This window comes from Rhinoraja longicauda, chromosome 9 (assembly GCF_053455715.1).
Source record: "Rhinoraja longicauda isolate Sanriku21f chromosome 9, sRhiLon1.1, whole genome shotgun sequence".
Lineage (NCBI taxonomy): Eukaryota > Metazoa > Chordata > Chondrichthyes > Rajiformes > Arhynchobatidae > Rhinoraja > Rhinoraja longicauda.
Genome location: NC_135961.1, coordinates 63,967,984 through 64,221,905, shown reverse-complemented (window position 1 = coordinate 64,221,905; position 253,922 = coordinate 63,967,984). Strand labels below are relative to the sequence as shown.

Here is a 253,922-nt window from a genome sequence, read left to right as displayed (position 1 = left end):
TTATTCCAAAGAGGTGGAAAGACTCTAAGGGGAGTAAGAGACACCTGTGGCTGACAAGGGAAGTCAGGGACAGCATAAAAATTAAGGAGAGGAAGTATAACATAGCAAAGAAGAGTGGGAAGACAGAGGATTGGGACTCTTTTAAAGAGCAACAAAAGTTAACTAAAAAGGCAATACGAGGAGAAAAGATGAGGTACGAGGGTAAACTAGCCAATAATATAAAGGAGGATAGCAAAAGTTTTTTTAGGTACGTGAAGAGGAAAAAAATAGTCAAGGCAAATGTGGGTCCCTTGAAGACAGAAGCAGGGGAATTTATTATGGGGAACAAAGAAATGGCAGACGAGTTAAACCGTTACTTTGGATCTGTCTTCACTGAGGAAGATACACACAATCTCCCAAATGTTCTAGGGGCTGGAGAACCTAGGGTGATGGAGGAACTGAAGGAAATCCACATTAGGCAGGAAATGGTTTTGGGTAGACTGATGGGACTGAAGGCTGATAAATCCCCAGGGCCTGATGGTCTGCATCCCAGGGTACTTAAGGAGGTGGCTCTAGAAATAGTGGAAGCATTGGAGATCATTTTTCAATGTTCTATAGATTCAGGATCAGTTCCTGTGGATTGGAGGATAGCAAATGTTATCCCACTTTTTAAGAAAGGAGGGAGAGAGAAAACGGGTAATTATAGACCAGTTAGTCTGACATCAGTGGTGGGGAAAATGCTGGAGTCAATTATAAAAGACGAAATTGCTGAGCATTTGGATAGCAGTAACGGGATCGTTCCGAGTCAGCATGGATTTACGAAGGGGAAATCATGCTTGACAAATCTACTGGAATTTTTTGAGGATGTAACTAGGAAAATTGACAAGGGAGAGTCAGTGGATGTGGTGTACCTCGACTTTCAGAAAGCCTTCGACAAGGTCCCACATAGGAGATTAGTGGGCAAAATTAGGGCACATGGTATTGGGGGTAGGGTACTGACATGGATAGAAAATTGGTTAACAGACAGAAAGCAAAGACTATCATATGTTGAAAGACTGGAGCAACTAGGCTTGTATACACTGGAATTTAGAAGGATGAGGGGGGATCTTATTGAAACATATAAGATAATTAGGGGATTGGACACATTAGAGGCAGATAACATGTTCCCAATGTTGGGGGAGTCCAGAACAAGGGGCCACAGTTTGAGAATAAGGGGTAGGCCATTTAGAACGGAGATGAGGAAGAACTTTTTCAGTCAGAGGGTGGTGAAGGTGTGGAATTCTCTGCCTCAGAAGGCAGTGGAGGCCAGTTCGTTGGATGCTTTCAAGAGAGAGCTGGATAGAGCTCTTAAGGATAGCGGAGTGAGGGGGTATGGGGAGAAGGCAGGAACGGGGTACTGATTGATAGTGATCAGCCATGATCGCATTGAATGGCGGTGCTGGCTCGAAGGGCTGAATGGCCTACTCCTGCACCTATTGTCTATTGTCTATTGACTTCTGTGATTTTCTTCATTTGTGCACACACAACCTCTCCCTCTCACCCCACCTTGCATTTAATTTCTATAACTAATCCCTATAACTCCATTAAATAGGAACACATCATTTAGTTCCAACCGGTTGACATTTTTATCTGCAGTCTGCAATATCCAGTTTTTTCACACGGGACTCTCAAATATTGGCAAGGAGATTTCAGTTCCATCATTCTCGAATGGGTTTTAAAAGCGGTTTGTGAGGGTGAGAAGGCGGGATGTTAACTGACTCACTGCCAACTTACACTCTGCTTATGGTAGCACTTGGTGGGAAAAGGTTAGTCATTAACTCGGCTAATGAGAGCAGCGCTGAAACATAGAAAATAGGTGCAGGAGTAGGCCATTCGGCCCTTCGAGCCTGCACCGCCATTCAATATGATCATGGCTGATCATCCAACTCAGTATCCCGTACCTGCCTTCTCTCCATACCCCCTGATCCCTTTAGCCACAAGGGCCACATCTAACTCCCTCTTAAATATAGCCAATGAACTGGCCTCAACTACCTTCTGTGGCAGAGAATTCCACAGATTCACCACTCTCTGTGTGAAAAAAAACTTTCTCATCTCGGTCCTAAAAGACTTTCCCCCTTATCCTTAAACTGTGACCCCTTGTTCTGGACTTCCCCAACATCGGGAACAATCTTCCTACATCTAGCCTGTCCAACCCCTTAAGAATTTTGTAAGTTTCTATAAGATCCCCCCTCAATCTTCTAAATTCCAGCGAGTACAAGCCGAGTCTATCCAGTCTTTCTTCATATGAAAGTCCTGCCATCCCAGGAATCAATCTGGTGAACCTTCTCTGTACTCCCTCTATGGCAAGAATGTCTTTCCTCAGATTAGGAGACCAAAGCTGTACGCAATACTCCAGGTGCGGTCTCACCAACGCCCTGTACAACTGCAGCAGAACCTCCCTGCTCCTATACTCAAATCCCCTCGCTATGAATGCCAACATACCATTCGCTTTCGTCACTGCCTGCTGCACCTGCATGCCTACTTTCAATGACTGGTGTACCACGACACCCAAGTCTACTGCCGAGGTCACGGGGAGCGCGTACAAACTCCGTACGGACAAACACCTGTGGTCAGGGTCGAAGCTGGTGCTGTAGGGAAGTAACTCTACTGCTGTTCCACCGTGCCGCCCCAAGGTGTATGGGACAATGTATGGAAGGACCATTCAGTATCTGATATCAGAGCCCGGTGGTACATCAAGCTTTGGTATCTTCTGTCTGACGGGAGAGGGGAGAAGGGGGAATGATTGGGGTGAACAAGGTCCTCGATTGTGTTGGCTGCTATCCTGAGGCAGCGTGAAGTGTAGATAGAGATAGTGATGGGAAGTCTGGTCCCTGTGATAGACTGGGCTGCATCTGTAACTCCAATTTCTTGTGCTCTTGGGCAGAGCTGTTCCCAAACCAATGCAACCCGATAATAGGATTTCTACGGTTCATTTGCAGATGTTGGTAAGAGATGTTGGAGACATGCCGAACTTGCTTAGTCTCCCGAGGAAATATTTGTGGGAAAATTTTCCTCATATTTATAAAAGAGAACATCGAGTATTTCAGTGCTGGAAGAAAATGATTCAAATCTTACCAAATGCCTTGTAATGTATGTACCCAATGAGGGGGGAGACCTTGTGGGGGGTAGACCTCATTGAAACTCACCGAAGAGTGAAAGGCCTGGGTAGAGTGGATGTGGAGAGGATGTTTCCACTAGTGGGAGAGTCTAGGACCATAGGCCATAGCCTCTGAATAAAAGGACGATCCTTTTCGAACGGAGATGAGGAGGAATTTGTTTAGCCAGACGGTGGTGAATCTGTGGAGTTCAATGTCAATGAGTCAATTGATATTTTTAAAGCCGAGATTGACAGATTTTTGATTAGTACGGGTGTCAGGGGTTATGGGGAGAAGGCAGGAGAATGGAGTTGAGAGAGAGAGATAGATCAGCCATGATTTAATGGCGAGGTAGACTTGATGGGCCGAATGGCTTAATTCAGCTTCTAGATCTTATGAACATATGAATTAAACACTTCTCAATTGATTAAAAATTGTCTCTCAAATTTAGGCCATTGCAGTGAAAGCCATTTTTAATATGATCAATGGACAATCAGTATATTAATTTAATTTAGTTACACTTATTATTGTCCGGTATATCGAAGTGCATTGAAAAGCTTTTTTATTGTGTGCAAAAAGTCTATAACTGATTACAATCAAGTCATCCAGTGTACAGATTCATGAGGGGATGATTTTAATGCAATGTAAATTACACGTTAACCCCAACTATTATTAGTGCATTTATTTGTCTTTCTAGTCATACAATCCAGGGATAACTTCCAGAATATTCCATGCCTCAAGATTTTGTTATTTCCAGCGTGCCGATATTCTGTTTGACCCTAAGACTGAGTGGTGCAGAGCCTGGAAAGATGCCAACACCAACAACGGAGAGGTCATCACAGACCCCACGGTGAGACCACCGGGATTTGACCTCCATCGCAAGCAACGGCTAACCCTGAACAGGATCCGCACCTGATTGAGAATGATCAGCCATGATCACATTGAATGGCGGTGCTGGCTCGAAGGACCGAATGGCCTACTCCTGCACCTATTGTCTATTGTCCAACAGTCCATCACCTGCACAAGTGGGGGATGACAGACAGGCAGCCCTGCTTGCCACTGCTTGCCACTGCGGATATCCAGACCAGACCATCCCGCATATCGTGAATGACCGCTCACTGAGGCTTCTCCCTGGTGGCATCATGGCCGGCCATCCACCCAGCAACTGATGCTGCCCTGGCTTGGATGTCCACCCTCGACCTACATCTTCAGGCTGTGCGTGCCACACGCAAGAAGAAGAAATATTCTGTTGGTTAAAATTGAATTTCTTCTGAGCAACACAATTGGGAAAGTTGAAGCAGAATGGTGGCGCAGCGGTAGAGTTGTTGCCTTACTGCGCCAGAGACCCGGGTTCCATCCTGACTACGGGTGCTGTCTGTACGGAGTTTGCACGTGCTCCCCGTGACCTGCGTGGGTTTTCTCCAGGTGCTCCGGTTTTCCCCCACGCTCCAAAGACGTGTAGGTTTTATGGGCTAATTGGCTTGGTGAAATTGTAAATTGTCCCTAGCGTGTGTAGGATAGGGCTAGTGTGCGGGTATCGCTGGTCGGTGTGGACTCGGTGGGCCGAAGGGCCTGTTTATGCGCTGGTTCCCTAAACTAGACTAAACTAAACAATTGCGAAATAGAAAATACGATAACAATCATAAAATAGAAAAGTTGAGCAATTGTGCTAATTCCCTGTTCGGTGTCATGTCAGCTTCTCATTGCATTCTCGTTATCTACTGGCAAATTGGCCGTAAAACTGAAGAGGATTTTAGCAGCGGGCTTCAAATGTCTACGATCTGGAGTCCCTCCAGGAAACATAGAAACTAGGAGCAGGAGTAGGCCATCCGGCCCTTCGAGCCAGCGCCGCCATTCAATATGATCATGGCTGATCATCCACAATCAGTACCCCGTTCCTGCTTTCTCCCCATGTCCCTTGATTCCGTTGGCCCGCAGAAAAGAGAAAGAGCCCTCATAGAAAGGCTCACCTCGCCGCAGAACGGCCAGGACGCCCTTGGGCGTCAAGTCCCGAGCAACGACCCAGCGAGAGAGCTCGCCCAGCTTCACGTCCATGAGACGCTTCTCAGCGACTGGAACTGCCACGAAGAGGAAACTCTGGAACTATCGCACCCGTTTGACACAAAAGAAATCAAACATTTGTCCCCTGGGTGGAAACGTCAAAGACTAGAGGGCATAGTTTTAGTTTAGTTCAGTTTAGAGATACAGCGCGGTAACAGGCCCCTCAGCCCACCGAGTCCGCGCCGACCAGCGATCCCCGCACATTAACACTATTCTGCACACACAATTTAGAATTTTACAATTTCACCAAGCCAATTAACCTATCTCAGAGTATCTAAGTGCTTATGTATAGAGATACCTGTACTGAACTTTGCACAAAAATGAATTTCACTGCACATGAAATTCACTGGACAAATGAAGTACCATACCAACCTACAATCCTGCACGTCTTTGGAATGTGGGAAGAAACCGGAGCACCCAGAGAAAACCCACGCAGGTCACGGGGAGAACGTGCAAACTCCGTGCAGACAGAAGGGAGTACATTTTAACGGAGATGTGCGGAGTGGGTTGATTTGTAGGTTCATTGGGAGATGGGTCCCTGGAAAGTGCTGCCAGGAGCGGTGATGAAGGCAGACATGATTGTGGCTGTTTGGAGACCATTAGATAGGCATCTGGATGTGCGGGTAATGGAGGGACATAGGTCACGTACAGATAGAGTCGCAGAGTGTGGAAACAGGTCCTTCAGCCCACACCGGCCAACATGTCCGATCTACACTAGCTAGTCCCACCTGCCTCGATTTGGCCCATATCCATCCAAACCTGTCCTATCCATGTACCTGTCTAAATGTTTCTTACATGTCACGAAAGTACCTGCCTCAATGACCTCCTCCAGCAGCTCGTTCCATATGCCCACCACCCTTGGTGTGAAATGTTACCCCTCAGATTCCTATTAAATCTTTAAACCTAACTCCTCTGGTTCTCGATTCTGGGCAAGAGTGCCTTTACCCAATCTATTCCTCTCATGATTTTGTACACCTCGAAAAGATCACCCCTCATCCTCCTGCGCTCCAAGGAATAGAATCATCAGGTCATGAGTGACAGGAGTAGAATTAGGCTATCTGGACCATCAAGTCTACTCCGCCATTCAATGATGGCTGATCTATCTCTCCCTCCTAACCCCATTCTCCTGCCTTCCCCGCATAGCCCCTGACATCCTAGCCTGCTCAAATGCTCCCGATCGCTCAGGCCCTCGAATCTTGGCAACTTCCTTGTGAATCTCTGCACCTTTCCCAGCTTGACAACACCCAAATCTTCTCTGTGCACCCTTTCCAGCTTGACAACATATAGAGATTAGTTCATCCTGGCATCATGTTTGGCACACTCTTTCTATGTTCTATGTTAGTGCAGGTTTCTCATTTTCAGTCAGCTCAGATTTGCAGAATTCCTCTTTGCAACTCCTTCAAGACCAATGGACAGAGTAGTGAGTCATCCTTCCATTTGGAAAAAATCCTGAGACAGTTCTGAACTTTGAAGAAAGGGGTATTATATGAAATAATTACTTGGCATAATCCATGCTTTTTGCAGTAGTGAGTCACGGCTCAAACGATTAAAAATAATTTTTGAGCTTAGAGACTGAGAACAGAAACAATATTGTCCTGAGCCATGTGAGATTACACATGCTGGAATCTGGAGCAAAGAGCTGCAGATGCTGGAATCTTGTCTGAGAATATGTTTCTTACTTTCCCAAGAGGACTAGAGTCTCTTGCCCAGAGTGGGGGAGCTTTTTCACACAAAGGGTGGTGGGTGTATGGAACGAGCTGCCAGAGGAGGTAGTTGAGGCTGGGATTATCCCAACATTTAAGAAGCTGTCAGACAGGTACATGGATAGGACAGGTTTGGAGGGATATGGGCCAAATGCTGGCAGGTGGGATTAGCGTAGCTGGAACATGTTGGCCGGTGTGGGCATAGTTGGGCCGAAGGGCCTGTTTCCATGCTGTATCATTCTGTGACTCAATGACCAAGACTAGTATTTTAGTATTTTTAGATTTATTTTTAGATTTTAGAGATACAGCGCGGAAACAGGCCCTTCGGCCCACCGGGTCCGCGCCGCCCAGCGATCCCCGCACATTAAAACTATCCTACACACACTAGGGACAATTTTTTATATTTGCCCAGCCAATTAACCTACATACCTGTACGTCTTTGGAGTGTGGGAGGAAACCGAAGATCTCGGAGAAAACCCACGCAGGTCACGGGGAGAACGTACAAACTCCGTACAGACGGCGCCCGTGGTCAGGATCGAACCTGAGTCTCCGGCGCTGCATTCGCTGTAATGCAGCAACTCTACCGCTGCGCCACCGTGACCGCCCGAGTTGGTATGACCGTGTTGGTATGAACAGAATCCAAATAATTCCCCCTTCTCCCCTCTTCCATCAGGATGTCACTTTCTTATCCACAGCTCCTTAAGAACAATGTACCCAGATGAATATGGGAATAAAATAGTGTAGAAACAAGGAAATGCAAATGCTGGTTGACACAATAAGATACGTAGTGCTAGAGTAACTCGGGCTGGTCAGGCAGCATCTCTGGAGAAAACATGGATAGATGACATTTCGGATTTGGGGGGCTTCTTCGTGTAAATAGATACTCGAATGTAGCTGGTAGAGTTGCTGCTTCACAAGACCAGAGAGCCGGCTTCGATTCTGACCAGGTGCTGACTTTGTTTATACGTTCTCCCCACGACCTGTGTGGGTTTTCTCCGGGTGCTCCAGTTTCCTCCCACAAAGATGTGCAGGTTTGTAGGTTAATTGTCCCCTGCAAATTGTGTGTTGGACGAGAACTGATGTAGGGAGTGGGTGATCGTTAGTTGGCGCGGACTTGGTGGGCCAAAGGGTCTGTTTCCATGCTGTATCTCTAAACCTTCTGAAGAAAGGTCCCTACCCGAAATGCCACTTATCCATTCCCTCCACAGATGCTGCCTGGCCCGCTGTGTTCATAAGCGATAGGAGCAGAATTAGGCCATTCGGCCCATCAAGTCTACTCCGCCATTCAATCATGGCTGATCTATCTCTCCCTCCTAACCCCATTCTCCTGACTTCTCCCCATGACCCCTGACGCCAGTACTAATCAAGAATCTATCTATCTCTGCCTTAAAAATATCCATTGACTTGGCCTCCACAGCCTTCTGTGGCAAAGGATCACACAGATTCACCACCCTCTGACAAAGTTCCTCCAGCACTTTTGCTCGAGGTCCCGGCATCTGCAGTTTCTTGTGTCTCCACTCTATCTCGTTTTGGCTTCATAATGCCACTAGTCTTCTCTGGATATCGCCAGCAATAATCAGCAATTTAAATCACCAGGAGACATCTGTGTCAACAAAGAGGGCTATTGATTACAATGGCAGCTGCCTAATGCTTACACAGAATACAGCCACATTATAGAACTGGCTCTTGCAACTAACCACAGCACTTACACAAACCTTCACTGGTCAATGGGAAGTTACATTAAGGGAAACTAAGAGCTTGAATACAAATCAAGTCATAGAGTCATACAGCACTTTTGTTTACTTTGGAGATGCAGCGCGGACATAAGGCCTTTGGCCCACCGAGCCAGCACCGACAAGCGATCCCCACACACTAACACCGCCCTGCACACACGAGGGACAATTTGACATTCATACCAAGCCAAATAACCTACAAACCTGTACGTCTTTGGAGTGTGGGAGGAAACCGAAGATCACGGGGAGAACGTACAAACTCCATACAGACGGCGCCCGTAGTTGGGATGGAACCAGGGTCCCCGGCACTGCAAGCGCTGTAAGGCAGCAAGTCTACCGCTGCGCCACCGTGCCGCCCCTAATTAAGCCTTCTTTCCCATCTGCCTCTTACATGAACAATTAAGAACAGCACAAGAACAGGCCCTTGTTGGAGAACAGAATATTTTTTTCCAATCTTGAACCAGCATCACCATCAAACTCACTGCATTCTAACCATTTAACGATGTAAGCACTAAAAGGCTGCATTTGAAAAGATTGTTACCATTGGAAACAAAATAAAGATGGCTTCAATCCAAACTATCCAAGGAATGATGCCAACTGCTTTCTACAATAATGCTAAGCTTAACAGGATCATCAGATTTGCAATTAAGCCTTCTTTCTCATAAACGATTAAGTACAGCACAAGAACAGGCCCTTCGGCCCACAATTTTGTTAGTTTAGTTTGGAGGTACAGCGCAGACACAGGCCCTTCAGCCCACACCGACCGGAAATCTCCCATGCACTAATTCAATCCTGCACACTAGGGATGATGTACAGAGGGGCCAATTAACCTACAAAGCTGCACGTCTTTGGAATGTGGAAGGAAACCGGAGCACCCGGAGAAAACCCACGCAGGTCACAGAGACCATGTGCAAACTCCATACAGACAGCGCCCCAGGTCAGGATCATATCTGTACCAAACATGATGCCAAGACCCTCACTTACCTATCTGCACATAACCCATATGGCTCCATATCAATGTGCCTATCCAAAAGTCTTTTAAATGCCACTTCAACCACGTTCCAGGCACTGACCATCCTCTGCGTACAAACTCCTGTCCCACACGTCTACTTTAAACTTTGCCCCTCTCATCTTAAAGCTGCGCCAATAACGAACTGTGAAATCCCACTAGAATCGCTCACGTCTGCCGCATAGCATAAATATACTACAGGTCCACCACCGATTTTCCGGCACCCTTGGTTCCAGAGCACTTGCCGGGTTATCCGGTTTTGCCGGACCAACAGAGGCTACGGCCTCTGAGAGGAGTCCAACGGTACCGGAACGTTCCGCCTAAGCCGCCGAAGGGGGGTGCCGGGATACTGGCCCGCAAAGTCGGCTGTGGGAACGGATCTGCCGGCTCCGGCCGGGCTAGAGGTCCAGAGCCCCGGCCGCTGGGGGGGGGGGGGGGGCAGATTCGACCAGCCGACCGTTCAAAGAAGAGGTCCGTCCCGAAACGTCACCTGTCCATTTTCTCCAGAGGTGTTGCCTGACCTGCTGAGTTACTCCTGCATTTTATGCCTATATTTGACAACTTCCATCCAGGTGAATCTGTGGAATTCATTGCCACAGTCGGCGGTGGAGGCCAAGTCATTGGGTATTTTTAAAGCAGAGATTGATAGGTTATTTATTAGTAAAGGCGTCAAACATTACAGGGAAAATGCGAGAAAAGGGGGTTAGACAATAGCCAATAGGTGCAGGAGTAGGCCATTCGGCCCTTCGAGCCAGCACCGCCATTCAATGTGATCATGGCTGATCATTCACAATCAGTACCCCGTTCGTGCCTTCTCCCCATACCCCCTGACTCCGCTATCCTTAAGAGCTCTATCTAGCTCTCTCTTGAATGCATTCAGAGTATTGGCCTCCACTGCCTTCTGAGGCAGAGAATCCCACAGATTTACAACTCTCTGACTGAAAAGTTTTTCCGCATGTCCGTTCTAAATGGCCTACCCCTTATTCTTAAACTGTGGCCCCTGGTTCTAGACTCCCACAACATTGGGAACATGTTTCCTGCCTCTAACCTGTCCAACCCCTTAATAATCTTATATGTTTCGATAAGATCCCCTCTCATCCTTCTAAATTCCAGGGTTGAGAGGGAAAAATAGATCAGCTATGGCGAGTCCGAAAACTTGTTGGTTGTAGAAGAAGTTTATTGCAGCCGCAATATTCGAATACAAGGTTAAACAACAAGGTAAAGGACAACCATCAAAAACTTACTGTCTTCTTCGAAGACTTCGCCGAACTGAACATTTCGGGCGCCAAAAGCGCACATGACCACGCTGGCCAATCAGCGATGTCGCTCTCTGGACCAATCCCCACGGTCGCGTTCACACGTGACCTCGCTGGCCAATCTGAGGGTTCGACGACCCGGACCATTCTCTATGGTCGCTACATGACCCCCCCCAGAACCCGAGGTACGGAACCTAGCAGGGAGCCGGATTTCGCGACCATAACGAGTACGGAGAGGGGCAGCCTGAACCACAGGAGCCGGGGGTTCCGGACTTGGAGGAACTGCCGGAACGGGGGGTCCTGGAGGAACTGCCGGAACGGGGGGTCCTGGACTGAGCGGAACTAACGGAGGTCGGCCTCTCCTAGGGGTTTGACTGACCAGGACTGGTTGATCCGGATCCAAGTGTGCAGGTTTGAGCCGGGACACCGAGACGAGCTCACTCTTGCCGCACATGTCTAAGGTGAAGGTAGCCGTTCCCTTACGCAAAACCCAGAACGGCCCTTGATAGACGCCCTGCAACGGGGCACGATGGGAATCTTTTCGCAGAAACACAAACTCACAGTCCTTCATTGAAGGCGGTTCATGTACCATGGGGCACCCATGACGTGAAGTCGGAACTGGAGCCAGGGAACCCACCCGTGCCCGGAGAGATGCTAATACTGATGGGACTGTAGGCAGCTGGTCTGAGGGGTCCGGAAACAAATCTCCGGGTACTCGAAGTGTCGAGCCATATACTAGCTCCGCGGACGACGCACCGAGATCTAGCTTAGGAGCAGTCCGGATGCCCAGAAGAACCCAGGGGAGTTGGTCTACCCAGTCCGGGCCTTCAAGCCTTGCACTGAGGGACGCCTTAAGTTGACGGTGGAACCTTTCTACAAGTCCATTTGCCTGGGGGTGATATGCAGTAGTGGGTTGTAACTTGGAACCGTACAGTTCTGCGAGCGCGGCCCAGAGGGACGAAGTGAACTGCGGCCCCCTGTCAGTGGTAATAACTGCCGGGACCCCGAAACGAGCTACCCAATGGAGGGCCAAAGTCCTGGCACAAGACGCTGACGAAATATCAGACAATGGGAAAGCCTCTGGCCACCGGGTGAACCGATCCACCACCGTGAGGAGGTGGGTGTAGCCGCGGGAGGAAGGCAAAGGCCCGACTAAATCCACGTGGATGTGGAAAAAACGAACTGCTGGGACCTCGAACTCCTGTACGGGGGGCTGGACATGGCGCTGGACTTTAGCGGTCTGACAGGGAACGCAGGAACGCGCCCAACCCGCTACCTGTTTCCGTAGGCCATGCCAGACAAACCGAGCTGCTACCAAAGCAGAGGTGGAGCGGATGGACGGGTGCGCCAGCCCATGAATGGCATCAAAAACCCGGCGCTGAAGGGAGGGCGGTACTACCGGCCTGGGACGGGGAAGGGAAACATCACACCAGACTTTCGTGCCTTCCGACCCGCAGGCTACCTGAGCCAACTTCAATCCCGAAGTGGTGGACTGGTATGCCGAGGCGGTATCCGCTAGAAGCTGTGCCTCCGCAAGCTCCTGGGGATCCACCTCGCAGTCCACCGCCGAAATAGGGGAAAAAGCAGGTCTAGACAGGGCGTCAGCAACGGCATTAAGCTTACCCGCGACATGACAGACATCGGTGGTAAATTCGGAGATAGCAGTCAGGTGCCGCTGCTGGCGGGCCGACCATGGGTCAGACAATTTGAAAAATGCAAATGTTAATGGTTTGTGGTCCGTAAAGGCCACAAATGGGCGGCCCTCAAGGAAATACCTGAAATGACGAACAGCTAAATAGAGGGCCAGAAGCTCTCGGTCAAATGCGTTATACTTCAGCTCAGCCGAATTTAGTTGCCGGCTGAAAAACGCCAAGGGCTGCCAACGGCCACCGAACTGCTGCTCCAAGACCCCGCCCACCGCCACGTCAGAGGCGTCAACCGTCAGGGCCGTGGGGGCGGAGGGGCTCGGGTGGACCAACATGGTGGCGTCTGCTAATGCTGCCTTAGCTGCTGTAAAAGCCGACTCTGCGGCCGGGGACCATATCAACTCTACCGGTTTTCCCGCAAGGCACTGGAAGAGCGGGCGCATGACCCGCGCAGCTGCCGGAACGAACCTATGGTAGAAGTTAACCATGCCTACGAACTCCTGTAGTCCTTTTACTGTGGTGGGCCTGGGAAATGCCCGGATAGCCTCCACCTTCTCGGGCAAGGGGGAGGCGCCGGCAGGGGTAATTCTGTGCCCTAGAAAATCAAGAGAAGGGAGGCCGAATTGACATTTGGAGGGTTGGATAATGAGCCCGTGGTCTTGGAGCCGCTGGAACACAGTCCGCAAGTGGACCTGGTGTTCCTGCACTGAGGGGCTGGCGACCAGGATGTCGTCTAAATAAATAAACAAAAAGGGTAAACCCCGACCCACGCGGTCCATCAGTCGTTGGAAAGCCTGTGCCGCGTTCTTTAAACCGAAAGGCATACGCAACCATTCAAACAACCCGAACGGAGTAATCGTGGCGGTTTTCTGTATGTCCTCCGGACGCACCGGAATCTGGTGGTATCCTCGCACCAAATCGATTTTGGAGAACACCACCGCTCCTTCCAGCCCAGACGAAAAGTCCTGTAGGTGCGGTATGGGGTAGCGATCAGCCGTGGTGACAGCGTTGAGACGCCGATAATCGCCACATGGTCTCCACCCCCCAGATGCCTTGGAGACCATATGCAACGGCGAGGCCCACGGGCTGTCGGACTGACGGACAATGCCCATTTCCTCCATCTTCCTAAATTCCGCCCGTGCCACCACCAGTTTGTCTGGCGGTAGTCTCCTGGCCCGAGCGAAAACGGGAGGGCCCTCAGTGCGGATGTGATGGACCACGCCGTGCTTGGCCGAAGGCGTGTCAAAACGTTGGATGAGCAGCTCTGGAAACTCCGCCGAGATCTCAGCATATGAGTCAGGGGCCGCGACGACGGCCTGGACTGGGCTGGGCGGGGAGGCGATTGTCGGAGCGACGGGCTCCTCGCCGGCGGAGGGTCGGAGGTCGTTACCGTGGACATCAGGGACCAGTGAAAAAGCCCAGAGAAAATCTGCGCCCAGGATCGCTTGTCTGACGTCTGCTATGATGAATGGCCATTCGTACGTGCGGAGGCCTAACACAAGGGACATCTTCCGTATACCGAAAGTGCGAATGGGGCTGCCATTAACCGCGATGAGGGTGGGACCTGTCTTACCCGTTCTGGTTTCGAGGTCGGTCGGCGGCACTATACTGACGATGGCTCCCGTGTCTACCAAAAATTCTGTGTCCGTGAATCGATCGTGGACGTAGAGGCGTCGGTTCTGGCCAATCGTAACTGCCCCTATGTACGATCGGCAGAGGCATTTCCCGCGAAGGTACAAGGTGAGCGGCAGTTGCGGGATTCGCTACCCCATCGTAGGTGATAATAGCACCAGCCGCGCTTGTGCGGATCTTTTTGGCGGGCTTTCGGAGAACTGGCGGGAGACGCGGCGCCATCTTGATGTCGCTGTGGCGTGGTCACTGATGTCGAGACCTTGTTGATCGAACCGCTTGCCTTGTTTTTAGCCGCTATGAGCGCGTCCGCTTTCGCTGCATATGCTTCGGGGTCCTTAAAAGAACAATCCGTGAGCAGCAGTCGGACATCCTCAGGAAGCTTCTCTCGGAATGCCTGTTCGAACATAAGGCAATCCGTATGCTCACCGGCTAGCATCATCATTTCGGCCATGAGAACGGACGGTCGTCGATCTCCGAGGTCCGGTAGGTGCAGAAGTCTTGCAGCGCAATCATGCCTATTAAACCCGAAGGTTCGCAGTAACACTTTCTTCATGGCCTCATACTTGCTTTCCGCAGGCGGATTAACGATGAAATGCATCACGCGTGTGGTCGTCTCCGGTGATAGAGCGCTGACGAGGTAGTAATACTTCGTCGAGTCGTCCGATATATTCTTTATATGAAATTGAGCTTCGGTGTGGACAAACCAAGGTTGCGGTGAATGTGTCCAAAACAACGGAAGGTGAACGCTTACCGCGCTTAACTCCGGTGTGCCAGGCGCGGCAATCAACAACGAGGCGTCGTGTTCCTGCATAGTCGGTGATCGTCCAGATCACGTCGGGGTCACCAATATGGCGAGTCCGAAAACTTGTTGGTTGTAGAAGAAGTTTATTGCAGCCGCAATATTCGAATACAAGGTTAAACAACAAGGTAAAGGACAACCATCAAAAACTTACTGTCTTCTTCGAAGACTTCGCCGAACTGAACATTTCGGGCGCCAAAAGCGCACATGACCACGCTGGCCAATCAGCGATGTCGCTCTCTGGACCAATCCCCACGGTCGCGTTCACACGTGACCTCGCTGGCCAATCTGAGGGCTCGACGACCCGGACCATTCTCTATGGTCGCTACACAGCCATGATAGAATGGCAGAGCAGACTCAAGGAGCCAAATGGCCTAATTTTACTCCTATGTCTTAAGGTCTTAGAGTAGACATAAATTTACTAGATACAGCAGTCCAATTCCATTTGGGGCAAATTCCAATGTAATTAACGATTAGAAATGTTAGATTTTAGTTACATCGCAGAAACAGGCCCTTTGGCCAACTGAGTCTGCACCGACCAACAATCCCCATACACTGACGCTATCCTACAATTTTACAACTTACTGAAGCCAATTAACCTACAAACCTGTACGTCTTTGGGGGTGTGGGAAGAATCTGGAGACACCGGAGAAAACCCACGCAGGTCACGGGGAGAACGTACAAACTCCGTACAGACAGCGCCCGTAGTCAGGATCGAATCAGGGTCTCCGGCGCTGTAAGGCAGCTACTCTACCGCTGCGCCACTGGTGTGTAAGTTGATGATAGAAATATTTCTTTGCAGCTATATCATCAAACTATGATGACTATAAAGACTCTGGTTCATCAGGTTTTTCAGGTTTACCAGTAATAAAGACCAAAATACAACTCGGATAATTTTTAATGACGCAAACTTGGACACTTGGAGAGAAAAGCTAAACATTAGTGGTGAATATCTCATGTCTTTCTGGCTTGATTCGACTCCAATTATGTCTTAATTGAACATTATTAGTGTAATTTGTGAACATTATAATGTCATAAAACACCATATTTATTTCATCAAACCGCTCCCACAGCAAGAACAGACCTTGATGGGTGAACATTAGAATGTAGAACAGCACAGCACAGGAACGGGCTCTTCAGCCCACAGTGTTTGTGCCGAACATGATGCCAATTTAAACTGGTCTCATCTGCCTGCACATGGTCCATCTCCCTCTACGCCCTGCATTTCCGTGTGTCTATCTAAAAGCCTCTTAAAAGCCTCTTTCTCCCTGCAGCTGACACACTCTAATCCAGGCAGCGTTCTGGTAAACCTCGTCTGCACCCTCTCCAAAACCTCTATATCGTTCCTGCAATGGGGCAACTGCATGCAATACTCCAACTGCGTCCTGACCAAAGTCCTACAGAGCTGCCTTGATGTAAAGTGAAAACCAAATAAGAGAATAGACAGTTTGCAAGTCTATGGAAACCTTTATTGTGAAGTACGAAATTAAACAATTTCGAGAACAGCAAATATATAATACATTAGATAGTAAAGAGGTAGGCTTAAAATATACTATCTCCACATTTGTAAGCCAATATCAAATTTAACAGTTTTATGGATAACATAATATGATTCCTATTATTAATCAAGGCTATGAAAAGAAGATTGAACTAAATTAAAAGTAAGCAGTTTAGACAGTCTTGAATTTATTATGTTACAGGTGAAAAAACAGGAGGAAGGCTGTTGGCATCTCAGCAGTTGTAGAAGAGAGATTTTTGGTTTAGGTTATTATTTGGTTTAGTTTTATAAAGTAACGTACAAATGCACAACATTCATTGTCTCCTGTAACATGCAAACACTTTAACTGCCAACCGGTGGAAACTATCTCAGGGCAACATCTTCACTCCTGAGGGCTGCAGCCTTTTTTGGCCTTCGAAGTCTTGATGTTCTTGGCACGTTTTCTTTCCCTGAATTGCCTTTTATCAATGCGGTGCTGGAGGCAGAACTCTGAGACTCAGAGCCTGAATGACTTGGAGGCGGCACCTCTGAACCTCCCGCGGGCTTGTTCTGCGTTGTTAATCTTCTCCTTTTGTGTTTATTCACATGGCAGAAGTCTTGGGGGGAACTGAGTGTGGAAAGCAAGCATCCACCTGCCTCTCTGCTGGCAAGGAGTAGGCAGTCTGCCTTGCCTTTAACTGACCTCCTAGAATGGGAATTCGGTTTAACTGGCGTTTTTCTCCTCAATGGTTTTCTTGAAGACTCGGGAGAGCCCATCTCCGTTTTGGCTTGGTCAGGAGACGTAGGGGACCCTCTAGAAATGACCCTGACGGCACGACCTGTTCCACTCTGAGCGGAGACCCTCCTTCGCGTAGTTTGTGTTTGTTTGTTTGCTCCGTTTCGTTTGAGATTCGACAATGCTGACTCACCCACATCCCCAGTGCTTTTCAAATCCGCCTTCAGCTGCTGAATAGATCGAGCAGGCTGCTGGCAGCTCTGTGGCGCTGGCTGGCTCCTGTTGATATATTCTTCCAGTTTTATGGCAGGAAGCAATAACTCGCTTTGAACTGGGTTCATACAATCTTCTTTTCCACCGTTATTTACATCCTGAGTCTCACGGCTCAAATCCACAGCAGGTTGGGCTACATTTTGCTCATCTTCTGTTACATCAGGCAGTGCTTGTGTCAAGGAATCGCTCGAGTCATCTTTGCTTAAGCTTTCCATTTTTGTGCAGCAACTTTTTTTAACACTGCAAAAGGAATATTGTGAATGAATTAAAGTATTCATGATCATCAAGTCCCAAGGTTGTAGATTCAAACGTTCCATATTTGTAAAATGTTTCCCCACCCAAAGTATATCAATGTCAATCTTAATTTTCTATTGCATGCAGCTCAGATATTTCCAGCTGAGAAAACGAATCCTGATTTCACATCAATTTTATATTAAGCACAAAAGCAAAAGCAGGAAGTGCGGCTAGTGAGGTTAATAAGGAAAAGGTTATTTCTGAAATGAGCCAAAAAGATTTCTTCCTGTATGATGCTGCCTGCTGAAGCAGATAACATTTAGTTTTGAAAAAGGAAAGACTTTTAGTTTTTAGTTTTTTAGTTTTACAGATAAGAGTGTGGAAACAGGCCCAATGGCCCACCGAGTCCACGCCGACCATCCATCACCCGTTTACACTAGCTCTATGTTGTCGCAGTTTTGCATCCACTCCCTACACACTAGGGGGCAATTTACAGCGGCCAATTAATCCACGAACCCGCACGTCTTTGGGATGTGGGAGGAAACCGGAGCACCCGCAGGACAGGCACATGGTCACAGGGGGAGAACGTGCAAACTCCACACAGACAGCCCCCGTAGTCAGGATCGAACCCGGCTTTCTGGCGCTGTGAGGCAGCGCCACTTTATTCCTTACTTTAGTGGAACAATTAGAAACTTCAACATTTATGAATCCGGAATCTATCTTTAATGGGAAAACTATGTTCCGATAAGGACATGACCTAACTTGATTCTGATGAAACCAGATGCCCTGATACATGTACACAGTATTTTGAGAACCTGTGCAGCCATCCATAGGGGAAGCTTATTTCGTGGTTCATCTATTTTCAGATGAGTCTTTCGAGCATTGACAAGATTCAGCTCGTTGCTTTACCTACTTGGGTGCATAGCTTGGAAATTGAAGAATAAGTACTTCAATGATACAGGATGGCACAGTGGTACAGTTGGCAGAGCTGCTGCCTCACAGCGCCAGAGACTAAGGTACGATCCTGACCTCAGGTGCTGTCTGTGTGGAGATTGCACGTTCTCCCTGTGACCATGTGGGTCTCCTCCAGGTGCCCCTGTTCCTTCCACACCCTAAAGACGTGGGGTTTCATATTAATTGCCCTCTGTAAAATTGACCCTAATGTGTAGACAGTGGGATAACGTAGAACTAATGTGAACGAGTGGACTAAGTGGGGAAAAAAGGCCCGTTTCAATGTAATAAAAATGAATTACAGATGGTGGTTTATACCAAAGAAAGACACAAAATGATGGAGTAACTCAGCTGGTAAGGCAGCTTCTCTGGAGAAAATGGAGAGGTGACGTTTTGGATCGGGGCACTTCTTCAGACATCCTGAATTGAGTCTGAAAACGTGTCCTGACCCGAAACATCAACTATCCATGTTTTCCGGAAATGCTGCCGTGACCTGCGTGGGTTTTCTCCGAGATCTTCGGTTTCCTCCCGCACTCCAAAGACGTACAGGCTTGTAGGTTAATTGGCATGGTAAGTGTAAAAATTGTCCCTAGTGGGTGTAGGATAGTGTTAATGTGCGGGGATCGCTGGTCAGCACGGACCAGCACGGAAGGGCCTGTTTCCGCACTGTAGCTCCAAATAGAGTAAATTAAATCTGCTGAGTTACTCCTGCACTTTGGTTCATTTTTTTGTATTAACCAGCATCTGCATTCCTTGTTTCCACAAGGAAGAGATTGGTGTATTTACTGTACTCAGGTTCAATTTAATGAAAATAAAGAGATAACTAACCTGTTACTGCAGTTCTGAACTACATTGGTTATTATGGGACTCAATGTGGGGAAAAAAAGGAAAATGGAAAATCTTGGTTTAGAGGCTAGAATTAGTTGAGATGATAGGCGGATGCTTGGCACATTTAATAATCACATTATAGAAATTATTTCTATTGTCTAGTTTATGATCACTGTGAGGCAGCACAGTGGCGCAGTGGTAGAGTTACTGCCTCAAATCACCAAAGAAAGGGCTTCGATCCCGACTATGGGTGCTGTCTGTGCGGAGTTTGTACGTTCTCCCTGTGGCCGCATGGGTTTTTCCCCAGGTGCTCCTTTCCCTCCCGCACTCCAAAGACACGGCGGTTTGTAGGTTAATTGGCTTCTGTAAATGATCCCCAGTGTGTAGGATAGAACTACTGTGTGGGTGATTGATGGTCGGCGCGGACTTGATGGAACAGCAGTAGAGCTTCTGCCTTTCAGTGCCAGGGACCCGGGTTCAATACTGACTACGTCTGCTGTCTGTACGGAGTTTGTACGTTCTCCCCGTGTCTGCGTGGGTTTTCTCCAGGTGCTCCGGTTTCCTCCCGCAATCCCAAGTTTGTAGCTTCCTGAGTTTTGTAAGTGCAACTTTGTGGTTTAGATTGTCCTCTGTAAAGTGTGTAGGATGCGAAAGTGGGAGAACAGAGAAGTAGCGTACGGGTAATCGTTGGTCGGCGTGGGCATGGGAATGGGCCAGTTTCCACGTTGTATCTCTAAATTAAACGGTTACAAATTTATTTGACTATAATTTAGAACGAAAGATGAGCTCTTCACCATTAAGGAAACAGACATAAGAACCTCCAAATGATCCTAAATGGAAATAGCTTCTTTTCATTCACATGCCTTTGCAGCCACTTTCCCTGACCTTTACAAAGGTAGTTTAAGAAGCATATCAAGCAGAAATAGCCTACAGTCATCATGTGTAACAGATTTAAGGCTTGATTGATTCATATATAAATCCTAACTTTGTCCCGGCAAATTCATACTGGAAGACGGTTTCTAAACTGCGAACACTTCAAATCAACACCAAACTTTAATCAAATTCAAATAGTTTTCATGAGAACAAAAAAAACAACTGGAAATCTCAAAATATGTCACTGGTTAATCATTAGTCTGAGTCGGTTTAGTAAATTAAGGATTTACAGCTTTTTCACTCACATCTGGGATTGGAGCCAAAATAATCATAAGGATAGTGACCCATGACAGAAACAGTCTTAATGGAAGATTTATAAGTTTGGGTAATTCTGTAAGTGGAGGGTTAAAATGTAGATACAAGGAACTGTAGATGCTGGATTACACAAAGAAACACAAAAGTCACGAGTGGGAGAGTCTAGGACTAGAGGCCATGGTCTCAGAATTAAAGGACATACCTTTATCATATCATATCATATCGTATCTATACAGCCAGAAACAGGCCTTTTCGGCCCACCAAGTCCGTGCCGCCCAGCGACCCCCGTACATTAACACTATCCTACACCCACTAGGGACAATTTTTACATTTACCCAGCCAATTAACCTACATACCTTTAGAAAGGAACTAAGTTCTCAAACACCTCTTTCTTTCTTTCTTTCTTTCTTTCTAAAACACTCACAAACCCTACGACTTTGATCGGGCTCTTGAACACTGCAAACACCAATTAAACTCTGAAATGTCTTGGTTGCATGAAGGGTTTTGGGCTTTTGTTTTGCACTAATATTGGGGTTGTTTGTTAACGTAAAGAGTCATAGTGATACAATGTGGATACAGGCCCTTCAGCCCAACATGCCCACACCGGCCAACAATGTCCCAGCTACACTAGTCCCACCCAGCCTGCGTTTGGCCCAAATCCCACTAAACCTGTCCTATCCATGTAACTGCCTAATTGTTTCTTAAACGTTGCGATAGCACCGGACTCAACTACCTCCTCTGACAGCTCGTTCCATACACCCAGCACCTTTTGTGCGAAAAAATTACCCCTCAGATTCCTATTAAATCTTTCCACCCTCACCTTAAACCTATGTCCTCTGATTCTTGATTCCCCTACTCTGGGCAAGAGACTGTGTGTGTCTACCCAATCTATACCCTCTCATGATTTTATAGATCAGTGCTGAAGTAACTCAGCGGGTCAGGCAGCATTTCTGGAGAGCATGGATCGGCGAGTGAGTGGAGGGCTGTGCATTCAGAAGGGGTGTGATTGGAGTCTATTAGGGGAGTGGAGGAGTTAAGATGTTGATGTTGTGCTGGCAGTTGGAAATAAAAAAGGTCCAGGGAGGGTAGAAAGCCAACCAACAGGGGAAGTCCACAAGGAGGAGGTGTTGGAGGTGGGGGAAGGGGACATCACTGGGTCATGAGGACTCCTTGTCAGAGAAAAAGGCCCAGACGCGGAGGTGACGGAAGAAGAGCTCTACATCATGATGTGCTCAGAATTCATTGAGATGGGGACAGAAGAAGGGTCCCGACGTGAATCAACACCAATCCATGTTCTCCGAAGATGCTGCCCGACCTGCTGAGGTACTCCTTTGTGTATTTTTTAGAGCTTCACTGGAATAAACTTGTTCCTGATGCTGCTTCATTGAGTCAAGGTGACCATTTTGAAAGGCAAGAGTGGCAAGGGGATGTTAGGAATTTTTGAATCTGGGAAATACTCTCAATAAAATGTAAAAAGTGGATGCAAGTCTAATGGAGGAAATGTGTAGGAAGGAACTGCGGATGCTGGTTTACACCAAAGATAGACACAAAATACTGGAATAACTCAGCGGGTCAGGCAGCATTTTTTTAGGAGAAAAGGAATGGATAACATTCGGATCGAGAAGCTTCTTCAGCCTTCTCCAGTCTGAAGAAGGGCCTCGACCCAAAATGTCACCTATTCCTTTTCTCCAGAAATGCTGCCTGACCCGCTGAGTTATTCCAGCATTTTGTTTCTATCTAATGGAGGAAATATTGATTGTTGAGATACAAAACATGATCTCAAAGGAGAATCTCAATGAAAGAGAGGACTTTAGAGATACAACGTGGAAACAAGCCCTTTGACTACGGAGTCTGCACCAACCAGCGACAGGTTGTGTGAGTGGGCGGGATACATGGCAGATGCAGTTTAATGTAGATAAGTGTGAGGTTATTCACTTTGGAAGTAAGAATAGAAAGGCAGATTATTATCTGAATGGTGTCAAGTTAGGAAGAGGGGATGTTCAACGAGATCTGGGTGTCCTAGTGCATCAGTCACTGAAAGGAAGCATGCAGGTACAGCAGGCAGTGAAGAAAGCCAATGGAATGTTGGCCTTCATAACAAGAGGAGTTGAGTATAGGAGCAAAGAGGTCCTTCTACAGTTGTACCGGGCCCTGGTGAGACCGCACCTGGAGTACTGTGTGCAGTTTTGGTCTCCAAATTTGAGGAAGGATATTCTTGCTATTGAGGGCGTGCAGCGTAGGTTCACTAGGTTAATTCCCGGAATGGCGGGACTGTCGTATGTTGAAAGGCTGGAGCAATTAGGCTTGTATACACTGGAATTTAGAAGGATGAGGGGGGATCTTATTGAAACATATAAGATAATTAGGGGATTGGACACATTAGAGGCAGGAAACATGTTCCCAATGTTGGGGGAGACCAGAACAAGGGGCCACAGTTTAAGAATAAGGGGTAGGCCATTTAGAACGGAGATGAGGAAGAACTTTTTCAGTCAGAGAGTGGTGAAGGTGTGGAATTCTCTGCCTCAGAAGGCAGTGGAGGCCAGTTCGTTGGATGCTTTCAAGAGAGAGCTGGATAGAGCTCTTAAGGATAGCGGAGTGAGGGGGTATGGGGAGAAGGCAGGAACGGGGTACTGATTGAGAGTGATCAGCCATGATCGCATTGAATGGCGGTGCTGGCTCGAAGGGCTGAATGGCCTACTCCTGCACCTATTGTCTATTGTCTATTGTCTATTATCCCATACACCAGCACTATCCTGTACAGTAGGGACAATTTCACAACTTACCAAAGCCAATTAAACATAGAAAATAGGTGCAGGAGTAGGCCATTCGGCCCTTCGAGCCTGCACCGCCATTCAATATGATCATGGCTGATCATCTAGCTCAGTAATCTGTACCTGCCTTCACTCCATACCCCCTGATCCCTTTAGTCACAAGGGCCACATCTAACTCCCTCTTAAATTTAGCCAATGAACTGGCCTCAACTACCTTCTGTGGCAGAGAATTCTACAGACTCACCACTCTCTGTGTGAAGAAATGTTTTCTCATCTCGGTCCTAAAAGACTTCCCCTTTATCCTTAAGCTGTGACCCCTGGTTCTGGACTTCCCCAACATCGGGAACAATCTTCCCGCATCTAGCCTCTCCAACCCCTTAAGAATTTTATATGTTTCTATAAGATCCCCCCTGTCTTCTAAATTCCAGCGAGTACAAGCCCAGTCTATCTAGTCTTTCTTCATATGAAAGTCCTGCCATCCCAGGGATCAATCTGGTGAACCTTCTCTGTACTCCCTCTAAGGCTAGAAGGGAGGAAACTCGAGCACTCGGACGGAGTAAACCCACGTGGTCACAGGGAGAACGTATAAACTCCATGCAGACAGCACCCGTAGTCAATATCGAAGTCGGGTCTCTGACGCTGTAACACAGTAACTCTACCGCTGCGCCACCGTGCCGCCCTAACAGGTAAAACAGTCTCTGGTAAATCTAACTTTCGACATAAGTCCAATGAGGAATGGAATACGATTTCTAAGAGCTGGAATATACTGCCTTTTGTATGTTTTACAATTTGTTAAACAGTAAATTAATATGCCTGTGCAGGAGAGATATTAATCTGTAATTGTATTTAGTCTCTTCTACTGCCGGCAATAAAAGTTAAAGTCAACTTTGGTTTTGTCTGCGTGAAGCACTGTGGAATGTTTGGCTATATTAAGGATATCATAAAATTCAACATCGTTTTCAAACATCAACCTTTCAAATTAAAAACTGATGAGATTATCCACATTAAAAAGTTGCAACTCAAACACTGGAAAGAAAGCGAAGTAGTATAGAGAAAATCTTTGATTAGTACGGGTGTCAGAGATTATGGGGAGAAGGCAGGAGAATGGGGCTGAGAGGGAAAGGTAGATCAGCCATGATTGAATGGTGGAGTAGACTCGATGGGCCGAATGGCCTAATTCTGTCCCTATCACTTATGAACTTGCTCTGTGATTGGTGTCAGGAAGGAAGGAGGAAGGAAAATAAAACTACAATATGGAATTAAAAATAAAATGAGAGGCTGATCTATTTGCCAAGGAAATTGAAGTAGACCTCTAATGAGAATTAGTGGAAAGGTATTCTCAAATGCATGGAATTTATTTGGGTAGCTTTTGTTATTTTACCTAATCTTGCTACATAGAAAATGCTGCATGTCGACACAAATAAAAAAAAAAAAAATTTAATGCTCTACTTCAACACTGCTAAATTAGCATTTCTTTTAGCAAAGGCAAGATTTTCAGGCTTGTTTTAGTTTAGAAATACAGTGCGGCAACAGGCCCTTCGGCCCACCGAGTCCGTACCGACCAGCGATCCCCGCACACTAGCACTATCTTATACACGAGGGACAATTTACCATTTTACAGAAGCCAATTAACCTCCAGATTTGTACGTCTTTGGAATGTGGGAGGAAACCGTAGCAGCTGGAGAAAACCTTTGTAGGTCATAGGGAGAACGTACAAACTCCGTAGACAGCACCCGTGGTCAGGATCGAACTTGGATCTCTGGTGCCGTAAGGCAGCCACTCGACCTTTGCGCCACCGTGCCGCCCTTGTTCTAACTAGTTATTTTATAGTCAAGGTATAATACATGTCCAATTCATGTGGTGATACATACATTTCCTTCAAAGTTTCCTTCTTCTTCTGAATTGAGATGCAGGCATCGCTGAACTCGGATTCACCAGTAAAGTATTCTGAAGCTCCATGCTTAGCACTCTGTTAAAGAAATGAGACATTTCATTAAAAAAAAAGGCAAACTGATGTAATGACATTTCTATAAGATAATTGCTTATCATGTTGAAACAAGGAACTGCAGATGCTAATTTACAAAAAAAAGAGTGCTGGAGTAACTCAGGGGTCAGGCAACATCTCTGGAGAACATGGACAGGCGACTTTTTCGGTCGGCACCCTTCTTTAGATTTCTTGAGATATCTCGTCAGAAGAAAACTGACCTGAAAACAGGGTTCTGCAGAGATGCTGCCTGACCCGCTGTGTTACTCCAGCACTTTGTGTCTTTTTTTGTTTATCATGTTGTTGTATGTACCATATAACACCATGTAATAAATGAAACACTTCCCATGAATCAATTGCAGTCATCAGGTATGTGATTGGAGTCATCTTATGGTGATTTTATCATGAAAAGGGATGATGAAACTATACTTTTTAGACTTTAGAAATACAGTGCGGAAACAGGCCCTTCGACCCACCAAGTCCGTGCCGACCAACGATAACATCGTACGCTAGCACTATTCTGTACACTGGGGACAATTGTCTAATTTTACCGAAGCCAATTAACCTACAAACATGCACGTCTTTGGAATGTGGGAGGGAACTGGAGCATCCGGAGAGAACCCACGCGGTCACAGGGAGAACGGACATATTCCGTACAGGCAGCAACTGTGCTCAGGATGGAACCCGGGTCCCTGGCGCTGTGAGGCAGCAACTCTACCGCTGCGCCACTGTGCCGCCCCAAAGTAAAGTTACAAAAAGAGTTGAACTGCTCTGGCAGAACAAGTTTGTGATGACTTGAGTGGGATATATTCCATCTACGTATTTATTACTTTGTACCTTTTTTTAAAGATAATTAAAAACCTTGAGTGTTGGCACCAGATGTAGAGCACTGGTTGTACAGCACTCAACTAAATCCGTTTCATTTGGCTGCATGCCACACCACCATTCCAGCTGATGCATGGCAAACCTTAATGCTCACGTCTCCATTATCTTCAAAGAATTTAACTCGATTTATTGCTGGCCATAGAATTTTAGTAAAAATCCAATGAAATTAATTAAAATGACGCAATGGTGCTCCTCACCAAGAACAATTGCTTTTGGTTTCAGTGGTATTTTCTCACATTTCACCCATAGTTGTCTTTAATGTCATGCTGTGAAAAACGACTAAAAGGGGAAGGCTTCTTCAGACTGAAAGGGACAAGAATTATCCCGATGAGCATAATAGAATAAGCCATAACACTGGGCGGCACAGTGGTGCAGCGGTAGAGTTGCCGCCTTACATCGCCAGACACAGATTCGATCCCGACTACGGGCACTGTCTGAACAGAGTTTGTACGTTCCTCCTGTGACCACGTGGGATTTCTCCGGGTGCTCCAGTTTCCTCCCACACTCCAAAAACGTACAGGTTTGTAGGTTAATTGGCTTCTGTAAAATTGTAAATTGTCCCTAGTGTGTATAGGATAGTGTTAATGTACAAGGTCAAGGGATATGGGGAGAAGGTAAGCACGGGTTACTGATTGTAGATGATCAGCCATGATCACAATGACTGGCAATGCTGGCATGAAGGGCCAAATGGCCTCCTCCTGCACCTATTTTCTATGTTTCTATGATCGGTGCCGACTCGGTAGGCCGAAGGGTCTGTTTCCATGCTGTATCTCCAAAGTCTAAAGGCTAAAATGCATCAACTCTGTGACACAGTTACAAGGCATATCTCAGCTCAATGACCTTAACTACCTATCGACCTTGACGTAAGGCCTACAACCCAGCGGTATGAACACTGAATTCTCTAATCCTAAGTAATGTCCATGCTACCCCCTCTCTCTTTCCTGTGCCCTAGCCACCCACCCACCCTCTTCCACATATCTCTCTGTCTTTACATTTCACACCTCCTCTCTCCTTATCTGCCAACCTTTTTATTTCTTTTCACCTCTAGCCTGTCACGTACATCTCCCATCTGCCAATCAAACCCTTATCACCTGTAAACACTTGCCAGGCTTTGTCCTACCCCACCTTTCTGCCCCCCGAACACAATCAGTCTGAAGAAGGTTCCCGACCCATCACCTCTCCATTCCCTACACAGATGCTACATGACCTGCTGAGTTCCTCCAGCACTTTCTGTTTCACCCAACCAAAATAAATATTTTCCAGAGGTATAGGAATGAGGAAGGGCTATGATGACAGTTAAGTTTTAGTTTATTGAGTGTGATATTCACTGTGTACATAGAATTTGGATAATTGTTTATATACTGCATATATGTATATTTGCGTGTGTGCATATATGTGTATATATGTACGTATGTATATGTATGTGTATATATACAGTATTATATATATATATACAAACTTATCACAAACTTTATCTCATCTACATATATATAGATATATATATATATGTAGATGAGATAACGTTTGTGAATTAATTGATGAGTAGCAGAGAAGGGGTAGGAATAAATAAGTGTATACTTCGACTCCTTTTCGAACATGTAAGATTTAATTTGTGTTGTTTATGAGAATTTATTCATTGAGTTGTATATAGGTTTATCGTTCATTTCATTTTATTGTTATTTTGTTTTGTTTTTGTCTTTTTTTGTTTTACATGTTCGAAATAAAATATAAACAAACAAACCCATCTCAGGCCATCTCCAAAGAAAATTAATATTTCATTGGGTCATTGAGGGGAAGACATCGCGGAAACAGGCCCTTTGTCTCAACTTGTCCTTGTCCACCAAGATGCCAAAGGGCGGCACGGTGGCGCAGCGGTAGAGTTGCTGCCTTACAGCGAATGCAGCGCCGGAGATTCAGGTTCGATCCCGACTACGGGTGCTTGTCTGTACGGAGTTTGTACGTTCTCCCCGTGACCTGCGTTGGTTTTCTCCGAGATCTTCGGTTTCCTCCCACACTCCAAAGAGGTACAGGTATGTAGGTTAATTATCTGGGCAAATGTAAAAATTGTCCCTAGTGGGTGTAGGATAGTGTTAATGTGCAGGGATCGCTGGGCGGCGCGGACCCGGTGGGCCGAAGGGGCTGTTTCTGTGCTGTATCTCTAAATCTAAAATCTAAAAATCTACACAAGTCCAACCTGCTCACATTTGGCCCATATCCCTCTAAACCGTTCCTAGCCATGTACCTACCCAAATGCCTTTTAAATTTTGTTATAGTACCTGTCTCAATTACCTCCAAATACCCACCAACCTCTGTGTGGAAAAAGTTGTCCCTCAGTTTCCTATTAAATCTTTCTCCCCTCACCTTAAACCTATGTCCTCTGGTTCTATATTCTCCTCCTCTGGGTAAATAATTCTGTGCATTTACCCTATTCATTCCCCTCTTGATCTTATACGCCCTCCACCTCTTCATCCCCCTGCACTCCAAGGAATAAAGGCCGAGCCTGCCCAACCTCTCCCCATAGCTCAGGCCCTCAAGTCCTGGCAACATCCGCGTAAATCTTCTCTGCACTCCTTCCAGCTTAAAGAAATGCAAAGGTGAAGCCATTTCTCCGGAACTGCATATCATTAATATAACGTGCCATTTGCCTGTATGATGTGCAACCAAGCCATCGAGATATTGAGGTCCAGATTGGATATTTGAGAGCAGGCAGGGGGATTGCTGGATGCTATTAACCAACGATTGCGGTGAAGGCAACATGCCAGCTGCATGCTCATTATTATGATTTCTGCATGCAGTCAGCATAAACAGTTGATTGACTGCAGGCTTTAACAAGAAGCTGAAAGCTATAACTTGCCAACATCGGTTAAAGTTAGCATGCACCTTTTAAAGGGAAAGTGCACCTCTTAAATGCACAGCGGCACGGTGGCGCAGCGGTAGAGTTGCTGCCTTACAGCGAATGCAGCGCCGGAGACCCAGGTTCGATCCTGACTATGGGCGCCGTCTGTACGGAGTTTGTACGTTCTCCCCGTGACCTGCGTGGGTTTTCTCCGAGATCTTCGGTTTCCCCCCACACTCCAAAGACGTGCAGGTATGTAGGTTAATTGACTGGGTAAATGTAAAAATTGTCCCTAGTGTGTGTAGGATAGTGTTAATGTGCGGGGATCGCTGGGCGGCGCGGACTCGGTGGGCCAAAGGGCCTGTTTCCGCGCTGTATCTCTAAATCTAAAAATCTAAAGGTCAAAAGCTCCCGACCACCTTCCCGCGCCCTCAAGGTCAATTGCTGGAGATGCGTCATGTGCACATATAACATTTTAGAAACATAGAAAATAGGTGCAGGAGGAGGCCATTCGGCCCTTCGAGCCAGCACTGCCATGCATTGTGATCATGGCTGATCGTCCCCAATCAATAACTCGTGCCTTTCTTCTCCCCATATCCTGGGGACTGAAGAAGGGTCCCGGCTGGAAACATCGCCTGTCCAAGTTCTCCAGAGATGCTGCCTGACCCGCTGAGTTACTCCACACTTTTTCTGATGAGTTTAGTTTATTGTCATGTGTATTGAGGTACGGTGAAACTCTTTTGTTGCGCGCTACACAGCGGAAAGACTGTACATGATTGCAATCAAGCCACCCAGAGTGTACAGATACAGCACAGTGTGAATAAGGTTTGGTGCGAGACAAAGTCTATTAAAGTCTAATTACAGATAGTTCGAGGGTCTGCTGTTGGAGTGGAGGTTTAAAAGAGTGGAGCGATTGTAATGAATGATTGCAGACCCGCTCCTGGGATCAGCACGCAGAGAGTCACCTGGCTTGGGCATCATCTTGCTGTTTCCCTCCCCGATGCTGCCCGACCCACTGAGTCCCTCCAGCAGTTCGATTTTGCTTAACAACGTTACTTAAAGTGACTTTTCACACACATCTCCAGAGGAAGAAACAGCAGTTAAAGATGGTCCAACACACATTCTTCCTGGTCCTCTTAATGCAACAGCTTCATTGCTGATTGTGAGGCAGCTTGTATCTGAAGAAGGGTCTCGACCCGAAACGTCACCCATTCCTTCTCTCCAGAGATGCAGCCTGTCCCGCTGAGTTACTCCAGCATTTTGTGTCTCGCTTGTGTTGAACTGTCTCTGCTAAATGACACGATGTTTCCAATTTAAAGTGATAACATGAGTCACCGTGTCCATTGTGCATGTTTGCAGACGTTCTCCCCAGCCATCCAGACATTGAAAGCACGCGTTTAGCACGCCACTGGTTTGCTTTAGAGCATTTTGCATACAATGCAGCCCTCAATGCATCAATCCTCTGCACGTGAACAGGATCTGCAATGCTCTAATGCATTACACCAGTAGCAGTAACACCTCCTCCAACCTTATCTACTGTATCCGCTGTTCTAGGTGTGGACTCCTATATATCAATGAGACCAATCGCAGACTGGGTGATCGTTTCGCTGAACACCTCCGCTCAGTTTGCCTTGGCCTATGCGACTTCTCAGTTGCCACTGTAACTCCCCCTCCCATTACCACACTGCTCTTTCTGTCCTGGGCTTTCTTTCATTTGTTCTTTGTACTTTTTCATACCTCTAGGTTCCCTCTCCCCTGACTCTCAGTCCGAAGAAGGGTCTCGGCCCGAAACGTCACCTATTCCTTTCCTCAGTTTATTTTAGTTTACAGATACAGCGTGACAACAGGCCCTTCGGCCCACTGAGTAAGCGCCAACCATCACTCCACCCAATCTGCATTCTCTACACACTAGGAGCTGTTTTACAGAGGCCAATTAACCCCGAAGCCCGCAGGTCTTTGGGATATGTGAGGAAACCCACGCGGTCACAAAGAGAATGTGCAAACTCCACACAGGCAGCACCCAAGGTCAAGATCGAATCCGGGTCTCCAGTACTGTGAGGCAGCATCTCTACAAGCTGTGCCACCTTGGAAACTAGACACACAGAGTGGTTCAAGTTCAGCTGGCCCAATAGACTGCATAGACAGTGGCCAATGGCTTGATGCCCACGTGCACATTGCTTTTCAAGTGCTGCACATTATGTGTGTGCGCCGGGACATGGAGATGGGGAAGAGAAAGATTTGATGGAAATAGGGAGAATTCTTTTTTGATTCTTGAAATATGTTCCACCATCTGAGTTAAGGGAAGATGCAGGCAGGAGTGTTGCGCTCTAAAATGGTTGTCATGGTGCCAAATTAAACTATCTGTCATCCCAATGTACATTCACAGCATGTTTCTGACATATAGTAGATATAAACAGGTTCATTGATGTGCCGTCCAGTAAGATCTGAAGTGTGTACACATACAAGATTTTGGCTCCCAACCACATCCAGAAGAGCAAGCGAACTGTCTGCCTGATGCCCATTTCACAAGCAAAACATCTCACTGCACATTCCACAAAGGATCGCAGGATATTTTACTACCTTACTAGCTACGCCATTTATTCCAGTATTTTTCTACAGTACGTACTGAAACCGTACTGGTTTAACAACTCAAATATTTTCTAGATCTTGTTCAATTCTAATTAAATGGTAATTCTAATTCTATGGACACAAGGGACTGCAGATGCTGGGACCTCGAGCAAAAAACACAAAGTGCTGGAGGATCTCGGCAGGTCAGGCAGCATCTCTGGAGAATGTAGATCGGCGACGTTTCGGGTCAGGACCTTTCTTTAGACTGATTGTAGTCAATCTGTCTGAAGAAGGGTAACAACCCAAATGTACATCTATCCATCTACAGATACAGCCTGACCTGCTGAGTTACTCCAGCACTTTGTCTCTTTTTTTTAGTTTTCAAAGCAACTTTGGTTGAAACTGTTGGCTAAATGAACCCGTTTCCAATTGTAAATAGTGTGATTCTCTCAATTTTTTCCACAGTAAATTTTTTTAACATATTTTTCTGAAATGGAAATGAGGTAATGCATGGCATTTTTTTACATTCGTAGCAATTCCTGAATAAATTATAAATGTGACACCTTTATGATTTAGTTTACTTTAGTTTAGTTTAGGGATGCAGCGTGGAAACAGGCCTTCGAGCCACTGAGGCTGTGCAGACCAGCAATCACCCATACATTATGTTCTATCGTGCACACTAGGGACAATTTACAGAAGCCAATTAACCTACAACCTGCACATCTTTAGAACGTGGGAGGAAACCTCTGCAGTCACAGGGAGAACATTCAAACTCTGTACAGACAGCACCCGTGGTCAAGATTGAACCCGGGTCTCTGGCTTTGTGAGACAGCAACTTTACTTCTGCGCTGCCCTAAAGAGTTAACACACACGAGTTCTTAAAACAAGTCGTCACAGCAAGGGTAGGTCATAAGTCGTTTCATTCTCCCTATTCCCCAGAGTAGTTTTAAGACGAAACAAAACATGAAACACATAAAATAGATGCAGAATTGTTCAATTAAAAGACTGAAGTCTGAGTCAGCCCTCGACACTGTGGGAACGGCTGAAAATTCTGCTGAAGGAATTATGTAAACTCCCTCAGGCTGGAAATGGGCCACAGAGGGAAGCTGTTGGAAGGGAAGTCAAAGGACATGACATAGAATGCAAGTCCAAGCAATCACTGAACTAATAGAGGGACGTATATCTTGTGATCTTCCGCAAGCTTAATCAGACTCTGTTTAGAAATAGTGAAGGCATAAATGAAACTCGAGTCTCTGCAACTCCTTCAAACACTAGACCACAAATGGCTTTACAAACATTTTAGTTGTTCTAGTCGTAATCCCTCCTCTAGCAACAATTAAGCAGCTTTAAGAAAAAAAGGAGCACAAGGATCGGCACAGATGTTTGTTGATCAAAAGGAATTCACTGTTCTGCTTGAAGTTCTATTTTTACTTGCTCTGATAAAAATATGGCAAAATGCTAAACATTAGATCTCGTAATTAGGTGGTCAGCATCTATTTTTGGACCATAGAAATTCTCCGTCACTCAAACCTCCATTCTACCATTTTTCCAGTGACATTTTGGGTATTTTCACAAGATCGATGTAACCAAGCCAAATCCATTGTTATATACTTACAATCATAAGAGTCAGAATCATACACCGTGAAAACAGGCCCTTCGGCCCAACTTGTCCAAGCCAACCAAGATGCTCCATCTAATCTGATCCCATTTCCCCATGTTGGCCCATAATCCTCTAAACCTTTCCTCTCCTTGTACCTGTCATAGGGTCATAAGTGATAGAAGAATTAGGCCATTCAGCCCATCAAACCCGTTAAATCTTGTCCCTCTCACCTTAAACCTATGTCCTCTGGCTCTTGATTCCTCTATTCTGGGTAAAAGATACATGTTTCTTATGTATGTATTAAAATAAAGAACAATAATTAAAGACATCTGTCAACATTAGTTTCATGTGCGTCATCTATCTTGTATGACAACTCATTTTTATTTAAATTCTCAATTTAACCTCTTGAATTTTTGCCGGAACCTTTATGGCAACAAAATGTTAAAACTTCTTCAGATAGGAGCACGACAACCACTTTAAGCTAATTAAAACAAGGGTAAGACTTTGAACTACAAACTCCGCTAGTAACCTTCAATTTAAAATGCACAGTTTGTGGAGTTTACCCCAAACGTCTTAATAAAACAAATGGAAATGCAGCAATACCCAGATTTTGCTCTGGCCGTAAGGGCAAAGCCTCTGGTTTTTGCCTTCAATTCGTACTTCACGCGGGAGTCAGCAAATTTTAAATAAAATAAATAAGTATTTATAGAATAAATAATAATTCTGGCCTCCTCCTCTGTCAGAGTGAGGCCCAGCGCAAATTGGAGGAACATCACCTCATATTTTGCTTGGGCAGCTTACACCCCAGCGGAATCCCTCGTGGGATAAATAAAGTATTGTATGACTATTGACTTCTCTAACTTCAAGCAACCCTTGCTTTCCCTCTATCTTCGTCCTTCCCCCTTCCTAATTCTTCCCTAATTAAATGTTATCTCTGAATGTTTCGTTGTCACCTTTTCCCAGCTAACAATGATATGTTCTACATTTTCTTTGGACATCCCCTTTGATTATCTTATTTTCACACCTTTACACTTCCTTATCTCTGTGTCTCCCTCTCCTCTGACTCTCAGTCCGAAGAAGGGCCTCCATCCGAAACACCACCCATTCCTTCTCTCCAGAGATGCTGCCTGTCCCGCAGAGTTACTCCAGCATTTTGTGTCTATCTTCGGTGTAAACCAGCATCTGCAGTCCATTACTACACAATTCTTTTTAAGTGCTGTGGAAAGAAACTAGTTCGAAGAAGCCAGAAGAGGAGGGAATTTACAGGCAGAACATAGCGTGAAAGGCATTCTGCAGTAAAGGAAGTGGGTGAGGTTTGGTCGTGAAGATTAATGTTCATGTAAAGCAAGCCGTGACGTATCACAGCCTTAATTGACAAATTTCAGACACAACAATGTTATTTAATACTAACAGTGAATGAAGTGATTACAGTAAGATGATGGAACAAGTTCCAAATACACACTATGCATCTGATTAAAAACTGCAGCGACTTCTCAACTTTAAAATAAATATTGATAGGGAATATACTGCTTTGTTTCATAGAAACATAGAAAATAGGTGCAGGAGTAGGCCATTCGGCCCTTCGAGCCTGCACCGCCATTCAATATGATCATGGCTGATCATCCAACTCAGTCTCCCGTACCTGCCTTCTCTCCATGCTCCCGATCCCTTTAGCCACAAGGGCCACATCTAACTCCCTCTTAAATATAGCCAATGAACTGGCCTCAACTACCTTCTGTGGCAGAGAATTCCACAGATTCACCACGCTATGTGGTGAAAAAACTTTCTCACCTCGGTCCTAAAAGACTTCCCCCTTATCCTTAAACTGTGACCCCAGTTTCCAGTACAGATTCCTGGTTAAAGGCGGGAAGATAAATATATTTTGAGATTAACAATAGTCAATAAGTCAAGAAAATTTAAATTATATTTTATCTGTAAAGGAAGATTGCTCAATATAATAACCTAAAATAGATTCACAGATCCAAGAATTAATAATAAGCAATCGGTCAAGAAAATTTTAATTATATTTTATTTGTAAGGGAAGTATATAATAACCTAAAATAAATTCACATATCCAAGCAAGGGCTTCAATTTCAAAGCAATGTATCATAGAAAAATTACAAAGAGCATGACCTTACTTCTCCGACTTAAACATCTTTTCTAATAGGAACAGCCATTGTTACTTAATATACTTCAAGCAGCAACTTGAGCTGGTTATTTTGAAACTGCTGAATTATGAAGAGACTAAAAATTAGATAAGACGTGAAAACAGAAATAAGAGTTGAGGACCAAACTGAAAGCAATGAAACTGCAATAGTTCATTGCATTGCAGGCAGAATATTAAATACATGTTACCTATTGATTTGTACGTGTGTCAAAGGTTATGGGGAGAAGGCAGGAGAATTGGGTTGAGAGGGAAAAATAGGTAGGACAAATCAAAATAGGACGTACAGGGTAAATGGTAGGGAATTGAGGAATGCAGTGGAACAGAGGGATCTGGGAATAACTGTGCATTGTTCCCTGAAGGTGGAATCTCATGTGGATAGGGTGGTGAAGAAGGCGTTTGGTATGCTTGCCTTTATAAATCAGAGCATCGAGTATAGAAGTTGGGATGTAATGTTGAAATTGTACAGGGCATTGGTGAGGCCGAATCTGGAGTATGGTGTGCAGTTCTGGTCGCCAAATTATAGGAAGGATGTCGACAAAATGGAGAGGGTACAGAGGAGATTTACTAGAATGTTGCCTGGGTTTCAGCACTTAGGCTACAGAGAGAGGTTGAACAGGTTGGGTCTTTATTCTTTGGAGCGTAGAAGGTTGAGGGGGGACTTGATAGAGGTTTTTAAAATTATGAGAGGGACGGACAGAGTTGACGTGGGTAGGCTTTTCCCTTTGAGAGTGGGGAAGATTCCAACAAGGGGACATAGCTTCAGAATTGAGGGACAAAGGTTTAGGGGTAACATGAGGGGGATCTTCTTTACTCAGAGGGTTGTGGCTGTATGGAATGGGCTTCCGGTGGAAGTGGTGGAGGCTGGCTCGATTTTATTATTTAAGAGAAAATTGGATAGGTATATGGATAGGAGGGGATTGGAGGGTTATGGTCTGAGTGCAGGTAGATGAGACTAGGTCAGGGAGAATGGTCGGCGTGGACTGGTAGGGCCGGACAGGCCTGTTTCCATGCTGTAGTTGTTATATGTTATATGTTATATGTTATAGATCAGCCATGATTGATCAAAATACCGTGGAAACAGGCTATTCAGCCCAACTTGCCCATGCTGACCAAGATGCCCCATCTACACTAGTCCCACCTGCTGTGTTAGGCCAATATCCCTCTAAACCTTTCCAATCCATGTACCTGTCCAAACTTCTTTTAAATGTTGTTATAATACCTGCCTCAACTACCTCCTCTGGCAGCTCTCAACTACGTCCTCTGGCAGCTCGTCTGATATACCCACCACCCTCTATGTGAACAAGCTGCCCCTCAGGTTCCCCTCTCGCTTTGAACTTATGTCCTCTGGTTCTTGATTCCTCCACTCTTCACAATCTGCAATTGTTCAAACCTGTCTCACACCTTCTGCTTTCATCTCTGGCCTTTGTTCCAATCATCTGCCCATCAACCCCCCCACCCCCCACCTATATCCACCTTGTACTTGCCAGGTTTTGTCCTGCCTCTCCCCTTTACCACCTTTCTTCACAACAATTCACGTTAATGCCAATTGTGAGCTGTTTATACACATCTGACCAGAACCCCACCTAATTCACTGACTGAACGAAGATGAGGCCCAGTCTGAATTTGGCACGGACATTATAATTGGCTGACGAGACCAACCTCTCTACTGATTAGTAGAAACAAGGATCTGCAAATTCTGGTTAACATACAAAAGGGACACAAAGTGCTGGAGTAACTCAGCAGATTAGGCAGCATCTCTGGAGAACATTGATAGGGTACATCTAGGGACAGCAGTAATGGACACCAACAGCTATGCTTTGCCAGGCCGACCCTGCAACGTTGCCAGGACAACGGACCTTCATGGCCTAGTTAAGAACCCTGCACATACAATAACTATGTGGGCGGCACGGTGGCGCAGCGGTAGAGTTGCTGCCTTACAGCGAATGCAGCACCGGAGACTCAGGTTCGATCCTGACTATGGGTGCTGTACTGTACGGAGTTTGTACGTTCTCCCCGTGACCTGCGTGGGTTTTCTCCGGGACCTTCGGTTTCCTCCCACACTCCAAAGACGTACAAGTTTGTAGGTTAATTGGCTGGGCAAATGTAAAAATTGTCCCTAGTGGGTGTAGGATAGTGTTAATGTGCGGGGATTGCTGGGCGGCGCGGACCCGGTGGGCCGAAGGGCCTGTTTCTGCACTGTATCTCTAAATCTAAAAATCTAAACTGGGACTTGAAAATGGCACCAACCCTGGCGACTATTGTATTCTGTCCCAGTGTACTATTTCTATACACTTATACTATATCTAAGATGTGTTTATGTACAGTAATACTGGTACTGAACTGTATACAAAATAGAATTTCACTGTACTTTAGTACATGTGACAATAAAGTGCCATTGAACCATTGATTCTACACTCTACTGATCACTTATTCACAGATCTGAAGTAGCTCTGCCATCTTAACAAGAAATCCGAGGGGATTTTTAAAACATGAAAATGTAAAGGATCATCTGGTGAATGCTCCCGAACCCACTGGTGCCTTGGGCATTAATCAGCAAACGAATTTTTCATAGCAGATTGGCTATCTTGAGAATAAAAGAGAACATATTAAGGAGTGAGATAACACAAGAGATCTTAAGCGAGATAATCCATCTGGGGAACGCTTGTCATAACAATCATAAGTAATTCCAGGTTACCTCTGCACCACCACGATTCCACAACAGGGTCGATTTAAAAATTCTATGACTAAGTGCAGAGTAAATAGCAAACATATCATTGTGGTTTTGTCTGTTCTCAGAACACTAATTTGTTTCTTTTCTTTTCAAAAAGGGTTCAGAAAACAATGAGGGCAGAATTGCGATTCAGCTGACAGATTTTAAATTCCTGATCAAGCAGTCTCTGAGTAAAGAGGCCCTCTCTTGAGCGTTCCTCAGTGAAGAATAAAACAAAAAAGGAACTGCAGGTGCTGGTTTATACCGAAGATGGACACAAAAAACAGCACCTGTAGTCGTGATTGGACCCGGGTCTCCGGTGCTGCAAGCGCTGTTAAGGCAGCAGCTCTACCGCTGCGCCACTGTGCCACCCCGTGGATTCTTAGTCAATAAAATGCATTTAAGATAGAGACTGATAGATATTTAGATATTAAGGGAATCAAGGAATATGGGGATGGTGCAGGAAAGTGGCCCAGGATAAAATAACAGCCACCAACTTGTTGGATAGTTGATTCTTGAATAGTAAGGGTGCCAGGGGTTACGGGGAGAAGGCAGGAGAATGCGGTTGAGAGGGAGAGATAGATCAGTCTTGATTGAATGGCAGAGTAGACTTGATGGGCCGAATGAACTAATGCTGCTCCAATAAATTATGAATAGGTACAAGGGAGGTGAAAGGCACACGGCTGCTTCTATTTCTTATATATTTTAGATTTAGATTTAGAGATACAGCGCGGAAACAGGCCCTTCGGCCCACCGAGTCCGCGCAGCCCAGCGATCCCCGCACATTAACACTATCCTACACCCATTAGGGACAATATTTACATTTAACCCAGTCAATTAACCTACATACCTGTACGTCTTTGGAGTGTGGGAGGAAACCGAAGATCTCGGAGAAAACCCACGCAGGTCACGGGGGGAACGTACAAACTCCGTACAGACGGCACCCGTAGTCAGGATCAAACCCAGGTCTCCGGCGCTGCATTCGCTGTAAGGCAGCAACTCTACCGCTGCGCCACCGTGCCGCAATCTTATATATTTGTAACTAGTCTTCTATTACGATACTTGCAATTGCATGAAAAAGATTTTAAAAATCTTTATTCCTTCTACTTAATCCTTGAAGTTTCGGCTTTGCTCAAGGAAGTAACTTTTATATCTACTCGATGACCTTTCTTAAGTGTGCACTTCCACTTACGTCAAGGAAGGAGGATGAAATATTTGTATATTATGTATTACATGTGTCGTGAATAAACTGTGACAGCTGTTCCTATTCAAAACAAAATATTCTTTTGCCTTCAAAACACACAGGTCATCATAACTTCCCGTTTTGATGGTCCAGATAGTATAAATTAAAACAACTGGACAAGCAACACAAGTGAAAAAACAAATAGTTATTAATTACATCAGCTTTAGACCACTTTTGTTAATCGCTGCTAAAGTCATTTCCACATGTCCTATAATTTGCCATCAACTGCATACAAAAATATTTTTCTACCCCGATGTAATTGAAGACCAAAGTACAATCAGAAACAAAATGTACCTTGAGAAAGAGCATAGAACATCGAACATTATTGGCCCTTCAGCCCACAATGCCCATGCCAAGTATGATGCCCAGTTAAAACCAATCTCCTTTGCCTGCACGTGATGAAGAACAAGAGTAAGATGTGTTCTTTTCAACTCAAATTTTAAATAAATTACAATATCTAGTATCTAGTACCAATTTAATGAATGTAAAAAGTAGGGTATACCAACAAGAAATTTCATAAGTTCAGAAGTCATAAGAACAGACGTAGGCCATTCGGCCCATTGACTCTACTCTGCAATTCAATCATGCCTGACCTTTCTTTCCCTCTCAACCCCATTCTCCTGCCTTCGCCCCATAACCTCTGACACCCGTACTAATTAAGTGCCTGTCAATCTCCGCTTTAAAAATACCCATAGATGGTCTCCACAGACGTCTGTGGCAATGAAATCCACAGATTCACCATCCTCTGGCTACATAAATTCCTCCTCATCTTTCTCAAGGTACATCTGTTTATTTTGAGGCAATGGCCTCTGGTCATAGACACTCCCACTAGTGGAAACATTCTCTCCACATTCACTATGTCCAGGCCTTTTATTATTCTAAGTTTCTATGAGATCCCCTCTCATCCTTCTAAACACCTGCGAGTACAGGCCCAGTGCTGTCAAACATTCATCAGATGTTAACCCAATCATCCCTGGGATCATTCTTGTAAACCTCCTCTGCACCCTCTTCAATGCAAGCACACCACTCCTCAAATATGGGGCTCAAAACTGCTCACAACACTATACATTTTGTCTAATTCCATTCCTAGATTGAAATTGTGCTGGGTGCGAATACAGAAAACTCTGAAATGTTACAGTTCTATTTTCAAACTGAGCTGCCACCATTACCCTCAAATTAGGACAGAAATGTCCATTTCTTTGCTATTCTGTACTGGTAGAATATTGCAGACTTTATTAATGAGAATACAACATGTTACAAATACAAATGGATGACGTTAAACATGGCTAAATATGAAGAGGTTTTGCAAAGTAATTTTATGATGTGTTTCGTTACACATCAACTGATGTAAAGATGGAAATACATACAATAATCTGTTCCATGGCCACTCTCTTCATTGGATCAGCTTCACAGGGTGTTAAACACACCACAAAACGATCAGGGAACACATTGAGTCCTAAAATGGAAAAGACAAATTTGTTCAACTAATGCTTCAATAAAAGTTCTGCATCAGAATTGGGCATGTTATATTTTAGGAAACGAGAATAAGAAAATAACTATGTACTATGTTGAACTGCATTCGGCAAATAATATAATGAACTTTCATGAATCAATTAGATTATCTGTGAATAATATTTTGGTGTGACAATTATCATGTTAGAGTTTAGAGATACAGCATGGGGACAGGTCCTTCTTCAGTCTGAAGAAGGGTCTCGACCCGAAACGTCACCCATTCCTTCTCTCCAAGATGCTGCCTGACCCGCTGAGTTACTCCAGCATTTTGAGATACCTTCGACACATATTACTGCTCTCTATTACTCACCATTTCCCAGCAACCATAGGTTCTTAAGTTCACAAGTTGTCGGTGCAGAATAGGCCATTTGGCCCATCAAGTCTACTCCGCCATTCAATCATGGCTGATCTATCTTTCCCTCAACCCCATTTTCCTGCCTTCTCCCCATAACCCCTGACACCCGTAGTAGACAAGAATCTGTCAATCTCCGTCTTAAAAATACCCAATGATTTGGTCTCCACGGCCATCTGTGGCAATGAATTCTACAGATTCACCACCCTCTGACTAAAGAAATCCCTCCTCATCTTCTTTCTAAAGGTACGTCCTTTAATTCTGAGGCAATGGCCTCTGGTCCTAAACTCTCCCACTGGTGGAAACATCGTGTCCACATCCACTCTATCCAGGCCTTTCACTATTCGGTAAGTTTCAAGCCTCGCCTCTTTCCAAACATTGGTCTTGTGTGCTTCCTTTTACTGTTCAAACGTTGAATATGTCATCTTCATTTGCTTCAATAGACAATAGACAATAGGTGCAGGAGGAGGCCATTCAGCCCTTCGAGCCAGCACCGCCATTCAATGCGATCATGGCTGATCACTCTCAATCAGTACCCCGTTCATGCCTTCTCCCCATACCCCCTCACTCCGCTATCCTTAAGAGCTCTATCCAGCTCTCTCTTGAAAGCATCCAACGAACTGGCCTCCACTGCCTTCTGAGGCAGGAAATTCCACACCTTCACAACTCTCTGACTGAAAAAGTTCTTCCTCATCTCCGTTCTAAATGGCCTACCCCTTATTCTTAAACTGTGGCCCCTTGTTCTGGACTCCCCCAACATTGGGAACATGTTTCCTGCCTCTAATGTGTCCAATCCCCTAATTATCTTATATGTTTCAATAAGATCCCCCCCCATCCTTCTAAATTCCAGTGTATACAAGCCTAATTGCTCCAGCCTTTCAACATACGACAGTCCCGCCATCGCCTCTGCAGCTCACCCCACAAAACCTCTCTAGCTCTCTGCTCCTTTCAGGCATTCCTTAAATTCATCCTATTTCATCACTTATCTCCCCGCCCCACTTGATCTTATGGCTTACATCAAATTTTATTGGACCCAATTTCTGTTAAAATTGCTGTACAATTGAAAGTTGTTGCTATGAAACAACAACTACACTGGTTATTCAACATTTAAAAAAAAGCTTATGTAATATATAAAAACTGCAGATGCTTGTTAATACACACAGAGAGAAACAAGATGCTGGAGTAATTCAGCGCATCTGGAGAAAGTGGATTCGGTGATGTTTCGGGTAAGGACCCTTCCAAAAAACCTCTCCGTAAAGCTCTCCATTTAATGGGAATTTTACAATGGTTCCAGTCGCCTTTAGTGATCCACCTAATAACCCTTCCTCCTCACCCTGTACAACCAGATATTAATTCGTAGTCAGAATATGTCAAAAACTTCAACCCATAGAGTATAGAAATGAACAGCATGGGATCAGGCCCAAATTGTCTGCACCGAACATAATGCCAAGATAAACTAATCTCATCTGCCTTCACACGATCCATTCAATTTACCATTCCCAATATGCAAGACGACAAAATTTAACCATATTAATCCTCCCAATTAAAATTCTGACTAAGTGGGGAAGGAAAAATTCTACTTGTTCATTGAAGATATTTAAAATAGAAATTAAGGCTCTATAACTGAGCTTGTGAAATAATTCCCACTGCAATTTAGAATTTCTCTCAGAAAACCACAGGTTTAAGGTGAAAGGGGAAAGAACTAATAAAGGAATTCGAGAGGCAACATTTTATACAAAGGGTTTGAGTGTACGGAACAAGCTGTCAGAGGAGGTAGTTGTGGCAGGTACTATATCAACATTTAAAATACACATTTGGACAGGTATATGAATAGGAAAGGTTTGCAGGGATCATGGGCCAAACACAGGCAGGTGGGGACTAGTGTACATGGGGTATCGTGGTCGGTATGAGCAAGTTGAGCCGAAGGGCTTGTTGCAAGCTGCACGACTCTAAACCAAAAAACTAACAGTACAAGTATCAGGGCGGCATGGTGACGTAGCGGTAGAGCTACTGCCTTACAGCGCCAGAGAACCGGGTTCGATCCTGACTGCAGGTGCTATCAGTATGGAGGTTGTACGTTCTCCCCACAACCGCGTGGGTTTTTCCCGAGGTCTTTGATTTCCTCCCACGCTCCAAAGTTTGTAATTGGCTTGGTATAATTGGCTTGGTATAAATGTAAATTGTCCCTGGTGTGTGCAGGATAGTGTTAGTGGGCGGGATCGCTGGTCGGTACAGACTCGGTGGGCCGAAGGGCCTGCTCCCGCGCTGTATCTCTAAACTAGAGATCAATTCCAAAGCATCAATTCCAAAGCAGTTAGAGGACAAGTATCCTATTAAACAAAGGATGGTTTGTAGAATGAGGAAGCCCTCAGCGATAAGTAATCTTAATTTCTTGTTCCTTCACCATATTTCACATACTGTGGGAGTCTGAACAAGCAGTTCAGGGGGAGGAGGATGACCTACTTGCTTAGAGTCAGAACAGACCCAGCTAAAAGCAGATAATTCTTGGCTCAGGCCTCCCAGATAGCATCTGGTAAAATAATAAAAAATATTTGAGTAGCAAGCTGAAATGGAGCAGTCTACTTTTGACTCTCAAGATAAACACAGAAGGTAGGAGAAGGTAGAAGAATGGCTCTTGGCAATACTTTGAATGCTATTGACGCAAACGGATAATGCAAATTTCAATATTAAAGGAAAATTTAGATTCCAGTTAATCAAAAGTGGTTTGCGGTGGGAAATGCTGCAGTTATAAGACAGCTCTGCACAGGGAGCCTAGACCTGTAATCTCCATCAATAAGTTCCCACACCAACAAATACGAATGCACTAGTTGAGCTGATCTGGCACCACAGAGGCCCTGCGGTAGAGTTGCTGCCTCACAGCGCCACAGGCCCGAGTTCGATCCTGACTACGGGTGCTGTCGGTACAAAATTTGTGACTGCATGGGTTTTTCCCGGGTGCTCCAGTTTCCCCCCACTCCAAAGACGTACAAGTTTGTAGGTTAATTGGCGTTGGTAAAATTGTAAATAGTTTCTAGTGTGTAGGATAGTGTTAGTGCATGAGGTGATAGCTGGTCGGCACGGGCTTGTTGGGCCGAAGGACCTGTTTCAACACACTGTATCCAAAGTCTGAAGTCTAATTAAATGAAGCAAGGTGCTGGAGGAACTCAGCAGGTCAGGCAGCATTTGTGGAGGGAATGGACAGGTGTCTTTTCTGGTCAGAACCCTTCTTTAGAAGAAGTGTTCCTGACTGAAATATCAGGTGTGTCTATTTCCTCCACAGATGCTGACTGACCCGCTGAATTCCTCTAACACATTGATTTTAGCTCAATATTATAGCATCTGAAGTTTCTTGTGCATCTAAATGAAGAAAATAGTTAGCCTGATTGTACATTTGAGAACCGTGGGCAGGATAATAAGGTTCAGTGCAAGAACAGTAAAGAGTGAATGGAGAAACAAGACACTTAACTTAAAGAAAGCAAATTAGTAAAATGAACAAGGGATCATGCTTTTATTAAGTGAAAGTACTCCTTGGCAAATAAGACCAGATCAGCATTGAGATATATTTACAATGCGGTCAGGAAATGTACAACTTAAGTACGAATGAATGAAAAACTGATGGAAGCTTGAGATTCCATGAATGAATTATTCCATCAAATATGAAATGTAAGTGCTATGGAGCAAATACTTACAGCAAAGGTCAGGACTAGTATGTACATTGGAATGGAATAAAAGGCAAACTAAATAAACTAAAATAAATTATGCAGCTGCTAGAGCTGCTGCCACACAGTGCCAGATACCCAGGTTCGATCCTGACCTCAGGTACTGCCTGTGTGGAGTTTGCACGTTCCCCCTGTGATCGTGTAGATTTCCTCTTGGTGCTCCAGTTTCCTTCCACATCCTAAAGATGTGCAGGTTTGTTGCTTAATTGACCTCTGCAAATTGACTAAGGAAGTTGGGAGTAGGGGATCTTTAAACTGAACTAAAAATAACAAAACAGAATGAGGAAATGGAAAGATTTTCTGCAGGTATTTTAAATCCTAAGAGAATCCTTGAATCACTGAAATATACAGCATGGAAGCAGGCCCCTCAACCCACAGAGGCCATGCTGATCATCGACCACCCATTTACACTAGTTCTATGTTATCCCACTTTCTCATCCCGATACACGAGGGGCAATTTACAGAGGCCAATTAGCCTACAAACCTCCATGGCTTTGGGATGTGGGAGAAAACCCACGCAGTCACTGGGAGAAAGTGCAAACTCCACACAGACAGCAGCCAATGTCAGAATCCATCCCTGATTTTGTGTGGCAGCGGCTCTACCAGCTGTGCAGGGTAGCAATCTTGACAACAACAAGACCTGGAGAGGGTGCAGGCAGCAAAGTGGCGCAGCGGTCGAGTTGCTGCCTCACAGCGCCAGAGACCATGGTTCGATCCTGATTATGGGTGCTGCCTATACAGAGTTTGTACGTTCTCTCTGTGACTGTGTGGGTTTCTTCCAGGTGATCCAGTTTCCCAAAGACGTACAGGTTTATTAGGTTAATTGGCCGGTAAAAATTGTAAATTGTCCCTAGTTTGTAGGATTGTGTTAGTGTACAAAGATCACTGGTCGGCACAAACTCGGTGGGCCGAAGGGCCTGTTTCCCTGCTGTAATTCTAAACTAAACTATATAAAACGAAACTTTTTAATAGTGTACTGACCACCCTACCAACCAACTCAACACCCATTCCAAGAAAGAAATGGTTAACAAAATTAACATTCTGGTTTTGTAAATTAACAGGTGAAGAAAATTAAAGAATTGTTCTGAAAACAGTGAGGAACAGTAAGGAACTAAAGAAATGACAATTATTCATGTTGAAATTAAATGCATCTATTTTAATTAAAAAAACATTTCCGATCAGTTGCTTTTATTTTTGGTATTAATTCAACATGGAGAACAATCTTATTTGATTGATAACTTGGCAACAGATCATCACCAGTTAACCATCTGTTAAGCATTACAGCATGACAACATACCTTCATTCCGGCACATTATAAAATATTATCTAAATTATCATGATGCATTCACTGTTAAAAATGTCACAAATAAAATTCAGACATCACACCCCGTTTAGTAGATATACCTTGAAGTTTGTTTAAACTTACAATTACTATACTACTTATTACTTGTACGGTGACATTTTACAAGTTATGTCCAGCTAGTCTTTATATCAAAGTTCAGATCTTCATATTAGCCAGATAAATGATACTAGATAACTCCCCACCGACTCCAGTACCTTTCCTGTGCTCATCCCCTATCCCGAAACACACCATTTCTCCCAATATACACACCTTCATTTCTCTTTTCCAGCTCTCCTTCCCCTACTACAATCAATCTGAAGAAGGGGTGAGGGGTGATCTTATAGAGGTGTATAAAACCATGAGAGGAATACCTCTGTTAGACGCACCGAGTAGGGGAATCGAGAACCAGAGGACATTGGTTTAAGAAGGTGAAGGGGGAAAAGATTGAATAGGAATCTGAGGGGTAACCTTTTCCACACAAAGGGTTGTGTGTGTGTGGAACGAGCTGCCAGAGGAGGTAGTTGAGGTTGGGACTATTGCAATGTTTAAGAAACATTTACATAGGTACATGGGTAGGATAGGTTTAGAGGGATATGGGGCAAACAGAGTCAGGTGGGACTAGTGTAGATGGGACATGTTTGTTGGTGTGAGGTGGTTGGGCCTGTATCCACACTGTGACTCTGTGTAACTTGAAACATCACCTATCCATTGTTTCCACAGATGCTGCATGACCTCCTGAGTTATTCCAGCATGTTGTGTTTTGCTCAAGATTTCAGCATCTTGTTTCAGTTCGTTTGTGTCTCTACCATATATCGTTCTTATTAATAGAAAAAAAGGATATCATACACCAGGAACATGTTTGTTTAGGCCTACATCGCATGTGGTTGTAGCACAGAAAAACAAATGTCAAGTCAAACCCAATTCAGACACAATGTACGAAAAAGACACAAAGTGAAGGCGTAACTCAGCGGGTCATGCAGCATTTCTGGAGACCCAAGATCTTTAGCTGAAATGTCAACTCTGTTCTTCTTTCCACTGCATGATTTACTGAGTGTTTCGAGCATCTTCAGTTTTGGTTTCAGGTTACCAGCATCTGCAGATCCTTTGTATTTTCACAAAGAAACCGCTTATGTTAAAAATAACTCAATAGAAAAGATATCTGGTTCTCTTTTGCTGCAGATTTTTGGCTGTACTGGTATCTACCCATATTTGAGAATCTGAGGTTTCAATGGAATAAACTTTGTCTCCTTTTCATTTTATAATTATTCAGGTTAAGCTAACAATCTCTGACCTCAATAAATTAATGTTTAATAAGATACACTCAGGTGGGTATATGGAGCAAGCTACCAGAGGTGGTAGTTAAGGCAGGAACTATAAGAGCATTTAAAAGACACTTGGATAAATACAAGGACAGGAAAGGTTTAGAGAGATATGGGCCCACTGCAGGCAAATAAGACTAGCTTACATGGGGCATCTTAGTTGGCATGGACAAGTTGGGCTGTGGGGCCTGTTTCCATGCAGTACGACTTTATGATTCCATGACAATATTTCTCTATTATTTTAACATTGGCACTGTCTCAATTATCTCAAATAAGCTTCTCTGAAATGGAGCCCAGAGTAATATCAAAGGAAACCATTATGTATCCATCTATTAAATGCAAAGAGAAATACAGGAACGTGCATATTTTTAATTAACAATTTGATGCTGAAGCCTGTAAAAGTAATCTTACGAATTAATCATTGATCGTGAATCATTATGTATTTTCTAAATGTGTTTTGATTATGAAATTGTTTTAATACGTGTTGATAGCAATCACAATGTGTTTTCTTGGATATTTTATCTAAGGAAATTTCAAATGCAAGAGATCTTAAAAAATAGAGCATAGTGGTTTAGAACCTGCATCAAAGCTGAATCTATTAGCATGTTCCCTTGGGTATCCTCTGCCTTTCAAACTCAACTTATTCAGTGTAGATGAAATCTAATTCTTTCATTATTAAAGAACTCTTCCCTACAAGTTTACTCTTTGCCAAAGTAATACATTTCCATTGTCGAGCATTGTAACATTAGGTATCGCTTGAATAATCCTCTCCTGAATTCTTTCCAGAGATTTGTTATCTTTCATGATGAGAAAGAACCAAAACTGAGCAGGGTGTCCTATCTGTGTATATCATAACAACTATATTCACTTTTGCAACAAACAAAGTTCCATCGTGATCTTGACCTGTTTGATTGAAAGACACAGCGTAGAAACAGGCCCTTCGACCCACCCAGTCCATGCCACCAGTTCACCCTAGTTTTAGGTTATCCCACTTTCTCATCTTTAGGATGTGGGAGGAATCCAGAGCACCTGGAGGAAACCCACATGGTCGCAGAGAGGAGATGCAGAATCCACAGAGACAGCGCCCAAGGTCAAGATCAAACCCGGGTCTCTGGCGCTTTGAGGCAGCAGCCTACCAGCTATGCTACTATGCCGCCCTAAAGGAGGATGCAAAGTCTTTTAAACCATCGGCACTTTATAGGGCTTCCACCTAAATCTGACCTGCACCTTTCCTCAATCGTTTTATGCAGTCATTCAATGGCATTCTTCCATTTTATATTATAGTGTGGGGTTTGACAGCTAAGAACTAGTTCTTGGTCCAGTGTGAATACCATTTCTTTTTTCCATATGCAACCACGTTTTGATTTTGCCTGCCAGTGATATGACCCAAGTGCCGCTTTATTCAACAGTTAACACTTCTCTTCCCCTAGACACCACCCTGCTCTTGAATTAGTTATTCCTTTTCCATCCACTGTGCCAAACATATATATAATATATATATATATATATAAAATATATATTTATATGTGTGCGTATCTGCACTGTATCTCTAAACTAAACTTAACTAAAATGCTTGAGTAACTCATTGGGTCAAGCAGGATCTCTGGAGAAAAGGAATCGGTGACGCTTTGGATCATAGATGCATAGATACATAGACAATAGGTGCAGGAGTAGGCCATTCGGCCCTTCGAGCCAGCACCGCCATTCAATGTGATCATGGCTGATCATCCACAATCAGTACCCCGTTCCTGCCTTCTCCCCATATCTCTTGATTCTGTTAGCGCTAAGAGCTCTATCTGACTCTCCTTTGAACGCATCCAGTGAATCAGCCTCCACTGCCTTCTGAGGCACAGAATTCCCCAAATTCCCTGCTCTCTGTGTGAAAATGTTTTTCCTCATCTCAGTTCTAAATGGCCGACCCCTTATTCTTAAACTGTGGCCCATAGTTCTGGACTCCCCCAACATCGGGAGCATGTTTCCTGTATCTAGCATGTCCAATCCCTTAATAACTTTATATGTTTCTATAAGATCCCCTCTCATCCATCTAAATTTCAGTGAATACAAGCCCAGTCGCTCCATTCATTCATCATATGATAGTCCCGCCATCCCGGAAATTAACCTAGTGAACCTACACTGCCTCTCTCAATAGCAAGAATGTCCTCAAATTGGGAGACCAAAACTGCACACAATACTCCAGGTGTGGTCTCACCAGGGCCCTGTGCAACTGCAGAAGGACCTCTTTGCTCTTTTATTCCACTCCTCTCGTTATGAAGGCCAACATGCCATTGGCTTTCTCCACTGCCTGCTGTACCTGCATGCTTCCTTTTGTTTTTGCATGTGCTCCCTGTGACTGTAAGTTTCCTCCGGATGCTCTGGTTTCCTCCTACACTAGAGACACGTGGATTTGAAGGCTAATTAGCCCCGAGCGCATAGGATAGAGTTAGTGGACGGGGTGATCGGTGGTCAGCACGGACTCGGTGGGCTGAATGGCCCGTTTCTTTCCAGGCTGCATCTCTAAACTATGTGTCTGCTAAACTAAGCAGGCAGCTAAACGTTTACAATTCCAAAAATTAATATTTTTCCACTTTGCAAATGAATCCGAACTTCCTGTTAAAACTTAATTTTGGATAACTTGAGCTGTTCACAAGATTAATTCGAAGATAGATCCAAAGAATAACTACTCCGCTGAATACAAGCTACCTCACTCAATGCCAAGTGCAAGCTGTTGGAGATGAGTCACTTTAAGCTTAATCCTCTCAATTCTGAGACGACTTGAAATTCTCAACATACTCAGAATTAAGCAGCAAAAAATAGTCACAGAAAAATAATCCATTTATACATATATATATATATATATATATATATACTCCAGTTTTCTCATGGGAAATTAGTTAACTATTTCCATTAGATTTGCACAGATGAGCAGCCTTAGCCAGAGAGTCCAAAGCATTCACGCACAAATGAACTATGTTTTCATTAAGGTATCACAAAATGCTGGAGTAACTCAGCGGGTCAGGCAGCATCTCAGGAGAGAAGGAATGGGTGACGTTTCGGGTCGAGACCCTTCTTCAGACATTTTCCATTAAGCAACTTCACCAATAATAATTATATTAAAATGGAACCAGAAAGTAGACCTTCAAATTCAGCTCGATTACAGAGTAGAGTAGTTGGGAGGTCGTGTTGCAGTTGTACAAGGTATTGGTCAGGCTGCGTTTAGAGTCAGGCTGTGTTCAGTTCTGGGCGCCACGCGAGAGGAAAGAGGGTCTCAAGCTTGGAAAGGGTACACAGTAGATTTACGAGAACGTTGCCTGGACTCGAGGGTGTGAGCTATAGGGATGAGGTTGAGCAGGCTAGGATTCAATTCCTTGGAGCGCAGGAGGATGAGGGGTGATCTGAAAGAGGTGCATGAAATCATGAGAGGAATAGATTGGGTAGAGTCTCATGCCCAGAGTAGGTGAATCGAGGACCGGACATAGGTTTAAGGTGAAGGGGAAAAGATGTAATAGGAATCTGAGGAGTAACCTTTTCCACACAAAGGGTGGTGGGTGTATGGAACGAGCTGCCAGAGGAGGTAGTTGAGGCTGGGACTATTCCAACGTTTAAGAAACAGTTGGACAGGTACATGGATAGAACAGGTTTGGATGGGATATGGACCAAACGCGGGCAGGTTGGACTAGTGTAGCTGGGACATGTGTGGGCAAGTTGGGCCGAAGGACCTTTTTCCATGCTGAATCACTCTATGACTCGATGCTTAAGTATTAGAACACGACTGCAAACATCAAATGCACCACAAATAATTAAAAATACATTTCGGGACAGGTTTTGTAGACTTGCCATATGTTCAAAGGTCTTTTGTGGTCACGTGTACCAATTAAGGTACAGTGATATGCGAATTACCATACAGCCTTACTAATAAAGCAGCAATTCGCACAACGACATAAAAGTTAACATAAACATCCACCACAACGGATTCCCCACATTCCTCACTGTGATGGAAGGCAATAAAGTCTAAACTTCTTCCCTTATTTAAGGCAGAGATAGATTCTTGATTTCTTTCAGTGACTGATGTACTAGGACACCCAGGTCTCGTTGTACTTCCCCTTTTCCTAACCTGACACCATTCAGAAAATAATCTGCCTTCCAGTTCTTGCCTCCAAAGTGGATAACCTCACATTTATCCACATTATACTGCATCTGCCCAATCACCCAACCTGTCCAAGTCACTCTGCATCCTCATAGCATCCTCTTCACAGTACACACTGCCATCCAGCTTTGTATCATCTGTAAATTTCCTAATGTTACTTTTAATCCCTTCATCTAAACCATTAATGTATATTGTAAATAACTGCGGTCCCAGCACCGAGCCTTGCAGCACCCCACAATGTCAGTGCCTGCCATTCTGAAAGTGACCTGTTAATCCCTACTCTTTGTTTCCTGTCTGCGAACCAATTTTCCATCCATGTCAATACCCAACCCCCAATACCATGTGCTCTAATTTTGCCCACTAATCTCTCGTGTGGGACCTAATCAAAAGCTTTCTGAAAGTCCAGGTACACTACATCCACTGGCTCTCCCTTATCCATTTTACTTGTTACATCCTCAAAGAATTTCAGAAGATTTGTCAAGCATGATTTCTGGACTGTTCCTGTTACTGCTATCCAAATGCGCCGCTATTGCATCTTTGATAATCGACTCCAACATTTCCCCCACCACCAATGTCAGGCTAACTGGTCTATAATTCGCTGCTTTCTCTCTCCCTCCTTTCTTGAAAAGTGGGATAACATTAACTACCCTCCAATCCACAGGAACTGATCCAGAATCTATAGAACTTTGGAAAATGATCGCCAATGCATCCACGATTTCTAGAGCCACTTCCTTGAGCACCCTGGGATGCAGACCATCAGGCCCTGGGGATTTATCAGCCTTCAGTCCCATCAGTCCACCCAACACCATTTCCTTACTAATGTGAATTTCCTTCAGTTCCTCCGTCACCCTAGGTCCTCTGTCCCCTAGCACATCTGGGAGAATGTTTGTGTCTTCCTTAGTGAAGACAGAACCAAATGACCTGTTCATCTTGTCTGCCATTTCCTTGTTCCCCATAATAATATCCTTCTTCCTTTTAACGTGAGTTGAGTTCAGCATGGGTGCAGGAGGTAGCCCCAATGCAGTTGTCAATGCAGCAGAGATACATTGATGGAAAGAAGGGTCCCGACCCGAAACGTCACCTTTTCCTTGTCCCCAGAGATGCTGCATGACCCGCTGAGTTACTCCACCTTTTTGTGTCTAACATCATTAAATATATTCAGCAAAACAATGCTTAAGCATGGTGAACAAAAAATATATTTTTTATATAAAACTGGTGTTTTCAATCTATTCATTGACTTAACGAAACAAATGCAATCAGTATTTTCAGGTTCAAAAAAAGATTTAACCATTTCCAAATGTATACATACCACAAAATTGCTGTTTTGTTATACATCTTAAGTTTGCGTGTCTTTTCATGAAATAAGCAGCAAGCCGGAAATTTTGACCTGCAAAAATTTTGCAGATTAGTGGAATGTAGAAAATATATTTTAAATTGAACAAATCATCACACGTATGTTCCTGGATTACCTACTTCTCTTGGTGTAGAATTGTCCACGACATTGCTTAGTTGGCTAGATTAAATGTAGGAAGGAATGGCAAATGCTGATTTATACCGAAGACACAAAGTGCTGGAGTAACTCAGAGGTCAGGCAGCATCTCTGGAGGAAAGGAATAGGTGGCGTTTTGGATTGGGATCCCTTCTTCAGACGGGTTCTTCAGGAGCGCAGGAGGATGAGGGGTAACCTTATGGAGATGTTGAAGATCATGAGGGGAATAAATAGGGTTGATGCACAGAGTCTTCCCCAGACCCGAGGAATCATGAACCAGAGGATATAGATTCAAGTTCAGAGGGAAGAGGTTTTTAAATAGGAACCTGAGGGGCAACTTTTTCACTCAGATGGTGACAAGTATATGGAACGAGTTCCCAGTGGAGGTAGTTGAGGTAGGGACTATAACAACATTTAAAAGATATCTGGACAAGTACAAGGATAGGAAAAGTTGAGAGGGATGTGGGCCAAATGCGAGCAGGTGCGACTGGTGTAGATGGGGCATATTAGTTGGCATAGGCAAGTTGGGCCGAAGGGCCTGTTTCCACGCTGTATCACTCTATGACATGAAGATCCTATTGGGAGGAACAGCTGTGAACATGCAACAATATACTAATTTACTTTTCTTAAATTGGTCTTGTTCTCAAGAGGACAAAACAAGTTTTATTTCAAATGGTAATAGTTTTGATTACTTCCAATTTTTGAATGTCTGAAGCATTCAGAAATAATGCTCAACTATTTTGGCAGTGCCAGCTAAATTAGGAGACACAGCTGAGTCAGCTGAAACCGCTCACACTAGTAGGTGGGGCTTGCCCTAGCTCTCCCCCCACCATATATATCCATTACAGGGAAGACTCTTTATGTTACACAGAGCCTCACTGCACAGGACCTGGCCAGCTCCCCTCTGCTTTTTTTTTTTATTATCAAAAAATGTATTAAATTATTTAAAAACAATATTTACAATACAATAAAACAAAACAGAACCGACCACCAGAATACAATACAAACAAATGTATCAAATGAAACTATTATACAACTATATTACAATCCCTATCCAGGATGCATCCAATCCCCCGCGGTGCCCAGCGGTTCCGGAAATCCCCCAGGGTGCCCGTGGGCAGCGCGTAGTCCCTCTCCAACACCACCGGGGCGTGGACGTAACCCCGGGAAAGGGGTAGGCAGCCATCTCGGGCAGATCCCCTCGGCTTGTTGTGGTTGGCTGGGTTGCCCCGGGTAAGTTCAAACCCTATTCATTGGTCAGCAACAAGTGTGGCCACTCATACCTACCCATGAATTCTAGCCCAAGGTGTTTGAGTGTGTGATACAGATACGAAGCATTCTTTCGAAAGAGTACAGAATTATTCCATTACTTGAAAGTCTAATACTTTACAATGTATCTTAAGTCCTTGAAAACAGGACCAAAGGTGAAATCTCGGCCAAGATGGACACTGGCATTTTGGTTAATGAAATCGTCTGCCCATACTAAAAGGAGTAACTCAGACAAAAATCAATGGAAAGCATTTAAGTCTCACAAGGATATCAAGATAAAGTGGATAGACACAAAATGCTGGAGTAACTCAACGGGTCAGGCATCATCTCTGGAGAAAAGAAATCGGTGGCGTTTCTTCTGGAGTGGACTCCAGACTGAAGAAGGGTCTCCATCTGAAACGTCACCTATTCCTTTTCTCCAGGGATGCTGCCTGACCCGCTGAGTTACTCCAGCATTTTGTGCCTATCTTCTGTGTAAACCAGCATCTGCAGTTCCTTCCTACACAAGATAAAGTGGATCAAATACTTGAAAATACTCTATGGCAATACTCTACTGGACTGTTTGTAAGAAAGGAGTTTCAGCGTGTCTGCACTTTGCACATGAGACAATAAAAACATCATTGAAAAATATAATATTTAAAGAACTGGCCATAAAAGAAAAAACTAGGTGGGAGAGAAAAAAGGAATGGCATAGTTTAAAATACAAACAAGGAGCAATTGTCCGAGCAGTTATCAGGCAACTGAACCATCTTACCACAACCAGAGAGCAGTGCTCAATTACTATCTGCCTCTTTCGTGACCCTCGGACTATCCTTGATTTACTATCCTATGCTGGATTTACCTTGCACTAAACTTTATTCCCTTATCATGTATCTATACACTGCAAATGGATCGATTGTAATCATGTATTGTCTTATTCTGCTGACTGGTTAGCATGCAACAGAAGCTTTTCACTGTACCTCGGTACACGTGACATTAAACTAAACTGAAGTTCATCTTGGATGGAAAAATTGCGCAATGGCGAATCCCTAACGCAGTTCACATAAGACGTGAAAGGAAGAGTCTCACCCGTAAGTGTCTGTAGATTGGCATGATTGGAACTAAAATAATCACAATCAGATTCCACTCGATAAGAAAAAATGTTCACACACATTGCACTGAAATGTAAAATAAGGTTACATGTCCGAGATTCTCGGCTAGGGTCTTTAATAACTTCTCCAGTCTCCAGGGTATAATGGCAGTCAACACTGATCCCACTGAGAGAAGTAAACAGAATTAAAGTCTAGCCTCGTTGTCAAGTTGGTCCGCTGTAAGGGAGAAGTTAAGCTATTGTAGCTGATTTTATTAGCTGCTCCCCTGAGAGACTCATTCATGTGAGAAACTTGGAGCTTTAAGGAGGTGGTGCCTCTAGGGATTCTTCGAACCTCAAATTCTTCAAACGGGTTCTGAGAGAAGAATTAAAAAAGCTTTCACCAATCACTCATTCCGGTTTGAATCCGTAGAACCGATGAAACATTTTTCTCAAGAGGTAATCCATACCTTTTGTCCAGAAGTATTATAAATCAATTTCCACAAGGATCTCCGTAAACCCTATTCAACTATTACAAAATATATTTTTAGAAGATTAAAATGGAAGGTAATAATCACAACAATTTAGAAAAAAATTAAACAGGAACACAACACTGTGCGGCACGGGGGCGCAATGGTATAGTTGCTGCCTTACAGCGCCAGCGGACCAGGTTCGATCCTGACTACGAGTGCTGTCTGGATAGAGTTTGTATGTTCTCCCTGTGACAGCGTGGGTTTCCTCCCACACTCCAAAGACTTGCAAGTCTTGTAGGCTAATTGGCTTCGGTAAAATTGTAAATTGTCCCTGGTGTACGGGGCGATCGGTGGTCGGCGCGGACTCTGTGGGCCGAAGGGCCTGTTTCCACGCTGCATCTCTAAACTGCACTAAACACACAAGCATCAGTAGTTTCAGGAAAAATATTTTACTTTTTATTATTTATTAATATTACACATCACCTATGAAAGTAGTCATGGTAACAACCTCAACAATATGTGGAATATGAAAAGCTGTTTCCAATTTAAGGAAAGAAACTCTGTAAACTGTTAGGACCATTTGTTACACTAATAGGCCAGGAAAGCACACAAACGATTTGCTTCTGAACATAATTATGAAGAATAGCTGTAACCGATAGATCTTGAATACTGACCACACTGGGATTTGGAAATAATATTTTCAGTGTATGTCTTTATTTCCCAGGAGATAGCATAGTTGCATGTCTCCGTTTGAATGTGGGAAATGGTCAAGAAAGTCTCAGCATTTCAAGTCATGTAAACTTTCAAAATAACTTTACCAATTGCAGAATGAAGTGCAATTACTTTGAGTCATTTTTGGCAGCTACCTTCATCCTTTTTCCAGCAGCGAACTTATCTGATATGCTGACTGTAATCAAGTTACACCATTTTAGCAGATACTGCAGAGGCTCGCATTTTAAAATTGCCATCTTAAAATTAGATAATTGTGTGTTTTTTCCCCCCTTATTGAACTTAAGAATTGTTCAAGATGAAAAGCAAAAACCATGGCTACATATTTCTACAGTACTTTTTAATTTTTTTAAAAAAAGGAATTGCAATCACAGCCAAGCAGACTTCAGCTACATAACACTGCCAAGTAGGGAATGTGGTACACGACGCGACAATGGAAGCCTTCTCCCACGGCTATTAGTGACCATTCAACTGGGAGCCTGGGAAAATGCCTTAAAGCTGCTGAGTTATCTGGAGCAGCCTGGCAGGTGTTCCTGTCACTGTAGAATCTGGCACCTGCATAACTCTCTCGACCAGCGATGTTTTCTCAAAACTAGGCATCAGACTTTAAGGAGGCATGTTGTTTTCCTGTAAACATCTGAACTGTAACTACTAAGAAAAAAAACCAACAGCCATTTTTTGGAAATTTTTCGAAGTCATATAACTTGGCATCGATTGAAACTATTAGTTGTGTATCAATCATTAACCTGAATAATATCATGAACAAAGACATTCTTCAGCCTCAGGGTTCAGCGAATCTTACATAAGCAGGAATGAGGTAGTGTTAAATAGAACAAGTATCTATACTGCTTTCATGAATTTATGGCTGAAAATGAAACCCTTTTATATAGACGGTGTTTATGCAAGTCAGATATTCAGTTATTTTAGAAATAAAGCAGATGTACTTTGATAAAACCACCTCATAGTTTGAGAGAGATTACCAGTCTAATCTCTCTCAATGCTGCACGCCTATGGCTCTTTGTCATAGATAAAGGGTGTCCTGGATATTGTTGCTTAGACATCCTTTAATTGACAACTAAGCATTTGAAAACGGCATAATAACAACTAGATGTCTTATGCTACAGGTCTTGCTTCTGTTTTTAATAACCCTTCAGAATGAGAAGCATGTGTGTGGATGAGAATGTTTTAAGTTGCAAAGCTGTCCATCTGTAAATAATAACTGCATTTCAATCATTTAAATGACCTCAGATTTGATCCTAGGTTTCACCAATTTCCATTAAATGGATCCCATTCCTATACTGGCACAAATTAAATGTAAATAATTTTCTACATAAAATTACAAATTGCAATAAACTCATGATTGGGAATTCTTCTAATAGAACTTGATGTTTAGCAACAGACATGCTAGATGCTGTTCCAACCTTGACATCAGTACTGCAGGATGAAACTCTAGTTTAGTTTATTTTAGAGATACAGCGTGGAAATAGGCCCTTCGGCCCACTGAGTCCGCACTGACCAGCACTATCCTACACACTAGGAACAATTTACAATTTTTACCGAAGCTAATTAATCAACAAACCTTTTCGTCTTTGGAGTGTGGGAGGAAACCGGAGCACCCGGAGAAAACCCACGCGGTCATGGAGGAAGCGTGCAAACTCCGTACAGACAGCACCCGCAAGTCAGGATCGAACCCGAGTCTCTGGCACAGTAAGGCAGCAACTCTGCCGCTACACCACCATGCCACCTCTAGTCTGGCATTCTGTGGTCTGGTTATGTTTTGAATCTTTAATGCAGATACATGCTCATTAACTAATTCTAAGTAAGAACTAAAATCAAGATCCTTACATAACTGTAGCTAATTAACCTTACAGTGCTACTTTTGCAATCTCAGCCAACAAAATTTCCGAATTAAGGAAACTGTGTTTCTGACAGTTCACGGGACAGTTACAGGGGAGTGTCTGTACTTAAAAATAATATAATTAAAAAGACCAGTTCTGCTGCTCAGAGAAAGGTAATGGGAAGCAATTCTTCTGGTTGCATCCCAATGGTGCAGGACAATAAATTTTCAATGTGTATTTTACCAACAATTGTCTTGTTGATTTTTTAATTAGAGGTTACGAGAGTGATCCCAGGAATGCTTGGGTTAACATATGATGAGCATTTGACGGCACTGGGCCTGTACTCGATGGAGTTTAGAAGGATGAGGTGGGGACCACATTGAAACTTACCGAATAGTGGAAGGTCTGGATAGAGTGGATGTGGAGAGGATGTTTCCACTAGTGGGAGAGTCTTGGACCAGAGGCCAAATCCTCAGAATAAAAGGACATATCAATAGACAATAGGTGCAGGAGTAGGCCATTCGGCCCTTCGAGCCAGCACCACCATTCAATGTGATCATGGCTAATCATTCTCAATCAGTACCCCGTTCCTGCCTTCTCCCATTACCCCCTGACTCCGCTATCCTTAGGAGCTCTATCTAGCTCTCTCTTGAATGCATTCAGAGAATTGGCCTCCACTGCCTTCTGAGGCAGAGAATTCCACAGATTTCTACAGCACAAACCAATGTGTACAGGTGATCGATGGTCGGTGCAGACTCGGCAGGCCGAACGGCCTATTTCTATGCTGTATCTCTAAACTAAATTAAATTAACTATCACCCAACAGTCTTTATCCCAACTCCCTTGTAGTTCTTTATATCATAGCCAACTTTCCCAATAGGGTCGTGAGCTGTTTCACCCACTGAGTTCTCCCAGTATATTTTATTGTTATAGTTTTGAAACTGTGTGCATAGTTTTGTAAACAGTGTTTATTTTAATGTTAATTTAACTATTCTGATTGCTTAATTCTATTTTGTCGGCATTCTTTGACAACATTACACTTTTTTTTAACCACAAATTATATTTTTGATAGATGGCAGGCTGTAGTTATAAAATGTAACTCTCGACAAGTTGAGACTTGATTGACTTGATCAACCTGCTTTCAGCACATCATTATAAAAGTCACTGCATGTTCGCTGAACCAGAAAATACCATTTCAATACAAACTTAATGTACGATAAGTATTCTTAGGTTTTGCAACATTGAGGTTTTCGGATGTCAATATAACAAAATAGTGCATTGCAGCACTCTCTTAGAAAATCTGAAGACATGATAAAATATAAAACATTAGAAAATCCAATTGTAAAATCAATTGTTGGTGATATGTTAACATTTGAGACAAGGAAAAAGGGGATTACTACAGCAGTGAGCTTTGTTTCATCCCTAAACTACCATGAAATAATTGCAACTAAAGCACAGGTGGTAGAGCCACTGCCTCACAGCGAGACCCGGCTTTGATCCCGACCTCAGCATCTGTCTTTGTGGAGTTAGCAAGTTCTCCTTGTAATCGTGTGGATTTCCTCCAGGTGCTCTGGTTTCCTCCCACCTGCCAAAGACGTGCGGGTTTGTAGGTTAATTGGCTGCTGTAAATTGTCCCTAGTGTGTAGGGAGTGGTTGAGAAAATGGGATAACATTGAACTGGTGATCAATAGTAGGCGTGGACTCGGTAGGCTGCAGGGGCTGTTTCCATGCTGTATTTTAACCTAAACTAAAGTTTAAGTACCGGTGTTATACTTAGTTTCCCTGCCTGCAGACAATAGACAATAGGTGCACGAGTAGGCCATTCGGCCCTTCGAGCCAGCACCACCATTCAATGTGATCATGGCTGATCATTCTCAATCAGTACCCCGTTCCTGCCTTCTCCCCATACCCCCTGACTCCGCTAAAGAGCTCTATCTAGCTCTCTCTTGAATGCATTCAGAGAATTAGCCTCCACTGCCTTCTGAGGCAGAGAATTCCACAGATTTACAACTCTCTGACTGAAAAAGTTTTTCCTCATCTCCGTTCTAAATGGCCTACTCCTTATTCTTAAACTGTGGCCCCTGGTTATGGACTTCCCCAACATTGGGAAAATGTTTCCTGCCTCAAACGTGTCCAACCCCTTAATAATCTTATATGTTTCGATAAGATCCCCTCTCATCCTTCTAAATTCCAGTGTATATAAGCCTAGCCGCTCCAGTCTTTCAACATATGACAGTCCAGCCATTCCGGGAATTAACCTAGTAAACCTACGCTGCACGCCCTTAGAAAGGAGATGAGGAGGAATTTCTTTCGCCAGAGGGTGGTGAATCTGTTGAATTCATTGCCACAGATGGTTGTGGAGACCAAGTCAATGGATATTTTTAAGGCAACGATTGATAGATTCTTGATTAGTATGGGTGTCAGAAGTTATGGAGAGAAGGCAGGAGAATGGGATTGAGAGGGAAGATACAGTAGATCAGACACGATTGAATGGCTGTAGATTTGATGGGCTGAATGACCTAATTCTGCTCCTATAACTTATGAACATGTGCTGTGCTGCACTGGTCCTCTGGGACAATATTCAGCACTTAACTCTATCATCCCCTTTAAACATAATTAAATACAGAGAACTGCATCTCGGAACATTCCCCACCCCTGGAATTGGATCCTCAACTTCTTCTTCAGCAGACCACAATCAGCTTGAATTGACAATACTTCCTCCTCAATAACCATCAACAAAGGGGCACCTCAAAGGCTGTGCGCTCAGTCCCTTGATCTACTATCTATATCCATGACAATATAGCCAGATACCATTCCAACATCATCTTTAAATCGGAAAATGAAACCACTCTGATGTATAATGGGTAACGATGAGTCATGAGTACAGGAGGGAGATTGATAATCTGATTGAATGGTACTAGGGCAACACTCTTGCTCTTAATGTTACCAAGACCAAGGAGCTGATTATTGACTTCAGTAGGGCAAAGCTGGGGATTAATGAGTCTATCTTCATCAGCAGGTTGGCGGTGGAGAGAGTGAACAGCTTCAAGTTTCTGGGCCTGCATACCTCTGAAAATGTATCCTTTGGCCAGCATATAATGCAACCACAAAGAAAGCTCATCAACTCCTTAGAAGGTTGAGTAAATTCAGTACATCACCAATGACTCTTCTTCTGCAGTTGAACTTCTACAGATGTACAGTGGACAGCATATCGACTAGATGCAACATGTCCTGCTTCGGATAACTCGAACGCCCTGGAATCAGGGAGGCTTCAGAAAATGATGGACTTTGCCCATTCCAACATGGGTACTGAGCTCCCCAACATCAAAAGGATCTACAGGAGGCACTGCCTCACAAAGGCAGCTATTATCATCAAAGACCAACAACACCCTGGCCATGCACTCATCATGCTACTAACTTCGGCAACGTAAAGGAGCATGACAACAATGGCCTACAGGGCCATTGCACTACAGTTTTTGGCTTAGCGCTATCATGGTCTGTTTAACCAGTATCAGTTTAATTAATTATTAATTTATTGCATTATTGATAATGGTATATTTACTTGCCTTAATGGGTCTGTAAAGCTGCAGCAAGTAAAATTTTCATTGTTCTGTTACCGGTACAAATGACAATTAAACATTTTTGACTTTTAGACTACTGATTAGGTCCTCTAGATAGGATATGGATCAATTGTTGCGGGACAATGCAGCCCATTACATTTATTCACAAAATGCTGGTAACTCAGCAGGTCAGGCAGCATCCTGAGTTATGCTGCCTGACCTGCTGAGTTACTCCAGCATTTTGTGAATAAATCGATTTGTACCAGCATCTGCAGTTATTTTCTTATACTACTTGTCAGCCCATTACATTATTTGGTATGACACATGCATGGAAACCTACCAAAGATAGACACCAAGTGCTGGAGTGACTCTGCAGGACAGGCAGCATCTCTGGAGAAAAAGGATGGGTGGCCCTTCTTCAGGCTGAAAGTTGGGGGTTGGCGGGAGTGAAGAGCTGGAGGCGAGAAAAAAACCAGGACCAACCTGGGCCAGCCGCAAAATACCACAGGCAGGGTAGTGCCCTGGCAGGCCCATTGTTGGCGAGGGAAGGTGTGATCTCATGAGGGATACAATGTGGTGAACTGTGTAACTGGTTAAATGAATGGGGGGCAAGGGGAGGGCAGTGAAGGTAGAAGTTACTTAAAATGAGAGACGTTAACGTTCATACCGCTGGGTTGTAAGCTACCCAAACAAAATATGAGGTGCTGTTCCTCCAATTTCATGTCCTTTAGACATGATACTGGGTTGTGCCAATATTCAGGCACTGAGATAGCCACATGAAACAGGCATTAATATTTGTAGAAAGCCTAATAAGGGGGCTAACACCACCGTTTTCTCAGGAAAATAAACTGTCAGGGGTGTGATTCACTCAGTTTTTATTCACATGGGTTCAGACCAGCAAGTGACTACCACCAGTAAAGTTAAAAAAAAATTAGGTTTTCGTACACGACGTGTTCAATAGACACAGATAATTTAGAACATAAAAATATGCAACATGCCATTTGGAGCTTTAATAATTCGCAGCAATTTAAAATATAGGTGACAGGATATTGCAAATATTCCCTATGCCCCACCTGGACTCACATCCATTTCTCCTCTTCCAACTACATTTTGTCCTCTAGCTTCACAATTAGCATTTCTTCAATCCTTTTTTCATCTCTAGCCTTTGTCCACCATCTCCCTATCAGTACCCCCCATCATCAGTCTCAACATATTACCTGCCATGCTTTGTCCTACCTCTCCTCTCTTCCAGCTTTCATTCATCCCCCCCCCCCCCCCCAATCACAGTCAGTCTGAAGAAGGGTACTGACCCAAAATGTTACCTATCCATGTTCTTCAGAGATACTGCCTGACCCACTGTTACTTGACCTATTTACTTACTTGACACTGATAACCAGATTTAACTATTAAGGATTCAATCAAGTAACACCGCCTGCACAAGAATGTTCGTTGACTTGCTTGGGTGGGACAAGTTAGAGGGATATGGGCCAAATGCAAGCAGGTGGGTCTAGCGTAGCTGGGACATGTTGGCCGGTGTGGGCAAGTTGGGCCAAAGGGTGTTTCCATGCTCTGTGAGTCTATGACACTTTGCGCCTTTATTTGTAAACCAGCATCTGCACATCCTTGTAACCACAGAACAATCTGTTGTTCATTACATGGCAACATGTAAAATGAGGGACATCTATTCCCTTTGTTGCACTTAATCATATCCAAAGTTATTGTCAAGTTCTGTAAAACTGTAAAATACAACAACTGAAACAATATACACAAAATAAAACCAAGTCAAAATGTACAATTGAAAATGAAGTTCAATAGCAAAACCACAAGAAAAGAATTCAAGCGTTTTCCAGACGTACCGCAAGTATTCAGAACCCTCAGAGGAAAGAAAACCTGGCTCGGGTGTAGCTGTACTTCAGCAACACACACCTCAAATTAAAGCCATTTGTGGTCTTCGCCCACCACCTTGACCACATTGTTGCATCACTCAATGCTTTCCACCTCAATTCCACTCCCGGCTCAAAGAAACCTCTTTGCGGCCCCAATTCTTTGAAGCAATCCTTTAAACATAGAACACCGCACTGAAACAAGCCCTACAGCCTACAATGTCTGTGCCAAACAATATACCAGCTAAAGATGCGTAGGAAGGAACTGCAGATGCTGGTATAAACCAAAGGTAGACACAGTGTTGGGTGGGTGATGTTTCGGGTCTGAAGAAGGGTTCTGTCAACCCATCCTTTTTCTCCAGAGATGCTGCCTGATCCGCTGAGTTACTCTAGCACTTTGTGTCTATCTTCAGAATATACCAGTTGAAACCTCTCAACACCTCAACACCAGCTCAACACCTACGCTCGGTCCGCATTGGCCAAATTGATTTCCCCGTGGCCGAGCACTTCAACTCCCCCTCCCATTCCCAGTCTGACCTTTCTGTCATGGGCCTGCTCCAGTGCCATAGTGAGGCCGACCGGAAATTGGAGGAACAGCACCTCATATTTCGCCTGGGCAGCTTGCAGCCCAGTGGTATGAACATCGACTTCTCCAACTTTAGATAGTTTCTCTGTCCCTCTCTTCCCCTCCTCCTTCCCAGATCTCTCTCTATCTTCCTGTCTCCACCTATATCCTTCCTTTGTCCCGCCCCCCTGACATCAGTCTGAAGAAGGGTCTCGACCCGAAACGTCACCCATTCCTTCTCTCCTGAGATGCTGCCTGACCTGCTGAGTTACTCCAGCATTTTGTGAATAAATACCTTCGATTTGTACCAGCATCTGCAGTTATTGTCTTATACTACCAGTTGAAACTAATCTCTTTGGTCTTAAAGAAGGAACTGCAGATGCTGGTTTAAACCAAAGATAAACACAAAAAGCTGGAGTAACTCAGCGGGACAGGCAGCATCTCTGGAGAAAAGGAATGGGAGTCGTTTGGGTCCTATCATATATGAAACAGGTCATTGTTAGCTGTGTGCTGGGTGAGAACAAGTATAGACAATGAGACTCAACAAGACGACTTTGAAGCTGGTATGACTTGGGTGGGTGAGGGACGGAGAGAGAGGGAATGCAAGGGTTATTTGAAGTGAGAGAAATCAATGTTCATACCACTGGGTTGTAAGCTGCCCAAGTGAAATATGAGATGAGATGTTCCTCCAATTTGCGTTTGGCCTCACTCTGACAATGGAGAAGGCCTAGGACAGAAAGGTCAGTGTTGGAATGGGAAGGGGAAGGGGAATTAAAATGTTTGGCAACCGGGAGATCAAGTAGGTTGTTTGCAAGGAAAATTTGAAATGACTCAAAAAGAATACAGAAAGGAATGAAGGAAAGATAAAGGAACAAATCAACATCAGCAAAAGACAGAAAAGAAAAAGAAGCAACAAGATCATTCAATGTGAAAGAAGACAAAAAGTGCTGGAGTAACTCAGTGGGTCAGGCAGCATTAGAACATGGATAGGTGACGTTTTGTGACAGGACCAAGGTCTCGACCCGAAACATCACCCATCCATGTTCTCCAGAGATGCTGCCAGACCCACTGAGTTACTCCAGCACTTTGTGCCTTCTTTTGTAATTATCATATCATATCATATATATACAGCCGGAAACAGGCCTTTTCGGCCCACCGAGTCCGTGCCGCCCAGCGATCCCCGTACACTAACACTATCCTACACCCACTAGGGACAATTTTTACATTTACCCAGCCAATTAACCTACATACCTGTACGTCTTTGGAGTGTGGGAGGAAACCGAAGATCTCGGAGAAAACCCACGCAGGTCACGGGGAGAACGTATAAACTCCTTACAGTGCAGCACCCGTAGTCAGGATCGAACCTGAGTCTCCGGCGCTGCATTCGCTGTAAAGCAGCAACTCTATCGCTGCGCTACCGTGCAAATTAACATCTGCAGTTCCTTGTTTCTAGGTTATCCAATGTATTACGTTTGAAGCACAATCATCGTTGCCACTTATGTAAACATGACAACTTTGGGACACCATGATGGTGCAACGGTAGAGCTACTGCCTTACAGCGCCGGAGACTTGGGTTCGATCCTGACTACGGGTGCTTGTCTGTACGGAGTTTGTATGTTCTCCCCGTGACCTGCGTGAGTTTTCTCAGAGATCTTTGGTTTCCTCCCACACTCCAAAGACCTATAGGTTTGTAGGTTAATTGGTTTGGTATAAATAAATGTAAATTGTCCCTAGTGTGTGCAGGATAGTGTTTGCGGGGATCGCTGGTCGGTGTGGACTCGGTGGGCCGAAGAGCTGTATCTCTAAACTAAACCAAACTAACTAATTAAATGACGAAAAGGTTCTATGACCAGTGAATCTGTTCTCTGCTATACAAGGCTGATTGTTGGCCAGAACACCGAGAACTTTTGCCCCTTTTTTAATGCTGATACTCTAACTTTCCGATGGAACCATGGTTGACATAGTGTCATAAACAGCATATCTTCAGCAGTCAGTTGAAGTTGTTAGCCTAGATTTCTGGTTGGGTGTTTTAATGCACAAATCTTTAAATATAGATTACAATAATATAGCTTATTACAATAAAATAAATATTTCAACAATAAACTGCGCATTGTCTATGCAAAAAAAGCACTTGGCAATCCCTAAATTTAGTAACATCAACTCAATTCATCAGATTATTTAAACCTCAAGTACATTCTTTCATCTGAACTTTATTATTCTTGGTCATTTTTGCTGAGTGTCATATTTAAGAATGCACTAAGAAGCTCCAAATGGAGATAACGTTTGTATTAATTACAACAATATTGCCAAGATGTCAAATAACCGGAAGACTTTTTAAAAAGAAAATCCAATTTCCTCTATTATAACCCCAAAAAGGAATCCTATAAATATAAACACAATAATACATTTAAAAAAAAATTAGGAATCATACAGGATTTCTTTTGCTTCAATTCATTTCAGTTTATTTTCTACTCTACCATAAGCTAGGGTACAGTCCCAGTTTTCAAACCTACCTCATTTCGGATATTGGACTTTTTCTCTAACAATGTAATGCTGTGATGCTGAGAAACTATATTCTTCACTCTTGCATTTTTCTCATTGCATTACCCGTTGTGCTTGTATTTGATGTGATTGTATTCATGTACGGTATTTTCTGATCTGACTGGATAGCACGCAGACAAACACTTTTCACTGTATCAGTGCACATGACAATAATTAAAAATGCATGCCAGCAATGGTAATCTTCTTTGCATACTTGAAATTATAATCTCATTACTTACATTCTAAAAACCAGCACCTGTAAAAGTTTCTTTTGGCTCAAGGACTAACTTTGGGACACTAACAAAATGAATAAAGTTCACAAAATGCTGGAGTAACTCAACGGGTCAGGCAGCATCTCTGGAGAAAAGGAATAGTTGACGTTTCAGGTTGAGAAGTCTGAAGAAAGGTCTCAACCCGAAGCGTCACCTATTCCTTTTCTCCGGAGTTGCTGCCTGACCCGCTGTTACTCCAGCATTTTGTGCCTATCTTTGGTGTAAACCAGCATCTGCGGTTCCTTCCTACGCATGAATAAAGTTCACTGTTGTCTCAACATTAGGAAGGCGCACATATTGAAGGGAACTAGGAATTTAAAGTTCTCAAATCCGTCAGTCCATTCCCACTAAACATGCTGCCTGACACGCTGAGGCAATCCAGCGCTTTGTGTCTTGCCTTTTGCTATTGTCCATGTGTTGTCACAGATCAACTGGACTCTGATAACTTGCATTCATTTCCCAGACAGACTTTATTTACTTATGCACAAGTAGAGCAGCACAGTTCTAGTTACTGCAATGTTCTAAAAGTCTGCTCGGAAGTGTCACCGATAACAATACGTTCTTAAAATCACTAATATCAAATGTTTGCATGCTATCTTAACCTTTGCCATACTACAGCTCCACACAAGCGTACTTAAAGTCCTCCTAGAAGAATATAGTCAGAATATTATGGATACTAATCTGTTGCATGTGATTTCAAAAAGAACTCACATGTTCATAAGTTCTAAGGGAAGAATTAGGCTATTCGACCCATGAAGTCTACTGCGCCATTCAATCATGGCGGATCTACCTTTCACTCTTAACCCCATTCTCCCGCCTTCTCCCCGTATCCCTGACACCCTTACTAATCAAGAATCAGACAATCTCCGCCTTAAAAATATCATAACTTGACCTCCACAGCCGTCTATGGCAATGGATTCACCACCCTCTGACAAAAAAAAAATTCCTGCTCATCTCCTTTCTAAAGGTACGTCCTTTTATTCTAAGGCCTCCAGTCCTAGATTCTCCCAGTAGTGAATACATCCTCTCCACATCCACTCTATACAGGCCTTTCACTATCCAGTAAGTTTCAATGAGGTCCTTCTCATTCTTCTAAACTCCAACGAGTACAGGCCCAGTGCTGCCCAACACTCATCATATGTTAACTCTATCATTCCTGGGATCATTCTCGTAAACCTCCTCTGGACTCTCTCCAACACCAGCACATCATTTCTCAGATATGGGGCTCAAAACTGCTCACAATACTCCAAATTGCAATATAGAGAGTTAACCTTTCACTTAGAAACATAGAAAATAGGTGCAGGAGTAGGCCATTCAGCCCTTCGAGCCATTCAATACGATCATGGCTGATCATCCAAAATTAGTACCCCATTCCGGCTTTTTCCCCATATACCTTAATTCCCTTAGCCCTATTAAGAGAGTTAAATCTCTCTTGAAATCATCCAGTGAATTGGCCTCCACTGCCTTTTGTGGCAGAGAATTCTACAGATTCACAACTCTCTGGGTGAAAATGTTTTTCCTCATCTCAGTCCTAAATGACCTAACCCTTATTCTTAAACTGTGTGACCCCTGGTTCTGGACTCCCCCCAACATCGGGAACATTTTTCCTGCATCTACCCTGTCCAATCCTCTGAGAATTTTATATGTTTCTATAAGATCCCCTCTCATCCTTCTAAATTCCAGCGAATACAAGCCCAGTTGTTATGTGGTTACCCTTAGTTCCTCATTCGCCAGTTCTCTTCAGAAGCATTACTACTGGTAACTTCATCCACAGGTTGTCTCAGGTCATGCCAGAGAGAAACAAAGTGGTACAAGATTACAGGAAAACCTGTACAAAACGAATGACTAATGCTAAGGTAGTTTTCCATTTCTTTGTTTTTGCTTACAAAGTGAGTACCAGTAAAAGCAGCTCAAGTAGCAGTGAATGCTGAGTCTGTGGCTTAAAAGCCCCGTGGCACTGTTAGATCTTACTACAGTCTGACTAACAGTAGTCACGTCTGTCGCACACCACGAGAAAAGGCTTAAAGTACACGGTAATTCAACAGCGATGTCCCATCAATATCAATTATCTAATCAAAACGCGCTTTTCCGTTAGAATTATCATATCATATCATATATACATACAGCCGGAAACAGGCCTTTTCGGCCCTCCAAGTCCGTGGCGCCCAGTGATCCCCGCACATTAACACTATCCTACACACACTAGGGACAATTTTTTTTACATTTACCCAGCCAATTAACCTACATACCTGTACGTCTTTGGAGTGTGGGAGGAAACCGAAGATCTCGGAGAAAACCCACGCAGGTCACGGGGAGAACGTACAAACTCCTTACAGTGCAGCACCCGTAGTCAGGATCGAACCTGAGTCTCCGGCGTTGCATTCGCTGTAAAGCAGCAACTCTACCGCTGCGCTACCGTGCCGCCCTATTGCAGCAAAGTTTTATCTTTCTACTTCTAGATTTCAAAAGCAGGACATTTATGTTTGAAGAAGGGTCTCGACCCAAAATGTCACCTATTCTTTTTCTCCAGAGATGCTGCCTGATTCGCTGCGTTACTCCTACTATCTTCAGTATAAACCAGCATCTGCAGTTCCTTCCTACACATTTATGTTTACTTTGGTCCTCAGTCTCTCACTTAAAGTACTCCACAAATTACTGTATCTCCCAGGCACATGGGTATGGAGGGAATGGATTATGTACAGGTTGGTCTTGGCATCATGTTCGGCGCCGTCATTGTGGGCTGAAGGACCTGTTCCCCGGCTGTATTGTTCCACCTTCGTACATAAACATACCAGCACTGAAAATTAATCCGCTCCTCCTGTGGAATGAGCAATTATCTGACAAAAGGAACATTAATCACGTAGAATAGAATAGTGTATGTGTAGGAAAGAACTGCAGATGCTGGTGTACATCGTAGACACAAAATGCTGGGATAACTCAGTGGGGCAAGCAGCATCTCTGGAGAGAAGGAATGGTTGATGTCTGAGGAAAGGTGTCGACCTGAAACGTCACCCATTCCTCTCCAGAGATGCTGCCTGTCCCGCTGAGTTACTCCAGCATTTTGTGTCGCCCTTCACAATAGAATCTATCTATGTAAAATACTAAAATTCTGTTCCTCACTGGGTATGGGGGAGGGGTGGGGAGGTGGGGGAAGAGGGGGATGGGAGGAATGGTGAGGGAGAGAGGGGATGGTGGATGGAGAGGTTTGTGGAATGAGGAGGCGTGCATCGATGGGTATGTGGAGGAATGTGAAAGCGATTGATGCATGAGGGAGTGATGTATGGTGGTGTATGAATGGGGAGTGCAGGGGACAAAGAGGCACGTGTAGTGGGGATGGAGGGGAGCAGAGACAGAACACATTTAGATAACAGAGCATAAGAAAATAACTGCAGATGCTGGTACAAATCGATTTATTCACAAAATGCTGGAGTAACTCAGCAGGTCAGGCAGCATCTCGGGAGAGAAGGAATGGGTGACGTTTCGGGTCGAGACCCTTCTTCAGACTGATGTCGGGGGTGGGACAAAGGAAGGATATAGGTGGAGACAGGAAGATAGAGGGAGATCTGGGAAGGAGGAGGGGAAGGGAGGGACAGAGGAGCCATCTGAAGTTGGAGAAGTCGACGTTCATACCACCGGGCTGCAAACTGCCCAGGCGAAATATGAGGTGCTGCTCCTCCAATTTCCGGCGGGCCTCACTATGGCACTGGAGGAGGCCCATGACAGAGAGGTCAGACTGGTAATGGGAGGGGGAGTTAAAGTGCTGGGCCACCGGGAGATCAGTTGCGTTAATGCGGACCGAGCGCAGGTGTTCAGCGAAGCGATCGCCGAGCCTGCGCTTGGTTTCGCCGATATAAATAAGTTGACATCTAGAGCAGCGGATGCAATAGATGAGGTTGGAGGAGGTGCAGGTGAACCTCTGTCTCACCTGGAAAGACTGTTTGGGTCCTTTGATGGAGTTGAGGGGGGAGGTAAAGGGACAGGTGTTGCATCTCGTGCGGTTGCAAGGGAAAGTGCCCGGGGTTGGGGTGGTTTGGGTAGGAAGGGACGAGTGGACCAGGGAGTTACGGAGGGAACGGTCTCTGCGGAACGCAGAGAGGGGAGGGGAAGATATGGCCAGTGGTGGGGTCCCGTTGTTTAAATGACGGAAATGTTGGTGGATGATATGTTGGATCCGCTGGCTGGTGGGGTGGAAGGTGAGAACGAGGGGGATCCTGTCCTTGTTGCGAGTGGGGGGAGGGGGAGCAAGAGCGGAGCTGCGGGATGTAGAAGAGACCCTAGTGAGAGCCTCATCTATAATGGAGGAGGGGAAGCCCCGTTTTCTGAAGAACGAGGACATCTCGGAAGCCCTAGTCTGAAACACCTCATCCCGGGCGCAGATGCGGCGTAGACGGAGGAATTGGGAGTAGGGGATAGACTTTTTGCAGGGGACCGGGTGGGAAGAAGTGTAGTCCAGATAGCTGTGCGAGTCGGTGGGCTTGTGGTAAATGTCCGTCACTAGTCTGTCTCCTGTGATGGAGATGGTGAGGTCCAGAAACGGGAGGGAGATGTCAGAGATAGTCCAGGTATATTTAAGGGCAGGATGGAAATTGGAGGTGAAGTGTATGAAGTCAGTGAGTTCTGCATGGGTGCAAGAGGTAGCACCAATGCAGTCGTCGATGTAGCGGAGGTAGAGTTCGGGGATGGGGCCAGTGTACGCCTGGAACAGGGATTGTTCGACGTATCCGACAAAGAGGCAGGTGTAGCTAGGGCCCATGCGAGTGCCCATAGCTACGCCTCTGGTTTGGAGGAAGTGGGAGGAGTCAAAGGAGAAGTTGTTGAGGGTAAGAACCAGCTCTGCTAGGCGGAGGAGAGTGTTGGTCGATGGGGATTGGCTGGTTCTACGGTCGAGGAAGAAACGGAGGGCTTCGAGACCATCCTTGTGGGGGATGGAGGTGTAGAGTGACTGGACATCCATGGTGAAAATGAGGGAGTGGGGGCCTGGGAACCGGAAGTTATCCAGGAGATGGAGAGCGTGTGAGGTGTCTTGGACATAGGTGGGGAGGGATTTAACCAAGGGGGATAGGATGGAGTCGAGGTAGGTAGAGATAAGTTCGGTAGGGCATGAGCAGGCAGAGACAATGGGTCTGCCGGGACAGTTGAGTTTGTGGATTTTGGGTAGGAGGTAGAATCGGGCCGTGCGGGGCTGGGGAACTATGAGATTGGAGGCACTGAGGGGTAGATCGCCGGAGGTGATAAGGTCGGTGATGGTGCTGCTGATAAAGGTCTGGTGTTTATCGGTGGGGTCATGGTCCAGGGATAGGTGGGAAGAGGTGTCTGATAGTTGTCGTCTGGCCTCGGTGCGGTAGAGGTCAGCACGCCAGACTACCACAGCCCCTCCCTTGTCAGCGGGTTTAATTATCAAGTCCGGGTTGTTGCGGAGTGAGTGGAGGGTTGCACGTTCAGGAGGGGAGAGGTTGGAGTTAGTCAGGGGAGTGGAAAATTTGAGGCGGCTGATGTCACGCCGGCAGTTTGAGATAAAAAGTTCTAGTGATGGTAGTAGGCCATACTGGGGGGTAAAAGTGGAGGGGGTCCATTGGAAACGGGAGAAGGGGTCATCAGTGGGGGGTCGGGACTGGTTCCCGTGGTAAAAGGCTCGGAGGCGGAGGAAGAAGAGCTCCACGTCATGGCGGACGCGGAACTCGTTGATGTGGGGGCGGAGGGGAGGCCTCTGCTGAGGACCGACCGTTCGGTGTCTGAAAGGGGGAGGTCAGGGGGGATGGTGAACACCCGGCAATGGTGGGGGTTGGGGTCGGATGGAGGCAGGGGGGCAGGTGGAGGGGATGTATGGTGGGGGGGTGGTGGGTTAGCTAGGCAGAGGGGGGCATGAGGACCGATGTGGGGAGTACTGGGGGTCAACTGGCTGGAAGGGGAAGGGGGAGACCCAGTGGAACCCCTGCTGCAGTTACCTGTAGTAGGGGGTGGGCAGTAGGACCCAGCAGTGCTGAGGGACTCTGCCTGGTGGGGGCTGTGGGCCCAGCGCGGTGTGTGTGGGCCAGGTGGAGCTGCAGCCTGTTGTTGGTCCCAGGGGCCGGGTACAGCGACGGCTGTGACCTGCTGCTGGGCGGTGGAGCGGCGCGGGTCGGCACGGTCGCTGGGGAGGCCCGCGGGGACCTGGAGTCCGGGTAAGTGGCGGTCGGCTCGGTCAGCGGATGGCCGGGGAGGGCGTGGGCGGCAGTGAAGGGGTCGGGAAGGTCGGCGGCAGCGGTCGGGAAGGACGTGGGCGGCAGCGGCGAAACCAAGCGCAGGCTCGGCGATCGCTTCGCTGAACACCTGCGCTCGGTCCGCATTAACGCAACTGATCTCCCGGTGGCCCAGCACTTTAACTCCCCCTCCCATTCCCAGTCTGACCTCTCTGTCATGGGCCTCCTCCAGTGCCATAGTGAGGCCCGCCGGAAATTGGAGGAGCAGCACCTCATATTTCGCCTGGGCAGTTTGCAGCCCGGTGGTATGAACGTCGACTTCTCCAACTTCAGATAGCTCCTCTGACCCTCCCTTCCCCTCCTCCTTTCCAGATCTCCCTCTATCTTCCTGTCTCCACCTATATCCTTCCTTTGTCCCACCCCCGACATCAGTCTGAAGAAGGGTCTCGACCCGAAACGTCACCCATTCCTTCTCTCCCAAGATGCTGCCTGACCTGCTGAGTTACTCCAGCATTTTGTGAATAAATAGATAACAGAGCAAGCAGAGTAAGGTGCCAGAGAAACTAAGAATTGGGGCAAAGGCACAGCCTTATTCGACACTGGTCTTCACAGACATCTGCTTCATTCATCTGAACTATAAATGCAGTTGAATAAAGAAATATACAAACTGACAGGATGCTACATAGAATAAGGTACTTTATCCTTTAACAGTCATAGAGAGATAGAGATAGTGAGAGAGAGAGAAAGCAAGAGTCATAGAGAGCCTCACAGCATGGAAACAGGCCCTTCTGCCCAACATCCCCACACCGGCCAATATACCCCATCTACACTAGTCCCACCTGCCTGCGTTTGGTCCATATCCTTCTAAACCTGTCCTATCCATGTAAGTCGCCGAACATTCTTAGGCAGGGAGTGTTACTTGACGGAATCCTTACTAGTTAATTCTGGTTATCAGAGTGTCAACTAAGTAAATAAAAAAAGAACAAAAAAACATAACCTGCACATCATGGACCTGTAACATATCATATCATATCATATCATATATATACAGCCGGAAACAGGCCTTTTCGGCCCACCAAGTCCATGCCGCCCAGTGATCCACGCACATTAACACTATCCTACACCCACTAGGGACAATTTTTACATTTAATTACACAAAATCTAATTAACCAAGTATTTTGTGAACCTCAGCAGTAATTTAATAGCCGACATAAATGAAGACTTTAGGTATCTGCATCGGGGAACTGTTGACATATAAACATCAAAGACTAATTTGAGACCAGGTGCATTGTCAGTGTCGTCATTGCCAAGACAGGGGAACCATGGCACACCTATGGATTCATCAGCATCAACAACCTAAGAGAAAGCAAACCACAAAGTATGCACTGCACTCTGATCTCACGGACTGCCAGGGCTTCCTACAGGGCAGCACACGTGATGATATTCACCTCAGCGATGTTATGTTCCTGTTGCATTTGGGACCTGCTGGGAGATCATTCATGTCTGAACAGACACTGCAATTTTAAAAAGTGGATCACACATGTCCATTCACGATCTGCAATAAGTCTGCGTGGGTGGATAGAACACGCCACAAAAATTCCATTAAAGAGGCGATTATTGCTTACTTTAATTGCCTTTTTCCCCCTGCAATTTTGCAATCCTCAAAGGAAACAATACAATACAAAACACCCAACCGCATTCAAGAATCGAGCAAAATAAAAAATGATTGAATTGCTTTTTAGGTTGGCACTAACACGCAACATAAATATGGCATAACAAAACTGTCTCAGGGGTGTTTACAACTAGATGCGATTAAGCTGCATTAATGGGTTTTAAAAGAAAGATTGGTAAAATGGGATTGGTATTGGTAATCTAAGCAGGAGGTGGGAGGCGAAGAGTGCCAGAGAGATTCGGGGAGGGGAAGAGAGCCAGAGCAAGAAACGTTCAGGGAGGGGGGAGAGAGCTCGGGAGACTTATGGTGGGGGGGGGGGGGGTTTAGGGAGGGGGGAGAGAGCCAGAAGGGTTTAGGGAGGGGGAGAGAGCCAAAGGTGGAGAGGTCCGTTAAGAGGCAGAGGGCCAGAGAGGTCAGGAGGGGGAGAGAGCCAGAGTAATTCAGCGGAGGGGGTGAGAGTTGGAGCCAGAGAGGTTTAGTGAGGGGGAGAAAGTTAGAGGGATTCAGGGAAGGGGAGAGAGCCAGAGAGGAATGCCAAATCTTACTACCGAAGCAGCTGAAGGCACTGCTGTTAACAGCGCAGCGAAGTAATTCTCGGACATGGAGGAATTGGAGGAATGTTGAGTATAATTGAACTGGAGGAGGTCACAGAAAGAGACAAATCGCCAAGGGATTTGAACACAAGAATCAGAACATTGAGAGCAAGTCATTGCCAGTTCAGAGCGAGCATTGGGTGCTGGGAATGTGCAATGTTATCAGAATTGGGCTGCTGGTGGCAGAGTTCTGGATGAGCTCAGTTCAACAACATCAGAAGACGAGAGGCAGACACGCAGAGCATTGCGATAGATGAGTTTCACAACAAGGCAAAGGTTACTACCAGGGAAAGAGCTCAAGAGATACAGACGAACAATATTAGAGGGGGAAAAGAGGCAGTTTTAAATAACGTTAGGTCAGAAATTTCGTTGAAAATCGCATGCTTTGTGCACATTCAGTTCAGGGTTAAGACACAGATCAGGATGGATGGTGCATTGGATAGATGCAGGAAGTATTTTTCACAGGAATAATGAAAGTGGCAGAGATTTAATGCAATAGCTGCAAATTGGGTTCTGCAGCATGTTTTGTTCAGTTTAGAGATCTGGCGTGGAAACAGGTCCTCCGGCCCACCGAGTCCACACCGACCATCGATCACCCACTCACACTAGTTCTATGTTAACCCACTTTCTCATCCACTCCCTATGCACTAGAGGCCAATTAACCTACAAACCTGCATGTCCTTGGGTGGCACTGGAGCAAACCCATGTGGTCACAGGGCAATGTGCAAACTCCACACAGACAGCACCCAAGGTCAGGATTGAATCTGGGTCTCTGTTGCAATGAGCCAGCAGCTCTACAAGCTGCGCCACTGTGCTGTGTTTTGGCATGCAAACCAAACACGAGAAGCATTGACTATAGGTTGCACTCTTGTGAAAATTCACCACATATTAAAGTCAATATTTTAGAATAAATTATGAAACTTTTTAAAGATGCTATCAGCTGGCATGACCTAGACTGCTTCTGACTTGCCTTTAGCATGAAGTACAAGGCATGAAAAAGAAAGACTTCCATTTAAGCAGCACATTTTACAAACGTAAGACATACCAAAGTACCTCAAAGACAATAAAGTGCTTTATGTGGTCGCTGTTGTATTGTAGGATATGTTGCAGTCAATTCGGGTACTGCCAAGTTCTGCAGAAACTGCAACATGTGAACTATCAATCTGTTTTAAAGATATTGATTGAGTGATATAGATTAGCTGAGATACCAGGCATGACTCCAACTTCCTACTTTGAAAGAGTAGCAGAGACTTTTATTATTATTGGTTTATTATTGTCACGTGTACTGACATACATGAAAAACCTTTGTTTGTGCGCTATCCAGTCAAATTACACTATCGATAGACACAAAATGCTGGAGCAACTCAGCGGGACAGGTAGCATCTCTGGAGAGAAGGAATGGGTGACTTTTCGGGTTGAAACCCTTCTTCTATACACGAGTACAATCAAATTGTACACGTCCAACAGGCAGTGCAAAGAGAAAAATACCAGTGCAGAATATAGTGTTGGAGAGTCATAGCATTACAGTTACAGAGAAACTGCAGATGAAAAAAGTGCTAGGGCTGTAATGAGATAGGTTGGGAGATTGCCCCCACAGCCTTAGCTTATGATAGGACTATTCAGTACAGGTCCACCACCGATTTTCTGGCTACTGGTGGTCCAGCCCCCTCTTTAATCCGGACAAAATTCCCCCCCCCCTCCGAAAATGTGGTACCTAGACTGGGTGAGGCGGCCCAGCCAGAGTCAGCAGATCTGTTCCCACAGCCGACTTCAGATGCCAACGTGGCGGGCCGGTATCTCAGCGTCCTCCCTTCCCCCAAGGCCATGACCTCCGTTGGTCTGGCAAAATGGATAATACAGCAAAGCTCTGTAATCAAAGGTGCCAGAACACCCTCTTATCACACTCTTCAGGCCGTTCTTCGGTTCAGGTGATAAACACTTAAACTCCCCCTCCCATTCCCACATTAACCTTTCGGTCGTGGGCCTCCTCTACTGTCAGAGTGAGGCCCATCACAAATTGGAGGAACAGCATCTCTTATATCGCTTGGGCAACTTACACACCAGTGGGGTGAAATGATTCCTCTAACTTCAAGTAACCCTAGTTTTCCCTCCCTCTCCGTCCCTCCCCAACCCTCGTTCTCCAACTAGTTTTACTGTCCTCCTGATTAATTTTACTGATTGTGGACCTGTAGTGTAATAACAGTAGTAAAGAAGCTGATCTGAATCGAAGTTCATCTGAAAGGGCAATGGGGCCCAGGTTGAATATCTCATCCAACAGTGCAGCCGTCTCTCAATATAGTACCAGAATACTAGCCTAGATTTAGTCTCCTAAGTTTTGAACCTGCATTCCTCCAACTCAGAGACAAGAGTGCTATAAACTGAGCAAAGGCTGACACTCGGAAACACATAGCATGATAAGTGAATGATGTACCGACACATCAATTAGATAGATCGCCCCAACATTGCCAAATTATTTTTCTTGAGTGATTGGGAATTAAAAAACTGAATTCATGTTGAGAAAGAAACATTGACCGCACAACACAAACATTTAGATTCCATGTGAATTGAAGATTAGCAGTAATCTGAAGAAACTGCTGCCGAACATTTATCAAAGCAATAAACTTTACGACAAAACCAGCACTGCAAACTGGGAGCTGCTGATTAAACTTCCATTGTTGATAAGACAGTCTTCATCACCTGGGAGGTTATCTGAGAGGACAAATTCCTTGCCCTGTTATGAATCTATTACAACTTTGTTCCACTGAAAAGACATTTTTAAAAACGCAGCCGCCACTGGGTGGGTCCACATAAAATTATATTCACAGAATAAGGCTATGGAACTACACACAAAGTAACCACACTCAATCCCAATATGAATTCTGTGGTTAGCCACATTGCAGAAAGATCATCAACAAAAGAATATGAAATGACCATTCAAAGCCCCTTAACCCCTTTGGAGAACCATTGAACCTCTTCCATGCTGCATTTTTAATCAATCATTAAAATGGCTTGCCCCATCATCATGGAGGCTTAATGTGATAGTGTTATACAGCATGGCAACAGGCCCTTTGGCCCAACTTGCCCATGTCGACCAAGATGCTCCATCTATACTAGTTCCACCTGCCTGCGTTTGGCCCATATCCCTTAATATATTTGAGAACAATATTTGAAGTACACTTTGATAAATCTTTGCATTTACTTTATAATAAAATATAGTTTTCGCCCCTCTTGCTTTATTTGGTTTGCTTCCAATGCTTTACCTGTTTTCCGATCTCAGAGCTCTGTCTCCATTTCTGTCAAAACATGACAGCTCAAAAACCCACCAAAGCTACCTTGATTATACATCTTCCCATCACACTCTTGACATTTGGGTGCTAAACACTTTAACTCCCCCTCCCATTCCCACATTAACCTTTCCGTTGTGGGCCTCCTCCACTGTCAGAGTGAGGCCCAACTCAAATTGGAGGAACAGCACATATTTGCTTGGGCAAGTTACACCCCAGTGGTATGAAATGATTTCTCTAACTTCAAGTAACCCTTGCTTTCCCACTCTCTCCATCCCTCCCCAACCCTAGTTCTCCAACTAGTTTCACTGTCCTCCTGATTAATTTTACTGATTGTATGCCTTGCTGTCACCTTCCTCTCAGCTAACAATGAATCACTCTACATTTCCTTGATCATTATCTGCTTCGATCAGTCTTTTTCACATCTTACCCTTCCTCATCTCTAGTCTCCTTCTCCCCTGGCTCACAGTCGGAAGAAGGGTCTCAACCCGAAGCGTCACCCATCCCTTCTCTCCAAAGATGCTGCCTGACTCACTGAGTTACTCCAGCATTTTGTGTCTTTCTTCAGGTTTTGATGCTTGTTGGACCCTGGAATGGAATCCTGCAGTGGCATGCCCTCGTACAAAACATGGATTAGTTTGCCACACATCTCCCATTTAACATACCTCTTTATGGAGGAGGGTTTCTTAAGCACAAATCTTTCAATTGTGAACTAATCAGGTATTGATTTATGATTTGACAATAGCTTCCTTTACCCAAGGATTTTACTTTCATTAATGAATACATAAATATAGATTTTATTTTACCTTTTAAGCAAAGTGGATTATTGGGTGTAAGTTCTTTGTTTGATTTAGTTTGTACGTTCCGATGTTGTTTTCTTGCTTCAAGATATTGCTTGATCCTTAAGTCAATATTTTCCTTTAAAAGTGTACTTATCTCCTATAAATAGAGAAAAAAAAAGTATAATTGTACCTTGAGATCAATATCCAAATACAAATATTCAATTTTTTTTCCCTGATGGAAGTCCTCAAAAACTGTAACACTGAAAATTGCATTTTTACTCCAGCAAAATTCCAATGCTTGTTTAAAAAAAAACTCTGTTGAATAACAATGGTTTAATGGTGGATAGATTTTCTTACTTTGTAATCCAAGAAAGGAATTTAGGTGTGTGCACCAAAAATTGTGCTTGTACTTCCCCGTGGCAAATTCTCAAACATGCATAAAACTTAGAAGAGTACAGCATAAGAACAGGCAACTGAGCCCACAATGTCAGCACCAAACATGATGCCAACTCTCATCTGCCTGCCTGCACTCCCCACTTACATATAACATATAACATATAACAACTACAGCATGGAAACAGGCCTGTCCGGCCCTACCAGTCCACGCCGACCATTCTCCCTGACCTAGTCTCATCTACCTGCACTCAGACCATAACCCTCCAATCCCCTCCTATCCATATACCTATCCAATTTACTCTATAATTCCTATAATTTGGCGACCAGAACTGCACACCATACTCCAGATTTGGCCTCACCAATGCCCTGTACAATTTCAACATTACATCCCAACTTCTATACTCGATGCTCTGATTTATAAAGGCAAGCATACCAAACGCCTTCTTCACCACCCTATCCACATGAGATTCCACCTTCAGGGAACAATGCACAGTTATTCCCAGATCCCTCTGTTCCACTGCATTCCTCAATTCCCTACCATTTACCCTGTACGTCCTATTTTGATTTGTCCTACCAAAATGCAGCACCTCACACTTATCAGCATTAAACTCCATCTGCCATCTTTCAGCCCACCCTTCCAAAAGGCCCAAGTCTCTCTGTAGACTTTGAAAATCTACCTCACTATCAACTACTCCACCTATCTTAGTATCATCTGCATATTTACTAATCCAATTTGCCACACCATCATCCAGATCATTAATGTAAATGACAAACAACAGTGGACCCAACACAGATCCTTGGGGCACTCCACTAGACACTGGCCTCCAACCTGACATACAATTGTCAACCGTTACCCTCTGGTATCTCCCATTCAGCCATTGTTGAATCCATCTTGCAACCTCACTATTAATACCCAACGATTTAACCTTCTTAATCAACCTTCCATGTGGAACCTTGTCAAATGCCTTACTGAAGTCCATATAGACAACATCCACAGCCTTGCCCTTATCAATTTCCCTGGTAACCGCTTCAAAAAATTCAAGAAGATTAGTCAAACATGACCTTCCAGGCACAAATCCATGTTGACTGTTTCTAATCAGGCCTTGATTATCCAAATAATTATATATATTGTCCCTAAGTATCTTTTCCATTAATTTTCCCACCACAGACGTCAAACTAATAGGTCTATAATTGCTAGGTTTACTTTTAGAACCTTTTTTAAACAAAGGCACAACATGCGCAATGCGCCAATCTTCCGGCACCATCCCTGTTTCTAATGACGTTTGAAATATTTCCGTCATAGCCCCTGCTATTTCTGCACTAACTTCCCTCAATGTCCTAGGGAATATCCTATCAGGACCTGGAGACTTATCCACTTTTATATTCTTCAAAAGTGTCCGTACCTCCTCTTCTTTAATCCTCCTAATTTCCATCACTACTCTACTTGTTTCGCTTACCTCACATAATTCAATATCCTTCTCCTCGGTAAATACCGAAGAAAAGAAATTGTTTAATATCTCCCCCATTTCTTCCGGCTCAGCACATAGCTGTCCACTCTGACTCTCTAATGGACCAATTTTATCCCTCACTATCCTTTTGCTATTGACATATCTGTAGAACCCCTTGGGGTTTACTTTTACATTACTTGCCAAAGCAGCCTCATATCTTTTTTTCGCTTTTCTAATTTCCTTTTTAAGATTCCTTTTACATTCTTTATATTCCTCAAGAACCTCATTTACTCCCTGCCGCTTATATTTATTGTATATCTCCCTCTTTTTCCGAACCAAGTGTCCAATTTCCCTGGAAAACCATGGCTCTTTCAAATTATTATTCTTTCCTTTCCACCGAACAGGGACATAAAGACTCTGTACTCTCAAAATTTCACCTTTAAATATTCTCCATTTCTCTATTATATCCTTTTCATAAAACAACAATTTCCATTTCACTCCTTTTAAATCCTTTCTCATCTCCTCAAAATTAGCCTTTCTCCAATCCAAAATCTCAACCCTTGGTCCAGATTTGACCTTCTCCATAATGATATTGAAACTAATGGCATTATGATCACTAGACCCAAAGTGCTCCTCAACACATACCTCCGTCACCTGACCCATCTCATTTCCTAACAGGAGGTCCAACACTGCCCCTTCTCTGGTAGGCACCTCTACGTATTGCTGCAAAAAACTATCCTGCACACATTTTACAAACTCCAAACCATCCAGCCCTTTAACAGAATGTGATTCCCAGTCTATATACGGAAAATTGAAATCACCCACAATCACCACTCTGTGCTTACTACTAATATCTGCTATCTCCTTACATATTTGCTCTTCCAATTCTCGTTCCCTATTTGGCGGTCTATAATACACCCCTATAAGTGTTGCTAAACCTTTCTCATTTCTGAGTTCCACCCAAACAGCCTCCTTAATCGAGCCTTCTAGTCTGTCCTGCCAAAGCACTGCTGTGATATCCTCCCTGACAAGCAATGCAACACCCCCACCTCTTGCCCCTCCGATTCTATCACATCTGAAACAATGAAATCCTGGAATATTTAATTGCCAATCGCAACCCTCCTGCAACCATGTTTCACTGATCGCCACAACATCATACTTCCAGATGTCAATCCAGGCTCTAAGCTCATCCACCTTTCTTACAATGCTCCTAGCATTAAAATATACACATTTAAGGGACCCATCATTTCTTATTCTCAGTTTATTTCTTTTCCCTTCTTTCTCTCCTACATATTGGGTCTGAGTGTTTCCCTTTTCTGCCTCCTGCCTCACACACTGCCTATTAGCTATCTGTGTTTGAGTCCCTCCCCCCAACCGTACTAGTTTAAAGTCTCCGCAGTTATTTTAGCAAATCTCCCCGCCAGGATATTGGTTCCCCTCGGGTTCAGATGCAACCCGTCCTTTTTGTACAGGTCATACTTCCCCCAGAAGAGGTCCCAATGATCCAGAAACTTGAAACCCTGCTCCCTGCACCAGTTCCTCAGCCACGTATTTATCCTCCACCTCACTCCATTCCTATTCTCACTATCGCGTGGCACAGGCAGTAAGCCTGAGATTATTACTTTGGAAGTCCTTTTTTTTAACTCTCTTCCTAGCCCCCTGAATTCTCCTTTCAGGACCTCTTCCCTTATCCTACCTATATTGTTGGTACCTATATGTACCACGACCTCTGGCTCCTCTCCCTCCCCTTTCAGGATATCCTGGACACGCTCAGACACATCCCGGACACCGGCACCAGGGAGGCAAACCACCATCCGGGTCTCCCGACTGCGTCCACAGAAACGCCTATCTGACCCCCTCACTATAGAGTCCCCTATTACTACTGCTCTCCTCTTCCTTTCCCTACCCTTCTGAGCAACAGGGCCGGACTCCTTGCCAGAGGCCCGGGCACCGTCGTTGCCCCCAGGTAGGCTGTCCCCCCCAACAGTACTTAAACAGGAGTACTTATTTCCAAGGGGTACAGCCACCGGGGTACTCCCTAGTCCCTGCCTCTGTTCCTTGCCCCCCCTAACAGTGACCCACTTGTCTACCTCCCGTGGTCTAGGAGTGACCACCTCCCTGTAACTCCTATCTATAACCTCCTCACTCTCCCTGATCAGACGGAGGTCATCAATCTGCCGCTCCAGGTTCCTAATACGGTCCCTTAGGAGCCCCATCTCGTCACACCTGGCGCAGATGTGGATGTCTGGAAGACTATCAGACTCCCAGATTCCCCACATCTGACACCCAGAACAAAAAACTGCCCTGGCAGTCATACTCTCCAAACAAAGCCCCACGCTCGGTTACTAAACCTACCGCCCGGCCGCTACTCCAACCGCTCCAACCGCCCACCCAAAAGAACTGAGTGATCTCCTGGGAGAGGCGAAAAACCGGATAAAAAACCCAGGCCAATTTGGGGAAAAATCCGGGAAATTCCTCTCCGACCCCAAGCTAGGCGATCGAAACTAGTCCGGGAGATCACACAGGTCTTACTCCTTACTATCCCCACACAATCCCCACACACTACTTCCCAAGCAACACAGCTAGGTACTGCTTGCTACTGCTGCTTGCTGCTGCTGCTGCTGCTACTGCTGATTACTGACAGTGGAACATGCTAACCCTTTCAATAGACACAAAATGCTGGAGTAACTCAGTGGGACAGGCAGCATCTCTGGAGAGAGGGAATGGGTGATGTTTTGGGTTGCCCCGAAACGTCACTCGGTCCCTCTCTCCAGAAATGCTGCCTATCCCGCTGAGTTACTCCAGCAATTTGTGTCTATCTTAGGGGTAAAGCAGCATCTGCAGTTCCTTCCTACACTTGTTAACCCTTTCATTAGATAAAATTAATTTTGTACTGTATATTTTGGTTTGTATTTTTGTCTTCCCAAGTCATACACAACCTACAGTTTAGTTTATTGTCACGTGTACCGAGGTACAGTGAAAAGCTTTTGTTACATGCTATCCAGTCAGTGGAAATGCAATAGATGATTACAATCGAGCCATTACAGTGTATAGATATATGATAAGGGAATAATGTTTAGTGCAAGGTAAAGCCAGCAAAGTCCAATCAAGGATAGTCCGAGGTAACCAGTGAGATAATCTGCTTTGGAATGTATGGGAGAATGCCATCAAGGCCTCAGCAGTGCCTGAATTTCAGGCAGTTACACTTAAAGCACGGTAAATTGGGCATTTTACTCATGGTTAAATATCTGGTAATAACTGCCACAGGAAATCAGTTACCCAAATCTGCAGATGCTGAAATCTTGAATGAAAATCGAAATGCTGGAGGAGCTCAGCAGATTAAGCAGTATCTCTGAAGGAATATGGACAGCTGACATTTTAGTTGTGATCCTTCTTCAAACTGTTGGGAGTCTGTTGTCTGTCCATTCCCTCCACAGATGCTGTCTGACCCGCTGAGTTCCTCCAGCCTTTTGTTTTTTGACCCAAATCTTTCTCTCTCTGCTACCATTATCACTTTTATTGTATGGACAACACTGTGTGGTCAGTGCTCATCTAAACTGCAAACATGCCATCAGCCACTTTGTTTCTTTCCCCCATTGGCATTGATACTCGTTGGAATGTCAACCTTAACCCAACCCCCTCCTCCCCAATTCCAAATACATTCTTTCCCAGGGATACCACTTCCCCCTATCTTCTCTGCCTTTTACAATCCACAGACATGCAAACATTTGCTGAATGAAACCCAATTATGGCTTTCTCGATTATGTCTTATCTAGTTTTCTAGTATTTGGAAATGTTTTGCACTGTGGAACTTGGTCCTTTCTATAGATTTCTCAATCTGGAAACAATCTTGGAACTAGGGATGGGGCTGTCTGTGCTTCTGGAATGGAAACTTTAACTTTAAAATAGTAGTAAGTGTAGTAATAATGAAAAAACAAACCTAAAAATAGTTTATTTAAACACTTCACAAATAAAAGTACCTGCAAGTTAAATTCAATTTTCTTTGTAGAATTGCATTGGCATAATTTATTTACATATTATGTTAACACTTTCTTGACTAAGTGGCGTATAGGGGAATTGTACCTGACCCGCTGAATTACTCCAGCACTTTGTGTTCTAGGCATGATTTCAGCATCTGTAGTTCCTTATGTCCTCATGGGCAAATATCATCAATCAACATATTACAGAAATACAGTTAATAAAATTTGAAGATGAACTTTATTTCAGTAGTTTTACTAATTTCTTTTGACTTAAATTACAGCACTGACACCTTTTAAAATTTTTTTAATGTTCTTATGCCAAAGTAAAGGGAGCTAATATGAAATAGCATTAAAAAAGAAAAAAAAGAAATAATCTGGATTTATAAAGCTTATATTTTAGTAGAACATATTACAGCTTTTTACTTCTTCAGTCAGAGGGTGGTGAATCTGTGGAATTCTTTGCCACAGAAGGTTGTGGAGACTCTCAATAGATATTTTTAAAGGAGGGAGAGGTAGATAAGCCATGATTGAATGGTGGTATAGGCTTGATGAGCCAAATGGCCTAATTCTGCTAACATTACATGACCTAAGTACAGTGCAAGAACAGCTCTTCGGTCCACAATGTTTCTGCCGAACATAATGCCAAGACCACCTCTTTTATAACAGAACAATTCATACACAACGATTGTTTAAACTATAGTGAAATGTGAAAGAAGTGAGTAAATATGTTTTCAGTGATCGAAGTGTGACTAATTTAAAGTAGGATTGGCTAAATGTTACAGAGCTGCAGCCTGGAGCATCCACCAGACATTTTATTTCCAAGAAAGAATAAACCACAATTGCTCATGTTTAACTGGCATTTGTGGGATTTGAAAAGCCTTGCTCCTTTGTTTATGGCCTATTCTACAAAGAAGCCCAAACGCAGACAGACAGTCTAGAGGAGATGGTAGCAGGACTTGCATGCACTTCGTCAACAAAGTGGGGCAGAGTCCGGTAGAGACACCCTTCAAACAATGAAGGGATATTACCGCAGGGGGCTTTTTTCTCTAAACATTTTTAGAGGATTATTTTTTAATGTATGATGGCACCTCAACTAATTCCAGTATATTACGTATGAGGGATTTAAAATTAATCTGCCAATTTCATGATATCTCTTACCAATCCCAGCTTGTTAGTCCATCTTTTTTTGACTGAATTGGACCTCAGAAAATAAAGGAAAGCAATCTATATCCTTTTGATCTAGCTTTTTGACAGTGCTCCCTCTGTTCCTCCACATCATTCAATATTCTCCCATTTATTGTATAGTCCCTTGCCTGGTTATATCTCCCAAATTCATTACATTTCTCTAGATTCATTTTCATTTGCCACTTCTTTGTCCTGGACCATCTTGCAGTCTGAAGCTTTCTTCCTCTCAGTCAACCATATGGCCAATTTTTGCCTCCTACAATCTACTTGAATCCACTCCAAAACCAGCAACCCTATCCTACCCACTCCAAAACCAGCAACCCTATCCTCATGCACAGCACTGCCCTGGAGGAGGTAGAAACATTCCCATACCTAGGCAGTGTTGTGGACACCACCGGAGGGGCAGATACGGACATTAAAAGCAGAATCAATAAGGCTAGGGTGGTGTTTAACATGCTCAGGAAGATCTGGAGCTCAAAATACATCTCAATCAACACCAAAATTCGCATCTTTAACTCAAATGGGAAGCAGGTGATGCTGTATGGATCAGAGACATGGAAAACAACAAAACACACAACAAACAGGCTGCAAACATTCATTAACACCTGCCTCAGACGAATACTAAACATCTGGTGGAGAAACAAAGTAAGCAATGTGGACCTGTGGAAAAGAACAAGCCAGGATCCCATTGACTTACAAATTCGTAGGAGAAAATGGAGTTGGATTGGACATACCCTCTGAAAACCTGCCACAAACATCACCCGGCGAGCTCTGAAATGGAACCCCCAAGGAAAAAGGAAAAAGGAAAAGAGGTCGCCCCAGGAAAAACTGGAGAAGAGGTGTCCAGGCAGAAATGTCTGGGAGTGAGCTTAACTGGGGAGATCTCGAAAGAACCGCCAACAACCGAGTGAGGTGGAGGACATTTGTCAATGGCCTATGCTCCCTAGAGGAGCAAAGGGCTTAAGAAGAAGAATCTACTTGACCGTGCCTCCTACATTAACGACTCTATCACAAATCTATATTCGAAAACGCAAAGGAAGAAGCATTAAGAAGCTCCACTGGTAATAGTTTTCCATTCACAAACACTACTGCCAACCATTATCCTTTGCTGTCGGAAGGAACTGCAGATGTTGGTTTATACCGAAGATAGACCCAAAATGCTGGTGTAACTCAGCGAGTCATTAGCATCTCTGGATAAAGGGAATAGGTGATGTTTCAGGTCGGAACCCTTCTTCAGACAGTAAAAAGCTTTTCATTGTGTCTCGGTACACATAAGAATAATAAACATAAACCTAAACCTTAATTTATTTAACAACCGTGGTAGACAAATCAGATATGTTTGCTATCCAAAATTCATTCCATTGTTTGCCAAAATATGAAATATATATTAGAGAAAGAAGTGTTATGTGATGAAACACATCATCGGTTTCAATATCACAAGAATTGTTAGGAATTCAAGTGTAACTCATAATACCAGCTTTCGAACAATGCTCAAGATTTAAATACTTCATTGTAGTTCTGTTCTTTCCTTGCAGCAATCTGCTTTTTTGATCTAGAAAGTAGATTGTGTTGTACCTCCTTGTGGTGTTCAGTAAACCAGCTGGTGTCTTTATTTGTTCCTGGAGGCAAAATATAAGGATCCACCAGAACTGCAAAGTTCCCACACTACAAAACAAAAGGAAACGTTACTGATTGTTGCAAGGCACTTACATTGTAGAGGGAAGAAATTACGATCAGACTTCTGACACAGCTGATTTTTTTATATATACATTTAGTCTGGGATGGTCACCGTTTGGATTAAATCAAGATGTATGTTTTAAGTGGAGCAGGTTTACAATAACATACTGAAAGTAGACTTAATTCCGCACAGAGTAGAATTGAAGCATCAGCTACACCCATAAAATTGCAGCAAGACAAAAGTTTTTATTTTTCTTCATCACATAAAATAGACACAAGTGCAAGTATAAAAGTCAATTAACACTACAGATGTTAAATTCTAATTTATTTATAATGCAATTAGTTATATATCTGGGTTTGCACCAAAGTAACTACAAGTCTTAACATCTTCTAAGTCAAGAATATAATACGTAACTGCTAGATTCAATTACTTTCATTGGCTGAAATAAACATAGCACAAAAAGTAAGGAAATTTGTGTTTGGTAGATTATTTCTTTGTTGTAACAATGCTTCTTGGCAATAAATCTTATACCGTTGGAAAGCCTGTTTATTTCCCTTTTAAATGGTGCCACATTTGTAAGGAACATGCATTTGTGGGATGAGCAGCAGAGCTGAGTATGTGGGTTGCGCCCATGAAAAATCTGCCAAATCTTCTCTGCCAATGCCAAACAGCTTATTCTGCCATTGACTCTTGTTCGGTGTTGTTTGGTGGATTGGATGATTGAAGTCTGAAGAAACAAGACATATTGGCAATTTAACAATTTATTCATTTAATAAACAGGAGCCTCAGTAGCGTGTGGAAGAACCATACACAGTCACAACAGCCTGGCACCTCCTCCTCATGCTGGTCACCAGCCTGGTCACACACTGTTGTGGGATGGCATCCCATTCTTCAACCAGCATTTGTCGCAAGTCAGCCAATGTGGCTGTGTTGGTCACTCTGGCACGAACAGCACGCCCAAGCTGATCCCACAAGTGTTCAATGGGGTTGAGGTCAGGACTGCTGGCAGGCCATTCCATCCTCTCCACTCCCAAATTCCGGAGGTAGTCTCTGAGAAACCCTGCTCTGTGGGGGCGAGCATTGTCATCTTGGAGGATAGAGTTCGGTCCCAGACTGTGGAGGTATGGGATTGCCACTGGTTGCAGAATCTCATCTCGATATCTCTCTGCATTGAGATTGCCTCCAATGATGATGTTTTTCCAGTGAGGGAGATGCCGCCCCACACCATCACACTGCCTCCACCAAAAGATGTTACTCTATCGGTGCAGCAATCAGCATAGCGTTCTCCGCGTCTTCTCCACACTTTGACCCTATGATCCAACTGCCGTAGGCAGAATCTGGACTCATCGCTGAACATAACGTTCCTCCACATGTTCAGGTTCCAGTGCACGTGTTGCCGACACCAGCGCAAACGGGCCTGACGGTGAAGGGCAGTCATGGCAGGCCTCCTGGCAGCCCTATGAGACCGGAGATCGGCTGCGTGCAGTCTGTTCCGAATTGTCTGGGCAGAGAGCCGTCGGCCATATCGTCCTGCAAACCTTGACTGCAAATCTGTAGAAGACTGCCTACGGTTCCCAAGTGCTGACAGGGTGAGGAAACGGTCTTCTTCGGGTGTCGTCTTCTTGGGACGCCCACTTCGCGGCCTGTCTCTGACATCCCCCGTTATATGGAACTTGACCTTCACTTTGGAGATGGTACTAGGGCTCACTCCAAATAATGCCGCAACTTGGTTTTGCGGAACACCAGCTTGAAGTTGCCCTATCGCACGGGCCCTATCCAGATCAGTCAAACGTGGCATGCTGATTCTTGGAGCAGACACCTACTGACCACGGTAGCAGGGCCCATGCTCACAGATGCTGCCAATCAGGTGCCAATCAGGCACCTGATTGTCAGCACCTGGGGTTACCAGAAGCTCAAAACAAGAGTCAATAGCAACAGCAGAATAAGCTGTTTGGCATTGGCAGGGAAGTTTTGGCAAATTTTTCATGGGCGCAACCTATATACTCAGCTCTGCTGCTCATCCCACAAATGCATGTTCCTTACAAATGTGGCACCATTTAAAAGGGAAATAAACAGGCTTTCCAACAGTATAAGATTTATTGCCAAGAAGCATTGTTACAACAAAGAAATAATCTACCAAACACAAATTTCCTTACTTTTTGTGCTATGTTTATAATCTCAATTGTTGTAGCTCATATTTCAAAGCTGCTTTAAATCATTTTGTTCATAATGATCACAGTGCTATTACGTACTGTTCGATTTGGTTCTTCCCACTGTGCCACAACATTTTTGTACAATCTTTTGCACCCACACACTAATTATTCCATATAATAATTTTAAAAATGAGTGTGAATGTATATTTTTTTGATACACTTGCATTGAATTTTTGCTATTGTTAGTCCCAAACAGTGAATAAAATGAACACCTAGCAATGTTTCAAGTCAAGCCCCAAGCCTTTTTTCAATGAAGAATTTTAATTTTGTTGGAGGTAAGAATTGCTAACTATCAACTCAAAGCCAGATCAGAATGATGAGATTTTAAGCAGAACAATTACAATTTGGTTTGGTTTATTATTGTCACGTGTACCGAGGTACAGTGAAAAGCTTGAAAAAACACATTTTGCCACCAACAAATATACATCCATATTCCTTCTTATCAAATCTCTTAATTCATTAACTTTTCAGGAATGCAGTTAATGGTCTTTTATATTTTTCACCAATAGCTTTTGCAAGAGCAATTTCCCAGAAAAATACTGCCCTTTTGCGTAAAGTGTGTATAACCCCAACTCATTATTATATGGTGTCTGGCAGGTTTCCTTCCTTAATCCTCATTTCCTGATATTTAACTTGCACCAGGCCAGTTTGGCTGAAAAAAAACCTTCAGTAAAATCGAACTTGGGAGCTACCTCAAGGGCAGAGCACGAACTGGACCCAGTTAAGCTTACGCAGAATGTAACTATTATGCAGCAGGAAGCGAGCCGGACTGATTACAGCTCACATCTCAATTTATACTCCATATTCCCAATGCACACATTTCAAAAAAATCTTCAGGCAAATGTGTTGCCAAATATTAGGTGGTCCTTTTTTTTCTTTCATATTATGAACTTTGCAATATTTAAAGATTGCCTAACATGTAGAGTGTATTTGGCTGGAAGATATTTTCCACACACAGCTGGAATGAAGCCAGACCTGGATTATATCCTGAGAAATTATTTGTGGGATGGCCTCCCTTGAAGATGTTTTTTTATATATTGGCACCAAATTATAGGGTATTCCCCTCAAATCATTACAGGTTCACATGATCATTCACAGATAAGTATTTTAAAGGGGTGCTTTTCACAATGCTTGAAGAGTCATAGAGTTATACAGCATGGAAACCAGCCCTTCCGCCCAACTTGTTCATGCGATCAAGATGCCCCATCTGGGCGGGTCCCATTTGCTTGCATTTTGGCCAATATCCCTCCAAACCTTCCCTATCCATGTATCCAAGAGATAGAAAAGTCTACGTGGAAGCAGTGACTGGTATAGGTTGGTGCGGAATGAAGCCAAGGGCACTTATACCAAGAGCAGAGTCGCTGCTGAAAAGAGCTCAGAATCAAAGGACATTTTTTTAGAAAAAAGATGAAGAGGAAATTCTTTAGCCAGAGGGTGGTGAATCTGTGGAATTTATTGCCACAGCAGGCTGTGACCTAGTCTATGGGTATTTTTAAAGTAACCTGTACTTGATTAGTGAGGGTGTCAAAGGTTATGGGACAAGGCAGGAGAATGGGATTGAGAGGGAAACTGAGATCAGCCATGATTGAATGGCGGAGTAGACTAGATGGGCTGGGAAGCCAAATTCTACTCCAATGACATGAACTTATTTTGCAACTGTTCCATCCAGCAGGCACTCGTGTCTGTGCCCTTGATAAAACCATCTCCATTTTTCATCCTCAGAGGAGTGGGTCTTTGGGTATTTAGACTGTGGGTGGCCTTGGCAAAGCTGAATAATGCATGCATTAAGAGACTACCCAAATACTTGTGGAGACCATCTTAATTTGATTATTTGTCATTTGGTTATATATTGCACAATCTCTATTGCGGCAAGTAATGAAGATTTCACAGTGGCAATGTAAAACATGTGTCCTTCTATTAATGTTCAGTAAAGTTCCTCGCAAGGAGTGACAGCATTGAGTTAGTGCAATACTGACACCAAGGGTCTTCCCTATGTGCACGAGATAAAGTTGTCAGCAAAAATTGTGCTCAATTAATGATTGGTTGCAGTTCATGTGTCTGACACTCTAAGTAAGATATGCCTGTACAATGTAGTAAAAGATTTATGAGCGAAATAGCCAGACAGTTAGACAGCAGTGCAGAATGGACACAATAATGGAGGCGAAGATTCAGCATGAATTCCAGCCACAGAGCAAATGAGTTATTTCACAAATATTTCAGAATTATTGAATTTTGTATTTGCTTATTTTAAACAAAAAATTCTGTGTAGAGATTTCAGATACATCCACTAAAAAAGCACAATGACCCAGGAGTTTTTCCTCGCTGTGTACATGTTTAGTTAAGTTTAGAGATACAGCATGGAAACAGGCCCGTCAGCCCACCAAATCCATGCCGACCATCGATCACCTGTCCACTCTAGTTCTATGTAATCTCACTTTCTCATCCACTCCCTCCTGCACACTAGGGGCTTATAAACCTACAAACCTGCATGTCTTTGGGATGGGTGAGGAACCCGGAGCACCCAGAGTAAATCCACAGAGTCACTGTGAGAACATGCAAACTACACATAGGCAACACCTGAGGTCAGGATTGAATCCTGGTCTCTGACGCTGTGAGGCAGCAGCTCCACTATTTCACCACTGTGCAGTCCCAAAAGTTGAGTAAATCACAAGGGATAGCTCAACCAATTCAAAAGATCAGTTTTGAAAAAAAAGTTTAGTTAATTGTTAAGAATATGATGCATTGATAATTTAAAAACACAACTCAATAAACCTGAAGTGATCGTGTTTCAGTCAGTTATTTCACAACAGTAAATTCATCCAGCAGCTCAAATAAAATCCTTGATTAGTTTACTGCTAATCCCCCCATTACCAGATCAGTTGTATTTTAATCTCAATTGTGCAGATAGTTTAGCAATCAACATGGAATTATGTGAAACAGTTTGCTTCTCTCGCCTGGAGATTTTATCTAACATCTTGAAAATAATCATTAATGTTACAAATTACAAACAGATGCTGCTTCAGGTTACATTTTAATAAATGGTCATGGAGAATGATAATATTTCTAACTGGTATTTGACAGAAAAAAAAATTCGGAAACTATAAATATATATTTGCCCCATTGGTATGTGGTCGTATCACAAACTACTAGTTAATAGATCCAATACTAGATCCGTTAGTTCTTTGCGGATGCTGGTTTCAGTCTTTTACAGATCATTAACGAAAGCTGAACAGGGAACTTGAGCAGATTAATTGTTTGGTTCCAGACTTACGCAAAATAGTGCAGTGACCCATCTATATTCCCAGCTAAAATGCACGGCGCACTGGCAAACCAGCCAGAAAGAACGCATAAATCAAAATATTGAAAATATTGAAAATGTTTTTCCACAGATGCTGCCTGGCCTGCTGAGTATTTTCATTACTATCAAACAATTGACGATCTACTGACTCTCTGAAAGAGCACCATGCCTTCTAGAATAGAGGGGACAGTTCCCAGAGAAGTCTGTCAGTTAGCAGCTTGATTCTCTTGTAGGTCCTCGATCAATAAGTTCTACTGGGCTTGCTAAATCAATGGCCAGAGAACTTGATCATGATCATGTGTAGGAAGGAGCTGCAGATGCTGGTTTAAACCGAAGTTAGACACAAAATGCTGGAGTAACTCAGCGGGACAGGCAGCATCTCTGGAGAGAAGGAATGGGTGACGTTTTGAGTCGAGAGCCTTGACAAAGGGTCTCAACCCGAAATGGCACCCATTCCTTCTCTCCTGAGATGCTGCCTGTCCTGCTGAGTTACGCCAGCATTTTGTGTCCATCTTTGATCATGATCATGTTACCCACAAGAGGAAGAATTACAGAAGAGGTTCACAAAAGCATTCCAGCACTCATTTCACAAAGTTTGGGAACGTTGACGTTACTATGCAGATCACAGTCTTGCTCAGCTGCATAGTTATAGATGCTCCAGACTCCCATGTCAGGGGAGGACATCCCGGCAGGATGTTCATTCAGTGAGATGAAAAGATGCTAGGTATGGGGAGAAGGCAGGAACGGGGTACTGATTGAGAATGATCAGCCATGATCACATTGAATGGCGGTGCTGGCTCGAAGGGCCGAATGGCCTCCTCCTGCACCTATTGTCTATAGGTAGAAAACAAGGAACTGCAGATACTGGTTTACAAGAAAGGACACAAAGAACTGGGGTAACTCAGTGGGTAGGGCCACATCCATGGAGAACATAGATAAGTGACTTTTTATGTCAGGACCCTTCTTCAGACTGAGGGTGACACAATGGCACAGTGGTAAAGTCGCTGCCTTGCAGTGCCAGAGACCCAGATGCGATCCTGACTACTGGTGCTGTCTGTATCAGAGTTTGTACGTTCTCCCAGTAACCACGTGGTTTTTCTCTGGGTGCTCCGATTTCCTCCTACACTCCAAAGACATACAGGTTTGTAGGTTCATTGGTTTCTGTAAATTATTCCTGGTGTGTAGGATAGCGATAATGCACAGGTGCCCATTGATCAGAGCGGACTTGGTGGGTCGACAGGTCTATTTCCAAGCTGTATTTTTAAAGTCTAAAGCAAATAAATAAACACTGAAGCTTGCAGTCTGAAAAAGGGTCCTGACCTGAAGAATCTTCTATCCATGCTCTCCCGGAATGCTGCCTGACCCACTGAGTTACTCTAGCCCTTTACATTTGTCTTTGCACTATTATTGTTTTATAAATATACACGTACATACATAGAACTTTTTTGTAAGAAAATAACTGCAGGTGCTGGTACAAATCGAAGGTACTTATTCACAAAATGCTGGAGTAACTCAGCAGGTCAGGCAGCATCTTGGGAGAGAAGGAATGGGTCGCGTTTCGAGTCTCGTCCCGAAACGTCACCCATTCCTTCTCTCCCGAGATGCTGCCTGACCTGCTGAGTTACTCCAGCATTTTGTGAATAGTACTTTTTTGTTGTCTATTATGGTGTTTATTGAGTATATCTGTTGTGCTGCTGCAAGTAAGATTTCATTGTTCCGTTGAGGGACATATGACATTAAAACACTCTTGACTCTTGACATTCTGTTTCAAGAAACCTTCCTGGATACACCTCAATAATTCTGTCTCGTTTTAGCTTTTTGCACTAAGTCCTCGTTTATAATGGGGAAGTTAACGTTACCCACTACGACAACCTGTTAATTTTACATCTTTCCGTAATCTGTACACACAAAGAACTGCAGATGCTGGGTTTACAAGAGACATAAAGTGCTGGAGTAACTCAGTGGGTCAAGCAGCACTTCTGATGACCATGGACAGGCAGAAGTTAGAGAAAAGTTAGTGAAATCTTTCTCTATCCCCTGCAGTCTATTGTGAGACCTATCATATAATCACATAGTCAAGTTATATAGTCAGGTTCATACAACTTTAAATCAATAATAGCTATACTTTTGCTGAAATAATTACTGGAATGATAGGTTTTTAGTGCTAGAAACAATTTGAACTTTGGCCATAATTGGCTATTCTGGTACAAACTGCTCACTAAGATTGCACTCATGTTGAAGAGCCATTTCAAAATTGTGCTTTTAAACTATTTCTTGAATACGTTATTTTAGCTTAGCAAAGTTTGATTAATAGAGCTGAAATGGAATAACTGTTTTAAGTAAAGACAAGGAACTACAAATGCTGGTTTACACAAAAGGACACAAAGTGCTGGTAATTCAGCAGGCCAGGCAGCATTTCTGGTGAACATGGATTGGTGCTTTTTCAGGTCGGGACCCTTCTTCAGAGTGATAATAAGGGTTGGAGAGGTGGGGGGGGGGGGTTCTTTCTAGTTTTCTCCCTCCCCCCCACCCCCCTCTCCCTACTACAATCAGTCTGAAGAAGGGTCCCAACCAGAAACGTCACCCATCCACTTTCTCCAGAAATGCTGCCTGAACTGCAGAGTTACTCCAGTCCTTTTAAGCATTTTAAATCACAGTGACAATTCATTACTGCAGACAGCCCAACTTTAAAACGATGGAAGTAACAGAAAAATGTGCTTTTTTGAACTTATTGATTGGGTTATATTAATGTTCCTTAGCGAATATAAACAAAATTCAATATCTTTCAAATTGTGTTCACTGTATATTTATACCCTGACATGCTAAGGAACCAGCTTATTTCTGGTGCTTTTACAAAAGCCTGCAAATAAAGGAATTACTGATGAATGAACCATTGGCCAGTGTTGTGGGCAAGGTCTGATCCTTGCCTGATGTTTTTAAAATTAGCACAATAGAAATTCCAGGCCTTTTGTGTTTCATATTAAAAGAAATTGTAAACAACATGCTGCATTGTTAAAGTAACAGAATGCTGTGTTTATGCTCACTGCAACCCAAGACAAGGTGATTAAAACACACTAAATGCAAAACCAGTCAATTTCTGGATTAGTGTGAAACAGTGGAGGGCAAGGAATGGGTTGTGGTCTTGGAATAGGGAAACCAAAATACTTTGCAAGATGGAATAGTTAATGGAATTTCTTTGCTATATTTCAATGCATGGAAACACAGCACATTCAATGACTTTGTGGAGGAAAGCCAAGTGGAAGGTAATGTTGTAATTTGTTTGGGCAAAGGGATTAAGAGTATTCTTATGAAAGAAGTGATAATCAACTGTTGGAAGCATACAGCATGCAAATAGGCTCTTCGGCCCACCAGGTCCATGCTGACCATTGATCACCCATCCACCCTAGTTCTACAGTCGCCGACAGTTCGCCAGGGTGTCGCGGGCATGATCGTGAGGAGTCTTCCAAGAATCGTAGTGGATCTCAGCGCGTTGCTGAGAAGTCATCCGGAATGAAATTTCTCTATCGTTGTTTATTGCGGGCGCTGTCACCTGCTGTCCCCAGGTTTGCTAGGTTCTCTTAGATGTAGAAGCACATAATATTAAAATAAGTAAAGTCATTTCAAAACACCATAAAATACTTGTGTTTAACCAATTTATTTACCGTCAGGACATTTGACAGGTAGATTGGAGGCGACAGTTTGATGGTCAGGTAAGCGTGGGAATTTTACGATGTTTATGGCCATCAGCCATTACATTTAAAGTGGGTTCCCAACCCAGATATGCAACCCAGAAACCAGGTATGCATCTCCTGTACATTTTCAAAGAATGCCCACACACTTTTTACAAAAATCCACTTAACCACTTTCAATTTTTTTTTTTTTAATACAGCTATTAGTAAACTGGAAGTAAATCCAGTTTATGCCTTGTTACAGTGAATCTTGGTTTTTAAGTAACCCATACAAGGTGTTATAGTTCAAAACTCACAAGTACTTACCGACTTGTCAGTGATTTCAGTGAAAATTAGGATGCTGGAGAAGCATTGACAGCGTGGGAATTTTGCGATGTTTCCGAAGACGCTGTAATCTCGACCTGACTCGGCATTGTCGTGGTCATTGTCGTCGGGTAAAAGAAAAGTTTGGCGATCTGCTACGACTTTGACAGTCGCCGGCAGGGTCGCCTTAAAATCGCCTAAAGTAGGACAGGTCCTTAAATATACCCTAGAAAAAAATTCTAGAGATTTACTCATTTCAATTTTATTATCATAAACTCATTCATGATAATTAAAATTAAAATGTCTTTGTTCCCATTTAAATAGGACTCTATTCTGCATAATACATTTAATCATCACTTTCCATGTTCTCACATCTTTATATTTTAGGCTGTTAATTGTCAAAACAGATTTATAACATTAATTTAAAAAATGCTTTCACTTTCTGGTCTGTATCACTCACAACTCACACAGATCTTTCCACCACCTCTTATCTCTTGCTTGGGTTCCCACTACCAGGCTATGTTTTTGTAGTGTTGTAATCCACAGCATTAATGAATGCATTGCTCAGCACCTCTGAGCCCTTTGACACTGCTATCAACCCACAGGATTTTGGCTGCCACACTGTCAAAAGTCTTACAGAAACCACAACCATTGCGTATAATGTGCATATTGTGTGCAGCGCCAGTAACCAAAACCAGATTCAACGAAACAGAACTAGGGGTGCAGCCCCAGTTTACAGATAACAACACTTAATTTATAACAATTCACTTACTTTTACACGTGTCCAAAGTCCAGCTACGAAGATCTATGGTAACTTGTTGGATGGTCTTTTCTAATCTGATAGCCAAGTCACCATAGAATGTACACAAGAGATTTAGAGTTATTTTTTAAACCTACAAGATAGCTAGAGAAAATATTTGCTTCTGAATTCTTGACAACTTTAATGTGAAGCGTACAATAATTATATACTAATATTTTTGCACAGTAAACAAAATATACCAACATGGCACAGCAGAAAACAATCTTTGAACACTTTCAGAGACATCATTATGAATGTCGTGATAGAGCTATGTAAAAGTAAGTTCGAGACACCTACATGATATGTTATACTTCCACCACCGATTTTCTGGCACCCAATTTTTCGGTTCCAGAGCCTTTCTGGATTATTCGTTTTGCCAGACCAACAGCAACAGAGCTCACGGCCTCTAAGAGGAGTTGAACGGTACCAGAATGGTCCGCCTAGGCCGCTGGGGGGCGATCTGCTAGTCTGCAAAGTTGGCCTTGGAAGTCGGTTATGGGAATTGATCCGACGGCTTGCCCGAGTTCCAGAGCCCCGGCTGCAGGGGGCAAATTTGACCCGTCGATCGGATGTCTGGCCGCGGAGGTTGGCTATGGGAACGGATCCACCGGCTCTGGCTGGGACAGAGTCCAGAGCCCTGGCCACACAGAGCAAATTCAAATTACCAATTGGTCGCGCAAGTCTCAATGAGGAAGAGATCGGCCGCCTCACCTGGCCAAGGCGCCGTATTTCTTTGGGGGGGGGGGGGGACTTCCGGAGAGGGATTTCAAGTGCGTTTTTGCAATTATGTCCAGATTAAAGGAGATGCTGTACCATCAGTTGCCTGAAAATCGGTGGTGAACCTGTATTCTGTTTTTTAGGAAAGATTAGCAGTCTTTCAGTGACATCAATGCCAAGGTTTGAAGTGTATGCATTACACAAATCCAGACACACACACTTCAAAACAAGATATTAAAGTTTCAGTCAAAATCCACATTTTTTCCCTCTTCATAGTTAATACCTCATCTGCACCCAAGCAACATGCACCTTGAATATTATTTTTAAAATTAAGAGGAAATTGGACTGCATTAGTCAATAATCAGAATTAAAGTGATTTTTTAAAATCTGATTTTGCGCAAGAAACAGTTTAATACCAAAAGATATAAAAATGTCAAAATATTGAAATAGCTTGACAGATCATCAGTAATTGAAAATGTGGGCTGACAAAAAGATGACGATGAAAACACTGCTGCAAAATCCATTCTTTGAAAGTGGAGAGGGCCGCGAGATAGGTGGTAGTATATTAACACGCGCTCTCTCCAAGACATTCTACAATCTTCGTCAAAGGCTGAGGAAATACCAGAAAATAGGGTGGAAGGGAAATCTCTGGGGACCCGAAACCTACCCTTATTAACATAGTTCTGCAGGGGGTAGCAAGGTAATAACTATTGGTGATTGCAGTAATCAGTCCCCTCAGAGCTAGAGTGAAAGCTAGTCTTCCTTAATACTGAAGGTCTACCAAAGAAAAACATGTGAGCATTAGTTTTGAATTCATTTAAAGGTAATGACAAAATACCTGCTGCTTTAAACAATAATTGTACAGCAAACCCATGTTCGTAAAATGCCAATTGCCGTTAAATACTTGTATTTACACAGCACATAATTGAAGCACCTCTCGTATGCTTCCCACATTAATTACCTCCATTAAGTTCAATGTCTAATGTAAGCAAACTTTGCAATTATGCTGTGTCAGTTTGCGAGATGAATACCCAATATTTTCTTCTTGCTGGCTGGGAGAGAATTCCAAGCTTTATTTCGAGTACAACCATGAGATCTGTACTATCCATCTGAGCAGTTAGACATTTAACTTCACAGGTAAAGCACAGCACCCCTGCCACATCAGCACAGTGTCTGCACTGCACAGAATTGTCAGCCTAGATTGTGTGCTTGTGCCTTTGTACTTCAGACGTTTGACTCTATCAATTAAACCAAGCTAATGTTCACTGCTAAGTAGACCAAGGTCTACATCAGAGGCCTTCAGAAAGTGAACTTCAGAGCCAGAACCAAATGCGCAATAGTTTGTTCGTGTAAAAACAGAGTGAACATAAAACCTATCAATCAACATTTGACACACTGTTGGAGGTGTTTTCACTTGTGCTTGGTCAATCATCACTCACTTCTGATTGGCAGAAGTGAGAAACAATTGGCAGCAATGATAGACTAGCCAAAAGTACAAAACCTCAGAACAGAAGGTTGAATATTGTAACAGTGGAACACATCTTTGATACAACTGAGTAGACAAATGAAATCATTATTCTGATTTTCTTCAGAAACAATAAATGAAGAAATGTAGTTCAAAAATTACTGAAATATCAAACATAAAATAAACAGGACACAACTGTTAAAATAATATACTCTGCAGTTGCACCAGAATTTAGTAATGATGACAAATCCAAATTAGCAATGGTCAATTAGAACTGGGGACACTTGTTGAACAGAACTGCATGGAAATGCATTATTTCTTGATTGTTCGCATGCAGCACTAGTTTACATCCATTCACGACGATCGTTACACTTTTATATGTATCTATGATTGTGCTTACCAATGATATGATTTTACCGGATTGTATGCAAAGCTATGAATTCCACTGCACCTACCTATATGTGACAATAAAGTATCATTGGATTCAAAAACATTGGCCAGAATGTATTTGTGATTCCAAACAGCGAACACATTGAAAATAAGTAGTTAAAACAAGTGTGAAATGTTTCTAAAAATAGTTACATTACATATTTAGGAAAATAATATGACCTGCTTAACATTATAAATATATGCAGCTCCAGAGCTCCCCCTTCTGGTTTACATTACCTACAGTTACAGCTATTAAATATTATTACAAGGCAGTCATAGAGCATAGAAACAAGCCTTTTGGCCCGACTCTTCTACTAAGGTGCATTCCTGAGTAGGGCTCATATCCCTCTGAACCTTTCCTATCCATAAACCTGCCCCAATATCTATTAAATGTTGTAATTGTACCGTTGTCTACCACTTCCTCTGGCAGCTCATTCCATATTGTCACCACTCAGTTGCGCCTCAGGTCCCCTTTAGATTTTTCTCTTCTCGCCTCAAATTTTAGGATCCCCTACTCTGGGAAAAAGGACTATGATCTACCAGCTTATCTATAATCCCCATGACGTTATAATCTAAGGCTACCACTCAACCTCTTTTGCTCCGGGGAAAACAGTGCCAGTTTATCCAGCCTCTCCTTTTAAAAAGCTCTGCAGTCCCAACAACATCTTTGTGAATCATTTCTGCACCCCCTCAACCTTAAACACATCCTTCCTTTTGTTTGGCAACCAGAACTGCACACAGCTGTACCATGATGACCCAACTCTTGGACTCAATGCTCCATCTAAGGAAGGGAAGGATGCCATTGTCCATCTTCACCACCTAGACAAGGAACTGGCCCTTCCACGACGGCCAAGATGCCCCATCTAAGCCAATCCCTTTTGCCGGCGTTTGGCCCATATGCTTTCAACTTTCCTATCCATGTATTTGCCCAAATATCTTTTAATTGTTGTTACTGTATCTACCTCAACCACCCCCCTCTGTGAGAAAGTTACCTTTCTGGCTCCTATTAAATGTTTCTCCTCTCATCTTAAACCTATGCCCTCTAGTTCTTGAATACCCCTATCCTGAAATAAAGATTATGTGCATTCACCCTATCTATGCCCATCATGATTTTGAACACCTCTAGAAGATCACCCCTCAGCGTCCTGTATTCTAAGGAACAAAGTTGATCAATTAAATCCCATTAAAAAATAAGTTTCACGATGTAACAGTTTGATTAAGAAAAACCAGAGGTTTTTTAAAAATCTGGAAGTGTTAATTTTAAAATTGAATGCTGCAACGAAATAAATTCCATGAAACTCCTTCCATTTCTCTGACATGATTTTGTTCCACAAATAACTGCTGACTTCCAGTGCCTAGGCCAAGTGATCAATCTTGATTTGTGATACAATGAAGCTTGTTACATTAAATATCAGGAGAACCATCACTATGGAGCCAAAATGTAATCCTGATACGTTGATGCCAGAGACGCTGGCTGATCAATAATTTGTAACGCTGGAGTTGTGCACAGAGAGCCAGGGACTCCTTCATGATAACATATGGAGAACATTCATCACGCAATAGAACTATACCTAGTGCAAATGTCAAGTGCAGTGGATTGACCTACAATCAAGTTAAATGAGCTCAAAAAGGTAGTTGGATGAATCAATGTATGAATTACACTTTATTATCACGTGACATGTCACAGTGAAATTCCTTGTTTTGCATACCATACACAAAGTATGCAGTCACCACGTATAGGACGCTGACTAAGCGACAAAGTGAATGATTAACATGTTGTGAACATGTATTCCACTGAAAATAGTTACGGTTTTGACATGCATGCTGATGTAATCCATTTTTTTTTAGCATCTTGAATTTATCACTCTCTCTAAACTGCAGATTACTTGCCCAATATCCATGATCAGAGCAGGAGGTTCCTCAACATAAATATTAAGGGCTGACACAATCCTGTCATAAACTCTGTTCCCTATCCACTGGCTTTATTCTTCTCCCTGCGAACTGTCCCAATGTAATCCAAACAGTTCACAGCTTTAATACTTGATAACCTGGAGCAGCATTCTGACCTCGTGGCCATACAATCAAAAAGACTGCCTATTCACACCTCTGTAACATCACCTAATTCTATCTTCACCCAAGCTTATATACTGCTGAAACCTTTGTCGTCTCTTGGTTTCATTACTTCCACAGGCTCTTAGCTGGACACGCTTCTTCTATTTTCAAATTTGTGTCATCGTGTCCACTCAACACCTATCTTTTCTGACTTGCACTCCTTCCTAGTTATGCAGGAACTCTATTTTTAAAATTCTTATCCCCATTTTCAAATCCTATCATGGTTTTCCTTTTCTATCACTGCAATATCATCCAGTCCTATAATGCTTTGGAATATGTGATATCGATATATCACTAATATATCGCAGAATTAAAGGACATTCTTTTAGGAAGGAGATGAGGAGGAATTTCTTTAGTGTGAGGGTGTTCAATCTGTGGAATTCTTTGCCACAGAAGGCTATGGAGGCAAAGTCAATGGATATATTTAAGACAGAGATCGATAGATTCTTGATTAGTACTTCTTGTCAGCAGTTATGGGGAGAAGGCAGGAGGATGGGGTTAGGAGGGAGAGTTAGATCAGCCATGGTTGAATGGCAGAGTAGACTTGATGGGCTGAAGAGCCTAATTCTACTCCTCTCACTTATGATCTTACGATGTGCACTCTTCCAATTCTGGCCTGTAGACCATCCCTAAATTTAATTGTCCCTCCAACGGTGGAAGTGCCTTCACCCACAAAAGCCCTCACCTCTGCAATACCCCAACACTCTTTGATTCGCTTCCCTCCTGCAAAATGCTCCATTGAAGCCATGGCAAATGAATCTAACATGAGAACCACAGACTCCTACAAATTGGACAGGTACTGGCTGATGGATGGAGTTTTTTTTGTGGTGACCCTCTCTTTCCATCGATCTGTTCCCTATCCACTGACTTTATTCTTCTCCCTGCGAACTGTCCCAATGCAATCCAAACTGTTCACAGCTTTAATGCTTGATAACCTGGAGTTGCATTCTGACCTCGTGGTCAATGAGGTACTCAATATAAAGATAACGTGGGAACCACAGACTTTCCCACAAATGGGACAACTACTGGCTGTTGGATTGACAATTTGTGTGGTGGTCCACTTCATCTACCATTCTGTGCCTCAAGGTTCTCAATAACATCTCCATGTTCTTTCACCAGCGTAAAGAGTTATGAGCAGAAATTCCCAGGAGTTACTGGAAACTCTGCATTTTTTTCCATGAGGCATTGAGCACGTCCTTTAATTTATTTTCTTAGTCCAACAAGTAATTATTCTCATAGAGGAATCTCATCCTGCCATTTTAGCACATATGCCTCTCCATTGCTACCCAATCCCTTGACACCTCATATTTCACTTGGGTAGCTTGCACCCCAGCGGTATGAGCATTGACTTCTCTAACTTCAAGTAGCCCTTGCTTTCCCTCTCTCTCCATCCCCTCCCCCTTCCCAGTTCTCCTACCAGTCTTACTGTCCCCGACTACATTTTATCTCTGAACCACCCACTCCCATGACATTAGTCTGAGGAAGGGTCCCGAAACATCACCCATTCCTTCTCTCCAGAGATGCTGCCTGTCCCGTTGAGTAACTCCAGCATTTTGTGTCTCCCTTCCTCCTCCTCCCATATAAGAGAAAATACATAGGAAAGGTTTTGAGGGACATGGGCCAAATGCAGACTAATGTGACGAGCTTAAATGGGGCATCTGGGTCGCATGCACAAGTTGGGCCGAGGGGCCTGTTTCTGCACTGTATGGTTCTATGACTCTATGTAAACTAGAATCTGAGGCGATTTATTGTACTTGGAAGAATCACGGGTCAAAGGGTTTAACAAGTGCAATCATGCTTCAATTGAGCAATTTAAAAATACTATTATTTATTGTATTTGTAAAAAAAACTACAATGCGTTTAAAAAGAATGAGGTATGTTGTGCATTAGTTTTAACCAAGCAAGCAATTATATATATGCTATAATAATTGCTCTATAAAGATACATTTAAAAGTATCACAAAAGAAAAAAAACATTAGAAGACTTACCTTAAGGACAAATTTGTTTGAGGGCATTATTGCAGTAGGAAACTATCTTGCTTAACCTGCAATGATAATTTAAGGCAATACTATAATCTCATGCACAGAATCAGTCAGCCCAAGCAAAGACATAAAAACCATGTGATGGAGGCAAATATTAATTAACCATAAATACATAGTGCCAATTTGTCTCACTGGCAACATTTAACCGTTGTCAAAAAGATTACGGGTTTCTTCTTTAATAACACAAGATCCTGGCCAATAGCTCAAAGTTGTGGTGGAAGCTCCGATGGTCGATTTTTGGTTAATGGGATGTTAAACCATAACATGCGTGAATAAATACAAATTAAAATGTTGGTGCTATTCACCGAGCAAGGAGTTCTCAGAGTCCTAGATCGAGACTATTGGTCAACCAAGACCAAAAAAAAAAAAATCAAGACACAAGGAACTGCAAATGTTGTTTACAAAAAAACCCCACAAAGGCAGCATCTCTGGAGAACATGGATAGACAATGTTTTGGGTCGGGACTGAGGAAGGGCCCTGACCCAAAAACATCTGAAGGGTCCCGAACCGATACATCATCTAACCGCGTTCTCCAGGGATGTCGTCTGACCCGCTGAGTTACTCCAGCACGGTGTCAATTTTAAAAAAATCAAACTGGTCGTTGTTTTCTGTTTGTGGAACATAGGCACACATCGTCACTCAGTTTTGAAAGACATGATATATGTGCAAGTTGTTTCTCCCTGAAACCTTTTAATATGTCAATCAATTTAAAGATTTCTGGTCTTTGAAAATTTAGAAACTATGAAATGTCTGCTGCGCTTTTTGCTTTGCTGGAGTGGTATTTTAAAGCTGCATGGGCTACTTGTTTGGAACCAGTGCCATTACTGGCTTCATTGTCAACCTTTTAAAAAAAGTTGCTATATGTAATGGAAACATCACACGTCCAATGACAAAAACAACACAAAAATTACAGAATAACAAGGACTCTCGTCCTTTTGTTCTGATTTCTAATTAGGAAATAAAGAAAATAATAGCTTAAACCTTATTGAACTCGAAACTAAAGCCTTTATCTTTTCTATCTGAACTATAAGTTTGCTCGCGTGTAGGTTACGGGTAGGATTTGACCAGTTATAAACCCCAGCAGTTTAAATAATCAGTGCAGTATTCATGATTCCCTTTTAAACAAGCATATTTAATGGATCATGTAACTATTTTTCCATACATTGGAATGTATGGAATCCATCAGCACAGGGCATTTGTCCAGCTTGAATCAGACCAACCTATTAATAATGGCATTGGCTTACAGAGTCATCTGAAGCCAAGTGTGAAGAATCCTAACCCTTTCCAGCTTCAAAGCTTATCAATGGCCAGACAGGCAGCTCGTTCATCAAAAGACCTCAAGCACTAAAGTTCTGATAAACTCAGATTACCCCACTCTTCGCCAAACAGCACTGATACAATTCCAAACTAAAACAACAGGCATTCCATTTTGATCCACAAAGCCTGTGATTATCTGCCAAGCTCTTTAAAGGTGATTAAATTGGACTGCAATTCATTTATTAAATGTTTTACTATAAAATTCACTGCAAACTATTAATGAAAAATGAAATGGAACATAGATCAATACAGCTCAAGGACAGGCCCTTCAGCCTATAATGTCTCTGCAAACCATGATGCTAATTTAAACTGCACATCTGCCTGCACATGTTCTATACCCCTCCATTCCTTGTATGTTCATGTGTCTGTCTAAATGCCTCTTGCATGATGCTATCGTATCTGCCTCCATCCCTTCCCCTGGCAGCAGTGCATTCCAGTAACACCTACCACTGTATATGAAAAAAACTTGTCCTGCACACCTCCGTTAAATTTTGTCCCACTCACCCTCTAGTATTTGATATTTTCACCTTGGAGAAAAAAGATTCTGATAATCTACTCTGACTCAGTCTCTCATTATTTTATATACGTCTATCAGGTTGGCCCTATGCTCTTGAGAATACCATCAAAAGCTTGTCCAACCTTTCCTTATAGAGGCGGCATGGTGGTGCAGCGGTAAAGTTGCTGCCTTCCAGCGCCTGGGTTCAATCCTGACTACGGGTATTGTCTGTAGAGTTTGTACGTTCTCTCCAATGACCTCGTGGGTTTTCACCGGGAGCTCCGGTTTCCTCAAATACTCCAAAGATGTACAGGTTTGTTGGTTAATCGGCTTTGGTAAAAATTGTAAATTGTCCCTAGTGTGTAGGATAGTGCTACCCCGGTAGTAGTGAGGATAGTGCATGGGGAAATCGCTGGTCGGCACGGACTCGGTGGGCCGAAGGGCCTGCTTCTGCGCTGTATTTCTAAATTAAACCAAACAATCAAATGTTTGTCCAACCTTTCCTTATAGCTAATATCCTCCTATCCTGGCAACATTCTAGTAAACCTCCTCTGCACCTTTTCCAATGCCACCACATCCTTCCTGTAATGTCATAAACAGAATAGCACACCAGAGTCTAAATGAGGCTTAACCAAAGTTCAAAACAGCTGCAATACAGCTGTCAGACATTTATGTGTCGGAAAGAACTGCAGATGCTGGTTTTAAATCGAAGGTGGACACAAAATGCTGGAGTAACTCAGCGGACAGGCAGCATCTCTGGAGAAGGAATGGGTGACGTTTCGGGTCCCGAAATGTCACCCATTCCTTCCCTCCGGAGATGCTGCCTGTTCCGCTGAGTTTTCCAGCATTTAGTGTCTGGCAGACTTTTATACTCAACAGCCTGACCGACAAAGTCGAGTAGCCCATTGGCAAGATAATACATACAACTTTAACCAACATCCATATACAAGTTCTGTCATAATTATTCTTTTGTCATTTTCTTTACCTCCGACCCCTTTCCCTTTCTGAAATGAATGACAGTGCATTGAGGTACGAGAGGCACCGAGCAATCTCCCTCACTTCTCTCAGGTTCCAGTATTACAATCTTTGGATTTTGCCAACCACAAGATCATAACACCCATGGCAATGAAATCCCTACCAACTTCCAGATATCTGCACTTCCAAATAGATACGTTAGATACTGAGCATTTCCATCTCCCCAATTCTGCAGACAGGGAAACCAAATATAACACCTATACTTAAACTTTAGTTTAGGTTAAAATACAGCATGGAAACAGCCCCTGCAGCCTACCGAGTCCACGCCTACTATTGATCACCAGTTTAATGTTATCCCATTTTCTCAACCACTCCCTCCACACTAGGGACAATTTACAGCAGCCAATTAACCTACAAATCTGCACGTCTTTGGGAGGTAACCAGAGCACCTGGAGGAAATCCACAGTCACAAGGAGAACTTGCTAACTCCACACAGACAGACCCTGAGGTCGGGATCAAAGCCGGGTCTCGCTGTGAGGCAGTGGCTCTACCACCTGTGCTTTAGTTGCAATTATTTCATGGTAGTTTAGGGATGAAACAAAGCTCACTGCTGTAGTAATCCCCTTTTTCCTTGTCTCAAATGTTAACATATCACCAACAATTGGTTTTACAATTGGATTTTCTAATGTTTTTTATTTTATCATGTCTTCAGATTTTCCGAGAGAGTGCTGCAATGCACTATTTTGTTATATTGACATCCGAAAACCTCAGAATGTTGCAAAACCTAAGAATACTTATCGTACATTAAGTTTGTATTGAAATGGTATTTTCTGGTTCAGCGAACATGCAGTAACTTTTATAATGATGTGCTGAAAGCAGGTTGATCAAGTCAATCAAGTCTCAACTTGTCGAGAGTTACATTTTATAACTACAGCCTGCCATCTATCAAAAATATAATTTGTGGTTAAAAAAATTGTAATGTTGTCAAAGAATGCCGACAAAATAGAATTAAGCAATCAGAATAGTTAAATTAACTTATTAAAATAAACACTGTTTACAAAACTATGCACACAGTTTCAAAACTATAACAATAAAATATACTGGGAGAACTCAGTGGGTGAAACAGCTAAAGACCCTATTGGGAAAGTTGGCTATGATATAAAGAACTACAAGGGAGTTGGGATAAAGACTGTTGGGTGATAGTTTATGGAGGGCCTCATTGAGACGTACAGAATAGTGAAAGGCTTGGATAGAGTGGATGTGGAGAGAATGTTTCCACTAGTGGGAGAGTGTAGGACTAGAGGTCATAGCCTCAGAATTAAAGGATGTTCTTTTAGGAAGAGATGAGGAGGATTTTTTTTAGTCAGAGGGTGGTGAATCTGTGGAATTCTTTACCACGGAAGGCTGTGGAGGCAAAGTCAAGGGATATATTTAAGGCAGAGATAGATAAATTCACGATTAGTCCAGGTGTCAGAGGTTATGGCGAGAAGGCAGGAGAATGGGGTTAGGAGGGAGAGATAGATCAGCCATGATTGAATGGTGGAATAGACGATGGGCCGAATGGCCTAATTCTACTCCTATCTCATGATCTTTACAGAAGACAATTAACATATAAATCTGCACGTCTTTGGAATGTGAGAGGAAACCAGAGCACTAGGAGGAAACCCGCGCGGTCACGGGGAGAACGTACAAACTCCGTACAGGCAGCACCCATAGTGAGGATTGAACCCAAGTCTCTGGCGCTGTAAGGCAGCATCTCTATCGCTGCTCCACTGTGCCGCCCCACATAGGTGCAACAAGGATGGAAAGGAGATGAACAGATGGAATGCAGATGGCCATGGTAAAATTTCCTAGTGTGTAGGGAATGGATGAGAAAATGGGATAACATAGAACTAGTATGAACGGGTGATCAACGGTCTGTGTGTGGAATCGGTGGGCTGAGGGCCTATTTCCATGCTGTATCTCAAAAATTAAACTAAAATGTCTCAGCACCAAAATTCATAAACAAGAACCAAGACCTCACACTGTTATCACGTCAAATTCATGTATGATAATAATATTTTTTTAATTTGTCATATGTAGGTTGGCACAGGGTCAACGGTACAATGAAATGTATTTGACAAGACAACGGGTCACCTCATCCAAGGATAAATAAGATTTTTAAAAATTATATATATATATATATATATAGAGAGCAAAGGAGAGGATACAGAGTGCAGAACATAAAAAGGGGGTAAAAGAAGGGGGGAGTAAAAGGGGAAAGGGGGAGTGAAAGGGGAAAGGGGGAGTGAAAGGGGAAATGAAAGGGAAAAGAAAGGGAAAAGAAAAGGGGGCAGGATAAAGGGGAAGAAAGGGGGGGCAAGATAAAAGGGGGGGGGGCAGGATAAAAGGGGGGGCAGGATAAAAGGGGGGCAGGATAAAAGGGGGGCAGGATAAAAGGGGGGCAGGATAAAAGGGGGGCAGAGTATGGGGAGGCAAAAGGGGTTGAAGAGGAATAAGGTGGACGGAGACAAAGCAGGTGAGAGGGAAACAAAGGGGGTCAAATGCGCTCACATTCCCCCCCCCCCCACCAGTGCGCGCTACCATGATCCCTAATGCGCGTCCCCGCTCCCACCTGCGCGCCCCCGTACACTCGGCGCGCCCCCGCTCCCACCTGTGCGTCCCCGCGCTCCTACTCTACACGCCCGCGTTCCTACCTGCGCGCCCCCGCCACCCACCTGCGCGTTTCCGCCCTTACTCGGCGCGTCCCCGCACCCACCTGCGCGTCCCCGCACCCACCTGCGCGTCTCTGCCACCCACCTGTTCGTCCCCGTCACCCACCTGCGCGTCCCCGCACCCACCTGCGCGTCCCCGCACCTACTCGGCGCGCCCCCGCCACCCACCTGCGCGCCCCCGTACTACCTGCGCGTCTCCGCCACCCACCTGCGCGCCCCCGTACCTACTAGGCGCGCCCCCGCACACCCACCTGCGCGTCCCCGCCCCTACTAGGCGCGCCCCCGCACACCCACCTGCGCGTCCCCGCCCCTACTAGGCGCGCCCCCGCACTCCCTGCGCGCCCCCGCTCCTATTCTGCGCGCCCCCGTACCTCCTGCGCGCCCTCGCTCCCACTCCCACCTGAGCGCCCGTTCCCGCCTCCTCCTTTCAAATCGCCAACGGCCGCGGCGCGCACCAACCGTCACCCTGCCGGGTCCTGGCGACGGCGGGCGGCCCCGCTCACCGCCTGATCCCGTCCCCGCCGCGCCCCTCACCCCGCACCCCGCACCACACCGCACCCGCTCACACCAGCCCCCCCGCTCACACCTCCTCATCAGTGCCGCAGCGGCAGCGGCGGCGGCGCGGGGGTGAGTGAGGAGGGTGACGGCAGTGCGGCGGGCGACCCTGGAGCTGTGAGGACCCGCCGTCCCACCATGGTCACCGGTCTCCGTCTCCGCCGCCACTGGAGGTGAAGATGAAGGTGAGTTCGATCCTGAGCCTGGGGTGAGGGGAGAGTGGGAGGGCGAGGATAGGTTGAGGTGAGAGTGGGAGGGTGAAGGGGAGAAGGTGAGGGGTGAAGGTGAGGTGAGGGTGATAATATGAGGGTGAGGGGAGGATGAGAAGGTGAGGGGAGAACTGAAGGTGAGGGGAGAGGTGAAGGGGAGAGGGGGGAGAGAGTGAAGGTGAGGGGAGAGGTGAAGGTGAGGGGGAGAGAGTGAAGGTGAGGGAGAGAGAGAGTGAAGGTGAGGGGGAGAGAGTGAAGGTGAGGGGGAGAGAGTGAAGGTGAGGGGAGTGAAGGTGAGGGGGAGAGAGTGAAGGTGAGGGGAGAGTGAAGGTATGGGGAGAGTGAAGGTGAGGGGAGAGGTGAAGGTGAGGGGGAGAGAGTGAAGGCGAGGGAGAGAGAGAGTGAAGGTGAGGGGGAGAGAGTGAAGGTGAGGGGGAGAGAGTGAAGGTGAGGGGGAGAGAGTGAAGGTGAGGGGAGTGAAGGTGAGGGGGAGAGAGTGAAGGTGAGGGGAGAGTGAAGGTATGGGGAGAGTGAAGGTGAGGGGGAGAGAGTGAAGGTGAGGGGGAGAGAGTGAAGGTGACGGGGGGGGGAGAGTGAAGGTGAGGGGAGAGAAAGAAGGTGAGGGGAGAGAGAGAAGGTGAGGGGAGAGAAAGAAGGTGAGGGGAGAGAGAGTGAAGGTGAGGGGAGAGAAAGAAGGTGAGGGGGAGAGAGTGAAGGTGAGGGGAGTGAGTGAAGGTGAGGGGAGAGTGAGGGTGAGGGGAGACAGAGTGAGGGTGGGGTGTGGGGAAGGGTGAAGGTTATGGGAAGCTGAGAGTGGTGAAGGGGTGTAAGTGAGAAGGTGAGTTATTATTCAGTGGGTGGTGAATCTGTGGAATTCTTTGCCATAGAAGGCTGTGGAGGCCAAATTAGTGGATATTTTTAAGGCACAGATAAACGGATTCTTGATTAATACAGGTGTCAGAGGTTATGGGGAGGAGGCAGGAGAATGGGGTTAGGAGTTAGAGATAGATCATTCATGATTGAATGGCGCACTAGGTTTGATGCAAACCACCATGCAAACCAACCTCCCTTTCATTGACTCCCATCTACACTACACGCTGCCTCGGCAAGGCCAACAGCATAATCAAGGATGAGTTTCACCCCAGTCACTCTCTCTTCTCCCCTCTCCCATCAGGCAAGAAGTACAAAGTGTGAAAATACACACCTCCAGATTCAGGGACAGTTTCTTCCCAGCTGTTATCAGACAACTAAACCATCACCAACTAGAGAGCAGTCCTGGCCTACTATCTACCTCATTGGAGACCCCTGGACTATGTATAATCGGACTTTACTGAACTTTATCGTGCAGTAAACATTATTCCCTTTATCCTGTATCTACACTGTGGACAGCTTGTTTCCCAAGGTATGCACATAGTCGCCACATAAAACTAAACTAATAGAAAATAGGTGCAGGAGTAGGCCATTCGGCCCTTTGAGCCAGCACCGCCATTCAATATGATCACGGCTGATCATCCAAAATCAGTACCCCGTTCTGGCATTTTCCCCATATCCCTTGATTCACTTAGCCCTAAGAGCTAAATCTAACTCTAATGAAGGCAAATACTCTATATGCCTTCTTAACCATCTTATCTACCTATACAGATGTATATCGTTCAGAAACATCTAGGCCAGTCTGAACTGTAGGTTATACTAGATAACTGAAATATCAAAATAGTCTAAATGTAATATTTCTGTGTACTGAATGGTAGATCTTTGTGAGAGGAATGTTCAAAGGTGTAAAAGGCAATTTCCTTTGGGAGGAGAACATTTCATTTTTTACGAAGGTAATTACAAGGAAGTGCAGTTCCTTTATACCAGAGATAGACACAAAGTGCTGAAATAACTCAGCAGGTCAGGCAGCATCTCTGGAGAAAATGAACAAGTGACGTCTGAAGAAGGCTCTTGACCTAAATCGTTACTTGTCCATTTTCTCCAGAGATGCTGACTGACCTGCTGAGTTACTCCAGCACTTTGTGCCTATCAATTTTTAAGATATTGTGTTATAGAGTTGTACAGCGTGGAAAGAGGTCCTGCAGTCCAACTTGCCCACACCGACCACCATGTCCCCATCGACACTAGTCCCACCTGCCTGAGTTTGGCCCATAACTCTGTAAACCCATCTTATTATTGTCCCTGTCTAAATGTTTCTTAAACATAGCGATAGTTCCTGTCACAATTATCTTCCTCGGTAGCTCATTCAATACACCCATCATCCTTTGTGTAAAAAAAAAGTTATCCTTCAGGTTCCTAATAAATCTTTCCCCTCCTCACCATAAACCTATGTTCTCTGGTTCTCAATGCCCTTACTCTGGGCAAGAGACTGTGCGTTTACCTGATCTATTCCTCTCATGATTTTGTATGTTGTCATATCATTCATCACTTAAAGATTTGGCGTCACAATAATGTTGTTTGCAAAAGATTTCACGCCATTGTGCAAAGTAATTATAAACACATTGTGCTTTTATAATAGTTCCATTTTAATAATTTTGCCTTGTCTAGTGCATCAAAATGCATTATATGGTAAACAAAATATGTTCATGAAGGCATTGAAGGACATGTTGATGGGGGGGGGCTCGTTTGTTTAGAGATACGGCGCGGAAACAGGCCCTTCGGCCCACTGAGTCCTCGCCATGCAGCGATCCCCACATTCTTACATTACCCCGCCCGCACTTGGAACAATTTACAATTATACCAAGCCATCTAACTTACAAACCTGTATGTCTTTGGAGTGTGGGAGGAAACCGGAGATCCCAAAGAAAACACATGCGGGTCATGGGGAGACCGTACAAACTCTGTACGGACAAGAACCCATAGTCAGGATCGAACCTGGGTCTCTGGCGACGTAAAGAGGCAACTTTACCACTGCGCCACCGTGCAAATGGGTACAAATATTTGCATGGAATAATTCAGGTAGCATGCTTGTTTCTACACAGTACATTTTATGTAGGTTTAAAATATTAAATAAATTGTGTTAAAGCACAAATTTTTGAGAAAATATAACAGCTATTTAAGTGAATCTGAAGAAGAGTCCCGACCCAAAACGTCACCTATCCATTTTCTCCAGAAATGCTGCCTGACCCGCTGAGTTACTCCAGCACTTTGCATCCATCTTTGGTACAAACCAATATCAATAGACAATACGTGCAGGAGTAGGCCATTCAGCCCTTTGAGCCAGCACCGCCATTCAATGTGATCATGGCTGATCATTCTCAATCATTACCCCGTTCCTGCCTTCTCCCCATACCCCCTGACTCCGCTATCCTTAAGAGCTCTATCTAGGTTCATTTTTCTGCATCTGCAGTTCATTTTTATTACTGCTATTTACACGAGGTGTTATTTATATTTTTATCCATTTTTTAAAAATTTCTAGGTGATTGTTTAAATTCAACATGAGTCTTAAAACTGTTTGGAAGAATTACAGATTTGTAATTGTTATGGGAACAACTCTTGCGTTGATTCATTGGGGGTGGTACAACATCAAGTCTAGTGAAACGTTCAAGACCAGAAACCAAGACTATGATGCCGAGCCTGGAATTGTGACGCACGTCATGCAGCAGGAGAACCAGCCTGATCGAAAGCAGTGACTGTCTTTGTGAGGTAACATGCTTCATTAGTTACACAAGATTTATATTTCAATGAATAATCAGTTGGCTAACATTACGACAGATGAAAATAATACAGAAGTATGAAAAATGATTTGGCAATAACTGAGTTTTATTTCCCAGCTGTTTTCTTTCTCAGATTAAGTGAAACTTTGGGTGTGTGCGTGTACACACATATATACACATGCACACACAGAGTGTACATGAGGCCATAGCCTCAGAATAAAAGGAAGTACCTTTAGAAAGGAGATGAGAAGGAATTTCTTTAGTCAGAGGGTGGTGAATCTGTGGAATTCATTGACACAGACGGCTGTGGAGACCAAGTCAAAGGATATTTTTACGGCAGAGATTGATAGATTCTTGATTAGTACGGGTGTCGGGGGTTATGCGGAGAGCGCAGCGAATGGGTTGAGAGGGAAAGACAGATCACGCATAATTGAATGGCAGAGCAGACTTGATGGGCCAAGTGGCCTTATTCTACTCCTAGAATTTATGAATTTGTGTTTTATACCTACATGAAATGTGTGTGAGTGTGTATGTCTGGGTATAAATAAATAAAAAGATATGTATGTATGTGTGTGTATACGCGTGTATATATATATATATATATATATATATTATAGCGATAGAGAGTCAGGAAAAGTACCTGTGATCATGTGGCCCATCATAATAGAAGAAAAACAGATGAAAAAAATTGGACATTCGCAACTTTCAACAAATTGTTAAAAAGGATTTTTGCGATCTGATCCAATTGAAAACCCATGGGCACAAATCTAGAATTTGTTAACGCATTTATTTTAATTATGCTGCTGATGTTAGCACAACTGCACATGTGAATTTTCAAAAGACATTAATAAAGTACTTTGTAATTTGGCTATAGAACAGATTATGGAATAAGAGGCAGAATGTAGTTGAGAAGATTGTAATTTTCTAGTTGGAGAATCATGCTGATGGGATCAGCATTATGAACCATTGCTTTTGTTATATCTAGATATTAGGACGGATGAGGATATATAATGCTGAAGTTTCTAGCTAATGCATATGTTGGCCACACATTCTGAATTGTGAGTGGTTTTTGATGGAGTATATAGAAAGGGTCTATATTCTTATCATGGAAAGCTGGGAGTTTAAGATATCATTTAAATATATAATATACAATATCATAGCTTTATATCAGAGCTCTAAAATAATTGACAGAAGAGCTAGAAGGAAAATAAAGAAATCCCACACACAGACCTGGAATGCTCAGCCTGAAAGGTTGGCATATTCAGAGTTCACAACAATCTACTTAAACCTCCACTTAAAGTGAAACATTTTTTAAAGGCAGGAAAGAAGTGTGACTAAATGGGAGACATTTTCAAAAGGCTGGTGTGGGAGTGTTGAACCAAATACTGAATGCTTGCATAATTCTGTTGTATAATTGAAAACTTTTCAACAAAGCAGATTATGACTCGCTGCATTTTCCAATTTACAGGCAGAGTTAAATCAGATTGCAGCTGCTACATTGCAAAGTCCCGATTGAGGAATGAAGAATAAAAGGTGGCTCCGACAAAACTGGCTTCTCGTGGCAGGACTGTCTTTATTTGGGATTCATTCAGTCACATATTTGATGCAGAAGTTTGTGAAAAAATCGACCCAATCCAGTTTAGAACTGAAGAAGAAGAATGATGAATAAATATTAAAGAAATGTCGTGCGGGATAAATCTTCTACAGTCTTGTCCAGATTTTGCTCCTCGAGTTCAGTTTACAATGAAATATACTTTGAGAAATTACTAGTAATTTTCATTTATTTTATTAAATGGCTGGCCTATGCAGCAGACTTACCAGCACTCTGCTTATGTCAGATTTGAAATGTTGTATGTAATCTTTAGTTTTCGCCAAGAAATAAAACAGCTGTTCTTTAACACAGGCTTCTGTCTTTAAACCTTTTGCCTGACTGAAAAATGTCCTACATTGCACCTAAAGTATCATCTACATGCAGTTCTGGACTCTTAAATAACAATGTGCTTTGTCAAGCCCTTTCTACTCTAAGAGGGATTGTGGAGTCCTGCTATGGCCCATTCGGTAGATTAAAACTTATTCATAATGCTGTTGGAGGCAACGTTCTAACCACATCACACTCTTCTGTCCTTTTGGGTAACCTTTCTGTGTCCCATCCTGTGTTAAAGCTGCTCGTAACTTCAATGTTGAATCACGTTTCTCGATTTACTGATTCTGGATTATTTGCAACCATTTTGTGCTGCAATTTAACAGAAAGTGCAAAGCAACTTGATGTACCAAGCAGTCACATTGTCAGGATCCAGAAAGATCTTATGGATATTTGCACCAACTATCTACGTTCTGAGGACTGTGGCTGCAGAATACAAATAGACTTTAATAACATAAAGACTTTGCTTTCGCTTGTTCGCACGGCGATAAATAAACCTACTTGTATGTTGACTATCAAAGAAGCAGACTACATCAGTTCCTTAGTTTTACAAGCATTTTTTCATATAATCCCATCAATAATTGGCGATACCGTGTCCTTGGGAAAGATGCTGATTACTCCCATTGAGGGACAAAGTGTTAGTGACTCCTGCATACTTACTGGAATCCTTATAGAAATATTTGCATCTCATTCGATGAGAGTTGATGCCACAAAGTTGACTATTGGTTGCATTAAGATTGCAGTATTCAGTGTCTCTCTGTCAGGAGATGTTGTGGACAGTGGGGATGGACACTGGGAGGTGACATCAGGTTTCTGCCCAGAAGATGAATCACTTGTACAGCTGCTGAAGACGGGAAAGCAGCTCGTTTGTGATCAAGTCCATCTCGTCGTCTGCCAGAAAGTAATTCATCCAGTTCTTAAACAGTATCTCCAGGAGCACCATGTAATAGTGGAAGATCGCCTTGGTCTTGCTGTAATGGAGCCCCTTATACAAATGGCAGGTTAGAATGCTATGCATGTTTGTCCTAGTGTTTCTAATGCTAATATGTAATGTTATGTTATGCACATATTCATTCTTTGAGAGTGAAAACGTACAAAATATATATGTGGGCCCATTGTTCATGTGTTTTAAGCTCTCAAGATGACAGAGCTCTGCAATGGTCATTAGAGTGATACAGCGTCCAACATGTCCACACCAGCCAACATATCCTAGCTACACGAGACCCACCTGGCTGCATTTGGTCCGTATCCCTCCAAACCTGTCCTATCCATGCACCTGTCTAACTGTTTCTTATACGTTGGGATTGTCCCAACCTCAACTACCTCCTCTGGCAACTTGTTCCATATACCCGCCACCCTTTGTGAAAAAGTTACCCCTCAGATTTCTATGAAATCTTTTTCCCCTCACCTTAAAGCTATGTCCTGTGGTCCTTGATTGTGGGGAAGAGACTCTGTTCACCTACCCGATCTATTCCTCTCATAATTTTATACACCTCTATAAGATCACCCCTCATCCTCCTGCGTCCCAAGGAATAGAGTCCCAGCCTACTCAACCTCCCCCTATAGCTTAGACCCTCCAGCCCTGGCAACATCCTTGTAAATCTTCTCTACACTTTACAGCTTGACAACATCTTTCCTATAACATGGTGGCCAGAACTGAACACAATATTCTAAATGTGGCCTCACCAACGTCTTGTATAACTGCAACATGACCTCCCAACTTCTATACTCAATACTCTGACTGATGAAGGGTAATGTGCCCAAAAGCCTTTTTGACCTCCTTATCTACCTGTGACCAGATCTTCAAGGTGTGTTTGAGGGATGGATGGGATGGGGAAAGGAGGAGAGCCTTAAATCCAATTTTTTTTTCTCCCTTGAGACTGAATCTACACTCAGCCATCAGAATAATTTCCAGAAGTTGAGTTTTCCTATCGAGGTAGCGACATTTAGATTCTGCTCTTTGTTAGTAAAATAGGTAAGCAGAATGCATTTGTGACTAGAACCTTTGAGAATGTTGAGCTTTTACTCCCCCATGCCCCATCCCTGGTGCTCACATATTTCTTCCACTATCCCACACCCTTTCTCCCCATCCCCCTTCCACCTATGTCCCGACCTTTGATTTCACATTTCTCTCCATATTGGATATACCCTTTTGTCTCTTTTTCAACTCTAGCCTTTGACCACCCTTCTACAAATCACCCCCCCCTATAAAGATCTACTTTGTTTAAATCGCAGAAACCAGCATCTGACGTTCCATTTATTATTACATCTGAAGATGGAATATAGTATAATAAAGTGTGGAGTCATGCATCTTGGTAGTAGGAATAAAGGCATAGACTATTTTCTAAATGGGGTGAGAATCCAGAGGTGCAAAAGGACTTGGGAGTGCTGGTGCAGGATTCCCAATAAGTTAATCTGCAAGTCGAATCGGTATAAAAGAAAGCCAACGCATTTATTTCAAGAGGGCTTGTATACAAAAACAGGGGTGTAATGCTGAGGCTCTATAAGGCGCTGGTAAGGCCGCATTTGGAATATTGTGAGCAATTTTGGGCACCCTATCTGAGGAAGGATGTGCTGGCTCTGGAAAGTGTCCAGAAGAGGTTTACAAGAATGATCCTAAGAATAAGTAGGTTAACCTACGATGAGCGTTTGTCAGCACTGGGCCTGTACGCGCTGGAGTTTAGAAGAATGGGGGGACCTGATGGAAACATACAGAATAGTGAAAGGCTTGGATAGAATGGATGTGGAGAGGATCTTTCCACTAGTGGGAGAGTCTAGGACTGGAGGTCATAGCCTCAGAATTAAAGGATGTTCTTTTAGGAAAGAGATGAGAAATTTCTTTAGTCAGTGGGTGGTGAATCTATGGAATTCTTTGCCACTGAAGGCTGTGGAAGCCAAGTCAGTGAACATTTTTAAGGCATAGATAGATATATTCTTGATTAGTACATGTGTCAGAGGTTATGGGGAGAAGGCAGGATAATGGGGTTAGGAGGGATAGATCAGCCATGATTGAATGGTGGTTAATGGGCCGAATGGCCTAATTTTACTCCTATTCCTTATGACCTTATGAGTTCAGTTTAGTTTATTGTCACATGTAGCGAGGTACAGTGAAAAGCTTTTTATTGCAAGCTAACCAGTCAGCGGAAATACTACATGATTACAATCGAGCCATCCACAGCGTACAGATACAAGATAAATGGATTAGAGGAGGAGAGGAGCATAGTTAAAGTAAGTAATGCTGCTGTTGGAGTAGAGGTTTAAAAGAGTGGAGTGAGTGTGTGGAGAAAAGGAGTAGGTGATGTTTCGGGTCGAGACCCTTCGTCAGACCGAGAGTCGAGGAGGAAGAAACTAAAAGTATGGGAAGGTACAGAACAAAGCAGAGCCTGCATCAATGACTTAACCCAAGCGAGTCAGCATGGCTACATCTTTGAATTGGAGGAAGTGGGAGGAGTCGAAGGAGCAGTTGTTGAACGTGAGGGCCTTTATGTAAATCGTTATTTATTCAAATGAAATATGACAACATCTGTACTCTTTTGAAATGCTAATCATCCACCACAAAGCCACTCTCTGGGATTTCCATGATTTGTAACCTATCCGTTAATCTAGGGTTAAATTTAGCCTAATTCAGTTTGAGTTGGTTATGAAATAGTGTTGATCATTTATAATCTTTAAGAAAAAAAATTCTGATTTATATCAAAATAGTTAAATCCAGAATTCCAGAATCTGGAATATCACTTTCTTTTATACAGCCAATAGACAATAGGTGCAGGAGTAGGCCATTTGGCCCTTCGAGCTAGCACCACCATTCAATGTGATCATGGCTGATCATTCTCAATCAGTACCCCGTTCCTGCCTTCTCCCCTATCCTTAAGAGCTCTATCTAGCTCTCTCTTGAATGCATTCAGAGAATTGGCCTCCCCTGCCTTCTGAGGCAGTGAATTCCACAGCTTTACAACTCCCTGACTGAAAAAGTTTTTCCTCAGCTCCGTTCTAAATGGCCTACCCCTTATTCTTAAACTGTGGCCCCTGGTTCTGGACTCCCCCAACATTGGGAACATGTTTCCTGCTTCTAACGTGTCCAACCCCTTAATAATCTTATACATTTCGAAGTTCATCATTAATCATGCTGGTTAACTGTCTGTGTTATGGTTGTTGATATTTTACTCCGTATTTGAATTTTTAAGTATTGTACCTTTTCTGATTTTTTTTTAATTATCTTTCTCAGATGTTTCATTTGTGGCCTATCCATTTGTAATGTTAAAATGTATAATTTCTGTCCTCTGAATTTATTAGGTGCACGCCTCATTGCTTCATACTATCATCCCATTTCCCCCAACTGCTATGGCAGCATTAAGAATCTGTTACTTGTGAAGTGTGGTTCTCGACAATTCCTGCATCTCCTTCCAATTGAAAACAAGCCTATATGTACCTTGTTACTATGCAATCGAAGTGAAGCTGGAATGAATGAGCTAAAGGTAGGATCCCTCTTCTGTTTTATCAGTCCCAAATATGTTATAATTTTGACAGCAAGAGCAGTCTTAGCGTCATACAACGAGGATACAGGCCCTTCAACCTAACTTGCCCATGCCAACCAAGATGCCCCATATCTACCCGTCCCACCTGCCCACATTTGGCCCTTATCCATCTAAATCTTTTCTATTCATGTACCTGTCCAAAGTCTTTGAAATGTTGTTATAGTACCTGCCTCAACTATCTCCTCTGGTAGCTCATTCCATATACCCATCATGCTCTGTGAAAAAGTTGCCCCTCAAGTTCCTATTAAATTTTGCCCCTTTCACGTTAAACCTATGTCCTCTGGTTCTCGGTTCTGTTACTCTGGGTAATGGCCTGGGTATGCATTCTGGGTATGCATTCACCCTATCTATTCCCTTCATGACCTTATACACGTCTATGAGATCACCCCTTAGCCTTCTGCCCTTTGAGGAATGAAGATCTAGCCTGCCCAGCCTCTCCCTATAGCTCAGGCCCTCAATTCCTGGCAAAATCTTCGTAAATCTTCTCTGCACTCTTTCCGTCTGAACAACGTCCTTCTTATACCAGGGTGACCAAAACTGGACACAATACTCCAAATACTCATTAAAGTCTTGTAGAATTGTAATATCACATCCCAACTTCTGTACTCAATACCCTGAGTAATGAAGGCCAATGTACCGAAAGCCTTCTTGACCATCCTATCTACCTGTGACAACACTTCCGAGGAAAAACCAAGCAAACTCTCTACAAAACTTTGAATCAAAAAGTGAATCAGCATCTCAAGTTGTTTGAAACTAAACTAAGAAAAGTTTTATTTTCCTGCTGCTCTACCAGCTGAGCCACTGTGCCGCCCAATCATTCTTTCATGCACAAATTTTGTAAATGCTCACTTTTATTAGGCCTCTTTATCAGACTCCAAAAGGGCCAAGTAAGTTTGCTGAAGAACTGAATATGAAGGCTGGAAAGAAATTATAATTGATAATTGCTCATTGATACCCTCGTTTCGGCACCGAGACCCGGGTTCAATCCTGACCTCGGGTGCTTTCTGTGTGGAGTTGGCACGTTCTCAATGTGACCACGTGCGTTTCCTTCGGTTTCTCCGGTTTTCTCCCACATCCCAAAAGACGTGCTGGTTTACAGGTTAAACGGCCTCTGTAACTTGTTCCTAGAGTGTGGAGACTAGATGCGATAGTAGGATAGCATCGAACTAGTGTAATCGGGCATTCGATGATCGGTGTAGAGAGTAGATGCGATAGTAGGATAGCATAGAACTAGTGTAAACGGCCGATCGGTGTAGAGTTGGTGTGCCGAAGGGTCTGCTTCTGTGCTGTATTTTTAATTCAATAGAAATCTCAGACTACTTATGAACATGTATTATTTGCGCTGGGACAATGCCACAGGCCAGTGATTATATCTGTACTTTTCACAGACTACAAACGAGCTGGATTAAAGGATTAAAAGCGAATTTTAAAATTTGCAGATGATGTAAAAAATGTAGGAAACAGAATACTTAGCTGAGTTGGATGTTTAATTGGATTTAGAGGCACTCCTCATACAGACTAACAAAAGCAATGTTTATTATCCTAAAGAGTTAAATACAGCAGAAAAGGAACAATTGGTTTATTGGTGATTGATACGGCGAATGGGAGGTGAAGCTGCGTTGTTTAAAAAAAAGGAGGGTAAAAATTTCGGGTCTGTTTAGTTCTGTGTATTACGCTGACATCACCTTGCTTAGAATATTATATCCAATGTCAGTCAACAGTTCTCCAAAAGGCCACTCAACCATAAGCAAGAAGCAGAAAGCCACAGGCTGTATGGAATGGGCTTCCGGTGGAAGTGGTGGAGGCTGGCTCGATTTTATTATTTAAGAGTAAATTGGATAGGTATATGGATAGGAGGGGATTAGAGGGTTATGGTCTGAGTGCAGGTAGATGAGACTAGGTCAGGGAGAATGGTCGGCGTGGACTGGTAGGGCCGGACAGGCCTGTTTCCATGCTGTAGTTGTTATATGGTTATATGGTTATATTTTAGATTATTGAATAGTGATGACACATAAAGAGAACAAAATTATCCTCTTCACAAAATAAATAATAGACTTTTTTTTTAAGCACACACTAAACTGATGAAGTGGAAGCTAACATTTAGACGGTTGCAGAATAAGAGTGGAGGAAGGAACTGCAGAAATTGGTTTAAACCGAAAATGGACACAAAAAGCTGGAGTAACTCAGGTGACGTTTCGGGTTGAGAAGAAGGGTTTTGACCCGAAACGTAACCTATTCCTTTACTCCAGACATGCTGCTGACTCGCTGAGTTGCTCCAGCATTTTGTGTCTATCTGCAGAACAAGAGTGTTGCTTTCATACTATGAAACTGTTAGAGAACCAGCGTTTGGAAAGGACTTTAGTTTTTGTGTGGGACAGCATACTTTGAACATGATGTCGCCTGAATACTACCAGATGGGAGCTTGTTCAAAAGAAACTTTATGAAGTTATATAGTGGGTGGCAGCACAAAGATATAATATCGTACAAAATAATTTTTAATAGACAATAGGTGCAGGAGGAGGCCATTCGGCCCTTCCAGCCAGCACCGCCATTCAATGCGATCATGGCTGATCACTCTCAATCAGTACCCCGTTCCTGCCTTCTCCCCATACCCCCTCACTCCGCTATCCTTAAGAGCTCTATCCAGCTCTCTCTTGAAAGCATCCAACGAACTGGCCTCCACTGCCTTCTGAGGCAGAGAATTCCACACCTTCACCACTCTCTGACTGAAAAAGTTCTTCCTCATCTCCGTTCTAAATGGCCTACCCCTTATTCTTAAACTGTGGCCCCTTGTTCTGGACTCCCCCAACATTGGGAACATGTTTCCTGCCTCTAATGTGTCCAATCCCCTAATTATCTTATATGTTTCAATAAGATCTCCCCTCATCCTTCTAAATTCCAGTATATACAAGCCCAATCGCTCCAGCCTTTCAACATACGACAGTCCCGCCATTCCGGGAATTAACCTAGTGAACCTACGCTGCACGCCCTCCATAGCAAGAATATCCTTCCTCAAATTTGGAGACCAAAACTGCACACAGTACTCCAGGTGCGGTCTCACCAGGGCCCGGTACAACTGTAGAAGGACCTCTTTGCTCCTATACTCAACTCCTCTTGTTATGAAGGCCAACATTCCATTGGCTTTCTTCACTGCCTGCTGTACCTGCATGCTTCCTTTCATTGTCTGATGCACTAGGACACCCAGATCTCGTTGAACTCCCCCTCCTCCTAACTTGACACCATTCAGATAATAATCTGCCTTTCTATTCTTACTTCCAAAGTGAATAACCTCACACTTATCTACATTAAACTGCATCTGCCATGTATCCGCCCACTCACACAACCTGTCCAAGTCACCCTGCAGCCTTATTGCATCTTCCTCACAATTCACACTACCCCCCAGCTTAGTATCATCTGCAAATTTGCTAATGGTACTTTTAATCCCTTCGTCTAAGTCATTAATGTATATCGTAAATAGCTGGGGTCCCAGCACCGAACCTTGCGGTACCCCGCTGGTCACTGCCTGCCATTCCGAAAGGGACCCATTTATCCCCACTCTTTGCTTTCTGTCTGTCAACCAATTTTCTATCCATGTCAGTACCCTACCCCCAATACCATGTGCCCTATTTTTGCCCACTAATCTCCTATGTGGGACCTTGTCGAAGGCTTTCTGAAAGTCGAGGTACACCACATCCACTGACTCTCCCCTGTCAATTTTCCTAGTTACATCCTCAAAAAATTCCAGTAGATTTGTCAAGCATGATTTCCCCTTCGTAAATCCATGCTGACTCGGATTGATCCCGTTACTGCTATCCAAATGCTCAGCAATTTCGTCTTTTATAATTGACTCCAGCATCTTCCCCACCACTGATGTCAGACTAACTGGTCTATAGTTACCCGTTTTCTCTCTCCCTCCTTTCTTAAAAAGTGGGATAACATTTGCTATCCTCCAATCCACAGGAACTGATCCTGAATCTATAGAACATTGAAAAATGATCTCCAATGCTTCCACTATTTCTAGAGCCACCTCCTTAAGTACCCTGGGATGCAGACCATCAGGCCCTGGGGATTTATCAGCCTTCAGTCCCATCAGTCTACCCAAAACCATTTCCTGCCTAATGTGGATTTCCTTCAGTTCCTCCATCACCCTAGGTTCTCCGGCCCCTAGAACATTTGGGAGATTGTGTGTATCTTCCTCAGTGAAGACAGATCCAAAGTAACGGTTTAACTCGTCTGCCATTTCTTTGTTCCCCATAATAAATTCCCCTGCTTCTGTCTTCAAGGGACCCACATTTGCCTTGACTATTTTTTTCCTCTTCACGTACCTAAAAAAACTTTTGCTATCCTCCTTTATATTATTGGCTAGTTTACCCTCGTACCTCATCTTTTCTCTCCGTATTGCCTTTTTAGTTAACTTTTGTTGCTCTTTAAAAGAGTCCCAATCCTCTGTCTTCCCACTCTTCTTTGCTATGTTATACTTCCTCTCCTTAATTTTTATGCTGTCCCTGACTTCCCTCGTCAGCCACAGGTGTCTCTTACTCCCCTTAGAGTCTTTCCACCTCTTTGGAATAAATTGATCCTGCAACCTCTGCATTATTCCCAGGAATACCTGCCATTGCTGTTCTACCGTCTTCCCTGCTAGGGCCTCCTTCCAGTCAATTTTGGCCAGCTCCTGCCTCATGCCTCTGTAATCCCCTTTGCTATACTGTAATACCGACACTTCCGATTTTCCCTTCTGCCTTTCCATTTGCAGAGTAAAACTTATCCTGTTGTGATCACTGCCTCCTAATGGCTCTTTTACCTCTAGTCCCCTTATCAGATCAGGATCATTACACAACACTAAATCCAGAATTGCCTTCCCCTGGTAGGCTCCAGTACAAGCTGTTCTAAGAATCCATCTCGAAGGCACTCTACAAACTCTCTTTCCTGGGGTCCATTTCCAACCTGATTTTCCCAGTCAACCTGCATGTTTAAATCTCCCATAACCACCGTAGCATTACATTTTTGACACGCCAATTTTATCTCCTGATTCAACTTGCACCCTATGTCGAGGCTACTGTTTGGGGGCCTAATATCGTACAAAATAATTTTTAAACAACATATACTGATATAAATCTTCACTTGTCTGGCTCATTTGTTCTGTTGTAGTGAGGGATAAGTAGTATGTTTCCAAATATACAGGACAAGATGTTGGAAATCCAAAGTGCCAAATGTCAACTTGCTCCCGGTGGTTGAGAACGTACAAACTCCGTACAGACAGCACCCGTAGTCGGGATCGAACCCGGGTACAAGCGCTGTAAGGCAGCAACTCTACTGCCGCTCCACTCTGACGCCCTTAATGTTAATATAAAAAGCAGTCATTGCAATGGGCAGTCATTGCATGATTTTCCGTATTACATTTACATTTGCTTATCCACTTTGTTGTTGTAGGTTGTTTGTCAATCAGCAGAATGTGTCTTGCGCCTTGCACTCAAAGAACCATATGCTTTACTTGGAGGAGGTTGCACTGAGTGTCATCTTGCGACATACCTTGGGTATAAGGTACGTGCTTATTCTTTGTAACCTATTAAAGGTGACTTTTTTTTTCAATTAACCCTGTTCCATAGAACAATCATTATTGAAAACCTTCCTTTAATTGTTTAATCCGTCCATGATGACCATCAATCACCCATACACTAGTTTTATCCTACACACACTGGGGACATTTACAGAAGCCAATTAACCTACAAACCAGTAAGTCTTTTGGAGTGTGAGAGGAAAACCGGAGCACCCGGAGAAAACCCACACGGTCACAGGGAGAACGTACAAACTCCGCACAGACAGCGCCCATAGTCAGTATCGAACCTGGGTCTCTAGCGCTGTAAGACAGTTGTTGTACCACTGTGCCACCCTATATATGATAGAGCGAGAGAGAGAGGTAAATATCCTCTTTCAAAGTATAATAAAAGTATTGAATAGTAATATAACAAAAGTAATGACTAGATCAGAAGATTTGTGAAGGTTATGCATTCTTGTGGCAAGATTTCCTCTACCATAAATGTTCAAATTTGCATTTAGATTGAAATCTGCCAATGTAATCTTGTCAGATTATCATCCTGTTTGTCAATGGTGAGACAGCAACATCTCACCCTTTGGAGCTCCTAACTCCTACAAGAGAGCCCGATACTCCAAGGATTATCCGCTGTGTTTAACAACTAAAATACTGCAGATACTCGCTGGAAATCTAGGTAGAGAAAGCAAAGTCCTGGGAGTGCTCAGCAGATCAGGCAGGATCTGTGGAGAGAGATCTATGAACAGAGTTAACACTTCAGGTTTATGAGTGAGAGAAAGTGAGTGAGAGAGTGAGAAAGAGAGGGGCAGAGGGAGAGATGGAGAGAGTATGATTGGAGAGGGGAGGGACTGCTACAGGGAGAGGGAGTCAGTTGAACATAGAGAGTGAGATTGACAGATACGGAAAGAGTAAGATGGGAAGGGAGGTGAAGAGATGGTGGGAGGCGAGAATTGAAGGGAGAAAGACGTACAGAGTAGGGAAGGAAGAACAGGAGGGAAAGAGTGTGGATGAGGCAGAGAGAAGGATAGAGGGAGTCAAAGATTAAATGGGAAAGTGAGAGAGAGCGGCAAAGAAATGGAGTGATGCAATGGTAGAGGGCAAGATAGGGGATGGTTCTTGTTCTTGGTTCTTGGTCCTCCAAAATATTCCAAATGGAATTTAAACTGGTGGTGGCGGAGTATGGACTTAAGCAAGAAGGGCTTCTTGGAGAAGAGCTGCCTTAAATTTAGTTGCGTCTGGTTGAATAACTATAGTAGGGTGAAGACTGTTCCATGCTTTCATTGTGCGAGGGAATGAAGCAATGAAGAATAAAGTGATTAGGAGGGAAGAAGAGGGAGGAATTAATAGTGAGGGGAGACACAGAGAGAGTGGGGCACAGGAGAGTACACAGGCTGAGTATAGATGTTGGGAGGTCATGTTGCAGTTGTATAAGACGTTGATGAGTCCGCATTTAGAGTATTGTGTTCAGTTCTGGGCACCGCGTTATAGGAAGGATGCTGTCCAACAGGGATGTGCAACAAGAGATACATAGAGTAATTTGGAAGGGGGAGAAAGAGAGGGAGGGTAACTCAGAAAAAGAGATAGACAAGGGAGAGGAGAAATCGTTAATGGATTGTGATTTTGGCAAATGTTGATGAATGTTGTACGTTATTGCATATGGGGCTTGATGAACTGTAGAATATTTTGTAAGCTGAACTTTCTTCACAGGTGCACTGTGTGACTGACGATAAACTAGCCGAGATGTGCTGCACCCGAGCACAGTATAAAATAGTTGCTGATGATTTCTGTCGCTCGCTGGAGCGAACTGCGTCTTCACTGGAGCATGACGGTGGGGAGAACTTCATTGATGCCAAGTACGGACATCGTTGGTCTGTCCTGCCCAATATGCCTCTGAATAGCCACTGGTCTGAGGTATTTTCAAGATGTGTTTGTGGATCATACACTGCACAACAAAACCTGGACTGGACCGTTCTAGGAACTAAGAGGACAATCGTAAACCTGGAAATGCCTCCTGAGAAACCTAGTGATTACTCCCCTGGTCAATTAATACTGGACTCCTATACTGTGAAACTTAACGCTTTACAAGTAGCGGTGGAAACAGCTAATTTGATAGTTGAGTTACAATATGTTATTCAGGATCAGAATTAAGTTTCATGCCCTGACTATAATTCAAGCCTCACTCTGACAATGGAGGAGGCCCAAAACAGAAAGGTCAGACTGGGAGTGGGAGGGGGATTTGAAGTGCTACTGGGAGATCAGGTTGGTTAAGGCAGACTGAGTGAAGGTGTTGAGCGAAATAATCGCCGAGCCTTTTTTAAAATCTCGCCGATGTAGAGAAGTTGACATCTGGATTACATCACCCATTCCTTCTCTCCTGAGATTGTGCCTGACCCGCTGAGTTACTCCAGCATTTTGTGTCTACCTTCGAATTGAACCAGCATCTGCAGTTATTTTCCTACCCAATGCAGAAGGTACACATGTCGGCTTTTTGCATAAAGATGACTTCATGTAGTTTAAGGTGGTTAGAGAGAGCATCGAATGCAAGATTTGTGGAATGCAGTGGTTTGATAATTGTTCCAGTGGCAACGAGGGTGAGATAAGAGAAGGGCTAGGTGTTACCCAGGTAAAATAAACAGAAAATGGTGTTTGGAAATGGAGTTTGTAGCTAATCTATTTAATGTAAGGGAGTGTCTGAAAACATTACTGAAATCAGAGGCTAAGGTGCAAAGATATTTTGCCATGCCAATGGTTTTGTTACTGATTTTTACCAGTGTTCAGTTGGCAAACCTTGTCAGTTTTGTACGAAGTTCATTCGTCTCAGAATACCGGGAAACATAGAGATCAACGGTATTTTTGGAAGCAACATACCAGTGATCACTGATTCAAATTCATTGGAATACTTATATGGGATGTACTCCGATAATTTTGCACTTGCTTTTGGAAATTTTTGATTTCACTGCTAATCAGTGGTTTGTTTTTGTTTAATGTTTAATTGAAGTTTACATAAAGTTTCCAAGCTTAAATGTTTTTTGATTGTTTGATTGTCTGTTAGCAAGCCACTCTATGCACTCAAACATGTAAAATCACTTGGGGTCAAAACTTGGTGATGGAAATCTCATTATAATCACAATTGGGTGGCATGGTGGTGCAGTGGTAGAGTTGCTGCCTTACAGCACCAGAGACCTGGGTTCCATCTACAGGTGCTGTCTGCATGGAGTTTTTGTACATTCTCCCCATGACCTGCGTGGGGTTTCTCCGGGTGCTCCGGTTTCCTCCCACACTCCAAAGATGTACTGACTTTGTAGGCTAACTGGCTTAGTAGATTGTAAAATGTCCCCAGTGTGTAGGACAGAGTTAGTGTACAGGGATCGCTGGTCGGCATGCACTCAGTGGCCTGAAGGGCCTGTTTCCGTGCTATACCTCAAAAATAGCAGTGAATTAATTTCCTTAGTTTTATTCTGATCGAGTGAATGTTTGAGCAGTTGGTAATCTTTGTCTTTTGTGCTTTTGCTGGAAGTGTGTTCACACATTTTCATATAAATTCCTGAGATAATAGTGGACTACCATCCATAATAACATTCATCCTCTACCTCTTCCCTCGACTCTGACAGTTTTTTCAGGTGAGGCAGAGATTCACTTGCACCTCCTCCAACCTCATCTACTGTATCCGCTGTTCCAGATGTGGACTCCTATATATCGGCGAGATCAAGCGTAGGCTCGGTGATCGTTTTGCTGAATACCTCCGTTCAGTTCACCTCAACCAACCTGATCCCCTAGTCGCTAAACACTTTAACTCCCCCTCCCGTTCCCACACTGATCTTTCTGTCCTGGACTTCCTCCATTGTCGGAGTGAGGCCCAGGCGCAAATTGGAGGAACAGCACCTCATTTTTCACTTGGGCAGTTTACACCCCAATGGTATGAATATTGACCAAGTAATCCTTGCTTTCCCTCTCCATCCCTCCGCCTTTCCAGTTCCCTGACCAGTCTGAATGTCCCCAATATCATTTTATCTCTGTTTGCTTTGTTGTCACCTTCTCCTAGATAACAATGATCTATTCTAGATTTTCCTCGAAACTTATCTCTTTTGATGTCTCGTTTTCACACTGAGAATCTATGCTATTAGCTGATATAGTTAATTAGAGATATTGATATTTTGTAGTAGATAGTTGTGATGGTATCTTTTGTTGTTGTTTTAGCTAATATAAAATGAATGCTTATTTTCAGTAGAAAGCAGTAAGATGGATGCTTGTGGCAGAAATGTTATCATTGGGAATGGAATGTGTTTGTCCCTCTAGGAGTGATATGGACCAAACGTAAGCAGGTGGGACTAGTGTAGATGCGACATGTTGGCCGGTGTGGGCAGGTTGGGCCAAAGGGCCTGTTTCCACGCTGTGTGACTCTTTGGTGGCTGGTGTGTGGAAAAACCCTGTATCAGCTCTTTTGTTTCTTTAAATGTGTTCCAACATGCATTATGCTTCATAAGTGACTGCCTCTATAAAAATGCCTAATCCTATTGGATTTGTTTCTGTCTACTGCATAACAACCACACTTTAAAAAAAAAAAGTTTTGTTTTCTGTAACACAGAGGGCCACGTTCCAAAACAAATCTGAATGATTTCTATGGGCCAAGTTTAAACAAAGTTCAGAAAAAGTGTGGGAGCTTTGTCTGAGGGTGAGTAATTGGTGGCTGAGTTTATAAAAAAAAATCATACATGATTATCTAGAAGGTTCACTACTTGGCGGAGCATACAAATTAGACCCGGGGCCGATCCTGACTGCGGGTGCTGTCTGTGGCTTGCGTGGGTTTTCTCCGGGAGCTCTGGTTTCCTCCCACGCTCCAAAGACAATCGGGTTTGTAGGTGGTTAATTGGCTTCGGTAAAATTTTTAATTGTCCCTAGAGTGTGTAGGATAGTGTAGTGTGTGGGGATCGCTGGTCGGCGCGGACACGGTGGGCCAAAGGGGCTGTTTCCGTGCTGTATCTCTAAAACCCAAAACTAAAACATGGGTAAAACAGGTTTAGAGAGATATGGGCCGAACGCAGGCAGGTGGGACTAATGTAGCTGGGATATGTGGGTCGGTGTGGGCAAGTTGGGCCGAAGGGCCTGTATGACTATGACTCTGTTTATGAATAACATTTAGACTGAAAATAATTCCTATTAGGAAGTCCCCTGGTGTATAGTTTAAGGTATCACACAAATCTTCAGGTGTGCGCTATCCCTGTAAAAAGTTGGCACCTGTGAAATGAGGGTACTTTTGATATGGACTAACTGGTCAAAAACTCCGTTAAAATGCTTTGTCAGACATAACCTGAACTTCATGAATGACTAGCTGATGAAACAGTTCGAAGGTATTTATTCACAAAATGCTGGAGTAACTCAGCAGGTCAGGCAGCATCTCTGGAGAGAAGGAATGGGTGACGTTTCGGGTCGAGACCCTTCTTCAGACTGATGTCAAGGAGGGCGGGACAAAGGAAGGATATAGGTGGAGACAGGAAGATAGAGGGAGAACTGGGAAGGGGAGGGGAAGAGAGGGACAGAGGAACTATCTAAAGTTGGAGAAGTCAATGTTCATACCACTGGGCTGCAAGCTGCCCAAGCGAAATATGAGGTGCTGTTCCTCCAATTTCACTATGGCACTGGAGGAGACCCATGACAGAAAGGTCAGACTGGGAGTGGGAGTTGAAGTGCTCAGCCACCGGGAGATCAGGTTGGTTAAAGCGGACTGAGCGAAGGTGTTGAGCGAAACGATCGCCAAGCCTGCGTTTGGTTTCGCCGATGTAAAGAAGTTGACATCTAGAGCAGCGGATACAATAGATGAAGTTGGAGGAGGTGCAGGTGAACCTCTGTCTCACCTGGAAAGACTGTTTGGGTCCTTGGATGGAGTTGAGGGGGGAAGTAAAGGGACAGGTGTTGCATCTCGTGCGGTTGCAGGTGAAAGTGCCCGGGGTTGGGGTGGTTTGGGTAGGAAGGGACGAGTGGACCAGGGAGTTACGGAGGGAACGGTCTCTGCGGAACGCAGAAAGGGGAGTGGATGGGAAGATGTGGCCAGTGGTGGGGTCCCGTTGTAGGTGACGGAAATGTTGGCGGATGATTTGTTGGATACGCTGGCTGGTGGGGTGGAAGGTGAGAACGAGGGCGATCCTTGGGCACAAGGACAGTATTTTAGTGAATAAACATCTTCGATTTGTACCAGCATCTGTAGTTATTTTCCTACAGCTGATGAAACAGTGATTACTTCAGTAAAGGGGCATGCTGAGACCTGTATGTATCCACAAACACTGACTTAACAGACCATTAACTTCAAAACGCTTGGTATTTTAACCTACCTAAAGGTCTTCCTGTCATCAAGACACTGTGTTTGTTTTCAAAATGAGTATGTTCGGAACTCTGTGTAAGTGTGTGAGCATCCATAAACATTGGACTGGCTGCCTGAGTGACCCAGGAAGTTTTATGAGATTTTAAACAACTTCAGAAGCAACAAAGCTGTCATGGCTGTTTTGAAATGAGCATCCGGCGAGTTGTCAGAATGGTATTTGAACCTGGGTTGAAATGCTTAAGAGCTTCCAGCTCCCACAATGGCTCGGAGAGCTTAGCACGTTGAGGCACTGAGCCATAGGGATTGGCAGGATCCCGGTCTGATCCTCAATCTCTGCGGAATTAGCAGGTTTCAGCTTGGGGTCAGTGCATTGTCACTGTTGACATCAGCACTTCCGAGTGTTTACTGGGCCGCTCGCTTTCATTAACCCTGCTTCTGCACAGTTGTTGGGTGGAGATTCAACGAGGCACATAATATCAGTGAGATGGCCTCTGTAATCACTCTGTAATCATGGTAATAGCTACCAGGTTGAATCAGAATGTGTTACAATAAGTTTATGTTGATAGGAGCAGAATTAGGCCATTCGGCCCATCAGGTCTACTCCACCATTCAATCACGGCTGATCCATCTCTCCCTCCTGACCTCATTCTCCTGTCTTCTCCCCATAACCCCTGACACCCGTACTAATCAAGAATGTATCTATCTCTGCAGTAAAAATATCCAGCGACTTGGCCTCCACAGCCTTCTGTGGCAAAGAATTCTACAGATTCACCACCCTCTGACTAAAGCAATTCCTTCTCATCTCCTTCCTAAAGGGCTGTCCTTTAATTCTGAGGCTGTGACCTCTGGTCCTAGACTCTCCCACTAGTGGAAACATCCTCTCCACATCCACTCTATCTATGAAATTAACTGCTTGCTGGTAATCTTGTTGGTTCAAATGTTGTAAAATAAATTCAGTGGCTTGCTGAGAATGATCAGCTTCCAATTCCAGCATCTGCCTATCCTTTGGATAGCGGAGTCAGGGGGTATGGGAAGAAGGCAGGAACGGGGTACTGATTGAGCATTTGGAGCATTCTGTGCAGTTTGGGTTGCCCCATTGCAGAAAGGGTGTGTAGGAAGGAACTGCAGATGCTGGTTTACACCAAAGATGGACACAAGTGCTGGTGTAACGCAGCGGGACAGGCAGCATCTCTGGAGAGAAGGAATAGGTGACCTTTCCAGTCGACACCCTTCTTAGCAGACTGAGAATCATGGGAGAGGGAGAGTAGAGATATGGAGGGATAAGGTGTGAAAAGGACAGAACAATGCAGACAATGCTCAAGGGAATGTGGAATGGTTCATTGTAATGTGAACCATTGTGGAGCAGGATGTGGAGGATTTGGAGAGGGTGCCGAAGAACGGTGTCTGGATTGGAAGATATTAGCTATCAGGAGGGGTTGGACCAACTTGGATGCTTTCTCTGGCGCTTCGGAGGCTGAGGGGAGACCCGATAGAAGTATTTAAAATTATGTTAGGGGAGACAGTCAGAACCATTTCCCCAGTGTGGAGATGTTCAACACGAGCTGGCATAGTAATATGAGAGGGGATTGTCACCTTGTCGTGGTGGAGAGGCTTGTGTGGTCCTGAGATCCTGAGAGCGATGCCGTCTGGAGCCACGCTCCTAGTAGGGTCACCCATGGCGGTAAGGTCGAGGGGGAGGTCCCTGACAAAGAGCAATCCAACCAAGACCTCAACGGTGGAACAGGCGGAGGGAGGGTGACGGCTGACTTCAGTGGAGCGTCACAACGGCTGGGAAGGCGGATGGATGAAGGCTGCAGCAGAAAAGGGTCCCCGGTCGTCTTGGACTCCACGCCACTGGATCCTGACCCAGATCTGTCAAGGGCCGTGTGGTGGCTGTCTGTGCACCAGTCTCCCCCACGTTAAACAAAGTCACGCACAGGCATCCTAAAGAGGACAGCCATACTCGCTTCGAGTGACCGCCGTGATGATGAGAGGGGGAAAGTTTAATGGAGATGTGCAGGACAATATTTTTGCACTGAGGTTGCTGTGAGCCTGGAACGCATTGCCAGGGGTGGTGGTGAAGGCAGATGCGATAGTGGTGTTTAAGAGGCTTTTATATAGGCATATGGAAGTGCAGTGAATAGAGGGATATGGATCAAGTTCAGGCTGATGAGACCAGTGTAACTTGGCCTCATGTTCGGCACAAACATTATTGGGCCGAAGGGCCTGTTCCTGTGCTGGACTGTTCTATGTTCTATATTGCATAAGATCATAAGGTCATAAGTGATAGGAGAAGAATTAGGCCATTCAGCCCATCATATGTTGAAAGACTTGAGCGACTAGGCTTGTATACATTGGAATTTAGAAGGATGAGAGGGGATCTTATCGAAACGTATAAGATTATTAAGGGGTTGGACACGTTAGAGGCAGGAAACATGTTCCCAATGTTGGGGGAGTCCAGAACAAGGGGCCACAGTTTAAGAATAAGGGGTAGGCCATTTATAACTGAGATGAGGAACAATTTTTTCAGTCAGAGAGTTGTGAATCTGTGGAATTCTCTGCCTCAGAAGGCAGTGGAGGCCAATTATCTGAATGCATTCAAGAGAGAGCTAGATAGAGCTCTTAAGGATAGTGGAGTCAAGGGGTATGGGGAGAAGGCAGGAATGGGGTACTGATTGAGAATGATCAGCCATGATCACATTGAATGGCGGTGCTGGCTCGAAGGGCCGAATGGCCTCCTCCTGCACCTATTGTCTATCATGTCTACGCCATTCAATCATGGCTGATCTACAGTATCTCTCCTTCCTAAGCCCATTCCCCTGCCTTGTCCCCATAACCTCTAACACCTGATTTCAGGTTTGGAATCGCCTCCGTATGATTTGAATCAACGGTTGTAATAGCAAGAAAGGGTTTTAGCCCCTTGATACCGTCAGCAAATTGATTGCTAGAATGAAAGGCCAACTCAAAGGGTAACAATGGTAGTGGCAAGAATAATGGCAACTGACTAATCAAAGATCTGTGGAAAAATGAACAAAACATTGTTGGTTCAAATGTTGTAAAATAAATTCAGTGACCACCTTATAGATAAGGTGGTCAAAAAGGCTTTTGTCACTTTGCCCTTCATCACGCAGAGTATTGAGTATAGAGGTTGGGAGGTCATGTTGCAGTTGTATAAGACGTTGGTGAAACCGCATTTAGAATATTGTGTTCAGTTCTGGGCACCATGTTATAGGAAAGATATTGTCAAGCTTGAAAGGGTTCAGAAAAGATTTACGAGGATGTTGCCAGGACTAGAGGGCGTGAGCTACAGGGTGAGGTTGAGTAGGCTGGGTCTCTATTCCATGGAGCGTAGGAGAATGAGGGGAGATCTTATAGAGGTGTACAAAATCATGAGAGGAATAGATGGGGTAGATGCACAGAGTCTCTTACCCAGAGTAGGGGAATCGAGGACCAGAGGACATAGGTTCAAGGTGAAGGGGAAAAGATTTCATAGGAATCCGAGGGGTAACTTTTTCACACAAAGGGTGGTGGGTCTATGGAACAAGCTGCCGGAGGAGGTAGTTGGGGCTTGGACTATCCCATTGTTTAAGAAGCAGTTGGACAGGTACATGGACAGGACAGGTTTGGAGGGATACGGACCAAGCGCAGGCAAGCGGGACTAGGGTAGCTGGGACATTGTTGGCGAGTTGGGCCGAAGTGCCTGTTTCCTCACTGTATCACTCTATGACTAAATTCAGTGGCCTGCTGAGAAAGCACTTGAAGTATGGGAATCAGCACGAGACTGAGAAAATTTGCTGGCAGCAAGGGAAGTGGCATTAACCTGATGAGTCCGGAATTATTATTAGGAAACCACAGAATGAGATAAACTCACACAGATCACAGAACACAAAGCAATTCCTCAATTATTTTTGCATAAGCTAATGGTAAACTTACACTTTTATCGCAGTGACAGTAACAGCTTCATTGCAGACTCAAAATGGAAGACGAGACAGACGTTTCAGAGGAATTCAGGCAATCGATGGACGGAGGCTGTTTAAGCAACTGATCTTTGTGGGAACATTAATGACTCAAATATTGCAGATGTGGGTGACGGAAATTAAAATGGAGGATGTTGGAACTGTTCGGCAAGTCCAACGATAAGTGTTACGACGCAAGTTTATTTTGACCAACCTGTCAACTGTTTTGCGTCAAGAGATGACCTACCGTTTTAGCACAGTGGCGCAGCGGTGGAGTTTCTACCTTACAACATCAAAGACCCAGGTTCAATCTTGAATATGGGTGCTGTCTGTACGGAGTTTGCACTGTGACTGCATGGGTTTTATATCCTGACTCTGGGTGCTCTCTGTATGGAGCTTGCCCATTCTCCCTGAGGGCGTGCAGCGTAGGTTTACTAGGTTAATTCCCGGAATGGCAGGACTTTCGTATGTTGAAAGACTGGAGCGGCTAGGCTTGTGCACACTGGAATTTAGAAGGATGAGAGGAGATCTTATCGAAACGTATAAGATTATTAAGGGGTTGGACACGTTAGAGGCAGGAAACATGTTCCCAATGTTGGGGGAGTCCAGAACAAGGGGCCACAGTTTAAGAATAAGGGGTAGGCCATTTAGAACTGAGATGAGGGAAAACTTTTTCAGTCAGAGAGTTGTGAATCTGTGGAATTCTCTGCCTCAGAAGGCAGTGGAGGCCAATTCTCTGAATGCATTCAAGAGAGAGCTAGATAGAGCTCTTAAGGATAGCGGAGTCAGGGGGTATGGGGAGAAGGCAGGAACGGGGTACTGATTGAGAATGATCAGCCATGATCACATTGAATGGCAGTGCTGGCTCGAGGGGGCCAAATGGCCTACTCCTGCACCTATTGTCTATTGTCCCTGTGACCACGTGGGTTTTCTCCAAGTGCTCCGGTATCCTCCCTACATTCCAAGCACATCCAGGTTTGTAGGTTAATTGGCTTCCGTAAATTGTTCCGAGTGTGTAAGAAAGAACCTAGTGTATGGGGGGAATCGCTGGTCGCCATGGAGTCGGTGGACAGAAGGGCCTTTTTCCGTGCTTTATCTCTAAATTAAGATGATGCCCAATGCATTGTGTTATTTTATATTTAAGAGATAACTATCCAACTATATTCAACAGCAGCATTTCTTGATGAATATTCCCATTGGAAATTTCCACACATATTGTGTGCATTGATGTCTGATTTATGTGTCAGCAGAGCTGCACAGGAGTACAAATTCAGAAACTATCCCTTATAACATTACTGATTAAACATAGAAACATAGAAAATAGGTGCAGGGTTGAGGCCATTTGGCCCTTCAATGTGATCATGGCTGATCATCCTAAATCAGTACCCTGTTCCTGCTTTCTCCCCATATCCCTTGATTCCATTAGCCCTAAGAGCTAAATCTAGCTCTCTCTTGAATGCATTCAGTGAATTGGCCTCCACTGCCTTCTGTGGCGGAGAATTCCACAGATTCACAACTCCTTGGGTGAAAAGGTTTTTCCACATCTCAGTCCTAAATGGCCTACCCCTTATTCTTGAACTGTGACCCCCTGGTTCTGGACTCCCCCGATATTTCTCCTGCAATACGAGTGTCAGGGGTTATGAGAAGAAGGCAGGAGAATGGGATTAAGAGGGAAGGATAAATCAGCCACGATTGAACGGTGGAATAGACCTGAATGGACTAATTCTACTCCTATCACTTATGACCTCATGATAAGTTACAAGTGAGAGGAGTAATAATAGGCCATTTGGCCCATCAAGTCCACTCCGCCATTCAATCTCTGCCTCTAAATCCCATCTTCCTGCCTTCTCCTCATAACCCTTGACACCTGTTCTAATCAAGAATTTGTCTATCTCTGCCTAAAAAATATCCACTGACTTGGCCTCCACAGATGAGTTCCACAGATTAACCACCCTCTGACTGAAGAGGTTACCGCTAACCTCCTTATTAAAAGAGCGCCCTTTAATTCTGGGGCTGTGACCTCTGCTCCTTGACTCTCCCACCAGTGGAAACATCCATTCCACATCCACTCTATCTATGCCTTTCATTATTCTCTAGGTTTCAATGCGGTCCCCCCCCCCCTCAACCTTCAGTTCCTTGTCTCCCACTCACTTTGTTCACCTCTCCTATGCCTCCTTTCATCTCTCACCCCCCACCCCCATCTTTCCCCCCTGCATATACTCGTCTCCCTCCCCTCATCTGGTTCACGGTCCGCAGAGGTCCATCTCCAGCCTTATCCACGCGATCTGGTCGGTCAGGACCTAGAGTGATAGAGCGTGGGAGCAGGCCCTTCGGCCCACCTTGCCCACACCAGCCAACAAGTCCCCGTCTACACTCGTCCCACATTTGGTCCATATCACCTCCAATCCTGTCCTATCCATGTACCTGTCTAACTGTTTCTTAAACGTAGGGATGGCTCCTGCCTCAACTACCTCCTCTGGCAGCTCGTTCCATGCACCCAACTCCCTGCAGATGACCTGCAGATTAGCACACTTTCCACAAGTGTAGTCACCATGAAGTCTTTCATTAGATGACCACAATTATCAGCCTGATGTCTTCAGTCTGACTCTTCCTGTTTACCGACAAGAATGGCTTCAAAATCAGGGGCGGCACAGTGGCACACCCGTTTCAATAGACAATAGGTGCAGGAGTAGGCCATTCGGCCCTTCGAGCCAGCACCACCATTCTGAATCTGTCTGTCTGTGTCAATCAATAAATCAATCGATCAACCTTTCTATCAATCAATATCTATCAATCAACCTTTATATCTATCAATCTGTAAATCTATCTATCAATTAAACAATCCATCTATCTATCAATTAATCAATCTATCTATCAATTAATCAATCCATCAACTAATCAATCAATCTTTCTGCCTGTCAATCGATCTCTCAATGTTTCTATATGCAGGAAGGATCTGCAGGTGCTGTTTTACACCGAAGATGGACACAAAATGCTGGAGTAACTCAGTGGGACAGGCAGCATCTCTGGAGAGAAAGAATGGGTGACGTTTCGGGACTGAAGAAGGGTCTCGACCCATTCCTTCTCTCCAGGGATGCTGTCTGTCCCGCTGAGTTACTCCAGCATTTTGTGATTATCCGCAATCTTTCTATCTTGAGGAGCAATGAGCAGGGTTTATCACTGGGCCACCTTCTACTGAAAGTCCCAGTACTGACAATGGCGATCATTGTTCCATTAAGGGATACATGACAGTAAAACACTCTTGAGGTAGATCGTTAATGAGGCATCTGAATGCTGATGAGCCGGGATTACTGTCACGAGAAGCTACTACTGAGAAACTCAATCTGCAATGTGAAATCGAGTTTCATCCATCCAGACTGACACTTGGGGAGTTATGTACGGTCACAAACAGCAGAGGGCACCACCAGCACCTGGGATGTATCAGTTTGAGTGCCCTGTTGTAATGTCTCAACAGAGAAGGAATGGGTGATGTTTCGGGTCGAGACCCTTCTTCAGACCCGAAACGTCACCCATTCCTTCTCTCTAGAGATGCTGCCTGTCCCGCTGAGTTACTCCAGTTTTTTGTGTCTATCTTCGGTTTAAACCAGCACCTGCAGTTCCTTCCTACACGTAATATCTCAACAGGTCTTTAATTATAAGGAAAGTTATTTAACCTGTTAAAACTTTGACAATATTGTTTATGCTACTTTGTTGAAGTAAATCCTAAATTTTGGGGTTTTATTTTCTGAGGTATCGGAGCCAGAACTTGCTTCTGACTCTCGGAAATAACCAAAACCAGATCGCAATAAACATTCTGCGCAATATAGCTCTTCAGATTATAGAAGTTGTAATGTTGATAGAAGAGAGAAGTCAAACGCAGCAGCCATTTTAGATGCACCAAGGTCAGACGCAAAACACAGAGCCAAACAATCTGTTTCTGAAAAGTGGGAAGGGTCTCGACCCGAAACGTCACCCATTCCTTCTCTCCCGAGATGCTGCCTGACCTGCTGAGTTACTCCAGCATTTTGTGAATAAATCTGTTTCTGAAGATGGGTCCCGACCCGAACGTCACCCATTCCTTCTCTCCAGAGATGCTGGCGCAGGTGGTCTGAAGAAGGGTCTCCACCCGAAATGTCATCCATTCCTTCTCTCCAGAGATGCTGCCTGTCCCGCTGAGATATGAAAGATATGCAAACATTTCCCTCTCTATCCATCCCCCACCAAAGCCGCACCAGCTTCTCGTTTTCACCCTGCAAACAACTAGCAATGGCCTGTTTCCTTTATCATCCTTACTTTTTTAGCCCTCGACAGTGTGTAGGATGGTGTTAGTGTGCGGGGATCACTTGGTTGGTGTGGACTTGGTGGGCCGAAAGGCCTGTTCCCGCACTGTGTCTCTAAACTAAACTAAACTAAACTGGCTTACTGATAGTAGAGGGCTGTGGTTGACAGACAATATTCAGGCTGGATGTCTGTGACCACTGGATCTGTGCTGGGACTGCTGTTTGTGATATACACCGATCAGCCAAAACATTACGACCTGATGAGCCAAAACATTATGACCACCTGCCTAATATGTTGTTGGTCCTCCGTGTGCAGCCCCATACGCAGCAGGGTGCGATGCACTGTGTGTTGTGACACATTCCTCCCGTGACCACCATTAAAATTTTCTGTGACACCAAGTAGACCTTCTGTCAGTTCGGACCAGACGGGATAGCCTTCGTTGCCCTCGCGCATCGATGAGCCTTGGGCGCCCAACACCCTGTTTGTGATTTGTCCCTCTTCGGACCACTGTCGGTAGGTACTCACCACTGCTGACCGGGAGCACCCCACAAGCCTTGCCGTTTCAGAGATGCTCTGACCCAGTTGTCTGGCCGTAACAATTTGGCCCTTAAAGTCGCTCAGCCCCTGCCCATTTCTCCTGCATCCAACACATCAACTTCAAGAACTGACTGTTCACTTGCTGCCTAATATATCCCACCCCTTGACAGGTGCCATTGTAACAAGATAATCAATGTTATTCACTTCGCCTATCAGTGGTCATAATGATTTGGCTGATCGGTGTATAAATGGCACGGACGTAATCGTAGACAGGTTCGTTAGTCGGACACCAAGATTGCTAGTGTTGCAGACTGTAAGGAAGACTGTCATAGTTTACAGCAGGATGTAGGTCAGCTACAGAAATGGGCGGAGAAATGACAGATGGACTTTAATCTGAGCAAGTGCTTTGCACTCTGGGACGTCAAATGTGAGGGGGAAATATATATAATTACTATCATGACCACAACAGCATTGATGTACAGATAGACACAAAATGCTGTAGTCACTCAGCGGGACAAGTCTGAAGTCGGGTCTCGACCCGAAACGTCACCCATTCCTTCTATCCAGAGATGCTGCCTGTCCCGCTGAGTTACTCTAGCATTTTGTGTCTATCTTTAGTTAAAACTAGCATCTCCCAGATGGATCTTGGAGTCCATGCCCACAATTCTCTGAAGGTGGCTACACAGTAGCTGGAGTGGTAAAGAAGGCCTTTTGGCCTGCTAGTTTTCACAGGTTGGGGAATTGGGCATAAGAGTCAGGAAGTCGTGAAGCAACTTTACAGGGCTTTGGTTAGGCTGTATTTGGAGTATTGCATATAGTTCTGGTCTAGTTTAGTTTAGTTTAGCGATGCAGTGCGGAAACAGGCCTTAGGCCCACCGACACCGCACCAACCAGCGATCCCAACACATTAAACCTATCCTCCACTGGGGACAATGTTTACATGTATACCAGGCCGACTAACCTGCAAACCTGTACGTCTTTGGAGCGTGGGAGGAAACCGAAGATCCCGGAGAAAACCCAAGCAGATCACGGGGAGAACGTACAAACCCCGTACAGACGGCACTCGTAGTCAGGATCGAACCCGGGTCTCCGGTGATGTGAGGCAGCAACTCTACCGCTGCGCCACCGTGCCGCCCAAAAATGGTGTGTTGGCTTTGGAAAGGATGCAGGGGAGGTTTACTCGAATGATGCCTGGATTAGTGGGTATTAGATTTTAGATTTTTTTAGATTTAGAGATACAGCGCGGAAACAGGCCCTTCAGCCCACCGAGTCCGCGCCGCCCAGCGATCCACCGCACATTAACACTATCCTACACACACTAGGGACAATTTTTACATATTACCCAGTCAATTAACCTACATACCTGTACGTCTTTGGAGTGTGGGAGGAAAACGAAAATCTCGGAGGAAAAACCACGCAGGTCACGGGGAGAACGTGCATACTCCGTACAGACGGCACCCGTAGTCGGGATCGAACCCGGGTCTCCGGCGATGTGAGGCAGCAACTCTACCGCTGCGCCACTGTGCAGCCCAAAAATGGTGTGTTGGCTTTGGAAAGGATGCAGGGGAGGTTTACCGTTGGCTTTGGAAAGGATGCAGGGGAGGTTTACCGTTGGCTTTGGAAAGGATGCAGGGGAGGTTTACCAGAATGATGCCTGGATTAGTGGGTATTAGCTACCGGGAGGAGCTGGACAGACTCGGATTGTTTTGTCAGGAACGCCGGAGGTTGCGGGGAGACCTGATAGGAGTTTGTGCGTTCTCCCCATGACCATCTGGGTTATCTCCGGGTGCTCCGGTTTCTTCCCACACTCCAAAAACATACAGGTTTGGAGGTTAATTGGCTTCGGTAAAATTGTAAAATTGTCCCCAACGTGTAGGATAGTGTCAGTGTGCCGGGTGATCGCTGGTCGGTGCTGTTTCTGTGCTGTGTCTCTAAACTAATCTACACTAAACCTAAGATAGACACAAAACGCTGGAGTAACTCGGCGGGACAGGCAGCATCTCTGGAGTGAAGGGATGGGTGACGTCTCGGGTTGAGATCTTCCGAATGAGAGTCAAGGGAAAGGGAAATGAGAGATATAGATGGTGATATAGAGAGATATAAAACTGATTAATGTAAGATATGCAAAAAAAGTAACATTGATAAAGGAAACAGGCCATTGTTAGCTGTGGGCTAGGTGGAAACCAATCCCTTCTCCAGAGATGCTGCCTGCCCCGCTGAGTTACTCCAGCTTTTTGTGTCTATCTTCGGTTTAAACCAGCATCTGCAGTTCCTTCCTGCACTAAACCTAAATTTGCTTAGAGCTAGGATTGGGGACTTGGATTTAATTTTGGCCAAGGGAGTCATGCTGATATACACTGACCAGCCAAAACATTATGACATGATGAGCCAAAACATTATGACCACCTGCCTAACATGCTGTTGGTCTTCCGTGTGCAGCCCCATACGCAGCAGGGTGCGATGCACTGTGTATTGTGACACATTCCTCCCGTGACCACCATTAAAATTTTCTGTGACTTGTGCCACAGTCGACCTTCTGTCGGTTCGGACCAGACAGGATAGCCTTCGTTGCCCTCGCGCATCGATGAGCCTTGGGCGCCCAACACCCTGTCTGTCGCCGGTTTGTGGTTTGTCCCTCCTCGGACCACTGTCGGTCGGTACTCACCACTGCTGACCGGGAGCACCCCACAAGCCTTGCCGTTTCAAAGGTGCTCTGACCCGGTCGTCTGGCCAAAAAAATTTGGCCCTTGTCAAAGTCGCTCAGGACTTTACTCCTGCCCATCTCTCCTGCATCCAACACATCAACTTCAAGAACTGACTGTTGACTTGCTGCCTAATATATCCTATCCCTTGACAGGTGCCATTGTAACAAGATAATCAATGTTATTCCCTTCACCTGTCAGTGGTCATAATGTTTGGGCTGATCGGTGTACAATTCATGGTATATCAGCATGTATATCAGTATATCAGTCATGCTGATATATAATGTCGAGTTTAACAATAAACTAAACTTACCAGGTGATATCTTACCTCTGGATGTCTATAAATAAACTCACTGTTCCTCAATCCTCGTGTTGATGGTCACTGAGAGACGTGACGATCATCTGTAAAGGCTAGCAAAACACTGGAATCTTGCTCTGCCTCGCTGTTATATCAGCAGAAAGATTACTGAATCTTATCAAAACATTAAAAAAATTTAGGTGCAGGAGTAGGTCATTCGGCCCTTCGAGCCAGCACCACCATTCAATGTGATCATGGCTGATCATTCTCAATCAGTACCCCGTTCCTGCCTTCTCCCCATACCCCCTGACTCCGCTATCCTTAAGAGCTCTATCTAGCTCTCTCTTGAATGCATTCAGAGAATTGGCCTCCACTGCCTTCTGAGGCAGAGAATTCCACAGATTCACAACTCTCTGACTGAAAAAGTTTTTCCTCATCTCCGTTCTAAATGGCCTACCCCTTATTCTTAAACTGTGGCCCCTGGTTCTGGAAACATATAAGATTAATAAGGGGTTGGACACGTTAGAGGCAGGAAACATGTTCCCAATGTTGGGGGAGTCAACTGAACGGGTCAGACTGAAGAATGATCCTGACCCGAAACTTCACCCATCCTTGAGTTGAGTTACTCCCGACACTTTGTGTCTAGCCTCAGCACATGGTCGTTCTATGTAGAAGGTAACTTCCCCCACACCAAGGACATAGATTTTAACCTGGATTTTCACAATTCTACTTCTACTGCTCTTCCCACTCTTGCGTGGAATCAAGAAAGTAAGGATAATTCAGCATTGCCAAAGGTGGAAGGAGAAATAGAAATGGGTATAATTTCACAGCTTGTTTAGTTTAGTTTAATTTAGAGACACAGCGCTGAAACAGGCCCCTCGGCCCACCGAGTCCGCGCCGACCAGCGATCCCCTCACACTAATACTATCCTACAAACACTAGGGGGCGGCACGGTGGCGCAGCGGTAGAGCTGCTGCCTTACAGCGAATGCAGCGCCGGAGACTCAGGTTCGATCCTGACTACAAGCGCCGTCTGTACGGAGTTTGTACGTTCTCCCCGTGACCTGCGTGGGTTTTCTCCGAGATCTTCGGTTTCCTCCCACACTCCAAAGACGTGCAGGTTTGTAGGTTAATTGACTGGGTAAATGTAAAAATTGTCCATAGTGTGTGTGGGATAGTGCTAATGTGCGGGGATCGCTGGGCAGCGCGGACTCGGTGGGCCGAAGGGCCTGTTTCCGAGCTGTATCTCTAAAATCTAAATAAAATCTAGGGACAATTTACATTTAGGCCAGGCCAATTAACCCACAAACCTGTACGTCTTTGGAGTGTGGGAGGAAACCGAAGATCTCGGAGAAAACGAATGCAGTCAGGGGGAGAACGTACAAACTCCGTACAGACAGCACCCATCGTCAGGATCGAACCCGGGTCTCTGGCGCTGTAAGGCAGCAGCTCTACCGCTGTGCCACCACCATACCACCCTTCTTGTTGTAATGATAGGTGGTAAAAATGGTGCATTCTCTGTTAGGAAACCTCTACCAACCGCTACATTGAGGTATATTTTTACCCATTGCTCTCAGATCCGTGTCCAATTGATTTTGCTCACTGTTAATAATAGGTTGCTAATCCCCGGAGAATGATTGGAAATGATTCACCGTGCCATTCTATTACTCCCAGTTAATTGTCCCTTGTCTTTGCGTGGCACTCTTGAGTTTACACGTGAAAATAGTCACGTTGGCTAGTGCGGTTTTATTTGGCGAGACAGCGCGGAAACGGGTCCTTCGGCCCACCGAGTCCACGCCGACCAGCGATCCCCGCACGTTAACACTATCCTACACGCGCTAGGGACAATTTACATTTATACCAATTGACCTATAAACCAGTACGTCTGGAGTGTAGGGGGAGTCCAGAGCACCCGGAGAAAACCCACGCAGTCACAGGGAGAACGTACAAACTCTGTACAGACAGCCTCCCTAGTCAGGATCGAACCTGGGTCTCCGGCGCTGTAATCGTTGTAAGGGTGCAATTCTACCGCTGTACCACCGATTCTAGTTCGGGCGTGCATTGTTTACATAGAGTTATTACGCGTGCATGAAAAGGCCATGAGATTGTGCGGTCCATGTGAAAATCTGTACAAATCCTTTCCTCTTTCATATCTTTGCTGATAGTGATTAACAAATATTTGTGGGGACACATAAACTCCCGCTCATGAGCTACCAACCTGTTCACCAGGCTAACTTCAGTGCCAATTGCAGCAATTTTCTTTACATTGGACTTTACACTTTGGAGATACAGCGTGTTAACAGGCCCTGTGGCCCACTGAGTCCACGCTGACTAGCGATCACCCAGTACATTAGTTCTATTATACACACTGGTATACACACTCTCTTCCAAGGACTCCATCTACACTTCATGCTGTCTCGGCAAGGCCACCAGCATTATCAAGGCCCAGTCTCACCCCGGTCACTCCCTCTTCTCCCCTCTCTCCCATCAGACAAGAGGTACAGAAGTTTGAAAACGCACACCTCCAGATTCAGGGGCAATTTACAATTTACAGAAGCCAATTAGCCTACAAACCTACACGTCTTTGGATTGTGGGAGGAAACCGGAGCACCCGGAGGAAACCCACGCAGGTCACGGGGAGAACGTAGAAACTCCGCACAGACAGCCCCCTTGGTCAGGATCGAACCCGGGTCTCTGGCGTCGTGAGGCTGCAACTCTACCGCTGCGCCATCGTGCTGCCCCTGAATGACGGGGGCAAAAGTCCCCTGTCACACAAGAGCTTACAGGTTTTTGGATCTTCAGCCCACACCAATGTCTTCTGAAACTCCACTGGTACCCAACGGTGTAAATATAGGAAATAGGTGCAGGAGTAGGCCATTCGGCCCTTCGAGCCAGCACTGCCATTCAATATAATCATGGCTAATCATCCAAAATCTATACCCCGTTCCTGCTTTCTCCCCATATCCCGTGATTCCGTTACCCCTAAGAGCTATATCTAACTCTCTCTTGGAAACATCCGGTGAATTGGCCTCCACTGCCTTCTGTGGCAGAGAATTCCACAGATTCTCAACTCTCTGGATGAAAAAGTTTTTCCTCATCTTAGTCCTAAATGGCCTACCCCTTATTCTTAAACTGATCCCTGGTTCTGGACTCCCCCAACATCGGGAACATTTTTCCTGCATCTAGCCTGTCCATTCCCGTAAGAATTTTTTGTTTCTATCAAATCCCCTCTCATCCTACTAAATTCCAGAGAATACAAACCCAGTCAACCCATTCTTCCATCATATGTCAGTCCCGCCATCCCGCGGAATAACCAGGTGGGCCTACGCTGCACTCCCTTAATAGCAAGAATGTCCTTCCTCAAATTAGGTGACCAAAACTGAACACAATACTCCAGGTGTGGTCTCACCAGGGCCCTGTACAACTGCAGCAGGACCTCCTTGCTCCTATACTCAAGCCTCTCGCTATGAAGGCCAACATGCCATTCGCTTTCTTCACTGCCTGCTGTACCTACATGCTTACTTTCAGTGACTGATGTACAAGCACACCCAGGTCTCGTTGCACCTCCCTTTATCCGAATCGGACACCATTCAGATAATAATCTGCCTTCTTGTTCTTGCCACCAAAGTGTGTAACCTCACATTTATCCACATTAGGCTGCATCTGCCACGCTTCTGCCCACTCACCCAACCCATCTAAGTCACCCTGCAGCCTCTTAGCATCCTCCTCGCAGCTCACACTGCCACCCGGCTTTGTGTCGTCCGCAAACTTGGAGACGTTACATTTAATTCCCTCATCTAAACGTGCACCAGGCAAACATGCGCACTCAACTCTCCTTCCATTTCTTCTCCAGCATACCTGTATGTAACGATGGATCTCTTTAAATACCACAAGACCTGGAGTGGGCGGTAATGTTCATCCTGATAAGAGTAACGGCACGGTGGCGCAGCGGTAGAGTTGCTGCCTTACAGCGAATGCAGCGCTGGAGACTCAGGTTCGATCCTGACTACGGGCTCCGTCTGAACGGAGTTTGTACGTTCTCCCCGTGATCTGCGTGGGTTTTCTCTGAGATCTTCGGTTTCCTCCCACACTCCAAAGACGTACAGGTATGTAGGTTAATTGGCTAGGCAAATGTAAAAATTGTCCCTAGTGTGTGTAGGATAGTGTTAATGTGCGGGGATCGTTGGGCGGCGCGGACCCGGTGGGCCGAAGGGCCTGTTTCCGCGCTGTATCTCTAAATCTAAATCTAAATCTAAAAAAAATAATCTAAATTCAAGACAGAAATTGGAAGTAAATTATTCCCCGTGGTGCTGAGAAAAGTCTGCTATGTAGCCGAGTTTCATTATTATATCACACAAAGGGAATTATTCACCAGCCGATCAGAGAATACCACGTGACAGTGACAATAAACTGAACTGCGTATAACTCAGGTTTCATCATTTTTAATTATTTTAACTAACTATAAAACAGTTACCACTTCACGGTCTAACATAAGGCAGGAGGAATTTCATGTTACATGCTACAAATCACATTTTGTTTCCAGAACAATTTTACTACCAGACTTGAGTCTTTTAAACACGACACAGTCTGGGCATTTGCTGGGCTGAGCCCTATTACATAAGCAACAAGGAAAACTTATACAAACCACACGCGGATAATAACAAAGAAAATACAATTTCTTTATAAAAACTACTTCATATCTTTCATAAATATTCAGACCTATTTACACAACTATTCATCCCTATTAGTGCAATCTTTCCCCAACAGGTGAAATCACAGTTAGCAGTACCTAAATCTCATCTGACCACTTCCCCAGTAGATTTTGCTTTAGCATTGAGTTGACGTTTACTGCTGAAGATCGATCTATTATATTCGTCGTACAAATTGTTCATTTAGTAAATGCTTTATCCTTATTTTTATGCCATGTCCCGAGTTTTTGTTGCCTGAACGTAAAACACGGCACTACTGTAGACTTGTAAATATTACCAAGGTATCAACTGTGTCCCGATACTGAGCATGCTTTGGCAAGGCATTGGTTGCCACCAATGTGAAGATCATTTAGCAAGAAGGGCTTAAAGTTAATTTCATGCATATATATCATCAGCTCAGTGCAAGGACGTGTACAGTTACATACACCACATTTCCGTGACGTTAAAACTTAGAATGGCTCTGTGAAGTAAACATAAGACAAGGTTGTTTAAACGACATGTTCTTTTACCATCACGATACACCTAGGAACATGGCAGTAGCTTTGTGTAATGACACCATTTTGAAGGACAATACTGTACATTCTGGCCATTTTAAAACAAAAAAAATAGCCTTTCTAGCATTTCTATCTAACCAAGCAAACTTTGTTTACGTTTGAAAGGAAAGGTTCGTAAAGGTTCACTAGGGAGTTAAAACCGTGAATCCAGCACTACATACGTATGTACCCTTTGGGATAAGGTTCATCCAGTAATAAATAAATAACACGTAGTCTAGTTCAAAGTTTGGCAAGCTTGGACAGGGCAACTGTTACACTGGGTCCGATATGTGCATGAGTGCAAACCTAATCAGTAAATACCACGACAAAATCAAGTTGTAAGCTGCTTCCCCGGCAGGGCCGGAGGGCGAGGACTGTCCCACAGATGAGCCTAGCCGCTGCCCAGCATTTTTGTTGCACGTTGGTTGGCTTCATCAATCCTGGTTTTATTGGACTCAGCCTAGAACGTAACGAAAGAAAAAAGAGATAAATACACACTTTAGCTTTGTAGAGGGGAAAAAAATCGGACACAAGTCTTGAAGAATGTTGCACTTTTACTCCCCCACACCCCCGCCCACCCTGCCCCATCCCTGGCGCTAAAGAAAAAAATACTGCAGACGCTGGTTTAAATCGAAGGTGGACAGAGTCAGAGAGTTGTAAATCTGTGGAATTCTCTGCCTCAGAAGGCAGTGGAGGCCAATTCTCTGAATGCATTAAAGAGAGAGCTAGATAGAGCTCTTAAGGATAGCGGAGTCAGTGGGTTTGGGGAGAGGGCAAGAACGGGGTACTGATTGAGAATGATCAGCCATGATCACATTAAATGGCGGTGCTGGCTCGAAGGGCCGAATGGCCTACTCCTCCACCTATTGTCTATTGTCTATTGTCTTATCACATTAAATGGCGGTGCTGGCTCGAAGGGCCGAATGGCCTCCTCCTGCACCTATTGTCTATTGTCTATTGACAATGTTGGCCGGTGTGGGCGAGTTGGGCCGAAGGGCCTGTTTCCACACTATATCACTCTATGACTCTGTGACTCTATTAGCACAGGCAGGTTGAAAACCATTTATCTGCAAACTTTGTTTTCAATGTGAAAGGTGCTGGTTGCAACGTCTGATGTCCCTCGGGATTCCGTCAGACAACGGGGATTTGCCACAAGGTGTTGTTTTTGTTATGATCGCCCCCACCAAATTTTGAAACTCCCAACAGGATGGGACCTCTTCTACCTCTTCTCCACTTACTAAAATCAGATGAGATACAAGCTACTGCAAATGCTGGAGTCCACACAAAAAAAAACAAAGTGCTGGAGTGACTCAGGGGATCAGGCAGCATCTCTGGAGAATGTGGATAGGTGACGCTTCTTCATCAGTCTGAAAAAGGGACTTAACCCGAAACGCCACCAATCCCCATGTTCTTCAGAGATGCTGCCTGACCCGCCGAGTGACTCCAGCACTCCATGACTAAATCAGACGACGTTTTGCTGAGAGCGATGTGAAAGCTAAATTTTCCAGTTCATCGGCGATTGGGGGTCGACTTGGCAGAAGTATATAAAATTATGAGAGGCATAGACAGAAGGCAGGGGAGGCCAATTCTCTGAATGCATTCAAGAGAGAGCTAGATAGAGCTCTTAAGGATAGCTCTTAAGGATAGCGGAGTCAGGGGGTATGGGGAGAAGGCAGGAACGGGGTACTGATTGAGAATGATCAGCCATGATCACATTGAATGGCGGTGCTGGCTCGAAGGGCCGAATGGCCTACTCCTGCACCTATTGTCTGTTGTCTATCGCTGGTCGGCGCGGACCCAGTGGGCCGAATGTCCTGCTTCTGCGCTGTACCTCTAGAGTCTAAAGTCTAAACACAACAATAATTCTGAAGCGTGTAGCGAGCAACGACATTCGCTGGTTTACAATGTCGGGAGCCACGACCGCCCCGACGTGCAACAGCAGCGCCTTCGCCCGCCCCGGATCGCGGGACTCGGGTCGGCCCACCACGGACCTTTCACCGTCCGGCGCGGCCTGGAACGTGGCAACTTCAACAGCATGACCGTGGGAGAAGACGGCATGGGAAGAGAAAAGACATTCTGGCCTCCCATCACAGTGAGGAGGTGACTGGAGGAGACTCACTGTGATAGATTTCTTTTTTTTGTTTTGTGTTGGTTTTTGTGATTGTGTGTGTTACTGCTTATTTTTATTGCTCTTATTGTTGGATTGTGGGTAATGGAATTTTGTCCAAAAGACTTGTTTTTTTGGATGACAATAAAGGTTATTCTGATTCTGATTCTGAGGTGGACATAAAATGCTGGAGTAACTCAGCGGGACAGACAACATCCTTGGAGAAAAGGAATGGGTGACGTTTCGGTTAGAGACAGGGGAGTCCAGAGATATGGAAGTGTAAGGTGTGAAAACAACAGATAACAGCAGCCGATGATAAGGAAATGTAGAATAGTAGGAAAAATAATAACTGCAGATGCTGGTTCAAATCGAAGGGAGACACAAAATGCTGGAGTAACTCAGCGAGTCAGGCAGCATCTCTGGAGAGAAGGAATGGGTGACGTTTCGGGTCGAGACCCGACTTCAGACTGATGTCAGGGGAGGGGGCTGGACAAAGATAAAATGTAGTCGGAGACAGGAAGACTGGTGGGACAACTGGGAAAGGGAAGGGGATAGAGAGGGAGGGAAAGCAAGGACTATCTGAAGTTAGAGAAGTCAATGTTCATACCGCTGGGGTGTAGAATGGTTCATTGTTGGCAGAGGGGAAGGTGACAAGGAGGCATACTAACAGTAAAATCAATCAAAAGGACCGTATAACTAGTCGGAGAACGAGGATGGGGGAGGGAAGGAGAGAGAGGGAGAGCAAGGGGTCACTTGAAGTTAGAGAAATCAACATTCATACCGCTGAAGTCGTCACTACTGGCTGTGGAGAATGCAACATTCATTACCGGCTCTTAAAAGAACGATTTGCTCGTGGTCTTACCTTCTCCATAATCCTATCGATCTGGCGGTTTTGTGTATCAATCTCGTTGCCCATGTCCAGTGCCATGTGGCGAAGATTGCCAATGATGCCACCAACTTGCTCTAAATTATCATCCATCTCATTTTCCCGGGCATCATCTGTAACTCTGTGCCAGAAGAAGATCTCTTTAAGGGTATTACTTGCATTGGGTGCTGTCATCTGCACCATACAACATACAAGCTAACATTAACTTCCCAACGCCTCACCGAAAATAGAAATGAGGAATCCTAGAAATGCCGACTATTCCCTCTAACCTGTATCCGTACACTGTGGGAGGCTCGACTGTAATTTTATTAGGTTAATTCCCGGAATGGCGGGACTGTCGTATGTTGAAAGACTGGAGCGACTAGGCTTGTATACACTGGAATTTAGAAGGATGAGAGGGGATCTTATCGAAAAGTATAAGATTATTAAGGGGTTGGACACGTTAGAGGCAGGAAACAGGTTCCCAATGTTGGGGGAGTCCAGAACCAGGGGCCACAGTTTAAGAATAAGGGGTAGGCCATTTATAACGGAGATGAGGAAAAACTTTTTCAGTCAGAGAGTTGTAAATCTGTGGAATTCTCTGCCTCAGAAGGCAGTGGAGGCCAGTTCTCTGAATGCATTCAAGAGAGAGCTAGATAGAGCTCTTAAGGATAGCGGAGTCAGAGGTTATAGGGAGAAGGCAGGAACGGGGTACTGATTGAGAATGATCAGCCATGAATCGTGGTGCTGGCTCGAAGGGCCAAATGGCCTACTCCTGCACCTATTGTCTATCGTCTATTGTAATCATGGATAGTCTTTCCTCTGTTTAGATAACACACAACAAAAGCTTTTCACTGTGAATCTGTATCTGAAGGTACTGCAGATGCTGGTTTATACCAAAGATGGACACAAAATGCTGGAGTAATTCAGCAGGTCAGACAGCGCCTCTGGAGAAAAGGAATCTGAAGAAAGGTTCCGACCCGACACGTTACCTATTCCTTTCCTCCAGAGATGCTGCCTGACCCGCTGAGTTATTCATAATCTACCATCTACCTCATTGGGGATCCACAGACTCTAATCAGATTTTACTGGCTTTACCTTGCACTGAACGTTATTCCATTATCACGTATGTATACACTGTAAATGGCTTGACTGTAATCATGTGTTGTCTTTCCACTGACTGCACGCACCAAAAGCTTTTCACTGTACCTCGGTACACGTGACAAGAAACTGAAACTGCAACTGAAATCTTCAGCATTTTGTGTCTATCTACCAGCATCTGCAGTTCCTTGTCCCTCCAATGCTTATGAGCTTGCACGTGATCCATACCCCACCATTGCATGCATGTCAATAGACAATAGACAACGGGCAATAGGTGCAGGAGTAGGCCATTCGGCCCTTCGAGCCAGCACCGCCATTCACTGTGATCATGGCTGATCATCCACAATCAGTACCCCGTTCCTCCCTTCTCCCCATATCCTTTGACTCTGCTACCTTTAAGAGCCCCATCTAACTCTCCCTTGAATGCATTCAGAGAATTGGCCTCCACTGCCTTCTGAGGCAGAGAGTTCCACAGATTCCACATGTCCATGTGCCTATCGAAAAGTCTCTTAAACAGGATGCTCGTATAGAAACATAGAAAATAGGTGCAGGAGTAGGCCATTCGGCCCTTCGAGCCTGCACCGCCATTCAATATGATCATGGCTGATCATCCAACTCAGTATCCTGTACCTGCCTTCTCTCCATACCCCCTGATCCCTTTAGCCACAAGGGCCACATCTAACTCCCTCTTAAATATAGCCAATGAACTGGCCTCAACTGCCCTCTGTGGCAGAGAATTGCACAGATTCACCACTATCTGTGTGAAAAAAAACTTTCTCATCTCGGTCCTAAAAGACTTCCCCCTTATCCTTAAACTGTGACCCCTTGTTCTGGACTTCCCCAACATCGGGAACAATCTTCCTGCATCTAGCCTGTCCAACCCCTTAAGAATTTTGTAAGTTTCTATAAGATCCCCCCTCAATCTTCTCAATTCCAGCGAGTACAAGCCGAGTCTATCCAGTCTTTCTTCATATGAAAGTCCTGCCATCCCAGGAACCAATCTGGTGAACCTTCTCTGTACTCGTCTTTCCTCAGATTAGGAGACCAAAACTGTACGCAATACTCCAGGTGCGGTCTCACCAATGCCCCCACCTCCCCCCAGCCTCCTCCCCTTCCACCCCCACCCCCACCCCACACCCCACCTCTGGCAGCGTGTTCCAGGCATTGTAGATCCATGCACAAAGATGGATGGAGAGTTGAGCCCACCTGCGGATAAACCCCCCGCTGATGGCCATCTGCTCACGTTCATCCATCACACGAGCCGGCTGGCTGGCCACCACTCCATCCTGGTTGTTCCCCCATGCCTTTTTATAGGCATCGCTTGACTTGAGTCTGGGCAATTAAGACAACGAGACAGGTCAGTAGTGCACATTGGAACCAAATCCTTGCCGACCTCACGCTCCAACCTTCCCACTGGATCAGGCGAACGGACATTTGAGAAAATGATAGCATACCGATATATTATGTGGTTCGATTAAATGTTTCCATAATCGCTGTAAACATCCATTTCATTTTCACTTCAATGGGAATATGTTGCACGTTATGCTGGAGGTTTTGGAAAAACATTGGATTTATGAACCAGCACAACACTCTGGGTTGCAAATATCACTGCCAAGTCGGCATGAGCATCAGAAGGCAAATCATCCATTCGGGAATAAGTGAGGAGCATTTTTAAAAGACTACAATTCTCTCTCCTTTATTGCTGGAGACAATGGATTTGGTGGTATTGTTAACCTGTTGTTCATTAGTTATTAAGATAACCAGGTTAAGATCAGCGATTTGAGATTGTTCCTCTGAACCACTGTACCAGTCTTATGTTGAGTGGTTCCCTCTAGATTTAAAATGGTGTTTACATCCCCGTCTAATATATCGGTACCGCTTCTAATAAACATCAATCCCTGTTGTACAACACCCTCGTAAACGAATACACGGACTGAAGACAAACAGTGGAGTGAAACAAATGCGAGAGCGTAAGACGAGAAAGCGATGGGGGAAAGTAATCCGCCTGATGAGGCAAAAGCCCTGGAGAAGCCCTCGTACCCTGGGCAATGAGAAGGCAACGTGAGACAAGTTCAGGCAGCTCCGGCTCTCTGCTGGTTCACTTGCGCAAGGGTTGGCTCGCAGTAACGGACGCAGTGACCGATCAAGAGTACGGGTCATATCATATCATATCATATCATATATATACAGCCGGAAACAGGCCTTTTCGGCCCTCCAAGTCCGTGCCGCCCAGTGATCCCCGTACATTAACACTATCCTACACCCACTAGGGACAATTTTTACATTTACCCAGCCAATTAACCTACATACCTGTACGTCTTCGATTGACACAAAACGCTGGAGTAACTCAGCGGGACAGGCAGCGTCTCTGGAGAGAAGGAACGGGCGAAGAAGGGTCTCGACACACGAAACACCACCCATTCCTCCTCCTCTCCAGAGATGCCGCCTGTCCCCGCTGAGTCACTCCAGCATTTTGTGTCTGTCTTCGGTTTAAACCAGCATCTGCAGTTCCTTCCTGCTCAGGAGTACAGGTAGAGTGGATCTCTGACAGGAGAGTCATATGGGGCGGGGGGGGGAGGCGGAAGATCATTAAACAGAGCCCGAGACAGTTAACCGAGAGCAGGCTGGAAGAAAAAATGACTTGCACAACCAGTGTGAACTACAAATAAATGTAAAGACCCAGTCTACAATAACATACAAATCACGGCACTGCTGCAGTACCAGGCCTCTGAGATGTGCAGCATCGTGCTTGTGTTAGAGTGCCACTCTGTTTTGCCTGGAGCACCTGGCCAAATGAAAGGTGACTGATTCTCCAACAGCATGGTTGGGGGGTGAGATTGGATTGGGACTGGCTTGCAAAAACATGCACCATCAGCCTGCCATAGAACAGTTCCATTGCTCCTGATCAGGTCAACAAAATGTGATTCCACGTTTAAATGATCGAGCATAGATTGGGTAGAAAATGACATTGAGTTGGTCACATTGGTTCTGTCTGTTTGCACTATTATTGTTTGTTTGTTTTTATGTATATTTAATATGTATGTGTGTGTTTATATATGTATTATATATCACACATATATGTGTGTGTATGTGTACATATGTGTGTGTGTGTGTTTATATATGTATATATATCACACATATGTGTGTATATGTGTACATATATGTATGTGTGTGTGTGTGTTTATATATGTATATATATCATACATATATGTGTTTGTGTGTGTATATTTGTACATATGTGTGTGTGTGTGTATATATGTATATGCGTGTATATGTGTGTGCATATATATATATGCATATGTGTATATGTATGTGTATGTATGTATATCTATGCGTGTGTGTGTGTATATATGCATGTATATATATTTATGTGTATATATATATGTGCGTGTGCATGTGTGTCTATATTTATATGTGTGCATATATATATGTGTGTCTGTGCATGTGTGTGTATATATATATGTGTGTGTATATGTGTGCATGTGTGTGTATATATATGTGTGTCTGTGCATGTGTGTGTATATATATGTGTGTGTGCGTGTGTATGTTATACATATCATGGGGTAGAAGGAAAAGCAAACAAGCAGAGCTTTGTTTGATTGATTGAAAGATACAGCATGGAAACAGGCCCTTCGGCCCACCGAGTCCCATGCCGACCATCGATCATCCGTTCACTCTCGTTCTATGCTATTCCTCATGTCATCCACTTCCTACACCCTAGGGGCAATTTAAAGAGGTCGACTAACCTGCAAACCCGCGCGTCTTCGGTGCGTGGGGGGAAACCGGCGCACCTGGAGGAAACCCACGCGGTCACAGGGAGAACGTGCGAACTCCACACAGACAGCTGCCGATGTCAGGATCGAACCGACACCTCTGGGCCTGTACTCGTTGGAGTTTAGAAGGATGACGGAAGATCTTATTGAAACTTAGTCACTACAGGGAGAGTCTAGGGCCAGAGAGCACAGCCTCAGAATTAAAGGACGTTCCTTTAGAATGGAGATGAGGAGGAATTTCTGTAGTCAGAGGGTGGTGAATCTGTGGAATTCATTGCCACCGACGGCTGTGGATAATTTAAAAACGGAGATTGATAGGTTCTTGATTGGTATGGGCGTCAAAGGTTACGGGGAGAAGGCAGGAGAATGAGGTTGAGAGGGAAAAATAGATCAGCCATGATTGAATGGCAGAGCAGACCCGATGGGCTGAACGGCCTAATTCTGCTCCCATGCCTTATGGTCTTATGGTCTTCACTTGATGCAGACAAGCATGGTGTTGCCGGAGCAGAGATTGTTTTGTTCAATTCTCCGGCGGCCAATGTTTAATCGATACTTGGTGAAGGGTTACCAGGAAGGTTCCTGATGCTGGTCAGAGCTACTGAAGCATGCACCCACAGTGCATTGATTCCAATTAAAGTCTCATCAGCATGCTGCCATGAGGAAGTGGGTGTGTGTAATAGGTCTTGGGTCTCTCTGCCTGTGACATCTTGTGAAACGAATAAAAAATAACAGGACAAAAAGACACCAAGGGCCGGAGTAACTCAGCGGGTCAGGCAGCATCTCTGGAGAACATGGGTAGGTGACCTTTCCAGTCGAGACCCTTCTTCAGACTGGGTCCCGACCCAAAACGCCAACCATCCATGTTCTCCAGAGATGCTGCCTGACAATAGACAATAGGTGCAGGAGGAGGCCATTCGGCCCTTCGAGCCAGCACCGCCATTCAATGTGATCATGGCTGATCATTTTCAATCAGTACCCCGTTCCTGCCTTCTCCCCATACCCCCTGAATCCGCTATCCTTAAGAGCTCTATCTAGCTCTCTCTTGAATGCATTCAGAGAATTGGCCTCCACTGCCTTCTGAGGCAGAGAATTCCACAGATTCACAACTCTCTGACTGAAAAAGTTTTTCCTCATCTCCGTCCTAAATGGCCTACCCCTTATTCTTAAACCGTGGCCCCTGGTTCTGCTGAGTTACTCCAGCGCTTGGTGTCTTTTTTTTTTTGTAAAGCGGCAGCATCTGCAATTCCTTGTGTCTCCAAAAAATAGTTGGGATCCATCCGAGGTGGGATCAGGATTAGGATTAGGATCAGAACCAGGATCAGGGCTTGGTTGTCATCCAGTGGGCGGCACAGTGGCGCAGCGGTAGTGTTGCTGCCTCACAGCTTCAGACACCCGGGTTCGATCCTGACCTCGGGCGCTATCTGCACGGAGTTTGCACGTTCTCCCCGTGACCGTGTGCGTTTCCTCCATGTTCCTCCCACACTCCAAAGGCGCACAGGTTTGCAGGTTAAATGCTACGGTAAAAATTGTAAATTGTCCCTGGTGTGTCGGACGGTGCCTGTGTACGGGGCGATCGCCGGTCGGCACGGACTCGGTGGGCCGAAGGGCCTGTTTCCACGCTGAATGTCGAAAGTCTAAATCTTTTCATAATCCAAGTTAACTTAAAGTAAAGCTTTTCACTGTACCTCGGCTGACGTGACAATACGTCAAACAGAAACTGAACTAAACTCTCATAATTTTCAGATGGTAATCAAGCATGGTTCAGAATTCAATGTTTGGTGGTGACAATCTGTTACAACTTACTGCACATGGTCAGACCCCGTTGGTAAGTCTGCATGCTCAAATAATAGATTATTACATGACGTACAAGAACACACTCAGGCATTAAACAAATTGGTGGTAATAAGCATGCTCGGTTAACAAGACTTTTCATAAAACGTTGGTGAACGGTGACCACAGAAGGGCAGAGGAGGCTGTTTTGATTTGCGTGAACCTTTCTGCTGGTGTGGTGCTCGGCTGAGAATTACATTTGGACCGTGTGGTCCTTGCAGGGAGGTCGAGTTGGCCATATTCTTCCCTCATACTTTTTTAGGTTTTCGTTATTCCTTTTTGTGCGTTTGGCATTTCAACGTGCGACGCGCCCCGATGGATCCCAACAAGCTGAGATCCATCGCACAACACAATGCGTCCGTCCGTCACTGCGTACGTGAACACGCCTACGGCGCGCACCGTCACGTGACGCATAAACGCGGGTCATCCTTGGACTGATCCGTGCAATGGTGCCCAAACCGAGTGTGTTCCAGTAATACTCTATTATTTAGGGTTGCGGTCTATGACTGGACGTCGAGGGGGTGCGCTGAGCATGCAGGAGAAGGTCAAAGATGGGTGTCTTTGCTGCAGCACGCCTGATTTCTTAGTACATTACATCGATCCGAGAGCCTACACTATGAAATGGATGCCTTTAGAAATGGTAGGTAGTGACACAAAATGCTGGAGTAACCCAGCGGGTCGGGTCTGAAGGAGGGTCTCGGCCCGAAACGTCACCCATTCCTTCTCTCCAGGGATGCTGCCTGTCCCGCTGAGTTTCTCCAGCATTTTGTGTCTACCTTCGATTTAAACCAGCATCTGCAGTTTTTTTCCTATACACCTTTAAAAATGGTATTTATTATTATTATTATTATTATTATCATCATTATCATCATTGTTATTATTATTAATTATTATTATTATTATTCTGCATGCCGCACGCTCATCCTCCCTCTATTGCCGAATAGTGGATGAGCTGCACAAGGCTTATCTTGAGCCTTGGGTGCTCGGAAGCTTTGACAAGCAGGCAGGCAGTCAAGCAGACACCACCTACTTGTTGCACGGGCAGGCACAAAGACCACAGAATTTTCCTAGATCTGTCAAATTCTTTTCTGCCTCCTTCATATCCTTATTGATTTGGTCCATTCCTTCCTCGATACGCTCCAGTTGCTCTGGTTGAACACAAGATTGTTTTTTGTTTTTTTTGTTTAACACATACACATACACATATATATATATATATATACATACATACATAAATCGCCGCACATTGAAGCAGATGAGAAAGAAAGGACATATAGTGGGGTGGGGGTGGGGGGGGGGAAATAAAAAAGACAATTTCAAAAAAAAGGATAAAAAACTTTTCAGACATTCACTGTGACAACTGGACACTCCACAACTGGACTGAGAATCCTGTACCTACTTGTTGCAAGGGCATATGAAAAGGCCACAGCATTTCCCTAAATCTTTTAATGTTTTCTCAGCCTCCTTCATGTCTTGGTTGATATGATTCATGCCATCTTCCACACGGTCAAGTTGTTCTGGTCAGGACAAAGGCATGATAGTAGTGGAATGAATTTTGGTTCAGAAAAAAACATGAATAATGTCCGTGTGGATTAAAGTCACGAAGAGAATGTTCTCTACTTCGATGCATTGTTTGTTATTACTACATGCATACGGAATGCTGGCCCGGAAAACGCCTGTCGAAGCCCGCACCTGAAAAGGAGATCGGTTGTTAAATTGTTCACGTTTGCCACGCTGTCGACTGCTGGTAATTACGCTCCGAAAGTTAACACCAGGCCATGGGAGTGAAAAAACCTTCAGCACTTCAACTCCTTTCTTCGATCGGGAGCTTGACGTTCCCCGTTCTGCTTTTTGTTTACGAGGTCACGGTCCAAGAAACGGGGGGCCATTCGGCCCTCCGGGTCCGCGCCGACCAGCGGTCACCCCGTACACTAGCACTATCCTACACGCACCAGGGAACATTCTTACACTTTTTAACCGAAGCCAATTAACCTTCAGACCTGTACGTCTTTGGACAATAGACAATAGACAATAGGTGCAGGAGGAGGCCATTCGGCCCTTCGAGCCAGCACCGCCATTCAATGTGATCATGGCTGATCATTCTCAATCAGTACCCCGTTCCTGCCTTCTCCCCATACCCCCTGACTCTGCTGTCCTTAAGAGCTCTATCTAGCTCTCTCTTGAATGCATTCAGAGAATTGGCCTCCACTGCCTTCTGAGGCAGAGAATTCCACAGATTCACAACTCTCTGACTGAAAAAGTTTTTCCTCATCTCAGTTCTAAATGGCCTACCCCTTATTCTTAAACTGTGGCCCCTTGTTCTGGACTCTCCCAACATTGGGAACATGTGTGGGAGGAAACCGGAGCACCCAGAGAAAACCCACGCACAGGTCACGGGGAGAACGTGCAAACTCCGTACAGGCAACTTTTTCAGTCAGAGAGTTGTGAATCTGTGGAATTCTCTGCCTCAGAAGGCAGTGGAGGCCAATTCTCTGAATGCATTTAAGAGAGAGCTAGATAGAGCTCTTAAGGATAGCGGAGTCAGGGGGTATGGGGAGAAGGCAGGAACAGGGTACTGAGAATGATCAGCCATGATCACATTGAATGGCGGTGCTGACTCAAAGGGCCGAATGGCCTCTTCCTGCACCTATTGTCTATTGTCTATCAGAGAGGATTTCCGACGGGTCTGAGGGTCTGAGTCATAGCGAGAGGCTGGGACTCTAATCCTTGGAGCGCAGGATGATGAGGGGTGATCTTATAGAGATGTATCAAATCATGAGAGGAATAGATCAGGTAAATGCACAGAGTCTCTTGCCCAGAGTAGGGGAATCGAGGACCAGAGGACACAGGTTTAAGGTGAAGGAGAAAAGATTTAATAGGAACCTGAGGGGTAACGTTTTCATACAAAGGGTGGTGGGTGTACGGAACAAGCTGCCAGAGGAGGTAGTTGAGGCTGGGACTATCCCAATGTTTAAGAAACAGTTAGACAGCTACATGGATAGGACAGGTTTGGAGGGATATGGGCCAAGTGCAGGCAGGTGGGACTAGTGTAGCTGGGACATGTTGGCCGGTGTGGGTAAGTTGGGCCGAAGGGCCTGTTTCTACACTGTGTCACTCTATGACTTTATGACTCTATGACCTCCAAAGCCACCAACCTTATCGTTTCCCAGCCCCGCACTGCCTGCCTCTATCTCATCCCCAAAATCTACAATCTGCCCTGGCAGACCCATTGTTTCTGCCTGCTTCTGCCCCACTGAACTCATCTCAACCTACCTTGATTCCATCCTATCCCCCTTTGTCCAGTCCCTTCAAGTAGCCCTTGCTTTCCCTCTCTCTCCATCCCCTCCCCCTTCCCAGTTCTCCCACCAGTCTTACTGTCTCCGACTACATTTTATCACCGTACCACCCTCTCCCCTGACATCAGTCTGAAGAAGGGTCTCGACCCGCAACGTCGCCCATTCCTTCTCTCCAGAGATGCTGCCTGACCCGCTGAGTTACTCCGGCATTTTGTATCTGTCTCAACCTTCCATCCGTGACACCTCACACATCTTCCAACTCTTCAAAAACTTCCAATTTCTAGGCCCCCATTTGTCAAGTAACAATTTCATTGTTGTGTTTTGGTACTTTTGACAATGAAGCACTCTTGACTCTTGTCTCATCTTTACCATGGGAAGTCGAGTCCCTCCACACCTCCATCTCCCCACCAGGAAGGTTTTAAGGCCCTCTAGTTCTTGGAGTCTGAAGAAGGGTCCCGACCCGAAACGTCACCCATCCATGCCCTCCAGAGATGCTGCCTGACCAATTGGTCCACTCCAGCACCTTGTGTCCTTTCATGAAGTTATTTAACGGCTGTGTTGCTGGCCGTAAAATGTTCTTACTTTGCGTGTTACTTTACAATTTACTTGGCACATTTCTCCGTATGTGACTCAAAGGGATTCTCAGAGGTGCCATCAACGCCTCCGAGTTCATAACCTTATTTATATTCCTGGATGTGTGAGGTGTCACAGTTTCACAGACACGTTTAACATTTGGAGCCGTTGAGTTCCGGGGAGTCTAGAATTCGGGAGCATTCTGTACAGGAGTGAAATATTAGGACAACCCTTGCCCCGTGAAAATGAACGGAAATGCCAGGTATTTGGTTAGCGAGAAAATTGAACGATATCATTTTGAGATTTTATAAGCAGTGTCTCAGTACCAATACAGTTTCTTCCCACCTGTTACCAGACAACCTTTGCTCATCAGGTTATAAGAAAGATGTTGTCCAGTTGGAAAGGGTGCAGAGAGGATTTTCGAGGATGTTGCCAGGACTCGAGTGCTAGACTCGAGGGCTCGGACTAGAGGGAGAGGTTGAGGGAGAGGGAGAGGTTGAGCAGGCTAGGACTTTATTCCTTGGAGCGCAGGAGGAATAAGGGGGTGATCTTATCGAGGTGTATAAGATCGTGAGAGGAATAGATCTCTTGAGAGGAATAGGCACAGAGTCTTTTACGCAGTGTCTTTTATCTGGAGTAAGGGAATTGTGAACCAGAGGAAATACACCGATCAGCCAAAACATTATGACCACTGACAGGCGAAGTGAGTAACATTGATTGCCTTGTTACAATGGCACCTGTCAATGGGTGGGATATATTAGGCAGCAAGTGAACATTCAGTTCTTGACGTTGATGTGTTGGATGCAGGAGAAATGGGCAGGAGTAAAGACCTGAGCGACTTTGACAAGGGCTAAATTGCTATGGCCAGACGACTGGGTCAGAGCATCTCTGAAACGGCAAGGCTTGTGGGGTGCTCCCGGTCAGCAGTGGTGAGTACCTACCGACAGTGGTCCGAGGAGGGACAAACCACAAACCGGCGACAGACAGGGTGTTGGGCGCCCAAGGCTCATCGATGCGCAAGGGCAACGAAGGCTATCCCGTCTGGTCCGAACCGACAGAAGGTCGACTGTGGCACAAGTCACAGAAAATTTTAATGGTGGTCACGGGAGGAATGTGTCACAATACACAGTGCATCGCACCCTGCTGCGTATGGGGCTGCACACGGAGGACCAACAGCATATTAGGCAGGTGGTCATAATGTTTTGGTTCATCAGGTCATACGGTTTTGACTGATCGGTGTAGGTTTAAGGTGAGATGGAGGGGGGAGAATTTAATAGGAATCTGAGGGGTAACTTTTTTACACAAAGGCTGGTGGGTTTGTGGAGTGGGCTGCCAGAGGAGGTAGGTACTATCGCAATGTTTAAGAAATATTTGGACAGGTACCTGGATAGGATATGTTTTGAGGGATATGGGCCATCCGTAGGCAGGAGGTACTAGAGCAGACAAGTAGTCAGGATCGTCACCCAGGTCTCTGGCGCTGTAGGGCAGCAACTCTACCGCTGCGCCACCATTTGTTGTTAGGTGCCTTAGAACGACTGGGAATGATTCGTGTGCTGAGATGGTTTCCTCTTGGCAAGTCTCTGTGGCACTTACATTCTCATGGTTTCCAGCAACTTTTAACCCTTACCCCTCTCTTCTTGTACCGACCAGACAACATTAGTTAAACCTGCCCAGAGATCCTCCTGTTCAGCCTCAGCAAGTTTAGCGGGGAAAACAAAATCAGGAGAAATCAACAAAACAAATAAACATTTCTATCTGCTGAAGTTAGTTCACATGAGTAAAGACAATCTTCACAGCAGAATACCCAGCAATATATTGTTAAACAACTTTCAGCAAAAACAATCACAGTTTGTTAAAGGGCCTCTTGTCTTCACGGTTTGGAAGTGAAGTCAGCAAACATTGACTTTCCACTGCTGTTATATTAAGCTAAGAAAATCAAGGATTTACAATCGTCCACCCTCCAGTCCTCCTTCCACAAATAGTCCATTACTTGAGAACATTCTAAATTCATTGGGGTGGAACACTCTCCAAGACAGATGTAAAGCCCACCGTTTGACCTGTTTTTACAAAATATTAAACGGTCAGCTCGACATAGACAATAGACAATAGGTGCAGGAGGAGGCCATTCGGCCCTTCGAGCCAGCACCGCCATTCAATGCGATCATGGCTGATCATTCTTAATCAGTACCCCGTTCCTGCCTTCTCCCCATACCCCCTGACTCCGCTATCCTTAAGAGCTCTATCTAGCTCTCTCTCTTGAATGCATTCAGAGAATTGGCCTCCACTGCCTTCTGAGGCAGAGAATTCCACAGCTTCACAACTCTCTGACTGAAAAAGTTTTTCCTCATCTCAGTTCTAAATGGCCTACCCCTTATTCTTAAACTGTGGCCCCTTGTTCTGGACTCCCCCAACATTGGGAACATGTTTCCTGCCTCTAATGTGACATAGATTACCACATCTATCTACACCAAACCCAAACCTTTCAGGAGTAGACGAGGGCACTCGATTCAATTTGAGATACCAGCTATCAAGACAGATGTGTATAGCAATCCATTCTTCCCTCGCACAATTAAAGCATGGGATAGTCTTCACCCTACTGTAGTTCCTCAACCAGACGCAACTAAACTTAAGGCAGCTCTTCTTCTCCAAGAAGCCCTTCTTGCTTAAGTCCATACTCCGCCACCTCTAGTTTAAATTCCATTTGGAATATTTTGGAGGGCCAAGAGCCTAAAGCCAAGAACATTAACGCTCTATCCATTTCTGAAAATTCAATTCTGAAAGTTCATGAACATTTTATTTCTGAAAATTTATCGCTTATTAAACAAAAGTTTGAAACATTTTATTTTAAAATAAAAATTGGACATTCTATTTCTGGAAATTTATATTTCTGAAATTGTTTATTGCTGAAAATAAAATGTTAAAAAAATGAATATATATAATTAAAAATACAATAAAATTTGAAAATGTTATTTCTGAAAAGTTATATTTCTGAAAATTTATATAAGGTCATAAGTGATAGGAGCAGATTTAGGCCATTCGGCCCATCAAGTCTAGGCCATTCAATCATGGCTGATCTATCTCTCCCTCCTAACCCCATTCTCCTGCCTTCTCCTCATAACCCCCTGACACCCGTACTACTCATCTATCTCTGCCTTAAAAATATCCACTGGCTTGGCCTCTACAGGTGTCTGTGGCAAAGAATTCCACAGATTCACCACCCTCTGACTAAAGACATTTCTCCTCATCTCCTTCCTAAAGGAACGTCTTTTAATTATGAGGCTGTGGCCTCCAGTCCTAGACACTCCCACTAGTGGAAACATCTGAAAATATTTTCTGAATATATTTCTAAACATTCTTATTTCTGAAAGATAATCACTTGTTAAACAAAAGTTTGAAACCTAAAATTTCAAAGGACAAATTGAAACGTATCGATCTTACCTCCTTGTTCATCCAACATGACCAGAGTCTTGATTCCAGCATCCTTACTCTATTCAACACATGGTCAGGAGAAAGAAGTGGAAAGGAGAGAAAATCAGTCGGAAAATCACGTGAAAAGTTGTATCAAAGGACTGTCATAAAAAAGATGGAGGAAATTAGTTTAGTTTAGATTAGTTTACTATCTTTGATTGGACTTTATCTTGCACCAAAGGTCGTTCACATTATTCCATTTATCCTGTATCTGTACACTGGGGATGGCTAGATTGTAATCATGTGTAATCTTTCCGCTAACTGGGTTAGCATGCACAAAGCTTTTCACTGTACCTCGGTACACGTGACAATAAACTAAACTAGTTTATTTTAGTTCAGTTTAGCATAGCTTATCTTAACCTAGGTTAGCTAGAAGGGTCCCGACCCGAAACGTCCCCTATCTATGTTCTCCAGTGATGCTGCCTCACCCGCTGAGTTACTCCAACATCTGCAATGTATTATTTCTACCTCTGGAATTATCCTATTGCTCCCCGAACTCTCTGAATTCCATTGTTTAGTTTAGGTTAGCTTAGTTCAGATTAGTTTAGTTTAAAGACACAGCATGGAAACAGGTCCTTCGACCCACTGAGTCCACGCCAACCACCGATCACCAGTTTAACTAGTTCCATGTTATCCCACCTTCTGATCCACTCCCCCACTCACGAGGGGCAATTTTACAGAGTTTTGACCGCAAAGTGCTGACTTGAAGATATCTTGAAGATAAACTTCAGGGTAACACAAAACATAACACCCGGGTTCGATCCTGATTTGGGGTGCTGTCTGTATGGAGTTTGTACGTTCTCCCCGTGACCTGCCTGGGTTTTCTCCAGGTGCTCTGGTTTCCTCCCACACTCCAAAGACGTGCGGGTTTGTAGGTTAATTGGTGTCGGTAAAATTGTAAATTGTTCCCTAGTGTCAAGGGCAGAACTACCCTCACAATGTCTGTGCTGAACATGATGCCAAAAACAACTCTTATCTGCCTGCACTTGATCCATACCTCTCAATTCTTTGCATTTCCATGTGCCGTTCCAAGCCACAGGCGGCAGTGCAGGGCATCAATGGGTATTTTTAAGGTGGAGATAGATAGATTTTTGATAAGTACGGGTGTCAGGGGTTATGGGGAGAGGTTGAGAGGGAAAGATAGATCAGCCACGATTGAATGGCAGATTGGAGTTGATGGGCCGAATGGCCTAATTCTGCTCCTACAACTTATGAACTTAGGGGACTGAATGTTCCCCTTCTCCAGAGATGCTGCCTGACCTGCTGAGTGTAAATCAGCATCTGCAGTTATTTCCGACGCAAGTATTGGGAATATCTGTCCGTGTGTAGAAGGGTCCCGACCCGAAACGTCCCCTATCTATGCTCTCCAGTGATGCTGCCTGACCCGCTGAGTTACTCCAACATCTGCAATTTATTATTTCTACCTTTGGAATTATCCTACTGCTCCCCGAACTCTCTGAATTCCATTGTCGCCCATTTTCCCAACATGCCACATCTACACGCAATGTTGATAGTGGACATTATCTCATCACAGATGAGGGTGATGATTGATTTCATATGTAAAAGCTTCTCGTTAACGTGTTCCTTAACAATTGCTCATTAAATATGGGATATGGGGAGAAGGCAGGAACGGGGTACTGATTGTGGATGATCAGCCATGATCACAGTGAATGGTGGTGCTAGCTCGAAGGGCCAAATGGCCTCCTCCTGTTGTCTATTGTCTATAGTTTATGAATTTCAGCTAAATGCTATCCTTTCCAGTTCTGTTCAGTGCCATCTAATCATAGGGCCGCAGATTCCCTTCTCACTTCAAGTGTAAGAACTCACGCATTTGTGAACATCAGAATCTGTCGACCTACAATGTAACCTTTATTCAATGGATTGGTCAAAAGATTCTTTTGAATTCAATCAATTTGTCTTAACCCCCTTTTCAATCCATTCAATCCAGTGTCACATTTAATCTGTTAATATTATTAAGTAGTAAGTACCTCCTACATATCATTCACGAACAGTAAAGCACTGGAGGCCAGCAAAGCTTTAATAGGTCTATCTATAGCTGTTTCATTATCACCACCTTTTGTGCTGTTTAATTACATTCCGCCTCCTCTTTCATTTTCAGCCAATTTCCTTCCTGTCCCACCTTTCTGTTGGCATTGTCTTGTACTGCGACATGATTCAATCTTGAGTGGAGGGTCATTGTTCGTTTGCAGGTCTCCCGGCCCAGCCCAGCCCTTGCTCATCCCCTCAAGGACCGGAGAACTGGGCGGTCGCTGGTTGGCGTGGATTTGGTGGGCCGGAGGGCCTGTTTCCACGTCGCGTCTCTAAACTCCTTCAAACTAAGATGCCCCCTCAACCATTGGGTTCCAACAGCACCTTGTGTTCTGCTCAAGATTCCAGCATCTGCAGTTCCTTGTGTCTCCAAATAAAACCACTTCCCCATTCTGAACAAGGATCATAAGTTCTAGCAGCGCAGTGGTAGAGTTGCTGCCTTACAGCGCTTGCAAAGCCAGAGACCCAGGTTCGATCCCGACTACGGGTGCTGTCTGTACGTAGTTTGCACGTTCTCCCCGTGACCTGCGTGGGTTTCCTCCGAGATCTTCAGTTTCCTCCCACACTCCAGACGTACAGGTTTTGGAGGTTAATTGGCTTGGTACAAATGTAAAAATTGTCCCTTGTGTGTGGGGATCGCTGGTCGGCACGGACTTGGTGGGCCGAAGGGCCTGTTTCTGCGCTGTATCTCGAAACTAAACTAAACTAAAATAATTAAGCCATTTGACTCATCGTCTACTCTGCCATTCAATCGTGTGTATGTAGAGGGAGCCCGGTCCATGCTCGTCCCCGAGGACCAGAGAACTGGAGAGGAAGACGGAGGGAGACGGCGATGGAGGATGGAGTAGGCCATTCGGCCCTTCGAGCCAGAACTGGCTGATCATCCAGAATCAGTACCCTGTTCCCGCTTTCCCCCCGCTCTCCACTGCCTTCTGTGGCGGAGAATTCCACAGGTTCACAACTCTCGGGGTGAAAAAGGTTTATCCTCATCTCAGTCCTCAATGGCCTACCTCTTATTCTTACACTGTGTGACCCCTGGTTCTGGACTGGGACCGCGTGCAAGAGTCGCCAGGTTTTGGCGCTATTTTCAAAGTCCAGTCCCGGTCCGCGCGCTCGGTTTCCTGCGGCGGTGCTGATGCTGGTAAGAGAGTCTAACCTTCTGCACCTTCAAGGTAGGCTGCGGGAGGCACCCTGGGGCTGAAGGTGGCTGGGCGGGCGGGCGAGGAGAGGAGAGAGACGACGGTTCGCTGGACAATCCGGACGGAGGTGTGGGCTGGAGGCCCTGCAGCAGCCTGGGGTTCGCCTGGATCGGGCACTGCTCCAGGAGACTGGACTTTGAAAATGGCGCCGAAAGCTGCCGACTCTTGCACACGGTCTCAGTGGACTATCTCTATGCACCTTGTACCACTGGGTATAGTTCTTAGGTACGGAAATACTTTACTGAACTGTATGTAAAGTGTATTCACTTTATTCACTGGATCTTATAGAGACGTATATAATTATAAAAGGACTGGACAAGCTAGTTGCAGGAAAAATGTTCCCAATGTTGGGGGAGTCCAGAACCAGGGGCCACACAGTCTAAGAATAAAGGGGAGGCCATTTAAAACTACTGAGGTGAGAAAAAACTTTTTCACCCAGAGAGTTGTGAATTTGTGGAATTCTCTTCCAACTTTCTCTTTCTGCGTCTGCCAACTTCACCCCTACCCTGTCGCAGTCATCAATCATTGGCGTGCAGGTCTGCCTTCAATAAGTGACAGAGACGTAGATTCTCCACACGACAGTTGGCATCTTAGCGTGCGAACAGATGAGGTGTCTGACAACCCACCAGGCTGGTTCACACCCTCCAAGTGTTCGTGCGGTTTCGACTTTAGAGTTTAGAGATTTAGAGGTAGTATAAGGTCGGAGCAAATCAGGGCTGGCAATAGATGGCCAAGGAAAGGTGGTGCCCACAATAGCCCATTGTTGCTGGGGGGGGGGGGGGAGAGGTGATTACAAAGGGGTATATGGATGTGAACAGTGGAACTAGTAGGCCGACAAGGGTGGGGGAGGGATGGAGAGAGAGAGGGAGTGCAGGGATTATGTGAAAGTAGATACATCGCTGTTCATACCATTGGGGTGTAAACTGCACAAGCAAAATGTGACATGCTGTTCCTTCAATTTGCGCTGGGCCTCACTCTGGCAGTGGAGGAGGCCCGACAATAGACAATAGACAATAGGTGCAGGAGGAGGCCATTCGGCCCTTCGAGCCAGCACCACTATTCAATGTGATCATGGCTGATCATTCTCAATCAGTACCCCGTTCCTGCCTTCTCCCCATACCCCCTGACTCCGCTATCCTTAAGACCTCTATCCAGCTCTCTCTTGGATGCATTCAGAGAATTGGCCTCCACTGCCTTCTGAGGCAGAGGATTCCACAGATTCACAACTCTCTGACTGAAAAAGTTTGTCCTCATCTCAGTTATAAATGGCCTACCCCTTATTCTTAAACTGTGGCCCCTTGTTCTGGACTCCCCCAACATTGGGAACATGTTTCCTGCCTCTAACGTGTCCAACCCTTTAATAATCTTATACGTTTCGATAAGATCCCCTCTCATCCTTCTAAATTCCAGTGTATACAAGCCTGACAGAAAGGTCAGTGCGGGAATGGGAGGGGGAGTTAAAAATGTTTGGCAACCGGGAGATCCGGTAGGTCCGGGCGGACTGAGAGTGACTGTTCAGTAAAACGGTCGCCCAAGCTACATTTGGTCTTGCAGATATATAGAACAGCAGATACAGTATATGAGGTTGGAGGAGGTGTAAGTGAAGAGTGCCGGAAGCGCTAGAGGAGGTATAGGGATGGAACCCAGGTCTCCGGCGCTGCATTTGCTGTAAGGCAGCAACTCTACCGCTGCGCCCCCGTGCCGCCCTTAATGTAAAATTCAAGCCACTTGTTCGTTCTGCTTTAAAGCAGCTTGCGTCCAAGCTTATTCCTGGCTACGTATTACTCCCGCTCACCCCTCCCCCCACCCGCCCCGTAGCTTTACAGTCATGTGAAGGGTTTGAGCTGAAGTGAAATCTTTATTATCCCAGAGAGGAAACCACTTGCTCCCAGTAATTCTTTCTTTTATCCAGACCTCATCGAACACTTAATCTGGTTTCGCAAATCCCTCACGGGAGGCCCTGCGTAGTTCCACTGCACTTACGTCTAATCTAGAGGAAGCTCATGAAGATTTGGTGAGGTTTTGATCCTTTGTCTCGCTGCCTATTTGTAAGCACGCTGCAGATATATGAATCGGCCCACTAATCTGCCCTGCTTTATTAAGCAAGCAGGGACTGATGTTACTCGACAATCTGTCACTACCTTTAAGTGAAGCAGATGCTATTCTTAAGGCTATCTTTGATCAGGCTCTACTGGCTTTATCAGTTCAGTTTATTGTCACGTGTACCGAGGTACAGTGAAACACATTTGTAGCGGTTTAATTTAGAGATACAGCGCAGAAACAGGCCCTTCGACCCACCGGGTCCGCGCCGACCAGCGATCCCCGCACACTACCACTACCCTACACCCACTAGGGACAATTTTACATTTACCAAGCCAATTAACCTACAATTGGCCTGTATGTCTTTGGAGTGTGGGAGAAAACCGAAGATCTCGGAGAAAACCCACGCAGGTCACGGGGAGAGCGTGCAAACTCCGTACAGACAGCGCCCGTAGTCGGGATCAAACCCGGGTCTCCGGCGCTGCATTCGCTGTATGGCAACAACTCTACCGCTGCGCCACCGTGACCGCCCACGGTCTATCGAGGCAGCAGAAAGACAATACATGATTGTAATCTTGCCATTTACATAGGTATATGTATAGGTACATGATAAGGGAATAAGGTTTCATGCAAGGTAAAGCCAGCAAAGTCCAATCAAAAATAGTCCAAGGGTCACCAATGAGGTAGATAGTAGTTCAGCACTGCTCTCTGGTTGTGGTAGGATGGTCCATGCACTAAATGCTATTCACCTTATTCCCTTTATCATGTATCTGTAAACTGTAAATGGCTCGATTGTCACCATGCATTGCCTTTCTGCTGACTGGTTAGCACGCAACAAAAGCTTTTCACTGTACCTCGGTATATGTGACAATAAACTAAACTCATCTCAGATGTAATAATAAAGGGACTGCAGATGCTGGTTTCTTTGAAGGACACAAAGTGCTGGAGTAACTCATCGGGTCAGGCAGCATCTCTGGAGAACATGGATGGGTGACGTTTCACAGAGTGCTGGAGTAACTCAGCGGGTCAGGCAGCATCTCTGGAGAACATGGATAGGTGACGTTTCACAGAGTGCTGGAGTAACTCAGCGGGTCAGGCAGCATCTCTGGAGAACATGGATAGGTGACGTTTCACAGAGTGCTGGAGTAACTCAGCGGGTCAGGCAGCATCTCTGGAGAACATGGATAGGTGACGTTTCAGGTCGGAACCCTTCCTCAGGCTGATTTTAGGGGGGGTGGGGAGGAACTGGAAGGAAGAGAAGTCCAGGACAAATCAGGGCCGACAACATCAGACAGGGTGGATCCCTGATAGGCAGATTGAATGAACGTTGAATTCTCTAATTTAAGGTAACTTACAAACACTCTCATCCCACCCTCCCTCCATTAAAAGTCAGTTAACCAGTCACTCAACAAACACCCAACAATGGGCTGCTTCCTTTATCATCGTTACATTTTTGCTTATCGTTCATTCATTGTTCTTTATCTCCCTGCATCATCGTCTAAGCCTCTTGTTTCCCTTTTCCCTAACCAGTCTGAAGAAGGGTCTCGACCCAAAAGGTCACCCGTTCCTTCTCTCCAGAGATGCTGCCTGTCCAGAGATACTGAGTTACTCCAGCTTTTTGCGTCTCTTCGGTTTAAACCAGCATCTGCAGTTCCTTCCTCCACAGTTAGTAATGATGTCTGAAGAAGGGTCTCGACCCGAAACGTCACCCATTCCTTCTCTCCTGAGATGCTACCTGACCTGCTGAGTTACCTGCATTTTGTGAATAAATACCTTTGATTTGTACCAGCATCTGCAGTTATTTTTTTATACTATATGTATCCTCTTGGGATCACACCATCTCTCAGTCAACAATTGGCCTGTCAGGGAACCTCCTTACATGAGGTCATCTTTTGCCCAGCCCTGATGACACTGGTGGTGGGCCGGATCTCCAACAACGATGAGAAGGCCTACCGGGAGGAGGTGGCTGATCTGGCACTCTGGTGTCAGGACAATAGCCTCCTCTTGAATGTCACTAAAACGAAGGAGCTGATTGTGGACTTCAGAAGGGCTAAACATCCAAGGACGTACACGCCACTGGAGGTAAATGGGTCTACTGTGGATAGGGTGAGCAGTTTTAAATACTTGGGAGTCCGCATCACGGAGGATCTGACGTGGGCAACGCACATTGCCGCACTGGTGGGTAAGGCAAAGCAGCGCCTTTACCACCTCAGACAGCTGAGGAAATTCAGAGTGTCTCTGAGGATCCTTCATTGCTTCTACTCTGGGGCTGTAGAGAGCATCCTGTCCGGCAACATTACAGTCTGGTTTGGGAACAGCTCTGCCCAGGACAGGATGGCCCTGCAGAGAGTAGTGCGTGCGGCAGAACGCACCATGGGAACGACACTCGTCCCCTTGCAGGACCTATACATCAGGAGGTGCAGATCCAGAGCAAGCAAGATTATGAGGGACCCCTGCCACCCCAGTAACGGACTGTTCCAGATGCTACGATCAGGCAAACGCCTCCGCTGTCACGCTGTGAAAACGGAGAGGATGAGACGGAGTTTCTTCCCACAGGCCATCAGGACTGTCAACTTTTATAACCCCAGAGACTAAATTTTTGTCTACACTACAGTAACTTATTAACTTTATTTATATGCTGTAACTGTAATTCTTTTTTGTGCACAAACCGCAGGCATTGCCACTTTCATTTCACTGCACATCGTGTATGTGTATGTGACAAATAAACTTGACTTGACTTGACTTGATTTGTCCTGGTCTTTTCTTGCTTTCCGTTCCTCCCCTCTACAATCAGTCTGAAGAAGTGCCCCGACACGAAGCGCCACCTATCCATGTTCTCCACGGATGCTGCCTGTCCAGCTGAGTTACTCCAGCACTTTGTGTCCACATTTGCTATTCTTAAGGATTTGGTAAATGAATGTCTCTTGAGAGAAGCCAGACTGATTCATTCTGTTTGTGGAGGAAAGGAAAATGTGTTGGATTTTGTACTACACAGAAAAAGAAACCGTAAATCAGTGAAGTTCACAAAAACTTTAGTAAACTGGAAGCCAGAAAGCTACCCTCTGCAGTCATCTGCAATAATAGACGCGAGGGCCTGAGCTACAGGGGGGAGGTGACTGGAGGAGACTCACTGTGATGGATGTTTCTTTTTGTTTGATTGTGTGTGTTATTGATTATTTTTATTGCTCTTATTGTTGGACTGTGGGTAATCTTTCATTTCACTGCACATGTATGTGTATGTGACAAATAAACTTGACTTGACTTGACTTGGAGAGGCTGAGGACATTATTCAATAGACAATAGACGAGCAGCTTTATTGGTTAAATTGGCTTCAGGAAAAGTTGTAACTTGTCCCTGAGTGTAGGATAGTGTTAGTGTGCGGGGATCGCTGTTCGGCGTGGAATCGGTGGGCTGAAGGACCTGTTTCCGTGCTGTATCTCCAAACTAAACTAAATCAAAGGCTTACTGATTATGGGGAGGGAGATGCTTTGAAATGTTAATTCTGTTGTAATGTAGGAAACATGTCAAGTGAAACCACACACAACAAGATTTTATAAACGGCAACATTGGTCAAATAATCTACTAACGCTGAGTGATGAATATTAGCCACAGCCAACTCCCCCGATCTTCAGTAGGTGGACTTGAGGGTGCAGATGGTTTAACATCAAAGATGGATCTTCTGGCAATGGGGCAGCGAAGCTTGCATTTTCTATCAGGATGCATCTCAGCCTGGTTTGGCAACTACTCCGCTCATGACTGCTGGAATCAACCACAGACGAGCAGAAACATGGTGGGCGGTGGAGTTCCTGCCTTATAGCACCAAAGTTCTGCTCTTTGCTTCCCTTCCCTCCAGATGGAACAAGGATAGTGTAAGAAAATAACTGCAGATGCTGGTACAAATCGAAGGTATTTATTCGCAAAATGCTGGAGTAACTCAGCAGGTCAGGCAGTATCTCAGGAGAGAAGGAATGGGTGACGTCACCCATTCCTTCTCTCCTGAGATGCTGCCTGACCTGCTGAGTTACTCCAGCATTTTGTGAACAAGGATAGAGTACCCCTGGTGCCCTTCACCTGTTTTAGTTGAGAGTTTAAAGGTACAACGCGGAAACAGGCCCTTCGGCCCACCGTGTCCGCGCTGACCAGCGATCCCCGCACGCTAACACTATCCCACACCCGCTAGGGACAATTTTTACATTTACCAAGCCAATTAACCTACAGACCTGTACGTCTTTGGAGTGTGGGAGGAAACCGAAGATCTCGTAGAAAACCCACGCAGGTCACGGGGAGAACGTACAAACTCCGTACAGACAGCACCCGTCGTCGGGATCGAACCCGGTTCTCCGGCGCTGCATTCGCTGTAAGGCAGCAACTCTACCGCTGTAACCCACCTAAACCTTTCCTATCCATGTACCTGTTCAAGTGTCTTTTAAATGCCGTTTTCGTACCTGCCTCAACTACCTCCTCTGGTATCTGGTTGTACACACAGTGAAATGAGTGCCCCTCATTTTCATATTAAGTCTTGCTCCTCCAGATAGATAGAACATCCTAAACCTATGGTTCTTGATGTCCTTACCCGGGGGGAATAAAAGTGTGCATTCAAAAGGTTGCCCCTCAGGTTCCTATTAAATCATGCCCCCTCACCAGAAGAGTTGCTGCCTCATAGTGCCAGTGACACAGATTCGATCCCGACTACGGGTGTTGTCTGTACGGAGTTTGTACGTTCTCCCCGTGACCTGCGTGGGTTTCCTCCGGTTGCTTCCGTTTCCTCCCACACTCCGAAGACGTACAGGTTTGTAGGTGAATTGGGATTCGGTAAAAATTGTAAATTGATCCTAGTGTAGGATCGCGCTAGTGTACGGGGTGATCGCTGGTCGGCACGGACGGACTCGGCGGGCCGAAGGGCCTGTTTTCATGCTGTATCTCTAAACTAAACTCTGTCTGGTTCGTGATTCCACTACCCTGCGTAAAATGACCCTGTGCATTCACCCTGTCAATTCCCCTCATGATTTGATAAACCTCTGTAAGGTCACCCCTCAGCCTCCTGCGCTCCAAGGAATAAAGTCCTAGCCTGCGTTCAAGTTATCGCAACTGTTTATCTTCGGCCCTGAATGCCTACATCGTTTTTCTTCCATCATCGGGCGGCACGGTGGCGCAGCGGTAGAGTCGCTGCCTTGCAGCGCTTGCAACGCCGGAGACCCGGGTTCGACCCCGACTATGGGCGCTGTCTGTACGGACTTTGTACGTTCTCCTCGTGACCCGCGTGGGTTTTCTCCGAGATCTTCGGTTTCAATAGACAATAGACAATAGGTGCAGGAGGAGACCCTTCGGCCCTTCGAGCCAGCACCGCCATTCAATGTGATCATGGCTGATCATTCTCAATCAGTACCCCGTTCCTGCCTTCTCCCCATACCCCCTGACTCCGCTATCCTTAAGGATATTTTTAGTTTCCTCCCACACTCCAAAGACGTACAGGTTTGTAGGTTAATTGGCTTGGGTTTGTATACTTGGTATAAGTGTAAATCACCCTTAGTGTGTGTAGGAGAGTGGGAGTGTGTTGGGATCGCGGACTCGGTAGGCCGAAGGGCCTGTTTCTGCGCTGTATCTCTAAACTGAACTAAACTAAACCAAAAATATTTAGCATCCACAGTTCATTGTCGTTGTCAGATATTTTTAGTAGCCGTTCTGTTACGTTCCTTTAAGATGTCTATTGTAATATTGGAACACAGCTGGTTAATCTATTTTCAGAGTTTCCTTCGAGCTAGTGATGAACTTAATTGAAGTGTTTTGATGTCATTACTGACTTGCACGGACTGACTCTCTTTAAGAATAAAATGTGGAGACAGCTCTGATGATTATTTCCTCCAGTCTCTCACATTGGACATCAATGGGCGGTCACGGTGGCACAGCGGTAGAGTTGCTGCCTTACAGTGCTCACAGCGCCGGAGACCCGGGTTCGATCCCGACTACGGGTGCTGTCTGCATGGAGTTTGCACGTACTCCCCGTGACCTGCGTGGGTTTTCTCCGAGATCTTCGGTTTCCTCCCACACTCCAAAGATGTACAGGCTTGTACTACTTGTAGGTTAATTGGCTTGGTACGAAAGGAAAGAGAGGAAAGCTCTTCAGCGGGTAGTCCATAGAGCTTAGAGGACCATCGGAACACAGCTACCAGCCTTGGAGGGCACCTACAACACACGATGCCTCAGAAAAGCCACCAGCATCCACAAAGACTCTTCACACCCCTGCAACAGTCTGTTCGAACTTCTACCATTGGGCAGACGATACAAGGCCTTCTACACCCGCACCTGCAGACTCAGGAACAGCTTCATCCCCAGGGCCATAGCTGCCATGAACCGGTCCTGCTGAGCCGGATGGTCACATCGCACAGTGAACCGGCACAGATGTACTTGCACTTTATTCTGTCTTAAAACTGTTACAATTTGTTTCATTGGGTTGTTTAAATTAATACTGACTAGCTAATTAAATTATTGCATCGTATGGGAGGCGCATTCCCAATCTCATTGTACCCCTGTACAATGACAATAAAGATATATTGTATTGTATTGTATTGAATGTAAATTGTCCCTAGTGTGTGTCGGATAGTGTTAATGTGCGGGGATCGCTGGTCGGTGCGGACTCGGTGGGCCGAAGGGCCTGTTTCCGCGCTGTATCTCTAAACTAAACACTAACGATAGGCATGTAAAGCTCTATCTCAACAACGTTTTAGTTCCATTCTACAGGTCTGCACCATTATATTAATTAATTGTTCAAAACTATATTTACTTTCAGACTGATCAAAAGGGGACAGCTGGTTTACATTTGCACAAATTAATTTAATTACTTAAGACTGGCTGCAATTCTAAAAATACACAGCTTTATCCTAACCATCAAAAGCTTCTGCTAAAGTCTACCAGACTCAAGCACAGTTATTAATTGTAGATGGTATCGGCAGTCAGAACCGTTCTCACAGGGTGGAATTACCAATGATTAGAGGGCATAGCTTTGAGGTCAGATGGGGGAAAAGTTAAAGTAGATGTGCCGAGTACGTTTTTGGAACGTGCTGCCAGGCGTGGTTAATAGTGCCAACAATCTCACTCCCAAATAAAGGATAAGGTGACGTCACCGCCCTGCGCCCCACGTGACCTCACCCAGCCAGCGGCCACGTGCTCCCGCTCCACCAATGGCGGCCGCCTGGGCCGGGAGGCGGACTGCTTCGCTACCTCCGTTAGGCGGCACCCGGGCCTCCGGACCTACACTGTCCAGACCTACACTGTCCAGACTTACAGTGTTCGGACCTACAGTGTCCGGACCTACACTGTCCGGACCTACAGTGTCCGGACCTACAGTATCCGGGCCTACAGTGTCCGGGCCTACAGTGCCTGGACCTACAGTGTCCGGGCCTACAGTGTCCAGACCTACAGCATCCGGGCCTACGGTATCCGGGCCTAAAGTGTCCAGACCTACAGCATCCGGGCCTACGGTATCCGGGCCTACAGTGTCCGGACCTACAGCGTCCGGGCCTACAGCGTCCGGGCCTACAGCATCCGGGCCTACAGCGTCCGGGCCTACAGCGTTCGGGCCTACAGCGTCCGAGCCTAAAGCATCTGGGCCTACAGCGTCCGGGCCTACAGCCCCCCCCCCCCCCCCCCCCCCAGGCCTAATACAGGACAAGGGCGGGACAAACCAATTTAGCCCGATATACGGCTAATACGGGACAGTTGGCAACCCTAGTGGTGGTGGTGGCAGATACAATGGTGGTGGCTAGACACATGGATATGCAGGGAATAGAGGGAATAGAGGGATATGGATCATGTGCAGGCAGAGGAGATCAGTTTAACGTCAATGTCTTTGGACAGCCTGTAGTGGAGGGCCTGTTCCTGTGCTGTAACATTCTATATTCTATTTTTAAATATTTATAAATGTTTAAAACAATTAATTTTAAAGAATTGGAACAAAATATACCCAGACATAACCCATAGGCAGAACTCATAGAGTTCTCCAGAGATGCTGCCTGACCCGCTGAGTTAGTCCAGCATTTTGTGTCTGTCTTTGGTTAACCCATATCCGTGGGGCGGCACGGTGGCGCGACGGTAGAGTTGCTGCCTTACAGCGCCAGGGAACCAGGTTCGATCCTGACTACGGGCGCTGTCTGTACGTGGTTTGTACATTCTCCCCATGACCTGCGTGGGTTCTCTCCGAGATCTTCGGTTTCCTCCCACGCTCCAAAGGCGCACAGGTTTGTAGGGGGTTAATTGGCTTGGTATGAATGTAAATTGTCTCGAGTGTGTGTAGGATTGCGTTAGTGTGCGGGGACCGCTGGTCAGCGTAGACCCGGTGGGCCAAAGGGGCCTGTTTCCACGCTGTATTTCTAAACTAAACAAAGGCAGTTCTCTTCCAAATGAGAAGTGCTTACCTCTTCAACGAGCTGTAACATGCGACGGGTGCTTTCCAATGACTGCAAACAAGAAGAAAAAAGGAAATCAGTTATGAAGTTATGACAAAACACCTCGACTGTTCCCCAAAAAATAAACCACAAAAATCATAAGGTGGACACAAAATACTGGAGTAACTCAGTGGGACAGGCAGCATCTCCGGAGAGAAGGAATGGGTGGCGTTTCGGGTCGAGACCCTTTTTCAGACCTTCTCTCCCGAGATGCTGCCTGTCCCGCTGAGTTACACCAGCATTTTGTGTCTACTTTTGACTTAAACCAGCATCTGCAGTTCTTTCCCGCACGAAAATCATAAAATAGGATCATAAATCGATAGAGGCTTGGCAGCCCATTGTTCTTGTGTCAACTCTTTGTAAGAACCATCTTCTTCCACCCTTTCCCTAGGTTAATTCCCGGAATGGCGGGACTGTCATATGTTGAAAAACTGGAGCGGCTAGGCTTGTATACACTGGAATTTAGAAGGATGAGAGGGGATCTTATTGAAACATATAAGATTATTAAGGGATTGGACACATTAGAGACAGGAAACATGTTCCCAATGTTGGGGGAATCCAGAACCAGGGGCCACAGTTTAAGAATAAGGGGTCGGCCATTTATGAATGGAGATGAGGAAAACCTTTTTCAGTCAGAGAGTTGTAAATCTGTGGAATTCTCTGCCTCAGAAGGCAGTGGAGGCCAATTCACTGGATGCTTTCAAGAGAGAGCTAGATAGAGCTCTTAAGGATAGCGGAGTCAGGGGGTATGGGGAGAAGGCAGGAACGGGTTACTGATTGTGAATGATCAGCCATGATCACATTGAATGGCGGTGCTGGCTTGAAGGGCCGAATGGCCTAATCCTGCACCTATTGTCTATTGTCTATTTCTTCAGTCTGAAGAAGGGTCTCGACACGAAACGTCACCCATTCCTTATCTCCTGACATGCTGCCTGACCTGCTGAGGTACTCCAGCATTTTGTGAAATAAATACCCTGTTCCTGCCTTCTCTCCATATCCCTTGACTCCTCTATCTTTAAGAGCTCTATCTAAATCTCTCTTGAAAGCATCCAGAAAATCGGCTTCCACTGCCTTCTGAGGCAAAGAATTCCACAGATTCTCAACTCTTAGGGTTAAAATATTTTTCATCATCTCCTTTCTAAATGGCCTACTCCTTATTCTTAAACTTTGGCCCCTGATTCTAGACTACCCCAACATCGGGGACATGTTTCCTGCCTCTAGTGTGTCTAAACCAGTAATAATCTTATATGTTTCAATAAGATTAGTATTATGGTTATTAACTTATTGCATCTTTTGATTATTATATATTATCTGTGTGTATTGCGTTTACAAGCCTGTTGTGCTGCTGCAAGTAAAAAATTAATTGCTGGTGCTTAATAACAATTAAGCTCTCTTGACTCTTGAAACATTATTGCATTGATAATGGATCAAGAGGTTACACCTACCCAGAGATCATATCATTGTTAGCAACGAATAAAGTTAAAAACCAAAGAAGATAAAGGCATACATAAATTGCTGGAGTAACTCAGCGGGTCAGGCAGCATCTCTGGAGAGAAGGAATGGGTAATGTTTCGCATGGAGTCCCTTCTTCAGACTGATGTCAAGGGAGGGGCGGGACAGAGATAGAATGTAGTCAGAGACAGTAAGACTGGCAAGAGAACTGGGAAAGGGGGGGGGGATGGAGAGAGAGAGAGGGAAAGCAAAGGCCATCTGAAGTTAGAGAAGTCAATGTTCATACCGCTGGGATGTAAGCTGCCCAAGCGAAATATGAGGTGCTGTTGGCATTTCAAAAGTCACCCGAGTTCTTTCAAGATCTAAAAAAGACATGGAGTAACTCAGCGGGTCAGGCAGCATCTCTGGAGAACATGGATAGGTGATGTTTCACAGAATGCTGGAATAACTCAGCGGGTCAGGCAGCATCTCTGGAGAACATGGATAGGTGATGTTTCACAGAGTGCTGGAGTAACCCAGCAGCATCTCTGGAGAACATGGATGGGTGACGTTTCGGGTCGGGAACTTTCTTCCAAAGAGCAGGAGAGTGGCAGGAATCACAGAGGGGGAGTGATGAGAGAGGGCCCCACAACTGTGACCCCTGGTTCTGGACTCCCCCAACATCGGGAACATTTTTCCTGCATCTGGCCTGTCCAATCCTTTAAGAATTGTATATGTTTCTCTAAGACTCCCTCTCATCCTTCTAAATTCCAGTGAATACAAGCCCAGTCAACCCATTCTTTCGTCGTATGTCAGTCCTGTCATCCCGGGAATTAACCTGGTTAACCTGTGCTGCACTCCCACAATAGCAATAAGGAATTAACAATGGGGATGGTTGGGAGGGGAGAAGGGTGGTTAGATTTGTAGGCTGAATGAGAGAGATGCTACCTGGCCCGCTGAGTTACCCCAGCACTTTGTGTCTGTCTTCAGTATAAACCAGCATGTGCGGTTCCTTCCTACACACTGAGCGTGGCACCTTTGTTCGAGGCACAATCAGTTCACGTGACTTTCCTTTGTCACTTCATGCCTGCCTGGCTGTTGATCAGCTTATCCAGAAGGTTAAGTTCTTTGGCTTGATCAAAAAGTCCCTGCATCGCATTAACATTCACTTAAACTGTTCGGCAAATGACGTACATCAGTGCTGAAAACCTTATGTAATGCTGCAAGGGATTATCGAGTCGTAGAGTCAAAGAGTGATACAGTGTGGAAACAAGTCCTTCGGCCCAACTCGCCCACACCGGCCACCATGTCCCAGGCACATTAGTCCCACTCGCCCGTGTTTGGTCCAGATCCCTCCAAACCTGTCCTATCCATGTACCAGTCTAACTGTTTCTTAAATGTTGGGATAGTCCCTGCCTCAACTACCTCCTCTGGCAGCTCGTTCCATACACCCACCACCCTTTGTGTGAAAATATTACCAATCAGATTCCTATTAAATCTTTTCCCCTTCACCTTAAACCCATGTCCTCTGGTCCTCGATTCCCCTACTCTGGGCAAGAGACTCTGTGCGTCTACCCGATCTATTCCTCTCATGATTTTGTACACCTCTATAAGATCACCCCTCATCCTCCTGCACTCCAAGGAATAGAGTCCCAGCCTACTCAACCTCTCCCTGTAGCTCACACCCTCTAGTCCTGGCAAGGTCTAGTCCTGGATTAGAGTGGAAACATGCTAAATAGATTTTATTTTCAAATACATGGCCATGCAAACACTACTTATTCCTCAAGGAATTCTCTCCCATTTAACAATTAGACCTGCACTTGATCATTTTTGTCAATATCAGTATTCTTAATATTATCATTGTAGGATATTTATATTAAGGGTAGACATAAAATGCCGGTGTAACTCAACGGGTCAGTCAGCGTCTTTGGAGAAAAGGAATAGGTGACGTTTCGTGTCGGGGCCCTTCTTAACACCTGAAGACGTCACCTATTCCTTTTTTCCCAGAGATGCTGCCCGGTCCGCTGAGTAACTCCAGCATTTTGTGTAGGAAAAAAAACCTGCGGATGCTGGTTTAAATCGAAGGTAGACACAAAATGCTGGAGTAACTCAGCGGGTCAGGCAGCATCTCTGGCGAGATGGAATGGGTGACGTTTCGGGTCGAGACCCTTCTTCAGTCAGAGGGCGGCACGGTGGCGCAGCGGTAGAGTTGCCGCCTTACAGCGAATGCAGCGCCTGAGACTCAGGTTCGATCCTGACTACGGGCGCCGTCTGTACGGAGTTTGTACGTTCTCCCCGTGACCTGCGTGGGTTTTCTCCGAGATTTTTGGTTTCCTCCCACACTCCAAAGACGTGCAGGTTTGTAGGTCAATTGGCTGGGCAAATGTAAAAATTGTCCCTAGTGGGTGTAGGATAGTGTTAGTGTGCGGGGATCGCCGGGCGGCGCGGACCCGGTGGGCCGAAGGGCCTGTTTCTGCGCGGTATCTCTAAAGTCACCCATTCCTTCTCTTCAGAGATGCTGCCTGACCCGCTGAGTTACTCCAGCATTTTGTGTCTACCTTTCAGCACTTTGTGTCTACCTTTCTGCAAATCCTTTCTATGCTTAATATTAAGGGGATAAGGATGTTTTTGCAATAATATTGGGGTTTTAACTTTCATGTGTTTTTTGGTTTATCGTGTTATCTATAGGTGGTGCGTTTTCAGGCCTGTTATGCTGCTGCAAGTAAAAATATTATTGTTCCTTTTTCGGTATATATGACAATTAAACCTTCCTGATTTTAACTCTTAATATTAGCAGTGCCAGTACTGTAACTTTTATGTGTATATTCAACAGTGATATTAGTTTCAGGAGATATCTGCTTTGGAAAGGAGATGAGGAGGAATTTATTTAGCCAGAGGGTGGTGAATCTGTGGAATTCATTGCCACAGAAGGCTGTGGAGGCCAAGTCAGTGGATATTTCTAAGGTGGAGATAGATAGATTCTTGATTAGTACGGGTGTCAGGGGTGATGGGGAGAAGGCAGGAGAATGGGGTTGAGAGGGAGACTTAAATCAGCCTGCACTCTTTTTGGCTTAATGATATCCTTCCTGTAGCAGGATGATCAAAACTGAACACCTCCGTGAGATCACCCCTCAGTCTCCTGCGTGCCAAAGGAATAAAGTCAGAGCCTGTTCAGCCTCCCCCGCTCACTCAGGTCCTCGGGTTCTGGCAACACCTTCATATATAGAAGATAGACACAAAATTCTGGAGGAACTCAGCGGGCCAGGCAGCATCTCTGGAGAGAAGGAACGGGTGACGTTTCGGTTCGAGGCCCTTCTTCAGACTCGACCCGAAAAGTATTTAGAAGGAATTTAGGGGTTCTTATCAAACGTATAAGATTATTAAGGGGTTGGACACGTTAGAGACAGGAAACATGTTCCCATTGTTGGGGGAGTCCAGAACAAGGGGCCACAGTTTATGAATAAGGGGTAGGCCATTTAGAACGGAGATGAGGAAAAACTTTTTCAGTCAGAGAGTTGTGAATCTGTGGAATTCTCTGCCTCAGAAGGCAGTGGGGGCCAATTCTCTGAATGCATTCAAGAGAGAGCTGGATAGAGCTCTTAAGGATAGCGGAGTCAGGGGGTATGGGGAGAAGGCAGGAACGGGGTACTGATTGAGAATGATCAGCCATGATCACATTGAATGGCGGTGCTGGCTCGAAGGTCCGAATGGCCTCCTCCTGCACCTATTGTCCATTGTCTATTGTCACCCTTTGCTGCTCTCCGGAGATGCATCCTGTCCCGTTGAAGTTACTCCAGCATTTCATGTCTATCTTCTATATGAAGGTGTTGCCAGGACCCGAGGACCTGAGTTTTGAGTCTATCAGCATCTGCAGTTCCTTCCTGCACATGATGTAGCGAGAGATAGAACGATGAATGGAAGATACGCAATAAAGTGACGATGTTAAAGGAAGCGGCCCTTTGTTAGCCGTTTGTCGGGTGAACATATGAAACCAGATGTGTTCAACGTGAGAGATTCGGTGGCACAGAAAGGGCCAAACGGTGATATGAGTTCAGACGCTGGTGAAAACCAAAAGGCGGTGGGATTTGGTGCTTTTGCCCGGTGTGGCTTACCTCGTCAGCTACCTGGTCGGCTCGCTGTTGCATGTTCTCCAGCTCATTGCGCATATCGGCATCGTCGGCCATGGTGAAAGAACGCTACCCTTGCCCGTGACACTCCCCAGCAAGGTGCAACACAAAGGTACTGATTACACCTGGTGATAAAATAGACGGGTGAATTAGAAACATAGAAAACAGGGGCAGGAGTAGGCCATTCGGCCCTTCGAGCCAGCACCGCCATTCAATATGATCATTTAGATTTAGATTTCTTTAGATTTAGAGATACAGCGCGGAAACAGGCCCTTCTGCCCACCGGGTCCGCGCCGCCCAGCGATCCCCGCTCACTAACACTATCCTACACCCACTAGGGACAATTTTGACGTTTGCCCAGCCAATTAACCTACAAACCTGTACGTCTTTGGAGTGTGGGAGGAAATCGAAGATCTCGGAGAAAACCCACGCAGGTCACGGGGAGAACGTACAAACACCGTACAGACGGCGCCCGTAGTCAGGATCGAATCTGAGTCTCCGGCGCTGCATTCGCTGTAAGGCGGCAACTCTACCGCTGCGCCACCATGCCGCCTGGCTGATCATCCAAAATCGGTATCCCGTTCCGGCTTTTTCCCCATATCCCTTGATTCCGTTAGCCCTAAGAGCTAAATCTAACTCTCTCTTGAAAACACCCAGTGGATTGGCCTCCACTGCCTTCTGTGACAGAGAATTCAACAGATTCACAACTCTCTGGGTGAAAAAGCTTTTCCTCATCTCAGTCCCAAATGGCCTACCCCTTATTCTTAAACTGTGTGACCCCTAGTTCTGGACTCCCCCAACATCGGGAACATTTTTCCTGCTCATTCTAATTTACGCACTTAAGTACATTTTAATTCGAATTAGGCAATTAGAATGATCTGCTTAAATATAAAATTCAAATGTTTTTCTTTTTTGTACTTTACACTGTAATGAACACAAATGTTGAACATCAAAACATGAGGATTCCTAACTAAAGATAAAACGTAAAATGCTGGAGTAACTCAGCGGGACAGGCAGCATCTTTGGAGGGAAGGAATGGGTGACTTTGCAGGTCGAGACCTTTCTCCAGACCCGAAATGTCTCCCCATTCCTTCTCTCCAGAGATGCTGCCTGTCCCACTGAGTTCCTCCAGCATTTTGTGTCCATCTTCGGTGTAAGCCAGCATCTGTAGTTCCTTCCTACGCAAGATTCCTAACTAAAATTAAGTAGAATACATTACCTATATGGGCTTTTACCTTACTCCAAAGACGTACAGGTATGTAGGTTAATTGACTGGGTAAATGTAAAAATTGTCCCTAGTGTGTGTAGGATAGTGTTAATGTGCGGGGCTCGCTGGGCGGCGCGGACTCGGTGGGCCGAAGGGCCTGTTTCCGCGCTGTATCTCTAAATCTTAAAAAAAATCTATATACTGTTGGTACCTATAAATGCAAATGGCACGGTAAGATCTGTAACATTGACCAACAAGACCTAATTTCACTGTGAACCAGGGGTTTATTCTTACTTAGAATGGAGAACATAGAACGGTACAGCACAGGAACAGTCCAGAAGTGCACACAATACTCCAGAGGTCATAGCCTCAGCATTAAAGGGCATTCCTTTAAGAAGGAGATAAGGAACTTCTTAAGTCAGAAGGTGGTGAATCTGTGGAATTCATTGCCACAGACGGCTGTGCAGACTGTCAGTGGATATTTTTAAGGCAGAGACAGATAGATTTTTTTTTAGATTTAGAGATACAGCGCGAAAACAGGCCCTTCGGCCCACCGGGTCCGCGCCGCCCAGCGATCCCCGCACACTAACACTATCCTACACACACTAGGGACAATTTTTACATTTACCCAGTCATTTAACCTACAAACCTGCACGTCTTTGGAGTGTGGGAGGAAACCGAAGATCTCGGAGAAAACCCACGCAGGTCACGGGGAGAACGTACAAACTCCGTACAGATGGCGCCCGTAGTCAGGATTGAACCTGAGTCTCCGGCGCTGCATTCGCTGTAAGGCAGCAACTCTACCGCTGCGCCACAGTGCCGAAACATAGATTCTTGATTAGTACGGGTGTCAGGGGTTATGGGGAGAAGGCAGGAGAATTGGTTTAGGACGGAAAGATAGATCAGCCATGATTGAATGGCGGAGTAGACTTGATGGGCTGAATGGCTTAATTCTGCTCCTATCACTTATGACCTTTACAGTCAAATCTTCATGGCCAAATTCACACTCTACATTTATATCAACTTTGAACTTGTACCTGATACAAGTTGGCACCAGAAAAGTGGCGATTCTTGTGTGCTGCCTCAGCGTAATCTACTGTCCCTAAACTCTTGTACTTAAGTGTGATTGTGCTGAACTGAACTGAATTTTTACTGAACTGCACGCATAAAAGAAATTACATTGTGCATAGACGACAGACACAAAATGCTGCAGTAACTCAGCGGGTCAGGCAGCACCTCTGGAGAAAAGGAATAGGTGACGCTTCGGGTCTGGGGAAGGGTCCCGACCCGAAACGCCACCTATTCCTTCTCTCCAGAGATGCTGCCTGTCCCACTGAGTTACTCCAGCGTTTTGTGCCCTCTCTTCAGTGTAAACCACCACCTGCTGATCCTTCCTACACAGTGCATAGGTACACATGATAATAACGTACTTTAGAAGCATTGAACCATTGAACCAACTCCGACGGATCCCCTGCTGGAGCTCGCAGGTATCGCACCCGCCAAGCTTGGCAGAGAGTTCTTCACTCATGGGCTGGTGTGCAAGGCCCCATCGGATGCCAAACATCCTTTGCCCCACCTCGCCCAGGATTCACAGCAACTGGGACCTCAACGCCTGTCGTCTCGTCGCCCTTTCTCCCGTCACGCAGCGACCCTCTGTGGCTCCGGTTTCAACATACTAGGAACATGGAGAACCAGCTGGGAACAGACATCGCCACCTCCTCAATTCACCGTCGCGCCGAACACCACAGCCCCACCCGGCTCGGACACGCCCCGCAAAGAGTGGGTCGCCCTGAACCGGCTCCGCACAGGGGTCGGCCGGTTCGACGCCAACGTGCATCGTTGGGGGTTGCGTCCATCAGCAGCCTGCGTGTGTGGAGCAGACCAGCAAACAGCGCAGCACGGCATGTTCGACTGCGCTGTCCTCCGTCCCCCTGGTGGAGGGGTAGACCTCACGGCCCTCGACAACAGCACATTGCACTGGCTACAGCGCCTGGAGGGCGTGACATAACTTCTGCTGCCTCAAACGCAAGAAGAAGAAGAAGAAGAGCCAACCTTTCTATTCTATGCCAACTTTTCTATTCTATGCCAACAGCCTGGCAGCGCCAGAGACCCCGGGTTCGATCCTGACCTCGTGTGCGTCAGTGTGGAGTTCACACGTTCTCCCTGCGACCAGGTGGGCCTCCTCCAGGTGCCCAGGTCTCCTCCCACGTCCCAATGACGTGAGGTTTGCAGGTTAATCGACCTCTATCAATTTCCCCTCGTGTGTAGGGAAACAAGGAAGCATAGAAAATAGGTGCAGGAGGAGGCCACTCGGCCCTTCGAGCCAGCACCGCCATTCATTGTGATCACGGCTGATCATCCACAATCAGTAACCCGTGCCTGCCTTCTCCCCATATCCCTTGATTCCACTAGCCCCTGGAGCTCTATCTAACTCTCTTTTATGTTCATTCATTGAATTGGCCTCCACTGCCTTTCTTTGGCAGAGAATTCCACAAATTCACAACTCTCTGGGTGAAAAAGTTTCTTCTCACCTCAGTTTTAAATGGCCTCCCCTTTATTCTTAGACTGCGGCCCCTGGTTCGGGACTCCCCCAACATTGGGAACATTTTTCCTGCATCTAGCTTGTCCAGTCCTTTTATAATTTCATACGTCTCTATAAGATCCCCTCTCATCCTTCTAAACTCCAGTGAATACAAGCCCAGTCTTTCCAATCTTTCCTTATATGACAGTCCCTCCATCCCGGGGATTAACCTCGTGAACCTACGCTGCACTGCCTTAATAGCAAGGACGTCCTTCCTCAAATTAGACTTATTCCTCAAATTATAGACATATAGATAGGGAGTGGATTTGAAGGTGGGTTAACACGGACCTAATGTGTGGGCCGGTGGTCGATGGTCGGCAAGGACTCGGTAGACCGAAGGGTCTGTGTCCAGGCTGCATCTCCAAACTGAACTAAAACTGTCCACATTCTCACAACTGTCCACGTTCACAAAATAATGTAACACATAAGCTGTGCTATCTATATACTAAAACTCTCGTTTGTTTGTTTGTTTGTTCCTGAACTACAGCCAAAACGGTACACCATAGCGTAATAATTTTAGGCCCACCTTACTCAACGTCATCCCTTTGGTGCTAATGGAAGAAGTTTCATTAAAATTGGTGTTATATTTTTTTTAAGTTATTCACATTTTGAAGTTTAAATCTATCTCCTAGGGAGGGTAAGGGGGGTTGAGGGGGATGGAGTGGGGGTAGGGGAGGGAAAGGGGAGGGGAGGTGGAGGGAGGAGGGGGGGGATGGAGGGGCGAGGGGAGAGGGGAGAGCAGAGGGTGCTGAAACCAATGCAGGAGAGGTTTGGGCCCATCGGGTCCACTTGGTCTAGTAACTGTTAAAATCATCTTTTTATCCAAGTCTGACGTGTAGAAGCCCTTGACAGCAACAAAAAGCTGTCAGGCAGCATCTCTGGAGAGAAGGGAGAGGTGACGTTTCGGGTCGAGACCCTTCTTCAATCAGTAGAAGGCCTTTCCCTGCTTCATGAGAACGCTTAGAATGTCAGATGGATAATGGAGAAAACAAAAATCAATTCTTATTCTTCAATTTATATACATATAAATTGAATAATGTTGGGGGAACGGCAATAAATTTCAAACTTAAATTCAATCTACTGCTGCCCATACACCATGCAGTTGTTCCCAAAGGCCAAATGATATTAATTCTAATGAAAGTGTTGTGCTCTAATAAGGTCTGGCAGCAAATCAATGTGGAGCGTTTCAGCTATCTGTTATCAACTTGATCACAGCTGGCTTGTCTCATGTCTAATTGAGAATGCTTTTGACCCTTCTCTCTCTCTCTGCTAGCACCTTTCCATTAATGATTTAGTTTGGCAGATTATTTATTTCCTGATGAAAGCCTTTGAGACACCAGGGGTGATCCGCTGACAAGAATCCTGACATGACCAGCAACATAAATCCTTGTTACTACCTGGAATTCACTGGAATTTAGAAGGACGAGAGGGGAATCTTCTAGAAACATATCAAATTCTTAAGGGATCGGCAGGAAAAATGTTCCCCATGTTGGGGGAGTCCAGAACCAGCGGCCACACACAGTTCAAGAATAAAGGGTCGGCCATTAAGGACTGAGACGAGGAGAAACTTTTCCACCCAGAGAGTTGTGAATCTGTGGAATTCTCTGCCACAGAAGGCAGCGGAGGCCGATTCACTGGATGTTTTCGAGAGAGAGTTAGATTTAGCTCTGAGGGCTAACGGAATCAAGGGATATGGAGAGGAAGCAGGAACAGGGTACTGATTCTGGACGATCAGCCATGATCATATTGAATGGCGGTGCTGGCTCGAAGGGCTGAATGGCCTGCTCCTGCACCTATTTTCTATGTTTCTATGTTTACCTGCGCTGGCAAAAAGGCTGGGTGACGGCACGGTGGCGCAGCGGTAGAGTTGCTGCCTCACGGCGCTAGAGACCCGGGTTCGATCCTGACTACGGGTGTTGTCTGTACGGAATTTGTACGTTCTCCCGCCTGGGTTTTCTCCGGGTGTTCCGGTTTCCTCCCACACTCCAAAGATGTGCAGTTTTGTAGGTTAATTGTCTTGGTATAATTGTAAATTGTCCCCAGTGTGTGGGATAGTGTTGGTGTGCGGGGATCTCTGGTCGGCACGGACTCGGAGGGCCAAAGGGCCTGTTTCCAGGCTGTATATCTAAACTAAACTAAACTAAACTAAACTAAAATTAAACCCTTTTTCCCCAAAACTTTCCATTATTGACAAGACTGAAGTCAGGAGCATGTTGGAATCCGCCACAGAAGCTTGATATGGGCCAAACACTGGCAGGTGGGACCAGTGTAGATGGGGCATCTTGGTTGGCATGAACGTTGAGCCTAATGACCTATTCCCATGCTGTGTCCATGCTCCCATGCAGTGGAGGCCAATTCTCTGAATGCATTAAAGAGAGAACTAGATAGAGCTCTTAAGGATAGCGGAGTCAGGGGGTATGGGGGAGAAGGCAGGAACGGGGTGCTGATTGAGAATGATCAGCCATGATCACATTGAATGGTGATGCTGGCTCGAAGAGCCGAATGGCCTCCTCCTGCACCTATTGTCTATTGTCTATTGTATGATTCCATTTCTCTCTATGACGCTAATGAAAGCCATTCGGCCCATCGAATCGATGCAAGCTCTCAGAGCAATCCATCACCACACCACCATTTCCTGCAAACTGTTCTCTCTCTCCACCAGTTCTACAATTTTCTTGGACTTGTGGCAATTTACAGGAGCACATTCAACAACCACCACGCCTTTGGGACGTGGGGAGAAACCAGAGCATCTAAGGAATACCTCTGTGGTCCCAGTGGGAACTTGCAAACTCCATGCAGACAGTATCAGATGCTAGAACATAGAACAACGTCCCACAATGCTTGTGCCGAACATGATGCCAAGACCAGGATTGAACTTGGATTAATAAATTAATAGGTTCCTCAGTTGTAGGAGCGGAATTAGGCCATTATCTGAATGGTGTCAAGTTAGGAAAAGGGGACGTACAACAAGATCTGGGTGTCCTAGTGCATCAGTCACTGAAAGGAAGCATGCAGGTACAGCAGGCAGTGAAGAAAGCCAATGGAATGTTGGCCTTCATAACAAGGGGAGTTGAGTATAGGAGCAAAGAGGTCCTTCTGCAGTTGTACAGGGCCCTAGTGAGACCGCACCTGGAGTACTTTGTGCAGTTTTGGTCTCCAAATTTGAGGAAGGATATTCTTGCTATTGAGGGCGTGCAGCGTAGGTTTACTAGGTTAATTCCCGGAATGGCGGGACTGTCATATGTTGAAAGACTGGAGCGACTAGGCTTATATACACTGGAATTTAGAAGGATGAGAGGGGATCTTATCGAAACGTATAAGATTATTAAGGGGTTAGACACGTTAGAGGCAGGAAACATGTTCCCAATGTTGGGGAGTCCAGAACAAGGGGCCACAGTTTAAGAATAAGGGGTAGGCCATTTAGAACGGAGATGAGGAAAAACGTTTTCAGTCAGAGAGTTGTAAATCTGTGGAATTCTCTGCCTCAGAAGGCAGTGGAGGCCAATTCTCTGACAATATTCGTGACAATAAACTAAACTCACCTGCCTGAATCAGCCGAGAGCTGTTCTTCTGTTTATCTTCACCATTTCCCAGGTGATTTAGATAACTACTGGGACATGACCTCAGCAACTTACTGCACAACATCTACCATTGTGTACGAAACTGATGTCAACAGCAAAACATCAAGAAATATCCCAGGGAAGATTGGGTAAATAGATGATGATCGTTTGTCGGCACTGGGCCTGTACTCGCTGGAGTTTAGAAGGATGAGGGGGGGCGGGGACGGGACCTAATTGAAACTTGCCGAACAGTGAAAGGCCTGGGTAGAATAGATGCGAGGAGATGAGGAGGAATTTCTTTAGTCAGAGGGTGGTGAATCTGTGGAATTCATTGCCGCAGATGGCTGTGAAGGCCAAGTCATTGGGTATTGCTAAAGTTAAGATTGACAGATTCTCGATTGGTACGGGTGTCAGGGGTTATGGGAAGAAGGCCGGAGAATGGGGTTGAGAGGGAGAGATAGATCAGCCATGATTGAACGGCGGAGTAGACTTGATGGGCCGAGTGGGCTAATTCTGCTCCTATCACTTATGAACCTATGAACATTGCACTCTCTATTGCTGCGTTCTCCATGATGTATAGGATGTTCTCGTCCTTCAGTTTACACTGTTATTATGGTCTGATGACCTAATATTACTGATAATAGATTGTTTTATTGATTATTATCTATGTAGTTGTTGTGTTGTTGCATTAATGTGCATGTAAGTCCGCAGTGAGTAAGAATCTTGTTGTTCCTTTCTCAGTACATATGACAATTAAACATTCTTGACTCTCTTGATCTCAGATTAATGGCTGAAAAATGATCCCTGTATTTTATCAGTTCAGATCAGCTTTCAGTATAGTTCAGTTTAGTTTATTGTCACATGCACCGGGGTACAATGAAAAGCTTTTGTTGTGTGCTAACCAGCCAGCAGAAAGACAATACATGATCACAATTGAGCCATTTATAGCGTATAGATACATGATAAGGGAATAACGTTTAGTGCAAGGTAATGCCAGCAAAAGTCCAATCAAGGATAGTCCGAGGGTCACCAATGAGGTGGATAGTAGTTCAGCACTGCTCTCTGGTTGTGGTAGGATGGTTCAGTTGCCTGATAACAGCTGGGAAGAAACTGTCCCTGAATCTGGAGGTGTGCGTTTTCACATTTCTGTGCCTTTTGCCCGATGGGAGAGGGGAGAAGAGGGAGTGGCCGGGGTGCGACTGGTCCTTGATGATGCTGCTGGCCTTGCTGAGGCGGCGCGAGGTGTAGATGGAGTCAGTGGAAGGGAGGTTGGTTTGTGCGATGGTCTGGGCTGTGTCCACAATTCGCTGCAATTTCTTGCGGTCGTGGAAGGAGCTGTTCCCAAACCAAACGGGACGGCACGGTGGCGCAGCGGTAGAGTTGCTGCCTTACAGCGAATGCAGCGGCGGAGACTCAGGTTCGATCCTGACTACGGGCGCCGTCTGTACGGAGTTTGTACGTTCTCCCCGTGATCTGCGTGGGTTTTCTCCGAGATCTTCGGTTTCCTCCCACACTCCAAAGACGTACAGGTATGTAGGTTAATTGACTGGGTAAATGTAAAAATTGTCCCTAGTGTGTGTAGGATAGTGTTAGTGTGCGGGGATCACTGGGCGGCACGGACTCGGTGGGCCGAAGGGCCTGTTTCCGCGCTGTATCTCTAAATCTAAAAAAAATCTTTAAAAATCAAACCAAAGATAGACACAAAAATCTGCACTAACTCAACGGGTCAGGCAGCATCTCTGGAGAAAAGGAATAGGTGACGTTTTGCTGTGGATTTATATAAAGTAGCTAACTCACAACGCTGGATTTATTATATAGAGTTGTTACTTGCAGATTGGCCTAATGTTTTAATTCACTGGCATGATACTATAATTTTGTAACCAGGTAATTATTAATACAGAGCAGAACTTCAGGGATGGGAATGAAATTTGTAACGCTGCCAAGAACACCAGGAGAGCTACAGGAAACCCAAGATCATACCTTGTAGCGCTTCAGTTTTTTATACAGAAAGGAAATGCTTGTATTTCTTAGCTTGTCTGTATATAAATCGGATGTGATCTTGTTTACTTTAGACTTTAGAGATACTGCGTGGAGACAGGCCCTTCGGCCCACCGAGTCCGCGCCGACCAGCGATCCCCATACACTAACACTATCCTACCCAATTTACAATTTTACCCCTAGCCAATTAATCTACAAACCCGCACGTCTTTGGAATGTGGGAGGAAACCGGAGCCTCCGGAGAGAACTCACGCGGGTCACCGAGGAGAACGTACAAACTCCGTACAGGCAGCACCCGAGGTCAGGATCGGACCCGGGTCTCTGGCGTCGTAAGGCAGCAACTCTACCGCTGCGCCACCGTGCCGCCCCACGAGAGCACCCGTTTTTTTCCGCATGTACTTATAATCTGAGGAAACACGTTGGTTAATAATGATGGAACAGATCGAGAGGAAACAAGACAAGGTCACAGAGAGTTCATGAAGGATAAACCGAGGGAGTGTAGGGCCAGGAAGAAAAACATGTCACAAACGCCATGAATGGTCATAGAAACATAGAAACATGGAAAATAGGTGCAGGAGTAGACCATTCGGCCCAGCACCGCCATTCAATATGATCATGGCTGATCATCCAGAATCAGTCTGAAGAAGGGTCTCGACCTGAAACGTCACCCATTCCTTCTCTCCTGAGATGCTGCCTGACCTGCTGAGTTACTCCAGCATTTTGTGAATAAATACCTTCGATTTGTACCAGCATCTGCAGTTATTTTCTTATATATATCCAGAATCAGTTCCTGCTTTCTCCCCATATATCCCTTGATTCTGTTAGCCCTAAGAGCTATATTTTACTCTCTCTTGAAAACATCCAGTAATTTGGCCTCCACTGTCTTCTGTGGCAGAGAATTCCACAGATTCACAACTCTCAGGGTGAAAATGTTTTTTCTTCCTTAAAACCCAGCGACCTGGAAGGTGGAATCCGGAAAACAGATTTCCAGCTGTAATCAGGCAACTGAACCATCCCACCACAACCAGAGAGCAGTGCTGAACTACTATCTACCTCTTTGGTGACCCTCGGACTATCCTTGACCGGACTTTGCTGGTTTTACCTTGCACTAAACGTTATTCCCTTATCATATATCTGTACACTGTAAATGGCTCGATTGTAATCACGTATTGTCTTTCCGCTGACTGGTTAGCTTGCAACAAAAGCTTTTCACTGTACCTCGGTACACGTGACAATAAAATAAACTGAACCGATCTGATGGAAGCATAATACAGAAACAAATTAAAAGAATGCAAGAAGTTTTCTTTTTCTCCAAATAGTACTTTCTCTTTAGATAGACACAAAATGCTGGGGTAACTTAGCGGGACAGGCAGCATCTCTGGAGAGAAGGAATGGCTGATGTTTCGGGTCGAGACCTTTCTTCAGACTCTACTAGGTCGAGACCCTTCTTCAGAGCCTGATGAAGGGTATCGACCTGAAACGTCACCCATTCCTTCTCTCCAGAGATGCTGCCTGTCCCGCTGAGTTACTCCAGCATTTTGCGTCTATCTTTTGGTTGAAACCAGCATCTGCAGTTTTTTCCTACACAGCACATTCTCTTTAATACTTTACTTAAGTATAATGACATAAAGAGGTTGGGAATAATTCTAAATCAGTCAGAGTAACTACGCATTTTGCTCGAAGGTAATTTTTTTTTTTAAAAGGAAGGAAATTAATTACGTTCTTCTGCAGTAATAGTTTAATTGGATTAACTACTCAGGGAAAGGGATATTAAAATGTAAAGGAAAGACAATTAGTTCCCAAATGGCAATTAAAATAGGTAATAAAATTAAACAGATGCACATTTATTAGATTTTTTAAAAATCCAATGTCCGTAATCATTGTTAACTCCTACATACTGGTGACAAAATGTCACATAATCACATAAGTACAATTCCTTGGGGAAATGTGTTACTCAACATTTTAGTTTAGTTTAATTTAGAGGTAGAGTGGGGAAACAGGCCCTTCGGCCCACCGAGTCCATGCCAGCCAGCGACCCCATACACTAGCACTATGCTGCACACTCGAGACACACTAGGACTGGCATCTGATGAAAGAATGGATCAACTAGGGGATGAGAGGGGATCTTATAGAAACATGTAATATTCCTAAGGTTTGGACAGGCTAGATGCAGGAAAAATGTTCCCCATGTTGGGGGAGTCCTGAACCAGGGGTCACAGTTTAAGAATAATGGGTAGACCATTTAGGACTGAGATGAGGAAAAACTTTTTCACCCAGAGAGTTGTGAATCTGTGGAATTCTCCGCCACAGAAGGCAATGGAGGCCGATTCACTGGATGTATTCAAGAGAGAGTTAGATTTAGCGCTGAGGGCTAACAGAATCAAAGGATATGGGAAGAAAGCAGGAACTGATTCTGGATGATCAACCATGATCATATTGAATGGCGGTACTGGCTCGAAGGGCCGAATGGCCTACTCTTGCACCTATTTTCTGTGTTTCTAGGTCTTTGTAGTGTGGGAGGAAACCAGAGCACCCGAAGAAAACCCACGCAGTCAAGTTGTGCCCCACAGGTTTGTAGGTTAATTCTGTAAATTGTATGTGGTCTCTGGTGTGCAGGGTAGTTCTGGTGTACATGGTGATCGCTGGTTGGTGTGGAATCTGTGGGGCCTAACTTCCGCGCTGTATCTCTAAATGCTGAAGGTGACGTTTGTGTCAGGCTGAAGAAGGGTCCCGAGTCGAAACATCACCAATCCATCTTCTCCTGAGATGCTGCCAGACCCGCTAAGTTACTCCAGCACTCTGTGTCTTTTCCAATTATCACTTGCCAGGCTTGGTCCTACCCCCACACCCCCCCCAAACTCTTCTCTACCTTTCTCTCCCCCCACTACAATCAGTCTGAAGAAGGGTCCTGACCTGAAACGCCACCTATCCTCAGTTGAAGGAGGGTCTCGACCCAGAACGTCACCCATTCCAACTCTCCAGAGATGCTGCCCGGCCCGCTGAGTTGCTCCAGCATTTCGTACCTCCCCATGTCCTCCAGACATGCTGCCTGACCCGCTGAGTCACACCAACACTTTGCGTTCCACGCAGGATTCCAGCATCTGCAGTTCCCTGCATCTCTATTGACTTGACTCTCACAAGTGGCGGCAATTTAATAGCTGCCGCAAGTGGAAGCTAATGTACAAATTGCAGCAGTTGACTTGCTAAGTGATGGTAGATTTAGCTGTCAAAGTACTGCAGAGTTTTACCTGCAGTGAGACCCATCTTCAAAGCTGTGTGCTATCAAAATATATCACTTTTCTAAAGGAGATCATTATCATCATTAAATTGCGTCACGCAAAGTAACATTGGAATCTATTTCATAAATTGCTTCATTCATTCCTTTCTTCATGGCTTTTCTTTGAGCCTCACCCTTCAGCTTATGCATCTGCCCACGCATTCTGCCCACAAATCGCCCACAATGGTAATATTTAACAAGGCATTATTTTCCAGCACGGCTTACCAGTTTCCTAAACAGACTGGCACAGATTAGGTTAGGAATGAACTGCAGATAGAGTCAGAGAGTCATAGAGTGATGCAGTGTGGAAACAGGCCCTTCGGCCCAACTTGCCCACACCGGCCAACATGTCCCAGCTGCACTAGTGGCCACCTCTTCCCATCTCCTCCCCTTTCTGTGTTCCGCAGAGACCGTTCCCTCCATAACTCCCTGGTCCACTCGTCCCTTCCTACCCAAACCACCCCATCCCCGGGCACTTTCCCCTGCAACCGCAGGTGATGCAACACCTGTCCCTTTACCTCCCCCCTCGACTCCATCCAAGGACCCAAACAGTCTTTCCAGGTGAGGCAGAGGTTCACCTGCACCTCTTCCAACCTCATCTATTGTATCCGCTGGTACCAATGTCAACTTCTCTACATCGGTGAGACCAAATGTAGGCTCGGAGATCGTTTTGCTCAACACCTTCGCTCAGTCCGCCTTAACCAACCTGATCTCCTGGTGGCTGAGCACTTCAACTCCCCCTCCCACTCCCAGTCTGACCTTTCTGTCATGGGTCTCCTCCAGTGTCATAGTGAGGCCCACTGGAAATTGGAAGAACAGCACCTCATATTTCGCTTGGGCAGCTTACAGCCCAGCGGTATGAACATTGACTTCTCCAACTTTAGATAGCTCCTCTGTCCCTCTCTTCCCCTCCCCCTCCCCCTTCCCAGTTCTCCCACTGTCTTCCTGTCTCCACCTATATCCTTTCTTTGTCCCGCCCCCCCTGACATCAGTCTGAAGAAGGGTCTCGACCCGAAACGTCGCCCATTCCTTCTCTCCTGAGATGCTGCCTGACCTGCTGAGTTACTCCAACATTTTGTGAATAAATACCTTCGAAAATTCCTTTATCATCGTTACTTTTTTTGCATTTCTTTCATTCACGGGGTGATCGCTGGTCGGTGTGGACACAGAGGGTCAACTGAGGGGGGTGGGTGTATGGAATCAGCTGCTAGGGGCGCTAGTTGAAGTAAGCATTAATATCAGCATTTAAAATGGCAATAAAAAAAAATGGATTCCTATGTTAATGTTGAAGAATAGCAATAAGGGCGGCACGGTGGCGCAGTGGTAGAGTTGCTGCCTTACTGCGCCAGAGACCCGGGTTCAATCCTGACTACGGGTGCTGTCTGTACGGAGTTGTACCTTCTCCCCATGACCGCGTGGGCTTTCTCAGATATCTTCGGTTTAGACAATAGACAATAGACAATATACAAAAGACAATAGACAATAGGTGCAGGAGGAGGCCATTCGGCCCTTGGAGCCAGCACCGCCATTCAATGTGATCATGGCTGATCATTTTCAATCAGCATCCCGTTCCTGCCTTCTCCCTACACCCCCTGACTCCGCTATCCTTAAGGCCTCTATCTAGTTCTCTCTTGAATGCACACTCCTAAGACCTACAGGTTTGCAGGTTAATTGGCTTGGTATAAGTTGTAAATTGTCCCCAGTGTGTGTAGGACAGTGTTAGTGTGCGGGGATCGTTGGCCGGCGCGGACTCGGTGGGCCGAAGGGCCTGTTTCCGCGCTGTATCTCTAAAACTAAAAACAAAACTGAATGTGATTGCACTGCTGGTATTAAAATAGCGCAGGTAACCAGTGTGGAGTGAGCTACAGATTGTGGTTATGCAGATGGATAACACTGCAACCCACAGTCCATATGGAGTCAATTGCAGTCTTGAAGAAGGTTTCAGCTTTTAATTTGTTCTGCAGAGCGGAGGCAGGAGTCAGCGGAGGCAGGAGACTTCACATGAGATTGCTCCAAGTCGGAGAACCGAGAACCAGGGGACACAGGTTTAAGGTGAGGGGGGGAAAGATTTAATAGGAATCTGAGGGGCAACTTTTTCACACAAAAAGGGTGGTTGGTGGCTGTATGGAACGACCTGCCAGATGAGGCAGTTGAGGCAGGGACTATCTCAACGTGTTTCAGCAACATTTGGACAGGTACATGGATAGAACAGGTTTAGAGGGATACGGGCCAAACGCGGGCAGGTGGGACTAGCTAGTGCAGTTGGGACATGTAGGTCGGTGTGGGCAAGTTGGGCCGAGGGACCTGTTTTCACAGTGCATGACTGTATGACGAATGGTCCCGACTCGAAATGTGGAGTAAGGAGGTGGTTTATTTTATGGAACGAGCTGCCAGAGGAGGCAGGGACATGGATAGGACGGGTTTAGAGGGATATGGGGAGAATGCAGGCAGGTGGGACTAGTGTAGGTGGGACATGTTGGCCGGTGTGGGCAAGTTGGGCTGAAAGGCCTGTTTCCACACTGTATAACTCTGTGGTTTATTTCTTCATGTCATTGGCATTGACTGGCCATCAGTGATCATCCATGACAAAGTGCATGTGTTGAAGGCACACCCCCACTGATATCCTGCCCCAGCAATGAAACCGAGTTCAGGGGATACACAAGGAACTGCAGATGCTGGAATCCTGAGTAAAACACAAAAGTGCTGGAGTAACTCTGAGGGTCAGACGGCATCTGTGGAGAACATGGGTAGGTGATGATTCGGGTCTAGACTGAAAAGGGGTGGCGCGGTGGCGCAGCGGTAGAGTTGCTGCCTTGCCCCGGGGTTCGATTCTCGCTATGGCCGCCGTCAGTGTGGGGTTTGTACGTTCTCCCCGTGACCGGATCTATAAATCGAGTTCATAATTCATAGGCCTCCGTGCGACCTTTTAGAAAGGTCATTCTGCTGAATTAGCTGCATGCGAAGGGAGGGTCCAGTGTCTGATCTAGATCTCCCACTTCACAGATTGAGGAGGATTTTATGCTTTAAATGACCATATAACTCATGGCCTTTCAGACCACATATACATCTGCCCATATTCTTCGAGGCAGGTAAAACCCAGGGAGTCATGCCAATGAACCATCTTACCACAACCAGAGAGCAGTCCTGAACTATTATCTACCTCATTGGTGACCCTCGGACTATCCTTAATCAGACCTCACTGGCATTATCTTGCATTAAACCTTATTAGTTTATCATGTATCAGTCACACAGTGAATGGCACGATTAAACAGACATGTCGAAACATAGACAATAGGTGCAGGAGGAGGCCATTTGGCCCTTCGAGCCAGCACCGCCATTCATTGTGATTTTTAGATTTTAGATTTAGAGATACAGCGCGGAAACAGGCCCTTCGGCCCACCGAGTCCGCGCCGCCCAGCGATCCCCGCACATTAACACTGTCCTACACACACTAGGAACAATTTTTACATTTTACCCAGTCAATTAACCTACATACCTGTACGTCTTTGGAGTGTGGGAGGAAACCAAAGATCTCGGAGAAAACCCACGCAGGTCACGGGGAGAACGTACAAACTCTGTACAGATGGCGCCCGTAGTCAGGATCGAACCTGAGTCTCAGGCGCTGCATTCGCTGTAAGGCAGCAACTCTACCGCTGCGCCACCGTGCCGCCCTTGTGGAGGATCATGGTTGGTCTTCCACAATCAGTAACCCGTGCCTGCCTTCTCCCCATATCCCTTGATTCCGCTAGCCCCTAGAGTTTTATCTAACTCTCTTTTAAATTCATCCAGTGAATTGGCCTCCACTGCCTTCTGTGGCAGAGAATTCCACAAATTCACAACTCGCTGGGTGAAAAAGTTTCTTCTCACCTCAGTTTTAAATGGCCTCCCATTTATTCTTAGACTGTATGGCCCCCTGGTTCTGGACTCCCCCAACATTGGGAACGTTTTTCCTGCATCTAGCTTGTCCAGTCCTTTTATAATTTTGTACGTCTCTATAAGATCCCCTCTCGTCCTTCTAAACTCCAGTGAACACAAGCCCAGTCTTTTCAGTCTTTCCTCATATGACAGTCCCGCCATCCCGGGGATTAACCTGGTGAACCTATGCTGCACTGTAATCATGTATTGTCTTTCCGCTGACTGGTTGGCACGCAACGAAAACTTGTCGTTGTACCTCAGCACACGTGACAGTAAACCAAACTGATTGATCATTGAATGAATTCCTGACTTCTGATGGCGAATGATATTGTCTTCATTGTAATATTGTCTCCATTGTCTTCATTCATTATACCACTCACAAGAAAACTCTGAAGATAGACGTGAAGACATGCAGGGGTAACTCAGCAGGTCAGGCAGCATCTCTGGAGAAAAAGGATGGGGCCCCTTTTTTGTTCAGAGATGAGTTACTCCTACACTTTGTGTCTATCTTTGGATATCACTGGTTTCATCTAGTGCTTGCACTAAACATTGTTCACATTATTCCCTTCGTCATGTATCTGTACGCTCGATTGTAATCAGCTATTAACTTTCCGCTCTCGGGATAGCACGCTACAAAAAAGACTTTCACTGCACCTCGGTACATGTGGCAATAGACTAAACTGAATCGTGAAGAAAGCCAATGGAATGTTGGCCTTCATAACAAGAGGAGTTGAGTATAGGAGCAAAGAGGTCCTTCTGCAGTTATACAGGGCCCTAGTGAGACCGCACCTGGAGTACTGTGTGCAGTTTTGGTCTCCAAATTTGAGGAAGGATATTCTTGCTAGTGAGGGCGTGCAGCGTAGGTTTACTGGGTTAATTCCCGGAATGGCGGGACTGTCATATGTTGAAAGACTGGAGCGACTAGGCTTGTATACACTGGAATTTAGAAGGATGAGAGGGGATCTTATCGAAACATATAAGATTATTAAGGGGTTGGACACGTTAGAGGCAGGAAACATGTTCCCAATGTTGGAGGAGTCCAGAACCAGGGGCCACAGTTTAAGAATAAGGGGTAGGCCATTTAGAACGGAGATGAGGAAAAAAAAATTCAGTCAGAGAGTTGTGAATCTGTGGAATTCTCTGCCTCAGAAGGCAGTGGAGACCAGTTCTCTGAATGCATTCAAGAGAGAGCTAGATAGAGCTCTTAAAGATAGCGGAGTCAGGGGGTATGGGGAGAAGGCAAGATGGCTGATCATCCACAATCAATAACCCGTGCCTGCCTTCTCCCCATGTCCCTTGATTCCGCTAGCCCCTAGAGCTCTATCTAACTCTCTTTTAAATTCATCTAGTGAATTGGCCTCCATTGCCTTCTGTGGCAGAGAATTCCACAAATTCACAACTCTCTGGGTGAAAAAGATTTTGGTGTAAACCAGCATCTGCAGTTCCTCCCTGCACATGTTTAGAAACATAGAAACAAAGAAAATAGGTGCAGGAATAGGCCAATCGGCCTGTGTAGAGGATGTTTCCACTAGTGGGAGAGTCTAGGACCAGAGGTCACAGCCTAAACTAAAGGGCGTTCCTTTACGAAGGAGATGAAGAGGAATTTCTTTAGTCAGAGGGTGGTGAATCTGTGGAATTCTTTGCCACAGAAGGCTGTGCAGGCCACGTCAATTGACATTTTTAAGGAAGAGATAGATGGATTCTTGATTAGTACGGGTGTCAGAGGTTAACGGGGAGAAGGCAGGAGAATGAGGTTAGGAGGGAGAGACAGGCGAGCCGTGATTGAATGGCAGAGCAGTATTGATGGGCCGAATGGCCTAATTCTGCTCCTATCACATCCATTATGGCCTCATAAGTCATTTTGCCTTCAACTGCTCTGATCAACCAAAGTGATAAATGGGTGCCTAACACACACATCTGAAATTCCTCTCTTAGCTGATTGAGTTAGAACTTGAATTATATGAGCCATTACCTTGAATAAAGAGGGCATATGAGGAATTTCTCATGGGTATGCTGTGCATTCCTGTATGCTATCTATACTGGAGTTCCAGGGTCTTGAAACCATATGGAAATTTGATGTGATCATATACTTTGGACTTTATTTTAGAGACACAGTGTAAAAACAGGCCCTTCGGCCCACTGAGTCCATGCTGTCCATCGATCACCCCGTACACTAGCACTATCCTGCACACTAGGGGCAATTTACAGAAGCCAATTAACCTACACACTTGTAGGTGTTTGGAATGTGCTGAAAACCGGAGCACCTGGAGAAAACCCACGCGGTCACTGGGAGAACATACTAACTCCTCACAGACAGCACCCATGGTCAGGATCGAACCAGGGTCTCTGGCGCTGTGATGCAGCAACTCTGCTAATATGATTAATCAAATTAAGTTGAATTGGTAATTTTTAATAAGTACTTTTCACGTCGAGTCATAGAGAGTCATACAGTCATACAGCATGGAAACAGGCCCTTCGGCCCATCTTGCCCATGCCGACCAAGATGCTCCGTGTTTGGCCCATATCTCTTTTAAACTTAAATCTTTTGGTTCAAATAGACAATAGACAATAGACAATAGGTGCAGGAGTAGGCCATTCGGCCCTTCGAGCCAGCACCACTATTCAATGTGATTATGACTGATCATGCTCAATCAGAATGATCAGCCATGATCACATTGAATGACGGTGCTGGCTCGAAGGGCCGAATGGCCTACCCCTGCTGGAGTGTTGGAGCTCAGTGGGTCAGATGGCAACTGTGGAGGAAATGGATAGATGACGTTTCTGGTCAGGACCATTCCTAAGACTGAAAATACCCAAACAATATTATTCCAGGTCTTTCCAGTTTATATTCGACACAGTTATAATCTGCTCGCTGTTTTACATCGTGAACGAAATTAAGACTGACAAAAGGTAGAGTTGTTGCCTTACAGCGCCAGAGACCCAGGTTCGATACGATCTATGGGTGTTGTCTGTACGGAGTTTGTACGTACTCCCTGTAACTGCGTAGGTTTTCTCCGGGTGCTTCGGCTTCCTCCCACACTCCAAAGACGTACAGGTTTGTAGCTTAATTGTCTTCGGTAAAGATTGTAAATTGTCTCTAGTGTGTGTAGGATAGCGTTAGTGTGCGGGGATTGCTGGTTGGCGTGGACTCGGTGGGCCGAAGGACCTGTTTCCACGCTGTATCTCAAAACTAAACTAAACTAAACTAATTCAGCATTGGGTGTTGTCTGTACGGAGTTTGTACGTACTCCCTGTAACTGCGTGGGTTTTCTCCGGGTGCTTTGGCTTCCTCCCGCACTCCAAAGACCTACAGGCTTTTAGGTTAATTGTCTTCGGTAAAGATTGTAAATTGTCCCTAGAGTTTATTAGGCTTGTGTACGTTGGAATTTAGAAGGATGAGTGGGGATCTTATTAAAACATATAAAATTATTAAGGGATTGGACACATTAGAGGCAGGAAACATGTTCCCAATGTTGGGGGGAGTTCAGAACTAGGGGCCACAGTTTAAGAATAAGGGGTAGGCCATTTAGAACGGAGATGAGGAAAAGCTTTTTCAGTCAGAGAGTTGTAAATCTGTGGAATTCTTTGCCTCAGATGGCAGTGGAGGCCAATTCTCTGAATGCATTCAAGAGAGAGCTAGATAGAGCTCTTAAGAATAGCGGAGTCAGGGGAAGAAGGCAGGAACGGGGTACGGATTGTGAATGATCAGCCATGATCCCATTGAATGGCGGTGCTGGCTCGAAGGGCCGAATGGCCTAATCCTGCACCTATTGTCTATTGTCTATATTGAGTGTGTAGGATAGCGTTAGTGAGCGGGGATCGCTGGTCGGCATGGACTCGGTGGGCCGAAGGGCCTTGTTCCACGCTGTATCTCTAAACTAAACTAAACTAATTCAGCATTTATGCAACCATCAAAACAAATCCCTCAGTGATTACATTCAGAACGTCCGTGGAACCAAAAAGCAGAGGAATATATTTGCAGGCAAATCATGAAAACACAGGCAAGTGGGAAACACCAGATGAATTCTGAAGTCATAAATCATTGAAAGACACCATCATGATCTAAGTTTGACATTCCTTCCGGCAGCCTTCTGTATTGTAAAAAAGCAATTTCCATTCCGAACCTCCAGCTTGTATACTCTGGAATTTAGAAGGATGAGAGGGGATCATATTGAAACATATAAGATTATTAAGGGATTGGACACGCTAGAGGCAGGAAATATGTTCCCAATGTTGGGGGAGTCATGAACCAGGGGCCACCGTTTAAGACTAAGGGGTAGACTATTTAGAACGGAGATGAGGAAAACTTTTTCACCCAGAGAATTGTGAAGCTGTGGAATTCTCTGCCTCAGAAGGCAGTGGAGGCCAATTCTCTGGATGCTTTCAAGAGAGAGCTAGATAGAGCTCTTAATGATAGCGGAGTCGGGGGGTATGGGGAGAAGGCAGGAACGAGGCACTTGTGGCGGTACCCGGGGATTAGGCCACTCCCTGAATCATCCCCCTCGGCACGGGTTGGACAGGGCTGGGGAAGGGACTAGTGCTATGGGGTTTGCCTGAAGGGGCAAGAGGGATTGGTAAACATGTACACCTTTGGGACTGTTCAGTGTCATGGTGTTTACGTCGGCCCCTGGGGAGGGGGGGAAGGAGATGGTTGACGGTGAAAGCCAGGCAGAGCCTTGGCTTCTCTGCTGCACAGCCAAGTATCTTTGTGTTGCCTAGGTCCTCCACCAGCAACGTGAACTGATCCGGAAGCAGAGGCCTCTCAACGGGAGGAATTGCCGACAAGACCACCATGGGTAAACTGGCCAAGTGTGCGCTCTTTGATCGAAAACGTCTCTCAACCTGATCTGCACAAAAACCTAAAGGAATTAAATTATATTCAATATATAGGAAGAATTTAAGCATCTACCAAGAACATCTAGTAGATTTAACTGTGTTATTTGTACGTGCTGGGTGGCATGGTGGCACGGCAGGAGAGTTGCTGCCTTACAGCATCAAGGACCCGGGTTCGATCCTGACTACGGGTGCCGTCTGTACGGAGTTTGTACGTTCTCCCCGTGACCTACATGGGTTTTCTCTGGGTGCTCCGGTTTCCTCCCGCACTCAAAACTCGTACATGTTTGTAGGTTAATCGGTTGTAAATAGCAAAATTGAGCATTAGAAGTATTTTAAATGCATTTCAATAGACAATAGACAATAGGTGCAGGAGTATGCCATTCGGCCCTTCGAGCCAGCACCACCATTCAATGTGATCATGGCTGATCATTCTCAATCAGTACCCCGTTCCTGCCTTCTCCCCATACCCCCTGACTCCACTATCCTTAAGAGGTCTATCTAGCTCTCTCTTGAATGCATTCAGAGAATTGGCCTCCACTGCCTTCTGAGGCAGAGAATTCCACAGATTTCAGGGCTCATTTCATCAGGTAAGATCAGTACACCTTGAAGTGTGAAAAATCACAGAATGTAGAATATTAAGGGCATCACGGTGGCGCAGCGGTAGAGTTGCTGCCTTACAGCGCTTGCAGCGCCAGAGACCCGGGTTCGATCCCAACTACGGGCGCCGTCTGTACGGAGGTTGTACGTTCTCCCCGTGACCTGCGTGGGATTTCTATGAGATCTTTGGTTTCCTCCCACACTTCAAAGATGTACAGGTTTGTAGGTTAATTGGCTTGATAATCTGTAAATTGCCCCTAGTGTGTGTCGGATAGTGTTAATGTGCTGGGATCACTGGTTGGTGCAGACTCGGTGGGCCAAAGGGCCTGTTTCCGCGCTGTATCTCTAAAATAAACTAAATGGAACAGTGTTGCACAGAAACAGGCCCTTCGGCCCACAATGTCTGTGCTGAACATGATGCCAAGACCAACTTTTATCTGCCTGCATATATTCCATATTCCTCCATTCTCTGCATATCCAAGATCAAGATTCAGGAGATTTCAAGATTTCAAGATCAATTTATTGTCACATGTACCAATTAAGGCACAATGAAATCCATGTGCCTATCCGAAAGCCTCTTAAGACGTACAGGTTTGTAGGTTAATTGGCTTCCGTAAATTGTAAATTGTCCCTAATAGGTGTAGGATAGCGCTAGTGTACTGGGCGATCGCTGGTCGGCGTAGTCTCGGTGGGCCGAAGGGCCTGTTTCCGCACTGTATCTCTAAAGCAAATTGTAAAAGCAGGCAGCGTAAGGCACTGAGAAAATACCATTAACTCTGTCCTGAGCGTCTGCCTAGAGAGACAGTGGAACAGGCTCGAAGATCCTCTAAGTCCCCTAAGCCCCAGTAAAAAAAGCCCTCGCCTAACTGGCCTTTCCGTACAATCCAAGAACTCTGAGGTAGCTTACTCTGTCCCGAAACTGTAGAGTTAAAACAATACAAGGAAATTTAAGAGTTTGAAATATAAGAGTTGAAATGGTACAAGGGGCGACACGATGGCGTGGCATTAGAGCCACTACCTCACAGCACCAGAGACCCCGGTTCGATCCTGACTACGTGCGCTGTCTGTACGGAGTTTGTACGTTCTCCCCGTGACCTGCGTGGGTTTTCTCCGAGATCTTAAGGATAGCGGAGTCAGGGGGTATGATGAGAAGGCAGGAATGGGGTACTGATTGAGAATGATCAGCCATGACCACATTGAATGGTGGTGCTGGCTAGAAGGGCCGAATGGCCTCCTCCTGCACCTATTGTCTATTGTCTATCTTCGGTTTCCTCCCACACTCCAAAGATGTACAGGTTCGTGTGTTAATTGGCTTGGTATGAATGTAAAATTGTCCCGTGTGTGTGTGTGTGTGTGTGTGTGTGTGTGTGTGTGTGTGTGTGTGTATGTGTGTGTGTAGGACACTTTTAATGAGTGGGTGGGTCACTGTTCGGGGTGGACTCGGTGGGCCGATTGGTCTGTTTCCGCGCTCCGTCTCTGAACTAAACTAAAGATGGACAAAGTTTGTGCCAATCCTCTCAAAATTGTCTAAAGGCTTACCAAACGTATCATGTGAAGAAAGCCTTTCACAGAGACACACCATGACGACAGCTGTGATGTTGCTATATATATACTGTGGGATTAGATTGTCAGATCCCTTTGCAAGCCCTCTGCAACACCACACTGCCTCTCACCACGGTTTTATCAAGGGCTTTCGCAGAGCTCGGGAAACCCGTGTGCCCTGAGGCGAGGTCACGTGCTGCCACTAAGATCGCTTTCATCGATTGAAGAACATGAAGCTCGGTGCTGAGGGACGTACTGAAGCTCGGTGCTGAGAGACGCACTGAAGCTCGGTGCAGCCAACGCCAGGGCTCTGTGGAGGAAAGCACCACGGTCTCAGGTCCTTCCACTGCTGGTCATTGGGGGCCAGAGTCCGATGGGAACACCCCTCAACCAAGAGACCACAACAAACATCACCACACGGAGCCACACGAGTTACCGAATATTGAAAGGCCTGGATGGAGTGGAGAGATTGTTTCCACTTTGTGGGGGAGTCTAGGACCAGAGGCCACAGTTTAAGAATAAGGGGTAGGTCATTTAGAACAGAGATGAGGAAAAACGTTTTCAGTCAGAGAGTTGTGAATCTGTGGAATTCTCTGCCTCAGAAGGCAGTGGAGGCCAATTCTCTGAATACATTCAAGAGAGAACTAGATAGAGCTCTTAAGGATAGCGGAGTCAGGGGGTATGGGGAGAAGGCAGGAACGGGGTACTGATTGAGAATGATCAGCCATGATCACATTGAATGGCGGTGCTGGCTCGAAGGGCCGAATGGCCTACTCCTGCACCTATTGTCTATTGGCATAGCCTCAGAATAAAAGGACCTACCATTTGCAGTTCCTTTTTATTACAAGGGGCAGCACAGCGGTAGAGTTGCTGCCTTACAGCACCAGAGACCCGGGTTCAATCCTGACTACGGGTGCTGTCTGTACAGAGTGTGGATGTTCCCCCTGTGACCGCGTGGGTTTTTTCCGGGTGCTCCGGTTTCCTCCCACACTCCAAAAACATACAGGTTTGCAGGTTAATTGGCTTTGGTAAAATTGTAAATTGCCCCCAGCGTGTGTAGGATAGCGGTAGTGTACGGGGTGATCGCTGATGGGCGTGCACTCAGTGAGCCGATCGGCCGTTTCAACGCTATCTCTCGAAAGTCTAAAGTCTACTATATTCAGCAATCCCATCTGCACTACACATCATGTACTCATGTGTGGTATGATTTGCTTGGATAGTACGCAAGGTGTTTCCAATGCATCTCAGTATACATGACAGTAATAAGCCAATACCAATTCCAAGTACAGGATTCGAGGGTGTGAGCTATAGGGAGAGGTTGAGTAGGTTAGGACTCTATTCCTTGGAGCGCAGGTGGATGAGGGGTGATCTTATAGATGTGTAAAGAAACATAGAAACATAGAAAATAGGTGCAGGAGAGGGCCACTTGGCCTTTCGAGCCAGCACCACCATTCATTGTGATCAGGGCTGATCATTCACATAAAATCACGAGAGGAATATAACGGGAGAGGCTGGGACTCTATTCCTTGGAGCGCAGGAGGATGAGGGGTGATCTTATAGAGATGTATCAAATCATGAGAGGAATAGATCAGGTAGATGCACAGAGTCTCTTGCCCAGAGTAGGGGAATCGAGGACCAGAGGACACAGGTTTAAGGTGAAGGGGAAAAGATTTAATCGGAATCTGAGGGGTAAGTTTTTCACACAAAGGGTGGTGGGTGTATGGAACGAGCTGCCAAAGGAGGTAGCTGAGGCAGGGACAATCCTAACGTTTAAGAAACGGTTGGACAGGTACATGGATAGGACAGGCTTGGAGGCATATGGGCCAAACGTAGGCAGGTGGAACTCGTGTCATAGAAACATAGAAACATAGAAAATAGGTGCAGGAGTAGGCCATTCGGCCCTTCGAGCCTGCACCGCCATTCAATATGATCATGGCTGATCATCCAGCTCAGTAACCTGTACCTGCCTTCTCTCCATACCCCCTGATCCCTTTAGCAAAAAGGGCCACATCTAACTCCCTCTTAAATATAGCCAATGAACTGGCCTCAACTACCTTCTGTGGCAGAGAATTCCACAGACTCACCACTCTCTGTGTGAAGAAATGTCGATGGGACATGTTGGTCGGTGTGGGCAAGTTGGGCCGAAGGGCCTGTTTCCAGGCTGTGAGATCTTTAGGACTCTATGATTCTGTGACTCGACATAACTGACCTTTTGGTGACTGCAATTGATTTATTTATAATTGCATTATGGATTAAATACTTAGTTCCCTTTAAAACGCCGAGGTTATAAAACACAAGCACGTATTATCGTTACCAAATTATCATTCTGTCCTTTTGTCTTCAGCTATTCCTCATTCAATCATCTGCTTTAACTGATTGCATAACATAGATCTTTCAATAGCTGTGCTCCACATAATAGAACAAAGAAAATGTCATGGTAGTGCATCGGTTGTCTGGCACTTCTATTTTGTTCCATGATGCTTTTCCAAATTATGCTGAAAATAGCAAAAAAAGAAATGAATTTGTAAATAACAGCTGGTTGATTATTCAATAACACTCAACATTTCAATTATTCGATATTCTTCGTAGGTGTATCGAAAAACTGAATGAAGTGAACCAAAGAAACTCATGATTAAAAGAGAGAGTTGGATTTAGCTCTCAGGGCTAAAGGAATCAAGGGATATAGGGGGAAAAAGCAGGAACAGGGTATTGATTTTAGATGATCAGCCACGGCTGACCGGTAGAGTTGCTGCCTTACAGCTCTAGAGACCCGGGTTCGATCCTGACTACGGGCGCTGTCTGCACGGAGTTTGTACGTTCTCCCCGTGACCTGCCTGGGTTTTCTCCGGGTGCTCCAGTTTCCCCCCACACTCCAAAGACGTGCAGGTTTGTTGGTTAATTGGCTTGGTGTAAATGTGAATTGTCCCTAGTGTGTGTAGGATCGTGTTAGTGTGCGGGGATCGCTGGTCGGCGCGGACTCCGTGGGCCGAAGGGCTGTTTCCACGCTGTATCTCTAATCTAAACTAAATCAATTGATTCATTGGGAAGTCGATCAAAACAACAGACAGAAATCAAACTGAAAGAATTTTCAACAAGCCTTGCAGTAGCATTTTACATCTAATATGGAACATTCTAATTTAAGCAGTTTTCAATAAAAGCAAAATCTTTTGAATGAAATACAGAGCCGGAAAGTCTGATTTATTCATTTGATGAAAAAGTTATTTCTGTGAAATACGTCCAATTCCTGAGAAACGAAATCCCTCAATCAATCAAAATAAAACATGCAAAGAAGGAGTAAGTTGGTCTGCCAAGCATTTTGCAACGATTCATCTTTACACATAAATTGGGTCTCAGCTGGAGGTTTTATTTTTAATTTCCAACTTGAGAATTTGATTTTTATTATTGTGGAGTTAAATATAAATGGTTGAAATTCCAACAAATACATGCATAGGTCACATTGTTAGAATAAAGTAATGCTCAAATGATGCAGTTTAGTTTAGTTTAGTTTAGTTTTGAGATACAGTGCGGAAACAGGCCCTTCGGCCCACTGAGTCCGCGCCGACCAGCGATCCCCGCACATTAACACATTATTTCTGCGCATGTTTAAACTGTAATGTTGTATTCTTAGTGTTTTAATGTTTTAAGCTTTATTCTTAATTGGTGACTGTATGTTCGTGTTGTTACTTGCGAGCGGAGCACCAAGGCACATTCATATCATATCATATATCATATCATATCATATATATACAGCGCGGAAACAGGCCTTTTCGGCCCACCAAGTCCGCGCCGCCCAGCGATCCCCGCACACAAACACTATTAACACTATCCTACACACACTAGGGACAATTTTTACATTTACCCAGCCAATTAACCTACATACCTGTACGTCTTTGGAGTGTGGGAGGAAACCGAAGATCTCGGAGAAAACCCACGCAGGTCACGGGGAGAACGTACAAACTCCTTACAGTACAGCACCCGTAGTCAGGATCGAACCTGAGTCTCCGGCGCTGCATTCGCTGTAAAGCAGCAACTCTACCGCTGCGCTACCGTGCCGCCCTTGTATGTGTGCATACTTGGCCAATAAACGTATTCATTCATTCATTCATTCATTCAACCTACACTGGGAAGGGGGAGGGGAAGAGAGGGATAGAGGAACTATCTAAAGTTGGAGAAGTCAATGTTCATACCGCTGGGCTGCAAGCTGCCCAAGCGAAATATGAGGTGCTGTTCCTCCAATTTCCGGTGGGCCTTACTATGGCACTGGAGGAGGCCCATGACAGAAAGGTCAGACTGGGAGTGGGAGGGGAAGTTGAAGTGCTCAGCCACCGGGAGATCAGGTTGGTTAAGGCGGACTGAGCGAAGGTGTTGAGCGAAATTTTACATTTTTATACAAAGCCAACTAACACGCAAACCTGTACGTCTTTGGAGTGTGGGAGGAAACGGAAGATCTCAGAGAAAGATACCCACGCGGGTCACGGGGAGAACGTACAAACTCCGTACAGGCAGCGCCCGTAGTCAGGATCGAACTAGGGTCTCTAGCTCTGTGATACCACCAACTCTATACCACTGTGCCACCGTTATAATCATTCCTGAACACTTTCATCATCTAGCTGTGACGAGGGGCTGGACAAACTTGGACTATTTTTTCCGGAGCTTCGGAGGCTGAGGGGTGAACTGAAGATGTACGTATGTAAAATCATGAGTGGCTAGAGAAAGAGTAGACAGTCAGAACCTTTTCTTCCAGGGTGGAAATGCCAGAAACGAGAGGGCGCCGCTTTATGGTGAAAAGGGCACAGCTTACAGAAGACCTGTCGGCAGGTTTTGTTTTACACAGAGGGTGGAGGGTGCCTGGAATTTGCTGCCGGGGTGGTGGTGAAGGCAGATGCGAAAGTGGCGTTTAAGAGGCTTTTGGATGGGCACATGGTTATGCAGGAAATGGAGCAATATGGATCATGTACAGGCAGAGGAGATTAATTTATCTTGGCATCATGTTCAGCATGGATATTAAGGTCATAAGGAATAGGAGTAGAATTAGGCCATTCGTCCCATCAAGTCTTCTCCGCCATTCAATCACGGCTGATCTATCTCTCCCTCCTAACTCCATTCTCCTGCCTTCTCCCCATAACCTCTGACACTCGTACTAATCAAGTATCTATATATCTCTATATATCTATATATCTATATATAGATCTCTATATATCTATATATCTACTTGGCCTCCACTGCTGTCTGTGGCAAAGAATTCCACAGATTCACCACCCTCTGACTAAAGAAATTTCTCCTCATCTCCTTCCTAAAAGAACGTCCTTTAATTCTGAGGCTGTGACCTCTAGGGCCCTGTGGGCCCATTCCAGTGCTGTACTCTTCTGTGTTCCATGTTCTATACAATCCAGGACGGTATTGATGACAGAGGCAGAACATATGGTGGTGCACAGACTGGCTTGGGCCCTCAATAACCATGAAAAGATCAGCTAAAACCATCGATCGCCCGTTCACACTAGTTCTATATTATCCCACTCCCTGTTCACGAGGGCTAGGGTCGCCAACTGTCCCGTATTAGCCGGGACATCCCGTATATTGGACTAAATTGGTTTGTCCCGTACGGGACCGCCCTTGTCCCTATTAGGCCCAGGGGGCGCTGTAGGACCGGACACTGTAGGCCCGGAAACTGTAGATCCAGACAGTGTAGGTACGGACAGTGTAGGTCCGGACGCCCGGGCGGCCCCCATTGGTGGAGCGGGAGCACGAGGCCGCTGGCTGGGTGAGGTCACGTGTGATGCGGGGCGGTGACGTTACCTTGTCCCTTATTTGGGAGTGAGATAGTTGGCAACCCCTACACAAGGGGCAATTCACAGAGGGCCAAATAACCCACAAACCCGCATGGCTTTGGAGTGTGTGAGGTAGCCGGAGGAAATCGACATGGGGAGAACATGCAAACTCCACACAGATAGCACCCAAGGTCAGGATCGAAGCCAGGTCTCTGGCCCTGTGAGGCAGCAGCTCCACCAGCTGCGCCACCTTGCTGCCTGCTCATGTATAGCCACGTTACTGACATGGAAGTTGTAGATAAAACCAGTGTGACTCACAATTGACATTTTTCTTCACTGAGATTATTCCGGTACAGAACATCTAAGCACTAAAACTCCCGTTTGTTCGTTTGTTTGTTCCTGAACTACAGCCAAACGGTACACGATAGCGCGACAACGTTAGGCCCACCTTTCTCACCGTCATCCCTTTGGTGCAAATGGAAGACGTTTCATAGAAATCGGCGTTACTCACATTTTAAAGTTTAAATCTATCTCCTAGGGAGGGAGAGGGGAGGGAGGGAGGGAGGGGTGGAGGGAGGAGGGGAGGGAGGGAGAGGGAGGAGGGAGGATAAGGGGGGTTGAGGGGGATGGAGGTTGGGGGGAGAGGAAGGGGATTAGGGGAGGGGAGGGGAGTGGAGGGGGATGGGGAGGGGAGAGGAGGAGGGGAGGGGAGGGGGGGAGGGGAGGGGGATGGAGAAGGGGAGGGGGAGGAGGGGATGGGGGAGGGGAGGGAGGGGGGGAGGGGGGAAGGGGGGAAGAGAGAGTGCTCCACCAATGCAGGAGAGGTTTGGGCCCAACGGGTCTACTTGGTCTAGTTATTACCTAAAACTCAAACTTAAATCACAAACAAATGCTTCGAAACCGAGGTGAAATAAATCCTATGACCTTGAAACTGTAATAGTTCCTACTTTGGCAAAGGATATCATGTTTTTAAGCACAATTACCATTTCCTGCAGTGTCTATTTTCAGCATGCCTTCAGGAGATTTACATGAATATACTGTACAACATCTTTACCGTTCACTATTATCCTAATCTGCAGATCTACAACATTGTACGAATGATCCTGGTTTGAACTTCGAATGTGTTCAGCCAAAGGAAATTCACAAGACTGTGTAGGAAGGAACTGCAGATGCTGGTTTACACCAAACATAGACACAAATTGCTGAAGTAACTCAACGGGACAGGCAGCATCTCTGGATAGAAGGAATGGGTGATGTTTCGGGTCGAGACCCTTCTTCAGATCTTTCAGAGCCTGCACTTCAAGCTGCCTCGGCAAGGCCAGCAGCATAATCAAGGACCAGTCTCACCCCGGCCACTCCCTCTTCTCCCCTCTCCCATCGGGCAAGAGGTACAGAAGTGTGAACACGCACACCTCCAGATTCAGGGACAGTTTCTTCCCAACTGTTTCGGGTCGAGATCCTTCTCCATATTCTTCTGAGGAAGGGTCTTGACCCGAAACGTCACCCATTCCTTCTCTCCAGAGATGCTGCCTGTCCCGCTGAGTTACTCCAGCACTTTGTGTCTCTCTTCGGATATTCACTAGGATTAAGAGAAGCAAAGTTTTTGGGTGGATGAAGCAGACTTTTCCTGTTGGTGAACAGCCAGTGTCTACTGGGAACTAACCTCGGGTGATCCTAACCTTGGGTGCTGTCTGTGCGGAGTTTGCACGCTCCCCTGAGGTGCTCCGGTTTCCTCCCACATCTCAAAGATGCCCGAGCTTGTCGGTTAATTGGCCTGTGTAATATGCTATGAAACCTAAAACAAATAAAATGTCTAAGATGGTCGCAATGTGCTGGAATAACTCAGTGGATCAGGCAGCGTCTCTGGAGATACAGAGATGCATCTCTGGAGATGGGGGCTTTCTCCAGAGATGCCCCCTGAACCTGTTGAGTGACTCCAGCACTTTTGTGCCTATTTTTGGTATGGACCAGTATCTGGACTTCCTTCGCGCACAAGTGAAAGGTTTGCTTACTTTTATATCTTGAGATGTATTTAGAACATGGAACGTTAATCAAAGAGCAGCACAGTACAGGAACAGGGCCCTTCAGCCCACACTGTCTGTGCTGAACATGGTACCAGGTAAAACTAATCTCAGCTGCCTGCGTGTGATCCATATCCTCCTATTGTCTGCATCTTCATGTGTCTTTATAAAACACAGCCATTGTCATGTCCACCTCCACCACCGCCCCTGGCAGCACGTTTCAGGCATCCACCACCCTCTCCGACCAAAAACTTACCCCCGCTCATCTTTGCCCCTCTCAACTTCAAGCAAGACTGTCCTCCAGTCTTTGACCTTTCCACCCTTGGGAAAGACAATAGACAACAGACAATAGGCCATTCGACCCAGCACCACCATTCAATGTGATCATGGCTGATCATTCTCAATCAGTACCCCGTTCCTGCCTTCTCCCCATACCCCCTGACTCCGCTATCCTTAAGAGCTCTATCTAGCTCTCTCTTGAATGCATTCAGAGAATTGGCCTCCACTGCCTTCTGAGGCAGAGAATTCCACAGATTCACAACTCTCTGACTGAAAACGTTTCTCCTCATCTCCGTTCTAAATGGCCTACCCCTTATTCTTAAACTGTGGCCCCTGGTTCTGGACTCCCCCAACATTGGGAACATGTTTCCTGCCTCTAACGTGTCCAACCCCTTAATAATCTTATACGCTTCGATAAGATCCCCTCTCATCCTTCTAAATTCCAGTGTATACAAGCCTAGTCGCTCCAGTCTTTCAACATACGACAGTCCCGCCATTCCGGGAATTAACCTAGTAAACCTATGCTGCACGCCCTCAATAGCAAGAATATCCTTCCTCAAATTTGTAGACCAAAACTGCACACAGTACTCCAGGTGGGGTCTCACTAGGCTCTGCCTGTCTACCCTATCAATGATTTTAATGCGTAAATTTTGTATGTCCATAATTATAATTCACAATTTGTAGCGATTAATAAAAGCACGACATGTTTGACTCTAACGCACTGCTGTTTCCAGACCCAACCTTGATTTACCAAGACCAAGAACGATGACTGATGGATGTAGCATTGAACTTTCTCTTGCATGTTATATAGAGTCAGAGAGTCATAGAGTGATACAGCGTGGAAACAGCTTGCCCACACCGGCCAACACGTCCCATCCACACTAGTCCCGCCTGCCCGCGTTTGGTCCATATCCCTCCAAACTTGTCCTATCCATGTATCTGTCCAACTGCTTCTTAAACGCTGGGATAGTCCCTGCCTCAACTACCTCCTCTGGCAGCTCGTTCCATACACCCACCACCTCCTTGTGTGAAAAAGTTATCCCTCGGATTTCTGTTGAATCTTTTCCCCTTCACCTTAAACCTATGTCCTCTGCTCCTTGATTCTCCTACTCTGGGCATCTACCCGATCTGTTCCTCTCATGATTTTGTACACCTCTGTAAGATCACCCCTCATCCTCCTGCACTCCAAGGAATAGAGTTCCACCCTGTTCAACCTCTCCCTATAGCTCACACCCTCTAGTCCTGGCAACATCCTCGTAAATATTCTCTGTACCCTTTCTGTTTGGGGGGGGTAGGATCACGCTATGGGAATATGGGATGTCAAAAGCAGATCCAGGTCAAAAATCTTGGGCATGAAGTCTTTGGACATTTTTGATTTTTTGAGTACTTTCTTTGACATTGGAAGCATATTCTTTAAATTAGATTAGTCAATTTTAACAGACATCATTTGCGAGGATGTGCTCATTAATTCAATGATTTCCAGGGTTCCCCTGAGGTCTTGTTAAGCTTGAGTAGATAATTAAATCTGAAGAAGGGTCTCGACCCGAAACGCCACCCATTCCTTCTCTCCCGAGATGCTGCCTGATCCGCTGAGTTACTCCAGCATTTTGTGTCTACCTTAGATAATTTAATCTTTGGTTTGAGGAGCAAGTGGCAAATAAACGTGTGTAACAAAGTACATAAGTACACGCTAAGATACAACACATCATTTTATTGAAGCACTTACAACATAGGACCTGCAGTACATTACAGCTCTGAGCTGCTACATCGACTGCCTGACTTAGGCGAGTTCTTAATATTATAAAGCACGTACTAGGCGGGACTACTACTAACAAGCACTACGATTGGTTAGCATGCAATAGTCCATCTTACTATTGAGGGCGTGCAGCATAGGTTTACTAGGTTAATTCCCGGAATGGCGGGACTGTCATATGTTGAAAGACTGGAGCGACTAGGCTTGTATACACTGGAATTTAGAAGGATGAGAGGAGATCTTATCGAAACATATAAGATTATTAAGGGGTTGGACACGTTAGAGGCAGGAAACATGTTCCCAGTGTTGGGGGAGTCCAGAACAAGGGGCCACAGTTTAAGAATAAGGGGTAGGCCATTTAGAACTGAGATGAGGTAAAACCTTTTCAGTCAGAGAGTTGTGAATCTGTGGAAGTCTGTACCTCAGAAGGCAGTGGAGGCCAATTCTCTGAATGCATTCAAGAGAGAGTTAGATAGAGCTCTTAAGGATAGCGGAGTCAGGAAGTATGGGGAGAAGGCAGGAACGGGGTACTGATTGAGAATGATCAGCCATGATCACATTGAATGGCATGATCACGGTGTTGGCTCGAAGGGCCGAATGGCCTACTCCTGCACCTATTGTCTATTGTCTATTGAGACGTAATAAATTATGAAAGGTCTGGGCAAGCTAGATTCAGGAAAAATGTTCCCAATGTTGGGGGAGTCCAGAACCAGGGGCCACAGTCTAAGAATGAAGGGGAGGCCATTTAAAACTACTGAGGTGAGAAAAAACTTTTTCACTCAGAGAGTTGTGAATTTGTAGGCGTCTCTGCCACAGAAGGCAGTGGAGGCAAAATTAACTGGATGAATTTAAAAGAGAATTAGATAGAGCTCTAGGGGGCTAGTGGAATCAAGGTATACGGGGAGAAGGCAGGTTGATCACATTGAATGGCGGTGCTGGCTCGAAGGGCCAAATGGCCTCCTCCTGCAGCTATTTTCTATTTTTGTGGTGAGCGTCATTTTGGACAACATTCAGTCTGAGACCACTGCTCCTTCTGATATTTACCTCCGTGATGGAGGTTCGAGGGACATGACACATACTTTTAAAATTTCCACATGACAGAATACTTGGCAAGACAGTAAACAGCGAGAGAGTTGCAATAAATTTCAATCAGGAGGCACAGACAGGTTGGTTGTGTGGGTGGGCAGATGGCAGTCGGAATCCAAAGCAGTAAAATGTGAGTTGACACATTCTGATGGGGAGAACTATAAAGATATACAATGCAAAACAAGGCCATTTTAAAGGGGTGCAAACACAAGGAGGCAGGATGTGTTGGTGCAGGTCAATAGACAATAGACAATAGACAATAGACAACAGACAATAGACAATAGACAATAGACAACAGACAATAGACAATAGACAATAGACAATAGACAATAGACAATAGACAACAGACAATAGACAATAGACAATAGACAATAGACAATAGACAATAGACAATAGACAATAGGTGCAGGAGGAGGCCATTCGGCCCTTCGAGCCAGCCCCACCATTCAATGTGATCATGGCTGATCATTCTCAATCAGTACCCCGTTCCTGCCTTCTCCCCATACCCCCTGACTCCGCTATCCTTAAGAGCTCTATCTAGCTCTCTGTTGAAAGCATCCAGAGATGGCAAAACAAGAAAGGAAAAACTATTAAGAGTTACGAGATCTATGTGCATGTGTAATTTCTTGAAGCAATTACTTATATCAGGCCTTAGCTATACGGGTCAAGTCATTAATAAAAAATATAGCATATATATAGTGTTTATTAGTATTAAGTCTGGGGATGTTCATTAGGCATTATTCGATGCGTGAAGCAATGTCAGTATGAAGATTTAGGAGTGTTAAGAATATGCAGTTAAGAATATCTCGGTAGCACAGCAGTAGTGTTGTTGCCTCACAGCGCCAGAGACATGGGTTTGATCCTGACTACGGGTGTTGTCTGTACGGAGTTTGTGCATTCTTCCCATGACCGCGTGGGCTTTCTCCGGGTGCTCCGGTTTCCTCCCACACTCCAAAGACGTGCAGGCTTGTAGGTTAATTGGCTTTGGTAAAAATTGTAAATTGTCCCTGGTGGGTGAAGAATAGTGCTAGTGTACGGGGTGATCACTGGTCGGCGCGGACTCGGTGGGCCGAAGGGCCTGTTTCCGCGCTGTATCTCAGAACTAAGTTAAACTAATTGAATGAGCTTCATCTCAAATTCTTATGAGGTTTAACATTAGATTTTGTTTTATAATTACTGCAGTGGACAACCTCAGGATATTTTACTTCATTAAAGATATTATATAAAAGCAGCTTGTTGCTATTGCAGCAACTTAGGATATGATTATGAATTCATAATTAGGTCAGGGATTTGCAAGTGTGAATATATAATGCATTTCTCGAGATTCAACCATGCGCATTGTGGCTTTAAAGGCTGTATTAAAATATTCTTACCATATATGTAATTATTTTTCAGTGCCTTGGGATCAACTGGGTTTCTGTTAACATCAAATGCCCAGTTATATTAGATAATAACAAATAACACACACACACACACACACACACACACACACACACACACACACACACACACACACACTGAAGTAGGGAATAAAGTTGTTTTTTTCCCCAATTAAAATGTTGCAAGATTAAAATATAGATCGTTGCTTTGTGAGCTTTGTGGACTACTTTCTAAAGACAATTATATTATTGGAATCAAAGTGATCAAGTGAAATTCACCTCAAGCTGTTACACCTTTAAGGATGTCACAGTGGTTCCTTCCCTCCAGAGATGCTGCCTGTCCCGCTGAGTTACTCCTACTTTTTGTGTCTACCTTCGGTTCCGTATGTACACATCAGTACAAAGTGTCATACAGCGTAGAAACGGACCCTTCAGCCTAACTTAAATAAGTAAGTATGCAGGTACAGCAAGCAGTGAAGAAAGCTAGACTGTAGACAATAGACAATAGGTGCAGGAGTAGGCCATTCGGCCCTTCGAGCCAGCACCACCATTCAATGTGATCATGGCTGATCATTCTCAATCAGTACCCCGTTCCTGCCTTCTCCCCATACCCACTTTAGCTTATCTGTGGAATTCACTGCCTCAGAAGGCAGTGGAGGCCAATTCTCTGAATGCATTCAAGAGAGAGCTAGATAGAGCTCTTAAGGATAGCGGAGTCAGGGGGTATGGGGAGAAGGCAGGAACGGGGTACTGATTGAGAATGATCAGCCATGATCACATTGAATGGTGGTGCTGGCTCGAAGGGCCGAATGGCCTCCTCCTGCACCTATTGTCTATTGCCTATTATCTATTGTCATGTACATATGACTGCCGTAGAACCAGTAATCGTGTTAATCACATTCTGAGCTGCAACAATACATAGCAACAATTGGAGACTGATTAGTACGGGGTTTCAGGGGTTATGGAGAGATCGCAGGAGAATGGGGTTCAGAGGGAAAGATAAATCGGCTCCCGGAGCAGAATTAGGCCATTCGGCCCATCGAGTCTGCTGCGCCATTGAGTCGCCATTGTTTACACGTTGAGGTAGTGCCTGCCTCTTTGGGAAGTGGGAGTAAACTGGAGGAAACCCATGCGGTCACAGGTAGAACGTGCAAACTCCACACAGTCAGGATCAAACCCGGGTCTCGGTCACGTGAGGCAGCAGCTCTACCAGCTGCGCCTCAGGGCCACCAAACGATTACTGATGAAGTGACTTTAGTTTCAGTTTAGTTTAGTTCATAGACTCAGAGCGGAAACAGGCCCTTCAGCCCACCGAGTCCGTGCCGACCAGCAATCGCCATACACTAACGTCACCCTACACACACTCGGGACAATTGACATTTTATACCAAGCCAATCAGCCTACACATGTGTACGTCTTTGGAGTGTGGGAGGAAACCGAAGATCTCTGAGAAAACCCACGCAGGTCACGGGGAGAACGTACAAACTCCGTACAGACGGGATCGAACCTGGGTCCCTGTCGCGGTAGGAACTGTCAGCCAGCAACTCTACCGCTGCGCCACCGTGCCACCCGGATTGTTGAACTGTTACTGTAGAACTCTTCAAACTATTATGTTGATATTAATGAATGAGTTGGGCAATACTATTCCAGTGTCTGTGGACAATCCATCTCTACCCATAACTCCAGCTCCACGTTTACTTTCAGTCACTGAGGTTAAAAATCACAGCTAACATTCAGCAGTGCTGCCTAAAAAGGCAAGTGCCAGCCACCTCTAACTAGGATGACATCCACACACTTCACTCCCACAAGGCCTGGATAGAGTGGATGTGGAGAGGATGTTTCCATTAGTGGGGATGTCGAGGACCAGGGGTCGCAGCCTCAGAATTAAAGGACGTTGCTGTAGGAAGGAGATGAGGAGGAATTTCTTTAGTTCGAGCGTGGTGAATCCGTGGAACTCTTTGCCACAGAAGGCTGTGGAGGCAATGGATATGTTTAAGGCAGAGATAGATGGATTATTGATTAGTACGGGTGTCAGCGGTTATGGGGAGAAGGCAGGTTCGGAGGGAGAAAAAGAGTAGCAAAGTCAAATGTGGGTCTCTTGAAGGCAGACACGGGTGAAATTATTATGGGTAACAAGGAAATGGCAGAAGAGTTGAACAGGTACTTCGGATTTGTCTTCACTAAGGATAGCACCAGAGACCCGAGTTCGATCCTGACTATGGATGCTGTCTGTATGGAGTTTGTACGTTCTCCCCGTGACCACCTGGGTTTTCTCCGAGATCTTCGGTTTCCTCCCACACTCCAAAGACGTACAGGTTTGTAGGTTAATTGGCTTGGTATAAATATAAATTTGTCCTTGGTGTGCGTAGGATAGTGTTAGTGTGTGGGGATCGCTGGTTGGTGCAGACTCAGTGGGCCGAAGGGCCTGTTTGTCTAAACTAAACTAAAACTAAACGACCCTTTGTGTGGAAAAAGTTACCCCTCAAATTCCTCTTAAATCTTTTCCCCTTCGCCTTAAGGGGTTGATATTTGTATGATGTTTAAAAGTAATGCAAGCACATCAGGTGTGGTTTTTGCTACTCCTCCATCAATGGAGTGTGAATAGTTGAGTGTTAATTTGGGTTGGATGGCCACAACTTAAGGTGGGTCGGCCTTGTTCAAATTGGACGTATGGAGGAGATGTTACTGTTCTAACACGAGTGGTGGAGACCAATGTTACAGTCAGGCCGCCTGTTTCCTGATCACCATATATAGATGCGATTTTAGAAAAGGGATGGCACTTTCCCAGATTGGAAATTGGAACTACAGCCAGCAGTGACATCCGCCATCTTTCTAGTTGAAGTGTAGAAGGTTGTTGGCACGGAAGCATGTACTGCATGCCTTGTTACCATCGTGCGTGTATCTGCAGTTACTGGGTGCTGCAAGTTCACCAAAACAGGCAGCCAGGCAACTCAATTGTGACCAACCATCACACCGACCCTTTACGCTGAAGGCAGTATAAGGAGATAGCTGCAGATGCTGGTACAAATCGAAGGTATTGATTCACAAAATGCTGGAGTAACTCAGCAGGTCAGGCAGCATCTCGGGAGAGAAGGAATGGGTGACGTTTCGGGTCGAGACCCTTCTTCAGACTGATGTCAGGGGGGCGGGTCCCGCCCCCCCTGACATCAGTCTGAAGAAGGGTATCGACCCGAAACGTCACCCATTCCTTCTCTCCCGAGATGCTGCCCAATGCAGAAGGCAGTGTTGTCCATGCTGTCTTTGAATGTGATGTTCACAATAGACAATAGACAATAGGTGCAGGAGGAGGCCATTCAGCCCTTCGAGCCAGCACCGCCATTCAATGCGATCATGGCTGATCACTCTCAATCAGTACCCCGTTCCTGCCTTCTCCCCATACCCCCTCACTCCGCTATCCTTAAGAGCTCTATCCAGCTCTCTCTTGAAAGCATCCAACGAACTGGCCTCCACTGCCTTCTGAGGCAGAGAATTCCACACCTTCACCACTCTCTGACTGAAAAAGTTCTTCCTCATCTCCGTTCTAAATGGCCTACCCCTTATTCTTAAACTGTGGCCCCTTGTTCTGGACTCCCCCAACATTGGGAACATGTTTCCTGCCTCTAATGTGTCCAATCCCCTAATTATCTTATATGTTTCAATAAGATCCCCCCTCATCCTTCTAAATTCCAGTGTATACAAGCCTAATTGCTCCAGCCTTTCAACATACGGCTTTCACGAAAGACCTCCCTGGCCAGTGTGCAAACCAGCGCCATGGATATTGGTTTCCCTAATTTCAAGTAACCCCTTGCTTTCCCTCTCTCTCTCCACCCCTCCCTCACCCTAGTCGTTGTACTAGTTTGACAATCATCCAGCTTAGTTTCACCGGAATGGCGGGACTGTCGTACGTTGAAAGACTGGAGCGACTAGGGTTGTATACACTGGAATTTAGACGGATGAGAGGAGATCTTATCGAATCGTATAAGATTATTAACATGTTCCCAATGTTGGGGGAGTCCAGAACAAGGGGCCACAGTTTAAGAATAAGGGGTAGGCCATTTAGAACTGAGATGAGGAAAAACTTTTTCAGTCAGAGAGTTGTGAATCTGTGGAATTCTCTGCCTCAGAAGGCAGTGGAGGCCAATTCTCTGAATGCATTCAAGAGAGAGCTAGTTAGAGCTCTTAAGGATAGCGGAGTCAGGGGGTATGGGGAGAAGGCAGGAACGGGGTACTGATTGAGAATGATCAGCCATGATCACATTGAATGGAGGTGCTGGCTCAAAGGGCCGAATGGCCTCCTCCTGCACCTATTGTCTATTGTCTATTGATAGATGAGATATATTCTGCATTTTAATGGTATCATCACACACACTGTTCCCCCAAAACACTGATTACACTACGAGAGGCGGGTTTTGCCTACTAAAATGGTGGACGTTACGCTCCTTTGCGTACTACAATTCAGTTTAGGCGATTTCAACGGAGTGGTCCATCTTGTTCCTCTAGGATCTTTGATCTGGCACTAGCTATGACTGACATTCAAACTGCCTCCAAATTGTGCAATCCATGCAGTTATTTATTCTCCTACCTTAAACTAGTGGTCTATTCTCTCTCTCTCTCTCTCTCTCTCTCTCTCTCTCTCTCTCTCTCTCTCTGCTGTTTGTAGGAGACAATCCTGAGTAATATATATTTATGCATTTTCATCTCCATCTTAAATGGAAGCATCCCAAAGCCATAGCGACAATTTTAAAAATGCATAAAATTGGTCATCAGTTCATAAGTGATAGCAGCAGAATAAGGCCATTCAGCCAATCAAGTCTACTCCGCCATTCAATCATGACTGATCTGTCTTTCCCTCTTAACCCCATTCTCCTGTCTCCCCATAACCCCTGACACCCGTACTAATCAAAAAGCTATCTATCTCTGCCTGAAAAATACCCATTGACTTGGCCTCCACAGCTGTCTGTGGCAATGAATTCCACAGATTCACCACCCTTTGACCAAAGAAATTCCTCCTTATCTCCTTCCTAAAGGAATGACCTTTAAGTCTGATTCTATGGCCTCTGGTCCCAGACTCTCCCACTAGTGGAAACATCCTCTCCTTACCCACTCTATCCAGGCCTTTCACTATTCGGTAAGTTTCAATGAGGTCCCCCCTCATCCTCCGAAACTCCAGCGAGTACAGGCCCAGTGACGACGTATGTTAACCCACTCATTCCTTGGATCATTCTCGTATACCTCCTCAGAGCCAAAACATCCTTCCTCAGAAATGGAGCCCAACATTGCTCGCAATACTTGAAATGCGGTCTGACCAGCACCTTATAGAGCCTCAGCGTTACATCCCTGATTTTGTATTCTAGTCCCCTTGAAATAAATGTTAGCATTGCATTTGCCATCCTTACTACCAATTCGGTCATTTAGTAATTTTTGGTCAATTTGGTCTATTTGGCCATTTTATCTCTAATAGGTGCAATGACCTATGCTGCAAAAAGTAACAACATTGGTTCCATTTTCAGTGCCTCCCTAAATGTGAGACTGATTTGTTAGGTACAAGTGGGTATGAGTTTCATATTCATTCACCTGTGCTGAACCTGATTTGCAAATATTTGACAATAATACAAGACTCAAAATAGAAAACTGTTCATCCCCTCTTCATTAATATTTAAGATATTGAATATATATATATACACACATATATATATATATATATACAATATATATATATATATATATATATATAAAATATATATATATATTCAATATCTTAGATATATGTGTGTGTGTGTGTGTGTGTGTGTGTGTGTGTGTGTGTGTGTGTGTGTGTGTGTGTGTGTGTGTGTGTGTGTGTGTATGTGTGTGTGTGTGTGTGTGTGCATCTATATATATATATATATATATATATATATATATATATATATATATATATCGGTGTATATATATATATACACACCGATCAGCCAAAACATTATGACCACCTGCCTAATAGGCTGTTGGTCCTCCATGTGCAGCCCCATACGCAGCAGGGTATGATGCACTGTGTATTGTGACACATTCCTCCCGTGACCACCATAAAAAATGTTCTGTGACTTGTGCCACATTCGACCTTCTGTCGGTTCGGACCAGACGGGATAGCCTTCGTTGCCCTCGCGCATCGATGAGCCTTGGGCGCCCAACACCCTGTCTGTCGCCGGTTGGTGGTTTGTCCCTCCTCGGACCACTGTCGGTAGGTACTCACCACTGCTGACCGGGAGCACCCCACAAGCCTTGCCGTTTCAGAGATGCTCTGACCCAGTCGTCTGGCCATATCAATTTGGCCCTCGTCAAAGTCACTCAGGTCTTTACTCCTGCCCATTTCTCCTGCATCCAACACATCAACTTCAAGAACTGACTGTTCACTTGCTGCCTAATATATCCCACCCCTTGACAGGTGCCATTGTAACAAGATAATCAATGTTATTCACTTCGCCTGTCGGTGGTCATAATGTTTTGGCTGATTGGTGTGTGTGTGTGTAGCATTTATTGTTTGTCCAGAGCTGCAATTGACCATTTCAAAGCACGGTGCCTTCTAAAGGGATGTGCCAAGACTTGTCATATTGTGCTCTGAAGCATATCCGTTGATTGCAGGCACACAAGACACATTAATAAGATTTCTTCCGTCAGGCTGACAAAAATAACTAAACCTAACTTGGATATGTAGCAATTATGCACTGAAACAAACAATTGTCGCACCATATTCCAGAGACTTAGCTTCTGAACGGAAGAGCTAATTTCTGCTTTGTGGTGGTAGAAAAGGTAATCACGGCAGAACCGGTAATTTCATTGAGTGCGTGCAGCGTAGGTTCACTAGGTTAATTCCTGGAATGGCGGGACTGTCATATGATGAAAGACTGGAGCTACTAGGCTTGTATACACTGGAATTTAGAAGGATGAGAGGAGATCTTATCGAAATGTATAAGATTATTAAGGGGTTGGACACGTTAGAGGCAGGAAACATGTTCCCAATGTTGGGGGAGTCCAGAACCAGGGGCCACAGTTTAAGAATAAGGGGTAGGCCATTTAGAACTGAGATGAGGAAAAAACTTTTTCAGTCAGAGAGTTGTGAATCTGTGGAATTCTCTGCCTCAGAAGGCAGTGGAGGCCAATTCTCTGAATGCATTCAAGAGAGAGCTGGATAGAGCTCTTAAGGATAGCGGAGTCAGGGGGTATGGGGAGAAGGCAGGAACGGGGTACTGATTGAGGATGATCAGCCATGATCACATTGAATGGTGGTGCTGGCTCGAAGGGCCGAATGGCCTCCTCCTGCACCTATTGTCTATTGTCTATTGTCTATTCATAAAAACTAAAGATAAAGCAACACGCGGTGGAAATTTCCCAAATTAAACAACAGGGGTTAGACTGAAGTTCAAACATTTTCGAAAGAATCGGGAGAGCTTTGCCCTTGTGCCGTGCAGTTATTGATGGCGCGTGCATGAAACTTGAGAAATGTTCATTAATGTAATACTTACACCTTGCTCGATTTTAAAAATCAATTGCATTATCTATCTCATGTATGTTTGACCATTGAAACACATCCAAGTAGTATTAATAGTATTATAAATAGAGAAAAAAAGGGATTAATAGAAAATGTTCATAAGTTATAGGAGCAGAATTAGGCAATTCACCCCATTAGGTCTACTCTGCCATTCAATCATGGCTGATCTATCTCCCACTCTCAACACCATTCTCCTGCCTTCTCCCCATAACCCCTGACACCCGTGCTAATCAAAATGTAGTTAGCAATCATGTTTTTTTTCCTCACTGTTATACCTTTTCATTTGAAAGTCTCTACCTATATTCAGCTTTGAGGAGGGCAAATGTGTCTCGCCCAAGGACATCTAGTCCAAGCAAATGTGTCTAGTCCAAGGACATCCAAGCAAACGATGTCGATCTCTCAATCTCGTTTCCCATTGAAGTTGACCTGATAAGAGGATTATTCACAAAATGCTGGAGTAACTCAGCAGGTCAGGCAGCATCTCAGGAGAGAAGGAATGGGTCACAAAATGCTGGAGTAACTCAGCAGGTCAGGCAGCATCTCAGGAGAGAAGGAATGGGTTACCCATTCCTTCTCTCCTGAGATGCTGCCTGACCTGCTGAGTTACTCCAGCATTTTGTGAATAAATACCTTCGATTTGTACCAGCATCTGCAGTTATTTTTGTTACATGAAAAGAGGATTACGTCAGTTCTCTCAAAATTCAGCTGCCACACATTGGAAACTTCGTCGTAAAGGTCAACGAAGGACGATCTCATTTTAACATTCCAACCACTGAACAGGTAAGACAGCGCTTTCCAGAGCAAAGCAGAATTAACACGCCAGGATGACAACATCTCATCTAATGCAAAGTCATTGACCATTAATGCGACCTCCTCACGAATGAATGAATGAGTGAATATAACTTTATTGTCATTCAAAACTATACACCAGACGAGTGCATATTTGAACAAAGTTCCGTTGCATCTGGCTCACCGAATAATGAAAATTGATTAAAAAAATAAATAAGTAAATCGCACATAAAAATAATGGCGGCAGATTACTGGCAATTCAACAGTAGTGTGGCCGGATCCACAGTTGCTGAACTGCTGGATGCACGTAATTCCAGCACGAACTGACAATCATATACTAGTTGTACTTTGCTCACAAAATGCTGGAGTAACTCAGCAGGTCAGGCAGCATCTCGGGAAAGAAGGAATGGGCGACGTTTCGGGTAGAGACCCGAAACGTCGCCCATTCCTTCTCTCCTGAGATGCTGCCCGACCTGCTGAGTTACTCCAGCACTTTGTGAATAAATACCTTCGATTTGTACCAGCATCTGCAGTTATTTTCTTATACTAGTTGTACTTTGCCACACTGAACAGTGACCACTGAAATCTCCGGTCTAAGTGAGTTATTTACTGTTAAATGTCCATTGCTGTCGGGAGCCAGTGTAGCCGCAGCCGAGCAGGGGGCCGCCATTTTGTTTTCAAATGCTGCACAACTTTCTGCATAATTTTTTTAAATTTTTTTATCGTATTTCTGGCATCTGCAGTATGCTTGTTCTGCCAAAGGTTCACTGGTAGTGCTGCTCCGAAACTAGTAATTGAGATCCAGCTCTTTGTTACGATCCTCTTAAGGTCAAGACAATAGACAATAGACAATAGGTGCAGGAGTAGGCCATTCGGCCCTTCGAGCCAGCACCGCCATTCAATGTGATCATGGCTGATCATTCTCAATCAGTACCCCGTTCCTGCCTTCTCCCCATATCGCCTGACTCCGCTATCCTTAAGAGCTCTATCTAGCTCTCTCTTGAATGCATTCAGAGAATTGGCCTCCACTGCCTTCTGAGGCAGAGAATTCCACAGATTCACAACTCTCTGACTGAAAAAGTTTTTCCTCATCTCTGTTCTAAATGGCCTACCCCTTATTCTTAAACTGTGGCCCCATGTTCTGGATTCCCCCAACATTGGGAACATGTTTCCTGCCTCTAACGTGCCCAACCCCTTAATAATCTTATACGTTTCGATAAGATCTCCTCTCGTCCTTCTAAATTCCAGTGTATACAAGCCTAGTCGCTCCAGTCTTTCAACATATGACAGTCCCGCCATTCCAGGAATTAACCTAGTAAACCTTACACTGCACGCCCTCAATAGCAAGAATATCCTTCCTCAAATTTGGAGACCAAAACTGCACACAGTACTCCAGGTGCGGTCTCACTAGGGCCCTGTACAAGACCCCGATCGAATTATAAAATAGTACTTTCTAACACTCTTTGTTGAGTGTCAGGAGTCTGCATTTGTATTGGGACAGCTCAGAATGCAACATCGAATGGCAAGTGAAGACATAACTGTTTGGGATAGTAAATATCATCACAAAGAATAAGCAAATATTGTAATTGAAGCATGGCATAAATTTTGGAAGGGAGATATCGTGCCACTTTTTAATGTATTTCTAATTTATGTATTCTTGGTTCCACGCATTCAATGAGGAGTTCTGGAATTAACTAATGCCAAAAGGTGCATCGCGTTGTCACCTTTCATTCGGACCCACATGACATACTTAGAAATAGACACAAAAAGCTGGAGTAACTCAGCAGGACAGGCAGCATCTCTGGAGAGAAGGAATGGGTGACGTTCCAGGTCGAGACCCTTCTTCAGACTCGACCTGAAACGTCACCCATTCTTTCTCTCCAGAGATGCTGCCTGTTCAGCTGAGTTACTCCAGCTTTTTGAGTCTATCTTCGGTTTAAACCAGCATCTGCAGTTCCTTCCTACTGACATACTTAGGATATGGACTTGGATGGAGAGGGTTTTCTTGAAAACCTTTCCATTCTCAACCCAGGAGTGGTCAGCCACTGAATATGTTCAGGGGTGACATATCTTTGAAAGCACTTGGTTTGAGGGCTGGGCTCGAAGAGGGATTTGAGGCATGATCTATGGACCTGATTTGAGGCCTGATTTGAGGCATGATTTAAGACATGATTTGAGCAGGATATGGAAGTATGATTCTGTTGAATGAAATTGAGATGATTTGAGACATGCCTTTGGGGCACGATATGAGACACAATATTGAGACATGATTTAAGACATGATATTGAGACATGATATGAAACATGATATTGGGGAATCATTTGAGACATGATTTGAGACATGATATTGGGGCATGATTTGAGATGATAGTGACATGATTTTAGACAAGATATCAGGGCATGATTTGAGACATGATTTGAAAATGATATTGGGTATGATTTGAGACATGATTTGAGACACGATTTGACACATGATTTGAGATGATATGGAGGCATGATTCTGTTGGATGAAATTGAGACATGATTTGAGACATGATCTGTGACGTGATTTTAGGCATGGTGTGGAGGCATGACTTGAGGCATGATTTGAGATATGATATTGAGATATTTGAGACATGATTTGAGACATGATCTGAGACATTGATTTCAGGCATGATGTGGAGGCATGACTTGATGCATGATTTGAGACATGATATTGAGGCATGATTTGAGAAATGATATTTAGGCATGATTTAAGATGATGTGAGACATGACTTTAGGCATGATTCTGTTGAATGAAATTGAGAAAGTATTTTAAGCATGATATTGAGGCATGATGTGGAGGCATTACTTGACATGATTTGAGGCATGATTTGAGATACGATATGATATAGAGGCATGATTTGAGGCATTATTTGAGGTACGATATCATATAGAGGCATGATTTGAGATACAATATGATATGGAGGCATGATTTGAGGCATGATTCTGCTGAATAAAACAGAGGCATGATTCATAGAAACATAGAAAATATGTGCAGGAGGAGGCCATTCGGTCCTTCGAGCCAGCACTGCCATTCATTGTGATCATGGCTGATCGTCCCCAATCAGTAACCCGTGCCTGCCTTCTCCCCATATCCCTTGATTCCACTAGCCCCATATGCTCTATCTAACTCAATTCATTTGAAGACGTGTGATATACAGCTGTCCCCTTAGCTTCTGCCCCTACATTACTTATCCCCAGCGACATTTAACATCGACTGGTCTTATTTGCAAATCGAAATTCTTTTACTTGCCCCCCTTTTTTCCCCAATCTTAAAAACATACGATCAAATGCAGGCTATTATACCGAAGATTAACAGCATGTCCACAATAATGTAGATATCTCAGACTCACTCGAGACAGTATGAGCGCTTATATATTCCTGCATCCTTCCTAGTTCGTAAGCGAGACCACAAGTTTTAAGTTTCAGATCTAGAATGTGAATTCGCTGTCAAACCTCCCTCGTACATTTCTCTGGAAGATAGCAACCCGAGATGACCCTGTGGACGGCGTTAGCATAGATAGACAAGGCATGCTAACTTGTGTAAAAAAACCCAAGGCAAGGCAATAAGATGGGAAAGCACCTAGCCGGACACAATAACTAGCAAGCTTACTTGACACTTCTACCAAGCCACGTCTTACTCTCGCTACTGGCCCAACGTGGAAGGATTTCATTTTAACGTAATCGCCCTAGCTCTACGTGAATCAGGAGGGGTCGCTCATGGAAGTTTCACCAGTCTTGAAACGGGAAAGAACAAAGGCGCCGGGAAAACATAGAAACATAGAAAATAGGTGCAGGAGTAGGCCATTCGGCCCTTCGAGCCTGCACCGCCATTCAATATGATCATGGCTGATCATCCAGCTCAGTATCCTGTACCTGCCTTCTCTCCATACCCCCTGATCCCTTTAGCCACAAGGGCCACATCTAACTCCCTCTTAAATATAGCCAATGAACTGGCCTCAACTACCTTCTGTGGCAGAGAATTCCACAGATTCACCACTCTCTGTGTGAAACGCACCAGGAAGGAGCGCACTCCGAGTAGAGAGAGATAGAGAGAGATAGAGAGAGATAGAGAGAGATAGAGACTGCCCAGTTTTACACAACAGGGGGGGGGGGGGGGGGAATAAAAACACACTTGTGGTGGGAGATGGTGAGGAAATCAGACCCACACCCAATCCCATGTTGACCCATGTTTCAGGAGACCCGGGGCAAAACCTACGAAAATGTATAAGAAGATAACTGCAGATGCTGGTTACAAATCGAAGGTATTTATTCACAAAATGCTGGAGCAACTCAGCAGGTCAGGCAGCATCTCAGGAGAGAAGGAATGGGCGACGTTTCGGGTCGAGACCCTTCTTCAGCTGGATATTGGGTGTGGGTCTTGATTTCCTCAGCCCTCAGCCCTGCTACGAAACCCCTTTTTTTCCCCCCTTGTCTCTTCTCAAACTAAATCTTGGGCGCGCCCTTTCAGCGAAATCGCCCCAAGAAGATTTCTGTTGAGGAATAAGGTGTTTTTATGTCTCACCTGTTAATTCAGAGAGCGCTGTACTGGTTAGTATCAGTGTCGCTATCCAGCGTGCTGAAACCGCCCTGTTGCAAACAACTAACCCCTGGAGCGGATTAAACACAGGAGACAACCTGTATCTCCCCAGGTTAATTTTTAACACACACGTCCTTATTCCAAAGAACAAAGCCAGGCACACAATACCTATTAAATCCCCTTGCCCCCCCCCCCCCCCCCCCCCCCCCGACTGTACCGGCTTGGTATAAGAAGGACGGCGTCGCCAGTTACATAGAAACAAAGAAACATAGGAAAAAATAGGTGCCATTCGGCCCTTCGAGCCAGCATCGCCATTCAATATGATCAGGGCTGATCATCCCAAAATCAGTATCCCCGTTCCTGCTTTCTCCCCACACCCCTTGACTCCTTTAGTCCTAAAGAGCCGAATCTAACTCTCTCTTGAAATTGTATTAGTTGAGAGAGTATATGTCAGCGCCGCACAAAACCACGCCTGGCTCTCCTTACCTGATCTGTAGGAATATATTATAAAAAATCGTCCAACTTCGGCTAGAGGAGGGTCCACCTGTCGCGAATGCTGGCGGGGAGGGAGGGAGGGAGGGAGAGAGTGAGAGAGGGAGAGAGAGAGAGAGAGAGAGAGAGAGGGCTGGGATCCGCTGCTGGGCAAGGATTATGTGTGAGTTGTGTTCGCGTTGCTGCCCTCTGTGGCGTGTGTGTGTGTATATATTGACTGTGTGTGTCTGCTCTCTTCTCTTCTCTCCCCACTCTCTCTCTCTCTCTCTCTCTCTCTCTCTCTCTCTTTCTCTCTCTTCAATGGCAACTGGTCTAGTCCCAGAGAGCATGTCCCGCCTTTGACGTCAGGTCTTTATTTAGCCCGGCTGAGAGACAAGCATCAAGCACTTGGCTGTTTGAGTCATCACAGCTGCTACGGGATTTCTCTCCTGTTCTCCTTTCATCGGGCAGATCAACTGGGAAACAAGCCTCGCTCACATCATCAACACCAGTTTTCACTTTATCCCCCCCTCCTCCTCTCCCCATTCTTTGTTCCTCGCAAAAATAAACTTTTCTTCTGGATTAAAAATCACACATACAAGACGAGAACGGTGCAAAAACAAAACCTATTCAGTTATTCCCGGCGTCTACACATTCAATGATCAGTGTGTCATGTTCTGTAGTTGTTCGCAAACTATCCTTAAACCAAGCGGCCTTGCCACTACTGTGGCCTTTCATACCCGCTGATGCTGTGTGTGAGTGTGTGTGAGTGTGTGTGAGTGAGAGTGTGTGTGTGTGTGTGTGTGTGTGTGTGAGTGAGTGTGTGTGTGTGAGTGTGTGTGAGTGTGTGTGTGTGAGAGTGTGTGTGTGTGTGCGTGTGCGTGTGTGCGTGAGTGTGTGAGTTTGTGAGTATGTGTGTGTGAGTGTGTATCTGTGCGTGTGTGTGAGTGTGTGTGTGTGTGCGCGTGTGTATGTGTGTGTGTGTGTGTGTGCGTGTGTGTGAGTGTGTGTGTGTGTGAGTGAGTGTGTGTGTGTGCGTGAGTGAGTGTGTGTGTGAGTATTTGTGTGAGTTTGTGAGTATGTGTGTGTATGCGTGTGTGAATGTGTGTACGTGTGTGTGTGTGTGTGTGTGTGTGTGTGTATGTGTGTTTGTATGTGTGTTTGTATGTGTGTGAGTGAGTGTGTGAGTGAGTGTGCATGTGTGTGTGAGCGTGAGTGAGCGTGTGTGCGCGTGAGTGAGTGTGTGTGTGTGCATGTATGTGTGCGTACAAATTCAGCTGGATTGGTTTATAAGTACGCCGTTGAGTTCACACGCATGTTATCAGGTGTGGTATCCGTTACACAGTGGGAGGTAGGGGGATGTAAGGGGGATGCCCGCGACACTGTCTGAATACCGATAAGAAGCACTTGCTCCACCTACAACTAAGCCTGGTGCCTTTATTGGGTGAAGCGGTATTACAATCGGAAGCAAGCAGCACAGCGTTATTTCCACTGAAAGGAAACGTTTGGCTCTAATCCCCTATTTCGTAGAGGTGGGTTCATTTCGCACCTCTGGTCGGTGTTTCAGTACGTTGTGCAATGTGTGTTTTACAACCTCAAGTGTACTGTCCTCCCATCTACACCTAACGTCACTGCTCGATGCTTTGATACCCCCGGTGCTGGGAATTAGCCCGAGCACTACATGGCATTGCCAGCACACGACCAAACGCTGGAGTAACTCAGCGGGCCAAGCTGAATGCATGTATCTGGAGAATAAACAATAGACAATAGGTGCAGGAGGAGGCCATTCAGCCCTTCGAGCCAGCACCACCATTCAATGTGATCATGGCTGATCATTCTCAATCAGTACCCCGTTCCTGCCTTCTCCCCATACCCCCTGACTCCACTATCCTTAAGAGCTCTATCTAGCTCTCTCTTGAATGCATTCAGAGAATCGGCCTCCACTGCCTTCTGAGGCAGAGAATTCCACAGATTCACAACTCTCTGACTGAAAACGTTTTTCCTCATCTCAGTTCTAAATGGCCTACCCCTTATTCTTAAACTGTGGCCCCTTGCTCTGGACTCCCCCAACATTGGGAACATGTTTCCTGCCTCTAACGTGTCCAGCCCCTTAATAATCTTATACGTTTCGATAAGATCCCCTCTCATCCTTCAAAATTCCAGTGTATACAAGCCTAGTCGCTCCAGTCATTCAACATATGACAGCCCCGCCATTCCGGGGATTAACCTAGTAAACCTACACTGCACGCCCTCAATAGCAAACATGGATAGGTGATGTTTTTTCTTTGGGTGGGACCCTTCTTCGGGCTCGGTGGGGCTGAGGCTGTACTGGCTACCCTGAGTCAGACCCATCCACCGAGCGATAGAGTTGCTGCCTCACAGCGCCAGAGACCCGGGTTCGATCCCGACCACGGGTGCTGTCTGCACGGAGTTTGTACGTTCTCCCCGTGACCCGCGTGGGTTTCCTCCGGGAGCTCCGGAACTCCCCCACACTCCAAGTCAAGTCAAGTCAAGTTTATTTGTCACATACACATACACGATGTGCAGTGAAATGAAAGTGGCAATGCCTGCGGATTGTGCAAAAAAAAAATTACAGTTACAGCATATAAATAAAGTTAATAAAGTTAATACAGAGAAGACAAAATTTAGTCCCTGGAGTTATAAAAGTTAACAGTCCTGATGGCCTGTGGGAAGAAACTCCGTCTCATCCTCTCCGTTTTCACAGCGTGACAGCAGAGGCGTTTGCCTGATCGTAGCATCAGGAACACACACACACGCACGCACGCATGCACGCACGCGCACACACACACACACACACACACACACACACACACACACACACGTTCAGAGCTTATTTGCAGTATTTAATAGCCTGATGGCTGTAGGGAAGAAGTTGTTCCTAAACCTGGACGTTACAGTTTTCAGGCTCCTGTACCTTCTTCCCGATGGCAGGGGTGAGATGAGAGTGTGGTTAGGGTGGGTCTCTGGTGATACTGGCTGCCTTTTTGAGGCAGCGACTGCTGTAGTCCCCCTTTGACGGGCAAAATCTGAAACTGCAGGCAGACTCAAGATACTTCATTGAAGTTTGTTAATGTCCAATGAATGTTAGCAACCCATGTCAACCAGTGCAGCTTTTACAGTGAAGGATGATGCACCGACTTGCCAAATGGGTGTGAATAGATTGCTGAAATCGACTGTTGATATTTACACAAGACTTTACCAGTATGAATATATCAGGCATACCAATCAGAGACATAGTCATACAGCACAGAAACAGGTTCTTTGACCCAACTCATCCATGCCGACTCGGATGCATTCCATGTTCATAAGTGATAGGAGCAGAATGGTCTACTCCACCATTCAATCATGGCTGATCTATCTCTCCCTCCCAACCCCATTCTCATGCCTTCTCCCCATAACCCCCCGACACCCGTAATGTTCAGGAATCTATCTATCCCTGCCTTTCAATTGTGTGCAAAACACAAAGGTTGCTTGAAGGGAAATCAATGTTCCTGTCTTCACAAACGTCAGGATGATTAGAAAAGCTGGCCCTTGTTCTTTATATCCACTGCACAACCCCTGGCAGAGAGAGATAGATTCTTGATTAGTACGGGTGTCAGAGGTTACGGGGAGAAGGCAGGAGAAATGGGATTAGGAGGGAGAGATAGATCAGCCATGATTGAATGGCGGAGTAGACGATGGGCCGAATGGCCTAATTCTACTCCTATCCCGTATGACCTTTTGACCTTATGACCCTGACACCACCCACCTGTACCTGTACACACATACCCGTTTGCCTGCGTTTGGCCCATATCCCCCGTAACCTTTCTGATATCCATGAACCTGTTCAAGTGCCCTTTAAATGTTGTTATTGCACCATTCCTCAACTACCACATCTGACAGCTCGTTCCATACACCCACCACCTTCGGTGTGAACAAGTGGCCCCTCACATCTATATACTAAAACTCTCCTTAGTTCGTTTGTTCCTGAACTACAGCCAAAACGGTACACGATAGCTCGACAATTTTAGGCCCACCTTCCTCATCGACATCCCATGGTCCTTTGGAAGCAGTTCTATTGAAATTGGTGTTATATTGTAAAAGCTATTTAACTTTAAATAACTTTAAATAACTTTAAAAGGGGGAGGGAGGGAGGAGGGTGGGGGGTGGCGGAGAGTTAGGGGAGGGAGGGGGAGGGGGAGGAAGGAGGGTTGGGGAGGGAGGGAGGGAGGGGGTGGAGGGTTGGGGAGGGAGGGGGAGGAGGAGGGGGAGGGAGGGAGGGAGAGGGGAGAGGAGGGAGGGGGGAGGGAGGGAGAGGAGAGAGAGGGGAGGGGGGAGGGGAAGGGATGGGGAGGAGGGAGGGATAGGGAGGAGAGGGGAGGGGGAGGAGAGGGGAGGGGGGAGTGGGGGAGGAGAGGGGAGGGGGAGGAGAGGGGAGGGGGGAGTGGGGGAGGAGAGGGTGCTGCACCAATACAGGAGAGGCAACCCTAGGGGTGGGAGGGAGAGAGGGGGAGGTAGGAGAGGGGAGGGGGGAGTAGGGAGGGGGAGGTGGGGGAGGTGGGAGAGGGGAGGTGGGAGAGGGGAGGGGGAGGGTGCAAGGGGGGGAGGGAGGGATGGGGAGGGAGGGAGGGAGGGGGGAGGGGGGAGGGGGGAGGGGGGAGGGGGAGGGGGAGGGGGAGGGGGGGAGGAGGGAGGGGGGAGGAGAGGGTGCTGCACCAATACAGGAGAGGCAACCCTAGGGGGGAGGGGTGGGAGGGAGAGAGGGGGAGGTAGGAGAGGGGAGGGGGAGGTGGGAGAGGGGAGGGGGAGGGTGCAAGGGGGGGAGGGAGGGATGGGAGGGAGGGAGGGGGAGGAGGGGGGAGGAGAGGGTGCTGCACCAATGCAGGAGAGGTTTGGGCCCAACAGGTCCACTTGGTCTAGTTCCTATTAAATCTTTCCCCTCTCACCGTAAGCCTTTCCCCTCAACCATCATCTCAATTTGAATAATATTTAGACAGAAATTAGAATATATATATATTTTTTTAATCACGCTCCAATGAGTTTAATTTAGTTTATGAGACCATGGTGAGCAAACAGGCCCTTCTGCCCACCTCGTCCATGCTGACCAACAGACAGCTTCCTATCCTACACACTGGGGGCAATTTACGGAAGCCAATTCACCTACAAACCTGCACGTCTCTGAGATGTGGGGAGAGCGTGCAGACTCCGTATGGACAGCACCCGTGGTCAGGATGGAACCTGGGTCACTAGTGTTGTGAGGCAGCATCTCTACTGCTGCGCCACCATGCAGCCCCTCAGTTACTGAGTTACTCAATAGGATTTGCTCGCATGGTTAACAATGAATAAAATGAATAAAATTTAGTTGAAGATAACTGTTGGGTCTTCCTGTACATGTTCACATTTTTTAAATTAAGGCAACCCGACAGATAACAGGCAGTGTAGTTTTTATTGAGTGAATGAGTCACATTTTAACAGCTACTCTGTGGTTTGATGCCATTTTATCAGTGGCTGATTTGCACAAAAAAGATAAAGTGTTTTGCTGTTTGGCAGAACCGAACGTCAGAGTAGATTTGGAAGATTGCATTGAATAAATGATAGAAACCTAGAAACATAGAAAATAGGTGCAGGAGTAGGCCATTCGGCCCTTCGAGCCTGCACCGCCATTCAATATGATCATGGCTGATCATCCAACTCAGTATCCCGTACCTGCCTTCTCTCCATATCCCCTGATCCCTTTAGCCACAAGGGCCACATCTAACTCCCTCTTAAATATAGCCAATGAACTGGCCTCAACTACCTTCTGTGGCAGAGAATTCCACAGATTCACCACTCTCTGTGTGAAAAAAACGTTCTCATCTCGGTCCTAAAAGACTTCCCCCTTATCCTTAAACTGTGACCCCTTGTTCTGGACTTCCCCAACATCGGGAACAATCTTCCTGCATCTAGCCTATCCAACCCCTTAAGAATTTTGTAAGTTTCTATAAGATCCCCCCTCAATCTTCTAAATTCCAGCGAGTACAAGCCGAGTCTATCCAGTCTTTCTTCATATGAAAGTTCTGCCATCCCAAGAATCAATCTGGTGAACCTTCTCTGTACTCCCTAGCCCAACTTGCCCACACCGGCCAACATGTCCCAGCTACACTAGTCCCACCTGCCCGCGTTTGGTCCATATCCTTCCAAACCTGTCCTATCCATGTACCTGTCTAACTGTTTCTTAAATGTTGGGATAGGCCCTGCCTCAACTACCTCCACTGGCAGTCGTTCCATACACCCACCACCCTCTGTGTGAAAAAGTTACCCCTTGGATTCCTATTAATTTTTTCCCACCTTGACCTTAAACCTATGTCCTCTGGTCCTCGATTCCCCTACTCTGGGCAAGAGACTCAGTGCATCTACCTGATCTATTCCCCTCATGTTTTTTACATGGATAGGACGTTTGGAGGGGTATGGACCAAACGCAGGCAGGTGGGACTAGTGTAGCTGGGGCATTGTTGGCCGGTGTGGGCAGGTTGGGCCATAGGGCCTATTTCCACACTGTATCACTCCATGAATCTATGACTCTGTCCTCATTCCCCTCATAATCTTGGCTTGACATTGGTGTGTGTTGCAATGTGGAATTTATATTTTAAGAGAGACTTGAATTTACACGGATATGTTAAGGAATTAGTTTAGTTTAGAGATACAGTGCGGAAACAGGCCCTTTCGGCCCACCGGGTCTGCACTGACCAGCGATCCCCGCACACTAACGCTATCCTATACCCACCCGGGACAATTTTTACATTTACCAAGCCAATTAACCTACAAACCTGCACGTCTTTGGAGTGTGGGAGGAAACCCGAAGATCTCGGAGAAACCCCACGCAGGTCACGGGGAGAACGTACAGACAAGCACCTGTAGTTGGGATCGAACCCGGGTCTCCGGCGCTGCATTCGCTGTAAGGCGGCAACTCTACTGCTGTGCCACCGTGCCGCCACATGGTGGATGTCTCATGCAATTTACAACCGTGAAATACTTTTGTAGTTTAGTTACTGTCGTAATGTTAGCAGATAATTTGCAAACTCCCCTAAACAGCAACGTGGTAACAACAATATAAACTATTTCAGTTATGTTAATGTAGATGGGCTATTGCATGCTAGCCAATCGTAGTGCTTGTTAGTAGTAGTCCCGCCTAGTACGTGCTTTATAATGTTAAGAACTCGCCTACGTCAGGCAGTCGATGTAGCAGCTCGGAGCTGTAATGCACTGCAGGTCCTATGACGTAAGTGGTTCAATAAAATGATGCCTTGTATCTTAGCGTGTACTTAAGCACTTTATTACATGGTGTCAGAAGTGGGATTCGAACCCACGCCTCCAGTTGGAGCAAAAACGAAGTTGTCAGCTCGATTCATAGCCTCAGGACCCGCAAGATTGAGCAAAACAGACGCACACATATCAAGAGGGTCATTGCGATGAACGATGCGAGCATAATGAGTGTAGTCACGCTTGAAAAGACGCCAAACGTTCAGTAATGTCTAAATCAAAGATCAGAGGGTCTGGGCGACATTTGTAAGCACTTTATTACAGTTAATTTAACAATAATCATTGGCAGTTATGAGACATTTGGACAGATACATGGATGGGAGGGATTGAGTTCATTGCAGTTACTCACAGCATTTTAAAAACATTTGGCCAAATACTTGAACTTTTTTGTTTAGTTTATTGTTACTTGCACTGGTTTACAGTGAAAAGTTTTTTTGGTTGCGTGCTAACCAGTCAGCGGAAAGACAATACATGATTACAATTGAGCCGTCCACAGTGTACAGATACACATGTTGAAGGGAATAACATATTAGTGCCAGATAAAGTTTAGCAAAGTCCGATTAAAGATAGTCCAAGGGTCTCCAATGAGGTAGATGGTAGGTCAGGATCGCTCTCTAGTTGTTGATAGGATGGTTCAGCCACCTGATATATGGTATATATATGACAGGAAAGGTTTAGAGGCATTCGGGGCAAACGCTGGTAGGTGGAACTAGTGTAGATGGGGCCTGTTGGTTGGCACGGGAAATTTAAGGACCGAAGTGTCTGTTTCCAGGCGATATAACTATATGACTCTATGACTCCATGAGAGAGCCATGGGCTAAACGCAGGCAAATGGGACTAGCACAGTATACCAACTTTGTTGGGCAGGGCCAAGATGGGCCGAAGAGCCTGATTCCCTGCTGTACAGTATGACTCCATGTCGCTGAAGGTAAGTCTCTTCTTTGAAATCATTGGAACTCCATGACTTGCGGGCTGGTGGGACTGGTGTAGATGGGGCATGTTGGTCGGCATGGGTAAGTTGGGCCGAAGGGCACATACTCTATGACTATGGATAGGGCCTGGTTTTGCTGCACCGTTGGAACTACGGACTTTCAAACAAAGTATTAAACTGGGCCTGCCGTTTACCCTGCCAGCATGATGTACACGATCCTGTGGCACTGTTTTAAAGAAGAATGAGGGGGAGATCACTGGCGTTCTGACCAGCATTTATCCCTCAATCAGCATCACTAAATGAGATGATCTGATCATCACCCAGCAAGTGTGTAATTTAATGCCACCTGTCCCATATTACAATGGCAAAAGCGCTGCCTTTGGGCGACTCCGTGAGAATATTTGGGAGTGGAGAGGACTCAGCCTTACCACCAAGCTGAAGGTCTACCGTGCAGTGGGACTCACCACTCTTCTCTATGCCAGTGAGACCTGGACTGTCTACAGCAGACATGCCAAACAGCTCAACCACTTTCACTTGAGCTGCCTACGCAGACTCCTTCACATCAGGTGGCAGGACAAAAATTCCCGACACAGAGGTCTTGGAACGGGCCGGAATCCCCAGCGTCCACACCCTCCTACGGAAAGTCCAAGCCAGATGGGCAGGCCATGTCATCAGAATGCCCGAGAGTCGACTGCCAAAACAGCTTCTGTATGGAGAACCGTGTCAGGGCAAGCGCTCAGTAGGAGGACAGGAGAAACGGTTTAAGGACTGCCTCAAAGTGTCCCTCAAAGACTTATCATATCATATCATATCATATATATACAGCCGGACACAGGCATTTTCGGCCCTCCAAGTCCGTGCCGCCCAGTGATCCCCGCACATTAACACTATCCTACATCCACTAGGGACAATTTTTACATTTACCCAGCCAATTGACCTACATACCTGTACGTCTTTGGAGTGTGGGAGGAAACCGAAGATCTCGGAGAAAACCCACGCAGGTCACGGGGAGAACGTACAAACTCCTTACAGTGCAGCACCCGTAGTCAGGATTGAACCTAAGTCTCCGGCGCTGCATTCACTGTAAAGCAGCAACTCTACCGCTGCACTACCGTGCCGTCCTTGGACATCAACCTCAGCACTTGGGAGTCTCTTGCTCTGGACCGTCCAACGTGGCATAGCAAGCTCACCACAGGAGCCTGTGCAGCAGAGAACAGACGCACTGCAGAGGCCCAGAGGAAACGCACCGCGCGCAAGGCCCGGGCTACCTCCACTTCCACTGCAGCACCCATCCACTTGTGTCCTACGTGTGGGTGTGCCTTCCGGGCCCGGATTGGCCTCACCAGTCACTTCCGGACCCACAGTCACCAATCCTCCAACTGAAAGTGAAGTCATGGTCATCTTCCAACCCGAAGGACGAACAACAACACAATGGCAATTACTCATCAAAGTACTTTAGTGCCCGTGAATTGCTTTGTAATGTTACAGGGTCAGCTAAGGTGCATGTTATTCTTTCCTTTTACAGGTTTATGGCAGCATTGGCGATATATGTACAGGAAACAAGGCCGTATCAAGCTGTATTTCCCTTGACCCTCATCCCCTTTGATGTCTCGTTTTCAGGGGAGATGGAAACTAGAGACACACGAAAAGGACACAGGACAAATTGGAGCCAGCACCAATGACCCGGGCAAGGTGGAGACAACAATGGTCCATTGTTGGCTGTAGTAGAGGTGATAACAAAAGGGATACGAACAGTGAAACTACCAGAACGATTAGGGTGGGGGAGAGGGGCGGAGATGGAGGGAATTCAAGGGTTACTTGAAAGTAGAGAAATCAGTATTCATACCGCCGGGTCTTTGAGGAAACCGGAGCACCCGGAGGAAACCCAGGCAGTCAGAGGGTGAACGTACAAACTCCGAGCAGACAGCACCCACAGTCAGGAGGGAACCCGGGTCTCTGGCGCTGTGAGGCAGCAGCTCTACCGCCGCGCCACCCTCATCTTGGACCGTTGCGACTCGGAGTTCGATATCTCACCTTGTGTCAACTGCTGTATCGCTAACTAATTCTTGCAACGTGTTGTGATCCTGTCAGAGCAAAGCACGTGTGTTAACAGGTGGTGCCTTGGTGAGTGGTTGCTTTTCCAGTTTCTGAAGGAGTGTGACTTTGTCCCTCTCACTCGGCGAAGGGAGCAGATGGTGCGTTATGTGTAAATAAGGCTCCGCTCCATATGGGCACAGCCTTGCCATTGCATTGCGTGCTTCATTAAATGTTAGTCGCTCAGTCTCTGTGGGTGGAACGTGTAGATATCAGGGCAGCCATTCCAAAGCTACAAACCTGTGACTTTCCTCCCCTTGCCTCCACAATCTGCAACTCCTCAAACCTGCCCCATGTCCATTGTCCCTGTAGGAGCCAATCACGCTTAAGTTAGTTGCTGTTATTATATTATGGCCATGTTTAATGTTTCTAGTTTCTATCTGTTTGTTCTTTGCAAGGTGGGATTTGATACGTAGAGGGGCGTGTCTACATCTAAGGAGGAGGCGAGCATAGCCACAGAGTTTGGGGGTCAGTTTAGTCTCGGAGGATGGAGAGAAAACAGTTTTCGACCACTCGCTAACGACCACTCGCTAACGACCACTCGCTAACGAACACGCGCTAACGATCACGCGCTAACGATCACGCGCTAACGATCACGCGCTAACGACCACGCGGTAACGATCACAAGCTCAGTATCCTGTACCTGCCTTCTCTCCATACCCACGATCCCTTTAGCCACAAGGGCCACATCTAACTCCCTCTTAAATATAGCCAATGAACTGGCCTCAACTACCTTACCTTCTGTGGCAGAGAATTCCACAGATTCACCACTCTCTGTGTGAAAAAAAACTTTCTCATCTCGGTCCTAAAAGACTTCCCCCTTATCCTTAAACTGTGACCCCTTGTTCTGGACTTCCCCAACATCGGGAACAATCTTCCTGCATCTAGCCTGTCCAACCCCTTAAGAATTTTGTAAGTTTCTATAAGATCCCCCTCAATCTTCTAAATTCCAGCGAGTACAAGCTGAAAAGTTGATAAGAACGATAAGCAGAATGAATGAATGAATGAATGAATGAATGAATGAATGAATAAGTTTATTGGCCAAGTATGTGCATATACAAGGAATGTGCCTTGGTGCTCCGCTCACAAATGACAACACAAACATACAGTTAACAATTAAGAATAAAGCATAACCACATCAAAACAATAAGGATACACCATTACGGTCTAAACATGTGGGTGAAAATAAACCAGAGCAAAAGAGAGATGACAGACTTTGGTCATTGAGTAGAACTACTAGTCGTGGAAAAAACTGTTTTTATGTCTGGCTGTGGCTGCTTTGACAGTCCGGAGTCGCCTTCCAGAGGGAAGTGCTTCAAAGATTTTGTGGCCAGGGTGAGAGGGGTCAGAGATGATCTTGCCCGCTCGCTTCCTGGCCCTTGCAGTGTACAGTTCGTCAATGGGGGAAGGTTGCAGCCAACAACCTTCTCAGCTGTGCAAACGATGATCGAGCTATGAATTATTCTTTTGAATTGTGCTACTTTAATAAAGGCCAGTTAATCAAGAAACAGCGTTTGGAAGATTCGTTTTTGCTATCTCAGAGTGCGGTGTGCACGTAAGCTAGATCTCCATCACATCTCCGAGCAGTAATGGCTATCGAAGTTGGACTTTGAGATGGTATAGAAACTGCCATTACAGTTCTCATCTCTGGCCATAGTTCCAACCCTCAAACAATCCGCCATCGTCTGTATCCCCACATTACCTGGCACGTTTTGTCTTGCCTCTCCGCTATTCCAGCTTTCTTCTCCCCTCCTTACAATCAGTCTGAAGAAGGGTCTCGAACTGATCCATTTTCTCCAGAGATGCTGCCTGACCCACCGAGTTACTCCAGCACTTTGTGTGTCTCTCTACGGTACAAAACCAGCATCTGCAGTTCTTTCTCAAAGAACAGCAGATGCCGTTCACACACAAAAAGGAAACATTTATTTTATACACAAACTGCAGATGCGGTTTAAATATCCCGGCCCGAAACGTCACCAACCTTTTTCCTCATAAGAGATGCTGCACTGTGCAGACTCCAGCTTTGTCTCTACCTGCATTATTTGTTCCCAGTGTGGCACCATGGCTAAAGATCTAGCCTACAGGGTCATGAGTTCATATGTGATAGGAGCAGTATTAGGCCGTTCTGCCCATCAAGTCTACTCTGCCATTCAATAATGGCTGATCTATCTCTCCGTCCTAACCCCATTCTCCTGCCTTCTCCCGATAACCGCTGACGCCTGTATCATCAAGAATCTATCTATCTTTGCCTTAGAAATATCCATTGACTTGGCCTCCACAGCCTTCTGTGGCGATGAGTTCCACAGATTCGCCTTCTTCTTGCGGTGGTGAGCCGGGCCTGTCTTCGCTCGTGGACTGTCCTTGTTTTCGGTGGCATCCCTCTTAGATAGTGAGGGCGTCAAAGGTTACGGGGAGAATTGAATTGGATTGAACAAGTCACAGTGAAATTCTTTGCTTGCATACAAGTTTAATATATATACAAGTGTATATGATATGATATGATATGATCTTGCTTGCTCTCGATCTACACCTCCTGATGTATAGGTCCTGCAGGGGGGCGAGTGTAGTTCCCATGGTGCGTTCTGCCGAACGCACTACTCTCTGCAGGGCCGTCCTGTCCTGGGCAGAGCTGTTCCCAAACCAGACTGTAATGTTGCCGGACAGAATGCTCTCTACAGCCCCAGAGTAGAAGCAATGAAGGATCCTCAGAGACACTCTGAATTTCCTCAGTTGTCTAAGGTGGTAAAGGCACTGCTTTGCCTTACCCACCAGTGCGGCAATGTGCGTTGCCCACGTCAGATCCTCTGTGATGCGGACCCCCAAGTATTTAAAACTGCTCACCCTATCCACAATAGACCCATTTATCTCCAGTGGCGTGTACGTCCTTGGATGTTTAGCCCGTCTGAAGTCCACAATCAGCTCCTTCGTTTTAGTGACATTCAAGAGGAGGCTATTGTCCTGACACCAGAGTGCCAGATCAGCCACCTCCTCCCGGTAGGCCTTCTCATCGCTGTTGGAGATCCGGCCCACCACCACAGTGTCATCAGCAAACTTGATGATGGAGTTTGAGCTGAACCTGGCCCCACAGTTATGTGTGTACAGGGAGTACAGTAGGGGGCTAAGGACGCATCCCTGGGGGGGATCCTATGTTCAGGGTGAGGGAGCTGGATGTGTGTTCCCCCATCCTGACCACTTGGGGCCTGGCGGTGAGAAAGTCCAGGACCCAGATACCGAAGCTACCCAGGTAAAGGGCGCATACAAAGTTATAAATTCCACCCCCCCCCTGGTGGCAGGTCCCTCTTTGTTCTTCCCCCTCCCTCCTCCCTCACGGTGGTCCCCCCCCCACGCCAGGTCCTCCATTGTTCTACCCCCCCCCCCACACCGTTCCCCCCCAAGCCAGCTCCTCCTTTGTCCCTTCTCCCGGCAGCGGCGTCCCCACTTCCACGTGTCCGTCCTCGTCCGTCGGTCGGCGCCATCATCGGCCGCCGCGCCGACCTCTCCACTAACGCCGCCGGGTCCTCTCTCTCTCTCCAGACGCCTCCGTGGCGCCGATCCGGGCCCCAGCCGCGGGCTCCGGGGGCCCAGGGGCCAATGGCGGTGTATGTTCTATTTGTGTAGGATGGAACGGCAGTTGCTGGTTTATACTGAAGGTAGACACTAAATGCTGGAGTAACTCAGCGGGTCAGGCAGCATCTCTGGGGAGAGGGAATGGGTGACGTTTTGGGTCCAGCTCCTTCTTCAGACTCATATGTTCAGATTTATACGTTCTATTTTACGTTTATGGAAAATGATCCAGAGGGGACATAAGGAGATGTTTTATCCATAAGTTCCAAACCACAGCACCAAAAAAGGTTTTAGAAACTGGCGCCATAAATACCTTTGTAAAGGCGAGGGATGGGTACTCTGTGATGGTGAATTAAGAGGCTTAGTTAACTTTACTTTAGAGATACGGCGCGGAAACAGGTCCTTCGGCCCACCAAGTCCGCGCCGACCAGCGATCCCCGCACGCTAGCACTATCCTACACACACAAGGGACAATTAACAATCTTTTCCAGAGCTAATTAACCTAGAAACCTGTACGTATTTGTAATGTGGGAGGAAACCAGAGCACCAATTCTCTGAATGCATTCAAGAGAGAGCTAGATAGAGCTCTTAAGGATAGTATAAGAAGATAACTGCAGATGCTGGTACAAATCGAAGGTTTTTATTCACAAAAAGCTGGAGTAACTCAGCAGATCTGGCAGCATCTCGGGAGAGAAGGAATGGGTGACATTTCGGGTCGCGACCCTTCTTCAGACTCTTAAGGATAGCGCAGTCAGGGGGTATGGGGAGAAGGCAGGAACGGGGCACTGATTGAGAATGATCAGCCATGATCACATTGAATGGTGGTGCTGGCTCGAGGGGCCGAATAGCCTACTCCTGCACCTATTGTCTATTGTCAGCTGGAGAAAACCCAGGTTATAGATAAAACAGAACGTTGCCTTCAAAGATTCATGAAAGACCGTGTGGGTTTTCTCCGGGTGCTCCGGTTTCCTCCCACATTCCAAAGACGTTTGGGTTTGGAGGTTAATTGGTTGCTGTAAAGTGTCCCTAGTGTGTAGGGTCGAACTTGTGTATGGGTGATTGCTGGTTGGCGTGGACCCAGTGGGCCGAATGGCCTGTTTCCGCGCTGTTTCTGAAAACCAAACGTAATTGGTCAAACGCTTTCAAGATTCAAGAGATTCAAGATTCAAGATAGCTTTATTTGTCATCCAATATTGGACGAAATTCAGTCACCCACAGTCCAACAATAAAAGCATTAAATAGGCATTAAAATTACACAACCCCAAAAACACACAAAAAAAGAAACATCCATCAAAGAAACATCCATCGCAGTGAGTCTCCTCCAGTCCTCTCCTCACTGTGATGGAAGGCCACATGTCTTTCCCTTCTCCTGCCGTCTTCTCCTGCAGTCAGGTTGTTGTGGTTGCGGGCCGTGCCGGACGGTCCGCAGCGGCCCGAGCCTAAGGCGAGTCCCAGCCGCTCCCGCAGCCTCCGAAGACGGCCGGCTCCGCCGATGATAAGTCCGATCCGGGGCGGGCGAACACGCTGCTGCTGCCGCTGTTGCTGCACGTCGGGGCGGTCGTGGCTCCCGACATTGAAGCCCCCGCCCAGCAGAGAAATATCCCGCGGCCTATCTTAGGCCGCGCCGGACGGTGAAATGTCCGCGGCCCAAGCCCCGCGATCCGGGGCGGGCGAACACGCTGCCGCTGCCGGAGCTCCCGATGTCGGCATCCACGCGGCTCGAGCCTAAGGCGAGTCGCAGCCGCTCCCGCAGCCTCCGAAGACGGCCGTCTCCGCTGATAGTACGTCCGGTCCGCGGGCTCTGCGAACCAGAGCCCTGGAGGCCGCCAGCTCCAGGAGTTGGGCCGATGGTAGGCCGCAGCAGGAACGGAGACACGGCCCAGAAAACAAAGGTCGGGTCTCCGTTCGGAAGGGACACCTATTTACAATTTTACAGTTCCCCCCCTCCCCCCCACATACACACATAGTACACAAACACAAAAACACCACATCACAACTACAATTAAGACAAAAAAACAACAAAAACACAAAGACAAATGGACTGCAGGTAAGCCGCAGCTGCTATGGCAGCGCCACCAATTGGATTCTTCTAGGCTATGATTCCTGAGGATGTTTTCAATATCTATTTGCCAGCACGAATGCTATTATGTTCCTTTCAAATTTCTAGCTATCTAAATTCGGCATTATATTGTATTTTTTAATAACCTCTTTATCTTGTTGACACAATCCCTCAGCCATTTGCTTTCCAGATAAAAGTCTGGTGCCACTATTTTCATTAGACAAGGCACTTCTGTTTATCTTTTGGTTGAGGAACAGTCAACAACAAATGAACGCATGAAAGGCACAGATTGTTCTCATTTGTACTTTGAAGGATTCATTCCTGTTGAATTAACGACGTGCAAACATTGTGCGTCCAACATATCTCTCATACTTTGCCGTGTTAAATCATCCATTTTTGTTTTTGCCTCATGCTTTTGGTGGGGGTGGGGAGGAGGAAGGTGGGGGGGGGGGGGGGGTTGGAGGGAAATCCTATGTCATTGCAAATCGCAACCATTTATGGCACCTGTTTAGATCAGTTTAGTTTATTGTCACGTGTACAGTGAAAAGCTTTTTTTTGTTGCGCGCTATTCAGTCAGTGGAAAGGCCACACATGATTACAATCGAGCCGTCCACAGTGTGTGTACAGATGCAGGATGAAGGGAATAACGTGTAGTGCAAGATAACGTCCAGTAAAGTCCGATTAAAAATAGTCGCTGGGTCTCCCATGAGGTAAACATAGAGACGTGGAAGATAGGTGCAGGAGGAGGCCATGTGGCCCTTCGAGCCAGCACCGCCATTCATTGTGATCACGGCTGATCATCCACTATCAAGATGGTAGGTCAGGACCTACACGAAGTCGGGGGTGGTTGGAACGCGCTGCCAGGGGCGGTGAGGGACAATAGTGGCAATAAAAATGCTTTTGGATAGGCTCATGGATACGCAGGGAAAGGAGGGATGTGGATGTCAGAGCGTTGAGAATCTGTGTGATTCTCTGCCTCAGAAGGCAGTGGAGGCCAATTCTCTGAATGCATTCAAGAGAGAGCTGGATAGAGCTCTTAAGGATAGCGGAGTCAGGGGGTATGGGGAGAAGGCAGGAACGGGGTGCTGATTGAGAATGATCAGCCATGATCATATTGAATGGTGGTGCTGGCTCGAAGAGCCAAATGACCTACTCCTGCACCTATTGTCTATTGGATCACTTGCAGGCAGAGGAGATTTGTTTACCTTGGCATCTTGTTCAGTGTGGACAGTGTAGGCCGAAAAGCCTGTTCCTGTGCTCTACTGTTTAGTTTAGAGATACAGCGCGGAAGCAGGCCCTTCGGCCCACCAAGACCACACCGACCAGTGATCCCCGCACATCAACGCTATCCTACTCACACTAGGGCCAGTTTACATTTATACCAAGCCAATTAACCGACAAACCTGTTCGGCTTTGGAGTGCGGGAGGAAACCGAAGATCCCGGAGGAAACCCACGCAGGACACGTAGGAGAATGTACAAACTCCGTACAGACAGCACCCGTAGTCAGGGTCGAACCCGGGTCTCTAGCGCCGTAAGC

At 45.4% G+C, this 253,922-nt stretch overlaps 4 protein-coding genes across 7 annotated transcripts; 2 read left to right on the top strand and 2 right to left on the bottom strand.

The window, feature by feature from the left end:
- Positions 1–16,513: 16,513 nt before the first annotated feature.
- slx4ip (SLX4 interacting protein) lies at positions 16,514–111,723 on the bottom strand. 3 transcript variants are annotated; one of them, XM_078405644.1, is made up of 8 exons: positions 111,645–111,723; positions 105,689–105,744; positions 88,573–88,662; positions 80,013–80,145; positions 53,101–53,178; positions 40,771–40,859; positions 25,282–25,379; positions 16,514–17,678 (listed from the first exon to the last, which is right to left on the bottom strand). In XM_078405644.1, the coding sequence occupies exons 2-8, from the start codon at positions 105,713–105,715 to the stop codon at positions 16,814–16,816; spliced, it is 1,380 nt and encodes a 459-aa protein (XP_078261770.1). In that variant the 5' UTR covers positions 105,716–105,744; positions 111,645–111,723; the 3' UTR covers positions 16,514–16,813. The 3 variants fall into 3 exon arrangements, with proteins under 3 accessions (XP_078261770.1, XP_078261771.1, XP_078261772.1); XM_078405645.1 differs by lacking the exon at positions 111,645–111,723 and adding an exon at positions 111,616–111,641; XM_078405646.1 differs by lacking the exons at positions 88,573–88,662; positions 111,645–111,723 and adding an exon at positions 111,616–111,636.
- A 3,784-nt stretch (positions 111,724–115,507) lies between these two features.
- Positions 115,508–117,553, top strand: LOC144596816 (uncharacterized). Its single transcript, XM_078405647.1, has 2 exons — positions 115,508–115,644; positions 117,124–117,553. The coding sequence occupies exon 2, from the start codon at positions 117,175–117,177 to the stop codon at positions 117,322–117,324; it is 150 nt and encodes a 49-aa protein (XP_078261773.1). The 5' UTR covers positions 115,508–115,644; positions 117,124–117,174; the 3' UTR covers positions 117,325–117,553.
- A 33-nt stretch (positions 117,554–117,586) lies between these two features.
- Positions 117,587–132,720, top strand: mkks (MKKS centrosomal shuttling protein). The gene is made up of 4 exons (XM_078405643.1): positions 117,587–118,577; positions 121,870–122,051; positions 127,542–127,652; positions 129,370–132,720. The coding sequence occupies exons 1-4, from the start codon at positions 117,593–117,595 to the stop codon at positions 129,808–129,810; spliced, it is 1,719 nt and encodes a 572-aa protein (XP_078261769.1). The 5' UTR covers positions 117,587–117,592; the 3' UTR covers positions 129,811–132,720.
- Positions 132,721–150,183: 17,463 nt separating this feature from the next.
- Positions 150,184–236,783, bottom strand: snap25a (synaptosome associated protein 25a). Of its 2 annotated transcripts, none has more exons than XM_078405641.1 (8): positions 236,453–236,783; positions 187,279–187,418; positions 181,706–181,747; positions 167,977–168,025; positions 161,700–161,817; positions 156,273–156,398; positions 153,963–154,107; positions 150,184–151,453 (listed from the first exon to the last, which is right to left on the bottom strand). In XM_078405641.1, exons 2-8 carry the CDS (start codon positions 187,348–187,350, stop codon positions 151,385–151,387), a joined length of 621 nt encoding a protein of 206 aa, XP_078261767.1. In that variant the 5' UTR covers positions 187,351–187,418; positions 236,453–236,783; the 3' UTR covers positions 150,184–151,384. The 2 variants fall into 2 exon arrangements, with proteins under 2 accessions (XP_078261767.1, XP_078261766.1); XM_078405640.1 differs by lacking the exon at positions 161,700–161,817 and adding an exon at positions 162,069–162,186 and having other exon boundaries at positions 236,453–236,776.
- Between the last annotated feature and the right edge of the window lie 17,139 nt (positions 236,784–253,922).

Bases quoted from the DNA above. Each gene is read 5' to 3' on its own strand.
- slx4ip (XM_078405644.1), bottom strand. From the start codon at position 105,715: ATGCCCTCAAACAAATTTGTCCTTAAG. The intron at 80,146-88,572 runs GTACAACACAAT...CTCTATTTATAG, and splicing joins TTACTGAACACCACAAGGAG to GAGATAAGTACACTTTTAAA. The intron at 40,860-53,100 runs GTATGTATACAT...TTTCCATTTTAG, and splicing joins AACAAAACAGCAATTTTGTG to GACTCAATGTGTTCCCTGAT.
- LOC144596816 (XM_078405647.1), top strand. From the start codon at position 117,175: ATGAAGAATAAAAGGTGGCTCCGACAAAACTGGCTTCTCGTGGCAGGA.
- mkks (XM_078405643.1), top strand. From the start codon at position 117,593: ATGTCCTACATTGCACCTAAAGTATCATCTACATGCAGTTCTGGACTC. The intron at 122,052-127,541 runs GTAGGATCCCTC...TTGTTGTTGTAG, and splicing joins CTGGAATGAATGAGCTAAAG to GTTGTTTGTCAATCAGCAGA. The intron at 127,653-129,369 runs GTACGTGCTTAT...CTTTCTTCACAG, and splicing joins CGACATACCTTGGGTATAAG to GTGCACTGTGTGACTGACGA.
- snap25a (XM_078405641.1), bottom strand. From the start codon at position 187,350: ATGGCCGACGATGCCGATATGCGCAATGAGCTGGAGAACATGCAACAG. The intron at 181,748-187,278 runs GTAAGCCACACC...TCTTGTTTGCAG, and splicing joins CCGACCAGGTAGCTGACGAG to TCATTGGAAAGCACCCGTCG. The intron at 154,108-156,272 runs GTGGGCTCAACT...CTTCTGGCACAG, and splicing joins AGCGGGGGGTTTATCCGCAG to AGTTACAGATGATGCCCGGG.